Consider the following 288,358-nt stretch of genomic DNA (forward strand, 5'->3'; position numbering starts at 1 on the left):
CACACACCGGCCTGAAATAGCACTCATTCACACACACACCATCGTGGACCATTCCACAGACGCCAGCCGCTGCCACACTCCGTCCAGACACACACATGCACCACTGACATGCTGACATTAAATTCTGTGGCACCCAGGACCCAAAATCAGTCGCGCCACTCTTGTTATGCAGTATATTTTCATGTCCCCATCACTTAGGTCTTAATATACTAAATAAAATACTGAACTCAGAATTGTTAAAGAGGCTAATAAAATTAGATTTTTCACCATTTTGAATAATATCACTACTTTGGTTGGAGTGGATGCTGCCATTTTTAACCAATCCTGGGTGCTGCACCTTAAAACATTAAATATAGCCAATTTATCAAGAAATATTCCATGCATTTTGTATTTTTATTCTTTGAAGTATTTCAGTCACGTTCTTGGTAAATTGTTTTTTATCGGTAATTAATTACATTCTGTAGGTTCCAGTACAATCAATACTATTAAGTACTTTAAGGAATTAATTAAAGAGACACAATATATCAATATGTTTATGTAAATGTCTAGGGAGCAGACAATTTGCAACACTTGAAACCGCAACGTCCAACAGATCTCCATTACTTTTTAATTTAACAAACAAACAAAAAATAAATAAAGTTTTACTGTAACTTCTAATCACACTGTAAAAAGTAATGTTCTCAGTTTTTTTTCTTGTTTCCCAGTGTAAATACCTTAAATCAAGAAACATTTAATTTAATTCTTTAATTCATTTTCTGAGAAAGTGATCAAAATAAAGTTAATTAAAGAAGAACAAATATCCGTCAATGGGGTCAAAAAAAAAAAAAAATCAACTTATTCAGAGGTAAATCAAGTATTCATACCTCATTGACACACATTTGTTCTTGTTTTAAGAATAAACTCACTTCATTTTGTTCAATTTCTCAGAAAATATGACTTCAACAATTCTCATTTTGCATCTCAAGTAAATTTATCTTGATTTATGGCTGTTTAGATATTTGTATTAGAAAACAAGGCAAAAAAACAACAACAAAACAAAAAACAAAAAAAAAAAAACAGAGGAAGACATTCATTTCTGCAGCGCATGCAACATGTAATGATTTTATAAATGTAAGGCTTTCTGCTCTGATTTAAGGCCTTAATTTGTGGAAGGGTGAACATTTGACTTTGACCTATAGTGACCTGCATTCACTCAGACCTGTAGAAACCCTGACATAATAAATATATAAGAAGAAGAATTTATAAATAGTAGTCATTTATATAATTTATTATATACTGTATAATATATAATAAATGATTTCAAAATATTTAAAAAAATAAATAAATTAACATCAAGTTCATGCTCATGCAAGCTAACTCTAAATCTCTCACTGAGCAATACATCAAGAACATACATTTTGTAAACGGTGTAGCTCAAAATGCACTGCGTAAAAGCAATGACCGAGCGTGTTAGCTGGGGAGGAAAACACTGAACAAGTGTCTGCATTATTTCAATCCAGGTCACAGCAGCCTGGAAGAGCAGACAAACGCAGCATGAAAGCATCAAAGCAGGACAGACAGTGTCGTCTCATAGTTTTGTGGTATAGCTGAGAGCCGTTCGTACACAAATACACACGGCAGAAACCCGAGAGCGCAGCACCTACTCATTAAAAGTGCTAGACTGTGAACTATCTATTTTTCAACACACCCAGCATTTCAGAAATAATAAAACATTTCGGGTGGGATGCAACCATGAATAGCTCCCGCACATTATTGCGAGTCTTTCTGCGTGTGTCTGCGAGTGAGATTGTCTGTCAGTTTAAATGTAATTTGGGCACTAGTACATCTCAAAAATAACCATGTACAAGACAGAAATTATAAGTGCCCAAAACCAACAATATATACTTAGGGCTGCCAAAAATGGTTTTTTTAAATTGCCTTGAAAAATAAAAACATCAAATGGTGCCCAAAAATAAACCCAGAGGACATTAGAGGTACACAAATGTCAAAACAAACACATGAAGTCTTCAGAAATTACTGTCTTAAACTGGTACTGAACGGCCAGACATCGAGCATTTAAGTTATACACGCTTTCTCCTGCTGAAAACCATCTCTGCAATGATTGATGGCTCTAAGATTAGACACAAAAGGAAAACGTTTTGAGCTGGTACTGAGAGCAGAGTTTATGGTCAGTTGGGGCAGTGACTGGTCAGCAGGGGGCAGTAGATCAGTCAAGATTCCTTTCCTACATAAACTGGTTAAATGAGTGGTATTATGCTGTTCCCTCATTAAACTCATTTTCAGATAATGCCCTTCCTACACAAACAGACCAGCCACATGTTTGACAGCACAATCTCATTCTGCAAATAACACCAGGCGAGAAAAACTGCATGCCACATTAAAATAGTCAATATAGCAAATAAGAATTAATGGAAAGCACAAATGATATGGTAGTTAACATTACATGTCCAGCAGTGACAGCAATGTCACAGCATACACTTCAAATAGAGCTACTTTAAACATCTAATTTAGAACTATTTAAATGGTTCAGGTCATACTTAAAAGGGAGAGGTTATTATGTGAGTATAGGAGAGCATAAGTCTAAGTGGACGTCCATGACATGCGGAGTCCCATAAGGCTCAATTCTTGCACCGCTCTTGTTTAGCCTGTATATGCTCCCACTAAGTCAAATAATTAGAAAGAACCAAATTGCCTATCACAGCTATGCTGATGATACCCAGATTTACCTAGCCTTATCTCCAAATGACTACAGCCCCATTGACTCCCTCTGCCAATGAACTGATGAAATTAACAGTTGGATGTGCCTGAATATGCTCACTGAATATAAACCTAACAGACCACGCAGATCATTAGGATTGAGTCAGTTAGAAATACACTGTAAAAAACTGTGAAAATGCTACAGTAAAAACCTGTTAAATGGTTAACGGTAAGTTCCCGTAAAATTTACAGGGAAAAAAACGTAAACTGATGTTCCCAGAATTCCCTGCGTTGCATTTCAAATTTTGTTTGAATTTGATGTTTTTTTCTTTGAAATAACTATGTTTCTTCTTAGTTTTTTTCAATCAGTTATGTTTATTAGGGTTGTATGTTACATCTAATGTTGTTAAATAAATGTGTATTGCATATTTCAGTTTAATGAGTCTCACCATGATGGTGTTTAGTGCTTGTGTGAATGACACTGTGCACCTTCTATATATGTTATTATTTAAAAGTTGCTTGTGATGGGCTTTAGTTCATCATATGACTTTCTCATCACCACCTGCATTTGGTGGTTATCAGTATATTTCAAAGGTACAAAACAGATTTCAGTACTTTAATAGGCTGGTATATTAACATTATATCAGTTAATGAAATTACAGTATTTAACTGTAAATTTAAGTTAAAACCTAAAATGTTGTTACCGTATTCTTTACGGTAGTATTCCGGCAACCACAGCTGCCGTTTTTTTTACCGTAAATTTTACGGAATTTTTTTTACAGTGCACATCTGATCTCTTCTGGAAGCTGGTTCCAACTGTGGGCGGCATAATAGCTAAAAGCGGACGCCCCTTGTTTTGTGTGAACCCTTGTTATGCTAAAACATTAGCCACATTTAAATCCAGACTCAAAACTCATCTGTTTAGCTGTGCATTTGTTGAATGAGCACTGTACTACGTCCAAACTGATTGCACTGTATTTTATGAATAATCATTTTATATTCCTAACTGCTTTGTATTCATTTTAAATCAATTTTTACTATTTTACTTCCTTTTACGTAAAGCACTTTGAATTGTCACTGTGAGCATCTATGAATAAGTTTAGAATTACCCCTTTTATCCAATTACGTAATTCTGACAAATAAATGACAGCAGCAACACTAACACAAAAATACACCAAAGAACACAATGTCATGGCAATATCATGGCATGGCTGGACATACAATAGTAATATCATAGTATTTTAAAATACTATTGTACCATTAAAAGGTAATGTATATGCAAGCAATACCTAGAAGACAGCTACTGTGCTTGAATATTGTGTTCATTGGAATACCATGTAAGTCAATATGGTAATATAAATGATGTATGTAAGCAAAATCCCACTTACATTTCAAATATGAGGGGTTATTGTGTTCACTTTCGCTCTGGCAAAGAATTATTTCCAAAAAGAGGCCAAAACAGCGACCCGCGTCGAGTATTACCCTGCGTTCCATTCGGAAGGGCTCATCCATATGCCCTAATATATCCCTTCAAAGAATTTACCCTCCGGAGTGAGAGCTTTGAAGGGTTAAAGGTTGTAGGGGACCAAACAACTGCTTCATTATGTCATGCCCACGCGGAGGCACCGTCATCATGGAAAGAGTCAGTGCAAAGGATCACAGGGGCCCGTCCATCAGTTGTACCCTTCAAAATCCTTCATTCCGAAGGGCCCTTTGAAGTGGTCAGTTTTGAGCACTTCGGTTTGGAACGATCCTTCAATATGGCGACCATGATTGTTTTCACTCCAAAGTGCCCTTCGGAGGGCGATATATCCCGTTTGGAACGCACCAAGAATGCCGTAAACAACACAAATCGGTGCACTTCCAGTACGCTAATGTAGGAAATAACAGCTTCTTTGGCCAATCGAAATACTGGACTGTTTAATTAACGGTTGTCGCAACCAATGGCAAGAGCTTGGGGGCGGGATTACCTGTTTGAGCGACCAATGATGGACAGGGACAGTGTTCGGGAAAACCTGTTTGAAAATAATCATTGGCTGAATTCAATAGTATGCTATCGGTCTGATTTTTCCTTACTGTCATATGTGACCCTGAACCAATTGAGATATCTGAGAGCTGAATAAATAAGCTTTCCATTGATGTATGGTTTGTTAGGATATGACAATATTTGGCTGAGATACAACTATTTGAATAACTGGAACCTGAGGGTGCAAAAAAATCTAAATATTGAGAAAATCGTCTTTAAAGTTGTCCAAATTAGGTTTTTAGCCATGCATATTACCAAAGTCCCTTTCAAGTGTTCTTTTTATAGTCTTTGATATTACTAATCAAAATAAGTTTTGATATATTTATGGTAGGAAATTTACAAAATATCTTAATGGAACATAATCTTTACTTAATATCCCAATGATTTTTGGCTCGATAATCGAAAATCGATAATTTTGACCCATACAGTGTATTGTTGGATGACTTATGACTGGTTTTGTGGTCCAGGGTCACATATTTGCATGCCAGAAATAGTGTAGAATGGTATTCGGAATTCTACGGAATTCAGCCATTTTTACAATTATATTTGGTGACTCATAATATTAACATCACAACCACGGTATTACCACATTTTAATGCATGATTTATTTTATTTTAAATAAGGGAACACTGTAGAGATCTCTAGATCTTATTACTTGTTCATTATTTTACAAATGATCTTGAAAAAGACAAAATTTACATATATGCCTACATCTACTGCATATTTACAGTGCGAAAGACAGTAACCTCGCTGTAGAGAAAAGCGGTTTGACACATGAACAAAACAGGACACAGGAGAATCATGCTGACAGCTCCTGTCTGTCCCGGGGCTACAGGGTTTCTGTCTGACGCTCAAACAGTCGCTTCTTTTCAGCAGTGTGGTTTTTCTCTTATGAAAATTAGTTTGCAGCATCAAAACCACACAATTACCCCTCAACCACCTCACAAGCAGCAGTTCAGCCTGTCTGTCATGGGCCTTTACCAAAAGATGATCATTCCTCCTGAAGCACACGCAACCCCGAGCTCTTTCATAAACACCTGCGTGCGCACTTCACCCCTGCAGGATGCAGACATTGACTAGCTAATTATATAATCTGGGTAATTAGAATCATAAGTCAGAGCTGTAATAGCAGCTCTGAAACATTCAATAGAGGCTCATCTGAGAGGAGAGAGATAACAGCCTCAGTCTTGTACTACAGCACCTGAGCTCAAACCTCACACATAGCTCTGGCTGCGAACACACGCGCTTCCTGGAAGCCCTATTATCACATGTGCCTGTGAGCTCTGCAGCGCGGCTCTTTGTGTGTTAGTCACACAGAAAATATGTTTTATTGGAATGTTTTGATCTAGAGATCACAGTATGTGTGTGTGCGAGAGACGGCATTGGGGATGGACTAGCTTTCTTATTGAATACAGCACTAAGGACACTGTACTCCTTATATTTTATCTTAAGTAAAAAAGTAGCCTTTCTTAGAATGAAATACAAGCTTACTACTTTGGAATAGTGTGCATTGTATATGGCATCCATTTATGTAGTATTTTTCTTTAAATGATAATCAAGAAAGGCTGTCTCTCTTGATGTGCACTTGAAGGCTGCGTTCCGTTCAGAAGGCCTCATCCCTATTCCCTAATTCCTTTGAAGGAATTCCTCTACCCTCTGGAGTGAGAGCTTCGATGAAGGATGAAGGGGTAAGGGACCAAACTGTTTCATGAAATGCACTTCTGTGTCATCTTGCGTCACAGATTAAACCACAGATTAAACAAAGCATCATGGGAATGAGAAGTGTTCTTCAGTTGCACCCTTCGAAATCCTTCATTCTGAAGGGCCCTTTGAAGTGGCTAGTTTAGCACACCTTGGGAAACACTTTGGGAGTTTTGAAGTCGTCAGCTGATTGGTTGAGTCCTTCAGCATTTCCGGGAGACGTGTGTGCTGCATTCTTTAATGGTCCGTCTGGAAACAAAGCCATTGTGAAGTCAAACCCCCGCACAATTGAGCGTGCAAATTCTTCAAAGGCCTTGTCCCAAATGGCACACTTCATGTGCACTTGTGGACTGCCATGTGCACTTGTCCATTAAATCCACAAAACTGTAGGGTGTCCTGTTTGTCATTTTTGTTTTTTTATGCTAAAAATGACAAGGCTGCGCGCCCTCGAAACACATGTCTGCCGAGTCTGCACTGAGGCGAACTCCACAGCAGACTTCTAATAGTCAAAGCAGCATTATAGCAAGCGGTCACACAAATATGGAGGATGAAAGGAGGAAGACCAGAAGGGCTTAGTGTTCCATTTGGGACAAGGCCAAAGTATACTCTATTGATTGTGAGTGTGGATGGACGCATTTAGTGCATGCACTCTACCTAGCGGACAAATCACTCATATATGCACTTCTGTCTGCAACATGAGTGGACTGTGCTTTAGTATGGCATTTGAGATAAGGTCAATGTGATGTAAAAAAAAAAAAATAAAATGTGGCTTTATAATTAAAATGTGTAATTATTTCTGGTTCATGCATCACACTGCAATTGGAAGATAAAGTCAGGTGCATTGCATTGTGGGGTACAGTATGAATTTCTGAAATATTTCACACTTTTGCATTCAATGTTATGATGTTTTATTAACAAGGTTCGGGAGGAGCACAATCAGATAATCAGTCTGGCCCAGGTGGAGCTTGTCAGCCAATCACCTTAACAAGCACAACATGTGTATATATACTGCCAACTCACCTCTGTTTCATGACAGCATTTACAGCATCCCATCTCCTCACTCCTAATCTAATTTCATCTCCATCATTCATGGGATGGGGGGAGTTCTCTGGGTTTGGGCTCTATCCCGAGCTCTGAGCCCTCCCTCCGGACAGCACGCCAAATATGCTTGCTAATTGCTCAATCATATTAAATGTTAATGCAAACTCGTGAAATATAAAAACACATCAACTAGATTGAATATTGAATAGACATCGCACTGGAAATGGAAGGTCAAGTTGAGTGCACTTAATTGTGGAATACAGCCTTCCATGCATTGCAAATCATCCGGAGATCCCATACACAGAAAATCAGAATATCATGCACAGCATACCTATTATACACTGGATAAATAGTAAAGAGCAGGATATTAGTATGTTGCACATTTTGCATACTACTGCACTCTACAGAGATAGTAAGAGCAGTATGTTAGTATGCGATTCTGAAAATATCAATCTGAGCCAACACCAGGCGGTGATCTTCAGCCTCTGTGCAATGTGATGCTGAACCTTCCTGCATGACAAACACAATCCGGTCACGCATGTGCACACACTCTCACTCCTGCTTACAACCTGCATCTGCCCACACACACACACACACACACACACACACTGATGCGTCAACAGCTGAGCCAGAGGAGAGGAGGCAGCTCACAGTCAGAGCCTATTTGACTCAAACACAGCTCACTGCAGCACATGTGCAGGAGGGAATTAACAGGACAGGTGGGCCGACATATTCCACTATACCTGACTAGAATCAGACGGCAGATATTGCATGATCAAAATATTCAAGACAAGTTTAAAATACTGGTTTAAAAGTGAACAGGATGCATAAATCAATACAGTGACACATCTCTCAAAATACCCCATATGAAAATTTGATATGTTGCAGGTATGACATTACATTTGCAATGTGATGAAGAGATTAGATTTTTAGTAACTTTATTTTGACTTGGTATTTGATCAGACTTTCAAAAGTTGACTTTTTTTCAAAACTTCAAAAATGATAACTAAACAAGTGGAGGCCATGACAACAACAAAGCATATTATTGTTATGAAAAATGTGCATATTCCTACAGATTCACTTAAAAAAAAAAAAAAAAAAGTGTATAGTGCAATGTATTCAATAAAAAGTAAGCCAGAATTAAATTCGGAACACAGGCAAAGTTTAAAACCCACCACAGAGTCACACTTTATATATATATATATATATATATATATATATAAATTCTTCAGGAAATTGATATTGTTGTCTCTGCACAATAAACTGGGATAGAATAAAAAATGTTAACATTATAAATAATTTTAAAAAATCTCAGTTCACCCTTAAGAACCTCATACTCTGAGAACCAAGTTCCTCTTAAGGTATTCAAAGCATGATTTCAATTCAGAAAGCAAATCAAACTTAAAACATCAGGTGGGTTTCTTTTTCTTCCATTTGAATTATGTATTCTACATCAGATACAAGGTCTTCTGTGTGATTTGCATTAGTAAGACTAGTAAGTCATGACCATCAGAGCTCTGATGGGTAAATAGTGTGTCTCCCTCTGCTGGTGAATGTACAACTGTGCAGTTAACAGTCAATCTGTATGCACACAACAAGGTTACAAAATCATGTAGCTACAATGTATCAAAAGACATTATGCAAATAATCAAAAATCAAGTGTGAAAAATAGTGGAAAATACTGCCACGTGGCAAGTAAATTAGAAAAGCTTTAACCAAACAAGGAGGCTTTAATCACTTAAAAAATGATGTTTTCTTTACTTGATTGCAGGTAAACAAGAAGTCAAATGTAACAGTTTAAGCTTAGTAATCACAAACAGATGCTTCCGGTACACTGCAGTCAGAAAATAACAGCGTTTAAAAATGGAAAGAACTCCGGAACACTGGTTGTCCAGGCAAATTAGAAGACCTGAAGGGACCATTGTATAGTTGTGAGTATATAGTCAGTCAACTGGTATTATTACTGTAGTAAAGATGTCATCCTGTCATAGGCATCAATAAACATTTTTAAAACTCTCAATCTTCAAAGACAGTTTCCTTTTTTTCCACAGGCAGATGTAATAATCTGGATGGACAATTATTCATATCTGACAGAGCGGTCAGCCTTTGATGGGCAGATGAAAGATTGTTGGGAAAAAACGCTCATATTCAGCTTGTGCTCAGTGTTTCATCTGAGAAAGCCTCTGTTATACCTTCTATATCTGACCTGTAAAACACAGCAGTTCAGTAAATACAAATATAAAACACACTTTATGCAGACATTTACTAGAGTGACATTCCATTGTATGAACATTGTATGTATGAACATAAAAAAAAATGTATGCTGCTAATTGTCAATTTATTGACAAACATTTTGGATTATGTTCACATTTTTACTCATGATGATAATAATAATAAATCAAAGTTTCAAACTATCTGACCAGTGTAAAAAACAAAACTCAAAAGTGAAGGAAAACTAAGATAAATTCAAGTTTTGATGAAAATAATCGTTGAAGTTATCAAAATACATAGACTGTATATATTATACTTACATATACATTTATAGATCTATGTAAATAATCTTTTCAAAATATTAGGGCCATTACAACCATATATATTCTCAATGTAAAAAATACATCCATTAAAAAACGTGAGGAATAATCGAGGTTAGCAGCCTTCACTGGTTATACTGATTTTTAGGGAGTTTTCGAACAACCATTGGCTGACTCATTTATTAAAAAATACTCTTCAGTCAAAGCTGTAATGGACACACTTTCTAAATGGTTTGATTCGGCTACATTTTTTTGTATTGTCTGTTTGTGAAATCATATCTGGTAACAACTAATAACTTCAATTGTACAGTTTATACATCTTGGAAACGGTTGACTTGAGGCAAAGACATTTGTACAGAATAGCCCTGTCTTCCACAACAATTTATCTGACACTACAAAAAGAAGTGAAATATAGTCATCTGCATGAATTCTTTATAAGAGAATCACATTTCTTAGTCGGTGTCTGATGTGTGTACAACAGAATCGAGATAAACTCTTTATAGAACCCAAATGAAACATAGAAAAGACTACAAAGGAACCTAAATAGAAACAGTACCATCAGCATTAGCAAAACTAGAAATCAGAGTTTTGTCATTGGTATGTGTAAGTTGTTCCAGGGACCCATCCAGAGCTCCTCTTCATCAGACAGCGTTTGTTCACATGGAGACTCTACCGACTCTTTTATCTCCCCATTGTCCACTGAGGACTCCTGCTCACAGCACCCCTTATCCTGCTCCAAACGGGCTTTATCGATGTTAGATTTGGGCCCTATGCTGTTAGGGCCCATTACACTGCAATCTTTGGAGTTAAGGTTGTGATCAGTAACATAGGAATGGGCAGTGGTGGTGCTGATAGTAGGCCCATTGTCTTCTGTTCCATTTAAAGGTAAATGCTCTTCATGTGTGACACCTAGCTTGTCCAATTTTTTAAACTGTTTACCTAATCGTGTTGGTGAGCCCAGTTTTAAGTTGTTGGGGTAAGGGGGCCTTCGTGTTCGGATGATGGTACCGTTTTGGGCAAGGTACACTGATCCGTTGATGTTACTGTGGCTGCTGATGTTGGGTATGCGATTGCGCTGGACGTCCGGTCCACTGTCTTCTCCTGTTGAAGTCGTGTCATGCTCTCGGTCCAGCACCAGTTTGATTCGCTTCTTTTTGCCAGCCTGGAGATCAAAGAGAAGATTTATTAACATAAATCAGCTATCAAAGAAATACCCTCCACTAATTGGGAATGGTAGAGACCAGGGGCCATATTCACAAACAATTTCATCTTATCGCTAGAAGTCCTTCTAAGAGTTCCTACCTATGAGTTTCTTAATATTAGCTTTAAGATTTTTTGATGAATATGGCCCCAGCCATGTAAAATTGCAATCATAAACTGAATCTTGTGTGCACCCCTAGTAGAGAAGATGTGGTGTCAATATCATATTAAAGCACTCATAGGGATACAGTTTTTGGAAACGGAAATATGAGAAGATTAAAAGTACAAATAAACAATTTGAATACATAGTTTAAGGTTGGTAATGTAGGTTCACTCAAGAGAAGGAATTTGAGAAGCACACCAGAGTTAAAAAAAAAAAAAAGTTCACGGAATGCCATTTTCAGCACTTCCACACAGTTGGAATGGTTCCGAAACACACCAGTATAAGAGAAAAGACGGAATCAAGTAGGAATCACTTCACTCCATGGCAGAAGTTAGTTAGATCTTACTTGGTCCCTGTTTAGAAAGCTGTAGAATCTCCAGAGTTGGTATCTGCATCTGTTACTTCTGTGGTACCTCCGGTTCCCGACTGCTTTGAGCGACTCCTAGAGCCGCTCTCAGATCCTGAGCCACTGCCAGAGGTTATGGCATCCTCATCCACCTCTGTGATTGGCGAGAGGCCTCCAAACGTCTCATCTGAACTCTGAACACTGCTCCCTGTGGCGTATGGTGTTCCTGCACTTTCTGCTGCTGAGATCACACTTGACCTCCGTGACACTGATCCATCACTCATCTCACTGGCTGACTCTCTGCTCTCTGCTGTTTCATCCTCCTCCTCGTCCTCTTCTTCTTCTTCAGAAGCCTCTTCTTCCTCCTCACTTTCCTCATCAATGGTGTCCTGGGAGGATCTGGTAATGATGCTCTTGCGAGAGCGGCGGCTTCCTCCTGCTGATCTGGAGCTTGTGGAGCTTCTCTCACTGCCGGACATGGAAACGGCATCTGATCCAGCGTCATCCGATGCAGCAGATCCGCTCATTTCTGTCCCAGATGCCTCTTCAGAGCCACTCACTGACCCTACCTCACCACTGCTCTCCTCACCAGACACTGATGCTTGTGATGACCTCATTGAAGACCCCTTAGAGCTGCCACCTGATCCGCTGCCACTCGGAGTACCACTTCCGGAAACACTCCCACTTCTGCTGCTCTTCGTTCCTGCACTCGAACCCTCTGAGGAACCCTCAGTACGAGATGATTTCATTGAAGAGCGAGCAGAAGAAGGTTCTGATCCTGATCCTGACTCTTCCGTTCCTTTAGACTCTTCAGATTCTTCCTCTGACTCCTTTTCTGTGGCAGAACTCTTCTCAGCACTAGACTCTTCCTCAGTTCCTGATTTTTCAGTCGCAGATCCAGACTCTTTTTCTGTTCCTGAGGTCTTTCCAGACCCTGACTCTTCCTCTGAGCCGGATTCCTCCTCTGAACCTGACCCTTTCTCAGTTCTGGATTCTTTCTCAGATGCTGACTCTGCCTCGGAATCCTTTTCGGTTCCTGACTTCTCAGTCCCAGATTTGGATTTACTCTCTGCATCAGATTCATCTGGTTCTTCTGGCTCTGATTCAGAATCAACTGTGCTCTCATTGGCATCATCTCTGTCCAGATCGACTTTCAAATAATCCTTATCATCAGTGGAGCCTGCTACACTGCTCCTCTCAGACGATTCCTCCTCATCCGAGACTTTCTTTCGGCTCTCTGCCTCTGATCCACTCCCGCTGGCTTCTGGCTCGCTGACACTGATGGACACTTTCGATTTCTTCTCATCTCTCTCTGACTCTGCAGACTCATCCTTCTCACTTGCAGAACTGCGACTGATGCTGCTCTGTGATTTTCTTCTAATTTGTAGCTTGTTCGCTAGATTAATGCGTTTCAGGACTTTCCCAAGTCGACTCCTGGTAGGGGACATGCCATCAGTGGAAGCGACTGAGCTCGTCCCACCTGTCAAGCTCTCTTGACTATCGATACGCCGTGCAGATGTCAGCTTGGCATAATCTTTGTCTTTCTTCCCTTTCCCAAACATCATCGGGAAGATCTTGGCCTTCTTCCATGGGGAGGTAGGTTCAGTTTTCTTCCCAGCAGCGAGCAACTTGCTGAGCTTCATGACGGACTTCAGCCTCTTTGCAGCTTTGGATTCTTCACCTTCAGCCACTGCTGGTTCCTCAGTAGGAACCTCTGGCTCTGCCTGTTCAATTTCATCCTCTGGTGGGAAATCCTGGAATCCCACTCGCTTTCCACGGCCACGACCTCTCCCTCGCCCACCTCGCCCTCTTGCCTGACCCTGTTGTGACATCATTTCCTTTAAAACAATCTCATCAATCAAGGTTACTAATATTAAATGGCCAAACTCTATATTAAATGATTCTTGAAATTAAAGTGATACCCAATTGGTGATGGCAAAATTATGAACAAGAGAAACCATTGTTTCTGCAACATTTTCTTCAAGTTGCCTATGAATGAATGTGTAAGATTACCTCTGGTCCACCATAGTAATATCCTTCATCCTCCATGATGGCCTCTCCATACTCATCATACATGGGTGTAATCAGCCTCCTGCGGCTGCCATAGGGTGGATAGGGATCATACCTGGATAAAAGAATGGAAATCATACAACATATGAACATACCTTAAAGTTATTGTGTGCAGAAGTATTAAAGTTGAATTTGCTTATTTGCAATTGATGGATTTAGCCCATCCCTTCAATCACATGCGTTCTTTCCAAAAAAGGTATTTTTCAACAATTAAAAGTTTGTCTTGACACATGTTGCTTTTCTATTTAATTTAATTTTAAATCAAACCATGTGAGTTTATTTGAATTTAAATACATTTTTTTATTCTGCCTCCCATACTTTGTGCTACCTCAATTCTGAGTATTGTGGGAGTGAGACCTCCAACAGGTTTGAAAATAGGTGCACTTATTGAAGATGGGAAAGGCAAAACAGATGTCTCATTACACTCACAATCAACATCAGCTCATGCGTAGCTCCACCCACGCAGGACAAACAGCCCCTGTGATCCAGGGATTAAAGTCTAAACCCCCATTAAAAATTCCTAAGCTCTCTAAATAGCCCTGGATCTTCAGCAGGCCGGGTCTCTCTGATAGCAGGTGCAGTTCAGCCTGACAGAAGTGCAACATTTATCTTCCCCACTCTCTCCCTTGATGTCTGCGGAATCAAAGCCATCCTTCTTTCTCAAAGGCCTTGACTATGGACAAAAAAAACCTTGACATTCAAAGGAATCGGATGACAGTTTGAGGAAATTCTCAAGAAAACAATTCTCTTTTCTGCATAAAATTGATATTAGAAATATTATTGACACAATTTTATCAATCTTTGGAGCAAATCCTTTAAATGTCATCCTTCTAGAAAAAACATTCCCTGAGATGTAAACTCACCTAGTGCTAAGATTAATAGCTAGATGAACAGGTGTTTTGCATCATATCTTTTTTATATGTGTACTTTAGCATGACTGGAATTCATGCTAGGTCTGGTCTGGAACTATCCATTTTAAAATGTTAAATAAGACCTTAAGAAGTCTATCATCAGCAATTTTGATGTCTTGATCTTGATGTTAACGCACATCATCTGTTCTGTGGTGCTCACAGCTAACGCTCAGAGTACTACAGAGGCCTTTAAGACCATCTGCTGCTACAAAAAATCGAATGACTCTACCGAACGTAATAGAGGATGCCATTACACTTGAGTCTGATCTCTGAAAGTCCTACTAGCAAACATGCGGCTCACGTCTTAATGAATCCACTGAGCTTAGCTAAAGATGACTGTGTGGAGGTGAGGGCACATTAATCTCATCAAAGCTTCCAGCATCTCTTCAGATGGGCTGACGTTAAACCATGCAATTCAATATTTGCAACATTTGCAAGAGCATCTGTTCCAATAGTAAAGCTGTTCCGATGGTACATTACGTGTCAATTTGAGAGTGTTTACACCTCTTTCTCTCACTTCTGCTGTCTCCTTCTGCTTGCACACACAAGATGCTCAATTAGTGTATTGTACTCACTACAGACATCTTTTAGCCTGAAATCACATCTTTAATTGGAGAGCCTCTGTTTCTCTGGTTGGATTTTTTTTTTAATGGAGGGCTCAGGTGTCTTGGCATCATCAAAACAATTGTAAAAAGTGGAATGGAGAAAGCAGAGAAATATTGAAGAAGTGATCAAGGGGAAGGCGACTGAAATCTGAAGGACATGGGATACAGACAGAGAGAAAGAGGGGAAGACATTACATCACTTTCAAGTGAGGTTGTAAAAATATCTGAAATACACAAACTCAGTCTGGAACAAAGACACACTAGCCTCATGTACACCAAGGATATTATAGTTTTGAATTTTTAAATTAGTTTTTATTTTAATATCGTTTTCAAATTTCCTATAATTTCATTTTAGTTTTAGTTAGTTTCATTAATGAATTAATGAATTAATGTTTTGTTAGTTTTAGTTTTTATTTTGTGAACACCTTTCTATTTAGTTTTTATAGATTTTAGTTTCAGTTTTAGTTTTAGTAATTATAGTTTAACAGAGTTAATGGAACACTTCCAGTGTAGACCAAACCAAGACATTTAATTTTAGCAAAGTTGAATGTTTGCAGTTTACAGTTAACTCTTGTGCAAACCTCTTAATAATGAAAATAAAATAATTCCAAAAATATGCAACTTATATGTATACAATTTATTCATATTCATGTTCATATTCATTCATATTAAAGATGCAATCTTGTTTAATATGCCAATAGTTTACAAACAACAAGCTAATCAAGGTTTTCAGAGTTACTAGACAGCATCAGGCAGTTGAGTTTTTATCAGGGTTGGAGCTAAATTCTGCAGGACAATGGCCCTCCAGTGCTGGATTTGAGGAAACATGCCCTGCATCCCATTGTGCATACTATCCACCCTATCTGCCCTAAATAGTATTAAAAATGACTAATATCACATAGAATTTAGCATGGACAGTGTGCACATTGGGACACAGGCACAGGCAATCGTCATTGAAACTCTATGAACTTTATTTTTGTCCATCTGTGTTTTCAATGCATTAATTTGTTGGATTTTTTGCACATACGAGCCACCGATGCACACTACTGTATGTCCCGTCTCCCTCTATGAACGTACACAATAAGAAGAAACAATCTAAAATGCTTTGAAACCTCATGATGTTTGCACTTTACTTTGACGAGCCGCTCCAGCACGCACACGCTTCAGATGAGCAATGCAATCAATCCCAGTTCTAAAGCCCCTTTTACACAACACTGCAAAGCGGTGAAAACACAGCGCGGCTATTGCTTTCTCTCGTTTTTGGATGCGTTTTATTCAGTCAAGGCGGTGCTCGTGTCATGGACTCGAGGTAGACGTTACCATAGTAATTGCAAAGTGTGACAAAATGACTCTTCACTAAAGTCAGCTCATCCAAAACTTTTAATTCTGTGTCTGTTAACTCACTTTCATGTTGTTCTCGCACGTCAAGCACGCTTTTAAACGTTCGTGCGCTGTAAGGTGTGCATTATTATTATTTCCCATTTCATATTTTATAGTTATTTCCCATTTTATAGCCCGCGTCTTGTTTTTTAAATGCAAAAACACATTCTCTGTGAATAGCCGCTTAGGACGCAGCTCACGTGCATGAAGCGCCATCTATTTCCCTAAACAACCACAGGTCCGATTTTCTGGCACAGAATGAGAGCTTATTAAATCACCAACACAATTATTTATTTTTGCTAATTATTATTTTATTTTCGTTCGTTTTTCAGTTACTGTTGTTAGTTTCGTTCAGTTTTAGAATTATTAATTTTATTTCAGTTTACAGAAATGTTTTTTGACCAATAGTTTTAGTCTTAGTTTCAGTTTTCGTTTACGAAAATAACCTTGGTGTACACTCTGAAACTCACCCTTGATCGTAGCTATAGTAGTCTTGGGTATAGTAATCCTGTCCAGGGTCGATACCAGATTCCATGGAGAGAGCCTAAAATACAAACATAAAGACAGATGTCAGACTTCATCTTCACATAGGCTACTATAATTAGTCAGGGTTTGGTGCACAATTGATACAGTCAATAACTTTTCTGGCACACTGTGCTTGTTCACCCATTACTGTAACTTAATTTAAACTGGGAATGCAAATGAACATCTAGACTACAATTCAAAAGTTTGGGGTCGGAAGGATTTTCAATACTTTTTTAAAGAGATCTTTTATGCTCACCAGGGCTGATCATCTATTTTATTAAAAAATACAATCAAAACATATATTGAAGAATATAGTTGCAATTTCAAAATGACAGTTTTCTATTTTAATATATTTTAAAATGTAGTGATAAAGCTTCATTACTTCAGTCTTCAGTGTCACATGATCCTTCCGAAATCTTTGTAATATGCTGATTTGGTGCTCAAGACACATTCATTATTATTATCAATGTTGAAAACAGCTTGTTTTTTCTTTTTGTGCAGCTTAATATTTTTGTGGATTCTTTGATTAATAGAGAGTTCAAAAGAAAAGCATTTATTTAAAATAGAGTTTTAAACTGAATGCATCCTTGCTGAATATTAATTTCTTTAAAAAAAAAAAAGAAAGAAAAAGAAAAAACATTTATGTAGAACAAAGAAGAAATAGTCTTGTGTTTTGAAGGGGCAGTTTGTTCAAAAATGAAAATCCTGGCATCATTTACTCACCCCTACGCTTCAATGTTAGCAAAACATGAATTAGAATTTTGCCAGTATGGATTCATAAAACCTTTAAAAACTTCTCAGGTCTTCATCCACTTTCACTGTATGAACAAGCAAAGCTTGGAGATGCTGCTAAACTTCTACTTTTTATGTTTTGTGGAAGGTTTGAATGAAGGAATGGACATGAATGTGAATTAAGGCTGACAAATTTTTTTGGGTGAACTGTCCATTCAGGATTATTATTTAGCTATTAAAGACCCCATGACTTTGCCTGATGTGTGCAGATTTGTTTCCTGTGTTAACACTAAAATGTTTGTCAGGGGAACTTTAAAAAGAGATAAAACATTTTCAGTAACAATAGGAAGATCTGTCAAGGAAAACTAAGAAAAGGCATGCAGAAAAACAGAGATGCTACCTCAGGCCGGAGCAGAGAGGGTCTCAACAGCTGCTGCTGCTGGCACAGTCACAAAGAGAAGAGAGGGAGAAGAGAAAAAAGATTTGACACTAAGAGAGAATACATGAGAGGCAGCACCGAATAAAAGACTAAGACAAAGAGAATAGCAAGAAAAGATGTCGCTGCATACATTTAAAATGAGTGATCAGATAGAGAACATGACAGCAAAAAGACATGCATTAAAAACAGGAAAGAGGGGGAGAAAAAACGAGCTCCTGGTGAGAAAGATAATGGCAGAGATGCAGATGAGGGGAAAATGTTCTATGTTAAGAAGTAGACCCAACTTTAAGAGCTAAAGTGCTTGAAAGGTCAGAAAAGGTTGCATTTGACAGCATTCATATGCAACCTATATGCATTAACGTCGCAACGTAGACACTGACGTGACATGTTCTCACTGCAAAATTATGTGTGCAGGCAGAACTGAGAAAAGATACGACTCTTCAATTTACTCTCCTTAGCAGGGTGTAAATGTAAGTTTAATGGCAAAGTTACAATTGCTCCCTTCATCTCATTGAGATTCCAGTGTAAGCCTCTCACAAGGCACTATTGGCAGCCTTAAGTGACAAGGGAACAAAGCACTCTTACCTTCGACTTATTAAAGAAAGGTCCTATATATTAAATCAACTACACAGAACTGGATTTTTACATGTTTAATGAAAATCTAAGAGGTGTCTACCAATGTCTGAGAAGTTTCTTCAAAATCTTAACTCTAAGTATGAGTGATAGAAATAGCGATCAGATCCAAGGAAATGTTAAAAAACTGACTCACCTCTCTGCCAAAGCCACGCCTGCTGAAAAAGACAGAAAAAAAAAAAAGATTATAAAGAATGACATGTAGCTGGAAATGTGACATTTGTTGACTAGCTAAGTGATTTTAGACTTTAGATTCTGACTCACTTTTATGCATTTCAACACTTCCTGTCCTCTCTTATCACTAGACCAGAATGAAAACACCATATTTAAATGGAAAAGCACTTCAAAGATAAAAATGCTCTCAGGGAAATGGGGCAGATAGTCCTGACACAAGCAGTTTTACCTACAACGAAGACTTCACAAGCACATTAATCTGCTTTTTCCAAATAAGTCATTTTCTGATGAATGGTAAACCAACATATGCACACATACCCACACGCAACCTGTATTTAATGCAGTAGCTATAAATTGTCCAATCATACACTAGCAAAATTTCCAGGAAAGTTACATTTGAGGGGACTCTCAAGGGCCAAGAATGAAACCCATTAAGTGATTAAAACACTGTGACAAATGAGCAGCATGTTGTTCAGTGTGTGTGTGTGTGTGTACGTGTGTGTCCATACTCCATACCTGGTACTCCCTACGTTATACAAGTAATACCAGTAAATTTTGACCTTGCGGGAACATTTTCTTGGTCGCCAAGAGGAAACAAGCATATAAACCATACAGAGTGAAGTTTTTTGAAAATCTAAAAATGCAGAAAGTTTTGTGTGAGGGGTAGGTTTAGGGGTAGCACTAGGGTAAGGGGATAGAGAATACAGTTTGTTGAGTATAAATACCATTACGCATATGGAATGTCCCCATAAAACATGTTTGTGTGTGTGTTTACCTGGCTATAGTTTTGGAACAAAATAAGTCCAAAAAAGTGACCTACATCTGAAGAAGGGACCTCAAAATTATTCATAGGGATCAAATAAAAAATAAATAAATACAATAAAATTAAATTAAATACTAGACACTGGACATATTCTTAACAGGCTTTATGAAAATCACCCCATAACTAAAGATGCAGATTAACACATTAATATGCTTTTTGACGCAAGTCGTTTTCATATTACTAGTAAACCAACACATGTACTCACACACAACCTATATTTAATGCAGTAGCTATAAACTGTCTTATCATACACAAACAAAATGTCCAGGAAAATTACATTTGAGGGTTTGAGTGAAGTGACATGTGGCCAAGTATGGTTACCCATACCCGGAATTTGTGCTCTGCATTTAACCCATCCTAAGTGCACACACACACAGTAGTGAACACTCCCAGAATGGGAGACCTCCTGGGAAAACTAGGTTGCTGCTGGAAGAGGTGTTAGTGAGACCAGCAGGAGGTGCTCACCCTGCAGTCTGTGTGGGTCCTAATGCCCCAGTATAGTGACGGGGACACTATACTGTAAAAAAGCACCGTCTTTCGGATGAGATGTTAAACCGAGGTCCTGACTCTCTGTGGTCATTAAAAATCCCATGACACTCATCATAAAGAGTAGGGGTGTAACCCCGGTGTCCTGGCCAAATTCCCTCCACTGGCCCTTGTCTATCATGGCTTCCCAATAATCCCCATCCACTTGATTGACTCTATCTCTCTCTGATAGACCTGTAGCTGGTGTGTGGTGAGCGCACTGACGCCGTTGTCCTGTGGCTGCCGTCGCATCATCCAAGTGGATGCTGCACACTGGTGGTGGTTGAGAAGAGACCCCCCACATGATTGTAAAGCGCTTTGGGTGTATTGCAATACACATTAAAGCGCTATATAAATGCCTCATTCATTCATTCATTCATTCAATGCTGTGGTGCCCGGGGAGCAGTTGGGGGTTCGGTGCCTAGTGGCGGCTGCTGGTCTTTCAAAGAGGGAAAGCTCATTTTCGGCCTACATCATAAAAACTGTCCATTTATTTATACGTAAATTCTGCCCTAAGTTCATTTTCAAGAAAATGCTCTGTGACCCTGTCGTACCAACTAGGCGTCTTTTCCAGTGACTTGACCAGTGTCCTCTCAATGGCCAGCAGAGCTAGGCTGCTTAAACAGCCTTGGCCCATTGTGTTACGGGTGTAGGACTTGAGCCACTTTAAACAGGAGAAGCTCCTTTCTACACCATCCATGAGATGGTTTCATCAAGAGGCATGGCCAGCAGTACATTTTCTTTGTCACAGCACTTCCAGTCAGCCAGCTAACTTTGTCATACCAGGAGAGCTGAAAAGACGTGTTACTTTTCCCTATCTTTTGCACTAAATCAATCTTAGGTGTTGATCTGCCCTGCTGTTTAATTCTAAGTTTCTCCTCGTAAGGAAGACTTTCAAATGGCTTCGCCAAAATCAGGTCAACAATAGGCATGGGCCGGTATGAGATTCTGACGGTATGATAACCTTAGATACAAATATCACGGTTTCACTGTATTGCGATTACAGCTCTAAAATATGTTATTTTTAAATGTCTGGGTAAAAAACACCGTTTTTTTTCCACTGAACACAATACATTTTATTTTTAAGAAACATATAGAACATTTTGGAACGGTAAACATGTCAGGGTAAATAATTAAAATAAATAATTGAATTCTTGTTAATTAAATTACGTGCAGTCACTTAAGTGAGCCCAAACCTGCAGCTCAACAATAATCAGAACATAAATAAATTATTTTCTGTAAAAAAAAAAAAAAAATCCTTCTAAATGAAAAAAAATTACAAATGCAGTCACTTAACCTAAACCTACAGCTCAATAATCAAAAACATAAATCAAAACAATTTCTGTACAAAATCAAAAATGCAGTCATTTAACCTATAGCTCAACAAGGTTTTTGGAAATATGCTCACTTTCTACACATTCATCTTTCAGTCCAAGTTATGAACGGTGAGGTACAAAGATGTGTGCACATACACATAAGGAGAGTGCGTGATTGTGTCTCACACACACACACGGTCTCTCTACGTATAATACTCAAACAGTGGCAAAGACACTTTTTTAAATGACGTGATTTTGAACAGATGTAAACAATGGCAGGAGGCTTAAAATTATAGACGTGATACCAGCTAAATTTATTGTACTAAATCGCAGAAACGTAGTACTTTAGTCTGTTATTCCCCGCTCTGTGAAGTAACGTGAGGGAGGAAACTAGTTGACCTTAGCTAGTTAATTAGCCATGTTATCTGCCTCGGTAGCAAGCCAATTAGTATTTATTTCAACACTGAAACAACCGGTGAATTGGGTCTCTGTCTTGATCGAGGGTGAAAGAGGGAGAAATGAAGACGACACAGATATATCGTTTGTGTACTACTTGGAAGTATTTATTTAGCGATCGGCGCCAAAACATCATCTGTATGGAACATCGTTGTGTACGGAACATGACTGGTCTACGTTACCCGAGAAATTCCCATATGGCAGACTTCGCCTTTTTCGACGGGGGAAAAAGTTCCAGGGATTCACCTCCTTCGGCCATCATCCTACACACAGGTGACTCTCACTGACCGCTATCCGGAGGAGGGGGAGGGGTCGCGTGACTCGTTACGCTCTTCACTGCTCACAACTGAGGGAGTCCTGCACTTTCTGTCTTTGACGACACGTAAAAAAAACTGCGCATACAGCAGGAACGGTATAACGGAAAATTTTAGTGGTTTTGAAACCGTGAATTTTCCAAACCGCGGTATACCTTGAAACCGGTTATCGTCCCATGCCTAGTCGACAATATTAGCACTGTTCACCCCTACAACGCTAGCCTACTGTATGAATGAATGAATGAACAAACGATCTAAAAAAAAGATATTAAACTCGACGGAGGAAATGTGGGAATTAGCTTAAACTGAAACAAGGAATGTGGTGTATAATTGTGTGAAATGTATGATGAAAATTGGCTAGCAATTTCACCAAGCAAATACCAAGAAATAGGTTGCAACAGTTTGTCTTTTGACTACACTTGCAAAATCCGCTATGGGATTGAGCTCGAATAGCTTCAGCATCAGCGACTTTGTATAGTACAAAATCGCTGTCAATCAAAAGGAGATGCAGTCTTTCGACAGACCCTCCAATCATCACGCAGAAGCCAAGAGTCCAGGCCAGCCCACTCCTCCATTCACCCCCAGAGACGCTGAGCGTCCGTGGGCGGGACATAATCGCAGCATTTATCCAATGACCGTCTAGTTTCGAAGCAGCCCCATTGAAGTCAGTGGACGCTAGGCTTCAACAGGGAAATGCACTGTGACGCTACGGGAATATATGAGAAGGAAATTGAGTCAGCCGACCTGCTATATGTAGCTGATTCTGAACGTGTTCTAACGCATTTTTAGTCAATAAAATGTTAACACAATAGTACATATTTGACCATGAATTTTTTTACATTATAGGGGAAGCCGAGCTGTGCACTGGGCACCTCAGTCGTAGTATTGAAGGTGGAAGAGAGCGCTGTACATTCACTCCCCCCACCTACAATTCCTGCCGGACCTAAGACTCAAACTCGCAACCTTTGTGCGTGTACTTGGGTATAGTGTTGAAATAAAATTCTCCCACAAAATATATCTGGAGAAATGTCCTCAAAACTATTCATGGGAGGAATAAAAATTAAAATTAAATTAAATTAAAGCCAGAAATTAAATTAGCGCTACTGGACTTTTCTTAACAGGTTTAATGAAATTCACCCCATAAATAAAGATGCAGAGTGGTATCAGAGGGTGCACGTTCTCTTTCACATGAATAAGTTATGAAATATCCCTGTTAAACACACACAAACACATCTCTCTCACACATAATGAATGTTTATGCCAGACTACCTTGAATGAACAATCTTGGAAAAACAGGAGGACATACAACGCATCAAAAAGCATTATAGTAAGATCTCCTTTTAACAGACAAAGCACTGAGATGAAGTACTCTCATTTTCTAATAGAGCAAGAGAGATTAGTCTTATTTTGTGTGGTGAAGCAGGTAATATGAAAGGAGGGAGGAAGTGAGGAAGACACGAACACAGGAGAGAAAAAAAGAAAACCATCACAAAGAGGCTCAAAATCACTCTCCAGAACATTCTCGTTCACCATTCCTGGCTGGTGGAATGATCTTCCCACCCATATTCGGAGTACTGGATCCCTGTCAATCTTCAAGCAACAGCTGAAAACTCATCTCTTTCGACACTACTTGACTTCAACCTACACATAAAAAAAAAAAAAAATCTTTCTCCTTACTTATTCCTTCCCTTGCTAGCTTGTACTTATTTAAACAATGCCTGAGACTTGGTGTTACAAGCACTTCCTTTGTCGAATTGCCTCTTCAAGATGAATCGCTTCATGTGTTCCCCAAATTGTAAGTCGCTTTGGATAAAATGTAAATGTAAATGTAAATGTAAAAAGAGAATTAGGGTTAGTGATATCAATGGCAGACTCATCGATTTATTAATTACATTTCTCCAGACCTCACCGCCTGTGCTTTCATCCTACTGAGCAGTTTCTCTGAACCTACAAACAAGTCCTGACACATACACACAGTATCCACAATTGTGGGAAAATAGTCAGAATTGTGAGATAAAAAGTCATAATTGCCTTTTTATTTTGTGGAGGAAACAGGCTTTCATATTTATTCTACCTACAACAATACAATAAATAGACAACAAAGAATATTATCAAGGATTACAAATGATGTGTTATTTATGTGTTCTGAGGCAAATGATTTATGAGCAAACTGAGTGGATGTTGTGTGTGTGTGTCAGAGCTTGTTTGTAGGTTCAGAGGAACGGCTCTATATTCACATGAACTGCTCAGCAGGATGAAAGCACAGGCGGTGAGGTCTGGAGAAACATTATTAATCAATCAATGAGTCTGCCGTTGACATCACTAACCCTAATTCTCTTTTTTTCTCTCCTGTGTTTGTATCTTCCTCACTTCCTCCCTCCTTTCATATTACTTTCAAAATAAAACTAATCTCTCCTGCTCTATTAGAAAATGAGAGTACTTTATCTCAGTACTTTTTCTTTTAAAAAGAGATCTTACTAAGGAATTTTTTGACATTTTTAATAGCAAATCAATAGTTAATCTTATATTGTATCAATTATTTTGATGTGCGTGTGTTTCACAGATCACAGCACATTTCAATTCTCATAAAGATGTATGTGACCTCCTGTCTTTCAGAGACTGTTCATTCAAGATTTAATGGTCCTCACAAGTCTGTCCATATACTTATGTTTGTATTTCACAGTTTTGACGAGAATTGTGAAAAAAAAAAAAAAAGATTTTTTACTCCAAGGCAGAAACAAGCTTCCATTAATAAGTGTAATTTCACCTAATTTCTATGTAATAAAAAACTAACAAATCAGAACCAAAGATGAGACATTAGCAAATCGGTGTGCATTTGCTTATGGGACGATGACAGATTTTTCGATATGGATGGGGGAGACACCATTTGCAGACCCCTGCTGAGATATTGGAGGAGTGGTTTGTCTGAAAGGAGAGACATTGACTGCACGCCTGATGGGGTGAATTCAGTGGGGAATGGCGGAGCGAACGTCCCCCTGCCATGTGCCACATAAACGATTAGCGGTATTGTTTAATCTCGACATGATTCTTGTCTGCTTGTGTTTCTGAAAGGGCAAAAACATCCGCAGGACCGAACCGAGACAGGAGAGCTTCAGGAGGTCTGGCACTCTAGACAGCCTTTAAAAAGGGTTAGAGAGAGTGAAAGAACAGGGGAGAGAGATAGAGAGAGCGAGATACGGTGAATAAATCAGAAAGATGTACAAAGAATGACCTGTTTTTAACCTTCAAAACCAACCCTATTTACTTTCTTAATGCATGTTCCTAGTCTTATTGTGAATGATTCACCAGTGCTCATTATTCTAAATAAAAATGTCTTTTCCGAATCTTTAATCAAAATGCAATAACATGCTCTTCCTCTGAAATGACCTTCCTTTTCCATTGACATTACTTAGGCTGTGCAGGCTATTGGATAATTTGATTCAGTTCATCCTTTTTCTTTTTTCTGATTATACTAAATTGATCAAACAAAATCTGATCTTTAATTTTAAGGCCCATCCTAATCAAACATGATAACAATTTCTGTCACCACCTTCATCATCAACGAACACTTCTCTCAGAGTCGCATGATTATGATAGCAGCTCCTCACATCAACATCCGCCTGCTATGAAGCACCATTTAAACATTAAATATTCACAATCAGTGACAGTCAGTTCAAATATTAGTTTGATTAATCTGACAAAAAGTAATGTTTTTTATTTTTTTTTATTTCATATATTCCACTGGTAAAACATTATTCCACTTGCTTAAATTTTCTTATAAACGTGTAAACTGATGGCATGCAAATGAATGCATGATATGCAAAAAACTATATAAATGTTAAATATAAATATAGAATATAAATATTCTTAAAAAAAATATACACTACTGTTCAAATGTTATGGGCTGGTAAGATGTTCCAATGCTCACCAAGACTGCATTTATTTGATCAAAAATACAGTAAAAATAGTAATCTTGTAAAATATTAAAATAACTGTTTTTATTTTGATATTTTAAAATGTAATTTATTCCTTTGATGTCAAAGCTGAATTTTTAGCAGCTGTTATTCCAGAAATCAAAAATGTAATATGCTGATTTGGTGCTCAAGATACAAAGAATGTATTATTATGCAGCACGAAAACCAGGATACTGTTTTTCAGGATTCTTTGATGAATAGAAAGTTCAAATGAACAGCATTTATTTAAAATAGAAAGTTTTTGTAATAGTAAATGTCTTTACCATCAGTGTTTGCTGAATAAAAGTATTAACTTATTATTAAAGTATTAATCTTACTGACTAAACCTTTGAAGAGTAGTGTTACATTTCAGAGAGCTTTTAATATGACCAAAATTACTATAACAAACAAACAAAAGAAAACATTGTTTGTCTGCAATTTGAAATCAGCAGAACAGTTTAAATCACTAAATTAAAAATAATAATAAAGAAAAACTGTTTAGAGGTAGCTCCATTAGAGCTGTTCTAATAAAAATATTATTTGCTTATATTTGTAGGAATTCATTGTCCAAAAATTACAATTATAGCATAATAAATATTTAAAATCAAATTCTTCACTCCCTTTCTCTGTATTCTATTTGACTGACAAATGCACAAGTGATCGCTCTATGAAGTGCTTGAAGTTTAAAGACAACTCGCTCATAACATAAAAACAGTAAAATGTAAAATAGAAAAATCACCTCTCAATCACATTGAAGCCAGCCACATGAAACTATACACTTTTGACCTTCTTTGAAGTACACTATAAAGTGCTCTCAAAGTAAAGTGCCATCGAAATAATACATGCAAAAGTAAGTAATGAAATAGAGGTGTAGGAATGAAGACAGGTAAAGAGTTCCAGAGTTCATTCAGAAATGAAGGGCTGGGGTGGGTGGAGTCTCTCATTCCGCTGTGATTGGTTGGTTTGGGAGCTAAGCGGAAGAGTCTGATTCTGATTGACTGCCATCTGTTTCACCTGGTTTAGACTCTGGCTCTTTTAGAACAACAGTCGTGGAGACTTTAAGACCTCCTTTGCAACTGTTGTCATCTTTCACATCAAGGCTGTTGGCAGATCTGCCCGTTTTCTTGAGGATCCCTCTTAGCTTAGGTGTAGGAGTCGGAGGCTGAGCAGGAGGTTCAGGAGACTGAACGGGAGTTGGGGTAGGTGGGGGGGTGAAGTCCTGTTGCACAGGTGGAGGAGAAAGTAAAGAGCATGATGGGACAGGAAGAGGGGTTGATGGACTTTCCGGAGAGTCTGATATGAATTCCAGAGTGATCTCACAAGGCTCCACCGTCATGTAATTGGATATACTAGAACTGAACTTCCTTAGGACAGGTGGAGTCGGCCGCTGAGCCATAGGTGGGGGAGGAGTCTCGCCATCACCCCCTGAGATGATAATGCAGGGTGGGATGTCCTTGCCAACAGAAATTGGACTAGATGAGAACATGAAGGCGCTTAGCAGTGGGTCGTCTGGATCTAGAGATGCGTAAGAGTCCCGGCTCTGTCTCGGCGTTCTTTCGGCTAAAGCTTGCTGCTCAAACTGTCTGGCTTGTTCTCGGACCGACAGCTTCGTTTCTGTGCTTCGACCACTTTGATCTACATCAGCATCAAGTTCTTCCCTGCTGTCCTTAAGCCCTGCCTTCAGCTCTTGCTCCTCCCATTCGGCAGGGTCCCAAAGAGCCTGTCGGCGCAGAGCATCGTAAAGCCCTCGTCCTCGAATACGGGACGGTAAGGACCAAGAGGTCATCTGGCTGATGGGGCTTGTCGGAGATGGGACATCACTGTCCAAAAATCCACTGACCCTTTGCACCTCCGAGTTGGGCTCGGGACTACTGGACGCACCATCCTGGTAAAGCGGATTTTGCGTGGTGAGCGGCCGTTCATCAGAGAGGAAGGTGACGTTACTTTCTGACTTGGGCAACTTGTCGAGCAACTTTCCGTTTCCGGCACACAGTTTGTGAGCAGTGATAGCACGAGAGGCGAAGGCTCTTATGAGACTCTGTCGATCCGCCTCCTCGATTACAGACTTTCGGCGCCTTCTGCAGCCCACGAGAGAAAATGAAAGGAGAGAAGATTGAAGCATATGTGGAAATAGACAGGAAGGAATTGAGGGAAGAGAACAGCCATGGGAGGACAGAGCACTAATGACCCACTACACAAAAATCCTTCACTTTAATGGACTTTGAAAGAGCTCGGCCAAACAAATTTACTCAAGATTTTACATTTAGCTTTAAAAAAAAAAAAAAGCTAATGCAAATACTCTTTGTCAGGACTTCTGAGACAAATAGTCTTAAAAATAGTCTTTATGCTGTGCTCGATTCAGAAAGTCGAATTTCCAAGTTCCTACAGTATTTGGAAAAGTGCAATACAAGAATTATACGGTTTTAATGATAAACATTCACATTCAGAAAAAGATGCTTAAACACATGTAATGAGCTTTTTTGTTGATAATCATAGGGTATACCCATTGGACTAGTGTAAAGACATTTTCTTCTAAACCACATCTGCGGTTTACTGCGGCATCTGAAAATCTGGCAGATCCATGACGCAAGACGATTCTACGCTATAATGATCTCATATTCAATGTCTTTTTTATTTTAATGCTATAGATTTATGTAGCAAATAAGAATAGTTAAAACTACCAAATATATTTGCGACAATACGATTTGCAGTTTCCTTCAGAATAATTAAATCTTTTAATAACTAAAGAATATGTAAAATCATGGTACAGTGTTAACTTAGAGATAATCACCATTTTTATAATGAAACAGTTACATTTAAAAGTGTATTAATAAAAAAAATAAAAAAACATAATTATTTTGGAATAGCCTTCATGCACTGTATGAAGTTCTCTGTTTCCTTCATGATTTCATTTTTATATATGACAGTGTATTTACATTAAATAATTTGATCAAAATAAACAAAATATGGTACCATATATTTGGTACCAAAATATGGTATCAAAATATTTGTACCAATTCTGGGAGTCTTTTGTATTTATATGATTTTTAAACAAAACAAACTACTTTTATCCTTTTCACACAAAATGGTGTTCCACCAATAATCAATAATTTTTTTTTTTCTGCACTTATACACTATGGGAGTATTGAAAACCAAAAATATCCTTAAGATCTGCCTTTAGCCCCTGTTGTACCTGCAAAAAAAAGGATAGCACTGCCATGTTTCTTTATACAGCATCATCTAGGCCTTGAGCAATATAATATAATCCGAGAAATTAAGTAGGAATACCCTACTACATCCGACTTTGTACACTGTAAAAAAATAATTGAGGAAACCTGTTGCCTTAAAAGTTGTCAAGAATTGTCAAGTTCACTTAACTTTTTTAAATTATTATTTACTTAATAATTTTAAGTAGTGGTGGGCATAGATTAATTTTTTTAATCTAGATTAATCTCACTGTAATCTTGGAATTAATCTAGATTAAAATGGCTCATTTGAATTCTGCCAAGTAGATAAGTAAACAACTAGCAGTCATCAAGAATTTAATACTGATAATAACATTGAAGACATTGTATGATTATTCCTTAAAGATAAGTTTTTAATAGTTTTAGTAGTAGTAGCCTATTATGTTCTGCCCAATGTCTTCAAGTGAAACCGAACTTTTATTTTGACGGGTTGCCGTGAGGATAGTTTTTCTCAAATGAAACGCTCGAATGCTCATGAAGTGACTCTCAGAGCAGTTCTGGAGATGTTGTTCATGTATTTATGTCCTCATTTAGTGAGACGACAGACGTTAATATCGCCGCAAGCGTCACGCGGTCTTCTGTAGGAGTAGTGAACAAACCCGTGCGTCTGCGCCATACATTAACACAGAGACACACAGAAGTCATATTTAAATAGACGTTTTGCGGCTTAATATTTACAAATAGGAGTGGGAGTGTGCTCACTTTTGTGTGCGCTTACGTTTGTTTGAGTGTGTGTGTGTGTGCGAACCGGGGCGGAACTCCGCTGTGCGCGCGATACAGAGAGCGCGACCATGTAACGTAGAGACAGAAATGACTTGCCGATTTCCATTGGGAAGCTTCTTAAAAATAAATTTTCCCTGAAGCAAACCCGGCGGCTTCATAGCTGCATCCATGTTAGCACGCCACGTCTGATACACACAGGTTCGAAGACTAGTTCGCCCCCTACAGTGCAATTCGGCTAGGTATACATCCGCGCTAAAATATCAAGGTGAAAGTCATCATAGCTTGCGTAGTATAGACCCAGCTCCCAACCCAACTTTGAGAATAGATTAACGGCGATATTTTTTTTATCGCCCGATAAGAGTCTCACGTTAACGCAGCACGTTAACGCCGATAACGGCCCACCACTAATTTTAAGGCAATGGGTTTCGTAATTTTTTTTAAAAGTTAAGTCAACTTATCACTTTTTACAGAACGCAGCAATAATACGATGAATGCAAGCAGGCATTACAATTGTGTATTTCCAGCTACGAAAGTGCGAAGCTCATACACTAGCACTCATAAACCAGTCTGAAATCCCTATCTGTTCAGATAATCTTCATTCAAACATCAATCAAGATGAGCTGTGACAATGGCGAGTCTCAAAGTGAAGGACGTGAGAAGCGTGTTTGTTTGCTTTGAGGAGAGAACTGCGAGGAACCACTAGAGCCGGGAGGCGAGGGCTTTATCTAGCCAAACTACTAAAGCTTTAATACACTACAGAGCTACACACATGTATCTATGCATTTTTTATTTTTCAGTAAATAGTATCAAAATGTTCCTTTCAATATGCAATTCGACATGAATCAAGGGTAAAAACAGATGAAATGGTAAAGAAAACTAGCAGAGCAGTTACACAGGGACTATAAACTACAAACCGCAAATGTAAGTCAAGAGGGATTTTAAAATATATTGATAGCAGCGTGTAAGAAAGATCACTGCAAGGAAATGCAGCATATTTTATGTTACTCACTGTAGTCCAAGCCTGGAAAATGCAGAGAGAAGATGAGAATTAATGAAACATGAGAGGAAAAATGCATGTAGACAGAGGAATATGATGACAATTTAACACTCTAGCAGGCTCTGTTCACATTTGGCATTAACATGCATTTTCAGTGACTGAATCGAAAACAGAAACCTGACCACAATAAAGATGTAAATACACACAAAACCATGTTCCACAAAGGTGTAAATGCAAATGTGTTTTTATTGTACAATATAGTACAACTAAGTAAGTAATATATACTGTAGGTGGCGGTTTCTGTGGATAAGTGCGATCGTATCTCTATTCAAATCGTAAATGAAAAGCACCGGAGTGCAAGTAATTAATGCAATCCAGCTAAAAAATATCCGGATACTCTCTGGATATGAAATGCACGTTAATATCAGATGTAAAGAGGTCTAAGAGACACATGTAAAAGGTAAATAGAGAGGAAATGTAACCACTCATCCTTTTAATCATTCATTACACATGTGAATGAAATGTGCAATATGATATATGCAGCAAACTGCATAAACAGACTAGTATTTCAATGGGAAGGGAATGTAAAGAAAATATATTAAGGTCATATTTTACCCCAAAATCAACTGAAAAATGAGATGAAGAAAATATTTTTGGGCCATTAGCATTATTTATGCATTGACATTATTTGCACTACAATTCCTTATTACAATTCCTTATTAAAACTATATATTATTAAATTAAATTAGAATTACAGAATTATATATTTAAACTATAATATATAATTCTATAATTAAACTATGTATTTAATTCATTTTAATTAAATTAATAATTTATTACTTTTGTTTTTGGGGTGAAATTTCTGGTAATGAAATGTTAAAAATAAAAATAAATAAATATATACATCAACAATCAATCTGAGGGTCACAGAGAGTCACCTTAATCATTGTTTTATAAGGTTGCTGACAGACCACTGTTTTTATTAATATCCAACAAAAGAACAAAATGTTTGCCCAAACACACAAGCAAACAAATTCTACTCTAATGTTCCTTTCTGTTGATGGTATTAGACTGCTGTTCAGAAACACGGTCTAGCAATCTCAGCATCTATTCTAATGGATTCAATTCAAAACCACGTCTTTTTGTGCTGCCTATTTGTGTTAGCAGCTGCATTTGTTTTGATTGCATTAAATCAAAAGCACTTTAAAAGGCTTTACCTGAGGGACGCAGATGCTGTGCTGCGGCTATAATCTTTTAATCTATTAACATTTCATTCCACTCACAACAGCCTTTAGCTTGGCAATGGACTCCTGCTGCACCAAACCAGTGTCCAGTGAGCACATCTCTATGGATGGACTCAGTATTAAAGTCAAAAACGCAGCTAATTTACTAAAGAAACAATTACCTTCAGGATGCCAAAATGGAACAGTTTCTCCCCTTGGAGAATGTCAAGGAAAAACTAATTTCTTTTTCAAATGAAGAACCAGGTCAGGGCATTAAAGGGGTAGTTCACCTACAAATGTATATTCTTTCATTCTATTATTTACACTCACATGGCATTCAAAACATGCAATACTTTCTTTTTCCTCCATATGACATGAAAAAAGATATTTAGCAGAATGTTCATGCTGCTTTTGTCCATACAAATGATAGCGGGTGGCAAAAATCATACAGTACACTTAGCCGCAGTTTTGCTTTGTTGTATTTCACTCACACATATTTAGAATGAGTTTGATGTCTATGACCTTTAATGTCATTGGTTCTTTTATGTCTTGTATATTTATGACTCTAAATTTGACTAAATTTAACTACTTTTACTACACGAAAACAATTCGGTGTAGAAACAATTTCCACTCAATGATTGTTATACATTTCAAAAATAAAAATTAAATTAAATTAAATTAAAAGTAATTTTTTTAAGTAGAGACTGAAAAATACTTTTCTTATAAAACATATATACATTATATTTATATATTTAACAATGTACTATGGACTACTTTTATGGTGCTGTTTTTGTCCATAATATTTTTGTGGTGTCCCAAGAAAGTAAGTCATACAGGTTTTGAATGACGACAAAAATTTCAGAGAGAAATTAATGGCAGAATTTTCATTTTTGGGGAGAACTATTCTTGATTTTCCTACAGATACACACCCAAATCTTGTTAATCATCTCTCTGCTTTCTGTGCTGAAGGTTAAAGGTATTATTTAGGACAGGTAACTTACATGCCGCCATCTCCCAGCTCCTCGTAGAGATTGGTTGGAGCGCCACCTCCTGTTGATTTTCCGGCAGGAAGAGCCATCTGGATACGGGCGGTTTTGGCACACTCGGCCTGCCTCCTGTAAAGCACCCCCCAAAGAGTGAGTTTCCTTCTTTTCAAAAGGTTCATTTCAGCTCTATTATAGGAGGATATGAGGTCTGGAGCTCCGGCAACTCTCATTTGATCTGTTCCAGCACTTTTTATTCATGCAATGCAAAATATCATGGGTTATTCAGCACCTTTCACACTGAGATGAGGTGTTTTATTAGGAGGGAACTGAACCCAGCTCACTTTGTACTCTATGAGGTCATGAAACCAGTCATTTCTGTTCATTTTCAAAGGCATCGCTATTGTGCTGGAATCAGAGAGGGCTGGAGTGAGTATGTCCTTTGAGTCTCATCTCAATTCAAGCATTCTACTTGTATGTTTCTGTTTTAAAGGACTGAACCGAATAACGAGGGTATGAAGGCACACAGTCCTCGGCAAATAATTCATCAAAAAGAAGAATTTGAACTTACTCTTTGAATCTGAGCGCAGGGTCCACATGCAGTGACAGGAAGTGCAGGGAAAGAGGAAGAAAAAAGGAAAATGATTGGATAATTAGGCACAGGAATAATTCAGTGAAACACAAACAATGTAATATAATATAATATACCCACAAACCAACAGAGGACAAATGGTTTAAAAAATGGATAGTATAATAATACTGGATAATATATCATGGATATAATGGATAATATTGAATACTAAATATGAAAATATCATGAAATTGTACAATATAATGTAATACAATACAATACAATACAATACAATATAATATAATATAATATAATAGGAGGACAAGTGGTTTAAAAATGGACGGATAATATAGCATGCTAAATATGAAAATATAAGAAAATGGTAATATAAATGGAAATATAATATAATATAATATAATTTTGATTAATATATAATTTAAAATTAATTATATACTCTCTGGCCTGTATATAAATGCCTTAAAAAGGGATTTTCTACCCACTCTTTTTCCAGAAAATATTTCTATTGCACGTACATGAATTGCCATATGTGATTGTAATTGTCATTAACTTGGTTAATCGGCTCATTGTGTAATAGACCATGATCTTAATTCATATATTTAATTGACTGGCAGTCCAAACTCTAATTTCACAGGTCAGAAAATGCTCGTAGTGTTGAACCATGCAGCCCATTTTTGTTGCTGCAGGTGTGAGTGCATAATTCATGCTGTAAAATGTGATAAGAGCACAGGATAACCCCGGTTTATCCCACATCTGCAGAGCTGGGAAACAATACAGCTCTCAGCAGCAACCTCTCTCTGTCTCTCCAGCTCTCCATTCTCCTTCTCATCTTTGTATTTCATCCACACACACTCTCGTCCTGACCCTGGGCTTACTTGAGGCTATCAAAGACGCGCTCCTCTCAATATTATTTATTTAACCAGAATGCAATTACTCGAAAGACAGTGTGAGATCTCATGTTGTGATATATAAGCTAACACTTGTGTCTCCTATTATGCATCTTTGGTAAACAACCAAATGAAATGACATAAAAATGTCACTTCACCTTTAATACAAGAGTCTAATCACAAACTGAACTCTTTAATATGCGTCAAAACATCTGAATGCAGTCATGCATGAGTGTGTGCGTGCGAGAGCAAGCTTCACACATGTACTGTAGGTGTGTGTGTTTAGCTGTTTGTGTTCGCTCTATGATTATCCATCTGTTATGTATTTACACAATAGCTGATGACGGACTCATTGGTGTGTGCAGAAGGTCAGGACCACACTCATGTCTCAGAGGAGCTGCTGTGTGTGGAGAGCAGGCCCATATGCTGGGCTTTCATGAGTAGATGTGACGGATGGATCGAATGCCTGGGATATGTCACAAATGCTTATAATTAATCTGCTTTCACACAGAGCTGGCTGGGAGATTAGCCTGTTAGCATGGCTAATTACTGAAAAAAAGCCATTTTAATACCTGGCATCCAATACTCATCTCCCTCACCTACTGTGTGTGTTTTTTTCAGCCTGTCCTCAACACTCTCAGAATCGTAGAGAATACAAATAGAGACACGCAACTGTAGAGTAAAACGTCTTCATGTGTGTACAATAGCAACTCTGAGATAGAAGGTACAAGAACTACGCTGTCTTTATGTGTTAAATGTTTATATACTTTTTAACTGCTAGCTAAATGTTTAGTAGTCTTGTAATCATAGTTAACTTTTCAGTATTGACAAAATTCACATTTGCAGCTTATTCTGGCTAAGAACCGCACACTTAGAAAAGCAGCTGTTGAAACAAGATGTATAATGTATCTATGATGCATAACATTTGTGAATATAAATGATTTATATATACAGTTACATACGGGGGATGTGATTTAACAAAGCCCATTTACCATAGTCATGAATTAAAATTAAGGGAATATGAAGAAAAATACACAAAAACGAGCTACATTTTTGTGTGCTTTTTTACACCTTGAAAAAAGCAAATACATCTAGAAATATTATTATTATTATTTATAAGTTTTTTTAATTAGCTGGATGCTTAATACTAAAAATACAAAAAAAAAATATTATTATGTTTTGTATTTATTGGCTGACTATAATTAATAAATAAATAAACTAATAATACTCGAATTAATAATACTGGCTGCCTAATACTAAAAATACTACTGCTTCTACCAATAATAATTATGTCAGTCATCAACTAATAATACCCCACTGAAAAAACAAGAAGAAGAGGAAAAAAAAACCCTGAAACTAGTCTAAGCTGTTTGGTTGGTTTTATAGCTGGTTTGCAGGCTGGTTTTAGAGTGGTTTTGACCACTTTGACCATATATAAAAACAACACTAAAATATGTACACTTTCAGGCTGTACAGTAATAACGCAACTGTATGAATGAAATTGAAATACAGGTGCTGGTCATATAATTAGAATATCATCAAAAAGTTGATTTATTTCACTAATTCCATTCAAGAAGTGAAACTTGTATATTATATTCATTCATTACACACAGACTGATATATTTCAAATGTTTATTTCTTTTAATTTTGATGATTAGAGCTTACAGCTCATGAAAGTCAAAAATCAGTATCTCAAAATATTAGAATATTTACATTTTAGTTTGAATAAATGACCATCCCTACAGTATAAATTCTGGGTATCTCTTGTTCTTTGAAACCACAATAATGGGGAAGACTGCTGACTTGGCAACGATCCAGAAGACGAACATTGACACCCTCCACAAAGAGGGTAAGTCACAGAAGGTCATTACTGAAAGGAGTGGCTGTTTACAGAGTGCTGTATCAAAGCATATTAAATGCAAAGTTGACTGGAAGGAAGAATTTGGGTAGGAAAAGGTGCACAAGCAACATGGATGACCGCAAGCTTGAGAATACAGTCAAGCAAAGCCGATTCAAACACTTGGGAGAGCTTCACAAGGAGAGAACTGAAGCTGGAGTCAGTGCATCAAGAGTGACCACGCTCAGACGTCTTCAGGAAAAGGGCTACCAAGCCACTTCTGAACCAGAGACAACGTCAGAAGCATCTTACCTGGGCTGTGGAGAAAAAGAACTGGACTGTTGCTCAGTGGTCCAAAGTCCTCTTTTCAGATGAAAGTAAATTAACATTTCATTTGGAAATCAAGGTCCCAGAGTCTGAAGGAAGGTGGAGAGGCACAGAATCCATGTTGCTTGAAGTCCAGTGTGAAGTTTCCACAGTCAGTGATGATTTGGGCTGCCATGTCATCTGCTGGTGTTGGTCCACTGTGTTTTCTGATGTCCACAGTCAACGCAGCCATCTCCCTGGAAATTTTAGAGCACTTCATGCTTCCTTCTGTTGACAAGCTTTATGGAGATGCTGATTTCATTTTCCAGCAGGACTTGGAACCTGCCCACACTGCCAAAGGTACCAAAAGCTGGTTCAATGACCATAGTGTTACTGTGCTTGATTGGCCAGCAAACTCGCCTGACCTGAACCCCATAGAGAATCTATGGGATATTGTCAAGAGGAAGATGAGAGACACCAGACCCAACAATGCAGAAGAGCTGAAGGCCACTATCAGGGCTCTCATAACACCTGAGCAGTGCCACAGACTGATCGACTCCATGCCACGCCGCATTGCTGCAGTAATTCAGGCAAAAGGAACCCCAACTAAGTATTGAGTGCTGTACATGCTCATACTTTTCATTTTCATACTTTTCAGTTGGCCAAGATTTCTAAAAATCCTTTCTTTGTATTGGTCTTAAGTAATATTCTAATATTTTGAGATACTGATTTTTGACTTTCATGAGCTGTAAGCTCTAATCATCAAAATTAAAAGAAATAAACATTTGAAATATATCAGTCTGTGTGTAATGAATGAATATAATATACAAGTTTCACTTTTTGAATGGAATTAGTGAAATAAATCAACTTTTTGATGATATTCTAATTATATGACCAGCACCTGTATATTGAATTTTTTAAAATTGTGATCAAATAAATAAAAATAAAAAGTAAACAATTTGTTTGATAAAATCACAATGCAACTGTAGGAATTAAACTGAACTATAATGAAAAAATAATTTGTGATTATATTATAAATAAAATAAATTAAATTAAAATGACCAGCTGGTTAGGTTCGGGGACCAGCTGACTAACCAACTGAAACCAGCTGAACACCAGCTTGGCCAGGCTGGGAGACCAGCTTAAACCACTGAAGCCCAGCCAACCAGCAAAGGTTGGGTTTAACTGTTGTTTTTTTCAGTAGGGAATAATAATAATAGTTATAATAGCAGTAGTAGGCAGCCAATTGAACAAAATAAGCTAAAAGAACATGTGAATGTGTCTGTAGCACACTTTACTTTGCATATTTTATTGTGAGTAAATTAAGTAGTAAGCAAATTCAGTCTGATGGGATTGTTTTCTGCAGTGCTAGAATATAGTGTTTTGCTGAATTTATAAGCTGTTCAAAACCGCTAAAATATGCGACTTATGAGGCTGATTATCATTAGGATCTGTCATTAGACAATTCGACAGGCAGTGCCAATCACAGCTGTAAGAATATTCTACTCACTGTTTGTATGTCACCATGACGATGAGAATAGCAGGGATGCAGCACAGAATGATGATGATGGCCAGCGCCAGCAGAGCCCCCTCTGTGTAGCCCACCGCCTGCGCAGCCTTCTTCACACTCGCCACGATGTCAGGAGAACGGATCTCCAGAATCCGCCCACCCTCGCCCAGGTACGGCTGGAACTCTTTATTGATGTCCAGAATCTTGCCGTCCAGGAACCTGTCAAATGCACATTGAGCAGATATATTTTAGACAAGAATTTCAATTTCAATCTTTTCTTTACACAAATATGGACCTGTATAGTAAGCACTTCATAATCCCAAAAAACTACCATAAAAAAACCCCACAAAGTATGTACTAATAATGTGAGAGTAATAATGCAACCGTATTAATAGAACTGAAATATACTAAAAAACGTTTTTGTAATAATATTAAAAATAACAAAAAATAACAAAATGAAAAAACATATATAGTGTGTGTGTATACAATGTCCATTCTCCACTATCCATCCATCCATATATATATATATATATATATATATATATATATATATATATATATATATATATATATATATATATATATATATAATAAAATAAAATAAATAAAAAGCATACATAGAAAACAATATTCCATGTGTAATTAAAACAAAACAAAACAAAACAAAACAAAACAATAACAGTGCATTTGCACAATAAATAAATAGTCAAATCTGTACACTTTCAGGCTGCACACTGTAATAATGTCACTGTAAGAATGACATTGAAATATATTGAAAAAAATATATAATCAAATTAAAAATACAATTCATTTAAAAAAATTAAAAAAAAGAAAATCATAATTTCACTGTAGAAATGAAACTGAAGTATACTGAAAAACACATTTGTGACTACATTACAAATAAAACAAAATTAAATTAAATTTTAAATAAAATGATAAAAAAAAAAAAAAACAATTTGGTGTAATTAAAATGTCAATCTGTTCCACTCCTGAACAGTAAGCACATCATAATCACAAGAATGTACATTTCCGCTCACATACACAGCATGTTTAAACTGTATTAACTATGACAGCTTGATGATTGACAGCTAGGTGTTGATAACATTCAGTGTCAATCCAAAGCATCTTCGGCAGAGAAGCGGGAGCCAAGAATCATGCTAATGAGGGCAGCATCCATTCAGCTGTATTTAGCCTTTTCCAGTCCATCATATGAGTTACTAGGCAACATGATATGGAAATCCTCATTCTCCCCTGCATGTGTAAATGGCTTGACTGTGCTAATATCAACCTGAGTTATTATTATTTAATATCTTGATATAGAGCTGATTAGCGGTGCGACTCCTAAGCAGAGCAAGAGTACTTTTCTCCTCAGTAGACATAAAATGTAAAAAGACTTGGCTTTGTTGACACTTTGTTGATCAATAATGCTTAAATAGACCTGCATGTTAAGTACTTCATAAGTATCCATGGCAGACCAATTAGCTCTGCTGCAGCAGAACTCTTCAACAGAAGCACCTAGTAAACAGGACTGTTCAAACACAATCGATTATCCAGGTTTAAAGACTGATGAAAGACTGTGTGTGTTTGATCTATGTGGTCAAACAGACCTACAAAACCACGTGTATATGAGCTCCACAACATCTGAAGAGTTTCCCTTTCAGCTTTAAAGAAATGAGGATGAATAGATTTTGATTTTCAAGGTGAACTGAGTAACTCTGTTGCTATTCTGAATTTACACCTGTAGATTTTGTTCTCCACACGCCATCAGCTCAATCCAGTTGACTGTACTTTCTTTCTTCTGTGAAACTCAAAAGATGATATTGAAAAATGCAGTGTTGATTTATACTCCATAGTTGAAATATTCTTCACCTTTGGTGTTTTGCAGAAGAAATTAAGTAGGTGAATAAATGATGACAATTTTCATTTTTCAGTCAGACTGCCATAATTCAACAAGTTTTTATGTAGTTTAACTGAATAACAAAATCAAAAGAATATGGTTTAATTTCCAAGCTGATTACTGGACTCTCAAAATAAAACAAAACAAAACAAAACAAAAAAATACCAGTATGGTGTGTGTTGGCTCACTAAATGGAAAAGGAATGTAATGTCCACATATACACAAGCTGATTACTGGACTCACATTCTAAAAATAATAATTATAATAATAATAATATATATATATATATATATATATATATATATATATATAGATAGATAGATATATATATATAAAATAAAATAAAATATGTCCACACAAACACACACACACACACACACACACAAATCACTCATCTGTCCTAATCTGTAAATTAGAACAACCACAAATGAGATCTTTCTAAAGGCACAATTAAATAAAAAATGAAAATTGATCATTGTGTCTCCCTCATGTTTTTCCAAACCTGTATACATTTTTTTCTTCTGTAAAACACAAAAGAAGAATGCCCTTCTTTTCTCCGTACAGTTCCAAGAGCTCCAAAAAGAACCACAAAATGGTCCACGTGACTTATGCATCAAGACATACAATGGTTTGGAAAATAGTGCAAGGAAAATAGTTTCCAGTATTTGATGTAAGGCTGAAATTGCATATGTGTATGTAGATTTATATATCAGTATGGTATGTGCTGGTTCACTAAATGGAAAAGGAATGGAACATTCTCAAGCTGGACTGAAGCACTGAACTGATGAACAAACTGCCAATATTTTGTTTCTTTTCTAAATCAAAGATGCTGGAACATCATTTCAGATTGTTAGATCCAGGTTTAACCCCTGGTTTTACCCACAAGCCCTTCATCTCTTTGAAGCACATCCCTGTTGTGGAGGAAGAGAAACAGCATGGGTTAACTCACACTGTTACAGACACGCAGTGTGAACGTGCTCAACAATGGCTGCCTGTTTTTATCGCATTTCAGAGTCAATGGGCTTCGAACCAGCAGGATGACTGGATTCATCCATACAAAACACCCCTGAGAGTGACCAGATGGATTCTGGAGAAAGAAACTAGTTTTGTGAGGGGAACTTTTGTGAATGCTGAGGTACAGCTCAGACTGTAAAGCTTTGAGAAGCAGATTTTGAGTTTTATGACCTGAGACACCAGAAAACAACCTTGTCTCCAGCAGAACATATGAAAGGAGAAGGCTGGAAAAAAACTCAGCAGTCGGCTGTTCTCAGTGAGGAAAGTATATACACACAAACACACAGTCTGAAGAACAGCATGTCCCCATGTAACTGAGTCAAATGGAGACAGATAATGTCCACACAAAATAATATGTCCTCATCTATAACAAAGAAAAATTGCAAATGAGATCTCTTTAAAGGCAAAGTTCAGTCAAAAATGAAAACTGATCATTTAGCCTCCCTCGTGTTCTTCCAAACTTGTATTTTTTTCTTCCATGAAACACAAAAGAGGATTGTCTTATTTTCCATACAATTCCAAGAGAACCATAAAAGTGGTCTTTGAAAAAAGTCAAATTTTTCTAGTCAAAAAAAGACGCCAAGTGTGAACACTCCCCAAATAATTTTATTTTCTAGAGAAATTACTGAAACTAAAATAGAGATAAATTAAAGCTATATAATAATAATAATAATAATAATAACATGACAAAACAAAACTACTACAACCTAAAATAAAATAAAAAAATAAAAAATATAAAAATAACAATGGTTTCATGGCTCTCAAAATTCATTTGCAGCTCGGCATCATAGACAGCAAACTTGGTTCAAATCTGATGCATGGATGAGATTTTAGAGTGGCAGAGGTTGAACAAACAACAACAACAATACAACAATAACTTTTCTTTGAATATCTCAGTTGGTTCTATTAAAAAATAAAGACATTGAATGGAGAATTCTGCTAGAATTTCTCTGATTTGTTGCCTTACATGCAATATTAAATCTATCAGGATCTCAACAAATTAAGTACAATTAAATAGTCATAGATTTTAATACGAGCTTAAACATTTCGCATCAAATTCTTGCGAATTATCTCTTACTGTGCAGTATGTCAACAACTGTTTCATTTATGTCTTTATTTCTCTAAAAAATGTTATCAGTAACCTCCAAGGCATAACATTTTCATCTGGGCAGCTGCTCTGCTTTGGTAGAGATACAAACAGGAGCAGAACACATCTAACAGTGAACAAAATAAAACATATATAAGAGTAAGACGTGTGTCTAGAAAGGCAGAATAAGGCAGGTGGTCTGTGATCTCCTGTGCTTGTGAATATGAATGAGATGTGTGTGTTGGCTCAGTAAACACATATTTGAACAGAATCCTGATGACTTGTGTTGGATCCCAGTGACAGACGCGTCTCCCTGCTGAGTCACGGGGCACAGCAGAGTTTAAATGAGCATATTGCTGTGTGTCTGGACTTCAGGGGGCTTTTCTCCTCTCGACCGAGGAGGACAGGTGCTTCCTGCAGAACAGCTGTTCACAAAGACAGTTCATTTCCTTTTTCTCCTTTACTTTTTTCTTTCATTTTTTTTTTTTGCCACAGTTATGTAGACAAGAGATATGTCATGATGGCAAGAGTTTATTTAGATATTTTCTTATATACATAATAAAAAAAGAAAAAACAAATATTTTGTTATATTTTAAACATTTAAAAGTTTGGAGTCAGTGAGATTTTTTTTTTAATTGTTTTTATGGAATTAATATTTTTATCCAGCAAGGATGCATTAAACTGATCGAAAGTGACAAAAAAATTCAAAGAATCATGAAACAATGAGTCAAATATTAAAAACTAAATAAATAAATAAATAAACAACTGTTTTCAACATTGATAATAAGAAATGTTTCTTGAGCACCAAAATAGCATATTACAATAATTTCTTAAGCATCGTGTGACACAAAGACCATCACAGGAATACATTTAATTTTAATATATATTTGCCATGGTTATGTTCTGTTTTGGTTTAGATTTCCATGTGTTTCTGTCTCCTGTTTCAGTTCCTCATTAGTTTCCATGGTTTTTGATTAATTACTCCACACCTGTTTCAGTTCTTACTGATTACTTTTCTAGTATTTAAGTTGTGTTCTCCCCTGTTACTTTGTCTGCTTTTTTTTGTGTTCAGATGTGTTTGGATTGATTTTTCCTGTGGTTTTATAATTAAAATTCCCTTTTGCATTATACTCTGTCGTGCGCTTGATTATACAGCCAACACGTTACAGAATAGCAGACCCTCAGGTGAGTAAAATATAGCTGCGTTTTTCTTTAGTTCAAGGACTGTTCACTGGAGGATCACACCAGGGATTTTTTTTAGATCTGGCGTGCCTTATGAACTACTCCGACCGCTCTCTCTGTATATTTTATATCACCAGCCTGAGCAAGCGGTGTAAGGCACGCCTGCCAGCGAACGGTCTCCGAGAGGATTTCGCTGCTTTTGTGGAGTAGGTGCTGGTGAATTGTGGATCACCATTCGCCATCGACACCACAGAGGAGGAATTCACCAGCCCCACTCCTGATCCAGAACCCAGCCAGCATTTACTACACCACTGCACGGAGCACTCGCCAGAGCCCACCGCAGCCGCGGAGCCTGAGCCTGCCGCGAGCAAAGAGCCTGTGCCAACAGGAGCAAAAGAGCTGAACATAGCCCCAGAGCCCAAGCTTGACGACGTGACTGACCAGGTGCGTGAGCCGGCGACAATGTGTTACACCGTGGGAGTCCTCGTGGAGATCGGGATAGAATTATACAGGTTTTTTAACCAATTAGTCAACTATGTTCAGGCTGTTTAGATGATTTTGAAAACAAGCTGTTTTGCACAGAAGACCAAGAACAAGCAGTGATGGTAAGATGAGGAGGGAAAAGGATCTCAATGTTGCAAGCCGGATTTAAACTCAAAATGTCATATCAACACCGTATATTGTAGCACAAAGGACAATGCTCTGACTTTTTCCCCTTTTTTCCAAATGTTGGCAACAAACTAGCAGACTGTTTGTTAAAGGTGTCAGGAGTGGCTGTGTGTTTGGCTTACTTGAAGAGCTCTTGTCTGGAGATGGCTCTGTTGGTGAGAGGGTCGATGGCGTACACCTGCAGGTCTGATTTGGTGTAGTCCTCAAGTTCATAACCTTCTCCATGCCGCCGAGGGCCGATTGATTCCACTATCACTTTAGCACCAGGGATCTGATCTTGCACGTAGCGCTCCAAAATACTGGGGCGAAAAAACATGGGAAATGAAATTCCTTTATCTACCTCAAACATTAAAATGCAAAACCCACTTAACTTCTGATACTTCTACTTTACAATCTAATAATTAAAAAAAAAAAAAAGCACTGAAAATTATCTATTTTTGCTAAACCTGAAGGGTGAATCTCAGAAAACATCCCAAAATTAAAAGAAAAAGGACATATTTTGACACGTAAGTTTTATTCATGTATTTCACCTTATATCATTGATTATTTTCCATTAATTATCAATCATCTTGTCAGATTTTTTTTTTTATTATAAAAATCAGCATCAATAAGTAAAACAGTTATAATAAATCCTTAAATATTTAAATAATGTGACTTTTCACATTAAGGTGATAGAGATATAATAGCCTTTTTCTTTTGATTTCAAAATATAACGGTTTCTGAATTCTTCCAATAACTCGTGTAAAGCATACAGAACATTAAATGAAATTTTACTGTCTTCAGTTTGCTATATATATATACACCTGACTAGTATTAAAAAAGCAATAATTTAGTATTTTATTATGATTATTCGGCAATCTCATCTCTAAAAGGCTGGTTACCAGTGCACTACAGGATCCAATTCAAAGTCTTGATTTATGTTTTAAAGCATTACATGGAACAGCGCCAGAATATTTGGTAGAGCTTATTAAACCATATAATGCAAAAGTATCACTGAGATCCTCAAATTATTATTAACGATCCCAAGAGCGTGTCTTAAATCTAAAGGTGACCGCGCTTTTGCTGTCTCTGGCCCAAGGTTTTGGAACCTCATCCTTCACGTTAAGTACCTTCAAGTGTCGCTTAAAATCATACCTGTTCTCGCTGGCATTTTAACTCTTTATTGGTTTACATTTCCTGATCTTGTTGTTTCTTTTTAATTATTTCTTTTTTTTTTTTTTTTTGTATTATCTTAACTTTTTTTTGATGTACACCACTTTAGAGTTACTGTGTAGCCTGTAAAGTGCTTTTATCAATAAATAAATACAAATACAAATCTACTGAGCAAAGTAGTTCTATTTTGCTTATTGGAATTTGCCATTTGAGCTCAGTTCTGTTTTAACAATTGAGATGGCCTTTTAAATCAAAGTAAGTGGGGAAACAAAGGCTGCTGACAGTGCAGGAAACACTTAAATGCCACTCAAGGAAAGCAGCAGTGCAGAGAAACACACCGAGGGAGGAATTCTCACCTAATCAGCTGCTCTTTATTCTCCTCCACCACAGTGGGCGGCACATTAGAGACCACAACCTGCATGTCCAAGGCATTGACAACGGACACCTACAACCCACACAGAATAAGAAAGAGACGGAGGATTTGATTCATGTGGTGTAATTTATATGCACGGGTGATACAGGGCAGGCTGCCAGAGCTAAAATAATCAGATTTTGATATTTTTCAGCATGATTATGATAGATGTTCTCCAAAAATGTCTTGAGTTTTTTTTTTTTTTTTTTTAAATAAGAGATGATCATTTCAAGCAAACATTTACTGTTACCAGGCAGATTCATAAAGATGTGTGCTACCAGTTTTGCTGTTTAAAGCATCACAATTAAAAATCAAATTTAAACCTGAAAATAAATCAAATGTTGTAATATTTTGGGAAATATTATGACATAAGCGGTCAGGTGTTCTTGCTTCCATTGAAGCACAGGATGACCATCTGGTTTTACACAAACTTGTTATAACAACTCAAACATTAAGCCATTACCAAATTTCCATAATTTTTTCAACATTTATACATAACATTCATAGTAATTTTGAACTGAAATTGTTAATAATATAAACTACTATTCAAAAGTTTGGGGTCAGTAATATTTTCTAAAATAAATTAATTTGATTCAGCAAGGATGCATTAAGGACAGCAAAGACTATTACATTTATAATGATACAATTTCCATTTCAAATAAATGCCGCTCTTTTGAACTTTCCACTCAAAGGATCCTGAAAAAATATATCCTGGTTTCCACTAAAAATATTAAGCAGCACAACTGTTCAACATTGATAAATTAATTTTTTTCTTGAGCACCAAATCAGCATCCAGCAAGACTGGAATAATGATGCTGAAAATTCAGCTTTTCCATCACAAGAATAAATTACATTTTAACATATGTTGAAATAGAAGATGATTATTTTACATTGTCATAATATTTCATAATATAACTTTTTTTTTTTTTTTACTGTATTTTTGATCAAATACACGCAGCCATGGTAAGCATAAGAGACTATTTTCAAAAACATTAAAAAATCTTACTGACCACAGACTTTTTATAATGGTGTACTTTGCAATGAAAAATGTATTAAATTGAAACAATTCTCACACTTTGTGAGTTAGACCCCACTGTATACCATCCAGCTTTAAAGTGCTATTTGCAGTTTTAACAGTCTTTAATTCAGTTGGTCGATAAGGGTGCAACATCCGGATGGATGGTTTGAGAATCACTTTCTACACCAGCAGAAAATTCTACTGCTAGTGGAAATTGAAAATGACACAAACATTATTGACACGATGTTTAAAACCCTGATGCACACATCAGTTCCGAAAATCCCTCTTATTTTATTTGGCGTTCACTAGCCAAGAGATTTCCGGGAATTGCACAAGTCACTGACTGCAACACTTCAGGAGATACAGCAGCATAAATAATTCAGCTGACACAAAAACAGTTTATTTATATATTCATTACTGCACTAAGTAGTGCACAAATACCATATGCACTCCTGCACGCAAACATTTATTCAAACATAACGTATTTACCAAACCAAATTGACACTCTGGAGAGATATTTTCCCTTAATAACAGTGCTGATTGTTGTTATGCAATTTAGACTCTTTTTAAATTATTCAGTCAGTGATTTGACTTGAACCCCAAACATTCATTTTGCATAACCAGAGGAATGATAGAAAATGTCATTTCTCAAAGTGACGTGTTTTGAGTGGGAACTCTCAGTTGTTTTCGAATCATCGTTTTGCATGAGGTGCATGAACAAACATGCAGGTCAAAGGTCACATGCACTCACCACCACATCAGCCCTGCCGCTCAAACCCTGCCCATAGTTGTCTCTGGCGATGACCTCAAACTTGAAGTAGGACCGGCGCATGTTTCTGAACATGATGGCACTCTTGATGACACCAGTGTACGGCTCAATGACGAAACTGTCCTGCCCCTCGGGTGTGGGGGGGATGATCAGTCTGTAGGCCATCTTACTGTAGTTTCCAGTGTCGACATCTGTAGCCTGATACACACAAAGTTACATGCAGAAGCATATATGAAAACAAACATGATTTTGAGAGATTCACATTATCTGTTTGTTATTAGGTCTGTCAAATGTTTCAAGTGAATCGCACATCAATTTTCCCTGAAAAATTACCCCTCAAAGGATAATTTAAAGTCATTATTGTGTTAGATGAGAAAAGCATTGAATAGACATTACAAAACAGCGCTTTAGAAATAAATATTTTGATTCAACCTTGCATAAAAATAATATTAATGTTTATTAAAGGTATTTTTTTTTTTAAAGTAATATTGGAATATGAAATGATGACATGATATATGATATTATGAAACTAAAACCACCAGTAGGTGGCAGCAAGTTACTGTCTTAATGAATGAGTCATTCAGTCAGTCATTCATTCAACCTATTTGTTCAAACAGCTGATTCAAGAAAGTGACTTGCTTGCTGTGGTTTTGTTTGGAACTATTTTTGCTTGCGAAATTTAACAAAACAGAGAGTAGTGACAATATTGTTTCTAAAATGTAACAATATTAACTTGTTTATTGAACTATTGCTTAAAATCAATATACGTCAATAAATGTACTAATAATAACACATTATTTTTCCTTAAATCAATCGCACCAAAGTAATGCATGAAATTGACAGAACTACTGGTTATATAAAATAACTAGAAACTAGAATACTTTAAATATTATTAAAAAAAAAACACAAAAAAAAACATTTTGGCCGAACTATCCCTTCAAAAGCCTTGCTGGAAGAAATAGAGAATTTAATACAAAAGCTCCACAGCTTCCACTTCAGAGATGACCTAGAAATGTAATAATCCCCATATATCATCAGATTGTACGCCTTAATGCTTTTTATAGATGTTAAAAGACTCAATTTATGAGATAACGGTCACCTTGCGGTAGCCTAACACACAGATCCCGGTGGGTATTTTACAGGTGTCCGTCACTTGTCTTCCACATTGTCAGAATGGAGAGAGAACCTGTCTAAGCACAGTTACTAAGATGTGGGGGGAGGTGAGCAGATTTGAACAGCGAGAGAGAGATTGTACTCTAGTGTTGACAGGTGTGTCAGGATGTGAACAGCAAGTTGTTCACTGTAAAAATGAAATATAATGTACTGCAGACACCAACACCAGCAGAACATTTCAAACCCCATGAATTAATCACCATTGTTCCAGTGTATTCTGCTGGTATTGTGCTTAACAGCACTACCACTCTAAATGTGAAAACACAACAAAACATATTTAATATTATGATTCCACAGTTAATGCAATGCCATACACTGTAAAAAAAAAAAAAAAAAAGGTTGAGCCAACTTAAAATTTTAAGGCAACCAGCTTCAGCAGATTTTTGAGTTTTCTCAACTTGTCGTTTTAAGTTTATACAACAAGAATTTGAGAATCTCCCACAAAAATAAGTTGAGCAAACTCAAAAATCTGCTGAAGCTGGTAAAAAAAAAAAAATTAAGTTCGCTCAACTTTTTTTTATTTAGAGGCAAGTATAAACAAATTTAGAGATTAGAATGATCTCTGAAGTATCAAGTGGCACTGAAGACTGGAGTAATAACTGCTGAAAATTAATTATTGCATCACAGGAATAAATTACATTTTAAAATATTCACATAATTATTATTATTTTTTAATTGTAATAATATTTTACAATAATTACTGTTTTTACTATATTTTAAACAAATAAATGCAGCCTAAGTAACCATAAGATTCTTTAAAACTATTTCAAATGTACAGTATATGATATATGAAATATCAATTATTATTCATTCTTAAGTCGGTTCAAACATTTATGCTTATAGATTTCTCTATGGAACAAAGTAGGAAACGCGTAACTTTCATGCAAAATAAAACCAATAAAAACTGCATTGTTGTGTCAAACCTGGACATTTTAGAAGCTGAATACAATTTCATATTACATTTCAGAAATATTTCAGAGATTACGAGTAAATAAAAATGTAATATATATGAACTATTTTTATAGTGTTTAGTCCCTAAAGTTTTTGGTCCCTACAATCTGCCATTGCAAAACATCTGAACAGTCTTCAGAATTTCTCTTTTTTGTGTTCTGTACAAAGGCTGACATTAGCATAAGTAAAAAAAATAAAAAAATAAAAAAAAGACCAAATGTTTGTTTTGTCAATGGCAAGTGCCCACTTGCCTCCCTTCAACAAATCAGTTAGGACTACAGGGTGAGCGTTATGTCACCTAATTAATATTCATGAATTCAGCCTAAGGTTTATAATGTGCCCTCATGACATTTCAGTTCGTTCCTACACTGCTGCCTAAGAATAAATAACACATATACTCACCACGACTTTCAGTACTGTAGTGAAGGTCTTAGTGTCCTCAGTCACTCCTCCGATGTAAAGAGACCTTGTGAAGACCGGAGGATGATCATTCTCATCCTGCACGTCGATAAATACCTTCGCCGTGTTCGCTGTTTATATTTAAACACACACACAGAAGAAACAGACCTTAGATTATGAAAATATAAGCCCTATTTGTCACAGTTTGAATAAAAAAGCCAGTGTTAATGTAAACACACGCAGCTGCTGCAACCCTCTCCACGCTGTGGCAGACATGAGAAATATGCTCTGTCAGAAAGCATTTGTCTTCTGCTGCACTAAACGACAATATATAAAGTCATCTGGTGTAGATCTAAGCACACACAGGGGAAAGCGCAGATGAAGAGCTGTATATCATAGCTCAATAAGAGAGAAAAGAAAGAAATGAGGAAAAGAAAAACAGGTGGGGAAGCGAGAGAGAGAGAGAGAGAGAGAGAGAGAGAAGGTGTGCCAATCCTGTTATGTACAACACAATTTATATCAAAGTTAAAACAAGATGCATGGCAGGACAAATGTGCACACACACACACACTCTCATGTTTGTGATTTGTACAGTTTTCCTATCAAAGGCTTGTGATGTGCTCAATGAACTTTAAATTTAACATGAAATGGAGTTTGCAACCCATTTTATTTCTGTAATGTGGCTTATTTCTGAGTGAATATTCAATGAGAAACACATTGAACAACAACAACAAAAAATGTAGGACGGGATTCTTGCCTCCATTGGGATTTGATTGAATCGTGAAATATGGGCCTGATTGTGAGTTTGCAATCAGTTTTGGAAGACTCCTATTAATCTACTGAAACACCCACGTTTTTAGGAAGCCTCTTTACTCAACTTATCCCGGTGGACATTATACTTTGTCATTTGCAGGACCAGAAAACATTGCCCACATTTTTACGCTAATTTTGGGAGGAAATCTGCAGAATGGATAATGGCTAAATGTATTAAAATTTGCCAATTTTCAACCAGCTTTGTATTGTTACAATGTAGGTAGTATATAAACAATGTGTAATGTTTTTTTTCATGAATGTCCCTTTCTCTCTGTTTTCTCTAGTCATGTAGCACAGATAAAAAACAAAAAACAATTCTGCTGCATAGACAGACAACTTTTATTAAAACCCTATCTTGCCAGCAGGGAATCAGCCCTTCAAACAGGATTGAGAATCCTACACTTTTATCGACAACTGAAAGCACGATCAAATCAGGGTTTAAAATTAAAAGTCAACATTGTCAATAATAAAAAGTTGTTTCAGAGGCAGAGCAAGTTATTAGATTTTGATGTAACATTTTTTTTGAGCATGCACTGAAAAATCGTTCACAGTAACACCACAAAAGGGTTTAAAATAAGCACATAGAGCCACGCACAAAAATCCACTCATCTAAAATGGATGCATTTCATTAAAATTGCTTTGTAATTCAATGTATGCATGTGTTTCTGTGTGCGTCTTAAAGCAAACAGATCTACACATCTATGCAGTTTTAATGTACACAGACCGCTGGAGGAAGATCAGACCTCTCACAGGAAGAGGGAGATGTGCTCTGCTCTACCCTGTGCTGTCTATCTTTCAACCTCAATAAACTGCATGAGCTCTACACTTATGACCTTTCCAATAACTCCTGCTCTAACTGAGATTCAGCACATGCATTAAAGAACCAGAGAGCTGGTGATCTGCAGTACAGTGACATTTCCATAATTAAAGGGTGTGGTTTATCCTATTGCTGTTATTATTTTAAACAATAAACAACAATAACCAATTACAATAATGAACACATATTTTGCCAAATAACAAGTTCGATTTCATTATCCTATTGTAAAAATGTAGTAGGCGAGGCTCTTTATGATTACGAATCAAAATTTTAAATAAAGAAATCCTGTAAATTAGTTTAACGGCTGAACCTCCTATGTAAATGCATATATACTACCAGTCAAAAGTTTTTGAACTAAGATTTTTAAAGTTTTTTAAAGAATTATCCTCTGCTCACCAAGCCTGCATTTATTTTATCCAAAATACAGCAAAAGCAGTAATATTGTGAAATATTTTAACTATTTAAAATAACTGCTTTCTATTTGAATATATTTTAAAATTTATTCCTATGATCAAAGCAAAATTTTCAGCATCAATACTCCAGTCACATGATCCTTCAAAAATCATTCTAATATGCAGATTTGCTGTTCAAGAAACAATTATTATTATTATTATCAATATTTAAAACAGTACAGTAAATTTTTTTCAGGATTCTTTGATGAATAGAAGGGAGGGGGTTATAGAAATTAATACTTTTATTTAGCAAGGATGCTTTAAATTGATCAAAAGTGATGATACAGACATTTATAATATTACAAAAGATTTCTATTTCAGATAAATGCTGTATGAACTTTATTAAAGGAATAATTGACGACGGGCCGTTGGATTATTAGAAAAATAATGCACACACGAGGTGGTGATGCGGTCACGACGCGAAGCGGAGCATTATTTTTCTAATAATTCAACGGACCGAAGTCAATTATTACGCTTATACTACGGTTGCCACACCTCAAGACATCGATCAGATGATATAATTTAAGGCATTCGTCTGGCATTTCTACTTAAATCGCTATTGTGAGTAGGATTATTTCTTCCGCATTTCATCCAACGCCTCCGTTGCTAGTTCCAAAATGTCATTTTAAACCTAGTAACGGAGGCTTGAGCTGTTGATAACAGACTAATGCACAGAGATGGGTAGTAACGAGTTACATTTACTTCGTTACATTTACTTGAGTAAATTTTTTGGGTAACTAATACTTTTAGAGTATATTTAAAAATGGGTACTTTTACTCTTACTCAAGTACATTTTTAGTGAAAAAACGGTACTTTTACTTTGTTACTGTGGGCGACGCTCCTCTCGTTACTTTATCTTAACGCAGTACAAGTTAAAAATCCTTCAATTTATTCCAAGCGCGCCGTCTACTTTTTTTTCTGAGCAATGAGCGATGCCCGTTTGCGAATGATTCATTCTTTTGAGTCAATTCTGTTCGAAGGCTTGATCAAACCAGTTGGCAGACCAATCGGTTCGCGAATCAGTTTGAATGATTTGTTCAGTTCCCTGCCGCACGCGCTGAGTCGTCTGAAGCGGTTCTCACTCAGAGTTGTAGAAGAGCGTTGAAGACGTGGCTTTGGATCAACAGTCAGTTGAAAGCAAAGGCTATGGTTTGCTAGCTATGAAGACCTTTATTAGAAGAACACCGCGTGTGCTGTCGGTTCCACAGGTATAGATTCGATTGCAGTACACGATACCACTATGACATTGCCAGTTTGTTGTACATGTACCTTACACTTTAAATACAATGTATAATTTATTCATTAAATAAGCAGAGTCACAGAGTATGAAATAAACACCCGATAACCCGCGTTAGTTCCAGGAGGAATGCCTTGCCTGGAGACAATTAATATTGATATTTTCACAATATTTACGCTTTCAGAAATAAAGGCTACATTTGTTTACATTTTGCAGAACAGACGGAAGAAGATCCGTCAATGTGCATTTTTTATCGTTATGTTCAGATGTTCTGTAGCGGTCATGTGAGGAGTTTTCACTCTTCTCCGTGTCAGAGATTATATACATATATACATTTATTATACATAATTAATATACTTTAAAATAATTTTATTTAATTCAGTGATGCAAATCTGAATTTTTATCAGCTGTTACTCCAGTTTTCAGAGTCATATGATCCTCAGAAATCATTAAAATATATTGATTTATTACCAGTGTTGTTGAAAAAACAAAACAAAAACAGCATATGCTGGTTAGGTATGTTTTGAAGCTGGGATGCTGGTTTATGCTGATCATGTGCTGGTCTTGAGCTGGTCGGACCATCTTAGGACCAGCACATGACCAGCTAAGGACCAGCTTAAATCAGCTCAAACCAGCATCCCATGCTTCAAAACATACCATACCAGCATATGCTGTTTTTTCAACAGGGAACAGTTTTGCTGCTTAATATTTTTGGAACCTGTGACATTTTATTCAGGGTTCTTTTATGAATAGAAAGCTAAAAAAGAACAGCATTGATAATAAATCAGGCTGATAAAAATTCTGATTTGTATCACTGAAATAAATTACATTAAAAAAAAACATTAAAAGTATTTTGAACGGTAGTGTGTGTGTGTGTGTGTGTGTATATATATATATATATATATGTGTGTGTATATGTATGTATGCATGTATGTATATAAAATTTTTATCTAAATATCTATTTATCTAAATAAAAGTATACTATATGCAGTATATGATCCAAAGTAACTAGTAACTAACTACTTGAGTAGTTTTTATCCGGTACTTTTTACTCTTACTCAAGTAACTATTCAGACTATTACTTTTACTTTTACTTGAGTAAATATTTCTTCAAGTACTTTTACTTTTACTTGAGTACAGTTTTTGGGTACTCTACCAACCTCTGCTAATGCAGTTAATACAGTTAATAACTAAGTTATGAGAGAGAGAGAGAGAGAGAGATGCTGCGTCCCAGTTCGCCTACTTATACTATGCCCTAAAAGTATGTACTCTTTTTGTGAAGAAAAAGTACATACTTTTGAGTATGTAGCAGAATAGTAGGCAGGCTTTGGGACATACTACTTCGTCATAACTGTTTCTTTAACGGACGCTCTGTTGCTTAGTTACGTGCATCCTGTAACTGTTTAAACTGCCCTGTTAATTATCTTATCACAGTTAACATCATCCACATTTCGTTTAATTTGATTTCCTACCCTACTGGAGAGAAATAAAGAAGCACATCGCGGGTCTTTCACGCCGAGAACTCTGCTCATGTGTTTGCATAATGATGCATTTAAAAGTTAATGACCAAACGTATCATTATAAACGTTCACAGTGTTGCTGCAGATTAAATATAACGTGGATAACATTAAATTAATATTTTTTAATCAGGTTAGAAATTGATTATTTATCACTCAAATCGCTTTCTCTACCTGTCTGTTGGTCTCGCATATCCGCCATGTTTGTAGTTTTTTAACACGTTTTATGCGTGTTTGTAGTTCTGATCGATTCCTCGTCCACCGCGCAATGTGTTGTGGGCAATATTAGCCGTTAGAGTGTGCATCGATCTGCACTTCGAATTCTAGCCGGAAATAGTAGACCATCCGGGAATCTTTGGCATACTTTTTTCAACATACTATGATTTGGGACATACTAATTCTATTTTCGAATACTATGTAGGACGGATAGTATGCGAATTGGGACGCAGCAAGAGAGATTACCTCTGTGCGTCTCTCAATAGTGTTCGGCAGCAATGTCTCTAGTTATAGTGAAACTTAGTTCCTTTTGTTCACGAACAGCGCTGTTGTTGTTACCTCGCTTGTGAGAAGTCATGTAGTTTTTAAGTTGTTTACTGATAAAATCGTCAGAGTAGTACTTTCCGTACATAATAAAGTGTAATTTTTGTGGCAAAAACATGGACATGATCTGTCGTTTTTCTCCATTTGTTTACTATATTTATTTGTTTGGCCAGTGTCGTTGTGGGTTTTGGTTATTTTGCTGTTGTAAGACCTTTGACAGAAATCATTTGGAGAAGTGATATGGTCATGTAATGCGGTCAAGAGCTGCCTGGAACTATGTTCGCCGTGCGTTTCCCTGAAAATAATTGCACACCTTACAACGCTCGTCAGCCAATCAGATTCAAGCATTCAACGGCCCCGTAGTATAACTAATAATAATTACTATTATTAATAATCTTTGAAGTTTTATAAACCATTCTCATTAATAGAATCATTACTGTAATTCGTAATATTTAGAAATGACTACAATGCAATGATTTTAATAAAGCATGAATTAAATGCAGTAAACATCATTTATAATGTTTTTCCACATTACTAAAAAAAAAAAAAATCATTTTAATTAACGTAAAGTAATATGCATATGGTGGGAAATGTGCTTAATTGTTCCGGAAAGAATGTCTCCATTTAAACATGTTATTAGTCCTAAAAATTGGCTTCAATTTCTTATTTCACCCCAAATATGATAAAAAGGAAAAATAATGACAGGTTTCATGAGGTTCACTAAAATATATCTGTATATATATCAGCTTAAATGTTTTGTATCTGTCATTTATTTCACTCTAAAATCCTCAAATAAAAGTGTGCTTTGCTGTTGTTCTTACTTTTGGAGGGAACGCGTAGATTGGCGAGGATGACAGCGAGGGAGTCTGCCTGCACGCGGAGCACATAACTGGTCACGCTCTCGTAGTCCAGAAGTTTATTTGTGTAGATGATCCCTGTGCGGTTATTGACCATGAACTCACCTGCAAACACAAACTGATCAGAGAACAGTTCACAGCGCCTTTAACACCAATGATGACTAGTAATTCAGGGTTGTATCTTATTCACTAATCATCGGCAGTCCAACTCAGCCAGGAAAACAATATGCCGGTTGATGCTAAATTGTATTCCGTGTCAAAGAATCACATTTGCACACAGGTTTAGTGAATTCCCTTCAGAGTAAAAACTCACCTCCTTCATTTCCGCTCACTATGGAGTAAAAGACAGTGGTGTTGACAGCTGCGGCCAGAATCATTCCAACAGGAGTCCTGACAGGAGCGCTCTCGCTCACTGGACTAAACCTGCAGAAATAAAGCAGAGCAAACGACAAACTTCATTCAGCATTTAAACAACACACAGCTGAGTGCGGTGGAGAACTGTCAGTCCCAGCACAGATACTGTGACATAAATGTCAGTTTCCTGTTGAATATTGTATAAACATCAGAGCAGTTCAATAGGCTCTCCACCTCCACCAAAGACCTACAGAAGGTGAAGAAAGAACAGAGGACTTTGCTTTTAGAGGTGAAAGAGTTTAATTATTGTATTTAAAAGCAGCACACATGAATCACGAGTCTAAAGAAAAATCCATTTCTAAAGCTTTTGTCTACAACATGAGCTGACCTCTGAGGCCAATGATTCTCAACTGAAGGGTCAGAGGTCTGTTCTAATGAAAACAATGTTTAATGCAAATAATAAAATGCTAAAAAATAAATACACTTTACAATCAACTTTTAAAGGGGAAGGAACATAATTTTTGTTGTTGATATCAAGCAGTCAAACCATATACATTACTGTTCAGAAGTTGATGGTCTGTATGGTTTTATTTATTTATTTATTTTTTGAGAGAGAAATTATAGTAAACATTTGCATTGCTACAAAATATTTATTTAAAATGAAAACTGTTCTTTCTGACTTTCTGTTCATCAGAGGATAGTAAAAATACAGAAAAAATGTTAAGCAGCACAACTGTTTTCAGCATATTAGATATAAATCAGCATATTAGAATGATTTCTGAAGGATCATGTGATACTGAAGATTGTAGTAACGGTGCTGAAAATTCAGCTATGCATCACAGGAATAAATTTCATTATATATATATATATATATATATATATATACACACAGGTGAATCTCAATAAATTAGAATGTCGTGGAAAAGTTCATTTATTTCAGTAATTCAACTCAAATTGTGAAACTCGTGTATTAAATAAATTCAATGCACACAGACTGAAGTAGTTTAAGTCTTTGGTTCTTTTAATTGTGATGATTTTGATCTCAACAAATTAGAATATGGTGACATGCCAATCAGCTAATCAACTCAAAACACCTGCAAAGGTTTCCTGAGCCTTCAAAATGGTCTCAGTTTGGTTCACTAGGCTACACAATCATGGGGAAGACTGCTGATCTGACAGTTGTCCAGAAGACAATCATTGACTACGTTTACATGGACATCAATACTCCGATTTTAATACGATTAAGACAATACTCTGATTAAGAGTCTACCATGTAAACAGAGATTTTTGATTACCTTAATCCGGCTAAAGTCATAATCGAAGTAAACACAAATCGAATTGAGACAAGTGGAGTATTCCTATTTTAATCACATTATTGAAGTGCAGTACAGATATGTAAACACTTTAATCACACTATTACTGTCGTGTAGGACTTTTTGCCGCATTTTGCGACAGGATACACACACGGCAGTGATCAACCGTTTGACGGCAAATAAAAGAGCTTCAACACCGCCGTCGTCTGTATGCGCGTACAAATAATTAACTGCACTTGAAGCTTTCATAAAATTAAAAATGAAACACCCAAAACTGTATATGGCATAATCACAAAGACTAACTATATGTTTATACGTGAAATTCTGGAGGAGACGTTGGATGGATTAATGACGCATGCCATTAATCGATCTATGTACTATAACATGTAAAACGGGAACATGAAAGGATTATTCTAAAAGCAACTCATGTAAACACCTTAATCATAATATTGTCTTATTCAGAATAAGGTAAATAATTAGATTACTGATGTCCATGTAAATGTAGTCATTGACACCCTTCACAAGGAGGGTAAGCCACAAGCATTCATTGCCAAAGAAGCTGGCTGTTCACAGAGTGCTGTATCCAAGCATGTTAACAAAGTTGAGTGGAAGGAAAAAGTGTGGAAGAAAAAGATGCACAACCAACCGAGAGAACCGCAGCCTTATGAGGATTGTCAAGCAAAATCGATTCAAGAATTTGGGTGAACTTCACAAGGACTGGACTGACGTGTCGAGGAATTTGGCTACAGTTGTCGTATTCCTCTTGTTAAGCCACTCCTGAACCACAGACAACGTCAGAGGTGTATTACCTGGGCTAAGGAGAAGAAGAACTGGACTGTTGCCCAGTGGTCCAAAGTCCTCTTTTCAGATGAGAGCAAGTTTTGTATTTCATTTGGAAACCAAGGTCCTAGAGTCTGGAGGAAGGGTGGAGAAGCTCATAGCCCAAGTTGCTTGAAGTCCAGTGTTACGTTTCCACAGTCTGTGATGATTTGGGGTGCAATGTCATCTGCTGGTGTTGGTTAGAAAACCAAAGTCACTGCACCCGTTTACCAAGAAATTTTGGAGCACTTCATGCTTCCTTCTGCTGACCAGCTTTTTAAAGATGCTGATTTCATTTTCCAGCAGGATTTGGCACCTGCCCACACTGCCAAAAGCACCAAAAGTTGGTTAAATGACCATGGTGTTGGCGACTTGACTGGCCAGCAAACTCACCAGACCTGAACTCCATAGATAATCTATGGGGTATTGTCAAGAGGAAAATGAGAAACAAGAGGCCAAAAAATGCAGATGAGCTGAAGGCCACTGTCAAAGAAACCTGGGCTTCCTCAGCAGTGCCACAAACTGATCACCTCCATGCCCGGCCGAATTGAGGCAGTAATTAAAGCATGTCACAGCCGGCTCAAGCCACGACAAATGAAGGAGGCAACGAGAACGCAAAATGAATCAACAAATGTTTATTTACAGACATAAAGATTACAACTCATAATAAATAAAATAACACTCGGTCAACGCAAGAAAATAATCACAATCCAACAGGCCTGCCAAACCTAAACCCAAACTAAACTAATACATAAAGCAAACAAATAATCCCAACATAACAAAAAACCAAAGAGGGAAAGAGAGCGGGCTAAACAGAGGTCCAAAAAACCTTTTAAACTTCTCTGCAGGTGTTTCACATGATGATTACCCCCCAAGTCCCGCTCTTCAGCCGGCTAAAGCAGAACGGGCCCAGAGGCACATCACACACCCCCCCTTAAAAAGTAAGCCCTCATACAATCATCAAAACAAACATTCAAAATAAAGTACATCCCAACCTCCTAACTAAGATCACACACACACTACCTTAAACCTATCTAGTCTTCAGTGGCTTGCCGAGTTCAGCGCCCAGATCAAAGCCAGGGCCTCTTTCTCAATAACCGAATAGTTAAGTTGATAAGAACTAAACTTTCTAGAGAAATACCCAACCACACACTCTACCTCATCTCCTGAGGTCTGCAATAAAACAGCTCCCGATCCCACATTGCTAGCGTCAACCTGGAGACACAGTGAGGAGCGATTTAACATCCTCAAATGCTCTTTGACACACCGAGGTCCACTCAAATTTGATTTTATCTCAAAGGAGGTTGGTAAGAGGAGCTGCCACAGTAGAAAAATTCTGACAGAACCCCCTATAAAACCCAACCATCCCAAGAAACCTCATTAATTCCTTTTTTGTGGTAGGAATAGGAAATTGATCAGTTGCGGTGACTTTAGCTCGAACGGGACGTACATGACCTTGACCTACTACTTTTCCAAGGTAAGTGACAGTGGCCTTAGCAAACTCACATTTGCTCAAATTTACCGTAAGGTTAGCCCCAGCAAGACGATCAAACAAAGCTCTAATTCGACATACATGTTCCAACCAAGTGTCACCATAGACGACTACATTGTCTAAGTAAACTGCATAACCTTCCAAACCTGCAATAACTCTATTCATTAACCGTTGTAACGTAGCTGGGGCGTTTCTTAAGCCAAAACTCATAACCTTATAAGAAAATAGGCCTGACGGAATGACAAATGCAGAGATCTCCTGAGCTCTAGATGTTAACGGCACCTGCCAATAACCCTTTAGCAAATCAAATTTGCTAACATAGGTGGCAGACCCAACTTGATCAATGCAATCCTCAATTCGAGGCAAAGGGTAAGAATCAGGTTTAGTTAATGCATTTACCTTCCTATAGTCAGTGCAAAATCGATGAGATCCATCAGCTTTTTTTTACCAGTATACAAGGAGACGCCCAACTTGAAAAAGAAGCCTCAGCCAAACCATTTTCCAGCAAATATGCAATCTCAGTTTCCAACTGTCACTTTTTCTCTAAAGGAACGTGATAGAAACACTGACAAACAGGTTTAGCGTCCCCCACATCAATATCATGTTCAATTAGAGTTGTTTGTGTGGGAGTATCAGGAAAAAGAAACACATAGTAATTTATTAAAGCAGACATATCCAAACGTTGAACATCAGAAAGATAAAGATTTTCTGCTAACCTGAACAGTAGACATCTGCTCAGCCTGAAGTACCTTTTGTTCGACCAAAGCAGATATCAAAATCGATTTCAAACTCTCTTTCAATCGTTTATCCGCAACAGAAAGACCAACATCATAATGATTCGCGAGCGCTAACAACTGATCTTTCGAATATTCATTTAAAAGATCCTCTGACGGATTACGAATAAACTCTTCAATATTGGAGGTCATGATTTATATCTCTGCTACCTCAAACCAATTACCAAACTAACTAAAATCTAATATCCACAAAACACTGATAAATGTCTACATTATATATTCTACACATTCAATCAGCATTCAATTCGTGTAACTTACCATATTCCACGTTTCAAACAACACGCAACGATAATTCAAGCGCTTACAAAACTCAACTTCCAAATCAAACATCTACTTTACTTCCCAAACAATCGCTACTCGAAGCCTCCCAAACAAACTACACAGCAGACGCGGAGCACTCGCTTACGGAGTCAGAACTAATGACATAGAAGAAACCAGTGTTCCTAATTACAACGGCCGGACGAGCCCCCATATTTGTCACGGCCGGCTCAAGCCACGACAAATGAGGGAGGCAACGAGAACGCAAAATGAATCAACAAATGTTTATTTACAGACATAAAGATTACAACTCATAATAAATAAAATAACACTCGGTTAACGCAAGAAAATAATCACAATCCAACAGGCCTGCCAAACCTAAACCCAAACTACACTAATACATAAAGCAAACAAATAATCCCAACATAACAAAAAACCAAAGAGGGAAACAGAGGTCCAAAAACCCTTTTAAACTTCTCTGCGGGTGTTTCACATGATGATTACCCCCCAAGTCCCGCCCCTCAGCCGGCTAAAGCAGAACGGGCCCAGAGGCACGTCACAAGCAAAAGGAGCCCCTACCAAGTATTGAGTACAAATACAGTAAATGAACATACTTTCCAGAAGGCCAACAATTCACAAAAAAAAAATGTTTTATTGGTCTTATGAAGTATTCTAATTTGTTGAGATAGTGAATTGGTGGGTTTTTGTTAAACGTGAGCCAAAATCATCACAATTAAAAGAACCAAAGACTTAAACTACTTCAGTCTGTGTGCATTGAATTTATTTAATACACGAGTTTCACAATTTGAGTTGAATTACTGAAATAAATGAACTTTTCCACGACATTCTCATTTATTGAGATGCACCTGTGTGTGTGTGTGTGTGTGTGTGTATATATATATATATATATGTACAGTGGGGCAAAAAAGTATTTAGTCAGCCACCAATTGTGCAAGTTCTCCCACTTAAAAAGATGAGAGAGGCCTGTAATTTTCATCATATGTATACCTCAACTATGAGAGACAAAATGAGAAAAAAAAAAAAAATCCAGAAAATCACATTGTAGGATTTTTAAAGAATTCATTTGCAAATTATGGTGGAAAATAAGTATTTGGTCAATAACAAAATTTCATCTCAATACTTTGTTATATACCCTTTGTTGGCAATGACAGAGGTCAAACGCTTTTCTGTAAGTCTTCACAAGGTTTTCACACGCTGTTGCTGGTATTTTGGCCCATTCCTCCATGCAGATCTCCTCTAGAGCAGTAATGTTTTGGGGCTGTCGCTGGGCAACACGGACTTTCAACTCCCTCCAAAGATTTTCGATGGGGTTGAGATCTGAGACTGGCTAGGCCACTCCAGGACCTTGAAATGCTTCACGAAGCCACTCCTTCGCTGTTCGGGCGGTGTGTTTGGGATCATTGTCATGCTGAAAGACCCAGCCACGTTTCATCTTCAATGCCCTTGCTGATGGAAGGAGGTTTTCACCAAAATCTCACGATACATGGCCCCATTCATTCTTTCTTTACACGGATCAGTCGTCCTGGTCCCTTTGCAGAAAAACAGCCCCAAAGCATGATGTTTCCACCCCATGCTTCACAGTAGGTATGGTGTTCTTTGGATGCAACTCAGCATTCTTTCTCCTCCAAACACGACAAGTTGAGTTTTTACCAAAAGTTCTATTTTGGTTTCATCTGACCATATGACATTCTCCCAATCCTCTTCTGGATCATCCAAATGCTCTCTAGCAAACTTCAGACGGGCCCGGACATGTACTGGCTTAAGCAGGGGACACGCCTGGCACTGCAGGATTTGAGGCCTTTGTTACTTTGGTCCCAGCTCTCTGCAGGTCATTCACTAGGTCCCCCGTGTGGTTCTGGGATTTTGCTCACAGTTCTTGTGATCATTTTGACCCCACGGGTGAGATCATGCGTGGAGCCCCAGATCGAGGGAGATTATCAGTGGTCTTGTATGTCTTCCATTTTCTAATAATTGCTCCCACAGTTGATTTCTTCACACCAAGCTGCTTACCTATTGCAGATTCAGTCTTCCCAGCCTGGTGCAGGTCTACAATTTTGTTTCTGGTGTCCTTTGACAGCTCTTGGTCTTGGCCATGGTGGAGTTTGGAGTTGGACTGTTTGAGGTTGTGGACAGGTGTCTTTTATACTGATAACAAGTTCAAACAGATGACATTAATACAGGTAACGAGTGGAGGACAGAGGAGCCTCTTAAAGAAGAAGTTACAGGTCTGTGAGAGCCAGAAATCTTGCTTGTTTGTAGGTGACCAAATACTTATTTTACAGAGGAATTTACCAATTAATTCTTTAAAAATCCTACAATGTGATTTTCTGGATTTTTTTCTCATTTTGTCTCTCATAGTTGAGGTATACTTATGATGAAAATTACAGGCCTCTCTCATCTTTTTAAGTGGGAGAACTTGCACAATTGGTGGCTGACTAAATACTTTTTTGCCCCACTGTATGTGTGTGTGTGTGTGTGTGTGTGTGTGTGTGTGTGTGTGTGTGTTATTTTAAATAGAAACAATATTACCATTTTCCTGTATTTTCGATCAAATAAATGCAGCCTTCAAGAAAAACATTGAAAAATCTTTTCGCCCCTAATCTTTTGAACAATAATGTACATAAATGTATGACACCAATTGTCTTTACCCATCACATGTATTAGCAGTATTAACATCTAGGGCTGTCGCGATAACCACAATATCGCAATACCGCGCTATTGATGAGCATAACCGCAGAGGAATGCAACAACCGCAGCAACCGCGATATTTCAGTGTTTTCTTTTTCGTAAGGTTACGCCCTTCTTGTTTTACACTTCGTGCATGTGTACTGAATATTAGTAATGATAACAATGTGTATCATGCTGATTTGCACAGAGGCTCAGTAAATTTGCACTTAACAAGCCTAAACAGACCGCAAATGAGAGAGAGATCGACTGATCGCGTGCGATTACCTGCGTCTGTCCTTCAGGCCGAGTCATATGTGAAAACAGGTTGTCATGTCCAAGCAAAGCGAAATCTGACTTAGCATCGACGCTCTGCTGGTCAGCTGAGCCTTTAAAAGTGGCGCTCAAAGTTAAAATGATTTAAACAGCGTGTTTCAATACAAATCTCTGAATGAATCAGCGCTTTTGAACGTGTAGTTGAATGAACGTTTTAAAGACTCACTCAAAGACAGTCTCTTGCCGCCACCTTGAGGCGAAACAATGAAGCCGCACTGACTGACAGCCGTCTAGAACACGCAGGTGAAATATCAACAGAAAAAGTATCTTGTCAGTCAGATTCGAGGATCAGAACTAACTGTTATATATATACCAGCCGTTGAACTGTTATATATATACCACTCAAAATTACCGCAAGGAAAATTCCTTAACCGCGACAGCCCTATTAACATCTCTTTGTTTATGAAAAATGGCAGAACATATGACTATTGTGTGATTTTAGAGTGAGACAAAGCTCCTGTGAAGTGTTTGGGCGGAGGAAAGGACAAAAAGCAGAAGGTCTATCTGAATGAAATGTCACAGTTCTTGTACTTTTCTCACAGATGTGAAAGCCTCTGTGCTTTTTCTTGAACAGGACAGTACCACACGCCAGCCATCAGAAGTGGGTGGGCTTGACACTCTTGTCTCTATTGTCCAACAGTCAAAATACAGCCATCATCGTGAGATCTCGACAAAGAGCTGCTGACTGCCTGGGTTTCTCTGCGCCATAAACGGGGTGAATCGCTTTGCTCTGTCTCTGAGACAATAGGGTGCTGCCGCAGTCAACCGCTACACTGACAGCGAAGAGCCGAGGTCACGCTGAAATCTCAGCGATGCTCAGCTTCACGCTGGTTACCATGGGAATCACAGAGGACAGAAATAGCCAGAACCTCAGTGCAGGAGTGAGGAAACACAAAAAAAGAGAAGCATCTTTTAATGGAAATGAGTTGCTGCACACTCCCACACAATAACTCATGACTATCTTCATCAGCACATCTGTAATCTTCTCATTGTCATTCTCTCACTACATTTATACAGCCGTGTAATCACACAGTCCATTTAGCTCTTCTACATATACTGTAGTGTAGAGTGACATTTTATGCCACTGTATTAACTAAAATGTTAACAGTGGAAGTGACGAGTCAGCACTTAGAATATATATATATATATATAAAAATACAGCAAGTGTTTTTTTCTTTTTACTTTTCTAACCAAACTATGCATGATAAATGTAAGCATTTTATTATTTGCATATACCTGTCAAATTTTTGAAAATATGGTTTTGAATGATTTTAATGAACTATCTAATGCTTACCAAGGTTGCATTTGTTTACTGTATCAAAATACAGTAAAACAGTAATATTATGAAATATTATAATTTGTAATAACTATTTTCTATTTGAATATATTTTAAAATGTAATTTATTTCTGATGCAAATACGATTTTGATGAATTTTGAGCATCATTACTCCAGTCTTCAATAATCACATGACCCTTCATAAATCATTCTAATATGCTGCTTCTAAATTATTATTGGAGCTCAGTTATTAATATTGGTTCTTATGTTAAAAACAGTTTTTGCTCCTTAATATTTTGTGGAAACATTTTTTGGGATTCTTAGATGAAGTTGAAAAGAACAGCATTTATTTATTTTTAAACAGAATATTTTGCAACATTACAAATGTTTAATTTAATAATTAATTAAATACATATTTGCTGATAAATGCATTAATTGCCAAATAAATGTAATAATTATATATACATATATACATATTGTCAGTCCTGTCTTCCTGTGTCTTGTGTTTCCCCTCCTCTCGTGCCCATATTTGGTTTGCTCATGTTCCTGTCATTATTAGTTGATTAGTCCCGATCCGTGCTTGATTATTCCCCACCTGTTTCTGTTCTCCTGGTTTGATTTCCTTCTGTTTATAAGCCCTGTGTTTCCCTGTCTCCACGTTAGCTGTTATACGTCAATCCTGTGTTCCTGTGACCCCCTACGTTTGTGTTTCAGTAAAGTCTATGTTGTTTAAAGTATTCCTCGTCTCCTCGCTTCCCTGACTCCAACAACCCGTGACACACACATACAGTGTATATATATATATATATATATATATTATAAAATATTTTTGTTGGCATTTGAAAATTTCTTTAATTATTACATTTAATTAGTAATGAATGCTTTTATCAGCAAATATGCATTAAATTTATTATTTAATACATATTTATAATATGTAACATACACATTATTTAATGCATCCTTTGTAGTATACTATATGCTGACATGCTGCGCTTTAGATGTTAGACAGTTTCGCACCATAATTGATAAGTTTAACTTTATGCAAATGAGCAGCGACACCACATGAAGTGATATCATGAAAAATGATGCGTGGAAAATTGTGATGGAACTGTCGCATTCTGAGTGAGTTTGATTCATGCATGGATAATCGTTCATCTTGTTCATGATATGATGCTATGCACTACTGCAATTTATAAACAAACACTTTTGCCTCCCAAATGTTCATTTTTAGCAGCAAGAAAATAAATTCTGTGTCAAATTAGAATGGCATGTTAGTGCTACCGGCAATACAAACCATTTGGGTTGTGATCAAATCAAAAGCAATGGGTTATTGATGGATTGCACGACTGCTCATTGCTTTAGATCGGATCACAACACAAATGGGATCAGATTAACCCACCAATATTACCAAGGCAGCCAGCAGTAGAAAGTAACACCCAGAATACAACCACTTTTCGACCTCAAGTGATAAAAATCAATGTGTGTATGAACAGTTCATCAGAGCTCATTAACAGTGAATTAAAGCAGCATTAACTCTGCATCAGTAATCAATGACACACTTACAGATGAAGATCCAGCTCCAGTAATTTCTACATTATTCAATTTGACAGTGGAAGTCTGTATATTAGAGTCTTCGGCAATTCAAACTCAAGGTCTGCTGGGATCTCTCTAAAATTGTCTTCTGCGAACTGTTACATAGAAACATCTCCACAAAATCTTTTTTTTTTTTTTTTTTTAGAAAATGCTTACACAACATACCAGCATTTTAATGACCAGATTAAAACGAGTTTACAATGTACTCTCATCTGCCCCAAGGAATGCTAATTTAGACACCCAGCGCTGTTTTATGTCCAGTATCATAAGCAGTTCATCTCATGAACTGTATTAATTATGTAAGGGAAATCGTACAATCAGACGGTCATTACTGCAAAATAAACCCGACAGGGACATCAGACCCCGACGTGGAATGGGGGAGGTTGTCTAACCAGAATCAAGTATTCCAGAGAGCTGCGCACATAATAAAAGGCATAACAGTTCTAATCTGCAAGTGGCTCATAGGTGATATCAAATGAAAATGTGTCTGCACAACTGGCCATCAAACCTTGCAAACATATTGCAATAGGGATAAGCTGTTTTGCTTCTTACTTAAACTGTCTTTATAGGAAGAAATGAGGTAAAACTAATACACTTTCTTATATCCCATGATGCTATTTGCTATAAACTGAAAATAGAAGGAAGTGTCTATAAAACTGCAAAAATAAAATAAAATAAAACGCTAATAATCAACGCTAAAATTTTACATTACTTACATTTGAGCAAAAGTTAAATTGGTCTTTAGAAAGTTTTACATTAATTACACTGATTTGAGCAAACATTAATTTGGTTAATTTGGAGTTAAAGAGAAGGAAAGTAACACATACAGACTTTTCTTTCTTTGTGTTTGTTTCTTTTGGTTGGGTAAAGAGTTTAGATATTCTTTGTTCTTGTTCCCTTCCTCTCACACACCCACAGACATGCAAATACACAAACTCTCACATGAATAATTCAGTTCGGTGAATCTCACAAAAACATGTCCAGGTCACATTTCACCCCTAAATCAAAAGAAAATAAGAATAATAAGCTCAAAAATATATTTTGCATAAAGAAAAACTTTTTGTTTGTTGCATTTTGACATCATGACAATTAAATACAGTTTACAGGTTTTTTGTAGTTCTCATTATCCTCAGTGATTCTCATTACTTTTTATAAGAATAAAAAAAATATCTGCATATATTAAAAGCATCACAACATTTACAACCATTATATATACATTTTTCACAAGTTATTTATTCATTCAATTTATTTTTAAAGAATGAAATCTTTTTGCATTCCGATAATGAGAAATGGGAGGGATAGGATGCATTTAATTGTCAAGAAAATGTGACAGTACAAAAAACAATTTTCTTTATTCAAAACATAATTTGTTTTGGGGTGAAATATGACCCAGGCATGTTCTTGACAGGTTTTGCGAGACTCATCTATTGTGTTTGAAAGTGTAGAGGTGTCAATGCGACAGAGGCCCTGGGCAAAGCACACAATGATGATGACAAGACGTGACAACAGAAGACAACTTCCCTGCAGTATGCACTTGTGTGTGCGTATCACTTGTTGGTAAACAAGACCTTGAGAATGTATGAACTTGTCCTCAGAGATGTTATTCAGGAAGTACAACAACATACTAAGGACATAAATCTTTAAAAAAATGTATAGGTTTACATGTCTAAATATTCATACTGCAAGACACCTTGTATCGCAATCCCTATAATATTCCTGACAGATCTGAACCGACTGTGATGAAAAATTTAGTGTGAATATTTCCAGAGTAATGATCAAATCTGTCTCTAGTTATAAACATCAAGCAGTCAAAATACTAAATGTGACAAAAAATAAATGACAGAGCTACAGCCATCCAAAAATAGTACTTTTCACTCATTGTTAAAACACTGAATGTTTGTGTGAGAGCTTCATAAGTCTTCATTTAACCCGTTTTAATCTGGTGTGCTTTAATCAGATCTCCAGAGTGTTCCAACTGCAGTCCAAAGCCTAATGAGGTCTACAGAGAAACGCTGCATGCTGTCTATAGCTCACGCCATTAGAGCTTCCTGTGAAGTGTTCTCTCTGGCCCACTGCTTCAGTCAACACACAGCCAGCTTTAAACACCAAGCCCTCTCAGAATGGACTTCAGACTGCATAACATTACAGTTGAATGGGCTGAAAAACTCAAATCCGCCGAATTACCATGAATAATAATGAGGAGGAAGTAAGGATAGATATTTTTAAGACATATTTAGAGATTTAAAATTTACAATTTAATTGCCTTTATTTAATTAAAATGTAATAATAATAATAAAAGTTTATTATTATTATTATTATTAAACAAAAATGAAATAAATAAATAAATAAATAAATAATGGTGCAGGAAACCATGGGTAACATCATAAGTAGTCATTTTTTATTTTTTTAATGTTTAATGTTTCTTTGTTCACATGCACCATGCTGTGCTCTTATTCAGCTAAAATATGCTTATTTTACACATCAAACGCTACCATAAATGCATACACATGTTGTTAGTTAATTTATTATTTATTTACACAGACAAATGAACTGTTGAAAATCATTTGGCTGTGTATGCAGCTATGCTAATGAGACTAGCACACTGGTCCGATTGAGCACAGGAGTTTAGCTCATTTCAGGAGCCAGCTGTGATATATCAATCTTACCGATGAATGGCCAATCGCTCAAGCCTAAAATAGACTGACTTTTTATCCATAATCACTATGGAAACTGCTGCTGTGAGATACATCAGTAGGACTCTGAAATTAAGGCAATGCTTCAGAGGGATCATGTCCTCAGAAACAAACATACACAACATAGAAGTGAAGTTTGCGAACCAGAAAACACTGTAAACATGCTGTAACAGGATGTCACCTTCTGCAACTAAACTACTTCATTCACCAAATGAATGATTTAGTCTTTTATCCAAAAGACTGATAATAAATTGGTTAAATGTAAATAGACTTTTAAATAATGCATTGAACTCTCAATCACATGCTCTTTAAATGAAGTGTGAGGACAACTGACTATGACACAAATTGAGTTCAGTTGCTTCCTGCTACATCTGATCAGCTCTAGACCTTCACTACAAATTCACTTGACTGGACATGCTTCAGCACACACACTAATAGAAATCCCACAATTCACAGTGAATGATGGATCTACAAGGAAGACATGGAGCTGAGGAACTTCTGTAGAGATTATGAACATCGAAATGAACTTTTCAATGGCTCAATTTCATGCAGTTTTAATATTAATATGGAAATATAAAGTTTAGTATGTTCTCATAGCAAAAAATAATACCAAGATTTTTTTTTTTTTGATTAAAATCAAATTAAAAATTATGTTGCATCATCTAGCAGCCAACCCATTAATATAAACTACAGTAAAACAGTAATATTGTGAAATATTATTACATCTTCAAATAACTGTTTTCAATTTGAATATATTTAAAATGTAATTTATTCCCATGATGGCACATATGAATTTTCAGCATCATTACTCCAGTCTTCAGTGTCACATGATCATTCAGAAATCATTCTAATATGCTGATTTGGTCATTCCTTATTATTATCTAACAGTTGCTTAAAGGGATAGTTCACCCAAAAATGAAAATTGTGTCTTTAATAACTCACCCTCATGTCATTCCAAACCTGTAAGACCTTTGTTCATCTTCGGAACATAAATTAAGATATTTTTGATGAAATCTGAGAGCTTTCTGACCCTGCATAGACTAGACAGCAACACAACTACAAGGTCCAGTAATACTACTGAACCTTCTGTTCAAGGTCCAGAAAGGTACAGTAGTATTATTGTATATTATAGTATATTATTGCTAAAATAGTCATGTGACATCAGTGGTTCAACCACAGTTTTATGAAGCTACAAGATTACTTTTTGTGCGCAAAGAAAACAAAAATAATGACTTTATTCAACAATTTCTTCTCTTCCAGTCAAGTCTCGACAGCCATTCATGAGAGTACCATGACCACTGAAACACTGATGTCACATGAACTGTTTTAACAATGTCCTTACTACCTTTCTGGGCCTTGAATATGTCAGTTGCGTTGCTGTCTATGCAGGGTCAGAAAGCTCTCGGATTTCATCAAAAGTATCTTAATTTGTGTTCTGAAGGTGTTCTTATGGGTTAGGAACAACATGAGGGTGTGTAATAAATGACATAATTTTCATTTTTGGGTGAACTATCCCTCTATGACCCTAAACGTCTAACTGGTAGTGTACTACCTACTTATGTTGTCATAAGCTATAAATAAGACTAATAAGACAAATCATTCTGCGGCTGCAGAAGCATAGCTACCTCCATTGTTGTCAATGCCACTATATCTACAAGAAATCCCCCAAACCATGTTGAAGAATCAGTGATGTACAGGAGCAAATAGCCACCTCAGTGCATCAGGAAAGATTCCTGACTGTACTTAAATGGTCCTGCCACGGCTTTAAGCTGGACACCATCAATAATGCCAGACAGTCCACATTCAATCAGATAGGGAAACAGCTAGAATCCCGGCGGGCTGTCTGCTAGAAGAAACAAGACAACTCAATGCTGCAATCACTGACAAAGTCGCTGCTACAAAGTGCTGCATGAAAAGCCTGAATACATACAGTATAAAAGGACCATTTTAGGGGTCTAAATACTTTCTGAAGACATTGGATGTTTTACACCATCTTGAAAATGACACACATCTGCTTGCTGTAGGGAATAATTTACAGCTTCTTCGCAATATATTCTAGCAGAAGGGTTGTTTTTCTGTCTGAAGTTCTATTTTTCCTATTTTCCATTATATTTTAAGAGTCAAAGTTTTTTTTCTGCATGTAGGAGAGAAAGTACAAAACAAAATCATATATTCTCTCTGATCAGAAGAACAAAACTCTCTTTCTCCTGGATGCTTTAACAGAAAGAATGAAAGGAGAAAAAACAATGACAGTGAGAGAAATGGAATAAAGGAATGAAAGGTATAGGAGGCAGAGGTGGGTAGAAACGAGTTACATTTACTTTGTTACATTCACTTGAGTAATTTTTTTGGGTAGCTAATACTTTTAGAGTATATTTAAAGATGGGTACTTTTACTCTTACTCAAGTACATTTTTAGTGAAAAAAACGGTACTTTTACTTCGTTACTGTGGGCGATGCTCCTCTCATTACTTTATCTTAATGCAATACAAAAATGCTTCAATTTATTCCAAACGCGCTGTCTACTTTTCTCTGGGCAATGAGCGATGCCCATTCACGAATGATTCATTCTTTTGAGTCTGTTCAAAGGCTTGATCAAACCAGTTGGCAAACCTGTAAATTGGTTCATGAAACAGTTTGAATGATTCATTCAGTTCCCAGCCGCACACGTTGAGTCTTCTGAAGCGGTTCTCACTCTTAAGTTAAACAGAAAGTTTAAGAACAGAAAGAGCATTGAAGACGTGGCTTTGGATCTACAGTCATATGAACGCAAATCTGAAAAGGCTATTATTTACTAGCTATGAAGATATTTATTAGATAAACACCGTGTGTGTTGTCTATGGTTCCACAGGTATAGATAGGCTACATTCGATTACAGTAAACGATACCACTATGACATTACCAGTTTGTTGAACATGTACCTTATACATTAAATACAATGTATAATTTATACATTAGATAAGTTGTCACAGAGTAAGAAATGAACACCCGCAAAACCCGCGTTAGCTCTGTGCAGCGGCGGCGCGCAACCTGTTCCAGGAGGAATGCCTATTTTCACAATATACATTTGTTTGCATTTTGCAGAGCAGATGGAAGAAGATCCGTCAATGTGCATTTGTTTCGTTATGTTCAGATTTTCGGTAGTGGTCATGTGAGGAGTTTTCACTCTTCTCCGTGTCAGAGGTTATATATAGGCTACATGTATACATATAATACATAATTAATATACTTTAAAATATAATTTAATTCAGTGATGCAAATCAATCAGCTGTTACTATACAGTTTTCAGAGTCATATGATCCTTCAGAAATCATTCTAATATATTGATTTATTACCAGTGTTGGAAACAGTTTTGCTGCTTAATATTTTTTGGAACCTGTGACATTTTGTTCAGGATTCTTTGATGAATAGAAAGCTAAAAAGAACAGCATTGATAATAAATCAACATATTGGAATGATTTCTGAAGGATTCTGTGACAGAGTCCTGCACGGGTCCTGTTTGATAAACCCGCACCCGCCCCGCACCCACAGTAGTTAACCGAATACCCGACCCGTTATCCGACAGCAACACTAATTTAAATCCGAACCCGACCCGACCCGTTTGACATAAAAACCGCGACCCGAACCGCACCCGCATTAAATCTACATAAGGCGGACAAAACACCTTTATTTTATTTTTAATGTAACAAGCAATTAACAAGTCATTCTGAGTTAATGCATTTAAAAATTAATAATAACATTTAACACACGCAGCCCAACAAGGCTTTCCTGTAGCTCAAATAGTAGAGCATGGCGCTAGCAACGCCAAGATCATGGGTTCGATTCCCAGGAAAGCAAGAGCTGATCAAATGTAAAAACTGTAACTTGAATGCAATGTAAGTCGCTTTGGATAAAAGCGTCTGCTAAATGCATAAATGTAAATGTAAATGTAAATGTAAGTTAACAGAGAGAGAGAAAGCAACATTCAACGTGTAAACAATATAAAACTATTGCGTACATGTGACCAATCTATTTTAAACAGGTCTAAAAGGCAAGCTGTCAATCAATGTCAATACAGCTGTCGATTGGCTACAGTGCTCAGTGTTTGCAAATCCCGCTGTAGAAGCCCTTCAGACAGAGCGCGCGAACACAAGCACGGGACAATTTGAAAGGATCTGCTTATCAGCGTGTACTGGATTAAGTCGAAATAGTCTTGGTTATAATTGCACCCGCAACCCGCCCGTGCCTGTCACCAGTCCGACCCACACCCGCACCGCACCCGACACGTCAATATTATTACACCTGTTACGTCAATTTTTGCGGTTCACCCGTCGGGTACCTGCGGGTACCAGCCCGCGTGCAGGACTCTGTTCTGTGACACTGAAGACTGGCATAAAGGTTGATGAAAATTCTGTTTTGCATCACTCAAATAAATTACATTAAAAAACATTATATATATATATATATATATATATATATATATATATATATATATATATATATATATATATATATATATATATATATAGCCTATACACACACAAACATTACATCAATTTTATCTATATATCTAAATAAAAACAGACCATAGATATACAGTATATGATCCAAAGTAACTAGTAACTAACTACTTGAGTAGTTTTTTTATCCGATACTTTTTTACTCTTACTCAAGTAACTATTCAGACTATTACTTTTACTCGAGTAAATATTTCTATAAGTACTTTTACTTTTACTTGAGTAGTTTTTGGGTACTCTACCCACCTCTGATAGGAGGGGAGCAGCAGGGAAAGAGCAGAACTAGCTTGTGCATATGCTGTTTTATCTTATGGTGAAAATATGCTGACAGAGGAAAAGATCTTGCTGTCTCAGGTACAGTACGCCAAACACAATGTGTTCTAAGCAGTAAATTGTCAAGTCAAAAGACAATTTTACTTGCATATCACTTTTCACAATACACACTGATTCAAAGCAGCTTTACAGAAATGTATATAAGTTAATGTTTATAACACCTTAATCCCTAATAGTCCACATTTAGCAGCTGGGCAATAGGATAGTTGAATTGAATTGAATTGAATAATTTAAATGAATAATTAATTATTATTTATTATGTTCATTTTTGCTAATTTAGTTGTACTAATTTTAATTTGTAAAAAAAACAAAACATTAATAATAATAAAAGTGATTTAAAAAGTACAATTTCTATTAAAAAATAAAACATTAAAAACAGTGAAAAAAATTATAATTTCAAAATGTTCGGATGCATACTTCCTAAATGCAGTCCTCATGGTCGAATTCATTGATGTGTTACATGCAAAAATGTACGTTACATGTTACATGTTACATGTTACATTTGGTTAAAACAAGAAGAAGTCTGGTTTGGTCACTATATGAGCCAAGCAAGATAATTCAATGAAAAAGTACAAAGTAAAAATACATTTTTGACCAAATTCAAAATGGCAATATGGCTGACCTTGATAAGATGAACAACATGATCCAATCATATGAAAACTTGGTATATACTGTATAAAAATAAATAAATCTGAGGATGACCATTCTCAAAAAAGTTATTGAAAATATTCAATAAAAGCTCTGGGTGAAGTAAAAAAATAAATAAATAAAAATAAAAATGGTCACTGGTCACTTAAACTTAACATGACCAAAGGTGTCAGATGTTTCTGCGTGGTTCAAAAGCTATAAGCTTTAACCTACACAGCAATTAAAAATATTATAAAATCATTGCGTTCTTTATTAGTGCTATAAGTCTTTGTGTCTTCATTAATCAAAATTGCAAACAAAGCACTTCTCTAACATTAAATTTTAAACCCCCTAACATGCTATAAGCTTCAATGTCCGCACTGATACACAATGACGAGCTGAAGACGTGCCCTTTTGGAAACAACAGCATTTGAGCGCTGTAGAACAGCTCGAGTCAACCTCCCAGCGCTTCTAGTCACATATTCACAGATAACACTCATTACTCATGCAGAGGTTCTGAATCAGCCTGCGGGGAATATGTGCTAAACTAATTCTAACTCACAGAGCTCAAAGAGAACATATCATAAATAAGTAAATGTCTGTTCTCTCGCTCTCTACAGACAGCGGGACCCACCTGTACTCTTCCTCAGTGAAGATGGGAATCCTGGAGGGCTGCAGCACAGTGATTTCCACTGTAGTTCTGTTCGTCTTCACTGGCTCTCCATCGTCATAGGCGATGACCACCAGCTACGAGAAGAGATTATGAAAAATACATTAAAATGCAGTTCATATAGGCAATGACTTGTGTCTGAATTTGAATTTATTTATTTATTGTGGGGCATAAAGTAACATGTCTAGGAATAAGACGTAGTGGGGCTTAGATATATTAACTTACAAAACTTTTGTCTGTCACATCATTTCTAAAGTCATACAGCCAAGACTTTCTTTTTAAATCCCATATTTTGTCTTTTTCATGACATGGTTAGTTCAGTTTTTTAAACGTAAATGCAAGAAAACTTACTCATTTAAAATTCCATGCTATTTGAAAAACATTTTTTCCTTGAAAACTTGTTTGAAAAAGTTGGATACACTCATTTGTATTCAAGGTAAAAGGAAAATATGTCAATACTTTTCACTTGATGGGTAAACCACTTGACATTTCTAAAATGCATTTAATCCATTTAATGTCTCAAAAAAAAAGCTATAACCATTCAAAAAATAATGTTTGAAAGCAACATGAATTGGACATCATTATTTGTCATTGAACAAGTTTTTGTTGTAAATATGAATATTATTTTACAGACAGACAAACACATTTATTTTTTTGCTCAGGTACTTAATAGCAGCACAAAGTATACATAGAGGACACATACTGCATTTGTCCCTTCCTAAATTTTAAAAATAAATCCTAAAAAGTTAATTTTATTGTTTAAATGGCATGTTATCCCTCATTCTCAAACAGTCATTCTAGCACAGAAAAACAACATTTGCTCAAAGGTAAATTGATTTGAGTTCACTTAACGTTAGGCTAATTCATTTATACATTGATTTAGGTCATAGCAGAGGAGACAGTAACTAAAGCGTACAACTAAAGCCCTCCCCTCTTTTTAATAGGTTACTGACTCAGAAGTAAAGTTCTCTGATTAGTTTTAGATTTTCAAGTTTGTCTTTAGCTTTTCTATCAAGTAGTAGTACAATATGCTGTCTACGGTTAACACAGTTATTCTCTTATTAATCGAGAATTATTAAAGGGGTCATATGATGTGATTTCAAGTTTTCCTTTCTCTTTGGAGTGTTACAAGCTGTTCGTGCATAGATAAGATCGCTAAAGTTGCAAAGACTAAAGTCTCAAACCCAAAGAGATATTCTTTATAAAAGTTAAGACTCTGCCATGCCTTCATAAAACGGCTCATTCAAACACACCCCCACATGTCTACGTCACGATGTGGGAAGATTTGCATAACACCGCCCAAACGTATACGCAATGAAAGAAGGCATAACTTTTATTCTCGCTGTAGTATTGTTGTTGCCGACGCCATGTCGTGGAGATGCTATGTGTTTCGTTGTGAAAGCGAAAGTACTTTGTTTGGCCTTCCAAATGAAGTTCACAACTAGAAATCAGTGGTTAAGTTATATTTACAACACTGTTCAAGAACAGTTCAACGCAAATATTCGAGTGTGTGCAGCGCATTTTACAGAGGACTATTTCCTGATCCTGGGAGAGAGTAGCCTACAATGTGAACACTACGAATGTCTGTAAACACTGTAAAGTGGGGCAATTCCAACGTCGCAAGGACAGTCTGGTGCTTCTGACTCACAGCCTGTAAGTACGTTTCGATATTTAAAGAATTTGCTACTAACCATTCAAACGCGAGTTTTGAGTAGTTCTTGTTTGGCGTTTCTACGATCACAAATGCAGACATGGTGTTGTGTTTACGTGGCGTGGCACAATGCGTAAAAAGACCGTATGAGTCATTATAATCAATAATTATGCCCTCACTTAATGCAACCAATGCCTCGTTTATAGCGGATTTTATTGTTTTAATCTCGTCGCGCCGGGACCATGGACTGTAAAAAGGCCGGGACACGGCATCGCAACATGGGAAGGGGCGTAACATTTCCGTCACACGCTTGAGGTATTCAGCGAATCACAATGCACCGGATAGCTAGCCAATCAGAGCACACCTCGCTTCTCAGAACGATGAGCTTTGTAAAAATCGACTCGTTTCAGAAAGGCGGAGCATAGAGGAGCAACAATAATGTACAGTATGTGGAAAAAATATGACCCCTTTAATAGAACTGTATGACATAAACAGCTACATCTGTTGCTTACCAGGCATGCATATGCATATTTGGGCACATTACATGAGATGCATGCTGGTTATTTATTGGTGGCCATCTGAAAAAAAAAAAAACATTTCCATTTCTTATGATCTTAAAGCCAATTCACACTGCACCAACAGACACAGACCAATGCCGACGGCCAACAGATTATAGTCTGTCACTTCCCAGACATTCCAAGACCCGACAAATGGCGATTCAACATGTTCAATCGGTGAAAACAAATGCAGAACAGCAACAGATGCCGACAGGGTTAACACACTGATCCGACAAAACCCAACAAACCTGTCTGTTGCTGTTAGTCTGCCTCTGTAGGTGCAGAGTGAATTGGCCTTTAAAACATTAGAAGGAGAAATCTCAATCTGACTTCAGATCAGCAAAACCTTTAAATTTAAAATGAACAGTACTTTCACAAGATGTATGCAATTTAGGTTAAAGTAAGTTTCAAAATATCCTGTTGTTCATTGTTAAATTGTGTCCATTCATAATACATTAAATAATGTTAATTTATACTTGAAATCTATAATGTATTATGAAGGAACATGAATTAACAATGAACAAAAGTATATTGTTAAAATGTTAAAAATGTATATGTAGACATGCTGTAAAAGTAGGCTGCTGGTCATTATTAGTTCATGGCATCAAATGAAAGCATAATGAATCTTAAAGTATACTCTATAGGTTTGACTTACTAGTCAATTTAGTATGTCCAAAAATCAGATGCATCCAAGTCATTTCATTCTCCATACTGTTTTCTTTTTTACAAACAGTCGTGAATTAAACAAACTTTAATTTTAAACAAACTCTGCTGGATTTGATCTCGAGTGCAAGTGAAGTATATAACAGTAAAAGGACGGCCTGTCGGCTCAGACTCACCCTGAAGACGGTGGTGGGCTGCTCGTTCAGGTTGACTTTGGTGATAACTCGTCCTGTGTCCGTCTCCACATCAAAGATACTTCCGCTGTACGGAGACAGATCCTGATCCACTCTGTAGCGCACTTTACTGGCAGGAGTACCCTGAGGGAGGAAGACAGTTAGTATCAACACATCCCTAGAGCACATCTACTTAGTTGAAAGGACCAAAGTTGGTGTATTATTATATTTAATTCTATGTATCACATTATTAGATAATGACAGACTTCTATTGTTATCACTGCTTCAAAAGGGGTTTCATTATATATTCTTTCCATGCCATCAAATCATAATTATTTGCAACAATCAAGCTGCTATTTTCCACACAACAAAAGCCAGAAATCAGTGGCTCTCAAGCTCCAAAAAGGCAAATAAAAGTCCTTATTTGCCTTTTTTTCCCCCCAACATCTTGTGCAAAGAACACACTGAAATGAGTCATTATTCACTGGAAATTACACATCACTACAATAGTTTGCAATCAGTAAGATTTCTTCTTTTTTTCCCGAGGAATATAATATTTTTATTCAGCAAGGACACATTAAATTAATCGAAAATGACAGTAAAACCTTAAATTCATGAAATAATCTTGAAAAAAATGTAACAAAAATATTAAACAGCAAAACTGTTTTCAACATTGATATACTGTAAGATTTTTTTTTATCAGCTAATCAGCACATTATAATGATTTCTGAAGGATCATGTGACAATAAAGACTGGAGTGATTGTGCTGAAAATTCAGCTTTGCATCACAAGAATGAATTACATTTAAAATATATCAAAATAGAAACTATTTTAAATTAAAAAATATATATTTCACAATATTAGATTTTACTGTATTTTTGATTAAACAAAACCTTGGTAAGCAAAACAGACCTTGTTTAAAAACATTTTAACAACTTCAAACTGTGTTGCTCAAAACAAAGGCCTATGTTTCTGGTGCATTTATGTTGGTCTTCTTTGGAGCTTGACAACCTTCAGTTGAAAATATGGAAAAGAACAGCTTGGGCGTTCTGCAACATCTCCTTTAAGTTTAGAATTATATGAGGGTGAATCAATAATGACAGAATTTTTATTTTTGAGTGAACTATTCTTTTAAAGGATTGACTTTTCTTTGAATAGCTGGTTTGAACTTCCTCAAAGGTGTCTCGGGCATCGTATTTTGTAGAGCTACAGAGAGCTCCGTCTGCTGCACCTCATTCTACTGATACTTTACAGCTCTTCCGTCTGGCTGCGTCATAAATGTTTGATGCTTTGTGCTGTGGTAAACATACAAAGTCATTTATACTGCAGTAGAAAGAGACAGAAGCAACATCACATTTACATCTCTGACAGCCAAGAAATTAGTTTCTAGTCTTTTTATTTTTTTTTAGGTCCATGTCAAAAATTTTCTATGGCTTATTATTTGTGTCATATTTCTCTGGCACCCCCTCATGTTTTCAAAGCATTATTTAAAGAAGAAATGCATAATTTAACAGCTTCTGTGGCAGGCCGTGAAAATAAAAAGCACTGTAGTCTGTTTGACGGCAGACAGCATAAACAGGAAGAATAAAACAGACAGATTTACCTCACCCGACCACCTTAATCTCTGGTAAGACGATCACACACTACGTTTAGGGAAAGTAAAGTTAAATCCGATGACCTGACATTACTGTACCACTCGGTGCTGTCCTGGTTCTCATCTGTAAAATCCAGTCATTATGCCGAATAAGAACATCAAATCTGCTATAATGAATGTAGCAGAGAAGTTATCTGATTCTTAGTCATTAAAATACAACAACGCACAAGCTTTGGAAGCACAGATAACCTGACTTTATGCTAATAGATAATATTATCTTTATATGAAAAGATACAGTACAGTCTTGATGCAGTATTATGATAAAAAGACTCATTAAATGCACTATTAAAGTACTCTGTATTATGAATACAATCATGGCTAAAGGCCATCGCAACCCTTTCAGCCATGACAATATTCACAGTGCATAGCCCTGAGGGATTCATTACTTTGATAAAACATTAACTACATAATAAAAAATATGAAGGATTTTTAAATAGTAACATTATTTCATTACACAAAATCAATCGCTATCAACTATAAAATACAGTCTCTGACATAAAAAACAACGGTTTCACTTTATTTTGATGGTCCCTTTAACACATTCTGTTGACTATAAGTAACATTCCACCTACATTTCTACCAACTCTTATTAGATTGTTAGTAGTGTATTAGTTGACTGGTAGGGTTAGGGTTGGAATAAGTTGACATGTAGTTGAAAAGTTACTTACAGTCAGTAGAGTGTTTGTTGAGAGACCATCACAATAAAGAGTTAGCAGATATGAAGCAGACAGTCTACTAATAATCTAATGAGAGTTTGTTGACATGTAGTTGCAACATTACTTAGTGTCAACAGATTGTTCAAAAGGGACCATCAAAATAAAGTGTTACCAAAACAACAGTTACACTTTATTTCGATAGTCCACTTTAGACATTCTACTAACTATAAGTAACTACATGTCAACTGAATCTCAACTAATTCTCATTAATTTGCAACTACATGTCTACTAACTCTCAGAGTAGACTGTTAGGGTAGGTTTAGAGTTAGTAGAATAGCATATACTGTACTTGCAAAGTTTCGATCGAAATAAAGTGTTACCAAAACAACAACAGAACATGCTCTCTGTGCTGAGTAGTTAAAATAAAATCTTACATTTTCTAAATTTCTTCTACAAATATTGATATATGACATTAAATGCTATTAAATTGATTAATTAAACAAAATATCAACAATATGGAAATATAACAAATAACATGTTGACTTATATGGTCATTTTATAATATTATATATATATATATATATATATATATATATATATATACATACATAGACACTACCAGTCGAAAGTGTCGAATAATTAAGAAATCTCTTATGCTGTATTTACAGTATACACTGTAATATTGTGAAATATTATTAGAATTTAAAGTAACTCTTCTATTTTAAATGTGAAATTTTAATATTAATTTAAGAAACATTTCTAATTAATCAATGTTGAAAATAATTTTTGCTGCTTAATACTTTTGTGGAAACGGCATCACTCAAAATGTGTGTAAGACTTGAAAAAAAACAAAACATTATTATATATTCATGTTAGCATGAAACTGGTTCCCTTGACAAAAAGCCAATAGGATTTTTCCATAGGCTTTTGGATTATCGCAAAAAAATAAGCTCTGTGTTCGATCATAGTTCATGAAATTTACACGTTTTGTCCATCAAGATAATCTTCACAAAAATGTATAAGTTTTATGAATTTTGAAGCCTAAATAAAAGCGCCAGAACTTAAAAGCTAAACTTAGGCTGTAAACGAACTACAGCACCACGGTCGCTCGCCTTCAGCATCACAACCACCACGCTCCCGACAACTTTTTCAAACTTATTTTTAACGTGTTCAGTGAAAAGAATTTACTCAGTATGTGAATTTTAATCCTCACTACATGAACCTTTTCATATAAACTGAAATAAATACAAAACTAGAGCCAAACTAAAACTGAAATGAGACATTAGTAATAAATAGTATAGTGAATAAATGAAACAATCATAACTGGACATATGAAAGCACGTATTTCTGTGCATTTCGAAATAAGGTGCATTAAAAGTCAATAAATCCTTGATTGATGTTTGATATTTTAATTAAAAAGGTGTCTCCATGTACTATTCAATAAAATTCTAGTGCATTTAATCTATTAAATAACAGCAGAGTGAGCAAGTTTTTGGATATGTTAAGATTAAATTTATTTTTGAGAATAAAGTACCACATTTCAGCTATCATTTTGTTAGGATTGGTACACAAAATGTTATTTTATTTTATTTCATTTTAATGTGGCTTTAAGCAGTTTGCATCATTAAAGTTTCACTTTCACCATGACTAAACTGGTAAATGTGGTGTTTACATGGAATAATCGTATGAGTTTACCTTATGGTACGAGATACGAAACGAAAAAAAAACATTGTCGAACAACAATATAAAATGCAGTAAACTATTAATTGGCTATTCTACAATTGTACTATAAATCATACTACAATTGGAAAATACTGTAAATTGATAAACTGTTCGGCGTGATGACGTTGAATGTCTCCGACAGCGCCTGTAGTCCCATCCCGTCTTTTTTAAGAAACATAACAGTTTTAAAAAATCATGAGTGTGGTGTAACTGGTGTGTTTTATGTCGTAGAATAAAACGTGAAAGTATCTTGAGCCTGTGTGAACCACGGACCTTATTTAAGGGATTTAACGATGGAACCGGAAGTGCTGAAATGCACTCGCTTCCGGGTTTTTGCCCACAAAGTGACATCATAGTTCCACCATTCTATATATTACAATAGAAAAAATATTTTAAATTTGAATTATATTTTATAATAATAATGTTTTTACTGCATTTTTGGTCAAATAAATGCAGATTTGAGTATGACTTTAAAAACATGCTTAATAGTTGAAAAAAATCTTAATTGTTCTAAACTTTTGTCCAGTATGCATTTAAAAAAAAAAAAAAAAAGAAGAAAGATAGAAAGAAATGATATCCGTAATATTGATTACTGAATATTGTAGAAACTAAGCCCTAAAGAGTACAGTTATCCTTAAAAAATGAAAAGGAAGCATTACTTCTGGGTTAAGCCATGAAATTAGAAAGGCCTCGGTCCTGATAATATTGAATAAAATCAGTTAACTGTTTAATGTCTGTCATTCATGAGTCGTTTTCAACGGGTGTCACTGTCAACACTCAAATGTGAGTCAGTCACATTAGCAGGACACATTACGTTTCTGTCTGATGATTGTATTCATGCTCTGGTGGTATGATTAATGGCCACTGGTTCTTTTGCTCTGTAGTGACACTTCAAGGTTGGAAGTCCATTACTCATCCCTTTAAATCTTTTCAAATAAAAGGAAGTCAACGCTCAGGACATGAGGTTCAACCAGCAGAAAGGCAAAGGAGGAGCTTTCATTACCCAGTGACCTTTGCAGTCGTGCATATAAATACAGTGTCATTATCTCATTCGCCGGAGTGGGCTGGAAACGCAGCGCCGCTCATACTGTAATCATCGGTGTTTGAGCAGGACCCTAATGAGGACGGTCACTTCCTGTTCTTGTTCTGCAGCACACTTTTCCTTTCAAGGCCGCTTCCGATTTTTAAAGTAAGAATTATCCGACTTTAATTCCAGTCATGCCTGAGAGAGACAGAGACTGAGCCGCTCTCACGTCTCCATGGTGATTCAAAACACAACTGGAATGATGAATCTGGTATTTCAGTGGGGCTTCCAGGGTCATCAAAAAAACTTTCTTCCCAGACATCAAAACAAAAACGAACTTGCCACACAAACACACACATGCACAAAATACAGCCTCAAGAAATTCACAAATGCATGCCACTCATAATAATGAGCCGTCCTCTTATAATTTTTTGCAAACCTTGGCTGCGATCTGTAGATGTGTAACCTTGCGAGAATAAAATATGAGCGCGCTCGGGGCTCAACAATAACGATTTCGGTCAGGTCAGTGGATCAGATGAGCCAGGGTCAGTGGACGCAAACATGAACAAATGTCTATTTTTTTAGCAATACTTTGAAAGTTATCCCAAATTCAAGCTTGAAATGTAAATAATATTTTACAGGAGGAAAAAACAACATAATGGACAGTTTCAAGACACTATTTCACAACTATTTTATGCTTGACACAGTCTGCTAAAACACAGCATCCATGGTGGCAAACAATGCCTGAAACTGTGTTATTAACAGAAATAAAACATAAAAGTGAACATTGCTGAAAAATACTAGTAAACTAAACAAAAATTTATATTAAATAGCATTTCTTTACAATACTTTTTTATAAAAAAACCCCCACAACATTACATTCGAATAACTGCTTTTAAAAGTTAAGATTGTTTAATAAATAATATGGCTTTATAATATAATAATATTTAAAATTAATATTTCTAATGTTATTAATATGTAACAATACATTATCCAGCTAAAATGTATTTCTATACAGGACACTTGGCATGTAATTTTAAACATCAAGACCCATGTCTTCATGACATTTACAGTATTCAAAGAAGCATCTAAAGTATACAGAAGACCAAAGCTGTGTTTTTAAGATATATATATATATATATATATATTGTGACGGATCAGTGGCCCTCCCCTCATTATCATCACCACCCGTCCCTTATTCGCCGCCCTTCACCAGGCTCCCGACTGGAGTGGGTGGATGAGAGGAGGCGTGGGATCAACGCGGGCTGGCGGCGTGTGATGAGGCACAGCTGGACTGAATGAAGCCTCATCACCGCCGCTGTTAACTGCCCAGCGCGCCTCTCCTCGAGAGACCGGTCTCTTCCCCCGTGCATGCACGCTGGTGTCCTCGTGGGTCCAGGAAGGGTGCGTAGAGGGACATCGCGCCACCGAAGACGTGAGCTGCCGAACCCGCGGTCCGGACGAAAGCCGCACCCGTATTACGGCCGTCGGACCAGGATGTCGGGCCGTACAAGTCCTACCAAAGGCCGTGGACGACGTGTAAGAGCCGCCGCTGTGATGAAGCCGCCGCCCTCGCGCCCCGGACCCGAGTGGGAGCGCGTGCGGCCGCCGGACTCCGCCCCTTCCCTGGACCCTTCCCCTCCTGGAACACTGCCCTCCGGCACAAGCCCCGCAGCACGACGAGGACACCAGACCCCCTGTTTATTTTGGACACTTCTTCCCCTGGACACTTTATTTTGTTAATAAAAGCCTCTCCGAGGCCTGACGCCACACCCACTGTGTCTGTCGTTGGCTCCTCCCGTCACAATATATATATATATATAAAATATTGTAAAAAATAAATATATTTTGAGTTTTACAACAACAGCTGCGTTCTGTTCCATTCTGTGTTTTTGTGTTGATTTTGAGGCTTGAAAACTTTAGTACTCATTGATTGGAAGTGGATAGAATAGAAAATCACCCGTACATCATTAAAGAATGTTTCCTTTTGTAATCCACAGACGAAAAAGTTGAGTTTACCTCCTTTATCTCTTCCTTTACCACTTCCTTTAACACAACAAATATTTTATTGACTTCAAAAGTAACTTTTTATCTATTCATTGCTTTACTCTGGCAATATATTTAATCTTATGACCTTTAATATAAAATCTTACTTTTTCCTAATATTTTCGAAAATATTGAGATGCATACACACACACACACACATGAATATTTTAAAAAAAGTAAATTTTTTTTGGATTTTAACTATTATGATACATAGGGCCCTATTTTAACAATCTATGCGCATGGTCTAAAGCACACGGTGCAAGTGCACTTAGGGCATGTCCGAATCCACTTTTGCTAGTTTAAGGAAGGGAAAAACGGTCGGCGCATGGTCGAAAAGGGTTGACCCTATTCTCTTAATGAGTAATGGGTGTGTTTTTTGGCATAACGTGCAATAAACCAATCAGAGTCTCATCTCCCATTCCCTTTAAGAGAGAGTTACGCTTGCACCATGCATGGCGGATTCGCTATTTAAACGGTGGAATTTTCAGGCACACAAACTGAACGCGTCTCCAGAGAGGAAACGGATCTGCTCATGCGCGAGCAAATAGGTAGCCTAATTCTGATACATGCAATGACTATCCATTATGACATGTAGGCATTTTTATATTTATGTAGCCTATACAATAATAATCTCTTACATTGTAATCCTTTAATTTTTAATATTTGGCATGTTTGTGTGCTGCTGCATGTCCCTGTATGTGTAATAAGCAGAGTGTTCGCACGTTGTGAACCCGCCTATAAGCACATATTATTAATGTGCACTTTAAATAACAAAAACATTTTTAATATTGCGCCATTGACTTTAGACCAGGTTTCAGTTGGTCAATGGCGTAGTCTATTCCAGCTGCCTCAAAATAGCAACGCACCAACAATGCGCCTGAACACACCTTGTTTTCAGACCAGCACACCCATGGGCGCAAATGCATTTGCTATTTAAACAACGTGGCGCAGGATGTGAAAATGATAACTGCGTCGTGCTGAAACTAGCAAGAAGCACTTGCGTCACACCTGGCGCCGCATTGTCTCTTTGGCATTGTCAGCATTCTTGAAATAAAAAAGAATAAAATAAAACCTCAACTCAAAATTCTTCAGTGTCAGACAGTGTTGTGTCTCTTTCCTTCAGGTTAAGCTGTGTGTCAGAGACTCCCGGCAGCACACACCTCTCTCTGACACACTTCTGTCCCCTACAGTGATGTAAGCACACAGGGTCCCGATCGTACGGAGGGATTCAGAGTCACCTCAGACACCCCTCAGTGTCCTCTCTCACCTGCTGTCAGGACTCGACCTGTCATGTAAAAACACTTATCGCTATTCACTGAAAATCTTGTCTCAAAGCTTATTCGTATCCACATTTATTCAGATATGCCGTGTAATGAGGTTTGACGTCAGTGATGCCATTGTTGTGAGAGTGATGTGAATGATTTGAGAGAAAGATATTCAGTGAGTAAAGAATTATTCTGTGGTCTTTTTTTTTCCTCACAAGAAAAAAAATAAATAAATCCCAAAATGCCACTCAATATCCAATTTGGCAACAAAACAGACATATTCAAAGTCACTACAGCACTAATAAATAAATAAATAAATTCATAATGTTACAAAAGGTTTCTGTTTAAAATAAATGCTGTTCTTTAGAACTTCCTGTTTATAAAAAATACAGATAAATATCACATTTTCCACAAATATATTAATCAATATAACTACTTTCAACACTGATTATGATGATGATAATAATAATAATAGCCTGCTGAAAATTCAGCTTTGCCATCGCATGACTACATTACTTTTTAATATTTTAATAAAATATGTAAATAGAAAATATTTAAAATTCTAAAATGTAAATCAAATTGATTATTGATATTATACTATCATCAAATACCTTTCAAAAACAAATCTTTCTGACCCCAAATCTTTGAACAGTAATGTGTATATACTATATAATCAATAAGTGCAATATATGAAGGCATATTTGAAGGCAATATTGTAACATCACTCAATGTTCGAATGACTAAGACGTGGGCTCAAAAGTGGTCCCAGCTCCCCTGCTGTTCCCTTGAATGTACCGTCACCGGCTCCTAAAGCTCATAAATCTGTGACAACTGCAGCAACCACGCAGCGGAACATTAAAAGCTACAAATTTCAACAGCAACATCGCTGTTCATTTTAACTCCCACTAATGAAAAGGCCATTCCTGAACACCAATTGAAAATGCTTCCTCTGTATAACTGACACCCCTGCTGTGAGCTTTGTTTCCCTTTGGAGGAAAGCGACGGAACCAAAATTGACCACAAAAAAAAAAAAAAAAAAGTGAGGCTGTAAAGCTTTTTTTTTGGCAGTTGTAACAGACAAATTAACACACTTTAAAACTACTTTTACAAACTAACTACATTCAGACGTCTTTGAAACCTTTGCCGCTGTGTTCCAGAGTTACTGACAACCAATAAAGTCTGTTAACAACACGTCCAAACTGCATATAGAGACTCAAAAACCCACAAAGCATCTTTGTGTTTTACAGTCTGTGGATGATAAACATTTACAGGCATTCAGCGCAAATCCAGCTCCTGGCGGCCGGCGTGCGCTGCCACTCTGAATAAACCAAACCTCAGGCAGCAAATAACCTTGTTTATGTAATGTATAAGGTAATAAGAGATGTGTGTCTTTGCTATACTGTAATGGCCTTGCATTTCCCTCCAGCTGTAAAAGTTGCAGAAGCGTGCTGGGCTGCATTCTAAAGCCCAATAAATATTTCCACTCTCTGATGAAAGCACAAAAAATCATTTCCAGATTCACCACGGTGTCAACATTTCTGTGTCGTTGTGTGTAATTTCATTTCAGAGTTGTCTAGCAATCGAGAGAGAGAGAGAGAGAGGCCAGTCTCCAGATGGTAAACGTAAAATGGCTCTGTCAGATCAATCAAATAAAGATGCAGAGAGAGAGAATGACAGCACAGAACAAACCGATTATCCACAACAGCAGACTAACATGTTAATGGAGGGACATGTAAACAGGTACGCTAGCGGGAGACTACACTCTCATACACAGTAATACAACAACACAGTATATAAACACTTCAGATGAAGAAATTCAAAAGAGAAGGGATGAAATCATGCATTCAAATCAATTAATTTACTAACTAGTCTTAACTCTAGCTAACCTTAAGCTAACGCTGCCAAACTTTTAGTTATATGCTAGTGTTACATTGGAATACATTAAAAAAGCATGTAGATTTAAAGGAATTTGATTTTACATTACAATAAAAATGTACATACATAAAGTACTTTTTATTTTGAACATTTAATAAAATGTATTTTATTTAAATGTTTTCTTTTTATTTTATTGTTTTTTATTATTTTAGTATGTTTAGTATAACATAATTAATTATAATAAATATAATTACTATAAATAATACACATTTATAATACAACTTTTTAGTTGCATAATACAACAATTTATTAGAATTTAATATATAATTAATATTTAATTTTGTTAATATTTTAACATTTAAATAATAATTAATAATACATATTTTCCTTTTTTAACATTTATCATTATATATATACAAACTTTTGGGATCAGTATGTTTTTTTTTATGTTTTGAAAGAAGTCTGTTATGACTACAAAAGCTGCATTTATTTGATCAAAAATACAGTAAATATGTAATATTGTGAAATATTATTATTTCAATTTAAAATAACTGTTTTCTGTTAATATATTTTAAAATGTAATTTATTCCAGTAATGTTAAAGCTGAATTTTCAGCATCAGTCTTCAGTGTCACATGATCTTTTATAAATTATTCTAATATGCTGATTTGCTGCTCAAGAAGCATGTACTATTATTTTCAATGTTGAAAACGGTTGCTTTGCTTAACAGGATTTTTTGATGAATAGAAAGTTCAAAAGAACAGCATTTATTTGAAATCTTGAAAATCTTTTAAAACATTATAAATGTGTTTACTGTCTCTTTTGACCAATTTAATGCATCCTTGCCAGACAAAAGTTTTTTTTTAATTTTTTTTTTTTATAAATCTTACTGACCCCAAACAATATTGCATTCAATGATTCATCTCAAAGCTGCACAGCCCTGACTTGACCTTGAACGTGCAGTACTGGCCCTACATTTCATTTAAGAAATGTTTAAAATATCTAACTTGAAATAATCCATAAATATTCTTAATACCTAACCATAACAACTCCTCACTCAAACCCTGCGTTATTCTGTGGTTTTATTACTTATTTTAAAATCATAGAAAAATGGAGTACAAAATTTCATTTAAGAATGAGTCAGAGATCACAGAAGTGCATTTCATTTGGGCTTTGTGTACTCACTGGAGGGTCCTGATCATCTGCAAGCACAGTTGTGATGACTGTCCCTTTCTCTGCATTTGGAGCCACCAGCCCTTTATAAAGTGCCTGTCTGAAGACCGGGGAGAAGTCATTCACATCCTGAAAGAACACAGAGACAGAAACATGGAACAAAGATGTATTAATAACACTCATTAAAGCAGGACTGAGGTAAGCAAGGCCTGCTGGCAAAGTGATTCTGTTCCGTCTGCTGTTGCCACTTTAGTGATGAGTGACATGATAAATAGAGTATTAATCAGTTTATGGACGCTGCTGTCTTTCCTGACCAACCACTACCACTCTCAAAGAGCACTTTACATGTTCTTTCAAGGTGCTTTAAAGTCAACATGAAATCAAAACATTACTTTATTATACACTTCGTCTTATTTTACACAGCATAAAATAGGCTGCAAAAATGTAAAGACCTATAAAAGTGTAATGACCTATAGTTTGTCCATGTATTATTTCAAATTTTTACAAATAAACAAATAAATAGTACTTTTGACATGTTTAAAATAAGGCACACTCACTGAGCTGACTTAGGTTTGAACATACTGTATATACACTGTTATGTATACACACACATGTTCTACACATAGTATGTGTGTGTGTGTGTGTGTGTGTGTATTTATAGATAGATAGATAGATAGATAGATAGATAGATAGATAGATAGATAGATAGATAGATAGATAGATAGATAGATAGATAGATAGATAGATAGATAGATAGATAGATAGATAATCACATTTATGACTCGATCGGATTTGGCCGATCTCACGTACCGATAGCAATTTCATGATGTCAATGCATTGCAGTCATGTCATTGCCGGTGTGAAAATGTTTTGAGAAACAATGCAAAACTTGTTATTTGTTGTGTATGTTTTGCATGATGATTGAATGGATATTTCAGTTTTTAACAGCAGATTCAGTGATGTTAGAGCTGATCTGTGCATCACTGCACGCGTTTCACGGGAACCGGAGCTGATTGCGGCCGCAGTCAGTGCTTGTGTTTATACCAGCCACGGCGCGGCATGTTTCTGAAGCGGCTCTCCCGCTGCTTCGCTTAAAATAGTCTTTTGTAAGTTGTCACAGCGTGGAAGATGGAACAAAACCTCGGAGCAGTAAGGGGATAAAAGGGGGTAACATAATACGTTGATTGTGGGCTGCTTTTAAATGAACATTTATTTATAAAACAAAAATATCTTCTTTGGCCACATTAGCCCACTCAATAGCATTAACACAGGCTTTACTCCTTTCAAACTTTATCTGGAATGTCACTGTTTCTGTCACTGCAACTTCCCGATCAGGCAAAAACACACAAATTAAATCGTCTGCCTGATGAAAATTGTATTTGCATCATTTATGATTTATTTTATCCACCCGCAAATAATCAGAATGAATTTTTTTATTATCTGACCCACGGATTATCCGCATCGCCCGTGGATAAACCGTGATCGAACTAACGTTACTCCGTTTTGTTCTTTCAGTAGTTTAAATGTTACTATTTATTTTGTCCTCTTTATAACATAGGCCTACATAACATGGATAATCAAAACGTACTCATCTTGAGCAGAAAAGAAAGATTACAGTTTCAAAGTTTAAATTTCAACCTAGCCATCTAATAACAATTATATATATTTTTATTTATATATTTAAATGTTCTTAGCCTCCAGATTAATAACGCTAAATGTAGATCAGAAACGTCTTGTCACATCTGGTTTGAATACTCAGAGTCGGTTATAGATAGATAAATATAGATAGAAAGAAAAAGAACTATATTTGCAGCATTGTTGTTTTCTGCTGTGTTTTAGTGAAAGTAATCTATAATTTTTTGCTGCTCACCGTGTTTCTGTTGTTGCTAGAATAACCGCTTTTATGCATAAACACCATTTTAAATTAATATTAAAATGTTCATTGTATAAGGAATAATTTTTGTGATTATTTATATAACATTATTACATATATTATATAAATCTTGAAGCATCAGAATCGGCATCGCCCGATCACTATGACAAGAAATCGGTACTCGATATCGGCTGCAAAAATCCTGATCGGAGCATCCCTACCTAATATACACACACACACACAAATATATATATATATATACAGTATGAAGAGTTCATTTGCAAAAACAAATAACTCCGGGCAAGTGCTGGGCAACGATATTTTTAAAAAATATATTTATGGGCATTTTCTGCCTTTATTGGGACAGGACAGTAGACTGCTGACAGGAAAGCATTGGGTGGAGAGAGAGCGTGCAGGATCGGCAAAGGACCTCGAGACGGGAATCGAACTAAGGTCACCATGAGCACAGTTGTGCTGTATGTCAATTAAAATTGCAATTTTAATCGCGATTAATCACATGATTTGTCTGCAATTAATCGCGATTAATCGTATTGTTATGCACAAAATTCAATAATGAATTCAAAAGTATTGTATTGTGCACTTTTTCCATTTAAAAGTACTGCTATATGAACAAAAGTACAATAAAATTTGGTTTGCAAACTTTAAACCAGTGGTTCTCAAACTTTTTTGGTCCGGCACCCCTTTAAAATTATAAAGAAATCTGGCACCCCCACCCCCCCTGGATGCAGCAAGGCGTGACGCGACAGGACACGACACGACACGACACGACACGACACGACACAACACGTCAAATCCCAGACATTAAACTGATGCCTCGTTCTATTTATGATGTACTGACACAAAGTTAAAATGATTTGCAAAGGTTGATTTGTCACGTCCAATGTAGACTGTTGTGGTGCGACGCAGCAACTGTTGCATCCGGTGTTGATATGGCGAGTGAAGCCAGAGCAAGATATTCTCATCATATTTTCTGCATTTAGCTTTTGAATGACCAGCACCTGCCTGGGTCTGTGAGATTTCATCTATGGCTTTTAGTGTTTTATTTCTTTTATTTTTCTGCTGATGCCAAAGCTATTTGCCACTGCCAGGGCATTATCATTTTTATAGAAAATATTTTATAGTTTGTTATAGAAAAAAAAGTATTGCCCAGAGTCCAGAGCCTCGATCATAACATTATAACAGGCATCTTTCGTGTAGAGTGCAGCGCGGGACAGCACTTGATGGGCGAGTGCGGGCGGGTAGAGACTCGTGTGTGCGGGATGCGGAAGAAGGGTGTACTCACACTAGGCAATCTTAACTATGCCCGAGCGCGTCTGACCCCCAAAGCCCGGTTCGTTTGACTACTGTGATCGCTCCGTGCCACGCTCAGGCGTGGTTTGTTTAGCTGTCCCTGGCTCAGTTGGAAGAGGTGGGCCAGAGAGCGGTTCAGTTGGGCTCAGGCGCGGTACGCATGTAGTGCCGGAGCGTGGAACTACTGATACGTCCAGCATGATTGCGTTAACATTTCTGAGCGGCAAAAGTTATAGATCTGTAAAGCAATATTGTGAGAGGGCTGTGCGTTACCGCGTCCCAAAAGACTCAAAATAATAAAACACAAAGTTAACAAAACGATGCACTCCACTGTGCTGAGCAAGAGTGCCTGGAAATTTCAGTAGTATGCTGCTGTTATATTCAGTTCAGTGATATTCTCCTCATTGGGAGTTACCCACCTGAAATGCACATCGATACAACCTTTCACCTCAGCATGAGCTCAAGTGGCTGAAACTACAGCAGAAGAGATATGGATCTATACGCTGCAAGCTGCTCTACTCTGAGTCAAGGGGACGAGGGCTACAGACACACACAAGATCGAAACAACCCTGCAACTATTCAGAGGGGTCAAGTGACCCTTTCTCAATGTTCTTAGTGGTCTTGGCCACAGATGGATATGCCCACACACACACACAGCCACACTTTGTCTGATAGTCAGGAGTAAAGCATCTTTCCCTGCAAGACCTTCGAAATCTCCCATAAGCTCAAGCTATGATGACTCTACCCTGACATTAATAATATTGCCTTCACCTCAGCTCAAGCATCATTACAATTTGTTACACCATCTCCATTGCAGCAAAACTAACAGGGAGCAAACTTTGCTAAGTTGAAGGTAAAGATCACTGCGAAATGCAAGAAACTCAAAATTCAAGGCACATCTGAAGAGAGCAAGCAGCAAAACCACAATTCACCACTTTGTTTTTCACATCACAACAAAACATTTGCTGCAAAGATCATGAAAATCTCTGGGGGTTTAATTTTGTCTCATAAGAAATAAGTCACCGTGATCTATAAACACACACCTTAATAAGTGAAACAATCTTTGAACTTGTGCCACATACTGCTGATAACTTCAATGGATTATTAGGTCAAAAAAGCTTATTATTTGTCTAATAATAGAAAATAAAATTGAAATAAACAAGAGGCCATGCAGATCAGTCAATCAGAACTTAAAAGTCAAAATTATCCATTATTTAAGCACTGTTTCTGAAAGCATGCAAAAAGCTGTTCTTGAGTAACAACTTACATTTCTTATGAGCTGCATTAAAATGATTTAATCTGTTATCATGAACTAACAATAACAGAATTTTTATATCTTGTTATTGATTATTTAAATGCTGAGATTTGAATCCAACAAAAAAAACCTATTACAAAATTTTCTGTTAACTGAAATCAAACTGAAAATAATTCAAATATAAATATCAGATAAAAAAAACGAAACTTATAAAAAATAGAAAGCACTAAAATGACTTAAAAAAAAAAAATGCAACCTAAATACTACAAGTAAAAAATGACAAAAGCACATAACAAAATTATTTGAATTAAACTGAAACTATAAAAATAAAAGTATATTCAAAATATGTATTAAACATAATACTAAATAAATAATACTAAAATAACATTTATTATGAAATACAAAATAACTAATTGCATTTAACATTAAATTGTAATCATAATTATTTCTACACCGAATCCCTAAATTAATGTCCAAAAACACAAAAGAAGCACAACCTAAATTTGTTAAATGACATCTTTTGAACAAATTTAAGAAGCACAGATTATTCTGATAAATGCAAGCAACCCTGCAGCGAGGTGGGTTGACGCTCACTTGCATGTATTTGCTCTGGACTTCCCACAGTTTGGCAAGTACGGACTGGAGTGATCAAAGGAAGCAAAACTGATTTAATGAGCCACTGGTGGCTGCTCACAGGACTTCTGTGGAACGACCTTGTTTGGGTCGGCCGCTCTCTCTGGCCAAAACAAGAAAAGGTGTGATTCGAGTCTGTGTATTTTTTTCAGGCATTTACTAATGTTAACTACAAAAATAAAAGTTGATTTTCCCTGCATTAGTTTAATTATAACATTGCATATTGTGTGCTCACAATGCCAACTTATAATGTTTACATCCAAAATTATTACATTCTGTACATTCTCAGAAAATTTTTTTACAAAAGTTGTCACTGAAACTAATATGCACCTTTTAGGTACTAATATGTGCTCTTTAGGGGTAAATAAGGTACAAAGATTTACCTTTTAAAAGGGCCCTGGTGACAGCTTTTGTACCTTTTTTTCTGAGAGTGTTCATTTTTAGTCCGTGTTAGCTATTGCGTTCACTAATGCTAATACATACACCCTCGCTGAAAACCACAACATTTCTATCAGATTTACATAATTAAAAAAGGAACTTTTTACATGAAGTTCAAGTTCATTTTTCATCACAAGCACTCGCTCCAGCTGCTGTAAACTGGAGGAGGCTAATCCTTCTGTTCTGATCCCCCGGCTAATCTTCGGAGGCGATGGAGAGCGCTCGCGTTAAAATCCTCACATAATTGCAGTCACAAAGCTAATGAGTCATTCAGGCCTGGAATAGCTGTGCCAGGCTAGCATCAGAACCTAGCTTTGTCTGTCACTCCTGTCACCGTCAACCAGAAATATCACAACGGGAAAGCAGGCGAACGCAGGCGAGGATCCAGTAAACAACGCCCACAATCCTGCCAACACAGAGGTTTCTCTTTCAAGACTAATTGAATTCAGAGATCAAATCTTTTGTAGGCATTACTGGAACAGAGTCAGAGGAGCTTCTGCGAGAAGAGTTAGCACGTAGACACTGTGGACAAGCTTTGAAAGATCTAATCCAATCACCGGCACTAGACCTGATGAAAATTGGCCTCCTTCCCTCAAGTTCAAACCATCTCCAACTGGAACCTGCAGAACTCTCAGGAAAAGAGTTTCTCGTGCTGCCACTGAGACTAGTATGATAAAACGGAGTTTTTTAAAGCTGATGAGCGCTCTTAGAGGCCTTACCGTGATTCTAACGATGACTGTGGCCGTTCCAGGAGGGAGGACTCCTCCGTGATCTAACGCCTCCACTTCAAACGTGTAGGTGCTGTTGCTTGCTGCCAAGTCCTCAAAGTCTAACGCCTGCAGGACTGATACGGCGCCGGTCAGACGGTTCACGGCGAAGAGCTGCCGAGCCGCTTCTGTTTTTATTCTGTAGGTCACGTTAGAGACGAGATCAGCATCCACCGCCTGAGAGACACAGAGGAAAAGAACAGAGAGAATAAAGGTTAAAAAAGAGAGAATTAATGAGCCCACACTTTGCCAGGTACTGCAGGAATAAAGCAGCCTAAAAAGTTCCTTAAAGGGACAGAAAACCTGAAAATTTAAATTCTGTCATCAACCCTTGTGTTTCTCCAAATCTGTATGACTTTCCTTCTTCTGTGGAACACAAAAGATTGTATTGTTAATTCAATATAATAAAAGGCCAATGTTTTGTTTTGTTTTTTGTCAAAAACAGTTCAAGATATCTTCTTTCGTGTTCCACAGAAGAAAGAAAGACATACAGGTTTGGAATGACATAAGGGTAAATAAAGTTGGTCAGGGCTTGGATTTTATCCATCTGCAGCTGATTGGACCATCTCAGCTGACCACTGGCCGATCAGATGACCTGAGAGATCTTAAATGGTAGCCTCATGGACAACATGAAAAGCAGTTCATAACCCATTTCACTTCTGTAACCAGGCTTATTTTTGAGTGAAAATTAAAATTGAACTTAAAAAAAAAATGACTTGGGAATTGTCTGGATTGTGAAATGTTGCCGTTACGTACCAGAATTGAGGCAAGTAATACAAGTAACTGTTATAATCAAATGAAATTAGATTTGCTGATGTTTTTTCGGCAAGAGTAGATAAAAAAAAGTAAATTACTGTACAGTTGTGGCTTTTGTATGTGCATACTAAAGGCTGACATTTTTTTCGGGATTCCCACGGGTCACGGGAATCCCGCGGGATGGGAAACAAAATCGCTACGAAACACGTGATTGGGACGGGACAGGAGAAAATGTCATCGGGAGTGGGCGGGACCGGGAATAGTAATGATACCCAACTTTATACACAAATATACCTTTTATATAAATAAACTATATATTTTAATTCTGAACACAATTCTAGTTGCCCTGTCTCGCTCTCCTCCTGTTTGCTTTTTGGCTGCGTGAATGACGCAGTCCGTGACGGACAGATCGTTAACGGCTGGACTATGTGGTAATACACACTAATATTCATCAACCTCAAATATGGCTTTTCATCTGAAAGATGTATGTAGTAGCAACCTTACATGGCCGCTCAATATGATGTTAACCAAGAGAAATGTGCGCTATTGAAGTGTTATGTGGAGAGTGGAGCTGAATAGCGCGCTCGCTGCAGGACAGGCGCCGGTGTGCTCACTTGCTCTTAAAATATCCGTAATTTTTGGTCATACAGATAAAAGTAGCCTAATACATCTTTCGAATCTGTAAAGACTCGTTTATTTGTGTACACTCAGAATAACAACGAAACGTTGCTCTTTAAAGCAATCAGGGTGCGCTTTAGGTCTCTGAGCGAGAAACTTCGAAACTCCGTCTTTGAAAAATATATCTATAGAGAGTGAAATGTCTACTTTCAAATGAAAAAACAAAATTTAAATAGAAAACGTGTGTGTTAGCATGGATGATTTACATAAAATGTAATGTGTGCAATTTAGCCTACACTGTGCATAAACTGGCTTTCAGTTGAATATAATAACAAAAAACTACATTTTGGGTTTTTATTCAACTAAGGTGGGCACGCTGTGAGCTGTACTATATTTTTACTGTAACTGACAGATTTCGGCCAAAAAATAAAAATAAAATAAAAAAATAAAAAACGGGAGTGGGAGGGAATGGGAGTAATTCTTCCGGGAGTGGGACGGGACGGGGTTTTTTCGTGGGATTGGGACGGGACGAGATTTTTTTTTTTGTGGGAGTGGGACGGGAGAGGTTTGAAAATGCACTCCCGTGTCACCCTCTAGTGCATACCTATTTAGTATTTTTTTGTCATTAAGACTTAAATCCCAATAATAATCTGAATCAACTCCTCTATAATGTTGTATTATTGTTGGAATCTAAGTATAAAAAATAAAAAAATAAAAAAATAGATCTATCTAGTCTTGCCAATAAATAAATACAAAATAAAATAAAAAGATTAATAAACAGAACTATTTGCAATAATAAGCACTGCTGAATTATGCACAATTAGACCATAAACATGCATTAAGTAAGTAAAAATTGGCCATTTTTTATTTCATGGATCGCATTGCATTTCATCTGATTTAATGTTACTGCATTAGATGACAAGATATTAAGTCCAAACTATACTGGGCATTTTTCCAAATGCATTATGACTTTTCAACATCATTGTGTGAACTGTTTTACTTGAAATGTGTGCTTGAAATATCCTTTTTTTTTTTTTATAAATGCCACTTGGTTTGATATTTCTACATTTCTAAGTGTGCCTCAGGTGTCCAGATATATTTTAGGGCCACTGCACATGTTAAGCACACATAGAGTCATAGTTGTGTTCCACGTGTGTGTGCATCTGAAGCTGATTAGGAGTGAAAGCTAACAGACAGCAGAGGAGAGGCGCTCTGAGCAGCTCTGTCTCTCTGAGGGTGCATGTGGGAACCTTTCAGGTGTCTTTCTTTGATGTGGGAGGCACAAGGAATTAAATTCTACACTGATCTCAAAGCTTTCAGAAGTATATAAATAAAGCTCAGGACCCCCAGAGAGAAGCAGCACAGGGAATCTGATTAGTTGATCAGCCCCGGACCAGATCCTGTCACCAGGACCCACGGCGCTCTGACACCAGCCAGTGCTGCGGGGACCCGAAGGTGTCAGACACACTGAGATAAAAATAAAGCAGCAAGATCACTGTCTTCAAACAGTGTCACTCATTTGCCCCTCATCCACCGACCGCACAGACACACACACAACCTTATTTTTCCTTCAATCTGAATCCAAACGGGGAATTCACTTTTCTTTTTTTTTTTTTTTCAATTCTGCCTGCTGATAGTGTTGTGTATCTGAACACATATTGTTTTAGGCAAGATTACACACATATCTGGCCACATCTACACACACATGTCATTAAAACAATATGTGTTCAATATATACATACGTTAACAGTCAAAAGTTGATTTGGTGCTTAATTAATAATGGTACTAAATTATTATTATTATCAATTTCGAAAACAGTTTTTGCCACTTAATATTCTTGTGGAAACTATACACAATTGATTGATTGATTGATTTTTTTTATGGAAAAAAGTTTAAAAGAACATTTATTTGAAATATATTATAACAGTATGGACACTTTTTTCACTTTTATTTATTTATTTACTTACATTTTACTTACCCCAGACTTCTGAATGGTAACGTATCAAGATTTTCACAAAAATATTAAGCAACAAAAACAATATAAAAAAAAAAAAAAAAAAAAAAATCAATATTGATAATTATAAGACTTGTTTCTTAAGCATCAAATAAGCATATCAGAGTGATTTCTGAAGGATCATGTGACAATGAAGATTAGAGTAACAATGGTGAAAATTCAGCTTTGTTATCACAGGAATAAATTACATTTTAAAATATAGAAAATAGAAAATAGCTATTTAAAATTGTAATAATTTTAACAATATTACTGTTTTTTTTAAGCTTTTGACCTGTAATATTGTAAATATCGCAAAATCTAATAAATAAAATAATAAAAATATAAATTGCTATCATATGGCCACCTGTTTTTATATATTGGTAAAAAATAAAAATAAAAAAAAGCAGGTGACCATAATGCATGATATTTCTTTAAATGCTTTGACGCAACACACATATTTGAGTTACTCGATTACTTCATTTGCATTCTGCTAATTCATTTCAGAAAACCAGACTTTTATTAACTATTATATTATTTCTTTTAACCTTTTATGTTAACCAAATCTACATCTATGGCAAACAGTAACATTTTCAGACCATGAACTAAAACATCAGGACTAACCATAACCATAACTGATATCCAGGCAACACTGGACCCCATTGATATTTACCAGAGGAGAGTTCTACAGATTTGAGACGACATGATGACAGTACTATCATGTTTGACTAAACTATACCTTAAAGTTGGACTGCTAATGATATCCAAATAAGACAGTGTTTTGCACATTAAAGTGTAACAGTTTATTGAGTTCATCTCTCAGACTTTTTGCTCATATTTGTCTCTAGTTTATGTAAAATTCATTGGTGATTGTGTTGTTACGTTGGCGTTCTGCTAAAACTCCCAAGAGCATGATCGTTTAGAGGCACATTTACCACAAGACAGCATTCTCCTGCTTTTCACACTGGGTCTGTCAAGCTTGTCAATATTTATCTAGTTAAATATGCAGCCCGTCAGGAATAAACAGGGAAACGCAGACACATTTTCCCCCCACACTCTCAAGGGAAACTAAACACACATAATCAGCCAGTTACTGTCAGGCCAGCAGACACAACATAGATAGACAGACACATAAATAAACACACACCCACAAACAATCTGCTTTTCCTTCCTTTGTAAAAGTCAGGTTAGAAGCCTGGGTCAAACGGAGGCAGAAATTTCGCAGTTCACCTTTAACTTTCTCAACAGCTTATGCTACTCAGCAACGTCAAATCGTGAAGTATTCAGATACGAGAGAACTACATAACCAAGCACTTACACTGAGTCTCAGGATGACGGTTCCAGCCGGGGTGTTTTCTGGGACATTGACGGTGTAGATGGGCTGGGAAAACACAGGGCTGTTGTCATTGATGTCTGTCACCTCCACCAGCAGTGTGATGGTGGTCCTGCGAGGGTCCACCGCTCCATCTGACGCCTCCACGATCAGATCGTACCGGCTCCGAGTCTCTCGGTCCAGCGGAACCACAGTGAAGATGCTGCCCGTGGCGTTTATGGCAAAGAGAGACGCAAAGGAGAGCAAACGGTACCGGACCTGACCGTTGAGCCCGGCATCAGGATCGGTGGCCTGAAAACAGAGACATGCATTCATGAATTTGTTATTCATATAGTATATTCAGCAATTTTTGTTATTTGAACCAACTTGATTTAAATCATGTTTTGGTTTGCATCCATCAAGTTAGTTTGCTACTGAATCATTTGCACTGAATCAAATTGGAATCGCCTTCTCTGTAATGTTGTAAAATAAATAAATAAATTAAAAGTTTTGAGTCGGTATGTTTTTGTTTTTTTACATTTACGTACTTCTTATAAATACTTTTAATCAGTAAAAATGCATAAAATTTATCAGAAGTGACAATAAATACATAATGTTACAGAAGATTTATATTTCAGGTAAATGATGTTCCTTTGAACTTGCTATTTATCAAATAATCCTAAAAAATATATCAGTTACCACAAAAATATTTTCAAAATATATTCAAATATATTAAAAAATTTGAATAAATAGAAAATTAAATTGAAATAATATGTAGTCTTATTAAACTTGAGAAACTTTCCAAAAACTTAAAAAAATACTCCATTAAGACAACTATATATTGTTATTTTGATATAAAGTTACTCAAACCGGGGATATATTCAATTTTGGTTTCACCTTTACCAAGCACCTACAGCGCAGCCTTTACAATGGAGAAAAAAAAAAAAAATTAAAATAAAATAAAATAATGAATACTATTACTGATGATGATAATAATAACAATAATAATAATAATAATAATAATACAGCAAAAAATAAAATAAAATAATAATAATAATTGAAGCTGGTCCTTTAGAGCAAAGAAATAAAGACTTGCTGAACTAATCTTAATTCCTGGGTGGTTACAGCGGCTCATTTGTATGTGAGCAGAGGAGCAGTGCTTGGCTGTAATGGCTTCAGAGGTGCCTGCTATAATTCCTTCCTGTAGTAATTACAGATGCAGATGGGAAGAATAACTGGGGGTTATTAGAGAAGCATGCGGGGTTAGCGACATGAACGACTCAGACTCCGGGAGAAGAGAGATAGAGATGAGAGGAGGGACAGGAAGATGACGGGGATGAAGGGCCAAAATCCAAATGCGGGCGAATGGAAATAAGTGAAATGAAAAGAGCATGTCTGAGCCTTGAGAAATTACAGCCATATCTGAGCGCTGAGGAATCAAAGCGCTGCCCGTGACCCTCTCACCAGCAGCACTCATCAAACGTCCTGACAGCACACTTACATGGCATCTGCTCGCCTCAATAATTAACTAATGGAATGAATATGTAAACAGAGCAATAAACAAACAACACTATACAATACTTCAATAAAAACCTGTTTCCTAACGTCACTGTTGACTGCTATTACGTCAAACATTTATTATAAGTTTTGATTCACCATTTTTGCCTTCGCTGGTTCATTTTAAATGACAAATGAATCTTTAAAAGTATATTTAATTTATTTACAGTAAAACACTAATGCTCATAAAAGATGCATGTATAATAAATATGAAATAATTTTCTAAATCCTTTTTAAAATATTAGGTGGAATATAGCACATCAAATACTTATAACATTATATAACCAGAATGGTGCAATATTCATCTATCAGATTCAAAAAATGGAACTATCGATATATATATATATATATATACAGTGCCCTCCAAAAGTATTGGAACAGTAAAGACAAAATTGCTCTGTTGGCTGTGGAGTCAAGACATTTACAAATATGATTAAAAGGTGAATATGAGACAAAATTACAGAATGTCACATTTTATTATTGGGTGATTCAACACATAGATGTTTTACCAGCTAAGAAGTTCAGCACTTTTAGAGTTTCATCCCTCTATCTGATGTGAGCATAAGTATCGGAACAGTTGCCTCACAGGTCTTTCTAAGTGATCAGCTGTGTCCTGTTGCATTAAATCTTCAGATATTAAAAGCAGGGAATGTGTCGTATCAGTTATATCCATTACTTCTGCATTCTGAATCTTGCATTCGATGATGACACACACAAACCAGGATGAAGATGAGGGAGCTGACTTTGAGAGAAAAGCAAGCAATTTGGATGCTAAAAGAAAATAGGAAGTCAGTTAGAGCTCTAGCAAAAACAAAGGGCATGGACAAATCAAGAGTTTGGAAACCACCAGCGACACCAGCAACCAACAACTACCTGATCGGCTGAGAAAACAACAGTAGTTGATGACAGACAAATCATAAAAGCTGTGAAAATGAACCCTAAAAGACGTGTCTGTAAAATCACCAACAACTTCCAGAAAGCTGGGGTGATGCTCTGACAATCTACTGTCCTCAGGAGACTTTGACACAGAATTACAGATGCTACACAGCAAGATACAAACCTCTGACCAGCTCCAAAAATAGAAAGGCAAGATTAGAGTTTGCAAAAAAGCACAAAGGTGAGCCAGAAGAGTTTTGGAACTGTGTTTATGGACCGATGAGACAAAGATGAACCTTTATCGAAGCGATGGGAAAGCAAAAATGTGGAGAAAAAAAGGGAACTGCAATGATCCCAAGCATACAGCCTCATCTGTAAAGCATGGTGGAGGTGGTGTCATGGCATGGGCATGCATGGCTGCCTCTGGAACAGACCCTCTCAACTTTACTGATGACTTAATGTATGATGACAGTAGCAGAATGAATTTGGAAGGGTACAAAACCATCTTGCCTACCAATATTCAAGAAAATGCCACCAGATTCATTGGGAAGTGCTTCATATTGCATCAGGACAATGACCCAAAACACCCTGCCAGTTCAGTCAAGGAATTTATAAGGGCAAAGAAATGGAAAGTCTTAGATTGCCCAAGTCAGTCTCTAGATTTAAATCCAACTGAACATGAATTTCACCAGCTGGAGAGGAGAGTAAAGGCAGAAACTCCCCAAAACAAGCAACAATTGGAATTGGCTGCATTAAAGGCTGGGAAAATGTCTGGTGATGTCTATGGGTCACAGACTCACTGCTGTGATTGTGCGCAAGGGATCTGCAACTAAATAATAGCTTTTAATCTTTTATATCTGCCTTATGTTCAACTGTCCCAATACTTATGCTCACATCAATGAGTGGGATGAACTCTAAAAGTGCTGTTCTTTTTATTTGGTAAAACATGTATGTGTTGAAACGGCTAATAATAAAATGTGACATTCTGTAGTTTTGTCTCATATTAATCTTTTCATCATATTTGCAAATGTCTTGACTCCACAGCCAACAGAACAATTTTGTCTTCACTGTTCCAATACTTTTGGAGGGCACTGTATAAATATTTTTCAGTTTTGAAAGTGTCTTATGTTCATCAAGACTGCATTTATTGGATCAAAAATGTTGTAAAAACTGTTTTCTATGTGAATGGATTTTAAAATGTAATTTATTTCTGTGACGCAAAGCTGAATTTTCGGCATCATTACTCCAGTCTTCAGTGTCAAATGATCCTTCAGAAATCATTCTAATATGCTGATTTTTTGCTCATGGAATCATTTTTATTACCATCAATGTTGAAAACAGTTGCATTGCTTAATGGTTTTTGTGGAAATCATGCATTTTTATTTCAGGGTTCTTTAATGAATAGAAGCTTAAAAATAACAGCATTTATTTGAAATATAAATAATTTGAAACATTAAAATGTCTTTACTGTCACTTAATTTACTGAAAAAAAAAATATTAATTTCATAAAAAAGGTACTGACCTCAGTTTTGTGAATGGTGGTGTTTATTTATTCATTCAATTATTCATAAATTTATTTATTCATTCATTCGTCTATTTATTATACAACATTTCATATTACAGAGAAATTGGTTCACTGAGAATTAATCAGTTACAACCCTCATAGATTGCAAACCAAAATATGATTTTGCTGCTCATTATTTTTGTTGAAAACATCATACCTTTTTTCAAGATTCTTTGATCAACAAAAGTCCAAAGAACAGCATTTATTGGAAATGTATTTTATATTTATATTTTTTTCATTTTATGTAATAATCTAAATGTATTTAATGTCACTTCAGATCAATTTAATGCACCCTTGCTGAATAAAATACCAATTTGAACTGTAATGCATAACTTGCATGTGATACAATATAATATAATATAATATAACCCTTGATTTGATGGCAGACAGAGTTTGTCCCCAAGATGAAAAGGTCTATCAAAATGGGTTGTTTTGTAGAATGCTTGAAGCTCTCAGTGTGAATAGTATCTTAAGGCTTTTGGACATGTTAGCCTGTGGCAAACAACATGGCTGTAAGTGTCTCTAGAGCACGAACACACTGATGTGCATTTGTGAAGTGTGAAGTAAGTGTCCGTATGCAAACGCTTGTTTGTTGTCACAGCACAATAAGAATCCAGGTGTTTTTGATCTCCACAGGAGATCTGTGTGTGAATTTGAGAGCCAGGCCTCAAAGTTTGGTGAGCACCTGCTTGTTGTGAACATGGCAGACTACACAGAACATGAGAGGATGATGAAATGAAAAGAAAGATGATGGAAAGTGAGAGAACAGCTCAGAGGGAGGGATCCGACTTGAGGAACATCCAAAAAATGAATTTTTAGCTGTTTAGTAGTTACTTCACAAAAACAATACGATGCCATATGAGGACATCATGCACTAAATAATTTAAATGACAGTTTTATTCATATCATCACTAAACTCAAGACTCTGTGATTTAATTAAATTTTACTCAGTTTAATCTTAGTTAAAAAAAAAAAAATACTATTTATTTATTTACTTACTTCAAATGGTACATTATAAAACACCAAAATCCCAGGAAAAAGCAATAATGGTAGACTGCAGAAAATAAATAAATAAATAAAAATAATACCATTACATTTTTTAAACGATACCAGTGAGTGCATTAACTTTGGCAGCACTAAAAAAACTAAAACTAAAACCAAAATAAACTCTATATTAAAAAATAAAATAATAAATAAAAATGGCAAATGGTATATTATATTGACAGCTTTAGAACCAGCCTAACTAAAACAAAAACTAAACTAAATTGGAAAGACAAAATAATAAAATAGAAATAAAAATCACAACAAATTTTAGTTTATAAAAAAAAGTAATATTATTTTTTAATGTTTGATTTGAGACACTAAAAAGCTGTGCTGTGTATAGGAAAAAGCAACACTACGCTGTGCTGAAAAAAAAAATATTCCATTTAATATTTTAATGATACCAGTTTCACATTTACTTTTGCAGCCCTAAAACACTAAAGCTAAAAATAAATGAATGAATGAATGAAATCAAGTGAAAACGAAACTGGAAAGAGAGATTGACAATAAAATACAATCTAAAAGAAATAAAATCTAAAATAAAAAGCATTTACGCAACTATTAATTATGTCAATATGAGGGTCTTTGCACATCATTTAGGGAGGACTTTTTAGTTTGTTTGTACATATAAAACTACAAAAAAAATGAAATGAAAAGAAAGACGATGAAAAAACAAAGAGAACAGTTCATAGGGAGGGATCCAACTTGTACAAAAGACAAAATTTTAGATATTTAGTTGTTACTTCTGGAAAACAACATCATGCCACATGAGGTCAACCCACACTAAATGATTTCAGTCGCAATTTTATTGATGCACAAAGGCACTGTCACATCATCTTATGCCTGTCAATCACATCGGCACCGAACTCAGTGATCAAGACATCACAGAGCAACAAATGAGCGGTAAAGAGACGCATGATGACAACACGGCATTGTGAATGAAAGCCTGACGCATCTTTCATTGATTATCTTTCTAACCAACCAAAGCATGATTAATCAAACACGCTAATTAAAAATCCAACCGCTTGGCAGGGCGGAACAGAAGCAGTCATCAGGGACTGACTATAAGGTGAATAATGACTCTAATTTACCATGACTTAATTAGAGAACAATACAAAGTGATGTCTGAAGATCTGTGCGGCATGACAGTTGAAGGGGCGGCAGGTGGGAACCTCACGAGACCCTCAGAAGACTGCAAACTCACCAAAACAAAGATACTTCATATGGAACTTACCCTGACTTGACCGACAAACACATTGGCCTCTTCCTCCCTCACAGTCAAGTTTCTAGGTAGAGTGAGGTCGAAGCTGGGGTCGTTGTCATTAACGTCTGTGATGACAATGCTGACAGTGGCCGTGGAAATCTACAAATAAGGACAGATTAATTAAATATCAGCAGGAATTAATTAAATATTTAAGAATGACAAGGTTCCGGATCAACATTCTTGTTGGTCCTGAAACAAAATGATTTTACTATCTTATAAATTATTTTTTAGGTTGGTAAGAGTAATAAATCTTTGGTAAGATACTTGTTGAATGGCAACAAAGAATGATTATGATTTAGGCAGTGTTAACAAAAATTGAATGAAAACATTGTCCTTAACCAAAGTCCAAATGAAAAACCAACAGAAAAAAACTAAAGCTAAACTAGCATATATTTTCATGACTCCAAATGTAAAATAAAATTATTTAATTCAAATTAATTTTAGTTTATTAAAAATAATATAATATAATATAATAATAATAATATAATAGCATTTATTTATTTATTTCTGTTTGGCAAATGGCATATTCTAAAGCTTTACAACCCACCTGACTAAAAACTAAAAAACTAAACTAAATTAGAAAGACAAATTTGTAATAAAATAGAAATAAAACCTAAAAGAAAACTAGCTAATTCATTTGAGTTAATTAAAAAAATATATTATGTTGTAATGTTTAATTTAATGTTCAAGGCACTAAAAAGCAACAACACTAGACAGTGCTGAGAAATAAAATGCCATTAAATATTTTTAATGATACTAGTTCCAGCATTCACTTCTGCAGCCCTAAAACGCTAAAACCTAAACCTTTTTCTTTCTAAAAAAATAAATAAATAAAACATTACTACTAATAATAATTATGATGAAAACTAAAAGCAAACACTAATCTGGAAAGAGAATAAAATAGAAATACTAAATTTATAAAATAAAACCATTTATGCTTTAATATTCATATGAAGGTCTTTGCAGAAAATTTTGGGAGGAATTGTTTGTTTGCTATAAACCTACAAAAGGCACAGTCCTGACAGTTCTACTGAACCCTGGAGTTCAGTGCGCACTTGCTGTCAAACCCTGAACCTTTCACAGCATTCACTCTGACATTCACCCTGCTGCTGTCTGTCAGTCTTTTTTGTTGCCTTTTTAAATATTGAAAATGACTTCTCTGGAAAAAAAAATAGTGTCACCATTTAGTTTCTGACTCTATTCCAGAAACACATTTGTAGAGATGTAATTAAATCATAAGCAATTGAGTTCCTGGGGCTTAAAAGTTTAATAGCACACAGTGATGAATATAAATTCAACCGATCAGTCAAGATCAGCATGTAGAGTTTAAATCCCAGTGGGATGTGCATGAAAAATTAATTCACCCAAAAAAATAAAAAAATAAAAAATAGAAAGGAAAAAAATATATATTCTGGAAAGGGAATTAGGTAGTTATAGATGGAGTTGTTGCTTGGCAAAAACATGTTCAGGTGCACTACATTTTTTTTTTTTTTTACAATTCTGTCAAGAGGCATCGACACCATCAAACACAACACACACACACACACACACACACAGACTGAAGGACAAGTGCAATACGAATGTGCTGAACCCCACTGAAGCCTGTTTGATCTCAAGAATGTGAGCTGCACTGAATATTTCATTAGATATCATTATCATGCTTTAAGAGGTGGAGATCAGGTAAATTACATTGATTAATTAACCGCTTTGCACTTTCTGCGACCATGATCTGAAATGTAAATGATTTAATGGACTTGTTTGACCAGATGAAAGTCATTTTGCTCAATCACGTTGCACAGGGAAAGATGAAGGCATGTCCTTCTGTCTCAAAATGCTTTTAACGTGCCCGTCTTCCTTGAAAACTCCCTCTTCATCGGCTCTACAGATATCAGCCTGTGTTTGATAAATGAGCTTCATGCAGTCATTTAGCACTTCAGCGTTTCTCTGTTTGCTGAAATTCTCTCATTAGAGAAGCTAAGCTGATAACACAAGCAAATGTTCTTTTAAAAAGGTGAACGTGTTTAAACAGGATGTGCATTGAGTCTCATTACAGAACATCCTTGAGGATTTTTTGACAGTAATGACTATGCAAAATGAATAAACTAAGGAATACCAAATTAAATAGAAATACAGAGTTTTTCCCAGTTTTGTTTGTGGTTGCTTTTGTGAAGATATGCACTTAACTTAAAGCAATGTGGCATAAAACATATTATATGAAAGACAAGTTTAGAGGTTGTGAAGAGATCAGACGTTTGAATCTGAGCAGCTGTCAGTCAGTGTTATAGTGCTGATTTTGTGGGATGGGTGCAGACTCACCCCTCCTGGGTGGCCGTCAGATGCCGTGACGATGAGGCGATACTGGTCAACGGTCTCTCTGTCCAGAGGTTTGGCCAGCAGCAGAAGACCTATACTGAACAGACACAAAACACTTTCTTTAAATTTTCCATTTAATTAAATATTTTCTTCTCAATCTTTAGCTGGTCCCACTTTTTATTAGGTGGCCTTAACTATGTACTTACATTTAAATTAATCATTTGGTACAATGCACTTATTGTGTACATACATGTTTTTACACTGTACATATTTTTAAAATACCTATATGTAATTGCATCTGTAATTAATTTCTGTAATTACATTTATAATTACACTGTTGACCCATCCCTTACACCGTAACCCACCCTTAAACCTACCCATACCACCAAACCTGCCCCTAACCTTACCCGTATCCCACCTCAGTAGCAGAAATAGTGTTTTGCAATACAGTATGAACACAATAAGTACATTGTACTTATTTTTTGATGTAAGTACATAGTAGTTTAGGCCACCTAATATAAAGTGTGACCTTTAGCTTTATTTTCTGTCATTTAAAAAAAGTACACAGAGACAACGGGACATAGAGAGAAATAAATATTTTTTTATATTATTTTTTGTAGCTGCACACCCTGAGAAACCAACTACTGCCTTGATCAATATTAGCAAAGAACATCATTGTACATAATATTTCTGTATTGTTTTTCTTTATTATGCCTATGTTTTTATGATATATATATATATTTATCTTGATTGTATTCATTCATACATTTTTTTTTCTTGATTTTATTCATTACTAGCAACTAATACAGTTTTTATTGTTATTGTTTTCTTATCATAATTCTGTATAATTCTTTGGCAATGCTGTATGTAAACACAATCATGTCAATAAATTACTTTAAACTGAACTGAATTGACAAAAAAATAAATTACAGCCAGCAAATAAACAAAACAAAACAAAACAAAACAAAAAAAAACTAATTATGTTTAGTCTATATTGAGGACAGTGATGAATCTTGTTAACTAAATTAAATGAGCATTTTACCCAAACCTGACATTTCTGTCATTTACTCTTTATGTTGTTTCAAACCTCCTTGATTCTTTCCTTCTTACACAGAGGGAGATTTTATGTAGGATGGGGCTCTTCTCCATAAAATGTATGTGGATGGTGAAACATATATTTATATATATCCCAGGGAAAGCAAGAGCTGATAAAATGTAAAAACTGTAACTTGAATGCAATGCAAGTCGCTTTGGATAAAAGCGTCTGCTAAATGCATAAATGTAAATGTAAATGTAAATAAATATATATATATATATATTTAATATGGGGCTTCAAGATGTGTCAAATCAATGATAACAAACATCATTGGGTCTCATAACCCAATCATGATGCACCACATTTGAATATGCTAATATTCAAATAGCACAAATGAGATTTGAGAGTAAAATTGTCAATGCACAACACCTGTTCCACATTCAAGTCTATTGCAGCTATTCAGAGTTATGAATCATACAGGCTATTTTATGACACTTTTAACATGCTTTTATTCATTTGTTTTATCTTGACAGCTTCCACTTTCATTATATAGAAACAAATCAGCATAAACACAATTTTTAGAATAACATGGGGGTGAGTAAATGATGACAGAATGTTCAATTGAACCATAGGTTTAATACTGTGATTATTTTCATCATGATGAGGTAGAACATATACTCAGAACACAGAATGACCTGTAAGATCAGATTTTTGGGTGTGTTTGTGTCGTGACTATAATTTGCATAATTCCTTTGTTGAATCAGCTGCTAAAACAACGCAGATAGTAAATAAACATTGGTATCTACATGTGCAATTCAACAACCAATATCTGTGATCATCCACGCTGAACTGCCGGCCACAGGGAAGCCATTATCGTTTTTAGACCAATAGGATTTCTGCAAATCACCAGGCTCATCCTACAGTGAGCTCACACGAGTGGATGAGGATGGACAGACAAGATCCTGTTAACATTGCAGTCACACACAGCAGAAGAAGCAGGCTGCTGTGCTGCTTGCTCATGTTTGTGTGTGTGTGTGTGTGTGTGTGTGTGTGTGTGTAGAATTATATTCCTCCTCAGTTGACCTCTACAAAAGCGATATTGAACGTGTCCTCTGAAGCCTGTGAAACAGCCGTATAAAACACTTCAGTGACTGGGATTCTCTTTTCTTTCGGCCTCACAAACCTTCTGCCGGCCACATAGCATTCAAGGCAAAGTCTTTAAATTTTAACATCCCTTTTTAATGACTCTTCAACTGTCTTTGCTGTTTCTTCAACAGAAAAAAATAAAATCCTTTGTAAGACAAATCAATGGAGGGTTTTATTTCAGCAGTCACCTCACAAAACCTCTCCACATTTTTACCAGTGACATTACTGATAATATTAATCATCTGTCTCTTTTACTGACTTTAACAGAGAAGAGAAGAGAAGAGAAGAGAAGAGAAGAGAAGAGAAGAGAAGAGAAGAGAAGAGAAGAGAAGAGAAGAGAAGAGAAGAGAAGAGAAGAGAAGAGAAGAGAAGAGAAGAGAAGAGAAGAGAAGAGAAGAGAAGAGAAGAGAAGAGAAGAGAAGAGAAGAGAAGAGAAGAGAAGAGAAGAGAAGAGAAGAGAAGAGAAGAGAAGAGAAGAGAAGAGATGAAGTGATGATGATGCAGTGAAGCATAACGAGATAAAACAAGGTGATACAAGATGTGAAGAGACCTGATGAAATGAGACATGATGAGAAGATAAATGATAAGAAAAGACATGATAAGAAGAGATAAGACCAGACCCGATTAGATTAGACAAGGCAAGGCACAGCAAAGCACGATGAAATGAAGGATGAGAAGACACAAACAAAGCAGAGAACAGACTAGGTGAGGTGAGACAAAAAAAATAAAATACACAAAACAAAAGAACAGATGAAGCGAAAAAAGAAAAACGAGACAAGAGATGTATATAACACTAGTGCTGCCTTTCTGCTCTGATAACTCTTTTGTTACTACTAACAACAGTCATAAGTGTCATTAATAAAACAACTACATGTTACTACTAAATAAAGCCTTTCAAATTCTCACACATTCTTTCCCAAAACCATTCACACTGTAAGCTTGTTTGTGCATTAGTCTTGTCTTCATTCCTCCAATGAGGGATTCTCATGCAGAGAGAGGTGCAGATGTACGTACTGTATAGACCATATGCTATATATGTACTAGATATTTCTGTCCCTAAACTCACGCCATTGGCTGAGTCAATGTTGCTGTTCAAGGTGTACAAACAAATAGAATATTCTGAATTGTAATACAAGATCTGTACATTCTTAATTGATGAGTTTTATTTATTAATGAAAACTTACGTTCGTGAAAGGTTGAAGACCTGCTGCGGGTCACCGCTTTGTATCTGGTAGGTGATGGGATCCAGCTCACGGTCTGTAGCCTGTGAAAATACACTAGTAGTTCAGACAAGTACCGGCTGGTGAAACAAAGTCAATGTAACATAAAATCAATTGCAGGATAACAACACACTTAAATGAAAAGGCCAAGTCTGTTTGAAGGACATGATGAACAAATGTAGAATCAGTGACATTTTACAACATATATAAATTTATAACCCTACACCTTTTCCCAGGATTCCTGCTGATATGCTGTTTTCTGAGTTTGACAGCTCAATTTGTCTGTACACTTTAGTTGTAAAATCATAAAATATTTTATAATAAATTTATAATTATAAAAATCATTTCATATTATCTTATGAAAAAAAGAAATGACTGTGTCAAATATGTGGCCATGTTCAGAATGGATAATTACACAGTCTACTTCAGCAGTATCTTTACTGTGCATTCAGTAGTATGCTAATTTTTTGCATGCACAGAATACCCAGATGACCTACTACATTTATCAAAATGTGCAGTATACAAAAGGGCATAATGCGTGGGATACTGCATCCCACAATGCAATGCATTCAACTTGACCTTCTATTTCCAGTGTATCTGCCAACATCTTTTTTTGGCTCATAATTTGATCAGACTTCAAAGGCTTAGACCGGGCTTCCAACACCTATTGACCCACGAATTTTCAAGACTTTTTCAGTCATTCGTGATTACTGGATAAGAATGTCTGCAAATCATTTAATAGCGATTGCACATACAAATAAAAATTAAAAGTCAATTCCGTTTAGAACATTAATAATAATATATTATATCATAAATAAATAAATATATTATATAAAATATAATAAATTATTATATAATTTATATTATATATTATTATTATTATTATATGATTAATATAATTCTTATTACATTATTATTAAATTAGACATTTCCAGGTCCAGAATTAAGAATTAAAAAATTTCCAGATATTGTTTTTGATATATGTTTTTCATGACCATGTTTAAATACCGTTTAAAAAGTTGTCTGTTTTTAGAATATACTGTATAGTATGCAGTAAAGTATAGGTTAATATTACATTCCAAGTAAAATCTGTGCGTGTACCTGCAGATTCAGCAGTATGGCTCCTATCCTCATGGCCTCGCTGATCTCCAGGTTGTAGGTCTGTAGGGGGAATCGTGGTGGACTCTGATTGTTGGGTGGCAGTACCTCTATGTAGACCGTAGTTATGGAGCTCCTATACGCAGAGTGACAAAGAAAATAAAAGACCGAAGACACCAGCAAACACTCAGAGATGTAACTGATGTAATGAAGTCATATCTGACCTCCTCTCTGTGTCAGGAGCATTGTCTGATGCTCTGACGGTCAGTGCGTAGGAACGGCCGACGGTCAGCGTGACCCCTGGTGCTAACGTGATTCGTCCTGTGCGATTGTTGATGATGAAATCACCTTGATCTCCAGCCAGGATGGCGTATGTGATGAGGCCATTTAAACCAGCGTCAGCGTCCTGAGCTGTCAGCTGAAAGAACAAACAGAGACAGTATTATTTTAAGCCACATTCATTTATTTCACACTGATCTTCATTATCTGTGTGTCAAAACAGTTTGATATTACCCTTCCAAAAAAGTGCTATGATAATGTACTCAGATTTAAATTTATTTAGTTTTTTTAATATCTTTGTGTTAACTAATTTTAAAGAAAATGCACACACAAATAGCAATTTGATTTCGAATCAATAAATTTGTTTAAAACAAAAAAAACTAGAAGCAAAGCAAATTTAAAAAAATCAATAAAATATAAATATTTCACAATAAAAATATGCATAATTTGATCAGACTGCGAAGAGTTAAAATTAGGGATCTCATTCAAATTTAATTTAATTAAAAATCACTGTATAGAGATTGTACCAGAAAATTAACAGAAAAACTAATAGAAAAAAAAAATAATTAAAGGAATAATAAAATAAATAAAATAAATAAAAAAATAAAATATAAAAATATAAATATTATAACATATTACCATATAATTTATTTATTTATTTATCTATCTATTTATTTATTTAATTCCAGGAATTAAGTCTTTCTAAATTGTTTCATTCTTTAAAATGATGGAATGTTTAACTGGTAGTATACTTTACTGAATACCATGGAGCACCTATATTGCATGGCTTAAAAACCATGGTGGTACCATGCTCAAAAGCCTGGTAATTTTTAATTATATTCACACGCCGTTTTCTCATATATTTACAGATGAGGTTTTAGTTCTACTCGTTGAACTTTTTCTTTCTTTAAACTCAACACTCATTACTTTAAATCAACCATAACAGAAAATCCATCCATCCATCCTTATTAAAATGCAGATTAGACTCTCCGTATTAATGAGGTTTAAAAGCAGCATAATATGATTATTCAGGATAAATTCTCAAACACAAAGGTACAGATCAAAGACTAAACACTTTTGATTAGGTTCAAAGACGCGCATTTAGATGTAAACACTTTACTCCGAACATTATCATCTTTAAAAGCACCGGGGCAATAAATACACTTTAAGGGTAATTAATTCAAAGTCCTGCTAATAAGAAAGCGCCACCTCCATCCACGGCTCTCATTATTGAGAAAACTCTCCAGAAGCACTGATCCGTACCACCGTGCCTTAGCTGCTTGGAGTGCTGAGCTAAGGAAAAAAATTCACACACACACACTCACTTGAGGGCAGCAAATATGGCTTGTAAAACACATCCAAGTGGCCCGGCTGACCTAGCTGTGACCTGTGACCTCATTTCAGTAGGATCTGAGCAGCTAGTTATTTCAAGAGAAACTACAGGCCTTTATGTGACTGATTTTCCTTTGAATCGCGACCCAGCCGTGACAGAATGAGACAAACACAGGCGGAGCAGAACATGAGCAGAGAGCCAAAATAAAGCTGAGAGAATCGTTACTGAGAGAGAGTGAATATGCCATAGCCTGAGGGACAGAAAAGCACACATTATGTTCACTTTATATCATTTTGCCCCACTTTTTGTCAGCCCACCATGTCTACACAAGCCACTTTCACAATGCAGATGAAAATAGTTGTCATTTGCCTTCTGAGAGCTTAATGCTAGTCTATAAAAGCAGAGTTTGGCTATTTACAGGAGTGTCAACTGCGTTTTACGACCAAATACACAACCTAAAAATTACAGAATAAGCTGCATTATGTTTATAGATCAAACTAAACAGGTTGTTGAACTGATGTACATAGATGTATTTGTCACTCACAAAATGTTGCAAATGGAAGAGACAGAATGAGAGCGACAGATGGACAGGTCATCTGAACAAATCAGTGTTGGGAAAGCTACTTTGAAACTGAATAATTTAAAGCAATTTAATTATGGAAAAGCTACTTACTAAAAGCTTGGATAAAGCTAAAAAAGTAGTTAGCTACACAAGAAGCTACTAAGATGAAAAGTTAAATATAATCAAACTATTAATTGGGGAATACTATATTCATGAACGTATACACTCAGCCTTTAATTTACACTAATATAGAACTAATAAAACTAAAACTAAAAAAGACAATTATTTGGAAAGTTATTGATGGAGAGCAGCACTTAAATCATGAAATATTTCACAATAAAAATATGCAAAGACTTGTATCAACTGAATGAATCTCTCAATAATTTTTGCATGCTACCTTTTCTTTTTTTTTTTTTCTTTTCGAAAAAGTAGTTTGTTACTCTAAAGGCTGTATTGTTGAAAGCACTGTGACAACTAAAACATGCAGTTAAGTTAGAAACTTTGCAATTTTTAGAACAAGCTATTTACCAACACTGGAACAAAACAACTCAAAAGCCAAAGTAAACATAAAAATATATACAAATTATTCACAATACACCCAGGGGAGAAAAATGATATTTAGGCATTTGAATGGGGTTCAGTAAGTCTGGTTAAAGATGTAAACAGATCACAGTATGACTCACTGCAGTTCATTAGCTGCGGTTCATATGATCTGGTTCCTCTTTAAAAAGTTGCTTTATTGCCTGCTCTCCTTTGTGTTCATTTAGCTGAATGGCTGTTTGCTTAATTTTTCAATGCATTTTTCACATATTTCATCAGAAAAAAAAATTCCCAAACGCTGTTGAGTCAAATTCAATAATTTGACTAGAATCTTCAGTTATTAATGAAACAAACATAGTGCCGAGTTCATTTCACACTCCAAATCACATTTAGAGTTCTCAACAAACACTCCGCTATGAATAAATGATTCATAAAATGGCTCTTGGTGAGTAAAGTGAGTGTTTCTGAGCTGTAGTGCTGTGTCCTCACCTGCAGGACGGTCTCTCCGGGCAGCATGTTAGTGAAGATCTCCACACTGTAGGACACCTGACTGAAAGTGGGTGTGTTGTCATTCGCATCGATGACCAGGATGTCCACCGTCACGGGTCTGCTCTGTTGAACACCATCAGATACCACCAGCTTTGGGGGGAAAATGAGTAAATAAATAATTATACAAAAATTTTTATAATTAAAAAATTATAAACATTTTTTTTTTTCTTTTTGAACATGTCAGTTCATCATTGGCTTGATTTATACATTTCTGATGTATAAATATTTGATCCGTCTATCTATCTATCTATCTATCAGTGCTGTCAAATAGATTAAATCACATGTAAATATACACAGTACCCACGCATATATTATGTAAACAAAAATTATTAATCACATGATTAGTCGTGTGACAGCACTATATACAAAATTTAAGTTTTATATTTTTTATATAATATAGCATAGAATTGCTCGACTTAGAAATTATAAAAGTCGAATGATTTAATAATTAAGATGATTTATTATTTTATATCTTATCTTATATGTTATCCTAATAAACATTATATTAAAAAATTACATTTTAATTACATTTTTAAACAAAATTTGATTGTAAAATATAAAATATTATGTAACTAATGCAATTATATAATTTGACATAACTTCTAAATGATAAAATTACAATTTAACTTATTCATGACTTATTCATCACTCTAAAAAAAAAAAAAAAGGTGCTATATAGCACTAAAAGTGGTTCTTTGGCTTGCAATCATAGGGGAACCACTTTTGGTGCTTCAGTGGTTCTTCAGCAGTTCTTTGGCATGACTGAGGGGCTATATTGCACCGCTACCATATACAGAACCTGTTAAGCTCCTGTATGGTTCTTCAGCGGTTCTTTGGGGTGATTAAGGTGCTATATAGCACCACTGCCATACAATGAACCTCTTAAGCTCCTTTAAAGGTTCTTTACAAGCCAAAGAACCACTGTTGGTGCTGTTTAGCACCATTTTTGTTGAAGAAATACAATGCAATATGGAACCTCTTATGGTTCTACATAGCACCATTTGATAAAGGTGCTGTATAGCACCTTTAAAGATATGGTGATATATAGCACCAAAAGTGGTTACCCTATGATTACGAGCCAATAACCACATTTAGTGCTATATATCACCATTTTTCTAGAGTGGTATATCTTATATTGTTTAATTAAATAACAAATCCAACGTTATTATTTATTATGCTATATATTTTAAGCATAAACTTCTATGCAAATATTATATACTTAATATAATTATGTATAATTTGACATTATACAGTAACTTCATGATTTATTCTTATATATATTTTGCAGTTTTACTGGAAATCAAGATTTTTTTCTGCATATTGCTTTAGAATAGACCTGCTTATTTGATTTGATCTGCATCTGAGATATAGCACAGCATGTGGGCATGTTCATACAACAAATTCTCAGTATTATAGGACAGCTTACAAATGTTATCGGCTAAAACTGCCACAGCAAACATTTGTCCAGAGTCTCCCACTGCACTCCTTTCAAAGGCACTCAAAGTGCTGAGCTAGCAGCCATTGGTTACTCCGTTGTTCCTTGGCTTGCATTTCCATGAGCTTTTCCCCCAGAGAATCGTGGCAGTAAATGTGGATCAAAGCCCAGCGGTTCCTCAGTTTGAGCAGGAGAGGAGAGCTTTGCATACGTAAACATTGCGTTGGAGAACAGCTCCAGGCCAGCAGGATCTCCAGAGTGGTTTGGTCTATATCCAGGTGGACTTTCATTAGCCCTAGGCAGGCTGACCGCTCGAGTGTGCCGTTATTAGACACTCGCTGTTACCGACCACTCGCTGGGTTTGACCTTAAGGAGTGTATGGCTGCTGATTCTTGGAGATCTTTCAGCTGCTTGGCGTCTGCTATATAGCAGAGTTATGCGTTTTCAGTTCAGTTAGTGGGATATGGAGGACTTTTGTTTTGGAATAGCAAAATTATGGAATTAATTTTTAAATAGAAATTAGACTGAAGTATGAATAGTGAATAATGTTTATGCCATCTATTTCCACTGATATGGCCAATCAAATATCATATAATGGAATTAATAAATGATGACAGAATTAATGCACAGAAGGTGTAAATAATAAGGACTAAAAATAATGATGATGAGAACAGTAATAATAACAACAAAAACAAAAACATCATCATCATTATCAACAACAACAATAATAACTAGTATTATTATTATTAAAAAAATAATATTATATAAAATAAAATAGATGTTTCAGTGTTACTTTAGCATAATAGACATATAATAGACATACTATTATAGTTTGTATTGATGTTTTTAATGAGTTAACAATTTTGTTTTCATTGTAATTTTAGTTAAATTTAGGGATTTTAATTTTAGTAATTTTTTTAATTTAATTTCAGTTAGTTTTAGTTATTTTAGTGCATGAAGTTAAACTAAATGAAAATGAGAAATGGTGCCTTGTCAACTAGTAATTTTTATATTTAATTTAATTTTATTATAATTTTTTTTATGATTTTAGTTTTAGTTAACTGTTGCAACCCTGGTAAGTTCAGCTCTACCGTAAGCACTGTCTATCTGTTCTCTACGTAAGTCGGTCTATCTGTTCCACAATGCCCTTCAAAACGATGAAAGAGTACATCAGATTAGTAGTCTCAAAGCTGCACGTATTCAATCAAACACAATCAAAAGGCATATTATGGTACAGCAATAAAAAGAGAAATTGAAGAGACAGAATAAAGTGTGAGTCCAAGACAGCATGAAAGACAGTGTCATAGGATTTCTCAGTGATCAAAAACTTCACTTTTTCCTTACAATAACTTCCACCACAAAACACATCTCAGCGTCTGCCTCAGAAAATTGCAGCCCTGTTTCTGTCATTTAAAGAGCATTTTTACCCAGTTTCCCCTCTGTGTGCCTGGCCCTAATGGATTTTGAATACACAATGAAAGTACCAAATTGAATAAACAAAAAACAAGGCTAAAAAACATGCGCTCAGAAAAACCCACATATTAGAAACTCCCAGAGGAAGTAGCTCAGGAGACCTCAGGAGAAGTCTCACTTGTATTTCATTTAAGATCTCCTCTGAAACTCAAGAGGAGAAACATGTGAGATTACTGACATGCAGGAGACTTAAGCATCAGTGTCCATTTGCTCTCCATTTACTGTCTTTGTTGTCGAGAAGAAACAACTGAGAAATTAAAGAGATCTAAGTTTCGATTTTTATTTCCAGCTGGTTGTGCTGAATGAGAGAGGGAGGATCAGAGGATGAGGGGAAGGAGAAAGGTGTTTGTCAGTTAAAGGGAGGCAGTAGAGTCGTGATGGGAATTCAAACTTTGGTCTGTCAGAGGATCAACTGTCCAGCTGAACCCTCGAGACAGGCCGCGTGTGAATGATGTGACCGCTCACAGCCAAAAAGGACACACTGCATAAACAATTCACCCTCACTCCAAAACCAGACTCAGTTCAGACAAACATACAATTTTGTCACCTTTTACTTCACTTTTTTGGAGCTTGAGAGCCCCTGGTCATCATTCACTTTCAGTTTATGGAATAGAGCTGCTCAATCATTCTGCTAAACATCTTCTTTTGCGTTCCATACTCTTCTTCACTGATATCTATAGTTCCATGAAGTACCTTTAAAAATCATGGAACCTTTCCATTACACAAAATGTTGAAAGAAAAAAGAAACAACGGTTCTTATAAGAGTTGTTCACTGAAAATTTTTTTGGGGAACGTCTCGGTTACGTATGTAACCCTCGTTCCCTGAAGGAGGGAACGGAGACGTCACGTCGGATGACCGATGGAATTGGGATCTCGCCAGAGAAACCAATCCACTTCGAGTGTAACTAAACGAATCGATGGACATTGACATGCGATTATTGCATCCAGCTGCCGCTGATCACAGTGTGAGTATAAGAGGCAGCAGGTGCACCGCATTAATTCATGCTGAGGAGCCGAGCCGGTGACCAGGCAGCTCAGCAGTGGTACAGCGACTGTGGCGATGGGACGTGACGTCTCTGTTCCCTCCTTGAGGGAACGAGGGTTACATACGTAACTGAGACTTTCCCTTTCAGTCGGTCACTCTGAGTCACGTCGGATGACCGACGAAATTGGGATCCCTACCAAAGCGCCACAGGAGCTGCCCCCTCCAGCTCCCTGTGTAGGCCTCCTGATCCTTCCTATAAGGCAGACGATAGGACCGGGCTCTACACAGAGAAGGTCAACTACTGCAGTTCCTCGAGCAACCCAGACAGTAGGACTTGGATAACACTGGGAAAGCGTGCCCTTCCAACCGGAAGAGGCACACTGTGGAGTCACCTCCTCCCAGAGGGGGTTAAGTGACATTACTCATGTGAAGTAACCCCGTAGGGCCCTATTGCACATGGAAGTCTCTGAGATGGCTCAGGCTGCATCATTTAGAGACAGCACAACATGGTCTGCCAGGGAACACGGCCCTAGTAAGTGTACCATGGAATATACACATGGGATCCCAACAGGGTCACTCATATGGGCACTAGCCTCACACCAGATTTCAAGAATTCATTGGCTGAAGGCCTGACACTGGACGCTCCGCCACATCTGGCCGCCAGAGTGCTGGAGGACTCGACAGGGTTTGCCCAGTCAGGGAACTCTCTAGAGAATTTAGGCGTTAAGGCCCGACTCTGAACCGGGCCTCTCAGTGCCACTACCCGTTTGAGGTGAGAACACAGAAGGAAACCGGTTCAACACGCAGGCTATAGAACCTTGCAAACGTGTTAGGAGTCGCCCAGCCCGCAGCCCTACAGATGTCTACTAGCGAGGCACCACGAGCCAGTGCCCAGGACAGTTAGACCTGACGAATACTTACAGGCCCGTGAGGGGAGAAACGGGTTAGAGGTCTGCATTCCCGTGGCTCTACCAGATTTCTTGCAACGCGGGATTAAATTCCCGAATAAAACGCGGTAGCGGTCGGTAACTCTGGTGTAATTTGAACGGGAGCGGGCAGTTTAACAATATCCTGTTCCCGATGTCCTTTCAGAACAGCATATCTGCACTTTATTCTCATTGAACACCGGTACAGCCTGCACTCAGGACTGTTATGCACGTGCTGCACGCATGAACCATTGCTCTCTGCGTCACGCATTTCATTTACGGGGTATGTGCACGCAACATGTGCATAACGGTCCTCAGAGCAGGTTTTAGCCTACCGGTGGTGAAAGAACAGGCAGGTTGTCGATGAGTGACAGAGCAGAATAAGGATGGAGCAAAGTGAGGATGCGCTGTCCTTGAATAACTTTCAATTCGGTTTTGTTTATATTTTGCTTAGCCTATAATTTTAAATGACAGGTGTCATATTTATTGATTTATTTTTCTCTGCGATGCTTTTCCTACTGTGTTAACAGCAAAATGTTAAACTTTAGTATTTTGACAAGACGAATAAAATAACTAATAGGCTATTTTTGTACAACCTACATTTTTTTTTTTCTCTGCGACACTTTTTCCTATTGTGTTGTAAATGTTAAACGAATTGTATCCTGACAAGACGAATAAAAAAAAAAAAATGTCCTACTATGTTGGTAGCAAAATGTTAAATGAATTTTATGTTTAACATTTTGCTAAATGAATTTTATGTCTTAAGACACAAAATTCGTTTAACATTTTGCTGTCAATAAAGTCAAGACCCTTGACAAGACGAATAAAATAACAAATACAAATTTGTGCAGACTACACGTTTATTTGTTAGCTCTCTTTCTTTTAGTAGAGGAAATTTAAATGTGAGATTCTGGAAACGAGATCTAAATTTAGCGGGAATGGTCGGGTCGGGAAGAAAATTATTCTACGCGGACAGCAGGTGAACAAAGAGTGAATATATCGTGGGAGCGGGTGGGTGTAGAATAAAACCTCGCAGGAGCGGGACTAAAAAAACAGTCCCGCGCAGACCTCTAACATGGGTCACCCCGCAGGGTGGTAGCGGCTGTTGGACACAGTTGCATGGCCACAGACCACTCCACCGAGGGGATGCCCACGTACCACAAAGCGGCCCCACCATCGAGGTTGGTGAGGGCGGAGGAGCCACAAGATTTGTTTCGGGTAGTAAAAGGTGCCTTCCACAATCTTGTGAGCTCCTCATGCACTTCCAGGAAGAATGGCACCGGAGGGGGGCGCTGAGAACCAGTGCGACCCCCACCGAGAAACCATTCATCCAGCCTCGAAGGATCGGACCCGGTGATGGATTCCACACGAGCCTTGGGTGTGGTCAGGAAATGACCACACCCAAAAACGCATGGGTGATAAGACATCTTTAAAAAGATGCAATCACCCGTGTTGCTCTTTTAGAGAAATTGCTCTTTTAGTGCTGAAGCACGCAGCGGAGCTGGCCACCGCACACTCCTGGTGTGGATGTCTGCACGAAGACGATCTTTTTTTCTCTCCCGTGCGACCGCGACCACCGCTGCTGCGCCTTAACGCCCGCACTCGTCTTTCAGCAATCACTCGAGGAACAGGAGAGCAGTAGTGATACACCATCCTTTCGATTCACATCCGAATCGAAAGGATAAATTAATGCGGTGCACCTGCTGCCTCTTATACTCACGCTGTGATCAGCGGCAGCTGGATGCAATAATCGCATGCCAATGTCCATTGGCTCGTTTAGTTACATTCGAAGTGGATTGGTCTCTCTGGCGAGATCCCAATTTCGTCGGTCATCCGACGTGACTCGGAGTGACCGACTGAAAGGTGCACAACATTTTTTAAAAGTTTTTAAAAGTGCACAAAATAAAGAAAATCATACAGGTTTTTAACAAGATGCGATGAGTAAATGATAACAGAATTTCTTATTTGAGTGAACTTCAGCATTAAAAACACACTGCAGGGAAGTGGACTTTAATTAAGTTGGTCTCTCTCCAGGCCTAATAACTCTACAGCTAATTTCCTTTCATGTTTTTGCTACAGTCTGTTTGTTCTTTATAAAAGAAAACATATTGAATGTGATTGGGCCTCTGTTTTGTGCTGATAATCAGACTATTGTTAAGCCTTTCAAATGGATTAACACTTATTATCAGAACCTAAATCATCATGACTTGGCAGTGAGCAGGGGCGTGTCCAGGCTAGTGCAATGTGATTGGCCCTCCCAAAATTCTAAAGCACGATTGGCCAAAGCTGGTGGCCTATGTCATAAAGCTGCTTTAAATGGCTACCCATGAAAGTTCTGAGTTTAGTTTGAGCAAACTCTGGTTTTTCAGGTTCAAGAAGATATATCAGGGTTGCCAGATTTTCACGACAAAACCCTTCCTATTGTTTATTAAGAGCTAACCCAAAACTAGCCCAATAAAAATTGTGTTCTGGGGGTTTTTTGGTGGGGTTCCCCTGGTAAAATTCAGCTTTTTGGGGCTAAATATTACATTATTGGGGTCGCTTAAACCCGTGGCAACAGTGTTAAAGTATGTTAAAGTGTTAATTCTGCAGGAAAACCGTGGACTTGAAATATATATATATATATATATATATATATATATATATATATATATATATATATACGAAGAGTTCAGATGCAAAGCCTCTAAGTGCCGTCTGAAGTTTTCTTCTAAAATTAGCATTTTTATCAGGCTCCTATATTTATGTTCAGTTATTTAATTTTAATTGCATAGAAAAGGACCTATACATTGGTATTAGAGAAAAAATTACTGAACCTAAACATAGCAGCCTGATAAAAATGCTCATTTTAGAAGAAAATTTCAGATGGCATTTAGAGGCTTTTGCATCTGAACTCTTCGTATATATATATATATTAGGGCTGGGACAATAAATCGATGCAGAATCGATTCCTGGATCGATTCTGATTGTTTCCAAATCCTTACACATACTTGAACCTAAAATAATAATTCTTAAAATTCGAAAAGCGAATTAATCTTCTTCATGAGCATTTCAATGTGCAGATACAAAATAAATTAGGGTGTCATCTGCTGTTAAAATCTAATCTCAGAATCAATTCCAGAGGAATTGCGATACATTCGGAAAAGCATCGATTTATTGTCCCAGCCCTACTATATATATATATATATATATATATATATATATATATATATATATATATATATATATATATATACACACACACACACACACACACATATATACACATACAGGTGCATTTAAAAAAAATATATATATCATGAAAAAGTTCAAATATTTTATACTTATACTTATTTCAAAAAGTGAAACTTTCATACATTCTAGATTCATTACATGTAAAGTGAAACATTTCAAAAGTTTTTGATGATTAGAGCTTACAGCTCATGAAAGTCAAAAATCCAGTATCTCAAAATATTAGTATATTTACATTTGAGTTTCATTAAATGACCATCCCTACAGTATAAATTTCGGGTATCTCTTGTTCTTTGAAACCACAATAATGGGGAAGACTGCTGACTTGCCAATGGTCCAGAAGACAATAATTGACACCCTCCACAAAGAGGGTAAGTCACAGAAGCTCATTACTGAAAGGGGTAGCTGTTCACAGAGTGCTGTATCAAAGCATATTAAACACAAAGTTGACTGGAAGGAAGAAATTGGGTAGGAAAAGGTGCACAAGCAACAGGGATGACCGCAAGCTTGAGAATACTGTCAAGCAAAGCCGATTTAAACACTTGGGAGAACTTCACAAGGAGTGGACTGAAGCTGGAGTCAGTGCATCAAGAGTCACCACGCTCAGATGTCTTCAGGAAAAGGAAACAGAAACAACGTCAGAAGCATCTTACCTGGGCTAAGGAGAAAAATAACTGTACTGTACTGTTAACTCAGTGGTCCAAAGTATGGTAACTGTACTGTTGCTCAGTGGTCCAAAGTCCTCTTTTTTGATAAAAGTAAATTTTGCATTTCATTTGGAAATCAAGGTCTGGAGTCTGGAGGAAGACTGGAGAGGCACAGAATCCAAGCTGCTTGAAGTCCAGCGTGAAGCTTCCGAAGTCAGTAATTATTTTGGGTGCCGTGACGTCTGCTGGTATCGGTCCATTGTGTTTTATCAAGTCCAAAGTCAATGCAGCTGTCTACCAGGAGATTTTGGATCACTTTATGCTTCCATTTACTGACAAGCTTTTTCCAGCAGGACTGTACCTGCCCACAGTGCCAAAACCACTCCAAGTGGTTTGCTGACCATGATATTACTGTGCTTGATTGGCCAGCCAACATGCCTTACCTGAACCCCATATGGAATCTATGGGATATTTTCAAGAGAAAGATGAGAAACAGTCGATGCAACAATACAGATGAGCTGGAGGCTCAATAGTGCCTCAGCAGTGCCACAGGCTGATCACTTCCATGTCACACCTCACTGATGCTGTCATTTGTGCTAAAGGACCCCTGACCAAGTATTGAGTGCATAAATGAACATACTTTAAAGAACTTGAACTTTTCTGTTTTGCAAATCCTTTTTTTGGTTGATCTTAGGACATATTCTAATATTTTGAGATACTGGATTTTTGACTTTCATGAGCTGTAAACCATTTTTTTTTTTTAAATGTCTTACTTTACATGTAATGAATCTAGAATATACTGTATGAAAGTTTAATTTTTAAATAAGTTACAAAAAAGAACTTTTCACAATATTCTATTTTTGAGATGCACCTGTATGTATGTATGTATATATATATATATATATATATATATATATATATATATATATATATATATATACATATATATATATCCGTTTGTGCTAGCTAAGGACATACATTATATATATATATATATATATATATATATATATATATATATATATATACTGTATATACATATATACACCATTACCCTGACATAAAATTATTAAATTATTCAGACTTCATCTTGCCTACTTCATCCCAAACTGAAACTGAAATCCCCAACTGAAAGTTATCTCGATATGTCACTACAGTGAATGTCCACGAAACAAAGACCATCTCTCAGATTAAACAGTGATCAAAACACTGCGCTCAAATGTTCCTCCTGTGATCCAGCTGCCTTTTTAACTGCTCCTTGGAGATGAGGGATTCTGGAAAGATCAGAGACACTTGAGCCTAAATCTCAGATCAATAGATACGATCGATGGACAGAGTCCTGAAGAGGCACTTCACATACTCAACAAACAGCATAGTTTCAATCACTTTGTTTTGTTCATCACAGCAAACTGTTGTCATGCTGAGACTTGATGTTTGAGACAGAAAAATTCATCTTAAAGTAAGAACATTCCCTGTTGTTAATAAATTAGATGCTCCTCATGCCAGAGGAGTCCCACAGGGCAGATCGTGACTCACACAGGGTCTCAGAAGAGCAGTAAATAATCTCAAGAGGACAGAAGACTGAAGACACTGAAGCGACCAGTCATTCATTTTCAATGAGATAAGAGACATGAGTGACAGGGACTCTAGCTAAACGCAGTGTGTGTTCCAGACAGTTAAAATATTGTCTTAATTTAATAGTTACAATTGATTTTTTGGGAGGGGGGTTAAATGCAGAAATCTAAAGATTTTATCATATGAACAATTTTTAATGATGAGAATAATTTTACCAGCAAGTGCTAATTGTATTTTTATACATTTACAGATCGGAAATATTTAAACTGAAATTTTTGCTGATATATCAAATTAAAATCTCAATAAAATGCACATATTATACATATTTTTTCTTTATATATTAAAATGCATTTAAACATATTTTATAATTTAAAAATGCAATTTTCATACATGATATATAGCATTAATATCTTTAATTTAGGTTGATTTAAATATTAATTACTGACCTTTTTCCTCTAATATACATTAATAAATTACATTGATACAGAAATGAGAATCACCCCCAATAATAATTTTTCATAGGTTTTCAAATAGGTAAATGCACTGTAAAACATAAAAAGCTGCGAAAACTTAAAAGTTTAAGGCAACCAGCTTCAGCAGATTTTTGAGTTTTCTCAGCTTGTTGAGAAAGTTGAGAAAACTCAAAAATCTCCTACAAAAACAAGTCGAGAAAACTCAAAAATCTGCTGAAGCTGGTTGCCTTAAACTTTTAAGTTTTCTCAAATTTTTATTTTTTACAGTGTGTGTGCACAGTATGTTTGTGTGTGTCACGTACCGTTAAAGTGTAGTTGGTCTGTATCTCTCGGTCCACTGGTTTCAGTAGAGTAAGGTAGCGTGTGATACCAGCAGACGTGATGGAGAAGATGGACGTGTAGTCATTCAGAGTGATCTTCAACTGAGGATCTTTTGTCTTCACAAAACAAACAAAGTTGAGAGGTCAAATGCAGCATTACTATACGTTAATATGAGCATGACACACCATCCAAACAAACTTCATGCAGTCACGCAATCCTCATGTTGCATAAACACGCAAGACAGAGTCACTCGACCGCCTCATTCACTCTGACACGCAAGAGCCTCTACAGAAATACAACAGCTTGTTTGAAAATCCAGAGAATTCAAAAGTCAAAATCGAATGTTTAAATCCAAAGAAAAAACGAAGCGCTTGCACATTTTAAACTAACAGAAGTGATGTGTCATTAAAATTGATCATATGTCAATTCAAGTTGTTTGTCTGCAAACCACATGAATTAGTTTGTCTATTGATTTATCTCATCTATTCAGTCTATGTTTGATTAATTCAGTCATAGACAGAGAGAGAGACATGTATATAAAATATATGTAAAATACATAAAAATAATGGATAGATATGGATAGTATAAATTAATTTAGTTTAATTAAATATATAATTAGATTAATTAAAAAAAATGTGTGTGTGTATTAAAATACATTTTTGTAAAAATTTACGATTATTATCATACATTGAATTTTTTATCAAGAGTATAATTCTAGTTCTATTTGTATTTTTTCTACAATCGATGACTCATTAAAATCACAATCATTAACGTGTTCTGCATATTTACGCAAGTATAACCCAGGATAATACTGGGTTACAATTTACAATCTCTCTTTTTCAAGGAAACTGAAAGGAAAACTCTTCTGCATGCAAATTTTTGTGCAATCGATTGCTGTCTAGAATGAGAGCATCTAACTTACAAACAATGGCTCACAACTGTGACAAATTAAAGCCTACTGGCTAAAAAAGACAAACTATTCAATATATCATGACCCAACTTCATGTATTATTAGGAAACACAGCGAAGAAGGAAAAAAGACTGCATTTGTTGAACCATTATATTATAAATACAAAAAAACAAAATAAAGAAATAAAGAAAAGAAGAAAAGAAAAGAGGGCACACATCACATCACTCTGGTACCTACTGGTGTGGCCCCTGGCAGCAGCTACAATATAAAACATATGGAGAGACCAAAACCATCTGTGATTTTATGCATCTTTGCATTCCCAAGACAAGAGTGAAGCAACATTGTGAAAATGTCCTGGCACTTTTCATGAGAACATCTCACCTCTTCTATGTCATTGTCCAGTGCGATGATGCCCAGCGGGGCCGTGAGGTTGGCACTCCCTGAGATGGTGGTGCCAACCGAGGCAGACTCACTGATGAACCCCTGGTATGAGGAGCGCTGGAAATATGGCTCCTGGTTGTTCTCATCCAGAATTTCAATCTGCAGGTCAGTGTATGCAGGAAGAGGGTGACCGTTATCCTGCTCGGCCTGTTCACGAACAAACAAACTGTTAAAATTCTCTTAAAAAGAAAAGCTTAAGGTTGTCCTATGGTTGACAGTTGCTTGACACGCTTTAATTTGCAAACAAACTACAATCTGCTATATTTCCATTCAAACATCATGATGACAGTACAATGGTAATGAACGATTACCATATTCAAATAACACTGTATTCACACGGCATTCCTTTAAGTAAAATGACATTACCAAGCTACAATATCCAACATGGTACATAAGAAAAAAATCATTATGGTAAATGACACACACAAAAAAAAGTATCATTGAGATTATTTTTATTAATATTTTGAGTTATTTATTTATTTTTTTTATTTTACTTAAAGTTTATTTTAAGAAAATGATATTTAAGAAAAATGTTTATGGCTTTAGTTTAATATAGAGTTTAAGATAGTTTGTAGATGCATATAAAATATAGATTTGCAAACTTTATATTTTATATAAAACTTTTATAATTATAAATAATATTTTATATATAAAAAAAAAAAAAAAATATATATATATATATATATATATATATATATATATATATATATATATATATATATATATATATATATATATATATATATATATATATAAAATCTTTTTTCAGTGTAGTTAAACTAGTGTAAAGAAATTGTAGTAATGTCTCCATCCAATCAAGTAAAAATAATAATAATAATAATAATCATTTTAAATTCAAATTCATCAAAGGATTTTAATTCACTCATTTGTAATTAAAGTCCAGCAGTTATAATTCATGGACCCAAAACGGCTCAAATTGGTCTTTGTTTATTAAAGAGGAGTATGTGGATACATCTCCCTGAATATTTTCATTTCAATTATGAGCCCTGTCTATCACTGATTTCATTAAGAAGCCATGAAAGACTGCAGCTCAGTAACTCAATAGCCACTTCACACATTTGAAACGCGCACATACGCACATCTGACAATGTTGACAGCGGCAATATTTTGTTTGTTATTTGGTCTCGAATTTCAGCAAGCTTGAAGCGAACCGAGAATAGCATATCGTTCTTTGTTATTATGAAACGACGAAATCATAACAGCAAACACAGTCATGCATCGTTTCACAGAGGAAACATTTAAATTACCCCTGCTGTTACACTGTTGTTCCACCCAAATCTATGACAGAGCAGAATAATTTCACACCAGTGCTCGCTTCCTTTTCACAATTTCTCTCTCTTGCTCTTTCTCTTCCAGCTCAATTCAATTAGAAGATACAGCATGTTTAATGTAATTAAATATATAAAACTCTATTCCAAAAGCTAGTGAGCTGCCTCGCTGTCTACCACCTACAAAGGCAGCATCCTAACTGAAATGGGATCTCAAGTAAGTGATTTGGAACGCTCTACATAGGCAGAAACTGTGAGGCATGCAAATAGCGCTCTTTGCACAAAGCTCATGGGAAACCAGAATGATTTATTGATTTCAGTGCTAAACTAATGATGTGATAAGAAGCATAAATATATGTATCACATACAAAAACTGGGTAAAATAGTATATTGTTAATTAGACAGAACTACACTACTGTTCAAAAGTTGGTTGTTGGAAAGATTTTTTCCAAACAAGTCGCTTACGTTCACCAGGAATCCATTTATTTAATAAAAAATACAGTAAATGGCAAAATATTTTTACAATTTAAAACAACTATTTTAATATATTTTAAAATGTAATTTATTCCTGTGATGGAAATGCAGACTTTTCAGCAGTCATGATTTCAGTCTTGTGCTGCTTAAAGGGTTAGTTCACCCAAACACGAAAATGCTGTCATTAATCACTTACCCTCATGTCGTTCCAAACTCAGAAGACCTTCGTTCATCTTCGTAAAATTATGACTGAACCACTGATGTCACATGGACTATTTTACCAATGTCCTTGCTACAGCTGTACGTTTCTGGACCTGGGAACATTGCAGTTGCGTTGCAGGTCAGAGATCTCTCAGAATTCATCAAAAATATCTTAATTTGTGTTCCAAAGATGAACAAAGGTCTTCCAGGTTTGGAATGACATGAGCGTGAGTATTTTTGGGTGAACTAACCCTTTAATATTGTTGAGGAAATCATGATACATTTTTAAAAGAACAGCATTATTTGAAAGAGAAATCTTTTGAAACATTATAAATGTTTTTACTCTACTTTTGAATGCATTATTTCTGAAAATGAAATTGAATTTTTGAACAGTAGTGTATGTTTTGTCTCTCTAATGATAATGGTAGCTCTAATGATAGAGCTTTTCACTTTCTTTCTTCTGAGTTTGTCACAAATGCACTATAGAGCAACATTCTCCACAAATGTATATGTGCAATTCTGCCTTGCAATAATTTTTCAATAATTATGCTGCATACATTTTATGGAATCCTTTGATTCAAGACAGTGACTATAATGCTTTAAAATGCTTCCTAAATAGACAGCTCACTAGGTGTTTAAACAAAACAGAAGTGAAAATGTGTACATACAGACAGCGTGTTCAATTTTGGATAGTATTGCTGTAATATGAAGAGAATATTTCCAGAAATATACTGCAGTTAATACCGGGTGTCATTTTGGTCGTAAAGCATTGAGCCAGTACTATTGTAAAAATGATGACACTCTTATTGACACTTAAATGTAAGAGCCTCTGGAAACGGTGAGCAGGGTGTTAGATGAACCTCTCTTATCTTCACAGCCATCTGTAGAAGATAACCTGATGGTGATATAATGACCTTAATAACGAGATTGAAGCGCTGGTACAGCTCTCTGTCCACAGGCTTCAGCAGTCGCAGCTCAGCCGTGCTCCTGTTGAGTGAGAAGAATTCTGGGTACGTAGCAGGTTGACCTGAAATGCAGTACAGAGAGAGACACAAAACTTGTGCTATTATATGATTCATGCTATTATTTATACTAAGCTATTGGATACAAAAAAGGGAATTTCATATGCCCCACCTGAACTTATATAGTCTGCTGTAAACCCAAATAACACATTAAAGAACTGAGTTTCTCTTTTAAATGTATGGAAACATTGGTTAAGAGTGCAGCTGTGTATGTATGTGTCTATTTTTCAACACTTGCAAAATATGTGAATTGAGGTACCTACCAACCAGTATGAAATACAGGATTCCCGGTCTGTCTGAGGGTGGCTGGATGTTTCTGTCCTGGTCGATGGCTCGAATGGGAGGTGTCACATTCAGAGGGTTCAGTTTGCTCTGAAAAAAAGAAGACAGGAATAAATGACTAAGGGGGCAAACAAGATTAGAGTAGAGTAGTACTAAATTAATTAAATATGCAATCTTTGTATCCTTTTTATATCTATCGTTTCACCCTAGTCTGGACTCAAATGTTTCTCATCAGATTCTTCCAAGACCAAATGATCTGAACTATGCTATCCGCACCCACACATGACTCCAGTACACCAGTTAACTTCAAACCATTACTTCTGCCCAAAATACAAGTCAATTGTTCATAATAACGCTTCCTCCAGTGAAAAAGTCCATCCCATGATGTCCTCTTACATCCAAACATATTTATTTAGAACTGTTTTGCACTGTTTTCTCGTGTACATGATTGATCTGTGCATATTTCTCTCCTAATTCAGATGATTTTTTTTTTCACTGGAGAAAGAAATATTTTGGATTTTTTTTTTTGTTTGTTTTTGTACTTCACAAGACATTAATTGATGAACTGGAGTTGTGTGAATTATTATGATGTTTTTATTAGCTGTTTGGATCTCATTCTAATGGCACCCATTCACTGCAGAGGATCCATTGGTGAGCAAGTGATGTAATGCTAAATGTATCAAAATCTGTTCTGATGAAGAAACAAACTCATCTACATCTTCGATGGCCTGAGGGTGATTACATTTTCAGCAAATTGTCATATTTGGTTGAACTATTCCTTTAACTAACCATTAGTAATAATGGGCAACACATTTGACACAGTATTTATTCATCTTTGTTAATGTTAGTTTAGCTGTTCATTGTTAGTTCATGTTAGCTCAAGCCATTAAATTATAGATACAACTTTGTACTTTTACTTCTCCAAATGGGGAAGTCGTGGCCTAATGGTTAGAGAGTCGGACTTGTAACCTAAAGGTTGCGAGTTCGAGTCTCAGGTCCGGCAGGAATTGTAGGTGGGGGGAGTGAATGTGCAGGCTCTCTCCACCTTCAATACCACAACTGAGGTGCAATCTAAATTCCAAGTATGGGTAACCATACCTGGCCACATGTCACGTCAAATTTCAGGAAAAACATCTGAAACAAAGCTGATACATAAATAGAACACTTTGAGATCTCCATTAAGTCTAAAGCTATGAAAGAGCATCCACTGAGGGACGTTTTCCTCTGGGCTAAAAGCAAAGCTCTTGGGACACTTGATTGTATTAATCTGCGCTCTACAGATGAGTGTGCATTTCGTGCAAACAAATACGGCCTCTAACGGATATGATAATATGAAGCATCTCCTTTGGGATTGGTGCTTCATTAAAATGGCAGCGTAAATACAGACAGTCCATGTTAAATATGTGAGCACAGTAAATCAGAATTCTTGCCCACCTGAGACGTTTAAAACTACCCATAATCCCCCCCTTCAGCAGGCATTAGGCCGATTAATCTGTGCCTAGAGACAGGAAAAAGACTCTCGAACCATATCCCAGCTCTAATTGTGAAATATGTGACCTCATTAATTACCACTATTCCTGCCAAAGGAAATGAGAGAGAATCTATGTTGGGAATGGAACGCTAGCATAATGCTTACTGCATACTGCGCAGTACACACTGACTACTGGCCAGTATTGTTTTCAAAATAATATCTGAAACAGAACACATTACTACGGGATGTGTTTACAATAACTTATTAAAACATTACTTTTAAAATCCCTGCAGTACCATGTGTAGCATGTGAATTTTCAGTATGTACTGCATAAGAAGATAGCTGAAAGCCACAATTCAGTTAAACATGCAAGGTAATGTGACTACAATGTAGCATAAAGTTCCATAATGCAATCACTCTGAACTTATTCAGCTATTTCAAATAGTGGCATGCTATATTGCTGTCACATGACCCCATTATAATTGTTTAATTTAGTTAATGATATGAATTTTCATCTCAAACAAACAAAGATACACCACAGTTAAAGTTTGTGGTCAGTAAGATTATTATTATTATTATTAATAGTAGTTAATACTTTTATTCAGTAAGGGTACGCTAAATTGGTCAGAAGTGACAGTATATTATAGTAACATTTATAATCTTGCAAAATATTTCTATTTCAAATAAATGCTGTTATTTAGAACTTTCCATTCATCAATGAAACCTGATAAAAGTCTTACGGTTTCCATATAAACATTAAGCAGCACAACTGTGTTCAACATTGATAATAATAAAAAATGTTTCTTGACCAGCAAATCATTATTATAGTATATTAAAATAAAATATTTCTTCAGAAAATTATTTCCTGAAGGATCATAAAGACCGGAGTAATGATGCTGAAAATCCAGCTTTGCATCACAGGAATAAATTACATTTTAATATATATTAAAATACAAAACAGCTATTTTAAATTGTAATAATATTTCAGAATATTTTTGTTTTTACTGTTATTTTTTTATCAAATCAATGCAGCCTTGATGAGAATTTGAAGACGTTTTTACTTGCTTTTTAAAAATCCAATTTAACTTAACTTTTGACAGATTAAATAATAATAATAATAATAATAGATTTATTTTCATATATTTTTTCAGTATTGTATTTTGCACAGAAAATGTGCATATAGATTATTCATACTATAGTATATACCTACTTCAGAAATAGTAGTATGCTACTCCAAACACAGCCATTGTCAGAGCAGATCAACAAAATTTATGTAAAATGTGTGTGTGGGGAGGTGGATCACCCAATCTAAATAAAATTTCTGAAATGGAACACACTAATCCTTTATAATTTGTGGGATAATCAGAGAACAGCAGAAAAGCGAAAAGAGTTTGTCTCTGTGAAAATGCATGAATTCCAGCAAGCAGAATGCAAAAAGGAAAGTAAAACAACTAGAAATGAAGCAAATCTGCAGCACATTTATTCAGTGCAGAAATTGGCAGCCGTTGGGAGTGCAGCGTCTGCAGTGGAAAACATTTTTAGCATAAATTACGGCAGTCCCCCATGAGCAAAGATCAGCCATGGCTGTATGTGCTGGACTCTCTGCTTTTTTCTCCATGTGGTTCCATAAAGATCCATCTCCTCAGAGGTCTGCCCACCGTAGCTCACCTCAACTGGGGTCTGATTTCATCAAAGCTTCACATCTTGGCTTTGATGGGTGATGAACCCTGTGGTTTTACTGAGGGTCTCATCCCGCTTTGTCTCCCTGTCCCTGATCTCATTCAATCTGTACCAGCTAGCTTTCATCAGGCACCTCTTTTTCTCATCTAAATCCCTCGTTTCTCACCCTTGCTGCCCCTGCTGTATGAGTCTCATCTTTAGCCAAGCACAGGTCAGTAGAGCAACGTATATGATGGGAAATATGAAAGGACTGACATTTAACCGGTGAAGGGTCAACAAAACACCAACAACACAATGACACAAATACTGAACTTTACACTTTTCTTGAGCTTGTCCATACAATGTCCAGTGAAGACATCAAAATGTCCTGCAAGTGTCCATGAACAAGACGTGATTATTACAAAGATAACCAAAAGTTCACTATTGGATTCTCAATTGTCAAATGTCAATTGTGCCATTCTGCAGTCAAACATGTTCATGTAACTGCTGAACTGCATAATTTTTTAATACCATTCATATACCATTTATAATTTTATTTTATACCATTCACAGGTTTGAGGTTAGCATGCATAATTTTATGACTCAAGAATGCATTAAATGGATCAAAAGTGACAGTAAAGTTAAAAATATTAAAATAAATGATGTCCTTATGAACTTGCTATTCATCAAAGTAAAAATTGTATCACATTTTCCACAAAAATATTAAGCAACACAACTGTTTTAAACACTGATAATATTAAGAAAAAAATGAGCACCAAATCAGCATATTAGAATGATTTGTATAAAATCTATTTGTATTGCAATATTATTTTCTAATATAAATGTTTTACATTTTTTTATCAAACTAATAAAGCCTTGATGGGCATAAGATACTTTTTTTTTTTTTTCCAAAAACATTTTAAAAATCGTACCTACTCCAAACTTTTGAACGATAGCAAACAGTCAGTGAGTCTTTCTCTAAGAAAGCATCTATCCAGAGCTGCCCCTTTGCATAACCTCAGGTCACCCTGTCCTGCTCATTGAGTCACAGGTGAAGTGTTTCGGTCAAGTTAAGACATCTTCCTGCCTTTGTACCTAGCTATACCAGACGCTGCATACAGCATCATGACTGTAAGTAACAGGCTCTGACAACATCCTTACTTGAAAATCCAGGTAAAATCTTAAAATGGCAGCTGGTTTTATATGGTTTCTAACCATTCAACTGGGACCTGCTAGAAACCATGATCATTAGATGGTCCTAGATCCACTTACAGCTACCTGGTCTGGACCTGTTTTTCCAGTAGGAGATCTAGTAGGAAAATAAATGTCTGAAGGGAATATTCAACATTTAAAGACCTCTGAAGTTCTCTGCAAGTTCTTACCGGGTCAGTGAGCTCAGGAATAGCCACACGGTATGTGATGGGGTTACAGTCCTGTGTGTTGTTGACCAGAACACAAGGGAGGAACATGGGACCCAGATCATCTCCATCCGAGACATCCAGAGTTAGAGTAGTGGTTGCTGTGCGACGAGTTCCCGGATACGGAGCCCGATCCTGGAAAAAAAATGGCATGTTACCATAGATACAGACCTTTAGATACAACATTCACAGATCTGCATACAGAGAGAATAATGAGAACAGAAGAATGAGGGAAACAACAGTTTAATTTATTTTTAAATATTTAAACTCTTAGTCTAATCAAAATAAGTCTTATTTTTTATTTCAATTTTGCTAGAACAAGCATACGTAAACGTAATACTTTAAATACTGTCAGATGTACAAGATGAAATTTAACATCACTGAATCTAGATCAAAAAGGTCAAGAAAAAAATGAAGTGTAATTAAATGTAATTCTCCAAACTGTAATTATTGACTTAAATTCCAACAGCCAGGATCTAAATAAAACGTGCATCATTCATATCAAAGCCAACTCTGCTGTTCTGTATTTTTCCTTCGAATAGATTTCAGAGAGAAAAAGAAAAAAAACACAGTAACACATCCATCCCCTCATTTTCCACATCCTGAAATGATTCCATTTTCTTCAAGGAGAGCTGTTGCAGCCTTGATGTAAAGCATTTATTTGAGCCATTTGGCTCTATGAAAACATGCTCACGGCCTCCAGGGTCTGGACACCCTCATAGGGATGCTGTTCTAGACAGGTTCAGAGCTAGTTGTGTATGCAGCTCGTGTGAGGGTGGAGGGATGCATTTGGAAGTGAATCAGGATGCCGGTTATTCAGTGACAGATATAGGAAGGTGCCTGGAATTTTAAAAAGTGCATTGTGCAAACTGGCAACCTAACAGGCCTAGACCGCTTGACCAAAAAGTCAAGGTTATTTTTTTCAATCTACAGGAAAGGTTACAGAGTAAGCAGTCATTTAGCAGACATCTTTATCCAAAGTGACTTACAGCTCATGGCTCACTCCTTACAGGGTTCAGATATGTAAGCCTTCAATTACTAGCACATGTATATGCACTTTGTTAGGGTTGGTTTGAACTTAAAGCAATGATGTGCACTATAAACAATTTAAGGTTAATAAACAACATATGAACAACATCAAAAACAGTGTTTATAGTAAAACAATGGAAGTTAAGCTGCATTTATAGCAATGGCTCCAGGTGTTGTTTCAAGGCAGGTGACCTTGTCAAACTTGTCAGTCAAAAACTCTCAAATGCAAAAGCTCTTGCATGTAATCTCATAAGTACAATTTCTAACTTATAAACTCACAAATGAAAAAAAAAAAAAAAACATTTAAACATGCAAATACAAATTCCAACCTAATAACTCACAAATGCAAAATCGGGAACTCTCAAATGTAAACTTGCAAGCATAAGTTACTAAACTTCAGAAGTCAGAAGTAGAGATTCCAACTCATAAACCATCAAATGCAAACTCAAAAACATACAAATGCAAGCTCACAAACATGAACTCAAAAACTCTCGAACATAAACTCAAAACTTCTAAACACAAACTCACAAACATGAATTTAAAAACTCAAATGTAAACTCGCAAGTACAAATTCAAACTCTTAAACCTTCAAACTCAAAAATGTACAAATGCAAAATCACAAACATGAACTCAAAAACTCTCGAAAATAAACTAAAAAAGTTGTAAATGCAAACTAATGAACGTGAATTTAAAATCTCTCAAACGTAAACTCATAAGTGCAAATTCAAACTTATAAACTTAAAAAATCAAAAGCTCATGAACATAAACTTACAAATTCAAATCAATAACTCACCAATGAAAATTCAAAAACTCTAAAACCTAAACTTGCAAGAACAAATTCAAACTCCTAAACCTTCAAACTCAAACTCAAAAACTGTCAAATGGAAACTCACAAACTTGAACTGAACAAATTTTGCACATAAAATCACAAGTACAAATGCAAATTCAAAACCTCTCAAATGAAAACTCACAAGTTCAAATTCAAACCCATAAACTTGCATATGCAAATTCAAAAACTCTCAAACTTAAACTTGCAAGAACAAATTGAAACCAATAAACAAACATACACAAAGTAAAAAATGTTCAAACGTAACCTTAGAAGTACAAATTAAACTCATAATCCCTCGCATGCAAACTCAAAAACTCTCAAATGCAAACTCACACGTGAACTCGACAACTCTCACACATAAACTTGCAGGTATAAATTCAAACCGGTAACCTCACAAACGCAAACTTTAAAAACACTCCAATGCAAGCTCAAGCACTCTCAAATACAAACTCACAAACAAATCTAAACTCTCAAATGCACACTCACAAACGCACTAAAGTCACCAGTGCTTTTAAAATAACTCAAACAACTATGTTAAAACTGGAATTAAAAAAGTTTTTCTTTTCTTTTCTTTTCTAAATAAGATATAAATAAGACATACATGCAAAATCAAAGAAAAAACAAACAAACAAAAAAACTATATATATATATATTTTTTTTTTTTTTTACACTAGTCTCATGATGAACATTCATAATGTTTAAGCTTTGTGGCTGCACTTTCAAAACCTTAACATTTATCTCAGCATTAGGCCTTGCCCGAAAGTTATCAACAATATTTTGTACTGTAAGTGCATTATTGCAATCACAATTGTTAAAGTAATTTTTTGTGGTAATCAACATTCTGTCACTATAGCTGTTGTTGTATTTACCCTGAAACACTCCTCTTAAATGTATTAGGCATAAAGGAACAACACTGTATGATAGAGAAGGATATTTTATGTGTTAATAATCTTACATTGGCCTGGACTATAATTAGATAGCGAGTTCTCTCCTCATAGTTCAGCCGCTCGCCCAAAACAATATTACCAGACAGCGTCCCGGAAACACGCACGGTCCTGTTTGACATCTGAGACAGAGAGACAGAGAAAGGTTGCACTATTTTAAATAAAACATTGCAGTTTGAAAGTTCACTCATAAAGTCACTGCTTTAAATTAATCATTAATTACAATGAAGAACTTGAGTGTAAACTGCAGAAGGTCTGTTTGATCTGATGAAGTACCGGGTCATTTGGGTTGTACCGAATGGCGTATTCGATCTGTCCATTTGGTCCGTCATCGATGTCCGTGGCTCCATTGTTTCCTGAGAAGCCGGTGAAGATGGTGGTACCGACAGGAGTGAGCTGGAGAGATATCATTAAAAAAACACATGAAACAAACATCAGACACTGGCTATATGCTTGTGTAACAACACAGCAACTCTGACAGGCCTCAGATGTGACCCATCTGACCCAGATAGTGTGTATGTGTGTGCGTTCCTTCTGAATCCCCTTAGAAGACAGACTAGACAGGGACAGAAGAGGAAGAAAGAAAATACAAAGAAAATACACAGAAAAAAAGAAGACAACAAAAAGTCAAAACGGAAGGAGAGAGAGAGAGCAAAACCTGCACGTATGCCTGCACAAAAATACACACACTACTGATATTAAATAACAGGTTAGGGTCAATCTACAACTGCGGTGGCATTTCCATCTGCTTTTTATCCTTTTTTTCTGAAAAGTAAACTCAATAATAATACATTAAACCTACTGTGTTATATTAATGAATTTCCATTTCTTGTTTCATAGAAGGTCTCGTTAAACCACAGTAGTATTTATTTATTTTTTTTAAATACATTACTGATTTACCCATGGCTGGCGTGTTCAGTGAAGTGATGTTTCATAAAATTAAAGATAATAAAAACCAACAACATCAGAGACAGTACATTTATGAACAAATCAAAAGACATTACAATGACAAAAAAAAAAATGCTAGCATTAATCTTTTTTTTTTTTTTTAAGTTCTGAACCTTTTAAAAATTATTAATGAATAAACAATGCTGGATTAATTATTTTTACTTGTATTATTCTCATTTGCAATTTGTTTTGGATAAGAGAGTCTGCCAAAAGAATAAATTAAAATGGCATAACAGCTGACAAATGTAAAATGTTCTTCATATAATACATTAAAATAAATAAAATATAAAATGTGTTTATGTAAATTATAAATTACACACATATATATATATACTGTATATCAAGACATTAAAATAAATAAATGTATTTATGTAAATTATAACAAAGATTTTAGCTATTTTAATTTTTTTTAGTATACTTTTTAATATTTGTTACTATTTTACAACAAATATTTAGCTATTTTAGTACTTTTTAGCAAAAAAAAAACCATTTTTTTAAATATATTATTTAAATGCATATATAGAGACTTCATATGTGAAAATTACAAGTGAAAATACAGATAAAATATTTCATACTAAAACAGTTTTAAGCCAAGTATTTTATTTTTTTCTAAAAATAACCTTATGTAGCCATTTGAATGTCTTTCTGTTATGACCACAATTGTACAATTTCCCTTGCAATTTTCTCTGTGCTGGAGAACATCAAAAACACAACAAGCCAATGTTAAAGCATGGTAGATTGAATTATTGAAGACACAGTTTCATGGCATGAAGCCAAAAGGATTTTTGGAAAACAACCTGACAATCTAGTGCTAATGTCATCGTGCTTGGAATTCTGAGGTCGATGTCAGCATCTCTTGGGGACTGAAATTCACACGTGAAACCTCTCTCTCCCACACATACAAGACCAGTCTGCCTCTGGGGCTCCAAATCACCCAGAAAACCCATGAACCAAGTCACGGGTTTTTGGATCAAAAGCAACTCACGTGATCGCATCCGCCCCCAAATGCAAATACCACCTGATACTTTCCCCTTCCTGCCCCGCACCCCATTGACTTCATCACTTCACTATATTTCTCTCCCTCTCTTTCTCGTTTTGCATGTACAGGAGGAGAAAGACAGGAAGAAAGGATGACAGCATTTTTGACTTTTGAAAGAGATTGACAAGCATAAAGAAGCCAAGCTTTTACACACCCAACACGTACACACAAGATATTCAAATGTATTCCAAATAAGTGAAAGCCATTAAGTTTAAAAATAGTCCTCATATCTGCACTTGTGGAGAAGAGGGTCAAGTGAGTGTGTGCGTGCATAATTTTAAGAATAATTTTGAGCCGATGCCAAAATGGGATGGTTTTAGATCTGAATAACTGATGGAGCACACCAACAGACTATACAATGACTTCATATGTGTCGGCTTCACTCTCTGCTCTCTATTCATTCATGAGCACAGTTTTCTTGATGTATTTCCTATTGAAAGAGTAAATTTGAGTAGGACATATGGAACGGTTTTGTGTCAGTTTCTAATAACCAGCAAAATTTTGTTTATGACAGCATCCTTCAGAAATCATTCAAATATGCTGATTTGGTGTTTAAGAAACATTTCTTAATAAACACATTTTTATTATCAATGCTGAAAACAATTGTGTTGCTTAATATTTTTGTGGAAACTGACTTTTTTTTTGCAGAATTATTTGATGAATAGAAAGCTCAAAAGGAAATTATTTATCTGAAATATACATCTTTTGTAATATTATAAATGTCTAATATCACTTTTGATCAAGTTAATGTCTCTTTGCTAAGTATTCATTTATATATTTAAAAGAAAGAAAGAAAGAAAGAAGTTACTGACCCCAAATGTTTAAAAATGTGTTTGTTTGTCTTTCTGAAATAACACTCACTAAATAAACATAAAACATTAATAAACATAATGCATACATTTAAATAAATTAAAAATATAAATTAAAAATAATAATGCATCATTGCTGAATAAAAGCATTAATTTCCTTCCAAAAATAAAATAAAATAAAATAAAATAATATTTCAAAACTTTTTTTGTAATTACTTACTGGTTCATTGGTCACATTGGTCACACAGAACTCACTTCACAAAATTTGCATTCCATGCACATTCAATTGGAACTGAATTGACAGAGACAGAAAGTAAATGAGGCAGTGCATAAGTGATCAGGCCTCACCTCATTAACTGATACATAGTAACGAGGCTGCTGGAAACGAGGCGTGTTGTCATTTCTGTCCCTCACCACTATCCGTACTTCGTGCAGAATAACCGTTCCCACCAGCTCATTGGTGCACTGAACCTGAACCACGATGGTGGTGATGTAACTGGGTGGCTGGAAGAAAGCACATATACAGGGGATTATAGAACATGAAGTAAACATACATTTGTACAACAAAAATAATTATATTTGACCGCAGTACAAAGCAAAACACGAATCATGACACAAGGCCCCTACAGATGAGATGTTACAGCTGAAAACATACATTCATGGCAACATTTATTCAAGGTAATATATGGTAATACTACCCATTTGTGATATTTTCAAAAGCTATGGCCAGTGATCAATAACATTAGGGTATCCAGCGGCAGCAAAGTGCATTAACAATACAGCCAATCAGCCTGGATGTGTGAATGCACAAGATTACATAACGTAACAATACAAACAGGATTAATGTCAAGTCTGCTCATTCTCTTTTGGATAAATAAGGTGTTTGGCTTCAAGTACTCTGAATAAAACAAACAGTGGAGCTGTTGAAGGAAGTGCCTGAATCCCACAAAGCCTCGTAAAGAGGACGAGGAGGAGGAAGAGAAGGATATGTCCTGTAATCACTATCCAATAGTGTCATAAAAGGCCTGTCACTAACACAATGCTTCTCAGACGAGCACACATGTGAGGGGCTAGCAAGCCTCTTTATAGAAGATTGGTGTAATGTACAGACAGACAGTATAAGATGGAGGAGATGAAGTACTTGTGGAAAATAGGAGAAATCGCAATGCTCATATTGCAGCTGTAGGAGTACAATCTCCTGCCTTTTGATGGAGGACTTGGCTGTTCTTGTACTGTAGAATAGTACATTGCACTTCAAGCACAGTCTAATACAGCCAAAAACCTTATAAATATATATCTTAATAAAGATATTGAAGTCTCAGACAACCCTATTTGCTCACATTGTATGAATCTGAAATGACTGTAAATACAAATGCAGTCAAAAACTTTATATAAAAATGTTTTGGTCTTGGTTTCTGGTTAAAACAATACCAACAATAACAACAAAATAATAATAATAATAATAAAAGAAAGGATAATTACCTGACTGATTAATTAATTAATTATTACAATTAACAGTATAACTACATACAATACAATAAATTTAATTACTGTAAGAAGCAAACTTTTGAGAAATATTTTTCACAAATGGCAAATTATTTTCAAGCTAAAACCTCACTAAATTAATATATATATATATATATATATATATATATATATATATATAAACTAAAGCAAACAATAAATGAATAATAATAATAATCTAAAAATAATGAATAAGTAAAATAAGCAAAGAAGAGATTTTCTTTGACAAATGACAAATTATTTTGAAATACAAATTATTTACTATACACTATTAAATTACATATATAAATTATCATTATATATAGGCTATATATATAATGATAATTATATTATTATTCATTTATATAATAATAACAACAACAACAATCTGAAAGATAATTAATAGCTAAAATAAGCAAACAAGAAGATATTCTATTATGCAAATGACAATCTTTAAGATATATTCTCTGAAAATTATTTATATTATCATGAAACGGAAGTTATGATGGTCTTTTCTTTCCTAATAAGTGATAGGTTGTCCCACCTTCCCGCCGATAAACATGTCGTCAGAGAACAGAAGAGATGTTGCTGCAAGCCATTCTTTGCTTAAAGATTACTAGGGCGCATGAAATTTAAAAAAATAATGATGTGTACAGATAAATCATTTATAATAAACACTTCAATATTCCATTATATTACATTAAAAACTAGAATAGTCCATTTCGATTTCATGGTGACTTTATTATCTCATGCAATTTTGCATACGTATATTTATCTTGATTCAAGGATGTTAAAATATTTTACTGGAAAGAGTAAAATACTGATTAAGAAAATGTAGCAGTTCTGTGTGGCTGTCATGATCTCATTACAGTGGTGTGTGCTGGTTTGCTGTTTTATTTGTCTTAGAGCCTTCAGGCAGACTGCCATATATATATATATATATATATATATATATATATATATATCCGTTTGTGCCAGCCAAGGACAACAGCAGCAATATGTTATTTCTGACAGAATGTGTGTGTTTGTTGACTTACGTCTCGGTCCAACACTCGTCCGGTGCTGTTGAGATACAGTCTCTGCAGCGCAGGGTCAAGGATAACCCAGTAATCGTAGTTGTCCAGTAGCGTCAAGGAGATGGTTCTATCTGGATCCTGAGCGCGACCGTTGATCTGCATGTTTTCTACCAGAACGGTTCCTGACAGAAAGAAATAATAGTTGTAAATCCTCATTCTGTACATATTCATTAGCGTCCTCACTTGGCTCATAAATATCTGTGTATGAGAAGCTGATTATGTAAGAATGTGAAGGTCATAATTTCAGCATGTGTTAATGTATGGTTGGCTGAGTTCTCGCCTCTCCTCCAAGATAATTACACTTCATTTTATGCTTCAATGTGTTACAAATTATTTCAACTCCTTTTAAATCCCTGCAGAAAAACACAAAATAATAAGTCCTCACAGAGCACGAACCCCCATCCGGTGCTATTCAATTAACGTTCCATGAGGTCCAGGCTCTGCATTTCCCTCCCAACAAAGGTCTGTACAATCATAACAACCATGTTTTTAAATAAAGGGAATATTCCTAAAATATGCTTTTTCACTGGAATGGATGACAATATTTAAGAGCCATTATTTGAGAAAACATTCACCTGACAGCCAGCTTAACCTAAGATTTCTAAGGGGACTAATAGGAAAGACTGGGGCTAAAGTAAAGCCAGGAATCACCTATGATTCATTATAAACGTTCAGGCTGGCAGCTGCATGCCCTTGCAAAAAGAAAGAAATAAGGTTTCCTGAAAGTTGTCGAACTAGTCTCTCCAAGCATATATCCTGTACAGCATAAAAATACTGAACTGATCTCTTCGGTAAAACAAATGCTGCATTATCTAGCAGCTATTAAAATTGTGTAAATTCACCAAAATAGTAAATATATAAACAAACATTTTAATAGATGAAAAATTCCATGCAAGGGCTTCCAGGAACATGATTTATGCAAACAAATTACTAAACATCATAGTTTCATAGAGTTTTTGATTCACTGAAATTAACTGTCTCAAATGATTTCTAAATAAGTTAATACATTTTAATTCAAAATAAAATGTATTATTGTATTTTATTACAACATACATCTTAAACACACATTAAAGGTATAGCCCACCCAAAAATGAAATTTCTGTCATCATTTGTTCATCTTCAAGTTATTACAAACATGTATGCGTTTCTTTGCTCTGTTAAGTACAAAAGAAGATGTTCTAAAGAATCTTGGTAACCAAACACTTGATGGTAGCCATTGACTTCCATAGTATGGGAAAAAAAATACTATAGAATTCAAAGGCTACTGGCAACCGTTTGGTTAACAACACTTTTCAAAATATCCACTTTTGTGTTTAATAGAGGAAATAAACTCCACCCAAAATGAAAATTTGATGTTTATCTGCTTACCCCCAGGGCATCCAAGATGTAGGTGACTTTGTTTCTTCAGTAGAACATAAACGGAGATTTTTAACTCAAACCATTGCAGTCTGTCAGTCATATGTCAGTCAATGGTACCCATGGCTTTGAGAGCAAAAAAAAACATACACAGAAAAAAACTAATTAAACCCTGCGGCTCGTGATGATACACTGCGGTCTTTAGACACGAAACGATCTGTCTGTGCAAGAAACTGAACAGTATTTATATCGGTTTTTTACCTCTGATCCGCCGCCCGGTCGAACTGTCCTGAGCTCATTCACACAACAGCTGGCGCATGACGCGTCTTCTTCTTCTTGCTTTACGGTGGATCGCAGACTTATAAGTTCATTACCGGCACCTATCTCTCAAATGGACCATTGACACTCTATCTACAATCTCAATTAGGAGTGTCAATGGTCCATTTGAGAGATTTGCACATTTTTGCACAGACTGATCATTTCGTGTCTAAAGACCTCAATGTATCGTCACAAGCCACAGGGTTTAATTTGGTTTTGTCTGTGTATGTTTTTTTTTCTCTCTCAAAGTCGTGGGTACCATTGACTGACATTATATGACTGACAGACTGCAACCGTTTGAGCTAAAAATCTTTGTTTGTGTTCTACTGAAGAAACAAAGTCAACTACATCTTGGATGCCCTGGGGGTAAGCAGATAAACATCACATTTTCATTTTTGGGTGAACTGTCCCTTTAACAACTTGAGGAGGAGTAAATGATGACAGAAATTTATTTTGTGGTGAACTATTTCAAATCACAAGACATCAGTACATCAGAAACATTAATAAACTGCCCAGTACTCCAGTATTCTTCTCAAATCACAGCATGAAGTGCAACCAAACGTCTCCGGTTATGCATGTAACTATGGTTCCCCGAAGGAAACGAGACGCCACATCGGAAAACTCTATGGGAATGTCTTCAGCGTGACCACGCTCTGAATCACATGTGTAATTAGTCCAATGGAAGGGTGAGACGTCACGGGAGGGGTGACGTAATGACCAGGAAGCTTAAAAGCACGTGCGGTGGAGCCGGCATCAGCTTCTAGGAATGAAGCAAGTGCTGGCAGGGATGCCGGAAGTGTGGCCTGGAGACGCAGCGTCTCGTTCCTTTCGGGGAACCATGGTTACTTGCGTAACCTGAGACATTCCCCTTCAGGAACTCGAGCTGCGTCCGAAAATGCTATGGGAACGAGATGCCCACGCCGCCAGACTGATAAGTCCCTGCCTAGTGTGTACTAGGACGAGAGAACAGAAGAGCCGGGAGTAGCTCGCATGTCGAGGCTGTAGAACCTCACGAATGTTAGGGGCGTAGACCATCCCGCAGCGTTGCAGATGTCCTGCATAGGCACGCCTGCTAAGAAGGCCTTGGAGACCACCACACTTCGAGTTGAGTGAGCCTTGACCCCCAGAGGAAAGGGGAAACCAGAGGACTCATAAGCCAGAGATATGGCATCAACTATCCACCGACTGAGGGTCTGCTTCGTAGCAGGAAGACCCCTCTTAGGGGGACCATAGCACTCAAGCAGTTGGTCCGCCTTTCTCCACAGGGCAGCTGTGGACGTACATGCCCAGTGCTCGAACTGGACATGTACAGTTAAGCTTCTGCTGGTCTGGCTCCCTGAAGGGAGGAGGACAGAAGGCCTGTAGTACGATGGGCTGTGGTGTAACTGCCTTAGGCACATAACCCGCTCAAGGGTAGAGAAACGCTTTGGCCATGCCGGGCGCAAAGTCAAGATAGGCAGGGTCCACTGAGAGGGCCTGAAGATCACCAACTCTCTTGAGAGAGGAAATAGCCAGAAGGAAGGCAGTCTTAATAGTTCTCACTACAGGCTTTCCTGTAGCTCAAATAGTAGAACATGGCGCTAGCAACGCCAAGATCATGGGTTCGATTCCCAGGGAAAGCAAGAGCTGATAAAATGTAAAAACTGTAACTTGAATGCAATGTAAGTCGCTTTGGATAAAAGCGTCTGCTAAATGCATAAATGTAAATGTAAATGTAATAGAGTTCTCATTTACAAATTAATGTCTCCAAAACTAAACATATGACGATATAATTTTATAATTCTGTTGAAATCCCATCTAAAGTAGTCATTGCAGGTAAAGAAGTTGAGAAGGTCAGTTCATACAAGTATTTGGGTACATTAATCGATGATAAGCTTAGTTGGGTGGAAAACACAAATTTGATTATATTGACAGCACAAAAACGGTTATATTTATTGAGGAAGCTTAAGTCCTTTGATGTGGATAAATCCATATTGATAATGTTTTATAGATCTTTTATTGAAACTGTATTGACTTTTGCTATGATTTGTTGGTTTTATGGATTAAATGTTAAAAGTAGATCCCAGCTGCAGAGCATCGTTAATTTAGGGTCAAAGATTACAGGCTCTGTACAGCTGGGTTTGTCTGCTTTGTGTGAGAGGAATGTTCTTAGGAAGTCTTTGACTATCTTGGATGATACATCTCACATTTTGTATTTAGAATTTGAACTGCTTCCCTCAGGCAGGCGATATAGAGTGCCTAAGTGGAGGACTGCTAAAGCTTCTAGGTCTTTTGTTTCAAATGCAGTTATGAGTGTAAATGCTTATTTGAAACAGAGGATAAAGGTGTAACGTGAATTTTAGTAGCACATGAGGAATTATTGTAGATGCCCCGGGTTTGTGATGTTTTTGTTTTTATAATGTTGTATGTTTTTTGTGAGGTTTTGAAGCTGCTTAAATTGTCCTGTAAAGGGATAAATAAAGATATTACTACTACTACTAATAGTGAGATGTCGCTCAGAGATCTCGTCGATGGGCTCGAAGGGAGCCTTGCAGAGAGACTCTAACACCACAGCCAAATCCCACGTTGGTACACGTGATCGTCCTGTGGGCCTCAGCCTCAGCGCACCACGGAGGTAACGTGTAATTAGGGGGTGTCTACCCAATGACTGAACCTCAAGGATGACGTGGCAGGCCGTAATGTCCGCCACGTAGAACTTAATGGTGGAGTGGGTTAACCCTGCGGAGAGACGGGCCTGCAGGAACTCCAGAACTGTACCAATCGGGCAGTTGACTGAGTCGAGCTGGCGGTCCCCGCACCATGAAGTGAAGAGTCTCCACTTCAAGGTGTACAACTTCCTCGTAGAGGGAGCTCTGGATTGGAGGATGGTCTCAACAACCTCGGTTGAGAGACCAGAAGCTATGAGCTGTGCCCCCTCAGGGGCCACACCCACAACTTCCACAGCTCTGGGCGGGGGTGAAAGATGGTGCCCCCTCCCTGTGAGAGGAGATCCCTCCTGACTGGAATCTCCCATGGAGAGCCGTCGAGGAGAGAAATCAGGTCCGAGAACCATACTCGGCCCGGCCAGAACGGGGCTACTAATAGCAGACGGACCCCGTCCCGGCACACTCTCACCAGAACTCCTGGGAGCAGAGCAATCGGGAGGAAAAGCGTACAGATGAAGCTAGAGCTACTGCAAGAGATTTAGTGCTGGAAATCAATTTATCCTTTGCTGAAACTTCTGCATCTTCATGAAGAGCGCAGGTCATGGTTGCTTAGCAACGGCAGACGCCATGGGAGCGCAAGCCACAGAGCGCTTAAAAAAAAAACAAGGAGCAAAGTATGTGAATATTATCTTCACCGGCTGCAGTTTACACGACGCACGTTTCCTGTTACTTACGTGACATCAGCCTCACTGCTCAATTTCTGATTGCTGTATGTTGCCAAGCGTCCAGCAGCAACAAGCAAACACCGCTCAGTTTCACACTGAACAAACTTAGCACCGCAATGCGGGGTTTACACCACAAATGCGGTGCTAACCCTGCTCCGGGGCAGGGTTTCATAACCCCGGGTAAAATGCGGTGCTAATACCGCTTTCAAATTACAGGTGTGAAACGTGTCTTTACCCTGGGTTAAAAGCAGTGTTTAGAACGACGATAACCCGGGGTTAAGTGCAGTGTGAAAAGCCCTAGAGAGTATCAGAGAGGACATTGCGATGTCTCCTGAGTCGCAAAGAGGTCCACTTGAGCCTGGCCCAAAACTCTCCATATCTGCTTCACCACCTCGGGGTGAAGCATCCATTCCCCGGGCATCGGCCCCTGTCTCGACAGGATATCTGCTCCGACATTGAGGTGCCCAGGAATGTGAACTGCTCTCAGCGAGAGGAGTTTGTCCTAGGACCACACAAGGATCTGGTGTGCCAGCTTGTACAAGGGGCGTTAACGCAGACCTCCCTAGTGGTTGATATAAGAGACCACCGATGTGCTGTCGCTGCGCACCAACACATGGTGACCTCTCAGGTCTGAGAGGAAGTGTTTCAGTGCTCAGAGCGATTGCTGAATGACAGAAAGCTGACGTCTGCTCCACCGCACGTGCTTTTAACCTTCCTGGTCGTTGCATCACTCCGCCCGTGACGTCTCACCCTTCCATTGGACTGATTACACATGTGATTCAGAACGTGGTCACGCTGAAGCCGTTCCCATAGCGTTTTCCGACGCAGCTCGAGTTCCTGAAGGGGAACCATTGTTTTGCAGTTTCAATTAGTTTATTAAAACAATTTTCCATCAAGCAAGATTTGACCTTGTGACCTCTCGTGCTGAAAAGAAGACTATTCCTCAGAGCCACAAAATCTCACATTCACGTAGGGGGCTTGAGTCCTTTTAAGACTGAGATCGAAAAATCACCCCTGGCACAAACAACAGTATTCATCCAGAACTAGATTTCAGAAAGCTGGTCAGATTCTTTTCTCAGAGCTCCTGTCTCAGAGCTCACAACAACACTGAGCACTTTTCACATCCCATTAAACTGTTTATGTTCTTGTCCGTTTAAAGTGCCAGCATGTATAGCTTTTAACCTAATTGCAACCATCATTTGTTTTTGTTTTTTTGAAGTGTATTTACTGTTATTGTTGGATTATACAGTACATTGAAGACACATGCAATTCTGTGGCAACATTATGCAACATTATGAATATAAAGCATTAAAGCATTAAAATATATGTTTTAAATGATGTTTCTTCACCAAAATTGGATCCAAGATGGCGGCGCGATCAGACGCAGCGGCTGCTCCAGGTCCCAAAGACGGTGCTTTTTTGTCTTTTAATGTCGTCTGTTCGTCTCCAAATAGTGTAAATTTACCGCTAGTTCATAAGGAAATCACTCCAAAACTCATATATGTTCGCCAAAGACTTTTGGATATCGGCAACGCATACAAAGACCAACTCTCGCCGGCGGCTACTGAGAAGCTACGAGGCCTCTGTTTACTGCTGAAGCCGGACCTCGAGACCGCGGCCTCGCCTACTGTCGCTACCCGCACAAGGCGGCGTCGCAAGCGGTGTGAGAGAGGACGGAAGCACGGTAAGCGCGGAGGTATACGAGCTAGGCTGAGGGAAAACCCCACAAGACCGGCTCTTCCAACACTCATGCTCTCAAACGTTCGCTCTCTGGAAAACAAACTGGACTTAATTCAACTCAGTCGATCTACACAGCATGAGACAAGGGATTGTTGTGTGTTTGTTTTCACTGAAACATGGCTGAACGACAACATCCCGGACTCCGCCATTCAGCTGCACGGACTAACTTGCTACCGCAGCGGACAGAGATTCATCACTGTCTGGTAAGACTCGCAGCGGTGGCTTGTGTGTGTACGCCAACAAAGAATGGTGTAACAATGCTGGGGTAGTGACAAAACACTGTTCATCGCTGGTGGAGTTTATGTTTGTGAAGTGTCGACCGCTCTATCTGCCGCGGAGTTCACGGCCATTGTTATTGTCGCGGTTTACATCCCCCGCGCAAACGCAAAGGACGCGCTCATGAGCTGTACAGCGCCATCAGCGAACAACAAACAAATAACCCCGACTGCTTTTTATCATAGCCGGTGACTTCAACCACGCAAACTTAAAGACAGTTTTGCCAAAGTTCTACCAACATGTGAACTTTGCAACAAGGGGAAATAACACACTGGACTTTGTTTACACAACAGTTAAGAGCGCATACAAAGCTGAACCCCGCCCCCACCTCGGTACTGGACCACATCTCTGTTATGCTAATCCCAGCATACAGACCACTTCTGAAACTGGCCAAACCGGTTCACAAACAGATCAAGGTATGGCCAAACAATGCCACCTCAGCACTGCAGGACTGCTTCCAGGACACAGACTGGAACATGTTCAAAGAGGCGGCCACCTACAACAACCACACAGACCTGCAGGAGTACACTGAAACTGTGACTGCTTACATCCAAAAGTGCACTGATGATGTGACAGTCACCAAGACCATCACCACACGCGCCAACCAGAAGCCATGGATGACAGCAGAGGTTCGTGGGCTGCTAAAGTCCAGAGATGAAGCATTCAGATCAGAAGATAAAGCAGCCCTCAAAACAGCAAGAGCCAATCTGTCCCGCAGCATCAAAAATGCAAAACGGTCATATGCTCAAAAAATCAACAATCACTTCACAGACAGCAGTGACACACGGAGCCTGTGGCAAGCTATTCAGACCATCACAGACTACAAGCCCCCGCCACAGGCCGGTGATGATGACACATCCCTCCCAGATACACTCAACCACTTTTACTCACAGTTTGAAATGCAGAATGACACACCTGCACAAAAACTGCCCACACCTCCCAACGACCAGGCGCTCTGTCTGTCTCCAGCTGACGTAAGGAAGACCCTATCTAGGATCAACCCACGCAAGGCTGCGGGTCCCGGCAACATACCTGGCCGTGTACTGAAAGACTGTGCTGCACAGCTGACAGATGTCCTAACAGATATCTTCAACACCTCGCTGAGCAAGGCAGTCGTCCCCACATGTCTCAAATCCACAACAATCATACCGGTACCAAAGAAATCACCTGTGTCCTGTCTAAATGACTACCGTCCCATAGCACTGACTCCAATCATAATGAAGTGCTTTGAGAGGTTAGTCATGCACAACATCAAAACCAGCCTCCCCAACACACTCGATCCGCTCCAGTTTGCATACCGTCCGAACCGCTCTACGGACGATGCAATTTCCTCCACCTAGCTCTTACCCACCTAGAAAACAAAGACACTTATGTTAGAATGCTGTTCATTGACTTCAGCTCAGCATTCAACACAATAATCCCACAACAGCTCATAAATAAACTCAACCTGCTGGGCCTTAACAATTCCCTCTGCAATTGGATCCTGGACTTTCTAACCGGAAGACCTCAGTCAGTCCGTGTCGGCCACAACACCTCGAGCACTACCACACTGAACACAGGTGCCCCACAAGGCTGTGTGCTCAGCCCGCTGCTCTTCACGCTGCTGACCCACGACTGCACTGCCAAAACCAGCTCCAACCACATCATCAAGTTTGCTGAAGACACAACAGTGGTAGGTCTCATCAGCCACAACGATGAAACGCACTACAGAGAGGAAGTGGCACAGCTGGCTGAATGGTGTGGCACTAACAACCTGTCCCTCAATGTGAGTAAGACAAAGGAGGTTGTGATGGACTTCAGGAGAAACTCCGTTGATCACCCCCCACTGACCATCGACAGCTCGACTGTGGAGAGAGTCAGCAGCACTAAATTCCTGGGGGTGCACATCACAGAGGATCTCACCTGGTCCACCAACACCATGTCACTCTCCAAGAAGGCACAACAGCGCCTACACTTCCTCCGCCGGCTGAAAAGAGCAAGTCTCCTCCACCCATCCTCACCACTTTCTACAGGGGCACCATTGAGAGTGTGCTGACCAGCTGCATCACTGTCTGGTACGGGAACTGTACTGCAGCAGACCGCAAGACCCTCCAGCGGACAGTGAACACCGCTGCAAGGATCATCGGTGCCCCTCTCCTCCATCCTGGATATTTTCCTCACACGATGCTCCAGCAAAGCCAATAGTATCGTGAAGGACTCCACACACCCTCCCACAGTCTCTTCCAGCTCCTACCATCAGGAAGACGGTACCGAGCATCAGAGCCCACTGTGCCAGACTGCTCAACAGCTTTTTCCCCAGGCTGTGAGAGCCCTGAACTCAAATCACCCCGCCTCTCTGAACCCCCATACAAACCCCTACCTCCTGTAACATGTAACGTGCAATTCAAGTGTGCTACACACAGGTGAGTGGGCCTGTACAAACCACCTGTAGTAGCACACTCTCCTCCTCTATGCGCACTAGTCACTTTTCACACACACTGCTGTGTGTACACAAATCCCACAAAAAGAACTCAGTAATATATGTATGTTTACATGCTCATGCACTACAAATCCTCCTGCACTGTTCCCCAGCCAGCTGCTTGAACTCAATGTTTCTCCTTGCACATGTACAGTATTTATCTGAAGCATTCGTATAGTTTGTATAGTTTGTATTTTTTAGTTTGTATAGGTACTTTTTATAGATAGTATATTTATAGTCAAAATCTATCAGTAGGATAGTTGTGTATAGGTTTATATTGTCTTACTCCATTGTTGTATGCCTGTATTTATTACACTGCATTCCACTGTATGCCCCCGCATGTAGCGGAATGACAATAAAGCTCAACTTGACTTGACTTGACTTGACAACAGATATTTAGCAATGGGTGCCGTCAGAATGAGAGTCCAAACAGCTGATAAAAACATCACAATAATCCACAAGTAATCCACATATCTGATGTTTGGGCTCTCCTTCTGATGGCACCCATTCACTGCAGAGGATCCAGGTGAGCTACGTTTCTCCAAATGTGTTCTAATTAAGTAACAAACTCATCCACATCTTGGATGGCCTAAGGGTGAGTAAATTTTCAGCCAATTTACATTTTTGGGTGAACTACTGTACTCCTATAATAGCAACTTAAAATGCAGCATCAAAAATTATTCATTAACATGAATTAAACTGTCACCGATCATCAATTACCTGCCCACAATATTAATAATATGATATTATTGGAAGCAGAATAATGTCCTTAAATAGTCACACTAACAGCATTTTAGCAGTCAATCCCAACACCAGTGAATTTTCATTTTGATAAACAATCTTTCTTGTTGCAACGGCATTTAGTGATGCTAGAGGAGCAGAAAGTATACACCTCAGCTTAAAGTTAGCTTGCAGCCCAGATCCCTGAGAAACTCAGCCCTAACAGACATCCAACGCCGTCAGACATAGACAGACTCAGAGGCCCTAATGTTTGCCTCCAATATTACCTGAAAGAAAATCCATGACCTGAGCCAAAGCACCCCTTAGCATGTGAGCCGAGCAAAAACACATCAGCTGCAAGTGAGGGCAGATGCCAGAATCTCTGCGTAAACAGCATCTCAGTACCTCGAGCGAGGGGTCACAACACGCTTGCTGTCCATCAAAGTCACAGGAAACTCATCCCGCACCAGCTAATATCAGCTATTAGAGTGGTTAGGAATATAGAATGTCGTTAATATATGGCTCCTGTTGGATTATTTTTAATACCGCTGGATTTGTCATGGAGAAAAACACATGGATGAAACTGTACGGAAATTGGGTGGAAAATGGCTTCTTTGATTCAAGTCTGCACAGTGGAGAAAATCAAATGCTATTAAGAGGGATCTCACACCAGGCACAGCAGAGACTCAAGAGAACGGCATACACACACACATACACCACACACACCAAATCCAAGGCAGCTTCTCAGAAACCTTTTCACACCCATAACCAGGTGTGAGCTTGTGCTTCATCGCACATGTGCAGATTTTCCACATCTATTCCTGAACAACCCGCCATCATTAGTGGTGTTTGCTGAGGCAAAATTACTATTATACAAATTTTAGTGCATAACCATTTATGCTACAGACGTGAATGAAACCTCAAATCCTGCAGCCTGCTGGGAGAGGTGTGCTATTACCTTGGTAAGTGATTGGACTTACAATTTTGGATAACAGAACAGAGGCCTGTACCATGATGGTAGATGAACGAGTTACATGATTAGTTTTGAGTTGACAAAACCAAACCACTCCAATCCACATGAATGTGTGACATCACTGGTGAACAGCCAATCACGAGCCTTGGTTAAAGGTTGAAGATTTTGCTAAAGGTTAAGTGATTGAAGAATATGATTAATTTAAATGCATTTACAATGAAAAAAGTACTTGTTCATGAACGAGGACAAATAAAAGAAATTATCTTGCTTTATCAGTGCAGTCACAAGTGACTTGTTAAATTAGTTTATATAGCTGGAAATATACAGCAATAGAGACTCTTACACAGACTCTTAGAGATTTTTAAAGCATTATCTATTGATTCTACAGCTTATTTATATTACAGACGATCTGTATATATTAACTTTCATTTAAAATAAATGATTCATGATAACTGTTAAACTAAAATTGCTTGTGAGTAATGGATTAATAATAATATAAAACATATAATTATATAAATCATATAAAATAACTCAAACAAAATAATCATTAAAGCCAGACAATTTTTTTAGTACTAGTGGCCTTTAATTTGGAGCAAGATAAACTGGGGGAGTGACTTTTTTGTGTCAGACATGTCACTTTGCTGACATCTGATTGGTCCAATTTCAGTTTGAGATCTCTAACCCAGAACATAACCTGGCCTGGAGCAGGTTAGCTGTGAAGTGTAAGTAACTATGGCAATGAATGCATCTAAAAGCCAAGCCAGTTTCATGGTACCTAAAACCCAGGATTGGTGCAAACTAAACTGAAACTTACCTGGCTAGCCAGCTAATCCGGCTTCATGGTACAGGGCCCAGGTGAAAAGCCGATATACTTATACTGTACAGCAGTGGTTCCCAAACTGGGGGGCGCGACCCCTAGGGGGGGGGCGCGGAGTTATGATAAGGGGGGCGCGGTGAGGCTAGTGTACATACAGTTAGCCGATATTTATAGGGATGCACCGAAATTTCAAAAGAGAAAAACGGTCCAATGAGCCGAAAATATCTGCCGCGCCGCCCGGCAGTATTCAGCGCACTCTCTCTCTCTCTCTCTCTCTCTCTAATCACTGCCGTCTGGCTACTCCGCTGAATATTTCGCTCTATGAATGTGCGCAAAGCAAAGTCCGCTCAAATAACGCGCCGACAGAAAATTTCTATGTATACTTGTTCCTTTTTGCAATAGGCTATTGTGATGTAACATGCTGTAGTACAGCTGTACTGCACAACCGTGGTAAAATGACGCCACCCTCTCGTGACGCTATGCTCTGCTCACGTGCTCTGATAAGCTTTGTAGGACTATAAAAAAAGTTATATCCGATTCTGTTTAATATAACTGAATAAATATATTGATTGATATTTAATATTAATAGGCTATATTTTCTGTCCAATTTTATTGTGTTACTTTCAATAAACGTGGTTGGCTTGTGATTTTTAAATTCATTAAAATTGAGTTAAATTAAAAAGTCTTACAAAAATGACTTAATATTATTTAATAAAATAATAAATAATTATTACAAAGCAGTTTCGGTTTCGGCCAATAATGTTCTTTTCGGTGCATCCCTAAATTTTTATGTAAAAATAAATGTTTTCAGGGTGATACAAGACCCCACTGTGAAATTATCTGGGTAATTATGGCTTCTTGCCACATATGTAAATAAATGAGCACAAAATATGAATTTCATCATATTTTATTACCTCAAGATGACTCGCAGTACCCGCTGCAGCGGTATGTTATCAGTTCTAGCGGTTGTTGTCGTTAAATAACAGACCATTAGATGGTGCAATTGATTAATCATAAATGAGAATTGCCGCTAGCCGAATAAAATTATGAATGAATGACGCATTCTGCTCTAACCATGGACAAGTTTTTGAAAAGACAACAAGTGCCAGATAAACGTAAAGTAGATGATGAATCTACTTCAAATATCACGGGCCTCATTTATAAAGCGTGCGTACGCTCAGATTTGATCGTAGAGTGTGCGTACGCTTAAATCCACGCCAGCGCTCATATTTATAAAGACGGTCTTTGACGTGGAAAAGTGCTTAGTGTCACGTCAGGGTCCGAGCAGACGTACGCACTTTTTATTGTCGGAGTATTGCAGGTTTTTTAAATGTAAGCTGTTCTTGCAGCTCGCTCTTCTAAATTATGATGATTGGTGATATTTTATATGTTAATGACATTAATTAGGAGTCGTTTACAAGGCAGAGAGCTGAAACCATTCAATTGCGCGCAAGTTGAAGACCATTTGCGATTCATAGATTTCACATCTGAAAGAGGCGCGTTTTCTGTGCTTACGTTCATTCTATGATTCTATAAACGTATGCATATTTGAGAAATGATCGTAAGATCAAATTTAGGATGGTTTCTGAGCAACATGTTATAAATGAGGCTCCACAACTACAACAAAGAGAAGAAAATATGATGAGGCATATCTATATAATTCGATTTTTGTGCAGAGGCGAGTTTGAGAAAATCTGTTGAAAACAATGAATACTGTTACATAGTTAATAATAATAATAATAAATAAATGTTGAAGCTGCATGCTTTACTTGTAATGCTTCTACTCTAAAAGTTACTAGTTCCTTAGTTTTTTTTTTTTTTTTTTTTTCAGTAAGTTGTCACACACTGAATTTGTGTTAATTACCATTAATGAATTACAATGTTTCAAACAAATCCTCCTGGAGGTGTGTTTATGTGTATGTGTGGGTGTTGGGGGCTTCATTTTTTATTCTGCAAAAGGGGGCCCGGCAGAAAAAGTTTGGGAACCACTGCTGTACAGTATATTGAAAGAGAGACTCAGGCAATATTTAGAGATCAGAATTTCAAACTGATGCTTATATACTGTCTCTCAGCCTGACCAGTTGACAATTGACAATTAATATGTGATTAATCAAAAAAAAAAAAATATTTATTTAAAAATGTGTGATTAAATATCAATATAATTATAAGATAATAATAAAATAAGAAATGTTTTTTTCACGGTAGAATAATAATAAAAAAAAGTATTTAAAACGAGCAGCATTTACCTCAAACCAAACTACTCTAAGACACTGAAAACACAAGCTGCTAGTGTCTAAAAGAACACAAAGTTGCGCTTCATTCTGAGACACACAGTGCATATACTTATTTAATTAAATCACATCCTTTGCGATCTGATAATTTGTACTAGTCATATTGCGACTTTGCCTTTATTTAGGTTAAACATGCAACACTACCTACTAAGGTTAAGAACTAGTTTAGGCTGGTTTAAGCGTGACTGAGACCCCAGCAAAAGGTTTGTTGGGACAAGAACCACTCACACTTTTTTCAGAAATGATTATTCTCTGCCAACTCATTTGATGTGCCTTCCAGCAGCCAAAGAAGTTTGTGCCAATCAGTTTTAAAACGGAAAAACGCAAGATGGGATACAGTTGTTGTTTGACAGGTAAAGCAGGTCCAATTTAACCTGAAGGAAGTGGATGCTTATTTGAATGCAGAAATGAGCTGTCATCCTCCTGTTGTGTGTGTGTGTGTGTGTGTCATTGTATTGTGTTCAGACGCCTCATGAGGCAGAGCTCTATTAAAGGAGACCTGAAGCCTGTGTGTGTGAACTGCAGGAAGATATGAAATCCAACAGAATCGATTGGGAGAGAAATCGAATTTGATGTGAAAATCCTAGAACATCACGTTACCCTATTGATGAAAATCTTTGTTCGTCATCTGCCTCTGCAGAAGAGTCCTACTGTCACAAAATCATTACAGCATGGGGTTGTGTAACTGGCTTTAGCTTTCAGTCATTCAGGACAACTGCAAGCAATCAGATACCTCTCCATCATAAAGCACACAAATTTGATTATATTCAAGCAACACTGTAAGACTCCCCAAAGAAAAAAAAAAAAAAAAAAGATCAAGTGCTTCTCTTCTTGTTTCTCAACAAAGCAATGAGATTAAATGGAGACCTCAAAGAGACTTTCGCTTAAGGAAACAGTTCCTCATCCTCAAACTGTGTCCTCATTTATTCACCCTCTTGTCGTTACAAACCCAAATCACTTTCTTTTTTTCTGTCAAACACAAAAATCTGATGAAATTAGAAAGAATTAGGCAGCAATTTATACTGTTAGGCTGAAACAAACGTATCACAGAAGTTACAAATTTTATCATAAAATCGGCTTATATTGGTCAGATCTTAATGAATATTAATCTTTCTATTTGATACTTCAATTAAACATTATTGAGAGCCTTAGGACTCCTGAACTATAAAAGTAGTCATGAAAGTAGTCACATGACAGTATTTATGACAATCAAGCAATTTTATGTGATTTTTTTTGTTATTAAAATTATACAATTATAATTTTTTACTTTAAATGTATAAATCATATCAGTTTTTAAATGCATATTAATTGTTTTAACTATTATTATTAATATTATTATTATTATTATAAAACAAACGTGTACATATGGGTTAGGGTTAGGTTATATAATATATTAATATTTATATTATGTATGAATATTATATATATATATATATATATATATATATATATATATATACACACACACATATATATATATATATATATATATATATATATGTTTATGTGTGTGTTTGTGTGTGTATATATATATATATATATATATATTAGGGGTGTCAGCGTTAATGCGTTAAGGCATGCGATTAATCCAAAAAATTAAACACGTTAAAAAATGTTTTAACGCAAATTAATCGTTTGATAAGGTTTGACCCCAACTTCTTCCAGTCATCGCAGCGCGGAAGGTTATCTATTATTGTGTGATGAGGGTACAGCGAACCAGTGAAAATACAGTCGCGGGAAAAATTACAGAGCCGTGGGTTGTGTTTTTTTGGGCTACTTTTATAATGTACCGCGGCCGCCCAAAGTGTATATAAACAAATAAAAATTAAAATAGATCCTTTTACTAATGTGTATTATACTTGGAATGTATACCTGGCAACTTAAGAACGGAGCGGCGGTTGTAACATCAAACAATGTGAGTTTCAGCAGAGCATACATGTTAAGGCTTTTACACAGCAGAAATAAACATGACAACAGCCACTATATATTATATAAGATAATAAACACATGATAACGAAAGGATATTTGTATGTGATTTTCTTGAGATGAATGTGTACGTCTGAAATGCTAATTTGTGCAGCAAGATAAAAGGCTATAAATAGCATATTTTAACAACAGTAAACGACTAAATATTGTCGTTACTTCACGTAAGGTCGCAATAAATATTTTGTGTGTTAGAGCACCCTCCCTAATTTAAGAAGCAGCCCTCAGTGATTTGATTCTGCAGCCGGGCCTGGTCCAAATATATATAGACCTAATTGTATATATATATATATATATGTGTATATATGTATGTGTGCGTGTGTGTGCAGTGGCGCAACTGCACGTTTGTCGAGGGGTATGCAAGATCAGTGCCGGCCGCCCCCCTGTATTCTAGTAGCCTCTAACACTAACTTGCGCAGAAAACTCTGCAAGTCAATGACCAAAAGCCCATTACTAGCTTAACGTGATAAAGGTTTAAACCCCCTTCCCTATTTTTTAATACCATAGGGAAAAAAGTAAAAAGTAAAAACAAGAAAAAAAAAGAAAAGAAAAGTGTCACATAACATCCCCTTTAACTCCTGATGGTAGACCCCAGACAGTAGAACACATTTTTTTTTATTCTTTTTTTTTTTTCAAACACATATAATATTGCTCACTATATAATATAATATTATTTATTTGCCTAAAAGTTATTCATATTCTTGCACATTTTTATATAATAAAATTTATTTTAAAGAACATCTGCATTTTTTTTTTCTTTCATTTTTACTATAATTCATGGAAAATTTGCCATGCTAAGTGGAAGATTTCTGCCAAGATTTCACCTGGTAGAAAAACAAATACTATTAAAATGAATGTTATGATTAATAAATACATTTTTTAACTCATTAAAATGCTAAAAACTGTTAAATAAAAATGTTGCATTAATCATTTTTAATAGCTAAGCTTTTGATTATTTATTACGTTTTATTACTATAGAAGATTTTCACAGAATGATTTTGGCAAAATGGCACCCTCCTATGTGTGGCGCCCCTATGCACTGCCAACATGATCTCACAGAATTCTGTGTAATGACCACGGACTTAATTAACCCCCGAATCTGTGGTGGCATCACGGAATCGCCGAATATTCCGTGATGGGCTCACAGAAGTGATACCAATGTAAGTCAGTGACAGGCATCAGCCGTGCTCCACGCACGGATCCACTGGTTCAACACTTTAAATAGGAAAACCTTATCATCAATATGCCGACGCGATACTGGGAAATTTATCGTCATTATTATTGTTCAGAACTGGGTAGGTTTAGGGTAGGGGTGGGGTCAGGTACTCCAGTGAAAGTGTAAATTTATATACAAAATATAACTGCATCGGAGTCACTCTTTTTACGTGGTCCGATGCAGCGCTGGTGTTGAACCAGTGAATCTGTGCATGGACCACGGCTGATGCCTTCTGTGAGCCCATCACGGAATTTTCGGCGATTCCGTGATGCCACCACAGATTCGGGGGTTAATTAAGTCCGTGGTCATTACACAGAATTCTGAGATCAGGTTGGCACTGCATACACTGCATACCCCTTATTTGCGCCACTGTGTGTGTGTGTGTATTAGTGCTGTCAAACGATTAACCGCGATTAATCGCATCCAAAATAAAAGTTTTTGTTTATGTAATATATGTGTGTGTTCTGTATATATTCATTATGCATATATAAATACACACACATACAGTATATATTTTGAAAATATTTACATGTATTTACATGTCTATATTCATATAATTTATAATATAAATAAATATATTTAATATATAAAAATAAATTTTCTGAAATATATACATGCATGTGTGTGTATTTATATATGCATAATAAATATACACAATACCCATACATATATTATGTAAACAAATACTTTATTTTGGATGCGATTAATCACGATTAATCGCTTGACAGCACTAGTATATATATATATATATATATATATATAAGATATATTTCTTAAATATATACATGTATATGTGTGTGTGTGTATATATATATATATATATATATATATATATATATATATATATATATATATATATATATAATATAATATATGTAATTATTATACTAAGATGGGAAAATGTATATAAACATCATGAAAATAAATGAAAATGACAATCCAAATGGCTTAATTTTTTTTCTTTGTGAAAAATACAATTTCTTATTTTTTTTCTTTTGATTTTGGGGGGTAAACTACAATCTAACATGTTTTCATGCCTCATTCAATTAGTATTCAATTAGTATTAGGATGAAACCTATTTTGTAATGAAATAAAGTCACCTGAGGGGGGAAACAGTTACAGAGAGATTTTTGTGAAAGGTCTTGGTCGCTTTGTTGTGTATCCTCTGTCATGTGACATTAGAAAACCTGACCCCCGCTGTCACACTGACCTATTAATAAGAGAGACTGATTACTGTCATTACCATAACACAGTGTGTGTATGAATAATCAGACCGCAGGAACAGACTTTTCCCTTGAAGCTCCTGGAAGAGTTTCCTCCTCAGAACTGCAAGCATCAACATCTTGAACTCAACATGATGAGATTTCACCTTCGGAATTACACAAAAGTGCGATTTGTGGATAAGATGTTAATGGCTGTTTTCACGAGTGTAAAACGCTGCCAAGCTGCCGTGAACAGCTGTGTGGACTCATGTTCCAGCCTCCGTGTGGCTTTCACATCATGATTTGGTTAAAGTCATCCTGCTTCCAATTATCAGCTAAATGTCAGAGTCACACCATCCATCCAGAGAAGAAGACAAAATTGCGAAAGCAGAATAGACTGCGTGTGATGGATTTAGGTGAGCGTCTGTGAGGAAAGCCGCGGTCAACAAGTGCAAGAAAAGCAGCGAAACATGACGCCTTCTGAAGCCCAGATAGATTGATGTACTGTAGTTTGCCTTGGGATATTAAAGGGATAGTTCACCCAAAAATGATAATTTGATGTTTATCTGCTTACCCCCAGGGCATCCAAGATGTAGGTGACTTTGTTTCTTCAGTAGAACACAAACGAAGATTTTTAACTCAAACCGTTGCAGTTTGTTAGTCCTATAATGCCAGTCAATGGGCACACAATCTTTGGGAGAAAAAAAAAAACATGCACACACAAATCCAAATTAAACCTTGTGGCTCGTGACGATACATTGATGTCCTAAGACACGAAACAATCGGTTTGTGCGAGAAACTGAACAGTATTTATATATTTTTTTTACCTCTGATACAGGCAATGTATGCTGTAGGACTGACAGACTGCAACGGTTTGAGTTAAAAATCTTCGTTTGTGTTCTACTGAAGAAACAAAATCACCTACATCTTGGATGCCCAGGGGGTAAGCAGATAAACATCAAATTTTAATTTTGGGGTGAACTATCCCTTTAAGTCGACAATGTCTCTGTTCCAAAACCTAGTGAACTGCCTTGCTGCCTAATGCCTATATAGGCAGCTAACTAAGATGGAAAGTAACTGATTTGGAAAAAGTTCATTAGCAGCAACTATGACCTGACTCAAAATGATTTCAACATATTTTAAAAATGCATATAAAACAGTAATATTGTGATATATCATTACAATTTAAAATAACAGTTTTTCTATTTCTAGAATATAATTTATTCCTGTTGAATGTTTAGAATTATTACTCTAGTCTTCAGTGTCTCATTACTCAGATCATTCTAAAATGCTAATTTGGTGTTAAAAACCCCGTATTGCTATCAATGTTGAAAACAATGTGGCTTAATATTTTTGTTAAAAGCATGATACACAGCATGATACACTACCATTCAAAAGTTTGGTTTAAGTAAAAGGAAAATAAATTAACACTTGGATGTATTTAAATTTCAGTAAAGACATTTGCAATATTAAAAAAATGGAATAAATGCTGTTCTTTTGAATTTTCTATTCATATTTCTATTCATCCTTTTCTATTAAAATAAAAACATATATATATATTACGGTTTCCATAAAAATATCAAGCCGCAAAAATGTTTTCAACATTAATAAAACAAGAAACATTATTAATTAATAATTTAGCATCAATGATGATAATAACTGAGCAACAAATCAGTATATTAGAATGATTTCTGAAGGATCATGTGACACTGAAGACTGGATTAATGATGCATAAAATTCAGCTTTAACATTTTAAAATATATTCCAAAAAAGAAAACAGTTCTATTAGATTGTAATAATATTTCACAATATTATTGTTTTTACTGTATCAAATAAATCCAGTCTTTGTGAGCATACAAAAATGTTCAAAAACATTATAAAATTGTAATTATTAAAAACATTTGGCCTGTAGTGTATACAAAACACAGTACAGATAATGTTATAAAAATAATACATATTTAATTATTTATTTAATTATTATTTTTCCTATATTTCCTTTTCCATGAAGGGCACATGTAATGCTGTCTTCTTAGGGTATCTTAGAAGTCATCATAATTATGTTGCCTACATTCAGGAACAGCATTGGCGTTGAGGAAGCCATGATACCTACATAGGCAGCTCACTAGATTCTGGAACACAACCATAAACATGAATGATTTTTACAAGCCCAATAAGTAGCTACTCAATCAGCAGATGGATGGAGTTATCTCAGTGTGATTGAGTGGAGCTTGTTTTTCATTTGTTTTCGGGAGACGTTTTTAATTTTGGGAGGTTGTGCAGGTCTAATAAGAGGATGATTAGAGAGGACGGGACGAATCAGTCAGACCCGAGACACTTTAATGAAAGTAAAGATCTACAGCACAAGCCAATATCTACCGCTCACTGAGGAGGAGACCCGGGAAAAACAATTGCTGTCTTCAACGAGGAATGCATTACATATCAGTGACTAAATTGTTATCGGCCAGTATTAGAATGACTTAAATTATCATTTGTGTGATAAGGCCCATATTTCATTCAGATAATATCATAAATCACATTAAGGCTTATTATGTGGCTAAATGGAATACTTTGCCATCACAGGAATAAATTACATTTTTAAACATATTCAAATAGAAAAAGTTATCTTCAATTTTATATCATATCAATATTCAACTTCAGATTACATTAGTTTAAAATTGCCTTGGATTGCATTTTATATTGGACATTTAGTATGAACTAAAAACAACAACAAACAAAATAGCTATTAATAGATTCATAATACCTGCATCAGGCAAAATATCTAAATCTGTTCATACCTAATAAAAAATACACAGATACAGATGCAAATACAGTGTCGCTTATATATTTAGATGTGATTTGTTCAGAAGTGAGATCGGGTTTCCTTTGTAACATAAAGAGAGATTCAAGAATCCAGAACTCCTGAAATAAACTTGTGAGACTAAAGAGGAACGGAAATAACAACAGAGCAGGAGGAGAGAGATGTTGTCCTGCCAGCAGAGAGATATCAATCAGGCCTTCATCCAGGACCTGGCAGGGGCCACTGAAGACACACACACACACACACAGAGGAGAAATTTAGACTGTCTCTTACAAAAAGTGGCTGTAAAAGTGTTCACTTTCACTAAAACTTCACTTTGGTCTTAAAATCCCACTGAACACACAATACCACTAAAAAGTACACAGACACAGAAGTTAGCAAGCAAATGAGAGAACTTTAGCTTTAATAACAGACCATAAGAGCCAATCGGGATTAGTAATTTGCTGCTTTCCTCAAACTGTACAGCAGGGCACTAGCAGCACCAAAGTCATGTGTTTGATTCCCAGGGAAAACAAAAACTATAAATGTGCACCTTGAATGGAATGTACAGTAAGTCACTAAAAGCATCCACCAAATACATACATGTAAATGTAAATCTGTAACTGATTTGCATTCAAATCAAGTTTTGAAATTATTTTTTTATGGCTTTTTAATTAATTCTGCAATGTAGCTTATTTCTAAATTAAACATGATATTAAACCCAAGTTTGGGTTGTCATTTTTATCAACCAGGAACAAACTGGATCATGAAAATTGGACATTTACATGTAGTACCTAAAAGGAGATGAACCAAATGAGACATTGCTTTTAATTATTTATAAAGCCATCCTGGGGATGTTGCCTTCATATGTTTGCTGCCTTATACAACAGAAAATTGTTGAGAAATATTTCCTTCGTTCACAAAATTGTTATACTCTCTCTGTTCCTTTTGTTCGATCTGAACTAGGTAAGAAGGCTTTTATGTATGCAGATCCGACTGACTGGAATCTTCTTCAATCGAAATTGAAATTACAAAATTTGCTGTCTTTGGATCATTTTAAAACAGTTATTCGGCAAATAGAAGATGACTCAATGATATGTAATTGTTTTAAGTGTTTTTAGTTTGTTTGTGTTGTGTAAATCTATGATGAAACTGACTGTATTGCTGCCCATTTTGGCCAGGATACTCCCGTGAAAGCAGGTGCGGCTCGTCTATATGGGCAGGTGAGGCAGAGCCCCATCAAAATATTAATTCAAAACATAGACCTCAATATAAACAGAATCAATAACAAATTGTAAATGTGTTCAGCATTCTGCAAAAAATATTATTCGGATTTTCTATACTATTTTAAGTCGTAAAGTAAGTAGTATATATTAAAATCCCGTGCATGGCTTTAGCAGGCATGCATACACTATACTAAGTAAGACCTCCCGAGCTCAACTGCGCCCCACAATTTTGCAACATAAATCTGTGGTGAAAAGGGGAACTGCAGCGCTCTCTAATTGACAGCCAATGGGGCAGATTTGAGACTGCCCCGCTTATAGAGTGGTGGAACTATGATGCCACTTTGTAGGCAAAAACCCGGAAGCGAGTTAGCATTTTAGCACTTCCGGTTCCATCGTCCCAGAGTCAATGGGTTTTTTGAATGGGATTTTGGTTAAATCCCTTAAATAAGGTCCGTGGTTCACACAGGCTCAAGATACTTTCACGTTTTATTCTACGACATAAAACACACCAGTTACACCACACTCATGATTTTTTAAAACTGTTACGTTTCTTAAAAAAGACAGTTGCTAACAAGTTGCTAAATGGGACTACAGGCGCTGTCGGAGACATTCATCACGCCAAACGGGTTATCAATTTATAGTATTTTCCAATCGTAGTATAATTTGTAATACAATTAATTGTAGAATAACCAATTAATAGTTTCCCGCATTTTATATTGTTGTTTGAAAATGTTTTTTTGCTTTGCCCCGTAACGCAACACAAGTCTTCGGATGGAAGAAGCTCGTTTTATCGCTTTCCTACTGATACAGAGACTCTGGGCTCGGACCATAAGGTAAACTCATATTATGATTATTACAAACACCACATTAACCGGCTTTACATGGTTAAAGTGAAAATTTAATTATGCATAGTGCTTAAAGCCACGTTAAAATTAAATGTTTACGGCCGCATGAAGCTGTTAGAAAGCATATAGATTGAGGATTTCCAAGAAGCAAGGATAAAATAACATTTAACACTAAAATAAGTTTAATCTTACCATATCCAAAAATCTCGCTCACTCTGCTGTTATTTAATAGATTAAATGCACTAGAAGTTTATTGAATAGTACGTGGATACACCTTTTTTAATTAAACTATTCATATTAATCAAGGATTTATTGACTTTTAATGCACCTTATTTCGAAATGTATAGAATTACGCGCTTATATGTCCTTTACTTATGATTATTTCATTTATTCACTATACTATTTATTACTAATGTCTCATTTCAGTTTTAGTTTGGCTCTAGTTTTGTATTTATTCGAGTTTATATGAAAAGGTTCATGTAGCGTGGATTAAAATTCATATACAGAGTAAATCCTTTTCACTGAACATGTTAAAAATAAGTTTGATAATAAGCGGTCTGGTGGTGACGTTGAAGGCGAGTGACCGTGGTGCTGTAGTTCGTTTACAGCCTAAGTTTAGCTTTTAAGTTCTGGCGCTTGTATTTATGCTTCAAAATTCATAAAAGTTATATTATTTTGTGAAGATTATCTTGATGGACAAAACGTGTAAGTTTCATTAACTATGGTTGAACACAGATATTATTTTTTGCGATAATCCAAAAGCCTATGGAAAAATCCCATTAGCTTTTTGTCGAGGAACCAGTTTCATGCTAACAGCCGATCCGCATACAAAGTGACATCATAGTTCCCCCACTCTATTTTCATGTTAATGTTACCTTACGTGAACCTTACTCTACCAAGACGATATCAATCAGCTATGTTTCTGCATCAGGTCAGTAACTAGTTGGCATGTCTGTTTTTTGTTTTTTTTCTATGTGGAGTAGTGGATAAAGTTAACAAAGTAGGCTATAAGTTAAATCATTTAGTTTAAATGTGCTCACATGAATAGCCTTTATATGGTTCTGTTGTGTTTATTTTGTTTATTCTGAGAATAGACCTGATCTTCTTTCCTCACCCGAATTGTTCCACAACATTCTAAATCAACATTTGGAGGTGATAAATACTATATTAAGGCAATTATTATTATACAGCATTTTATGCGTGTAACATTACTTCGAGCCTGTCAATCAACATCAGCATGCCACCCACAGGATAACGCAAGGACATCTCTGACAAAGTTTTGTGTTCAGAAATTAGAATATAAAGTTTACAAAATAATCTGCCCCACCTAAATTTATGGTCAGGAGCCGCTACTGCGTGAAAGACATTTTTAATTTCAGAGAGTCTTTTCTGGTTAAATAAATAAACAAATTAAAAAAACTAAAAAACTAAAAAAAACACCTAAATAGCCATATTGACTAACATTATCTATAACTTGAGCAGCGGTCATGGACAGTCATCTCTGAGGTGGAGCAAATTAATATATTTTGATTGAAGATTATAAAGACATTTATTATTTGCAATAATGTGCACCAATGAATCACTCTAACATCATACTGTAAATAGGATCAATTTTGATTTCATGTTGATTTTAAGCGCGATTCAAAATCATATAAAGTGCATGCTCAGTCTTGCATGGCACTGCAAAACTCCCAACCAAATCATATTTACTTTCATATTAAACATTACTATCTTTATAATTAATTTTAAGAGGTTCCAGTACTGATTCTATAATCTATATATTAATTTAAATATATTTTGATATAAACACACTTGAATGTGTTATAACTGTGTTTTGCAGGGCATTCCAAACAAACAAATATCACCAAGTGAAGTGAACTACAAATATCCCCTAATGGGTGTGTAGGCAGCAGTGAACAACAGTGAACATCCAGCTGACGCACACAGCTTCCCAATGACCAGAAACAGCATTTGGATACTAATGCAGGTCTGCAGTTCACAGAGATGAAGCTGAACGAATATTCACCATCAATTCGCATTAGCAGTGCTGACAGAGAGACAGGCATAAAACCAGAAACAGATTAAGGCTGTGGTTGGAATGGAATACAAGAAAATTCCATTGAAATAAAGAATAGCATGCAAAATAAGATAATATGCAACAATAAATGTTCAAAGAGTAAAAAAGATATGTTGATACAAGGCCTAATCACATTTAATGTCCTAAAATGCAAAAATAAGTAAACATTTCCTCAAAATTTTAAATATGCAATTATTTATTCTATAAATAAAACTCGCAGCTGCATTCAAAATCGACTGATTAAAATATTGTAAATTACTTTTATATACCAGAATTTGCCCTGGTAAATTTGTTCACTATGAAGAGAGAAACTCTCATGTGAAATTTCAAATCTCTAGCTCAAACAGGTAACATGGCTGATGCTTTCAATATTGCTAATTTAACCACTAGTTGCTAGGCAACCATACATTCCGTCCATCCCAAAATTACACAAAATGCAATTAGCCACAGACTCTTCTTGCATGTAAAGTTTGGTGAGTGTTCATCATAGGGATCAAACATGATAGCTGTTCAAAGCAAGGAAGAATAATAAAAACAACAACAGAAGGGCAGCACAAATAATCTAGAAGACACTGGATTTCAAATGAATCAAATAAACAGATTCTTTAAGCACCACAAAACATAAATTCTCCAGCACCGTGAACACTTAATTTTCATAGTATGATGACATACATATGCAAATATGAGCTAGAACTAAACACTGCTGATGCAATGCAAACAAATAATGAGGATGAGCAAGACTTACTAAGAGTATCATCTCACCACTATATATAGACAGAGCTTACGCTGAGCTCCAGAACACATTCCTCAAATAGAGCATGTTTTAAAATACTAAGCTCAAGCACACTGACCCTGCTACCCAAATCCCACTCCCACATATTGAAATAACCATCCAAATAGAGTTCACTAGAGGTCAAGATGGCAGATCTCAATGAGACCACTACACATCTGCTCCTCCACTTCAATGAGAAATGAGACAGACTTTTTAAAGTGTTGTCACACACTTTGGTGTAAATTTAAAAACATTGTTTCACTTGAAAGTAATGTGTAAACAGAATCAATTATCCAATGTTTGGTCTGTAAGTGATGTTAACTAACATCTGCAACTGAATTTGACTGCCACTGTCTTCAAACTCCCGTCCACCAAACCCAACAGGCAGGGTGTTCTGATCCACTAGACAATTCTGCCTTGAAGTCTTTTTTTGTTGTTGTCTGCAGAGCCTGAGGCTGTCATAGTGACACATCTGATATCACACAAAATATTGCTGGCCAAAAAAGTTATATATTGTAATCAAAATTGTAACCAAGGTGATTCAATTATTTCACAGCAATCATTCGCCACTGCACATTGTGCACATGTGGACATTGTGCTTTCCCCTCCTACTAAACTGTGCCTCGATATTCTTTCAAAATAACAATTGTGGCACAGCTGATAAAATGTAATTTCTAGAGAGTTTTCATCTTTTGGTGCAAGCCTGTGAGTAGCAGTACAATTTGTGTAAATAGCATGTGTGGTTTCTTTACTGGAAAAAGTTGATTTTATGTCACTGTAACAGGCTCCATATGTGAACGTGGCTTTGATGTAGTCCCATAGTACTCAAAACTCTGATACTAAACAAGTGCCTCCCAGGACGATGTGCCATCACTATTTCACAATATCCCTACAAACACTACCAACCCAACACTGCTGCATCTTCTATAAAAGTGCTTCTCTTTGGGGGTGCAGGAAACTTCCAAAAGATAACATAAAATTATTATTATATTATATTATATTTTAAAAAATAAATACAAAAAAATAAAGCTGTATATAAAGAGATCTATTTCTTCTATTTGTGGAGTACTTATTATTGGGAGAAAACCAAAACATGTTGCACAAAGTTTGGATACAACATATTCGAAAGTAGTCCCTGCTACAGTAGTAATTAACAGCACAGACTAGTTTCTAGGGATATCCAGCTAAATCACATGAACCGATAATTTCAAAGCACTCAAGAAAAGTCCAACAGAAAATCTTCTTGTTGAGAACATCACTTCTTTCATCCAAGTCCAGTAAAAAAATATTTTCCCTTCCTGTATCCAGCATCTAAATACATCATGGAGCTTTACACACTAAAAAGCTGGTAAACTAAACACAACCTGAACATCATCTCTTTATTAATCTCCACTCAGTTGAATTTTTTAACCATACTGATTTAAGTAATTTTATGAAACAGGATAAAATGTTTTAGACTAGGACAACCAACAAATGCAACAAGAGAATTAATCAAATCCACTGCTAATATTCACTAGTGTTTGTACTACTGATTTCCTTCCAAAATGATGTCACTTCCTGTTGAACTATGGAAATGCCTTTTTTTAAAAACTCAAAAGAAAACACATATTCAAAAACATCTAGTTAATTAGACAAAAAAAGGCATCAAAGAACATTACAAACATGACAACATTCACTCAAACCAAAAAGTAAAATTCACTTTCAAAATGTTCACTTGACTGTGAAAACTATAGCTAATAGAATTGATCATTTTTAACTTAAAAAATAACACTTTATCCAATTATTGAGACCTGTACATGACTGCACAGAATGACCAGTTTCTAAATGTTTTTATTTTGTTGCTATGTGGTTGCTGACTATCTCAAATCAACTGTTATACATACTGTAGTTTATATGCACGCTTTGTTTTGTCCAAAGTGTTTTCCCAGCAAAAGGGAAATTATTTATGCTTTTGCACTGATAATAGTCAAACCCTGATCTAAACTTAAATCGACCAGTAAAGCAATTCTGAGCTGAGCTGAGCCCAAACTGAAATCCTTGCCACACAGAGCTGAAGGACCCTGGGGTCACATGGGCTCTAATATTTCATATGCCTTGAGATATATTTAAAATAGGTCACTTTTGATGACCAGATATAACGTCTATGATGCTGGGATCAAAGTACACCCAGAAGCTCAGGCCAAATGTATTACCACAGCAATTGTGCTCTGATATCAGTCCAAACATACAGAGGCCTTTAATGAAGTGGATCGTCTCTGATACAGGATCTATTTAAGTATCTCTCATATACAGAAGAACACAGACTGTGGAGTTCTCAGTGCATTCGAATTGATCCAAAATGTCAAGTGCTTATATAATCTCATACTGACTCTTTTCCTTTTTCCTCCCACAAGCAATTTCTCTCTGTCTCCCTCGCCCATATAGTCAGTCTTTAACTAGCAGCTCCATCTTCTTTCCAGAATAAGCCAAAACAACTAAAACAAGAAATCTTTGTTTTGAGTATATCAGGCTTTAAGCTACAGTCTAAGCATGAACTCATTGGCTTCTTCTCCTCTACCACACATCATCAAATCTTTGTAAGTATGGAGACTAAATTTAACATGTATCAAAACAAGTACTTAAAAAAAAAAAAAAAAACTTTTATGCCATGTACAACATTAATTGGATGTGATTTCAGTTTAAAAATACATCTAAAAGGACTTAACAATATGGATTAAAAATTAAACAACAAGGATTTGACATTTGGTTGTAAATTTGGGTAAAAGTATACTGACTAAGAAACAGGTTTTTATCAAAATTGCGATAATGACATATAGCCTTGGTAACATCAATATGAATAGGTTGATAATGACTTCCTTAATAATACTGGTATAATATCCAGCTATTATTGCTTTCTTTCTTTCTTACCACCTATATCTATTTGTTACTAACAATATATATATATACATACCGATATATATATATATATATATATATATATATTGAAAATGCTCATTTTAGATGAAAGTTTCAGATGGCACTTAGAGGCTTTTGCATCTGAACTCTTCATATATATACATATATGTATATATGAAGAGTTCAGATGCAAAGCTTATGCCATCTGAACTCTTCATATATATATATATTGAAAATGCTCATTTTAGAAGAAAATTTCAGATGGCATTTAGAGGTTTTGCATCTGAACTCTTCATATATATATATATATTGAAAATGCTCATTTTAGATGAAAGTTTCAGATGGCACTTAGAGGCTTTTGCATCTGAACTCTTCATATATATATATACATACCGATATATATATATATTGAAAATGCTCATTTTAGAAGAAAATTTCAGATGGCATTTAGAGGTTTTTGCATCTGAACTCTTCATATATATATATATATACAGTTGGGAAAAAAAATATTTGATCCCCTGCTGATTTTGTACGTTTGCCCACTGACAAAGAAATGATCAGTCTATAACAGTGAGAGACAGAATAGCAACAACAACAACAACAAAAAATCCAGAAAAACACATTTAAAAAAAGTTATAAATTGATTTGTATTTTAATGAGTCAAATAAATATTTGATCCCTTCGCAAAACATGACCTAGTACTTGGTGGCAAAACCCATGTTGGCAGTCACAGAGGTCAGACATTTCTTGTAGTTGGCCACCAGGTTTGCACACATCTCAGGAGGGATTTTGTCCCACTCCTCTTTGCAGATCCTCTCCCAGTCATTAAGGTTTCGAGGCTGACGTTTGGCAACTCGAACCTTAAGCTCCCTCCACAGATTTTCTATGGGATTAAGGTCTGAAGACTGGCTAGGCCACTCCAGGACCTTAATGTGCTTCTTCTCGAGCCACTCCTTTTGTTGCCTTGGCCATGTGTTTTCGGTCATTGTCATGCTGACCCATTTTCAATGCCCTGGCTGGCTTCAATGCCCTGGCCCTGACGGTACATGGCCCCGTCCATTGTCCCTTTGATGTGGTGCAGTTGTCCTGTCCCCTTAGCAGAAAAACACCCCCAAAGCATAATGTTTCCACCTCCATGTTTGACAGTGGGGATGGTGTTCTTGGGGTCATAGGCAGCATTCCTCCTCCTCCAAACACAGTGAATTGAGATGATGCCAAAGAGCTGGATTTTGGTCTCATCTGACCTCAACACTTTCACCCAGTTCTCCTCTGAATCTTTGGCAAACTTCAAACAGGCCTGTACATGTGCTTTCTTGATCAGGGGGACCTTGCGGGCACTGCAGGATTTCAGTCCTTCACGGCGTAGTGTGTTTTCAGTTGTTTTCTTGGTGACTATGGTCCCAGCTGCCTTGAGATCATTGACAAGATCCTCCCGTGTAGTTTTGGGCTGATTCCTCACCGTTCTCATGATCATTGTAACTCCATGAGGTGAGATCTTACAAGATTGACAGTTATTTTATGTTTCTTCCATTTGCATAAATCACACCAACTGTTGTCACCTTCTCACCAAGCTGCTTGGCAATGGCCTTGTGTAGGTCTACAATCTTGTCCCTGACATCCTTGGACAGCTCTTTGGTCTTGGCCATGGTGGAGAGTTTAGAATCTGATTGATTGATTGCTTCTGTGGACAGGTTGTCTTTTATACAGGTAACAAACTGAGATTAGGAGCACTCCCTTTAAGAGAGTGCTCCTAATCTCAGCTCATTACCTGTATAAAAGACACCTGGGAACCAGAAATCTTAATGATTGATAGGGGATCAAATGCTTATTTGACTCATTAAAATGCAAATCAATTTATAACTGTTTTTAAATGCTTTTTTCTGGATTTTTTGTTGCTATTCTGTCTCTCGCTGTTCAAATAAACCTACCATTAAAATGATAGACTGATCATTTCTTTGTCAGTGGGCAAACGTACAAAATCAGCAGGGGATCAAACAATTTTAGATAGATAGATAGATAGATAGATTTATATGAAATATTGTTTTTTTTATACAATGTAAATGTCTTACTGTCACTTTAGATCAAATTTATTTTTGCTGAATAAAAGTAACTGCATAAAAATTATCATCCCAAATAACAGACTTTTGGATTAAATAAATAATAATAAATATTAAATAATAAACATAAAAGTTATTTTAAGGTAAAACAATAAAACATACAACATAAAAAATACAACTTTTAAATTCATTAAAAAAAATGTGTTGGAACCAATGAAAACATTGGCAGGGCAAGAAGAAACCTGCACTGAATCCTTACTGTTGAGCCTTTGTGCATAATGAAATACTGCCAGACATCTGAGCTGATGTAAACATCTTTTTTTAGTCAAACTGGAGGAGGCCTGCAATAAAATATTCACTAAAACAGAATTACCATCACCTGAATAATATGCAGGTAAATGTGTCTGTCTCTTTTGCTTTTTGAATCACTGCCTCAACACAGTGATACACTTGTTCCTGTTTTGCTTAAGCGGCCCAGAGGGTCCTTTTGGCTGTTTTGCCTCATCACAGTCTGCTAGAGCGAGAAACTAAAAACAAACTAATTATTTAAACACATAAACAGGCTGAGCGAAATATCCATTTAACTGCTCCCTGTTACTTCAACTACATTTCCCAGCAGGCCTCTGCCTCGATGCACTTTCCTGAGTCAACACACGGATGCTGAACAAACTCTATGACCCACAGTATGGGCAGAGGGAAGGGAGGGAGAGAAAGAGAAGGGAAATGAAGAGAAAAAAAGGATGGAAGGAGGAAACAGACAGTAAACTCGCACGGAGTAGCCAACACCTGTCACATCAACAAACAGACAGTGTTGTCAAACGCTCGGTTGAGCACTACAGCGGCGAGTAGCTCCTTTATAAACGCATGACGTGGTGTAGCATCGCCTGCACGCAGATACTGTATGTGATAAACGGCCCCAGCGTGCCTCCAACACAAAAACACCATCTGTGGCTCCGACGAGAGCACACAAACACACACACACACACACACACACGTTTTCAGTTAAGAAAGCAACAGGTAACTGTCTGTCGAGCTTGCAGAATGACACCAGGGTAGTTTGAGCCTGAAATGAACATCTGAAAATGCACTTTTAAGTCACATTAGATAAATTATACTAACCTTTTTTATCAATTGAGCAAGTTAGCATAGGTTGCCACTGCTGGTAGATGTAACCTCACCATTCAAAAGCATCTTTCTCTACTGAGGGCCATTCAAAAGTAGCTGTGACAAAAATACATTTTTTGCAAGCGACATTTAAATTGCAAATGATTCAACGCAGATGTTTAACCAGTACCCATTTCTTTTTTGGAAAGCTCTTAAAAGCGTGAAATGGACTTATAATGTTACCTGTCTGCTGCGTTTGACGTCACAGCTCAGGATAATCACTAGTGAAGGGTTTGGGATTGTGGGCGTTCTTTTTTTTTCTTACGGTTTATGATTTCTCAGGCAAGAATCCATTTGAAAAGTAATAGCACAAACACATCTCTCCTCTATATGCTAAAGGATTTTGGATATCATTCACATCTGGAATGACACCAAGCACCATTAAGACACCATTTTTGTATGTAACTTACCTGATTTTACACACCAAAAATATAGGGTACAACGGGACTAAAAGGCGCCTTTGATATTATTTTCATCTAAACCACCAGATGGCACAAAAACGTGGTGTAGCACTTTCCAAAACATTCGCTTTTCAAGATGCACGTGCAGATTTGTCTGATCTTTGACGTGATCGCACACAGCAGCGCAAAGTCAATTCTGTGCTTTCTTGATCTAATATTTTAAGAATATTAGAATCACTAAAAATTAATGCATATATTTTGAGACAAAGGTCTTCTTTATTATAGGTCTTATTTATTAATTATTATAATAATTATGAATTATGAAATTTTCAGTTTTGTTTAAGATAATTAAAGCAACAGTTTTTAAATAACAAAAGAATATGTAAAAGTATGGTATTTGGGTTAAAAAGTGCCTCTGCTGTTGGGGCTAAAGGCGCACAGTAATTAACATGATAATTAATAGATGGCTGACTTTTCCATTTGTTGACACGACATGGTTACATTCAGATGGTAAATATCATATATTATGTTGGGTGTCCATATTAGAGATAATCGCCATGTTTAGAATGAAACCATCATATTTAAAAACATGATATTAATCATATCATATAATAAAATATCATGTGTTGTTATTACTGTAAATATATATTCAATTATTATTGGATCTCCTTCAATACTTTCAGAAGCTTTACTTATTAAAATGATTTTGTTTCTGTATTTTAAAATATATATTTTTATATTAACATATTTTAATGACTATATTTATTGAACAAAATTTTATTTTATTTTCCAAAATAAGCAGAAAATAGTACAAACTTTGCTAAAGTGATTGTTCTGAACAAGTATTAACTTAGACATTAAAAAAAACATTATTTTAGCTGAAGTATTTGTATCAATACCGTGTGCCTTTTACCCCTCTTGACACCTCATACATTTATAAGATTTTTAAACAAAATAAACAATTTGAATTATTTATTTTCACACAAAATCTGTTGCTCCATTAATGCTCAATACAACGTCTATATTTTTTCTGCAATTATACATTTTAGAATAGCACATTTTTTCTTAAGGTGGGCCTTTAGCCCCGTTGTACCCTATACTACCATTATTTTTTAAATAATGTGCTTATTAAACAATGATGCATTAAATTGATAGAGATTGTAAGATTTTTTTTTTCATTTCCAACTCTGATAATAATAAGAAATGTTTCTTAAGCAGCAAATCAGCATATTAGAATTACTTCTGATGGATCATGTGACACTGAAGACACTGAAGATAATTTTACTGAAAATTCAGCTTTGTCATCACAGGAATAAATTACATTTTAAAATATTAAAATAGAAAACAGTTGTTTTAAATTGTAATAATATTTTGTTTTTACTGTTAAATAAATAAAAAAAAAAATATATATATATATATATATATATATATATATATATATATATATATATATATATATATATTTTTTTTTTTTTTTTTGGTTAAATAAATGCAGCCTTGGTGAGCAAGAGACTTTTTCAAAAACATTTTTTTTTTTTTAAATCTTACCAACCCCAAACTTTTGAACGGTAGAGTACATTTTCATTTAATTTCATATGACATTGACATTTCTATCTCAATCTCAGTGAACCCCAAGAGCTTTGTGAACCCCGTCTGGGAAATCCTGAATTACACCATGGAAAATTAAATGAACGTTATAACAAGCCACCTGCCAAACTTTGATCAATAGCAGAGCAGACTGCTCAAGGAAGCAGCATGCTTCAGATTCATCATGAGGAGAGAAGGCCAGAGACACTTACCATTTGGACTTTCCTCATCAATGGTGACAATTGTGGCAGGTGGACCCGACCGTGACAACTTACACTCTGTGTCAGAAACAGAAAAAGAGAAATACAGTCAGACTCGGATCTGCCGTCACCTTCATCACAACACATCATTCATATACTATCTTATTCACGTGAGATTACATCTACATGATGAATGCAGCAGTGTTAAATGATTTTACTGGGTGAATAAGTGGAGTCATAGAAAAGAGAAGTGAGAAGCCTCTCATGATGTGGTAGAGGAAAGAAAGCAGTCTTACCCTCATAGTGCCAGTCTGAGGGACGTTAGTGTCAGCAGCAGAGAGAAAAGAAAAGAAGAGAAGGAAAGACACATATGAGAAGAAAGACAGCCAGAAAGAGGAACATGTAAATACATAAACACACACACACACACATATATATATATATACTGTACTGTAAATGTATTTTACAGTAATTAAAGTACAGTACAGAATTGCACCTCATTCTAAATAACAGGCAATCAATACGCACAAATAGTCAAAATTACACATAACTTGCAGAGTACTGTCGAACTAATGAAATCTTTGTGACTACATTCAGTTTCTTTTAATTGCAATTCAGTAAATTCCTCTTCCTGTCATTCCGGTTCAACATCCTATGTGGGTCTCAGCTAAATTCACATTCAGACTCAAGAACTGAAAGAGAGCAATTCTGAATGTTACCCAACCTTGGTACAGTAGCATACATCTTTCACTGAGACCATGACACAGCAGCCTCACACACACACACACACACACACACACACATCAATTAGCTGTAAGTGTCTGAAGCGAATCACCTTACACACCGAGTCATGAGGGCAAGGGATGCCAGAGGATACACACACACCAGATAAGGTTCCCCCTTTACCGTATGTCGCCTAACTCCTCTTACGCAACTAGCACCAGTTGGCAGGTGAGAAGCAGGAGATCTTCTTCCCATTAAATTTTGATCACCTCAGGCTTTTATCCTGATCAACAAGGGGTGTGAATATTTGAGTCAGCAGTGAATCGATTCAATTCACTGGCTTTCAATTCGATACAAAAACATTTTTTGTAAAGTCAGACAGAATGACTTTGATTTCAACTCAGAATAGCTCAACTCTAATAGCTAACTTATCAATACAATGGCCTAAAATTATAGTAAGGTTCAGTAAAGAATTTTGAGCTCTGAATGGAACTGTGTATGGTAATCTATCATGGTAAAACTCAACAGGTTACAACCTTGCTATCTGTTTCCCAAATAAAGGCAAATGTCATCAACATTAATGAAAAAGCAGAGAAGTTGCAGATGCAGAATCCATTACAGCCGTTTGGGCAGACACATTAAATTCTGTATTCTGCTAGTCTATTTCAGTAAACCACATGGTTCATGAAGCTTCACTGCACTGCCTGCTCAGGGGAAACACATATACGGACAATATATATACCCTGAATGCACTGTAAGTTGCTTTGGAAAATAGCTTCAAAGAAATAAAAATACGTAAATGTACACACTCATGTGGAGCTATAGGATTTGTTACAGCAGTGCACACAACATTAAAGTGATCGTATCATGCAAAGACAAATTGCCCTTGTACTTTGAACATTAACATTAAAGCGGTCGTGAACTGGGACGTCAAAATTCCTTTGACATATAATAGGTCGTTGTACTATAAAAACATCTTGTAAGTTTCAGAACGCAAAACCTTCTTGTTAGTCTAAAAACAGTTTATATTGAAGCCAGTCTAACAAAACGACAGGTTGTGGAATGTGGCTCTCTATGATGCAATAGTGTGGCTAAACCCTGCCTCTGCAGAAGATCAATGCCTGCTTCTACATCACTGCCTGTTTAGCCCCACCCACCCACATCAAGTCAAGTTCAAGTCAAGTTGAGCTTTATTGTCATTCCGCTACATGCGGGGGCATACAGTGGAACGAAATGTCGTGCCTCACAGGACCACGGTGCTACATAAATACAGGCATACAGCAATGAAGTAAAACAATATAAACCTATACACAACTATCCTACTGATAGATTTGACTATAAATATACTATATAAAAAAAATGTTTTATCTATACATAAACTAAAAAAATACAAACAATACAAACTATACGAGTGCTTCAGATAAATACTGTACATGTGCGAAGAGAGTCAGCAGCTGGCTGGGGAACAGTGCAGGATGATTTGTAGTGCATGAGTATGTCAACATACGTATATTACTGAGTCTTTTGTGGGAGATGTATACACACAGCAGTGTGTGTGAAAAGTGACTAGTGCACATAGAGGAGGAGAGTGTGCTACTACAGGTGGTTTGTACAGGCCCACTCACCTGTGTGTAGCACACTTTGCTTGCACAAAAAAAAAAAAGTTCCATAAGTTTCAGATGGTCCATGTTTCAGGAGGTAGGGGGTTTGTATGGGGTTTCAGAGAGGGGCGGGGTGATTTGAGTTCAGGGCTCTCACAGCCTGGGGGAAAAAGCTGTTGAGCAGTCTGGCAGAGCGGGCTCTGATGCTCCGGTACCGTCTTCCTGATGGTAGAAGCTGGAAGAGACTGTGGGAGGGATGTGTGGAGTCCTTCACGATACTATTGGTTTTGCTGGAGCATCGTGTGAGGAAAATGTCCAGGATGGAGGGGAGAGGGGCACCGATGATCTTTGCAGCTGTGTTCACTGTCCGCTGGAGGGTCTTGCGGTCTGCTGCGGTACAGTTCCCGTACCAGACAGTGATGCAGCTGGTCAGCACACTCTCAATGGTGCCCCTGTAGAAAGTGGTGAGGATGGGTGGAGGGAGACTTGCTCTTTTCAGCCGGCGGAGGAAGTGTAAGCGCTGTTGTGCCTTCTTGGAGAGTGACATGTGTTGATGGTCCAGGTGAAATCCTCTGTGATGTGCACCCCCAGGAATTTAGTGCTGCTGACTCTCTCCACAGGCGAGCTGTTGATGGTCAGTGGGGGGTGATCACCGGAGTTCCTTCTGAAGTCCATCACAACCTCCTTTGTCTTACTCACATTGAGGGACAGGTTGTTAGTGCCACACCATTCAGCCAAACGAGACAAAAATAGCCCATTACTTCTAAATTATGTTTGTTTGTTTTTTTTATGTAAAAAGCTTCATAACATTAGAAGTGGACCTTAAGGAATAGTGCAAAATAATAAAAGAGGCTGTTCATGACCCCTTTAACAACACAAAGCATTTAAATAAATATGAAGTCAAAAAGTCATCCTCATTCAAACAAGACGGTCGAAAGTTGAAAAACAGCTGGGTAAGCTGTAAGCTCGGTAATGTCACAGTTGCTTACGGGAGGAACGAGGAGACGTAGGAATTCTTTCAAAATAACAGTTCTTTAATCCAAACAGGGGTATCACAAGGCAGACTGGAACAGAGATGAAGCACACCATAGACGATAGACACTGGACAAACAAACAGGGAACTGAACACTCTATATACACACACAGACAATTAGGGACTAAGACGAGACACACCTGGAATCAAATCAACAATCAGACTGGGAGACAGAAACTGGGTCACACGGAACACATGGGGAGCAAAACACAACAAAACAGTCCAGGGGCGTGAGAGGTAACTCATTTCACATGCAAATAGAGCATTTACATACAAGTCTTAAAGGCACAAAAAATGGTCTGTTTAATTCTAAAGGTCATAGAAAGGCCGAAAAATGGTCATAACAAATTAATTAAACTAGTTTTTGGTGCAACAAACATTCATTAACATTATAAGTAAACTTTGATAAAATAAGTGAAAAATATATGTAATGATAAATATGACTTTGTTAATATAAAACCATTACAGGAATCCACAAAGATTGTCATGAGGTTGCCATACACACTTAAAAATAAAGTTTCCAAAACGAAGTTTCGCAGTGGTGCTGTAGTAGAACCATTTTTGGTTCCTTGAAGAGCCTATCAATTAACAGCTCTTAAAGGAATCATTTTTTCTTAGTGCGAAGAACATTTTAAAAATCTAAAGAAGCTTTTCCACTATAAAGAACCTTTTGTGCAATGGAAGGTACCATGGAAGTTTAAGTTTTTCACAGAACCAGATGCCAATCAAGAACCTTTATGTTTACTCTAAATGTCTGTGGGTTACAGAATCAACACATGAAATATCTACACATCACATTAAATAACTTTTATGTGACCTCATCCCACTAGAGAGCTCATTTTGCTCTTTTGTTTAAAAAGATCACATAGAAGTGCTCTGCAGGACCTATTCACTCTTGTTCATTTCTGAGTTCACTCTGAAAGATCTAGCCCACTTCTGCTGCAATTAGAACACGTGTCTCCATCTGCTGAGGAGAAAAGAGGCTCCGTGGCTCTTTTGATAGACACGAACTCAACAGAGCAACTAGGGCACAGACGCACTTCCACCAGCATCAAACAGCAGCTAATCTTCTGTAAGCTCTGTTTACTCTAGTAGCTTTCTACACCAAAAATGCTTTTAGTTACCCTCTTAAAGAAGAATATTTTCTGCTGCCCCGCCTTTTGGAGTCTCAGGACAGAGCAGAGGTTTATTAAAGATGACTTTTGTGATGTCAAAAGCAAGGAGAGACTTTTAATTAAAGGAGATGACAGGAAACATCACATCATGGCTCTGTGAGTCGAGAGACACAGTGAGCAAGACTTGATCCATCTTACTTCCACATACACAAACATGCAATGATGACAGCTTAGACTGTAGGATTCAAGGGGTCGGTCACGACCCAAAAAGGGGTCACAGGTCTGTTCCAATAGGATCAGGGGGACAAAAAACAATGTCAAATACAAGTAATAACATGCAACTTGCATGGACAAGTTGTATGACCATGACCAAAATAAAGGTAAAAGTAAATATGACCCAGATTACATTAAAGGTTACTTGCAATGACAAGTTACTAGGTTTATGAATGGCTTCCAAGACAATGAAAAAATCCAGAGGCATTTGAAGCCAATTTTGATTCTTACAATCACATGATAGATCTTTAACTCTGTGTCTGTTTTAATTTTACAGCACATAAACAAACAACTCTTTCAGACAATCATTTTTAGTAAATCAAAAATCATACATACAACCAGTGTAGCTCGATTCCCAAAACAAACAACTCTTATGACTTGGTTCTTTTAAAGAAGAGTTCATAAATATGAGATACTTTTTTGAATAATTCTGAAACACTGCATTTAAATGATCAACACGATCAACACTTTGGTAAAAAACCTGTTATAGACAATCTACTCTGGTTGATAGTTTATCATTTTTGGCAAGTAAAAATATTTTTATTATAATTCTAAAAAAAAGAAAGAAAAAGCTTCAAGTCGTGGTTCATGTATCTTTTTTATTATAAAATCTTTATTGTTTTTTTATAAAGTAAAAATAAGACTAAATTTTATATTGTAATATTTCAAGATGAACAACTTTGGTTTACTTGATTGTCCATAGACTGTTTTTTTGTTGTTGTTGTTTTTTGAAAAATCATGTTAAAAAGATGAGCATCAAATATGGCATATCAGGCTTTTGAGGAATGTTTATTTCTACATCTCTCAGTCATCACTGTATTTGACTGCATTATCTGTTTGGCCCCTACAATAAAAACTACAGAGCTTTGATCATTACGCATTTGAATATCATTTTACTAAGACATTTTATTGGGGATATTTACAGTAACAAATTATATTTATATGCAAGTACTCTTCTGTTACAAAGATCTCATTGATTTATATTACAGAATTTCATCTTACTTTTCACTACATGAATTTCAGCAACTGCATATTTTTGCTAAGTTTGGGCAACAGAATAAAATTGAGGTGTTTTTCCTTCTCAAGTATGACCTCCATATTCTCACAATATCATATGAGTCATAGAAGCTTGATCAAATACAATGCACAACAAAAACTTTTTTTTTTTTTTAATGTCTTAAGCTCAATGAACTGATCCATTAAAAAATATATTACTTCATATCTCAGGTTTCAATGTTTGACTTTTTTGTTTAAATTTCAATGTAATTGTGGTCTGAAATCCAATTTAAAATCTGGGTCCTGAAGCAAAACCAGCTGAGAACGGCTCATTTACAATACACTCACTGTTACGTTCCCTGTGTGTGCTTTGCCCCTGTTTGCTGTGTGAAACAGAATGAAACATAAACAAAAAAGGATAATTAAAGCAAACTAGGCTACTATGTGCTAGAGGATGATTTGCAACAAACTCACAAAATATTTTACTTCTACATACACACAAAGACCACCTTGAAGCATTCAATTCCTGCTGTGTGCACATTTCATTCTATTAACTGATGTCATGTGATTTTGGTTGCAGAATGGACAAACTGCTGAGTGTGTAAACAGCACACACACACACACACACACACACACATGCACACACACACACATGCACACACAGCAAAGCAGCTTACGGCTTGATCCACTTATCTGAGAGGCCAGAGCAAATCCTGAAAAGCTAAAAGCAAAAGCTATAGGTTGAGGTCTGGAGTTAACATGGCTAGAAAGAGCATGATCAGTCGTGAAGCCAGAGACAACAGAATGCACTCTCACTGCTCTGGATCACAGTCAGATGATTCAAACTCATCCACGGCAATCAGCTGCAAAGCGAAAAGTCTATTAAAATACGTGGCAGTGGGATGAACAGCGTGTGAGAGAGGCAAAGGTAGATCATTCTCAGGACACGATGTAATTTGTGTCCCATTTGTGTAACCATGACTTACTACTTAACACCAACAGAGACTTAGTCACATGAGTTCACAGCTTTAATAGCTCTGTTTGGTGTGCAATGCAAAAGAACATTTAAAAATTAAACAGTTTTCAGTTTTAATATATTTCAAATTTTAATGGGTTATAAAGAAATGAGAAATAACTGATTTAATTTGTGTTAAAATAGGTTTTCTGATCGGTTGATGAAAGTTCTAAGGTTTGCAGTCATTTTCAGGGAAACGCATGGCTAAAGTAGTTCCAGGCTGGTCTTGATCACATTATATGTCCATATCACTTTCAGTTATTTCAAAGGTCCTTACAGTCCACAACAGCAAAAGAACCAAAACCCACAAAGACACTGAACAAGCCAATACACATAACAAACATTAGGATAAAAATGTCCAATTATTTCCAAGTTTTTTCCATAAAATTGTGTTTTTTTTACAGAAAGCACACTTTCTCTCTCCCATGCAAACAGTAGAGACACACGGAAACATACATGCACACAGAAACTTGTTGTCAATGCTGTTTCGTGACTTTATATATTAATTTTGCAGCTGAAAAAAGGTGGTAATTTCGCTGTTCTTGAAGCAGTTAAACTTACAGTTTTGCTATTAGTAAAAACCCTGCTACCGAACACTGTTGAGAGACATGCAGATAGTTCAAACACAGCTACGGTTAATTTCTCTAATAACTGCATTAATAACTGCATTATCAATGGCTCAAACCATACAGCAGGGGTCGGCAATTAAGTTTGGCATTGAGCCCAAAAAAATTTTCACCCCTAGATGGCGGGCCAGAACATGGTCAAAGGATAATTTAAGACATTAATGGATGGAAAAAGCAACTAGAATTGCCTGTGACAGACTGTTACAGTGTTTTTTTTGTAACTTGTAGTGAGCTGTTACTCTGTGTTAAATCATGTAGTCATTAACAAAAAGCCACATTTGTGTGGCGGTGTCCGGCAGAGTATGTGTCAACAATTTCCCCTCCGCGCTCCGAGCGTTTAATAACCACTCCACTCCAGCTCTGCTCCGGATTCACCATTTCCCACTCCTGCTCCACTCCACGCTCACTGATATCAGAAACACCGCTCCGCCTTCGCTCCGTTTCTGAAGTATTTGAGTATGTTTGAAATATCACAGTTCTGTTCATAACGTATATTAAAAAATAAAATAAATAAAATAACAGGAGAGTTTCAAAGTGGCTTATTGGAACACTTTTTTCCAACCACATGACAAGCTAATAACATGGTTGTCAGCAATAAAAGGTATAATTGCTGCTCTTTGCAGTGCAAATTTTGTTTGTGATGAAAATAACGTTTTCGTCAGTTATTTTATCTACGGATCGATGCATTTCTTACAGATTTCTGCTCATTAGAAATCAGATACAGATGAAGTAGCACTGTAAGATTACATTTGCTTGAATGCATTATTGAGAGAGCGACTGTGTGTGAATAAGCGTTGTGGTACTTGTTTAAATCATGCTTTCAGCTGAAAATATCTAGAAGGAACAAACAAATTAATTGAGAACTATTACTTCCCTCTCATGTCCATGTCCCGCTCATGAATTCTTGCAGTTATATTACAGGCTGTTGGCATGAATTGTACTCGTGATGGAGTGGTGGTGGAGCGCTCTTGTAGCGAGTGAAAACCGCGACGCTCCGACTTAAAAAAAAATCCGCTCCTCGCTACAGTCAAAATCATACCTCTCCGCTCACATACTCTGATTGTGAGTAACTGTTGCTGTCATAACAGATCTATTTCAGAACCAGCCGCTATCAAAATAATCTGGCTGCGTGGCCTGTTGTCGACCACTGCCATACAGCTCTACAATGACATTTTGGAATTAGCAATCGAGGGCTGAGATAAGATGCGTAGGAAATTAGTCCTACACACAAGAGTGCTTTAAGGACAAAATCCTGACAAATGTTTTGAAATACATCATCTGAACAATGTCTGGAGGTGTGGTAACGGTACAGTAGTATAAGCGGAATAACTGACTCCAGGCCATTGAATTATTAGAAAAATTGTGCTTTGTATCATAGCCACATTACCACCTCGAGTGCACATTATTTTTCTAATAATTTAAAGTTTGAGCAGTTTTTCTGGCTACTGACTGACTGAAGCCACTGACAAGACCTGTCGGCACATGAGAGTTAGAGACAACACTATCCCTCACCTGATAACCATTGTAGAGAGCGAGAGAGTGGATTTATCTTTCAATCTTCATTTACCCACAAAGAACAGGGCTTAAAAACAGCAGAGCAGAAGATTTCAACCCTCCCATTCGTTCACTGACCAGACAATCGTGCTGATTCCCAGCATGCCCTCAAACATTTCTCTAGGCGATTAGAAAACTGCCACTATGAAGAAGGAGAAATCTACAGCTGAGAGCTTAGACCTGTGGCCATAATAACAGCATGCAGACACTGCTAAACAGCAAAAACAAATCTGACAGAGATGAAAAATATATAAACAATGAAATAGTGTACTACAAATTTTCCTTTAAAAAATAAAAGAAAATGAATAAATAAATATATATTGCAAATAGTGTTTGTAAATGTTATCTGTAAATCTAATACATTTTTGACATTATTTTGTTTTTAATTCAGATGTTTATATATAAATATATATATATATATATATATATTAGCATAATTATAAGCATAAAGCAGTGTACTATAACAGCATAACAGTATAAGAAGCATTATTTGCATTATTATAATAATTATTAAAAATTAAAAAATAACCCCTTAAAAAAATAAAATAATAAAATAAAATGCCTAATGTGCATCTTTCCCTGAAGTATGTGACTCAGATCAAGAAATTAAGTGTATACTGGCTATTTTCTCTGCCCTGCCACAGTACTGCTGTTTCACATGGGCTTTAGTGCTTTGTGAATGTGAAAAGCAGCTCAGTTGGATTTAGATTGTGTGACTGTCTTACCCAGTCAAGAACTCTCACTTTGATCCTGATAAACTCTTGGCTGCTTAACACAGCGGGCCTGGGATTTCTGTTCCTTGGTTGTGTCTGAGTGGGCAAAATATTTCCTACGAATAAAACAAGCGGCTACAAGAAATGCAAAATTCAGCTTTCCTGCCTAATAATAAAGAGCTTTAGAGAGCACCAACACTAATAAAACTCACTGGCTGTATTTACACCTCCACGGAGTCAGTGTGACATTTTTTGACTATAGTGTTTCCCGTGCAAAAATGGCAAAAATAGTATTGCTGTTGAAGTGCTTTTGAATGCTTTTTCCTTTTTGTTGTCTATCTAGACTCTTCTGTCTTGTGTATGAGAGTGACAGTGCCTTGATCTACTGCCAATCTTTTGGTCTTTCTGTTTTTTGGTTACTCTTTCTCCAACGGGCTTGCGAGAAGACATATTACAGGCTTCCTATAAGTAATACAAATCTCAAATAAAAAATGTTGTGGCTTTAAGTCCATATCTATAATTTTGTAATTTTTGTGATCATGTTAGTTTACACTACTATTCAAAAGTTTGGGGTTGGTGAGTTTTTTTTTTTTTTTTTTTTGTGGTTCTGATAAAAGTCTCTTATGCTCACCAGGGATGCATTTATTTGATCAAAAATAAAGTAAAAACCGTAATATTGTGAAATATTATTGCAATGAAAAATAACTGTTTTCTATTTGAATATATTTTAAAATGTAATTTATTCCTGTGATGCAATGCTTAGTTTTCAGCATCATTACTCTAGCCTTCAGTGTCACATGATCCTTTAGAAATTATTCTAATAAGATGATTTGGTAATTAAGTAACATTTATTAATTTATCACAGTTGAGCAATTAAAAAAAAAAAAAAATCAAACGTGAACATTTAATTGAGAAAAAAAATGATTTTTATTTAAACATAATTTAAAAGTAATAACTGTCACTTATAATCAGTTTAATGCATCCTTACTGACTAAAAGTGTGTTGTTTTTTGGTGGCTGATGAGTTTTTCCTCCCCTGTTGTCTCAGAAAACATCTCCATCTGGTTCGGTCATCTGTGGCATCTTTCTGATGCCCTGTGTCAATATCTAGAGCCCTCATGTGGTGCTTAAATACTCAGCCAGCAGCTCTTCTGCTAGATGAAGGAGACTTTTGGACACGGCCAATCCAGTGCAGAGTCTGAGCAGCATGTAGAGCGTTATCAGAGCAGCTCACAAAAAATACGAACAGTTCACTTTATATTTGCAGAAGACCACTAGCATGTATGAGAAATAAGGAAGTACTTGTGGCAGTTGGCCTTGCAATACTGTCTTCAACTTACACAGTATGTTTGTGACTAAGGTGAAAGGAGTGAAAGTTTCTGTCATAGTCTTAAAGGAATAGTTAAATGATGTCATTATTTGCTCACCCTCGTGTAGTTACAAAGCTGTATGACTTACTTGCTTCTGTTGAACACAACAGAAGATATTTTGAAGAATGTTGGTAAACAAACAGTTGACAGTAGCCATTGACTTCCATAGTATGAAAAACAAAAAAATACTATAGAAGTCAATGGCTACCGTCAACTGTTTGGTTACCAACATTCTTCAGAATATCTTCTTTTGTGTTCAACAGAAGCAAGTAAGTCATACAGGTTTAGAACAACATGAGGGGGAGTAAATGATGACAGAATTGTTATTTTTAGGTGAACTACTCCTTTAAAGGGATAGTTCACTTTAAATAAAAAAACTAAGTCACAAAATCTGTCAAAGTCATGTGGATTTTAAAGGTTGATTGAGGCTCAGAAATGATTTAAAGGTGAACTCTAATAAAAGTTTCATTCAAATGCTGATTTGAATATTTCTGTGAGCATCCTTTGAGCAGAAAATCCAGCGCTCTAATCAAAGCGTGTCTGTCCTGAAGCAACCTAACATTCATTAAACTACAAAAATCACAAACGTATTGAGTCGACAGACATCAGGATCCACTGCGGAAGGAGGAACAGAATTTTTTGTATCTGTCTGCACTTTTCACAAAGACTAACTAATTAACTGTGCTTTTGAACACAAAGAACAGTTTATATGGACAACGTGAAGCCTTGATTAGACTCTTTCAAAATCACAGATGGCTAATAATTTCATTACAACAACTGTAAACAATGGGTAAAAAAATAAATAATTTTTGCTGCCACTGATTGCCTGATGTCTAACCTTGTATTTCAAATGCCCTTCATTGTATTTATATTTGTTGCATAGAGTACAGATGGCACTTGCCACCGGCGGCACCACACACAGTTACAGACATTATAGCTCTTTCCAAAAAAGTTTTGAAACTCGCTTAATCTTCTATTTAGACAAAACAAAACAAAACAAAAATCAAAACAAGTTTTTATCCTCTGGTATTACCTTTATTTTAAAAGTGATTACTACAAAACTCTCAGCAAAAATGTTTATAGGTCTATATTAAAAGTTTCTCTATCTTCAATTGCTCAGTCAATCTGCCTCACTTCATGCCATTGCTTGAACTAATCTTATATTTGGCCAAAACAGAACGAAACAGCATTCAGATACTGGTTTGAATATTTCTGTGAAAAAAGAAGATCCAGTGTTCAAAGCGTGTCCTGAAGCAACCAAAGTTCATTAAACTACCAAAATCACAAATGTCTAATAAAACAAAACAAAACAATCATCTGTTATTACATTTATTTTAAAAGTACTTACTACAAATCTTTCAGCAAAAACTATTTTAAATTTGCATTGTCTGTTTTAAAACTCCTTTTATTTTTAATTGTTCAGGCAAACTGATTGCTTTGTTCCAATAAACAAAACTAAACAAATTGTTTTATCTTTTAATATTACCTTTATTTTAAAATTATTTATTAAGAAGAAATTAATCCAAATTCGCATGGCCTGTAATTGTGAGATTAACGGCAGGCATGTGTGTATAATGTGATGTCAGCTTGGGCCACACAGAAAGAGGATCAACATGTTTCCTACACAACGACTTAATAAACAAACCACACCTAGATCAGACTTCAGGATGAGCCACCATGATGAGTGATGACCTTATGCTCATTATAAATTTGTGACATTTCAGGGACATTCTGTAGACAAAAAAAACAAAACAAAAAAAAACATACAGCTGACTGACAACCACATACTGGAGAACCTCCTCTCAAAAGTCAATCCACAAAGACAAACCATAGGACAATAGGACAGAGGGAGAAAACAGCACACAGAGAGAGAGCAAAGAAAAAAAAAGTGAGATGTATTGATTCTTAAAAGCCTCTTTCCTCTCCACTCTTTTTCTCTTGTGCACTAAATATCCAATTTGGCTGCTCTACAGAAGAAATGTACAGCAAACAAAAACCATATGTTCAAGATCTCTCAACAAAAGCACAAAGCACTTTTCACACAAACAAAATAACAGCAAAACTAAACAAGCTTGTCTCTGTCTGTTGCAAATATTGACATCTCTTTAAGGCAATTTTTTAAGTCTCAGCTACTGATTCTAATCAAAAAACAAAACAGATTTCAGCCTTTTCTGTTTGTGTTGTATGGTCATGTTAAAACTTTCTTGGAAACTTTTTATAATACCATCATGAGAATATATATATATATATATATATATATATATATATATGGTCATCTCATGAATAACTAAATATAGACGCAATGTAAATAAGAGATTCATTAGTTTAGAGAGCTTGATTATAACGGAACTTTGTAAGATAGCGATGAACTTTGATGAGTGATGATTTTAGTGATAATAAAGGGAGCGTGCTTTGTGTGGTTTCTAGGCTATAATCCATTCATAATTTGAATAAAACTTTATTTCGATCGGGACATTCATTTCCAGTAACGGACGGAAGAAAGTTCAGAAATGAATGGTATGCGATTTATGACAGAATAGTCCCACAACTGATCGTTTATTTTTTCCTTACGTGTCTCACCACAATGATTCAAAATGGACACGTTTCAGGTGACATGGGAAAAAGACACAGAAAACTTAAATGAACATGAGAAGAGCAGCGCGCACATTTCTGGTTAAAAATGAAAGGCCATCAACTGACACTTAAAACGGGAATCATCGCCATTGAAATAAGCAGCAAGAAAAGCTCCACAGTTTAGTAAACGCAGGAAACCTCTTTAAGTTATTCTTCACTGCGCTGTACTGACACTGACTTGTTTTGAGGCATATATCCGGAAAATATATATATATATATATATATATTTTTTCTTGCCCCCCCCTGACTCGAGAGTAAAATGTCGCCCATGTATGCATGTGTATATATATATATATATATATATATATATATACATATATATATGTGTGTGTGTGTGTTCACATTTTAAGGTATTTGAAAAGTTTATTGAAAAAGTAATTTAATTTATTTAATTTGTAATAATTGTTTGGATTATTACAATTATTAATTTATATTAAAATCACATTACGATTATATTCTAATTATATTAAACTTGAATTTATATAGAGTTTATATGTTGAACATATTTTGAATTGCTTGTGTTTAAGGTTCATAACATTATAGAACTTAACCTACAGAGTTGTTTCTATAAAGTTACATACATCAAGCAAACTTGTGCTTATGTGAAAAGGCTTAGCTTTACAGATGTTTATTTTCTCAATAGTCACAAGACATATATACCATGGAAAGTATCCAACTTCCTTTTCCTTAGGTCATTTTTCCAGGGAATCCCAGCGTCCTCTATTACGCCTTCCTACCTAATCTGCTGAGAGCCCATCTCTGAAATCTTTATAGCTGAAGCCTTTTATCACCGACTCAGGAAATTGGAACATTTCACTGAAACAGTTATCAAGTGCTTTTGCTTTCAGAACATCCATTGGCATAAGAGGCGACACGACCTGCAGCTCCTCTAACACCCGTTGAGCGAAACATCACCTGAGATGTGCACAGACTGCAAACTCTTCTACAGTCAGCCAACACTTCCCATAATCAGATCAAGAGGATATTCCTGCCGCTGTCGGTATACATCTAACAGATCAGTGCTTTTCAATGACTAAGAAGATGAAAAGGCCAGCCCTGAGCTGGGAGAAAAATAAATGTCATGATTCCTTCCCAAAACTATTCCCTGAAGTGACTTTAAGAAATTATTTCCAGGCCATGCTTCAGATGTTTCTCCTAAAATTCCTTTTGAGAAATGTTTGTAGAAACAAATGAGTCGACTGAAACAAAGATAACTTGTATAGTGTTAGTACAACATGAAATTTTTGTTTCTTGAGAAACAATTTACTAGATTAAACGGTTAGTTCATGCAAAAAAAATTAATTTGGTCATCGTTTACTTAGCCTCAAGTTGTTCCAAACTTGTATGAGTTTCTTTCTTCTGGTGAACACAGAAAAATGTTTTGAAAAGTGTTGGTAACCAAAGAGTTGACAATAGCCATTGACATTCGTAGCATTTTTGTTCCTTATTATATTTTGCTCCGTCCTTCAAATTAAAAAAAAATAAGGTTTAAAAAAAATTATAATATAAATTAATTTGAAAATTATTTATTACTATCCAAAAATAGCCATTACTTTAAGGTTATTTAACATATAAACTTTTGTTACAGGGTTATTATTGTTAATTACAATTAAAAATATAAATAAATAAAAAAAATACTAAAATAAATGTTAACTGACATTAAATAAAACATTAAAAATCTTAAACTTATTTTATTTCAGCTATTGTTTACCTAGGCATAATTTCATAGTTAGTTTAGTTTATCTAAGTTCTAAAATAACTAAAACTAAACTGTACAGACATAAAAAAAGACAAACACAAAACAAAATTACTGAAACTTTAAATTTAAAAAGAAATCAGAAAATATAAAAATAAAGACATATAAAATATTCATATGTAATTTTAATAACTATAAGAGTATCAAGAGTATCTTCATAAAATATAATATATCATAAAATACCACTGGTTTGTCGAATTTCCAGAAAAAAACAAAAAACAAACATATTGTAGCATTTGGACCAATCAGACACACAATTTTTCATTAGATTTAACAAATCAATTAGTCATTATTAGATAAACAAATAATCACAGACCCCTCACCCAATACACATACTGAGGTGACAGTATGTGTGTGAATGACTCCATGACAACCAGGACACTTCAGCCAGACCAGATAAACTTTATGACCTAATGGCATGTTGAGAGTTCTCCCTCTCACCATCTTTGAACCTTAGGAAAGACATTATGCCATAAAAATGGAATCTTCTCTAATTAATTCATAGAAAAACCTTTGAATGAGCACACATATCCTTCAGGTCAGTGTATATTATTACTGTTCCTGTATATGTTCTTGTGTATAGTATACTGTTTTATGCATGCTTATGATAGATCACTAGTTAATATCACCTCACTTATACCATGTTTGGTCTCTATCAGTTCGTCTTCGGATGATCTAATTGAGAGTGTATATTATATGTTGATACCTATGCAACATATTAGTGTTCTAAGAATCTTTACTAGTTTGTATATCAACTTCCGATCCAGTTACATATGCAAATTTACCATGCTTGGAGACAAAGAGTCATAAACTCTCCCTCCAAAAGTTCAAGACACCATTATCTCTTTGACACCCGAAAGGAGTGACCTCTATAGCAGATAAAGCTCTCACATCAGTGACCCGCCTCCGTCTGCGGTTCTTTTAGATCCTAAGAGGATGAGGAGGATGTGAGCTCCTCAGCAACCTTTAATTTTTTTGTGCTGGGCCTTGCGGCCTTGACTTTCCATTCAACCAAATATCCTCGGATCTCAGCAGATCTCTTTCTTATCTCTTTTTCACTTTCTGCCTGGGAAGAAACTCCCAATCACCAACGAGTCAGGACATCTTCGGAATTCATCACTCTTCAACCCAGAAGAACGTGATCGCGAGTCCAAAACCTTGAAACCATCAATACTTTCATCCGAGACTGCATTCGGACACTCATCAATGACTAAGGCAATGCAAGTATCGTACATTTAACAAAACGAAACAGAGGTTTAGTATAAGTTATAGACCCCGTTATAAACGGCACTGATGGTTTTACTCAAGTGGTTAACTGACTCTTTCCATAACTGCATTCTCTGGTTTCTCTAATGGCTTCATTCATCCACTTTATCTCCCCTTTGTATGTACGCGTGAGTGTTTGCTTATTCGTTTGAATGTTTATTCGTTAAGATTAGTTATGTGTGTTAGTGTTTAGTTAATAAAAGTGTTGTGCACAAATTACATGAGTTTCTGGTTCTGCCTTGCAAATTAACGTCCCTTTATGATTTTGACCCTTGCTACATGCTCTAATGCATTAATAGGAAAGTATTTTCTCTGGCCATGAAAATATCCTTTCTTAGAGTTGATATGAACTTACACTGAATGTTCGATGGACGAACAGATTAGTTGATGGCAATTTAATTCTGCTATAGTTACTACTTGCAGCTGATATAAATAATTATAATTAATCATAATTATTTATATACATTTCCCTTTTGAGCTAATTTGCTACAATATTGTGATAGAAAATTACTCACACTGTACTGTGATATAAGATTTTGGTCATAACACTATCCATACTCTCCAGCAAGGAGACAAAATCAAACTCCGACAAGATTTCTGAAGGTAGAGAGAGGATGTTACAGAGAAATAAAAATAAATAGATCAACAGACAAAGTAAAAATGAAGAGAGCCAGAGATCACAAAGCTCGACGCCACACCAGCTCCCAGTGTGCATTGAGACACAGCATCAAAGACAGACAGGTACAGCAGAATGACAAAAGTGGAGACGTGAGTGATAAACAGATAAGAGCGACTATAATAATAAAACCACACCAATATAACACCAAGTATAAAAGAGAGGAAGAGATGGGCAGAACAAGAGACAAACAGGAGGGAAAAACTGATTTGATACACTCTCTGCACAGATGATGGGAGATTGGACCTCGAAAGTGCTCGGTCACTGTGGTGATGAGAGGACATGCAGGGTTTTGTTAGTGAGCGACTGAACGTGACCAAACTAATTTCACCTCCAACACCACAAGAAAACAATTACTCTGCTTATTTTACAGCACAACGGTGTTAGAATTAGGATTGTCTTCCATTTTTCTACTACACTTTTTTCTGTTGAGTTATAATAATGTGTATTTTAGCACTATAGAAAGAATTTAGGGTGTTTGGCAGAACAAAGGACTGACTTGCCTAAATTCAATTTGCAATTGTTTTGTAGTGGCACACGACATTAGAAAGCTCTAGTCACAGAAGATTTTAAACAGACTAAGAATCCATGAATTTCTTTCTGATGAACTTGAATGAATAGCAAAATCTGTCATATAAACTGACACTTGTCATTTTTTTTTTCCAAACCGTGCTGTCTGCCTCCATCATACTGTCTTCTAAGATAACTCATGTTGGCCAAATTCAAAGAAAGCATTGAGCACACTCGACCATTCAAAAGTTTGGGATCAATGAAATGATACGTACGAATGTGTATATAAAAATAAATGCTGCTATTTTAGACTTTTAATTCATGAAAGAATAAGATACTTATTTTAAAAACATTAAAATAGCTTACCAGCCTCAAACTTTTGAACCTTATATAAATTTAAAAAATAAACCGATTCTGATATAAATATTTATATATTTTAATATGTATATTTTTATCCTTTTTAAGTTGTCTAGTAAAAAATAATAAAAAAAAAAGTAAAAAATAAAACTTCTAACCCTAACTATTTCAACAACTTTTTTGTTATAACACCTTCTATGAGCAGTTTTGTCTCTTAGTTTATTTTCTTTAAAGCACTACCACCAAAAGCCATGAAATGCATGACCTTCAACATCAACAACAACAAATCATGAGATATATACACTAGCATAAAAACTTAGTGTGGATCACTGTGAATGCAAATGGTTAAAAATGTTTTTTTTTTTTAGCTGGCCACAATCATTAAAATTGGCTTTGATATAGCTGTCAGAATCTAAATAAATAGTAAATAAAATTCACAGATTGTTTTATTTTTATTTATTTTTTTTATGACGATTGGGAAAACTAAACTAGGTGGAGTAGCCATGCAGTACTAAAGTATTGGACATATCCGTAGTCACAATGCAACACGCCATATACACATCAAGATAAGAAACAGTGTTAGCAGGCCATATTCAGCGGGCAGCTCACTAGGATTGAATAGATGCGTTCCAGGAGCAGCTCAGTGTAATTACGTCCAGTGTATTTCTTAAATAACAGCCCACCATTTCATTCTGATGGCATGTGACTTGAGAAGCGTTTCCTCCTCCCTCTCAATTAGACAGAGAAGACTGACTCCACTCTCAAAGTGCACCTGCAGGCTGACTTTAATGGCTCACCTAGCAGAAGATATCCAGCGGAGTTTAATTACAGTGACAAGATGAAATAGGTGGAGTTGATATCCAGCTCGTCTTTTGAGACGGAGACCCAGATTTCTCAATCCACTTTTAAATAGTGCATACATACTCTGAGACGTGTTCAAAGTACAGGCAAACGGCAAGAAAGAAATATAGGCAGCCGACATGGACAGGTGCCAAAGAAAGTGGATCTGTTCCAATCTCTAGTGCACTATCAATCACTATGAAGTCACCTGCCTACTTTGAAGCCGTAGCTCACAAAAATAAAAGCTATCAAGTATTCAACTAGTCAAAGTTACCTTGAGAAAAATGATCTAGCTACACTTTAAACTACAAACAAAAAACAGCGATGGATGGATGTGGTCAAGTACACAAATCAAGTATTTCAGTAAAGGTACAGATACCTTATTAAAATATCACTCAATTTAAGTACTCATTTTCAATTTTGCTTGAAAAAATTACTAAAGTATTTGATTTTTAATGTGCTTAAGTATTAAAAGTAATGATATGTTATTATGAAATGTAGTAGAGTAAAAATTGCAATAATATGCTTGAAAATGTAGTGAAGTTGAAGTAAATTAAAGTACAGGTTGTACAGTTATAAATGTAGTTAATTACAGTAAAGAAGGACAAATACTTTGTTACTGTCCCCTGTAACTAAATAAAGTGTAATAATGTAAAATTTAATAATGTAAAACATTCTGCTAAAAATATTTTTTTTATTTTGCTACAAAAAATTTGACATAAATTGAGGTTCTGTGATGATTTAAAAGAATTGGTGAATCATTTATTTGAACCAGTTCATTTAATTAATCATTTAAATGAACAAACTCCCTAAAATGAATCATATTTCCAAAAACTATTTGATACATTTTCAACATCTTAAAATATGTTTGATTATTGCCTCAGCTCATTTTGTTAAAAGCTGTGTGTGTAAAACAGTTATGTAATGTGTTGTGCAACACTGCTACTTGTTACAAAAAATAGCTTGATATGGTAAAGCTCGACTGCTTCGACAGTTACTGAAACACTGCTGAAAGATGCATTTACGTCAGTAGCATTCCCATGTGAAGTTAAAATCCAACATTTCTTCTATAAGGCAGCATACTAAACAAAATGGCACCTAACTGACTTACTTGAAACACTGTAAACAGTCAGCAATTCTATTAAATAATAATATGTTACATTTACACTGAACAAAATTATAAACGCAACACTTTTGTTTTTGCCCCCATTTTTCATGAGCTGAACTCAAAGACTTTTTCTATGTACACAAAAGGCGTATTTCTCTCAAATATTGTTCACAAATCTGTCTAAATGGGGTCCGAAAACCAGTCAGTATCTGGTGTGACCACCATTTGTCTCACGCAGTGCAACACATCTCCTTCGCATAGAGTTGATCAGGTTGTTGATTGTGGCCTGTGGAATGCTGGTCCACTCCTCTTCAATGGCTGTGCAAAGTTGCTGGATATTGGCAGGAACTGGAACAAGCTGTCGTATACGCCGATCCAGAGTAGGCTTGCTGCGATAGACGGTGTTGGTGGTGATACCGGTGATAAGCCGCAACACCGTCACTTACCCACCACGGCACTGTCCCTCGCCGTCATTTAGATTTTTTCTTTTTTTAATAGTAATAAAAATTATTTTGTTCAGTTAGCGAACATACACTACAATTAAAACTGAATGCGGCTGCTCAATGCAGCACACCGAACGAACGACAGTCGCGCATCACAGACCAGATTTCATTTATCACGTGAGGAGAGTGAGTCGAGCTGACTGACAAGAAGAGTGAGGTGAGACAGATAAGACAATGGCAGAAGAGTTTCAAAACTAAATGTAAAAGCACCTGTTTTAAAAATATTTTGGATTTTGAAAAGCCTGTTGACCTGCCATTTATCTAAGGCGATAGTTTTTTTAACATTTGTTTCTCATTTATTTGGTTCCACAGTATTTGCTGAGTTTTATTTTATTTAAACTGTGTAATTTTTTCCCATGATTTTACATAAAGGTGTATGCAGTCCGTGCCTCCAAACTTTCTTAATAGTTTTGCTAATAAATGTTCTACGTTTTATAATTATTTGTTCCTCAGTCTTTACAGATTTTAAGTTTGTATACCTATTTAAAATTCGTAAGTTGTTTGTCATTTTATATTAGGCATAGCCTATGGTGTATTTTTATTCGTTTTGTTAATAAAAGTTATATGTTCTACGTTTAATTTTTTGGTTGCTTGAATTGAATTCAAGCAATTGATGCCGAATTGCTGCTAATTTAAAAGTGAAAGTAAAACGCGCACTGAGCTTTTTTACAAGCCATTTAAAACCGAAGGAAAGCGAGGAAAAGAGGGAAAACTCAAACGACCCCCCACCACGGTGATACCGGTATTACTGGTGTTGTCACACATCGATTAACCGGTGGGAAAATTTCCTCACCGTCACAACCCTAATCCAGAGCATCCCAAACATGCTCAATGGGTGACATGTCCGGTGAGTATGCTGGCCGTGCAAGAACTGGGATGTTTTCAGCTTCCAGGAATTGTGTACAGATCCTTGCAACATGGAGTCGTGCATTATCATGCTGCAACATGAGGTGATGGTCGTGGATGAATGGCACAACAATGGGCCTCAGGATCTCGTCACGGTATCTCTGTGCATTCAAAATGCCATCAATAAAATGCACCTGTGTTCGTTGTCCATAACATTAGCCTGCCCATACCATAACCCCACCACCACCATGGGCCACTCGATCCACAACGTTGACATCAGCAAACCGCTCACCCACACGACGCCATACACACTTTCCAGCCATCTGCCCTGTACAGTGAAAACCGGGATTCATCCGTGAAGAGAACACCTCTCTAAAGTGCCAGATGCCATTGAATGTGAGCATTTTCCCACTCAAGTCGGTTACGACGACGAACTGCAGTCAGGTCGAGATCCCGATGAGGACGACGAGCATGCAGATGAGCTTCCCTGAGACAGTTTCTGACAGTTTGTGCAGAAATTCTTTGGTTATGCAAACCGATCGTTGCAGCAGCTGTCCGGGTGGCTGGTCTCAGATGATCTTGGAGGTGAAGATGCTGGATGTAGAGGTCCTGGGCTGGTGTGGTTACACGTGGTCTGCGGTTGTGAGGCCAGTTGGATGTACTGCCAAATTCTCTGAAACACCTTTGGAGATGGCTTATGGTAGAGAAATGAACATTCAATTCACGGGCAACATCTCTGGTGGACATTCGTGCAGTCAGCATGCCAATTTCACGCTCCCTCAAAACTTGCGACATCTGTGGCATTGTGCTGTGTGATAAAACTGCACATTTTAGAGTGGCCTTTTATTGTGGCCAGCTTAAGGCACACCTGTGCAATAATCATGCTGTCTAATCAGCATCTTGATATGACACACCTGTGAGGTGGATGGATTATCTCGGCAAAGGAGAAGTGCTCACTAACACAGATTTTGACAGATTTGTGAACAATATTTGAGAGAAATAGTCCTTTTGTGTACATAGAAAAAGTCTTAGATATTTGAGTTCAGCTCATGAAAAATGGGGGCAAAAACAAAAGTGTTGCGTTTATAATTTTGTTCAGTGTATATAGCGCTTTTCTGGGTACTCAAAGCGCTTTACATGAAAATTATTAAAATGCATAACACAAATATTAGCTCTAACACTCACAGTTGCTTATAAAAGTCAGATGTTAGCATGATGTTAAGCTAATTAATTAATACTCTAAAGGCCTTTCCACATAACTTGCATCAAGTTTTTCCAATTGTATGACACTATGAATTTATGACAGCTGCAGTTACCTCCAAATCTGGCCATAAGTATGTGGCTGTCACATAATTTTGCCTCATCAGTGCTGTTTTTCAGAGCTCAAAGGGGCAAAAAAAAGGGGGAAAAAAAGGTTAAAAGCTGTCAAACTTCATGAAAAGATCTTGAATTCCTTTTATTCATCTATATTTATATTATTTGTTTTATTTTAATACTTTCACAGCTTTTGTCTGTAACATGTAATTTTCAACATTAGTATGTTGCATAGCTTTAATAAAAAACAATAATAGTAATAAATGAGTAAGTAAAAAGTTGACAGCTCCTTTTTTCCTTTCTTTGATGCATCAAAGCCATTGGCAGGTCTTTTTTGTGCACACGTCCCACTTTGTTGCTTCCCAGAAAAACTGCCCTTCTTTGGAACTTCAGCATTTTGGAGGAGGTGAAAATGGCGCATGTTGCTTGCAGTGAAGCTCAGTAACAAATCATGTGTAAGGGCCTTAAACAATAAGAAACCAAAAAAAGAAAACTTCCTTAAAATTTACTCGGCCTCAGGCCATCCAAGATGTACAGTGAGGAAAATAAGTATTTGAACACCCTGCTATTTTGCAAGTTCTCCCACTTAGAAATCATGGAGGGGTCTGAAATTGTCATCGTAGGTGCATGTCCACTGTGAGAGACATAATCTAAAAAAAAAATTCCAGAAATCACAATGTATGATTTTTTAACTATTTATTTGTATGATACAGCTGCAAATAAGTATTTGAACACCTGTCTATCAGCTAGAATTCTGACCCTCAAAGACCTGTTAGTCTGCCTTTAAAATGTCCACCTCCACTCCATTTATTATCCTAAATTAGATGCACCTGTTTGAGGTCGTTAGCTGCATAAAGACACCTGTCCACCCCATACAATCAGTAAGAATACAACTACTAACATGGCCAAGACCAAAGAGCTGTCCAAAGACACTAGAGACAAAATTGTACACCTCCACAAGGCTGGAAAGGGCTACGGGAAATTGCCAAGCAGCTTGGTGAAAAAGGTCCACTGTTGGAGCAATCATTAGAAAATGGAAGAAGCTAAACATGACTGTCAATCTCCCTCGGACTGGGGCTCCATGCAAGATCTCACCTCGTGGGGTCTCAATGATCCTAAGAAAGAAATCAGCCCAGAACTACACGGGAGGAGCTGGTCAATGACCTGAAAAGAGCTGGGACCACCGTTTCCAAGGTTACTGTTGGTAATACACTAAGGCGTCATGGTTTGAAATCATGCATGGCACGGAAGGTTCCCCTGCTTAAACCAGCACATGTCCAGGCCGACTTAAGTTTGCCAATGACCATTTGGATGATCCAGAGGAGTCATGGGAGAAAGTCATGTGGTCAGATGAGACCAAAATAGAACTTTTGGTCATAATTCCACTAAACGTGTTTGGAGGAAGAAGAATGATGAGTACCATCCAAGAACACCATCCCTACTGTGAAGCATGGGGTGGTAGCATCATCTTTGGGGTGTTTTTCTGCACATGGGACAGGGCGACTGCACTGTATTAAGGAGAGGATGACCGGGGCCATGTATTGTGAGATTTTGGGGAACAACCTCCTTCCCTCAGTTAGAGCATTGAAGATGGGTCGAGGCTGGGTCTTCCAACATGACAATGACCAAGCACACAGCCAGGATAACCAAGGAGTGGCTCTGTAAGAAGCATATCAAGGTTCTGGCGTGGCCTAGCCAGTCTCCAGACCTAAACCCAATAGAGAATCTTTGAGGGAGCTCAAACTCCGTGTTTCTCAGCGACAGGCCAGAAACCTGACTGATCTAGAGAAGATCTGTGTGGAGGAGTGGGCCAAAATCCCTCCTGCAGTGTGTGCAAACCTGGTGAAAAACTACAGGAAACGTTTGACCTCTGTAATTGCAAACAAAGGCTACTGTACCAAATATTAACATTGATTTTCTCAGGTGTTCAAATACTTATTTGCAGCTGTATCATACAAATAAATAGTTAAAAATCATACATTGTGATTTCTGGATTTTTTTTTAGATTATGTCTCTCACAGTGGACATGCACCTACGATGACAATTTCAGACCCCTCCATGATTTCTAAGTGGGAGAACTTGCAAAATAGCAGGGTGTTCAAATACTTATTTTCCTCACTGTATATAGTTTGATTCTTCATCCAATGGATCCTCTGAAGTGAATGGTTGCCATCAGAATGAGAGTCCAAACAGCTGATAAAAACATCACAATAATTCACAACTTAACTCGAGTCTATTAATTAGTGTTTTATGAAGTAAAAAGCTATGGGCCATCATTAAAGCTGCAGTAAAAGATTGACAAAAACTGTTGATGTTGAAATTCAAACAAACACATCACTACCCAAAAGAAACACACCCCTCCTTTCATTGCTCTACCCCCAAATTCATGAGCACGTTATGCAACGCAGGCAACAACTAAATATTATAATATGACAACAACAGCATATCCTGGTTCTGGTAAACACAGCAAAACCAATGTTATTCATGTATTGAGCAGAAACAAAGTCCTATTTGCAGGCCTTCCCGCTCTCTAGGTCTCTTCAGTGCTAAAAAGCTTTGACTGTTTCCTCATTGGTAATGTCTCAGCAATCTCTCTTTCTACAGTCTTTCTACAAATCTCACTCTCTTTCCCCAACATCACAAAATTATTCATTTAGGTATTGATTTAAATTTTCCACATTGTTTCTCAGAAATCACTTACTGCACCTTTAGCACATTTTAACCGTCACTTCTAGCCAACATTTGAGTCCATAATAGCACTTCCTCCAGTGGAAAATGTCCATCCTCTGTTGTTCTCTCACATCAAAATCCACCCACATATTTGTTTATTAACCAAACAGTTGCTGGTCCCCATTAAATTTGATAGTAGGAAAAAATACTGTGTAGTAGGAAAAGTCACTGTGGACCAGCATCTCTGTTTTTTCACGTTCTTCAAAATAGCATTTATGTTCAGCAGAAGAAAGAAACTCATTCAGGTTTAAAACAACTTTTGAGTGAGTAAATGATGGTATAAAAATTAAACACTATGACAGAACTGACAGACAGATGACAGAATTTGTATTTTTGGGTGAACTATTCCTTTATTAATAAAACAACAAAACACAGAGAAAAATCACTCACTACTCTTGACTGAAGAATTGTAATAGAGTTGCTTTGCTTTAATAATAATAATAATAATAATAATAATAACAAATCTATATAGTGTTTTATTTTTATATTTGTTCATTCAGTTTCTTGAATGCTCCTGCTAAATACAACAATTGTACCTGAAAATAAAGCACTGTTTTATTTGTATATTATGTGTATTTGTAACATATTTTTTAATAGCAAAGATAAAATAATGAAAGATTTTTATCTTCGCCCACCTTAGCCAAAAAATCTGCCATTCTTTTTTATATTTTGCTACCTTGAAATGCTTTGTCTTTATAAAAGGGACATTAGTTTGGCTGTAATGCTCAGACAACTTTCAAAATAGTAAAACCAACATGACAAAGAATTGTGATAAAATTGTGATATTTTAAAAATAAAAACGTGATATGATATTTTTGCCATATCACCCACCCCTACGTCTACACCAAACACACAAGACAACATGCCAAATCTAAACAACTCCCATTATAATTAATGAAGCCGTCTACACTGTAAGCACCCGTCTGCAACAGTTTTCAGACTGTTGTAAGACATTGCATCATGGATATTATGCGGCATAAAGAGTGTGGCAGAATTTCAACCACCGCACGTTATACACAATTTTACCACCTAGCCCTGCACATAACATCCTCACTGCGCTCTTCAAATCATACAAAAATCCATAACAATAAACGCTGCATGAACAGACAAGGATATCTGAAAATGTCAACTAAAGACGCCCACCAATCTTTTATCCTCAACCACTAATCTGAACAGTCTGACAATAGCCACAATTTATTTGCCTCTATTTCCACTCAGCCTCGCGGCATTTCCAGCAACGTTTTGAGATTTTTATTACGGTTGTCAGTTTGTCTTTGGCAGACGTGACGGTATAATTCATACATCATCAGACGCTCAGTTTGGAGAGCTGTATCTGGCTGCTTCGGTAATGAAGGTGTGCAGAGAAGACGCAGAGACCGATTTGCAAGACGCTGCCACACAGAGATAGAGATACAATTATCTCTCTGACTTCGCTCAGAGCGTAAACGCTGGGCTGTAACATCCTATTTCACCAACTCCAGGAATGAAATCGAAAGTTATGGTTCTGGAGAAAAGGTGCAAGGTTTATTTTGCAAAAGTGGTAAATAAAATCTCTCATGTTAGTAACAGGGAAAGAATGATGGACAGAACTTTGAGTCTCACCCTCAGTGTTTTGAGCTGAGATTTGGGTGATGATAACAAACAAGCCAATCGCCAACCCCAGACAGCCCGATCGCCACCAGCGCCTCCTCATCTTCAGTTACTGCCTACTGCCAACCCACCTGCAGAGAAACAGAGAAATTATGTTATTTCAAAGTCTAAAATACACTATATCACTGTTGACTGTGCAGAACTACTAAAAAATAAATAAAATATTCAGTTTAAAAATCAACAGAAAACTTTGGTGTAATGCTGCATCCATACTGATGGGTTATTTAGAGAACAACTGTTTCATATTTATAATATATTGATATATAGTAACATCCACCTTGCTTTCTGCATAATAAGATCGGGCATATTGGTCAAACACTTCATCTAAGACTTCATCCTTGACACCAGTGGATGCCTGATGCCCAACACACAGACGTTCTTCTGCACAGTCAATACAGTTCTCATGGCAGCTCAAACTTCAGTTCATATTCAGTCAAAATCAGACAAGTCTATCAGTTAAGCTGGCATGTGGATATTGGGTCAAAGTTTCAGGCACAGTAACCGACGAGTGCTCACTGAATTAACAATTGCTAAAGTTACATAACAACAAAAAAGATAAGATAAAAACATAGAAAGCAAGAAATACAGTAAGAACTATGGTTCAAGGACAGTTTTAGCACAGTTAGGCAGTTTTTCTTTTTTTTAATTAAAAAAAATCACTTTGTATTTAATTTGTCTACTTACAATGTCTTAAAAGTGGATAATACATTCTAAGTTCTGTCACTTTTAACTTTTTTTTTTTAAGCCTAGTTTCATAACTAGCATTTTATGAATTCCACCAAAAGAAAGAAGAAAAAATAAACACATATTTCAACACCTTGGAATTATAAGGTTCTATCTGACATTTTTGTCAAAACGGAGTTATTCACATATTCTAATTCTGTGACAAATTATTTACTTGTGATTTTTTTAAGTTGTGAACATTTTGAGACTTTTTTATTTAGGAAACTAAAAGGTTCTATCTATGAAGTATAGAATGCAAAAACTTTGAAGCTCAGTATATCAAAACCACTGAGAATGCAGATAGTGGCGATTTTGCATAATTTGAACAGGCCCCTCAAATGACTGTTGTCTCCAAGTACACAGACTTTAGGAGAAGAAAATATGGGAGCAAAATTATTGGTTGTAGTGGAAATTATTTCAGAATTAAGAGACCATCATCATTTGTGTAAAATCATTTACACACATTAATTATTAGCATGGTTTATGATTATTTCACCCTTGTTTACATAATCATTGTAAAAAAGAAAGTTAAAATGTAATATTTTTATATTACAAATTTTGAAATGATAGAAACAAGAAATAAAATGTAAAAATGCTATTTCGTAAATAAAAATAATTCAATACTTCAAGATTGTAGTTTAAATCAAGGGTAAAAAATAAAAACATATACAAAGGCGTCTGAAAAGCAGTAAAAAATAAATGATGACGGCAAAGTTGAACTTTTTGCATTTATTTTTTTGCTGATTTTCACATGCCTTTAGATGTTTTATTCTTTTGCAAACAGGTCAAAAAAGTTTAATATAAAAAAAATAAAATAATAATTGTTAAAATTAATTAAATAAACAATCATTTATATCTGATATTTTCTCAGTTTGTGTGTGTACTGGAAAACAGTTTTCATTATAAAGCCATTGTCAGAAATATGGATTTAATCTACTTTGCTTTGTAGGTTTTTGTTGCGCAAGGACAGATATTACTTGACTTTGTACAAATATACACAAGGGATTATCGCATTCATTTATGCGTGTGTGTGTCCCGTCGTGAGGCTTGCTGTCTCGGCGGTTGCTGCCTACACGCGGAGGTTGATGTAGAGATAAACTTAAAAAACAAGTGTCTCCATTTGATCTGTCACCTGTATTCATACTCACAATCTCTACGATGTGCCTGCGGCAGCTGTATGAGCCACTGAAACGGCTTTAAAACCATACGCTGATGTGCGTCAACACAGTCATCTAAATACAACATCAGACTGCGTCGCCGCCACTGTCAGATTCTCTATTCCCAAAAGAGCGCAAGCAAGTCTCTGGAGCCTGATGGGTGAAAATGATAGTTCCCACTTTAACATTTCCACAGAGTGCTCAACAATTGTGACAATACACAACAAGAAGGGCTAGAGAAACATAAGAACTTGCTAATGCAGTCTTTTGTGTTCTCTGCTTTGATATAGAGGTTTGAGGAGCGTAAGCAAGGTCCAAAATTAACTTTCTACCAATGACGTGTGAACTGAGAGAATTTTACAGCCATAAATATTTCTTACTGACCAGGAAACTGTAGTTCCCTTTCAGTCAGTCACGTTCGACATAACGTCAAGTAAATGGGATCTCACCCGAGAGCCCAATCACCTTCGAGTGTTAACAAAACAAGCCAATGACAGTTGGCGTGCGTGTTTCGCCACGCGCACCCCGCCCCGCAGCGCAGGTATAAAAGGTATTTCAGCAAATCTCTGAGAGTGTTTCCAGACAGTAAGTCTCGGCGTTGGTGTTACGGCGTGTCATGGCGTGCTACAGCCTATCAAACTGTGGTCTCGCCGCGACCTCCCCTGGGCATTTCAGCGCTTTCTCTAAAAGAATGTTTTTTCTAAAAGAGCAATATCTACTCCACGAGCGACAGGCGTCTTTTTAAAGATGGCTTCCCGCTCGTGTGTTTCTGGATGTGGTCGTTTCCTGGCTTCATCTGACGGTCACGATTGCTGTGTCTCGTGCTTGGGCTTTCAGGACGCTGAAGCAGCACTCGTGGATGAGTCATGTTCTCATTGCGGGAACATGACCATCGCGACGCTGCGCTCCAGATATCTCCTTGTCAAACGGAGGGGTATCCCCCTTGCCATGCCCCGTTCTAGCTCCTCCAGTTCTTGGAGGGCTACTTCGGCTCATGGTCAGGGTGACTTGAGGATCACAGTGAGAGCTTCCCCGTCGAGTGCGTCTCCGCGGGCCTCTCACTCGCACCATATGGTGTTCCCGAGCGAGATCGCTGGATCCCCGGACAAGGCGGGGCCCAGCATCTCGTTCGGAGCACCAGCGGATGACAGGATGTCGATTGCTGCATCGGAGGGCGAGATAGGCTCTGGAGATGACGATTCAGCTGCGTTGCCTCCGTCAGGAAGAGTGGCGTTGCCCGAGTCAGATCCAGAACTGACTGCTATGCTTTCCCGGGCCGCTGAGAGCGTCAGGCTGCACTGGAGGCCTCCTCCTTCTCCCGAACGCCCAAGGCTGGACGATTGGTTCCTGGGGGTGCGGGCCGATCGCCGGCAACCACCTCTGGTTCCTTTCTTCCTGGAAGTGCATCAGGAGGTGACTAGGTCTTGGAGGGCACATTTTTCTGCCCAAAACAGGCCTAGTGCCTCCTCTGTCCTCACCACCCTCGAAGGCAGAGCGGCCCAAGGGTATGTGGACATCCCCACAGTCGAGCACACTATTGCCATGCAGCTCTGCCCGCAAAGCGCCGCTGCCTGGAGGGGTAATCCACGCCTTCCGTCCAGGGCCTGTAAGTTCTCGTCCGCTCTAACGGCCAAGGCTTACAGTGCTGCTGGACAGGCCGCTTCTGCCCTGCACACCATGGCCCTCCTGCAAGTTCACCAGGCCAAGGCGTTGAAGCAGTTGCACGAGGGTGGTGCTGACCCAGGTGTGCTGCAGGAACTGCGCACAGCGGCGGACCTCGCCCTAAGGGCGACGAGAGTCACGGCGTGGGCCCTGGGTCAGACGATGTCCACATTGGTGGTCCATTGGTGGTCCTATGGCTGACCTTGGCGGAAATGAGGGAGACTGACAAACATCGCTTCTTGGACTCCCCGATCTCCCAGGCCGGCCTATTTGGCGAAGCGGTGGAGGGCTTTGCCCAACAGTTCTCCACCACACAGAAGCAGACGGAGACGTTTCGTCATATCCTGCCCCGGCAGTCTTCTTCTGTTTCCACCCTGCCCCAGTCGTCTGCTCGTCGCCGAGGGCGCCCTCCTGCGTCCTCCACCTTCGCTCCAGCTCGGCCCCAGCAGCAGCCTTCACAACGGCCGCAGCGTGGGGCTGGCTGCAGGAAAGCGACCCAGAGTCTTCGGATCCTGCTCTTCAGCAGATGGTGACCGCACCACTCCTTCCCCCAGAGGAGGGCTGGGTGGAGAATCTTTTGTTACCTTTTTGTTTTGTTCCGCCACTGGCTCCCCACCCAGTGGTACCCAAAACCTCAAAAAAAGAGCAGTTTCTTTTTTCTCTGGGTCCCAAGAGGGTGAGGATGGTGGTGCACGAGACATAGTCTCTACACTCCCTTCCCCTCTCCTTTCGCCAGTGGGCAGCAGGGTCTGGCCCGAGGATGCGATGCCTTCTCCCACGCCCCCTGCCCAGCCGTGGAGCCAGGTAAGTGTCACAACGTGCACTCAGACCCCACTTTGGGACGCACTGCCTTCCGAGTCGGGTCCCTGTGCTCCACTTCGCTGCCCTACTGCGGGTACGTCGGTGGCTCCCCTGCTCCCGCTTGTACAGTCTCTGGGGGCCTGGCTAGCGCTCCCTAGGCCGTCTCGCTGGCTCCTGAGAACCATCAGACTTGGCTACGCGATTCAATTCGCCCAGCGTCCTCCCAAGTTCATTGGCATTCGGTTCACCTCTGTGTTGAACAAAGATACTCCTCTCTTACGTACAGAAGTCGCGGTCATGCTGGCGAAGGACGCGATAGCCTTCCAGCTGAGATGAAGTCAGGGTTCTACAGCTCCTACTTCATCGTACCCAGGAAAAGCAGTGGGTTACGACCAATCTTGGACCTGTGCGTTCTGAACCGGGCCCTTCACAAGCTCCCGTTCAGGTTAGGTTAGGTCAGGTTATGTTGACGCAGAAATGCATATTTCAATCCATCCGTCCCTTCGATTGGTTCGCAGCGATCGACCTGAAGGATGCGTATTTTCATGTCTCGAAACAGAAAGTACACAGACCCCTCGACACAGACCGTTTCAGTCACCCCGTCCTGCCGCCAGACCTTCAGCCCGTGGTCGGATCTTGCTTTTCTTCAGGCAGGAGTGCCCCTAGTGCAAGTGTCCTGGCATATTGTTGTATCAACAGATGCCTCTGCCATGGGCTGGGGTGCCATGTGCAATGGGCATGCAGCCGCGAGGCTCCGGACAGGACCCTGATTGAAGTGGCATATCTACTGCCTCGAGTTGCTAGCAGTATCGCTTGCTCTGCGCCGCTTCAAATCACTGCTACACGACAAGCATGTACTGGTCTGTACGGACAACACTGCGACCGTTGCATACATCAACCACCAAGGTGGTCTACGCTCCCGTCGCATGTCGCAACTCGCCTGCCATTTCCTCCTTTGGAGTCAGAAGCATCTGAGGTCACTTCGCGCCGTTCATGTCCCAGGCGAGCTCAATCGAGCTCTCACAACAGCCCGCCCTTCCGGGAGAATGGCAACTCCACCCCGAGACAGTCCAGCTGATTTGGAGACACTTCGGGGATGCCCAGGTAGACCTGTTTGCCTCCCCGGACACGTCCCACTACCAGCTGATTTACTCCATGTCCGAGGGGACCCTCGGCACAGACATGCTGGCACTCAGCTGGCCTCGGGGCATACGCAAATATGCGTTTCCCCCAGTGAGCCTTCTCGCACAGACCCTGTGCAAGGTCAGGGAGGACGAGGAGCAAGTCCTTTTGGTGGCGCCATACTGGCCCAATCGGACTTGGTTCCCAGAACTGATGCTCCTCGCGACAGCCCCTCCTTGGCAAATTCCTCTGATCTCCTTTCTCAGAGAGGGGGCACCCTCTGGAATCTCCACGTGTGGTCCCTGGACGGGACGCAGAGGTTCTAGGTGGGCTACCTCCAGCGATAGTAAACACCATCACTTCAGCTAGAGCCCCGTCTACAAGACACACTTACAGGCTGAAGTGGAACCTGTTCGTCGATTGATGCTCTTCCCACCAGTAAGACCCCCGTAGATGCCCGATCAGGGTCATGCTGTCTTTTCTGCAAGATGGGTTGGAGCGAAGGCTGTCTCCCTCCACCCTCAAAGTGTATGTTGCCGCTATTGCCGCACATCACGATGCAGTAGACGATGAGTCTGTCAGGAAGCACGACTTGTTCATCAGGTTTCTCATCTGGTACCCTCTTGGGATCTCCCCTCGGTCCTGACGGTCTTGAAGGAGGAGCCCTTCAAGCCTCTGCAGTCAGTAGAGTTTAAGTTTCTGTCATTGAAGACAGTACTCCTCACAGCATTGGCCTCGGTCAAGAGGGTAGGGGACCTGCAGGCATTTTCGGTCGACAATTTGGAGCAGGTAACTCTCACGTTGGGGCGCCTCGATAGCAGACATATTAGAGCTGCCGGCTGGGCGACACCTAACACGTATGCGAGATTCTATAATCTCCATGTAGAGCCTGTGTACTCGCCTCAGGTGGCCAGTAATTAGGTGGTGTCGATCACGCTTGCTGCGCCATTCCCCTCTACGGACCGGATATGTGCGCTTTTACTGCTTCTCAGTTCAGTTCCCTTGGCGAACCCTGTTGAAGTTCCTCCCGCACCCTCTGCAGTCAGACGTGGTGGAGCGCCAGACGCCAGGTCCAGCACTCATGTGTTTGCCCAAGGTCAGTCCTTGTGCTGGGCTAGGTGCGTGTGTAGTGATTCCCCTTCAGGTGATCCCACATGTGTTTTTTTCTACGGTGCGGCTCCCCTCACGGTGAGCCCGTGTCTTTCCCTGGCAGAGACCTTCTGCCGTGTATTTATCTCACCCCAGGCTGGCTGAGTATACCTCAGAGACTTCCATATGTAGTACTGCCCTAGGCCAGTCCATATGTGTGGTACCTCCTTTATGCAGGATGTGGCTTCCGGAATGTTCCCCTACTTGGGTACACTTTCCCAGTGTTATCCATACCCACTGTACGGAATAGCAGTGGCTGTCATCTCTGCCTAAGCCCTGTCCTATCTTCCGTCCCAACTGGTGTGGGGGGACTTGCCGGCTTCCGCAGGGCACTGGAGAGGGTCAGCAATAGTGGCGTTTTCATAGGGATCCCATTTACATCAGTCACTTGACGTAACCCTCGTTCCCTGAAGGAGGGAACGGAGACGTAACGTCCCGTCGCCACAGTTGCTGTACCACCGCTGTACGGCTGGGGCACATAGTCTCGGCTCCTCAGCAAAAAACTGATGTGCGTTCCTTTTATACCCATGCTGCGGGGCGGGGTGCGTGTGGCAAAACACTCACGCCAACTGTCATTGGCTTGTTTTGTTAACACTCGAGGGTGATTGGGCTCTCGGGCGAGATCCCATTTACGTCAGTCACTTGACGTTATGTCTCCGTTCCCTCCTTCAGGGAATGAGGGTTACACACGTAACCGAGACGTTTTGCATTGCAATTCCAAAAAGACTACATACGTTGGTGCATTTTCTGAACAAAACATAACTGGTGCTGGCCAGTGCCAGTGAAGCAGCTGCATTCCCAGGGGACCTCACATAAGGCCAACATCTATGGTTTATGTATGTATATGGTTGCTAGGGCATTCAGGTTGGTTGCACAGCAGTTGTATCCATGGCATTCTGATCAATGTTAAAAATGCCTTTACTCATGTAAACATTAGAATAACTTGTTACTATATTGTTATTTTATATATTGTTAGCATATTATTTATGTATAGTTAGTTTATATAGTTCTTTATATTATAATATTTCACTTACTGGATTAAATCAACTTTTGTTTTTTTGTTTTTTCAAGAAAAATCATGTTGAAATATGAGTATCAAATACAATACATCATGATTTTGTCCATATCTCAATCATCATTGTTTTGTGTTGCATTATGCTGTATGTTTTGCCCCACAAAAAAAAAAAAAAAAAAAAGACTTTGAGCTTTGATCATAAAACTAAAACTTTACTGTCAATATCTTCTTACTAGGACATATTATTTTAAACTATACTGTAGAGTGACAACTTACATTTAGGCTATATGCATTTCATGAAATTACAGTCAGTTATACAGTCAGTTATAAAGATCTCATTGATTTACAATACAAGTTATATGAATTATTGAAAAAATATTTTTTGGCCATATAAATATCAACATTTGCACCATAAAATGGAGGTGTTTTTTCCTCCTTGAGTATATGAGCTTCATATTCTCACTATGTCATACATAAAAGCCTGATGTACAAAATATGACACAACAAAAATGCATATGCACATATTTATAAAAGTTCAATATACAGTTCAGTTCCAAAGAAATATTTTTTTCCTGACTATATTATTTCAGATGTCAGGCTTTACAGTATTAAGGAACCAAAAGACACCCTAATGTGTAGCCATAAACTGACTGAAATCAGTCAAAGTTACTGAATCAAACATGTTTGTGTACAACCGAGGGTGGAACTACATTAAGTCTGACAGATGTCTTTTTCAAACAATGGATGAGTAGGTCACTCCATTATTTTACGTTGCTTTACAAGAGCCTATATTGCAAACGGTTGTGTTGATAAATAGGTCTTAGTGTTTTTCTGAGTATTTTAGATCAAGCAAGAAAAATCTCACTGACTTACTGCCAAAATCTGCAATGATCCTGTTAAACAATGCTGTGCTGCTTGCACATCAAGTGTGAATACTGCAACTTTATATGGCCACTGAAATGAATATGCGCTGCTCATTGCATTGCAGATACAAGATGAAACAGGACATAAGATTTTAAGAATAAACTACAGACAGCTATCTAGACACACAATCACACATCTAAAACAGCTTTTGCATATGTGAACGCACACTCTTAGATGCAGGTAGTTCAGTCATGGAGGACATCTCTCTGCCTTTTTTCTCTATGAAAAATGATTCATTATTTGCTCTCAACATGCATTTTTCCTCCACTACCTCTGTCCTTTAATCAAAGTATAATCCACATAGTCTCAAGCTCAGAGTCCTTTCTAAGCCTCATTAACAGTCATGGCAACAGACGCCACTTTCCCTGGCTGCTATCAGGACCCTTAAGACATGCTAGAATCTGTCTATATATCACAAACTTTCCTCTATATTTTATTCCCTTCACTTTCTAAGCCTCGCATGTGTATCTGTCAGAATGACGACCAGTTGCAGTGTGAAACTGTTTCATTACAGAATTGTTATGGAATGACACGTATTACAACCCACAGAAACCAACCGAGAAACAGACACGCTGCAGTGAAGATAGTAAAGAAATAATAATAATAATAATAAAACACTTATTAAAACTATTTAGGCTGCATTTAGGGCATGTAAAAACTGATAAAATGTGTAGCTTGAAGGCAATGTAAATCACTTTGGATAAAAGCATCTGCCAAATGCATAAATGTAAATGTATATAATGACCCTTATTTATACACAGAATGATTAAAATGTTGTAAAAACAAAGATCATTTTAGTATGTTTTACATTAAAAGAATTATACAATTTCAGTTTTTTGTGCAAAATTTCAACATTTCTGGATTAATTCAATGTGTTTGTTTTTTTTTTTGTTGTTGTTGTTTTTTGTAACTGTGAAATTTACTAGCAATTTATGTTCAATTTTTTTGAACATAAAATAAACATCTAAATAAATACATTTAATATTAATCACTTCATGCCAGAAATTCCAAATTAAGTGGACAGACGGATGACTGTTTAAATGAACATCAGATGACCAGATATGAAATGCTAAATCTAATCAGATTTAGAACCACATTTGAAAGTAATCCAAATTGGATGCCAAAAAAGTGTTTTTGCTTACTTGCATGCCAAAATTATCCAATCTGTGCCAGAAGTCTGTGGAAGAAAAAAAAAAGTGGTTGACAGCATAAATGCTGCTTTAGATTGACAACATTTCAGTTTTCAAGGCTGAAGGTGCTCAATGAATTAAACAGGAACCATAGCTATATGTGAAAATGCTGTTCTCTGCTACACGTTCCTATAAAATAGAGAGTGTGTGTATACTTTTGAAATATATATATATATATATATATATATATATATATATATAAGCAGTCTAATTTATTTTATTTTACAAAACAAATAACATGCCTAGAGAATATTTTCTCAATAGATAGCTAGATAGATAGACAGAGGTCATTTGATAACACTGCAGCGTACTACGGTCTGAAATGTGTATCATTTCATAAGCGATATGAAGTGATTCACATACTATTTGAAAGAATTGTTAATAGTAGTTATAATTCAGTGTATACAGTGAAGTATGCAGCAAGCAGTACTCTAGTATTCCATTCTGAACAAAGCCAGTGAAGCACACTTTAGCAGACGGGGATCATTCACATTTCATTCATGAAGTGGGTGTGTTTTCTATTAACCAGCTGGTCTACTCTACACTCAGCCCTCATGCCTGCATTTGCTGTTTAGCTACATATTTAAAACAACACAGGGACTGAATAATCTCATGTCATCTTGAGAGCAGATTGAAACCTGCAGCCCTTCCTGCCGCTGGAGTAACAGCGCGTGGTGCAAGTTTGATCAGCCCTTAAATGCATCATTATTTTGCTGCCTGTAATGTTCTATTATTCCTACAACACTTCAAATTCTCAGCCTGTGTTTTTTAAGAAGAGCACAGATGGCTGGGCAGGGTTTTATTATCAAGGGTCTATGCATCTTTCACAGTAACATTTGATATCAAAGTACAAAGCTGCTGGATTTCCGGAAGGATCCAAAGACCTCTGAACAAGCTGCCTCCTGCTGTCAAAATTACCCAGCAGACATGAAGTTCCTAAACACCAACCCCGACAGCAAACGTTTTACATCCAGACTGTTATCCCTCAAACACCCGCTCTCGTAGATCTGGATTTCCTCTGATCTGTATTGCTATCAAAACACACAACTGATGTCAGAATGACAACGTGGTGATTTAATTAGCATTCATTGACCCCAAACAGAAAGAGCAATTTTCTATTGGGATTTAAAGCATTTGCATAATTTGAACATATTGCTTATACTCATGAGTTATGTCTGTGACATGCTGAGTAGGGCAGATGAGGGCAAAATATTTCTTCAATTACAAATAAACTAGAGTGATGACACTGGTTCATGTTCAGTAAAGTTGTCTCCCAAATTAAATTAAATTAAATTAGAGACTGGGTTTTTGTCTCAGAAGAACAATTTGAAAAGCAGGAGACTCAAATTGCTCTCCAAATAATCTCACTGCTGTCAGGGGAAAAAAAACAAAAAAACAATTGAGATGTTAAAAAAGATCTTATTTGGTGTTTTTCTTTCCTATGGGCTGTAATGTTTAGGAATTTAGAGGTTTTTTTTTCCATCGCTGGCTATTAATCTAATGAATTGTGTTTGAACTATGAAAGCATTTCTTTCTTTACTCAAGGGCTGCCTCACCCTTTTTGCGTGTGGTGAAGGGTAATGGATCAAAGTGATTGGCATCACTACGTTTCAGCAAAGCAATCAGGGGTAAGAAGGCCACTGCCATTACTGTGGACTATAATATCAGCAAAGCACACCTGCCTAATAGCACCCTGCTTTTTCCACTGTCACAGGCAAATAAGAAATCAATGGAAATTGCTGACATCTCACGCTAAAACCTATTACAGTCAATGTCCGACAGTCTTTTATTCATAAAATGTTCTGTCAAGCTAAACCCCTCATCAAAGACACTTTGACGCTATATCATGCTAGGACACTGTTTTGCATTTCTAAATAATTTAAAATGACTAAACTTCACTGACAAGCCACTCATTCGCCCAGCATGCTTTCAGAAGCCACCCGAAGGATGATCACATGATGGGTAACTGATCGCAGACAGGCCAAATTTCCAGTGAATCACTTGTCATAGACACCAAACACTGACAAGACGTTACTGAACCCTCCCAGTAAAGGTAAAATAAAATGCTGTGCTTCTTCCTGCCTTTAAGCAATAGTTTGGCTAAAAATCAAAATGATGTAATTATTTACTCACCCTCATGTCGTTCCAAATAACAATTTTACGGTTTCACAGTACAAAAATAACAGCATACAGGTTTGAAACAACATGAGCATGAATACATAATGAGATAATTTAAATTTTTGGGTGAAATATACTTTTAAAGGAATAGTTCAACCAAAAACTAAAATTTGCTGAAAGAATTTAGAATTACACCGATGGACCCTCTATAGTAAATGTCAGAATGAGAATAAAAAAAAGAAAATTAGCTGAAAATGTAATCACCTTCAGGCCATCTAAGATGCAGATTTTTATCAGCTGTTTGGACTTTTATTCTGATGGCACCCATTCACTGCAGATGATCCATTGGCAAGCAAGTGATGCAATGCTACATTTCTCCAAATCTGTTATGATGAAGAAACAAACTCATCTACATCTTGGACGGCCTGAGGGTGATTACATTTTCAGGTAATTTTCATTTTTGGGTGAACTATTTCTTTAACCCTCTCGCTCATCTTCTATTTAATTTTTATCTGGCTAGAGTGCTGAGGTGAACCAAAAAGAATGAACGCTGCCAAAGACAGCAGAGCAATTCATTACCCAGTGTGAGATGTAATCAGAGGACGTCAGGGGTCCAAACACTAATGACTCCAGTGATTAACCCATGTCAATGACCCAGACATGTTCCAAAGCACCTGTTATGGCAATCAAGCACATAGATGTGTTACTGTATGCTGGAATTTTCAACTTGCGAAAATGTGTAAAAGTGTGTCACACAAACAAGGCGGCACCTGAGTAGCTGTACGCAGATGTAGCAATAGTAATGAAACCTATTTATAGGGACAAGTGTGTAAAATATGTAAACGATCTGCTGTTGATAATTGCACACCTGTAAAACAAATGCTTGCATAGCTAACCAACCATTATCCACTGCAATATGCTTGCTAGGAGACTTCAAACCACCAAAACACCTGCAAAGATAATATTAGTGCTGCCATTTTGTTTTCTTATACTTCATCTTTCAAGTGTTGGAAAATGGAACGACATTATGTTTGAGATTTGGGGATATCAAGTAGAATTATCCTAAATCCAACTTTGTGAGATGGAAATTACTTTGAATACACATTAAAAAAATGTGTAATTGCAACTAGCCAAACAGATTAAACAAACCATTTCATACTGAGAAATGCTGCCAATTTTGAAACCTCCCCATTCAGCATAAATAAACTCTTATTGTTTTACTGTTATAGTTTTTGTCATTACTGTTTGTATTTGTTATAAGGTGATGTTAAGAATGAATTTTATATATATATATATATATATATATATATATATATATATTTTTTTTTTTTTAATGTTTGCTTAGTAGTATTATTAGCAGCACCATAGTTCACCCAGTCATTTTTACACACCCTCATGTCGTTCCAAACCTGTATGACTTTTTTTCTTCTCTGGAATGTATACAACACAGTATTTTGAGAAAAGTATTAGTGTTTTTGTCCAAAAAAATGGAAGTCAATGGTCACCAAAACTGTTTGGTTACCAAAATTTTTCAAAATATATTTTTTTGTGTTTTGCCAAAGAAGTCATACAGATACAAGGTTGTACAATAACATTCCAATTTTATACCAATGATGCTCCTATGGTTTATTATGAATTATGCCATGGTCTGTCTGAATACTCGATTCTGATTGGCTGGCAGGTGTTGATTAAATTCGTTGAACCGCACAGGTAGTTCCAGGTCAGTTTAATCACGTTCTATATTAATGCGCTTCCTATAAACATTGGTATCCATAGTAACATACAGTTACAGTTGAATAGTAATACAGACAAAAATAACCATAATTTTTATCGTTCCGGTCAAATATTGCAGCGCAAATATTATTAACATCTTTAATATGTGAATGCTGGGAAATGACCATGGCATAAACGGGATAATCAACGGCTAGCTGTGCATTAAATGATTTGAATGCACTTCGCGGAGGCAACCACCTCTTTTGTTCACACAAAACAAGGGGAGTCCGCTTTTAGCTATTATGCCACCCACAGTTGGAATCAGCTTCCAGAAGAGATCAGATGTGCTAAAACATTAACCACATTTAAATGCAGACTCAAAACTCATCTGTTTAGCTGTGCATTTATTGAATGAGCACTGATTGCATTGTATTTTATGTATAATTCTTTTCAATTTGTAACCGTTTTAAATTCATTTTAAATCAATTTCCAAATTATTTTAAAAGGTTTTTAAGTTCCCTATTTTATTGTTGTGATTAGTTTACTTCCTTTTATGTAAAGCACTTTGAATTACCATTGTGTATGAAATGTGCTATATAAATAAACTTGCCTTGATCTATATCTTTAGGAAATCACATTGATTCAAATCAAGAGTAAACATCTGTAAATTGACATCACCACTGAGAACAGCTTTCAGCAATCTGCACTCCAGGTCACAAACAAACCAGGGGAAATAGCACTAGAAAAGCTATATAGACACCGTATAGCTAATATGAGTCAAGGTCATAGCACACGACAACCATATTAAAGTAAATGACAGGGTGGCTGTGGTTTGTGAACTGGGTACAGCACACTAGTTTAAAAACACATTCAAAGCAAGTGTGAATAGAGCTGAGGTCAAACCAGAGCAGCACCTCATTCAGACTATACAAAGATGGACAACACCTCAAGCTGTGGATCGATGAAAGGTGCAATGGATGCATTTCAAGGGTCGTGTGACTCAAAGACATTTGTGTCAAAGAGTTGTTACTCATGTCAGTTAAAAAAATAAAAAAAGTTTCTGCTCTTGAACACACGTATAAAATTGCATAATGCAATACAGTACAAACACTGCTAATATTAAAGTTTTTAAAAAAAAAGATCCGAGTTGTTTTAGTGCCAATTTACCAAATTAATTGTGCAAATCTGGTAGTGGTGTCAAAACAGCTGCAAAATTGGAGTTTTCTGCACAGTTTGTAAAAAATGGTCACGTGTGCAGTAAATGTGTAACGTAGGGATGAGGCAGAGAGAGAATCCACTTGCAAGCACAACTTTAATAAAGAGACAACTCAAGAAAGACTTATAATCCTCACAGAGAGAGCCAGGTACATCCACGGAATCATAAAACAATGACCAGCAAACACAAGTGAAAACCAAGCTGTTTAAATACACAGACAAGCTAAATGAGATAACAAGGGGGCGTGAGCAGTTGTCATAGGAACACACAATGGTAACTATAGAAACAAACAAGCAGACTAAGGAAACAGGAACTAGACTCAGGAAGTGAAGAAAGAAACTCTTCAACAAAAGAGAAATACTTCAACAAAAGTCCCAGGACAGACAGAGAGCACATATGACAGAGCCCCCCCCTTTAAGGAGCAGATTCCAGATGCTACTAAAAATGACAGACCAGGAGGGTGGTGGAGCGGAGGCGTAACAGGGGGAGGGATGGCGGGCCAGGTCTGTGTGGAAGTAGAAAGACCGGGAACTGAGGCAAAGCCAGCAGAGCAGAGCACCAAGGCAGAGCAGACAGGACTAGAGCCCACCAGGGCAGAACAGATGGAATTGGAGCCCACCAAGACAGAGCAGAGGCCCTCCACGGTGGAGCAGAAGACCACCAGAGCCAGACAGCAGACCACCACGGCGGAGCAGAAACCCCTGGTAGAAACTGGGACCTAGGGAAAACTGAGACACAAGAAATAGAGAGAGCATATATAGTCTCAAGGACCAAGGCAGGGAACACAAGTTCAATATTTTCCCTGGTGACAACTGAGCGGGCAGACAATATGGTTGTGACGTTGAGGAAATTTTCCCACCGGTTAATCGACATGTGACAACACCGGTATCACCATGGTGGTCGTTTGATTTTTCCCTCTTTTCCTCGCTTTCCTTCGGTTTTAACATTCACTTTTAAATGAGTGGCAATTTGGCATTGCTTGAATTCAATTCAAGCAACAAAATATAACGTAGAACATAGAACTTTTATTAACAAAGCGAATAAAAATGCACCATGCTATTATGCCTAATATAAAATAACAAATAACTTAAAGTTTAAATAGGTTTACAAAACTAAAAATCAGTAAAGAATGAGGAACAAATTATGAAATGTAGAACGTTTATTAGCAAAACGAAAAAGAAAGTTTGGAGGCGCGGATGGCATACACCTTGATGTAAAATAATGAAAAAATAAATACAGTTTAAATAAAAATCAGCAAATACTGTGGAACCAAATAAATGAGAAACGAATGTAAAAAAAAAAAAAAAAAAAAAAACTTCCATTATCACTTAGATCAATGGCAGAAGTCAACAGGCTTTCCAAAATACAAAATATTTTTAAAACAAGCGTTTTTGCATTTGTTTTGAAACTCTTCTGCCATCGTCTTGTCTTTTTCAACCTCACCCTTCTTGTCAGTCAGCTCGACTCACTCTCCTCATGTGATAAATGAAATCTGATCTGTGATGCGCGACTGTCGTTCGTTCGACGCGCTGCATTGAGCAGCCACGTTCAGTTTTAATTGTAGTGTCCTCTAACTGAACTAAATGATTTTTATTACCATTTAAAAAAAAAAAAAAGGTGGGGGATGGTGCCGCGGTGGGCAAGTGACGTAACCAGTGTTGTGGCTGATTACCGCCAACACTGTCTAATCGCAGCAAGCCTAGCAGACAACTCAAAATTTAAGACAGGAAGACTCAAAATCTGACTAATTGACTGAAAGGGGACAGACAAACGGTTCACTAATGGTCTCTTTGGCAATGACAGGGTTAACAGGGCATACAGGAGGTTCATTTAAGGCTTCCATGGCAGTGATAGGTAGGGATGAGAGATCCTGTACGGCCCTTGTAGCCGCAGCAAAACACAGGAAGTTCACAGACCGCATCCTTGAGTGTGACAGACAAGGCTGAGAATTCAGAGGTAGCCTCCTCGGCTGGGTCAGAACAGTAGTTCATAATTGGCCTCCATGGCCAGTTCAGAGCAAGACAAAAAGTTCATAAGTGGCTTCCGTAGCCATGACAGGACAGGCAAAAAGCTCACAGACGGCCTCCATAGCCGTGACAGGACGGGAGTTCATAAGTGGGTACCACGGACACCTCTAAAGGGTCTGCAGAAGATGCCGCCACCTCTGGAGGTTCTACAGTAGTACGGTTCCTTCGACCGTGACATGACAGGCTAAAAGTGCATCGCTGGGCGCCGCCACCACGCAAGGAGCTGAAGCGAGCACCACCGCTTCGGGGAACACAGCAGTAAGCGCCACTACCTCAGGAGGTTCTGCAGCATCAGCCGGCACCTCTGGAGACACAGCGGCCGCTGCCACCTCTGGGAGTTCTGTGGCAGAGTCCTGCACGGGTCCGGTTTGATAAATCCGCACCCGCAGTTGTTAACCGAATACCCGACAGCAACACTAATTTAATTACGGACCCAACCCGACCCGTTCGACAAAAACCGCGACCCGAACCGCACCCGCATTAATCTACATAAGGCAGACAAAACGCCTTTATTTTATTTTTAATGTAACAAGAAATTAACAAGTCATTCTGAGTTAATGCGTTAAATTAATAATAACATTTAACACACGCAGCCCAACAAGTTAACAGAGAGAGAGAAAGCAACATTATAGGCTGCATAAAAACATGTAGGACTGGCAGCAGTGTCGAGAGAGAGAGAGCGAGCGCGCACAACATCTAACGTGTAAAAACAATATAAAACTATTGCATATGTGACCAATCTATTTTTAAAAGGCTAGCTGTCAATCAATGTCAATACAGCTGTCGATTGGCTACAGTGCTCAGTGTTTGCAAATCCCGCTGTAGAAGCCCGGTCTTCAGACAGAGCGCGCGAACACAAGCACGGGACAATTTGAAAGAAAGGAGCTGCTTATCAGCGTGTACTGGATTAAGTCGAAATAGTCTTGGTTATAATTGTACCCGCAACCCGCCCGTGCCTGTCACCAGTCCGACCCGCACCGCACCCGACACGTCAATATTATTCCACCAGTTACATCAATTTTTGTGGTTCACCCGTCGGGTACCCGCCCGCATGCAGGACTCTGTTCTGTGGTGGTGTATGCAGCCCAAACACACCAAAAGGCTATCCCAATTATGGGAAGCACTTCAGACAGGGGAATCAATTCAGGATCAGGAGGGCTAGAGTGAGTGGGTTTGGGGATGCCAGCTGCGTGTGCAGACACCAGCAGTGCATCATTCACACTGGATACCAGACTGGGACAAAGGACTGACCTTGAATATTCGGTTGCAACAGACAGGGAGTGACAAGACTCTGGACGATCAGTTGCAAGGGGACGAGACTCTGGACGATTAGCAGTGACTTAACTTGATTCGTGATGATCAGTGACATGACTTGACTCAGAAATAGCAGCTGTGACTTTACTTGACTCATGATGATCAGCTGAGAAATTACAGTGCGTTGTTGTGCCCGCCATTTTGTGAGTGCGCTCTGGTGCGTCCGCCATTTCAGTCACAGACGCGGTGTCGCGTTCCTCCTCCATGACACCCACAGTAAACAAAGAGCTGCTCAGTTGGAGTGCCAGATTAATGTAAAACTCCAGAGTCCAGTGAGGATCATGCAAAGGCATGAGTGAGCCGAGTGGCTCAGATAGGCCACCACGAAAAAATATCATCAGGCATACCTTGTCCATACTAGTCAAATGTGCTAGCTCAACAAAGTCCGTCACGTAGTCCTCGATGGGCCGATCTCCTTGACGGAGGCATAACTTGTGCTGCTGGATTCATAGTTGACTGGTCATTCTGTAGCGTAGGGATGAGGCAGAGAGAGAATCCACTTGCAAGCACAACTTTAATAAAGACAAGACAAAACTCAAGAAAAACTCATAATCCTCACAGAGAGCCAGGAACATCCAGGGAACGATACAGAGAATCATAAAACAATGACCAGCAAACACAAGTGAAAACCAAGCTGTTTAAATAAACACAGACAGACAAGCTAAATGAGATAACAAGAGGGCGTGGGCAGTTGTCATAGGAACACACAAGGGTAACTATAGAATCAAACAAGCAGACTAAGGAAACAGGAACAAGACTCAGGAAGTGAAGACAGAAACCCCGGGGCAGAGAAACACTTCAACATAAAAGTCCCAGGACAGACACAGAGCCCAAATGAGAAAATGTATGTTAACAAAAGGTTCATACAGAATGTGTTGATAAAAATAATATACTTTGGTAGCATTCATCCATCATACAATATCTTAAATTGTTTGATAAATTGCATCTATAAATTAAATAAATGTTCCCTCTAATTTGCTCCTTTTTAATCAACCAGCCCATAATTTTTCAGACGTCAGAACAAAAACACTGGATCAATGACTTCCAGTTGATAGACTGATTTTCATTCTGCAACAAACTAGGTACCATGTTTCAGGAACCAGTTTTAGCTGATTTGACCTGGGGCCTGTACCATGAAGCCGGTTTAGCTGGCTAGCCAGGTAAGTTTCAGTTTAGTTTGCGCCAACTCTGGGTTTTAGGTACCATGAAAGTGGCTTGGCTTTTAGCAGACTAAGGACATGGATTACTGGAACCATGTCCTGTGGTCTGATGAGACCAAGATAAACTTATTTGGTTCAGATGGTGTCAAGCGTGTGTGGCGGCAACCAGGTGAGGAGTACAAAGACAAGTGTGTCTCGCCTACAGTTAAGCATGGTGGTGGGAGTGTCATGGTCTGGGGCTGCATGAGTGCTGCCGACACTGGGGAGCTACAGTTCATTGAGGGAACCATGAATGCCAACATGATCCCCTCCCTTCGGAGACTGGGCCGCAGGGCAGAATTCCAACTTGATAATGACCCCAAACACACCTCCAAGATGACCACTGCCTTGCTAAAGAAGCTAAGGGTAAAGGTGATGGACTGGCCAAGCATGTCTCCAGACCTAAACCCTATTGAGCATCTGTGGGGCATCCTCAAATGCAAAGTGGAGGAGCGCAAGGTCTCTAATATCCACCAGCTCCGTGACGTCGACTCCAGTGGCAACCTGTGAAGCTCTGGTGAACTCCATGCCCAAGAGGGTTAAGGCAGTGCTGGAAAATAATGGTGGCCACACAAAATATCGACACTTTGGGCCCAATTTGGACATTTTCACTTAGGGGTGTACTCACTTTTTTGGCCAGCGGTTTAGACATTAATGGCTGTGTGTTGAGTTATTTTGAGGGGACAGCACATTTACACTGTTATACAAGCTGTACACTCACTACTTTACAATGTAGCAAAGTGTCATTTCTTCAGTGTTGTCACATGAAAATATATAATAAAATATTTACAAAAATGTGAGGGGTGTATTCACTTCTGTGAGATACTGTATATGGTAAGATGTTTTCTTTAAGTTTTCCTCTTTCATGGATAGATCGTTTCATGATCGTGCTGTGTAAATGTGTTTAAATTCTTCATATCTTTTAATCCTCGCACTGACTCTCTCACAAGAATTGAATCATAGTTTTAAGGCATGTGATTGGCTGCTCATTACTGATGTCACACTTTCATGTGAAAATGCTCCATTAACTCAGGATAAAGCCTGAGTTGACAGAGAAAGCTGATGATCAGCTTCATGGTACCAACAAAGCCGGATTGGACAGGTTTGGTTTTGTCAACTCAAAACTAATCCTGTAACTCTGAGTTTGTTCAGCCACCATCATGGTATAGGCCCCTGGAGTTAGGAGTCAGCATCAACACATCTGATCACATCCAGAAAAATACACTCAAACAAACTCAATAAACACTCAAATCTACACTCAAAGGAACAGGTTGTCGACAACATTGGTTCTTGAGGGTCTCATAACCAAACGCCATGACATCAAACGTGCACCATATGTGACCAAGAGCTGCAAAGGAGATTATGCTGATCTGTTCATCACACAAAGCTTCAGCAGATACATAACACAAGTCATCATTTTATGGTGTTTTATAGTGATGGAATATGTGAAGGTTCCTAAAAATTTAATTGTGTTTGTTCCAAAGAAAAAAATAACATCATACAGGTTGGGAACGACATGAGGGTGAGTAAATAGTGACAGATTATTCATATTTGATGTGAACTATCCTTTCAACAAATAAAGAATTTTCTTTTCTGTTCACACTGCTTTCAGTCTTGACTGACAGACTTTTATCTGCACTGACTGTCATTATTTGAAAGCGATGAAATCAGATACATTGGTTGCTATAGTATTGATGTAGGCGTCACCAAGCAACTTTCTTCTACTACCAGAAGCAGAAAGCTGGCAGTATGGAGACAGCTGACAGAAAGCTTGAAATCTGCTTATCTACACCATGGCGTTTCGCCACGGAACTGAACTGATGCTCAACTAGAGTAAGAATATCTGGCACTGCAGAGAAAACCTCTCAAATGCATGAGATGCCATGGTGAAAAAAGCCACCATGGTGCATCTTGTCTCATTAGAAAAACAGTGATTGCAACTGGCACATCTGAGAGAGTTTGAATGTTTGACCCTTTAGATGGACTAATGGCTTGAGCAAGAACATCTCTTCTGAAAGGCTTCTAAAAACATCATCCCTAGAGCAGAGAGATGAGGCATTCGACCTCTCACTCACACACAACACACTTTTTTTTTTTTTAAACCGAGCACTCACCATTGTGGCAGTAATGTCAAGTCTTTCCAAGAACCTGAGAATGAATATATTGAAGCCATTATTGCCTATGACGTCATTTGATGCTTTTCAGTTCACACGAGGCTACCTACTGTACATTTGAGGGGAAAGTTCAGTCATAAGGCTTCACTTAGTCAAACATGAAAATGCACCTCTGCCCAGTGCATTTGGCATTGGCGAACCTCTATAAATCATTCAGTTTGCCACGTAGAAGGGGGAAATATATGCACAGAAGTAGCTAAACGTGCACCCTGCTGAAAAGAGCAGCTTGTATTTTCACCTGGTTATGTTGGTGAGTGCTAGTGAATCTATGCATGGTCCTGTCTTGTTGGTAAAGCTACTTAAAGAAATAGATCCCCCACAAATACAAATTCTATCATCATTTACTCACTCTTATGTCATTTCAAATCTGTACTGTACAAACTACATTGGACTTACATTGCATGGACAAAAAATTTGACATTTTTCAAAAAGAAGAAAAAGTCATACAGCTTTGGAATGACATGAGGTTGAGAAAACGATGACTTTTTTTATATTTTTCTTCTTATAGAGGTACCAGCATACCAGCATCCAAAATAAATGCTGGTCTCTTCAACAAGGCATGACATTTAACACAGCTTTCATGACGAGACCAAGACAATCTACAGTAGATTCCATTAAATGCTGAAAAGTATGTTAATTGATAAACTAGATCTGTATACAAAATGCGATCTCATTATTCTTCATAGCTATTCATACATGAAGTAGATTGTCGCATTCTATTCAATGGCCCAGCTGTTTTACATACAATTTACTTCATTTGTTCTGCTCGTGTTTCATAAATAAGTCCTAATGCACGTGTCGTTTTCTATTCAAAAACAATTTAAAAAATGGAAATAATGTGTGTAAACTTAACATATAAATACTGATGTAGGCCTAATCATAAAAAGTGGGGTCCAAGTCCAAGTTTGAGACTCATTTTTTTAACCCAATAAATAAGCAGGAAGTTTTGGGATTTTACAACAAAGAAAATTATGCAAAGGAAGAAGAAATTTGCTGTCATTAAATGAAAAGAGGGATTTAACCAAATACAAAGTAAATCTGAAATTAATTTAAATGTTTTCTACATAAAATCATTCTTCATAAGGTAAAGAACATTCTGTGAAAATGTAACATTGATATCTTTAATACAGACTGAGTAAGACCGTGTCAAATATTAAAATCATAGTGAAATTAATAGTTGAAATCTAACTTTGATGCTTGTTATCTCCAAATTAGATTTTGAGACTTTAGCCTGGATTTCACAGAGGGTCACAAATTGTTCAAGGCAACTTTCACTCAAAAATGCTGGTGATATAATGTATAATGAAAAGCGGAATGCTCAGTGACTTTTGGTTTTGAAAAAAAAAAGGTTACACACACTCTCCCTATGCTAGTAATTACCATCTAGAAACAATATTTGAGCTCATTTCTGCAGTTTAATATGTTGGGTGTATAGAGAAGCATTAACAGATCATCTGATATCCTGCATACTGCTCTACTGAAGCTCTCCAAACAGCATCTGTACCTGAGATGATCCCATCTGCCCAAACATCAGCAGTCTGAATCTCACTCTCACCTCCTCAGACCTTACGTCTGCTCTAAACCATTCTCTTCAGCAGCACTAGTGTCTACATCATTATACGCTCATCTTGTTCCTCCAAACTCTTCAGTTCTCTTCTAAATAGCTCTTTGAACCCGTCTGCCTCTGCAAACTATAGCATCTCAACCAAATACATTAGCACTCTTTTATGCCCCGAAGTCTGGATTCTCGACCTCTCCGACTGCTCCCTTTCTGTCTGAGCTCTAAACCTCTGGCTTTCGCGGTCTCCCCTGCTGCTGTCATCCCGGGGGACTCCCAGTGGGCAGAAGCTGATTAGAGATGAATCAGACAGCTGAGAGAGGCTGACTGAGGTAAAGATGCATGCAGGAGAAATCCAGCCTGGCCTTCACACATCAGAGATCATGTACACGGAAGAGAGGAGAATATCATTGGAGTTATAGTCATACAGTTGGCACTGCAGCCAACTCACTGTACAACAGCCCTGAATGTTTAACACCCACACTGTAAAAAAATTGCTGTAGTTTCTACAGAAGAAATTTACATAATATTACTGTTTAAACATTTTACAAGATGTAGCTGTAATTCGCAATGCATTATGGGTCAAATAAGGTTTTATAGTTGTTAACAGTGTATTTCCATATCAACTGTAATTAATTTACAAGAAGCAGGTGTTGTCACTGCAGCTCCTGGTTTTTACACTAACTTACTGTAGTGTGGCATTATGGGATTGCGCATCGTTCAAATCTGAAATCCAACCAACTGGAGCAGTGCCAGAACGATTGAAGATTAGAGGATTTATTCATAATTCCTGGTAAGTTCATTTAATTTTACTTAAGAAATATATCCTTTTATATTTATTTAAGTTAATGTATAAGCGATGTCGCAATAGCCTGCTATCATGACATGTAGACAAGCGGCCTTGGTATGTGCAGTAAGATGGAAATTGCTATCATAGCATAGTTAGGCTAAATGCTGCATTTTTCTCATTTTGGCAATTTAATTTTCTTATTGAGAGCATTTAAAGTAGTGTTTACCCAACTTTTAACGTAATGCCCAGTGTGAACGATTGACATAGTAACTACTATCTGTCAAAATAAATGACCAACAACAAAATATGTGAAATTTCATTTGTTCATGTGTGTTCAATTGTCCCATATTGACGTGACATCTTACTATAATTAGAAACTACATGTCAATGAGAAATTGTGTCTATTGCCACTGTAGTTGTACACGACATTAAAGCTCGTCCGGGGCAATTTTTTTGTGAAAGACATATTTACATTCCCGATTGGACAAGTTAGCCTGATTAAAACTTGAGTGAAAAAAAGACTGATTCTGATTTTATTACATTCAACATCAAAACAAATAGCCTTAATGGCACACATAAACTCACGGAAGAAACATGAGGAAAATGTTCAAACTGTTGAGTTTATTTATAACATATAATATTGTTAAGTAGCATAAGCCAGCTGTTTTGCTGATTAGTTAACATTAAGTTACTTACTTTTTAGACACAATATTGACTGTTGTTCTATTTCACAATGAAAATCGTTTCAAAGATCAAAGCAAAACTCAGCTGTGTCTTTACTGAATGATTCAGCATTCTGAACGGATCAGTACAATGAATGACTCAATTGACTCACTCATTAAATTTGCTGCCACCTAATGGCGGTTTAGTTTCACGTTTAAAAAGTATCATTGCATTTTTCCAACACTTCTTATTTGTAATTTCAAAAATGTATGTAAAACATTAATGTAAATTTATGTAAATCATATCACAGTTGTAATTTTGCATTATAAATTCTTTAATTTGATTTGGTGGTACAGTTCTACAATGTATTATTATAATTGAATTTATTAATCAAATGTAAGAGTTTGTTTATTTTAAAATATATGCCTTTTTGGGTGTTAATTTTGGTCTCATTTATGTAAATGCATTTTAAAAAACCACAAGATAATTTTCATTTCTTGTAGGTGCAAAGAATAGACTTGGTCGATGTCATGTCATAGCTGTGTGTGCGGAGTCAGCGTGGGGGAAAACGATCCTTTCCCCCTCATTGGAAAAGCATGGTGTTGACCCAGAATGGTGTACATAAAATCATTTCTGCTGCTCGACAGAGCAAGATACGTCGAAAAAAACTGAGCCGTATTGTGTCGAACTGTCCGTACGGTATCTGTAACTGGACAAACGACCCAACGGAATGGCCAGAGCTGTCATTTCCCGACACTTTTTGTTACCTGATTGAGTCTCCAGGCAAGAGACAGCTTACTACAAGCCTGTACGTGACGGCTTGTGAAAGTAAACATTTGTCATTTTGTTTTGCTTAATCTTAATAAAGTGATAAAGACTAGAGTAAAAGCCTGCCATACTTTTTTATTGATATAATTAAAAATAATTTTAACATTGACAAAACATAGGTAACATTAAAGGTCTACTGAAGTGCCTTGAAATGCACAGCATTATGTGGTGTTTGCTAAATGTATAGCCTAATCATTTTTATAAATACACGCCATAAAATAAAAAGATATAAAATAACATGAAAATATCCCTTACGATAAATTAACCATGGTTACAACCAAAAAAACATGGTTATTATAGGTAAACCATGGTAAAAACAAATTAAACATGTTTTGCTACACTAACCATAGTTTAGCCATGGTATTTGTAGTAAAACTGTGGTTATAGGCTACAACTGGTAATAAAAACGCCCAAAAAACACGGTTAGCCTACTATAGCCTACATTTACTATAGTAACACCATTGTTAATTTTCGTAAGGGATTGTATAATAATATGAAATACATGTTTTAATAGATTATGACATTTACATCACAAAATATCAGGAAGTGACATTTATTTGATGTGAAGGAGGGTTGCTGTAAAGCCCCATCAGAACTGGGTTGTGGTGCAGGCGGGACGGAACTAATGACAGATCATTGAAGGGTAAGTAGTCTAGTCTATCCGGAGTGCTTGATATGTTTCATACGTTGTATATCCATAACTGCTGTCAGAGTTCTGATGTTGTGTGCTACTAGCTCAGATTGTGCTACCTCTGTCTGTTTATTCGTCAGTATATAAATCTTCAAATCGTTTTTTTTTTTTACTTATTAGAGGTACAGAACGCCACACAGCAACTTTTGGCATTGCACCAAGCAAAAATCAATCGAAATCATTACAAAAAGTAAAGATCAAGCTTCTAACAAGGTCTCCGTATTTGTGGGCGTTCCCAGCAATGCTGACCAAGTCTATAGCAGCTGATGTGGAGAAATGTTTGATGCTTCAAGACTCTCTGAAGCTGATTATATTAGGTAATGTATTAATTCTGTTGTAAATCATTTGATAAACTTGTATTTTAGATGACATTTTATATTGAAATACTGTATTGCAGATTACATTATTGCTTATATTTATTAATTTCAGGTGCACCCAGTGGCTTTTGACTAGGCCTATTCGAGGGTCACATGGTTGTGAATGCATACCTCAACTTTGTGGCTGGATTTGCAGTCTTATTACAACTTCAGTCTGGCGTCCCGGGAGCAGGCATCTTTTGCACACTTTAATTATTTCAAACATGTTTTACTCGAGTAATTTAATTTGTGAAAAAGGTTACTTATTACTAAGTACTGATAAATGTTGATTGTATTGTATTGTAAGTGGCATTTTTACATTTATTTTATTGAGCTAGTTTTAGGGCTGCAACTAACGATTATTTTAATAATCGATTAATCTGTCGATTATTTTTTCGATTAATCGATGAATCGGATTTTAAAAAAAGAAAAAGAAAAACATTCATTTCCAACCCTTTATTCAAAAACAGAACTAAAATCTTTAGAAAGTGCACAAACATGTTGCTCCTTGAACATCCCTGAGCTGTTATAATAATAATAAAATAAAATAAAATGGACTAACACAAAAACATACACATGTATGCTTTACATCTGCCAAATATATAGACTTTTGGGAGTGCAAAAATTAAATAATTTAACAACACTGCGTCGTTAGCGTTGGTATTGTATCAGACACTTGCACTTAACATTATATGAAAATCAAGCTCAAATGGAGTTAATAATGTTTTTGACCAGAGAATGACGGAGATGGAGTGTTTTGTCTGTCATTAGAACGGCTGTAACTGTTATCTGAAGCAGCAAGTGCATTATGCTTTCATCAACTTTTACAGGTTATATAACTTTGATTGTAGCTATATGGGCGCTTAGTTTTTTCTTGTTGTTTAATACACTTGGCCAAAATCTCAAATTAAGCGCGTATGCACATAATGCACATGATATTTAAAACGTATATAGACAGCAAATAACTAATTCTTCTCCACTCTTCAAACACACAAAAACATTATCCTTTACTGACATAGTGTTTGAGTAAAGAAAACGCTGTGCTATTCAAACACCAATTATTTATTCACCCTTGCATTGCGAAAAAGCAGAGATCTCATCTCCAGGCTGTGCGAGGCGCGTCAATCTGAACGGAGGCGGGGTGAAGTTACGAGGTCTCGCTGAGAGCTCGATGATCCAATGGCGTTACGAAGTTTTACTGACAAGTTATTTTAATGCTTATCATTGGTTTACTATTTTTAAAACTCTCTGATTTAAAATAATAAAAACGAATTATAAGCGACTCAAGTTTGGATAATTTTTCACAGCACCTGACTGGGCTAGGGTATGGCAACTGCCATACTCTGCCATACGCAAACGCCGCCCCTGCTCCCACACCTTGGATGACTTGGGTCGCACGGATTTCTCTGCCTCCGCCATGTATCTTTCCTCTACCTCCGCTCGTTTTTTTTTTTTTTTTCCTTTTTTTATTTATTTATGAGGCGCCAAACTCTGCTACCATCCGTGTGCGAGAGAGTGTGTTCACTCCGCTCCGCGCTCAACTAAAGTTATTATTTTTTTTTTTAATAATCAAACGTCTCCGCGTCGCGCGACACAACGAATCGATTATGAAATTCGTTGCCAACGCTTTTAGTAATCGATTTTTATCGATTTAATCGATTCGTTGTTGCAGCCCTAGCTAGTTTCATTCAATACTGAACTTTATTCTAAAGCTTCTGCTTGTTTTTGTGTGCAAATGTTTTGTTGGAATCACAACACTCACTGGATACAAGACGGATACATAGAGGCAAAACAAGTGGAAAGGTCTCAGAGAAGAGGGACAACCCTCATGTGTTTCCATCCCTTTCAGTATGTATTAATTAAAATGTCTTTTGCAGGAATATTCTAAATTTAATAGAACATAAGTTCAAACAACAGAATGTGTGGTATAATGTTGATACCAGCATTTTATTTTAATCCTTTTTTAACCAAAATTATACAAATTCTGTTGATTGACCTTAATTTTTATAGAAAGTTAATGTTCTACTCAGAATATGGCTTATTTTTTTGTGATATAACAGGTATTTGTAGTTATTTTGTGATGGTATGTTATTTTTATGATAAGATTGAAAGACTGCCATTTTTATTTTTACCAGTAAAAGCCTTGCAATGTCTTTCTGCCAATTTTAATAAATATTTATTTGCAACATCTTTGACTTGGTTTTTATTAATTTGTAAATGTATTAAGATAGTGCTCATAATAATGCATTTAAATCAGTATTTTGCAGTTTACAGTTAAAATTATTCTTTGCAGCATTTTCATTGTTAAATTATTAAAACATCATCTTGGATTTAGGGGTATTTACAGGATTTTATTGGCAACTTTTGTTGCCAGGGAAATACTGTACTTTAGTGAAATTACAAAATATCGCTGTAAAATGAACTACAAGTTTAATTCATTGTTACTGTAAAAATACTACAAATGATTGTATTTCACATACAGCAATTAACTGTAATTTGCTTTGCAGTAAATTGTAATCCATTTTACAGCAATTAACATAATATTTACAAGATTTTATTGGCAACTTTTTTGACAGTAACATCCTACAAATTCTATGGTACATTTTTTTTTTACAGTGCACAGTATACCCTTTACATACCTGCTCAGCTTCTTTTAATGGAGTAGCTCACCCAAAAATGTCATTATTTGTCATTATTCAATCACCCTTGTGCTGTTACAAACCCGTATGAACAGTCTTGTCTTCAGAGGAACACAAAGGAAGGGCAACTAAGGATTTCAAGCTTCAAAAAGGATCTAAAAGCACCATAAAAGCATCATAAAAGTGGTCCATATGACTCATGCGCTACATTACAAGACTCTTGAAACCATACATGCCTTTTCGTAGCTCAAATGGTAGAGCATGGCACTATACTGAAAAGAAAATTGGTGTAGGATTTACTTTGAAAAAAAATTCACTCAAATAATTACAAAGACATGACAAGTAACACAATTAACCAAATGAGAGTTTTTAAAGTAAAAAGACTGAAATAGTATTTTCTTGTAAAACAGTACAATAATCTTCAAAAAAATATATATAATTTTAGTGTACCTAAATTGAGGTTGAGGGGTCATTTCCCTGGAAATCAAGAATAGAATGTAAAGTAAGTTGGAAAAAAATCCTCTCCAAATGCTTAAATGTAAATACAAAATGTAACACTATAACTATGTATATAGAACAAAACAAACTTTAAATCAATATTTATTTGAAAATGTGCTCTAGCTCTCCTTGGCACATGAGAGAAAAGAGAGAACTATGTCTGAGAGAAACAAGTCAGTGCTCAAATAGATGTACTGTATGGTTTATGAATCATTCTTTTGAGAAAAACCTTTTAACTGAATCAAAAACCGTCTGATTCAGTCACAAATCAAACTCTAATTCTCGAGTTCAACACCTCGACAGATTACCTAAATGTTATCATATGTCTTCAGAAGGCTTCTGCTGTTACCTCTCTTGCGTTTCTGAGAGATGTAATGTCCCTTGATATTAATTGTTTGTTACAGACACTGAAAATGAAGCTGAAAAATTATATATTTTTTATATTGTATTGTATATTTTATATTGTATATTTGAATCTTCTGATGCAAAAAACATAATACTAACTACTACTAACTTCATAAGCTAACCTTCAAAAACATAATATAGTGATCTGAAAACTAATTTCATGACCCCTCTTATAAAACTGAATTAATTAATGGCCACATCCTATTTTTTCTTCCATACGTCATATTCTGGGCTCTGTAGAATTGCAATGCTGTTTCATGGAAAAGATGGTTAAAAATAAAAGTTTTATGCACTCTCATTATCACCAAGTTACTTATTATGGACCACTTTTATGATACTCCTATGGTGCATTTGCATCTTTTTTGAAGCTTGAAAGCCTCAGTCCCCATGGGCACTAATGGAATGGAAAAGAGCAACCAGTACAATTCTCCTTTGTGTTCCCTGGGAGAAATAAAGTCATAGGGGTCTGTAACAACATAAGCCTGAGTAAATGAAGACAGAAGTTTCATTTTTGGCTCAAGTACACCTTAAAATCTTTCCCTCTGTCCCAAGATGCTACCTTACTTCCAGTGAGTCTGTCCATCTTGGTCTCTCTCCAGCTGTTCTCTCTCTCTCTCTCTCTCTCTCTCTCTGTCTCTGCTTCTCTCTGCCTCACAGCTTTTCTCTCCTTCCATCTCCGTCTGCGTGGCTGTGTGAATGGAAATCATTTCAGGCATCACTACCCACAGCTAATGCTGAAATGTGTTCTCTAAGGTGTCCACAGTGCATATGAATACAGTCATGCCTAAACCCAGATACCACACAGGCTGATACTCCAAACGTCCAAACAACCTCAAGGCACATAATGAAGTCCTTGCTATTCACACACAACACAACCTTCATCGTCCTCTTCTCCCCGCTTAGTAAGTCATAAGACCTCTGGTCAGTTCTAAGATGCCTGAAGCTGTATTACAGGCATTAAAAGGTCAAAGGTCAACTCAGACACAAGGCGAATGAAGGTCAGGTGCACGTCTAAGACTTTGACCTCCGTGTAATTGCCTTAGGGCCCTTTAAACCATGTCACTGTACGGCTCCCATTTGCTGCGCTTCACTGGTCAGAAGTGCTTACAGCAGTTTGATGCTCATAATACTTCCAGTGCGCTGAGCAACAGACCACCTCCTGAGACAGTTTCAGAAACCACAGACTTTCAGAAAACTTTCAGAAAACTGGTTAAGATGAAAACAGAGATTCCTTCAGACTTTACCATGTTCTTGTATCTCATGCTGGGTAAGGCATCACACTGAGAAGCATAAACTCATTGGTTTCTAATCCCAGCAATGAATAACTGAGTTAAAGCAACACCTTGAGAAAAACATTGCGTAAATAGTGAATAACCCCTAAAATAGTCAAATATAGTGTGTAACTTTTCTAACGAGTCTGCAAAAAGAGTTTATTCTTCAATACGTTATTATAACCAGGAACCAACCATATACTTGAGGCTTGTGCGACTTACATCAATCTTTTTACTAAGTGATGTCATATGACAATGAGCAAATAAAGAAACATATTCAAAATAGTTTTGTTGCTTAAATAATAATGGTATTCTAAAAACATTTTTATAAAAAATATTTATCATTGTTGAACATATAGTATTGTTCAAAAGTTTAAGGTCAGTAAGTTTAGTACTTCTTTTTAGCGAGGATGCATTCAATTGATAAAATTGGCAATGAAAATGTTGTTTGTTACAAAAAGTATATATTTAAAATAAATGCTGTTCGTCTTGAACTTTCCATTCTAAATATCACAGTTTACACAAAAATTATTTTTACACAGTTTACACAAAAATATCAAACTGTTTTCAACATTGATAATAATAAGATCCATTATTAGAAATTAAGCACCAAATTAGCATATTTAAAGGATTGTGAGACACTGAAAACTGAGTATTGTCTGCTTAAAATTGAGCTTTGTCATTGCAAGAATAAGTTACCAAAATAACATTTTAAAATCTATTAAAATAGATAACAGTTCTTTTGAATTGTAAAAATACTTCACAATATTACTTTTTTTTTTACTTTTTGATCAAATAAATGCAGGCTTGGTGAGCATAATATACTTAAAACATTTAAAAAAATCTTTTAAACCATATTGTATGGTTTAAAAGTTAAAAAGTTAAATCCTACATTAATTGTCTGATCACCCGGCAAGAACTACAGATGTGAATGAGAGATACATTTCCTATAACAAGCCAGAAAGGAATCGCAATGTCACAGTATTTCGTCATTACAAGATACAAACATAATCACAGTGTGTTAAAGTTTTGACTGATCTCAAAGCTCCTTAATTATCTCCTAATAAAGTACAGGGTGACCGTATCATCTCTAACTAATGAAGCTTCTGTAAACCGAAACTTTAGACTGAAACATGCACGGTAACTCATGAGATCACCCCAGTCCTCCTCCTAACACACACACGCACACACAGAGAGAGAGAGAGAGAGACACACATGCACTCTTTCTCTCCATATCAATGGTGTCAGCTGAACACAGATGCCAACTGAGCGCCTGTCTCACTGATCTATTCATTACACCAACAGCACATCACTGACTCATTATTCAAGCCTTTTAGCAGATAAATTCAGGAAAACATGAATGTAATATTAAAGTCAATAAAGTGGAAAAGCTCAGTATCAACTAAAAACGCAAATGTATGTAAGGCGTTAATGGTGAAATACAAGTGAAGTATGACGTGAGAGGAGGCAATGCCTCATGTCACTTTGATTGGCTGATCATGCAGTTAACAGGAAATTTCCACTCTATAACAGGTCCAAAAATAAACCTAAATGCATAAACAAATGGTGAAAACAGACAGATTAAGCAGGCTTTTTGGGTGGCAGGAGGTGCAATGGTGACAGAGGATATGTAAACTAATACTATACTAATAAATATGGCCTACTATAATGCTACACTAGTAATAAATATACAATAGTACCCTTACATCATAAAACATTTCCACACGCCACTGGCTTAGATAAACCACTACAGATGCAGGTTCTGTGCTGTCTTTGCAATGAGAAAATGGAAACAAATGGGTTAAATGATGTGGTTGATGGGAGTGAATGAAACGAGAAAGTTTAATCCATCAGATAGCCTAGTAAGCCTCTCATATATGCTCAAAATGAATATCACGTCGAGTCGCATTTGACTTCATTTTACCACACATGACTTGAATGAATAAAAAACTTCACAGATAAATTAATCGATCATGTTTTTTTTCCCCTCCCAGCTGGATTCAAGGGGCTACAGATGCGGATCTAGAGAGGAGATGGGTGATAAATGAATACAATTTTCTTTTTTCTTTTTTAATGCTGTTATTGCTTAATGTAACAGAGAGAGATCTCATCTAATCCGTTTCAGGTGGACTTTGATGCCCAAGAGAAACAAAGATCAACTAATGACACTCAAATACGTTCTTAGACCATAATAGCATGTTATCAATTGTTCAAATCAACATAATACTGCTTACTCACGCAGTTTGTTTCAGTTATTTCCTCTCCTCATGTTCCAGCAGACGGCCGTTCACAGCAACAGTTACGCGAGCGTTTTCACTCACGCGCACCGCGAGTAAAAATCATTCATTGCTCCTGTCAGGAATTTACCGGACGGTCTCCGTATCACTCAAACGTTAACCCACCATGTCGGTTTAAAATCCAAGCGGAGTCTCACCGGACAGACCCACGCAGCGAGTCCCGCATCAGTCTCTGTATGTGTGTATTTTTCTCTGACGAGGACGGACCGCAAGAGCCCCGGTGGTTTTACTTCTTACTGATTCTCCTTCAGCGCGTGAAGTCCAAGAGCAGGTCAGATGCAGGACGGTGTTCGTTAGTCCTCAAGTAACGGTAAAAAGTATCATGACAGCTCCAATGAAAGTGCAGCCCACCTCACACAAATCTCATTCAACCTTCTCTGCCTCCTTCCTTCTGACTCCTCTGTCTCTCTCACACTCCCTCACTCCTTCTCTCTCTCTCTCTCCTCTCTCGCTCATGAGGCAATAATCTCATTTGCCTGGTCAGTAAAGGTGAGGGCAGGTAAATCTTGCTGTGTGTCCGGCAGGTTCATATAAGCACCAAATTAGCATATTTAAAGGATTGTGAGACACTGAAAACTGAGTATTGTCTGCTTAAAATTGAGCTTTGTCATTGCAAGAATAAGTTACCAAAATAACATTTTAAAATCTATTAAAATAGATAACAGTTCTTTTGAATTGTAAAAATACTTCACAATATTACTTTTTTTTTTACTTTTTGATCAAATAAATGCAGGCTTGGTGAGCATAATATACTTAAAACATTTTAAAAAATCTTTTAAACCATATTGTATGGTTTAAAAGTTAAAAAGTTAAATCCTACATTAATTGTCTGATCACCCGGCAAGAACTACAGATGTGAATGAGAGATACATTTCCTATAACAAGCCAGAAAGGAATCGCAATGTCACAGTATTTCGTCATTACAAGATACAAACATAATCACAGTGTGTTAAAGTTTTGACTGATCTCAAAGCTCCTTAATTATCTCCTAATAAAGTACAGGGTGACCGTATCATCTCTAACTAATGAAGCTTCTGTAAACCGAAACTTTAGACTGAAACATGCACGGTAACTCATGAGATCACCCCAGTCCTCCTCCTAACACACACACGCACACACAGAGAGAGAGAGAGAGAGACACACATGCACTCTTTCTCTCCATATCAATGGTGTCAGCTGAACACAGATGCCAACTGAGCGCCTGTCTCACTGATCTATTCATTACACCAACAGCACATCACTGACTCATTATTCAAGCCTTTTAGCAGATAAATTCAGGAAAACATGAATGTAATATTAAAGTCAATAAAGTGGAAAAGCTCAGTATCAACTAAAAACGCAAATGTATGTAAGGCGTTAATGGTGAAATACAAGTGAAGTATGACGTGAGGAGGCAATGCCTCATGTCACTTTGATTGGCTGATCATGCAGTTAACAGGAAATTTCCCTCTATAACAGGTCCAAAAATAAACCTAAATGCATAAACAAATGGTGAAAACAGACAGATTAAGCAGGCTTTTTGGGTGGCAGGAGGTGCAATGGTGACAGAGGATATGTAAACTAATACTATACTAATAAATATGGCCTACTATAATGCTACACTAGTAATAAATATACAATAGTACCCTTACATCATAAAACATTTCCACACGCCACTGGCTTAGATAAACCACTACAGATGCAGGTTCTGTGCTGTCTTTGCAATGAGAAAATGGAAACAAATGGGTTAAATGATGTGGTTGATGGGAGTGAATGAAACGAGAAAGTTTAATCCATCAGATAGCCTAGTAAGCCTCTCATATATGCTCAAAATGAATATCACGTCGAGTCGCATTTGACTTCATTTTACCACACATGACTTGAATGAATAAAAAACTTCACAGATAAATTAATCGATCATGTTTTTTTTCCCCTCCCAGCTGGATTCAAGGGGCTACAGATGCGGATCTAGAGAGGAGATGGGTGATAAATGAATACAATTTTCTTTTTCTTTTTAATGCTGTTATTGCTTAATGTAACAGAGAGATCTCATCTAATCCGTTTCAGGTGGACTTTGATGCCCAAGAGAAACAAAGATCAACTAATGACACTCAAATACGTTCTTAGACCATAATAGCATGTTATCAATTGTTCAAATCAACATAATACTGCTTACTCACGCAGTTTGTTTCAGTTATTTCCTCTCCTCATGTTCCAGCAGACGGCCGTTCACAGCAACAGTTACGCGAGCGTTTTCACTCACGCGCACCGCGAGTAAAAATCATTCATTGCTCCTGTCAGGAATTTACCGGACGGTCTCCGTATCACTCAAACGTTAACCCACCATGTCGGTTTAAAATCCAAGCGGAGTCTCACCGGACAGACCCACGCAGCGAGTCCCGCATCAGTCTCTGTATGTGTGTATTTTTCTCTGACGAGGACGGACCGCAAGAGCCCCGGTGGTTTTACTTCTTACTGATTCTCCTTCAGCGCGTGAAGTCCAAGAGCAGGTCAGATGCAGGACGGTGTTCGTTAGTCCTCAAGTAACGGTAAAAAGTATCATGACAGCTCCAATGAAAGTGCAGCCCACCTCACACAAATCTCATTCAACCTTCTCTGCCTCCTTCCTTCTGACTCCTCTGTCTCTCTCACACTCCCTCACTCCTTCTCTCTCTCTCTCTCTCCTCTCTCGCTCATGAGGCAATAATCTCATTTGCCTGGTCAGTAAAGGTGAGGGCAGGTAAATCTTGCTGTGTGTCCGGCAGGTTCATATAATGGTGAATAATATCAAGAAAATGTCCAGGTCAAATTAAAATATTTAAATTTCAAAGTAATTTGAAATAATAGTATTTATTTATTTATTTGTTTGTTTAATTTGAAAGTATATTTTTTACAATAAATCATTGTATTTTAGTGAAGATCATTGTTTATAAACATAAATGAATAAATAAAATAATTGCATTTTTTATACAGTAATTATTTACCATTTTAGTATTTGTTGTAATTTAATTTATTCAAATAAATAAATAAGTGCTCTACACAGTTTGTTTATTTGACTGTAAAATTCTAAAAGAATGTGCTACTTTCAAGTGCAAGGTGTCATTTTTTTCAGAAAACAAATGGCTTTCAAAAAAGTACAGATCTTGACCATTAATCTTGTGTTTTGAGTTTGTAAACAGAATTTAAATAGACAAAAATAAAAAATAAACGGAATAATTTTTCTGTTTTTTATTTAGAAAAAGCAGTTATGTATATTATAAATAAATAATCATTATATCCAGACATGCTTCTCAAAAGTAATAATCATTCACAATAATGACAATTTTGAAATAATGTATTTTAAATTTGGAAAGATGTAGGTCTTAATTGTCATACAAAAAAAAAAGAATACATTTGAGTTTCTAAATAATAAAATATACTTTCTTAATATTTTCTTTTTGGTTGAAATATGCCCCAGATTCAGATTCATACCCATTCAGCCAAATAAAAGTACAAATAAGGCAGTTTCACACATACAAAACAAGAACACAATGCATGCTGTGAATGCGCTGAGTTGTAAATTAAATGTTTCTCATAAACATGATGCAGCCTCAGGTTGTGACACTGCAAGAGAACAGCCTGAAAGAGTCTTTTCTTTCACCTCTTTAGAAATTAATGTGGGTGGTGACAGGGAGAGACAGAGAGACGTGCAAACACTGGCTGGCTGTGCTCTTCTCTAGTAACGTAACCAGTTAACATCTTAAACGCAGCTCAGTGTAACCTGAGAGGCTGCAGTCCAGTGCTCATGTACAAAACCCCTGTAACAACACACCACCTGAATGCAGCCCACCATTGCAGAAATGTACTTACACAGAGGATCCACATGCCACAAGGACAGCATTTGTGAAGCACAATGGAAGCGAATGGGGCCAGTCTATAAACATTAAAATGCTCAATGTTCCAATAGTATAGCCTTAAGATATGAACAATATGCATGCTATGAATTTAAGGTGAAAAGAAAATGCTTACTAACAGTTTGTATATAGCATATGCAATTTTACAACTTCATCATGACAATGCAATGGTATAAACCCCTAAACAACTGTAAAATGATTATTTAAATAACTTTATAGCTTAAACAATACATTTAAAAAAATAAAAAATAAAACAATTTAGGCCTACATTTAATATTTACACAATTGAATTGCATATAAAATTTACATACATTTAGATAACACAGTTTTAACATAAACTAATGACAGCACATACTGTAAGTAAGTCTTATACTGTAAATGAAATAGGTAAGAAACAGGTAAAAAGTTCTGCACTCAAAAAATCCTAGCATAGTTTATTATTAACTTTTTATTTGATTTTATTTAAATATAGATTTTCAAAATGCGTTTATACTAACTTGTGATTGATGATTATATAAAAATAGTTTGTTGTGTATTTAAAACACATTCAGATTATAGTAATATTACAAAACTCTAACCCGCCTGTTTCATGTATGTGTGACTGATGAATATGCATCACATTAAAACTGGAATGAAAATTAACTGAAATTTTATATGCGATTCAAATATATAAATCTTAAGATTATTTAACTTTACGTTTCTGATTTTAAATCACTCAAACATTTGCCATATTCATTTCCATTATAAGCTAATTGCTGCAGTCACTATTTTTATTTTTAAAGTAAATAATGCAGAGTCAGAATTTTATACATTTGTATGCAATTCAAATATATACATTTATAAATGATACATCTATATGCAGTTCAAATATACAAATCTCAAAATTATAAACTTTACATTTCAGCTTTTAAATCACTCCAAAATTTGCCTTATTCATTTTCATTGTAAGCTGCTTTTTTATTTAAGAAAATGATCAACAGAAATGAACCCAGAATATTCCTTTAGAATAAGAAAGCGGTCTTTCTGTGTGCATTACTCTGGGTCGGATGGAGATGATTTTGATCTATTTTAAACCATATAGCTACCATACTGTAACTGTTCGTGGCTTACTGTTACCACGAGGCTCTTTACCACCATCTACTATTCACAGTGCACATCCACACCTTGTGCACAGTAGATCAGCAGGCAGCCCCAGGAGATCCATGTGGCAATCACAAAATGAACTGAGCAGAGGCCTGAAAATAGAAAGTATGTGTGTGAGAGAGGGACGCGACAGCAGTGTGTGCGTATGTATGAGATAGAAACCATTTCAAGGTCAACAAAGTCATTTGTAGTCATGGCAGACCAATTAGATGACTTAGATGTGGATGTTGGAGAGGTTCTCAGGACTCACTCGCAAATAAAGCGTCTTTGTATACTCACTGTAACCAAACTAATGCAGTCCAGGCTATCAGTCTGCAAGTGGTCTCTGAACTGCAGATTTAATGAAACCCCACGTCGGCACCTACACAGTCAGACCCCCTTCGAAATAAGCAGGTAGCCTGGTAACAAGATGCAGGAAATAGATCAAAACAAGCGGCGCTAAACTACATATGTCTTGAAGTCAGCCCAGACAACGTAAAAATAAAAATCTTGTTCTGAGTAAAAGAGCCGTTCGGCTCAAACGTCGCACCTCCCTCAGTCAAATTATTTGGGAAATGTAAGCTGAAGCAAAGTGATGCCCTGCTCTCAAAAATAAACCCCCCGCACACGCAGAAAACACACTGCAGCTGCTCACTCATGCCTCAGCAAGCTCAGGATCTAATGTTCTCAATATAGAAGCAGAACAAAATCTGTGCTAGCATGCAGTACATCTACACATTTTTAAAACCCTGATGCTACCAGCAGAGAAATCCAGGACAATTCATATCAATCCAAGTCCAAACCTCATATTTACAGGTACAGTCACATAAAAATCATCTGATATTTATGGCATACACAAGAGTATACCACAGTTTCACAGTTGTGGGGGTAACAAAACAGGGTTGGAACCACTACAAACAGCCAAAAAATGAACATTCATATATATTTTATGATATTATATTAAATATGAGTTCATAAAATTATTAAATATATTATTAAATATATATATATATATATATAATTATTATTGTATTCAGAAAGGATGCAATAAATTGATCAAAGATGGCAGTAAAGACATTACAAAAATATTTCTAAGATATTAACAATAAGAAATGTTTCTTGAGCAGCAAATTAGCATATTCTGTAGGTTCATGTGACACTGAAATATGGAGTAATGATGCCAAAATATCAGCTTTAAATAAATATATTCAATATATAATAAATATAGGCTATTCAAATAGAAAAGTTGTTTTAAATAGTATTATAAAATGTATTTTTGATTAAATAAACAGATGAAATCATATGAAATCATAATTTCTAGAAATAAGCAAGGTATTTATAGTTTAGCAGATTCTATTTTCTATATCCTCTTTATATGTAACTCCAAAACCCCTGCAGCAACATTGCTTTGCAACATATGGATGCCACTCTGAATGCTTGAATCAACTAATAAAAATGTTCCTCTTTCCCCTTAGGTCATATATAATTAAGACTTTTTAAATTATTATTATTGAGTCTGGATTAAATTTCAAATCAAAAATACACACTTTATCTCAAGTGACCAGTATTTTTACATCATGGAGCCATAAGAGATTATCATTATAAGCTCTAGTATTTTTCTTCTCTGTCTCCTGTTAACACACATCGACATTACTAATGATAGTGTTAGGGCTCTTTCTTGCTCTGTGCTTTGCTTTGGCTGAGCCAAGTTTAATCACGCTGCTACATCCCCCTAGGGGGCAAATTTAGATATACAACTGGGTTAGAATAGAGAGAGAAAGCTGCATAATTCTTCTTTCTTAGGCCGTAAGGCATCACGTAAGAGGTCAGAACAGAGCGCAGAAGTCTTCTGGGCATGAATGAGTAACTCAATAGAATCACATTCTGTGTGTTATAGTGTGAATAAAAGTCAGATATCAGGCCTAGCAGTTCATCATGGTCAGTCACATTGTGCAATATGATTCAGCCATAAACACACTAGCATTGATCCAAAAACCTAGTGAGGTGCCTGCCTTCTTCAAGGCGGTATATAACTCCTGAAGAAAACTACAGAATCTGTTCGGGACCATTCACAAAGAACACAGTTTTGCTTTTAAGAATGTGAAACACAAGCAGTGGCCCCAAGATGCTATTTAAGTTATTTTTTTAAAAAGTTGAACTTCATTTAACTTTAGCACCGTGTTTTTAGAATGCCATGTCAAGTGTGAGATGTTGCAGATGTGAGCACAATGGTCAAAGATGTCTGTCTAGCATGTATTAATGTCGAAAAACAATGGAAAAGTAGCACAGTGGAATGGAAAAATGTTTTCTGTGGGAATGGCCCCTTAGAGTTCCCATTCATCTCAATGGCAGGCTATCAACAGGGCACTTTGGACGTATGCGATTTGAAATCAATCATATTGTCTTATGGACTGTTCAAGACAAAAGTTCCTGTCAATTAACTGTTCTATCCAAATAAAGGCAAAAAAAAAAAAAAATCTAAAAAAAAAAAAAAAAGTTTATTTAGCTCACTTTATTTGACACAAAATGTAATAAAACAATAATATTATGAAATATTATTATAATTTAATACAACTGTTGGTCCCACTTTATATTAGGTGGCCTTAACTACTATGTACTTACATGTAAATTAATCATTTGGTACAATGCACTTATTGTGTACATACATGTTCTTACATTGTATTTATATTGTTAATAATACCTTTATGTAATTACATCTGTAATTAATTTCTGTAATTACATTTATAATTACACTGTTGACCCATCCCTTACACCTAAACCCACCCTTAAACCTACCCATACCACCAAACCTGTCCCGGCTCCCCTAACCTTACCCGTATCCCACCTCAGTAGCAGCAATAGTGTTTTGCAATACAATATGAACGCAATAAGTACATTGTACTTATTTTTTGATGTAAGTACATAATAGTTAAGGCCACCTAATATAAAGTGTGACCCAGCTGTTTTCTATATTAAAATGTCATTTATTCAATGGTAATGAAAAAGTATATATATGGTGCTCGCAATTATATAATTAAGTCAAAACACATGGCTACTTTTGAATGGCATGAATGGAGAAAGATGCTTTTTGCCTGCTTGGGCTAGACAGCATTAATCTGGCAACATGGCGAATGTGGTGAATGCAGATCATAAATATATTTAAAATATATTCAATAAAAGTACAAAAAAATTGTTCCATTTATTATGAATAGAAAGACCCACGTAATCTAAATCACGTAATCGTTACTGCACTCCTCTCAGTAGTCGCCACATACTGCACATTTGCATAAAGTTGAACTCTGCCAACAGTCGCTGCTGTTCATGTTACTTCAAATCGTCAGCAATAATTGAAAATAAATGACTTCTGGTTGTTTTGTTACTGTGAATCGCTGTCAGTGAATGAAGTCGCCTATGTAGACAGAAGGCAGAGCGGCAGCTCACTAAGTTTTGGAACAGAGGCTACTGACAGAGCTCGGCTGGAAAAGTACAACAATAAACATGACAGCGGGCATTTCTTACTGTCATCAATAAACTAGATGTACTGTCATGTGCATAGCAATACACAGAGTATAAATTAATCATTGTGAAAAATAAATCTGTGTGCTGCTCGGAAGTGTTGTATCAGCACAGCTCCACTGCAGACCTCGCGCTCACTGTATGAATTCTCTAATGAGCGCATTCAGATGCTATTTGTTAAACAAGCTAATTCAAATTCCGCAATCAGCTGTGGAATATGGCTTTCATTTCCAGAATCTTCCTTGTGTTGCCCATGACCTCTGCTAGATCTCTCAGAGGTTGCTGTGGAATTGGAATTCTTATTAATCCAACAAGTAGCTTTGGGAAGCCATAAAGCAAAACAGAGTCATTATCTAGCTCAGTAGCGCTCCAGAGAGAAGCAGCACTGAGTGTGTACTAATAATTAGCAGGAACGAAGCATTTACAAACAAAGTCTCATTAATAGTGAGTGTGACAGACATCTCCTTCAAGCCCCGTGGAGCTCGTGAGTAGCGCAGATGCTCCGTCCCGCCATGGCTGTCATTGAGCATCACATTACTGCTCGTAAACGACACATCTGTGGAGGCGCGGAAACAAGCACACGTGTTTTGTCGCGACTTGCCAGCCTATGAAATTAGCCCGGGGTCATCAGGGGAAGTGTGCACATCTCAGCCACTCAGCAAGGTGTTTCTTTCTGAAATGAAGAGAAATAGTCTTAGGGATGGATGAAGACACAGGTGAAACTCCTAGTTGGTTTAGAGCTTTGATTGATTACATTCACACAAGATAGGAGGGTGTGTTTGCAGAGGAGAAAAGGCATTCAATATATTCAATGAGACTAGACGCAGCAAAGACTACTTAAGGCACAAAGGTTCTATGAATCCAGAATGATCTGAAACACTTACTGGACCTTATCTCCAACATGAAAGTGAGATGTTCTTTAGCAGACATGCAGTAGGTGGTTTGATGAATTCATCTTTGAGTTGAAGCCAAAAAGAACATGATAGAGTGATTTTATCAAGTATCATCACCTTTATTTATACAGCACTTTATACAATACAGAGTTTTAAAGCAGCTTTACAGTAAAAAAAACAAAAAAACAGAAAAATAATAGAATCAATGATTGAAACTTCTTAAAATATGAGATGAAGTTGTAAGAGAATTCTGCTGTAAAGCAACTCTAAAACTGTGTAGAGTTAATCAATTATGAAACAAGTTCAATTTAGTTAGCAGCTCAACTAAAGGCAATAATGTTGTTATTCATCTCAAGTCAGTTAAGTGCTGATTTAATTTAGTTCAAAGTTGAAAAATTCATCAATTATGAAGCAAATTTTATTCAGCTATAAAACAGCTCTACAGAAAACAACAGTGTCATCATCTAGCTCAGTTCAACTTTTGTTCTCATCTGATAGCATCACTACAGCCAGATATATTCAGTAATATTACTGCATATTAAGTTTCGGTAACACTTTGCTTAATTATTTCCGACAAGATATAATGTATTACAATGCACATTATTAATAATTATAATGCATTATAGCCTTAAATAACCCTTTATAATGCATTATACGTAAAGGCTTTAAGTAAAGTGTTTCCTAAATTTCTTTTAAACTCCAATTAAAGAAGCCAAAGGTGACAGCGGCAAGGAATCCAAACTTCTTAAATGGTGAAAACAGAAACATTGTATATTTTGGAATATCATCACTCGCGAGGAACCCAAAGTCTATCAGGTAACAGAAATTATCACTGTTTCTACACCTGCTAACTTGCCTTGCCGTCTACTGCCTACATAGGCAGCATCTACCAAAATAGAACCTGATATGTGAGTGATCTGAAATGTTCTACATACAGTAGGAAGCAACACAGCACTTAACATGGAGGACTTCAACACAGTTTTATGACAGCATGTTGCTGAGTCAATGATCTAAGCATAAATATAGAAAGCAATATATTTTTCTTACCGCAGTGCATATACCAGGATTTATATCAACTTGAGTGCTACATAAGATGCAGCCTTATATTTTATCCAAAAACAGGGTATAATAATGTTGCCTACCTTTGGGACCAGCTTTCACATCAGAAGTGCACATACTGTAAAGTATACTGTACTTCTTAAAATGTTGTTTAGGTTGGGGGGTTTTATGCCAAGAGAAATAAAGTATGATTGTTTGTGAGGAAACCCCTTAAATATTATTAAATATAAAAATGAATGAAATATGGTAGAGATGTTGTTTTAAAAATGTCCCAGTGCTGATTCAAATATGGAGAATATTTACTTTGTATGTTGAGAGTGTATGCTTTTTTCAAATTACTTTTGTAGATAAGCTAGATATATATGTCTTTTAAAAAATAATAAATGTTTATTGTTCAAGCTAGCGCTGCCAAGAAGTCAATAATCTACACTTAAAAAATGGTGTAGAAACAATTGCTAGTAAATCTCATGAAATATTAAAATAAACAGCAACAAGACATTAAATTAAACATGATTTCTTTATGTAGAAAGACAGAAATAGTAAAATAAAATATACTCCAATAATATTTGTTATTTACAACTTTTTTGAAACCAGAGTAAAACTGATAATATTAAATACAGTTCCGTTCTAATACATAAAAATGTGTTGCTTCATATACGTTAACTTTGACAGTGCTAAAAATAATATTATTTATTTATTTAATTTAATTTTATGATTTATTTTTGCTGAAACAGCCCTCTTTTGAAACACCTTGCCTAGATAAGTAACTCACTATGATTTGGAAAAGACTGTTGAAATTGTGTTTCCCATGAGCAGTTTCTGCACTGGGTAAAGTGTTGTGTCAGTTGTAATGAATTGGATATTTCAGAGAGTAACAAGAGCAAAACCTTGTGGGTCATTTAGTGCACAGCTGTATGGGAATCCCACAGCACTGGAACTTTACAGCTCTCTGAATGAAGCAATAAAGCAGTGTGAATATGCACATATGCAGGAGCAGAGCTAAGAGGAGGGGTCAGGATGGTGCAGAATAAAGGCACCTGTCTCCGCTTCTCTCAAGAGAACCATTCTGCCATTTTAATCAACTCTGAGAGAGGACCACACTCCTGTTCCAGATACACGAGCCAGGAATCCGCTCTTCGAGACACCACGGATGACTAAAGAGAGTGCATAAATCTGACGGAGAATAGAGCTGCATGTAATATCACAATTAAAGTGAATACGGTGCCGTTGTGTACCCGTAAGCACACGGGAGCCATCCATGTTCCGTGAAATGCTAATTTCACACGCTGTCGACCCATCATGGATTTCCAAAGTGCTGAAATGCACAATCATTTGCATGAGGGACTCAGCTGCTTAAAACAAAAGAATTATGTTCTCAGGTTTAGCTTTCGCAAACAGCCAAGGTAGCAGCATCACCAAAACAAATGCTGCATGTGGAAGCCAAGAAAAGTTATCTTTAGGGACAAATGGGGTAATGAAGGGGCCCGATAATGTATAACCTATTCATTGGGCCAGGGGGAGACCAGGTCCACACATAAAAATTTAGACTTGTCCTGCTGCAAACAATTTAGCCTTTATCGCTCAAGTCTGTCGTTTGTGTTTCTGATGCATGTGCACATTCTCAGGTCAAATGAGCCTCAAAATTAATTAGACATCAAAAAGAACTGCAGCACGTGAAATAAAAATACAGCTAAGCACAAACTTGCTTACAAACTACACACATTCATTTATTTGTTTATTTTCAAGGCATATACACTAGATCTAGCTTTAATAGAACCGGACAAAACATATTATCAATGTACAAATTAAATTGTATGATGTCTTAGTAACAACTTGTATATAATATCACGCTGTTTTGGGATTCGAAGTTTCATTCTGCTTTCTAAAAACTAACTAATGACTATTTCATTCTATTGATAGCCCTATTTTTTAACAATGATTTTTTTTTTTAAATATATATAAATGTCAATATAGTTTATTTTTATCTTTCTATATATTTTTATTTCAGTTTTAGTTAATATAGTACTTCAAGTTAAACTATAAAGATGTGAAATGGTGCCTTGACAAATAACTGAAATAAGTTTGTTATTTTCTTTTATTACAGTTAAAATGTATTTATTTATGTTTTTATAAATACATACATACATGGGTTTGTTTATTTACTGTAAGAGAAAAACTATAATAGCACATGAGTGATATCACTGAAGTGTGTGTGTGTGTGTATGTGTGCCCATGTCCCCACTTTTCAAAACGCTTATAAATCACACAAAATGGAGTGTATTGAAAATCTGAAAAAGCACAAAGTTTCCTGTAAGGGGTAGGTTTAGGTGTAGGGAAATAGTTTGTGCATCTGTTTGTACAGTATAAAAACCATTACGCCTATGGGATGTCCCCACTTTTCACAAAAACAAACGTGTGTGTGTGTGCGCACGTGTGTGTGTGTGTGTGTGTGTGTGTGTAAAATAATGCTTTAGCAATTAGCTGAAATAAAAATGTTCTTTAATATTTTATTTTATTATTGTTAACAAAAATGTATTTATTTATTTATTTTACATTATTTATGTTTCTTGTATACACACACACATACATACATAAACTACGGTGGATGAGCTGCAAATAAAAAAAAACACCTGCAAATTAAGAAAACAACTTCATCAATTTGACAACACACGCGCTACAAATGCTCACAACACAACCAATTAAAGAAACGCACTGCAAATACTCAGCACAACCAAATAAAGAAACGCACTGCAAATAAAATTGCGTGTTTCTTTATTTGTTTGCATTGTGAGCATTTGCACCACCTGCTGTCAAACTGACGTTTTCTTGATTTGCTGGTGCTTTTTCTATTTGCATGTGTCTTCTGAAGTTGCAGTGCGTTGAGCTCTCTCGGCCACCGTAATAAACACACACACACACACACACATATACATACATATATATATATATATATATGCTTGTGTGTGTACTCACACACACAACCAATTCATCTGTCTTTTTTTTTTCTTCTGTAGACTGAGACAGCATCTTTGCAAAATTCATATAGCCTACCCTTTGGAACAGCTAAGAAACAATGCATTAGTCTGCAGCTTTTATTTAGCAATAAAAATGGCCGTACTTTTGTTACGAGCGAAACGTGAAATCGCAGGACGTAATGCATTTTTAATGCTCGAGATACTGGAGGCATGCTGTGGTTTTTCTGAGCCTCAGTGAAGTCAAGCTGTCACGTTAAGCCATTACACACAGAGGAGATCCCAAATACGACTGCAAAGCTCAGATTTTGCGTGGAGTTCAAACGGTGCAGCCACCACTGAGAAGATGTATGGTTTAACATCCTAAATGGAGCAAAATAACCCAAAATGCACCTTGGTTTGTGTGTACGAGCAGGAGCTCGCTTGTGTAAGAGCACAATACACTGACGTTCAGGAAAACAGCATGTCTGTGAGAGTGACTCATGCTGACAGGAAGAGGAAAGGTGAAAACGACAACACAGAATATTAAAAACTAAAACACTTTTGATGAATGTTGATAAGCGGGTTTCTAAAATGAAACGTGACAAGCTTTTTCTTCTCATTATTGAGTGCTACTGTAAAAACCACACAGGTGTCTTCACATCATCTGTGCATTTTCTCTCAAGCAGACTGGATAAATTCAGACCGTAAGAACCATCAATCGAAGCACTGAGATCTGAATCACTGATTCGGTACATACCTACATATGCAAATATTACAACACACACACACATACATTACAGCTATACTGAATAAATCAAGCAAATGTTTGACACATTTATAGAAGAAACCAGATAAAGCAGTCCAAAATGAACCTTTTATTACAAGGGGGTAAAAGTAGATCTGTGAGGGGAAAACAATTTCAGACACCCAGCACAGCTCAATCAGCTTCTACTGATCACAGCTCTTCATCACAAACCCACTGCACTGCAGAGAGCCAAAGAATAAAGCAACAATCTCTGTTCTATCTCTGTTTATGTCTGCTCTTATGTAGGTATTTACACTCAGTCACTTCATGCTATTGAGTATACACATTCAATTTGCACTTACGTAAATGTCTCGGGTAACCACTATATGCAAACATAGAAGAGTTAATTTCCACAGTGATTGTAGTGACTGCAGGAGTAAAGTTTGCTATCCTTCTCAAATGCAGAACCTCTTGGAGGGTATTTACTTGGTCTTTTCAAAAACGTATAGCTACCTGTTTATCAACATTGCACAAAATCTGTACATCTTTATATGCTCTAGCTCTGTCCTAGTGAACATAGACAGCATTTTAAGGCACCACTGCTTTCAATGCAAAGGTTATTCCTAACAGAAGGCTGAAAAATTATGCAACATTACTGTAGAAGATATCCCATTCTTTTTTGTTAACAACTGTTTATTGAATTTTCTTCTGGGAACAGTAGTATAAAACAAAAAGAAGTTGTGTAAAGTTAGAACCCAACCCACCCCCTGGTAGACTTCCAAAAAATAAAAAATAAAAATAAAATAAATAAATAAAAAATATATAAATGAATAAAAATAAATAAATAAATAAATAATAATAATAATAATTAATTAATATTAATAGATAAATAAATAACAATAAAATAATTTTTACAAATATTTTAGAAAAGATGATACAACATTAAAAGCTGAATGCCATAAATTTACAGTTTTCACATTAAAACCATGTATACGAGAAGTTGAGAGTTACATCGAGATGATTTGCAACAGATGCACAGTCCAGGTTCGTCCATTGTGTGAGGAGGATTCCAGCGGTTGACTAGCGATTCTTTTGCTGCTGCGAGAGCAGCTAACAGTAAACATCTTTGTTGGACGGACAAGGTAAAGTCCCTAAAGTCATTCATGAAAAAATGGCACGGAGTCAAACATATCTCAGTACCCAACAAATATGATAGGTCCTGTGAGTGCTGAGTCCAAAAAGGTGAGAGAAAGGGGCACTCCCAAAAAAAGGCAAAAAACGAGCCTAAAGATCATTGCGAACAGAGATTACACTTAGGAGAAGACATCAGATTCATATAAAAACGTTTATCCCATTTTGGCCAAATTCTAAAGCAAAATCACATCTCTCTTGAATAAGGTAATCCCAGAATGAATTGCGCTGAGCTCAGAGAAAATGATTAATTCAAGACAACAGATAGAATTCTGAGAAATGCGATTATAAATATTCAATATTTCATTCAGTACTAAAACATTATGTGTTGTGCAGTTTTATGTTAATACTAACTACTGGAATCAACTGTTCACTAATTGTTGTTCTGACATGACAAGTCTCTGAGAGTTTTAGCATGGTAATGTACATACGATGCTAATGTGTTTGGTCTTGGTGGAACCGATCTGCCACGGTGCTGCTGTGGCAGAGCCAACACTTGCTACTGTCAGTATATCCACAGACATGTTTCTTTGAGCATATAGGAAATACTGCCGCTGAACATATACAGTAACATATATGAAAAAAAACCCATATACTCTACATTAAATTACCCCATAGAAGATCTATACAGGTGGAGCTGGAGAAGGTGGAGGGTTTCTGAAGTACGCTGCAACTGCTACAGCAAGCTCTAGCCAAGTTTTTAAATGTTGAGCAGCAAGCTCATTGACTGCTGATGTGAAAGGAACCAATCAGCTGCGTCATGCGTATAATGATCTGATTGTATCAGATTGAGCTAGAACCTGCGCCATCTAGAGTTTATCTTAATTCAAATTCAAACAGGAATTTAATTGGAATTTTAAAAGGCATTCTCAGGTTAACTCTGAATGATGCATAACATGTTAACACTAAACTCTATATAAATATGCAGTAATTGTTGTGCATAGCAATGTAAATCTTAAAAAGTAGCTGCCTTTCGTAGGCAGTGGACAGCAAGGCACCTCACTGCTGTAGGCTTTGGAACAGAGGTAATGGGTTTCTTGCTGAATATGATAAGAATATGCTCCCTGCTTAATATTTTAAATCAATTCTAATAAAGGCTTGGGAGTAAGAGTCTGACTTTAATAGTTGCTAAAAATTTTAACAACAGAAATATCTGTATTAGGATTTAACAAGATGAGATGATTATTCATTTTGATATTCATGTTTCATGTTAACTGGCAAGTTGTTCTCAACAGCCTCATTACATTTTGCTGGTAGATGTCAGCTGTCAGTATAGCAATCTATTGAAATGTATCAAATTGCCAATTTTCTACAATGTCCTTTTGTGGCCAGATTAAACTGTTTATAAAGATATACATTTTTTTTTAAAAGTCAGATTTCCAGTTTGTGCAACTGTGCAGAAATGCACAGGTTTGAGTGGTGTTGTATCACACCTTTTCAAATATGAAACTAGAAAATACAACTTACAGAGTTGAATGGAATGACTGAAACAAAAACTTGAAGATATTTTTAACAGAACAATATGATATTTGGTGTTAATGTCACTGCGTTGCTGCGTTACATTCCAAGTTGGACGTGCTGGGATAGTCCTGTTTGATATCTTCAACTATAAACAAATGCAACTGGGAAAAACATCCAAAAGTACTCAAAACTCACTGTCATGATTATACATCAATAACTTAAAATCAGCAATACATTTTGATAGCAATGGTACCATAAATTTACCTCACGGTGAGGCTGACAGCAATGGAGGTACTGTAACTGGGACTTTTCTTTGACATGCATCCAAACTAAAGCACAGTATGCTGTAATCTCCCAATCACAATTATTTTATCCCAGAAAGCGGGGTCAGACTGAGACCATGCTGAAAATCTTCAAACTTTAAGGCTTTAAAACTTTCAAACAAAGCTTTCAGGCTTTTCTAGATGGTTTTTATTTTACTTCCTTACTTTTAAATTTGAATTGCAATTCAGTTTTCTATCAGTTCAAAATCAGAAACTGATTTGGAACTTTAAAGGCATGTTCAGATGTTAATTTTGTACAACTTGGATGTCATAAAAGCAAAAGGGGAACATTAAATGTGAGGAAATTCATGTTGACTTTTAATTTAGGTTTGTTTTTTTTTGTTTGTTTTTTTCAGTTATTTTGTTTAACTTTAACTTAAATAGTATTATATTCAGTATAATGTGTAATCTAAAAAAATGTATACAAAAAAATTGAAGCACACAAAAGGGACAGCACCTCGGTACATACCAACCCATTGGAAGCATGTTTTCATTAGTCTATAGATCATTGCATATTTTCATAATTCTATTGCAGTATCTATGATGTGAAAAATCCAGCTCTTAGTTCTTAGAGGTGTATGTGGAGATCATAGACGGGCTTTGCTTTGGCTAGCATTAGAGCAGCTAAGAGTGCAGTAGTCCTCCAATTACTGAAGAATTAGAGCTCAAGGCCTGAGGTTATCTTCCTCTCCACCCGCTCACTCTGCTATCTTTCTGTGGATTAACGCTTCTCTGTTCTTATCTGAGACTGCAAGCTAAAATCCATGAGATACAGGCAGATAACAGCAAGGCAATAAGCCAAGAAGATGCAGCAAAGGAGAAGAGAGGCAAAATGAACTTTAATATATAAGACAAGCACTACTGACCTAGTACAGTATTTAAATGGGTGGTACAGTATTTAAATGAGCTCATACAGTAGTGACCAACGTGTTGGGAGGTAGAAGCAGTTCCAGCTCTGGTCTGGTAAACCACAGGCCACTTATTTAAACACCATAAGGTGTGATTGATGACATAGGGAGATGCTGAATTCCCTATCTGAATCTGTTCTGCTGTTTCACTAGTTTTTATCCTCGTTGTTTTGGCCAAACCAGCAATTTGTGTGTGGAGTGAGTGTCTGCCAACACACTGTGCTGTCCACGACAGCCAGCCAGACACCTGAACCTCAATCTGATTTTGACTGATCATTTCTAATCATATGTGCCACTGCTCAAATGTACAGTTCCTCTGACTGTACTGATATCTAACTTTGTAACAATAGATAGAATGATAGTTAGTAGTCACTAAATTCTACACCCTTGTAAACCATAACAAGCATTTGTATTTGTGTATTTTCTTTCTTTTTCTTTGTTTTGTTTTTATAACTTTACTGTCTTAAAGGTTTGATTTTCTGTTATGTTTAATAAAATGTTAAAAAAAAAAAGAAATCAGAAAAAAATATTTGCAATCCGCACTCTGAGGTTCTGGTCTTAATCAAAAGATTCACGAACCATCAATTCAGATCGGGACTTCGGATCATCGTTCAATTCGCAAAATGATTCGCAAACCTGCTCCAAAGTTCTGTTCTAAATTAAATGATTTACGAACCCAGCTCCAAAGTCCAGATCTGAATCAAAATATTCATGAACCTGCTCCAAAGTTCTGATCTAAATCAAATGATTTGCGCTCCGCGCTCCGTAGTCCTGATTAGAATAATGATTCACGGAACGACTTCAAAGCACGGTTCGTGAATCATTCAATTCGTGAAATGATTTGCAAACCCACTCTGAAGTTCCAATCTAAATCAAATGATTAGCGATATGCTTTCAAGTTCCAACATGAAATGATTCGCAAACCCGCTCCGAAGTCCCAATCCCAATCCGAAGTCCCGATATGTGATCTGATTGGAGCAATTTGAAACAGTGAACCATTAGTTTCAATGGTTTAACTGATTCGGAGTTTCAAAAAGCTCAGTTTCACCCATCACTACACATGCTTTTTAAAATCATTACAAGCGATGTCGAAATTAGAAATGAAATGCTCTTTTGACCTGCTTTTTGAACTGATCGAAGTCACATATTTGAATCAATCGGAGCAGTTCCAATTTAAATGACTCACTCAATTAAATCGGTTTGTCTGTTCCTCCTCTTTTCGCGTCTTTATAGCCATGTTTGCATGGCACTGTCTGTCAGTACTACTACTGGTTTAGCTCGCTAGTTTTGGCATTAACTGAAATAAATGCAAAAGTGTGTTTACAAATAAAATATCCATATTTCCATTCCAAAGATACCATCCAACACAAATCTACGAACATATTCAGGTGAGGTAAATGGATTACTTCTAGCTAGCGAAAACATAGAACAATAGAATGATCAATAGATAGAAAGATAGATAGAATGATGGAACAATAGATAGAACGATAGAACAATAGATAGATAGATAGATAGATAGATAGATAGATAGATAGATAGATAGATAGATAGATAGATAGATAGATAGATAGATAGATAGATAGATAGATAGATAGAACAGATCCCAAGCAAGCAAACACACACACACACACACACACATCAAGATCAATGTAATGATGAATGAGTTTGACTTTGAAATGATGAGAGACTCCTACAGAGGGGGTGAGTTTAAATTGAGGGCAAAGCTGATAACAGAAAACTATTGGAGTGAAGAGATTACTCAAAGAAATGACAGCCAGAGAGAGAGAGATCAGAGTAGAAAAGAGGCTCTTAGACGCTGAGAACATATGTATTTGTGTGTAATCATGTATTGAGATCATTTGACTGCTTGATAGGTGATTTTCAGCATGTCTGCTCACTCTGAATGTAACAAAACAGTAGCTTCCTCTTCACTCAAGTGTCTGCAGCTTAGCTTTGTAGAATTCATTAAATGTCTGTTCTTGTATTGTTTTAGGTTATTTCAAATACTTGATTGATTTCAGTCATTATGCTGTCTTAATAAAGCATTATTGATTCATTACTTTTTAGTCTGGCAGATTCATCAAACAAATCACCCTCCATAAATGATTTACAGATATGTATTAGTTTAAAGATGGCATATACATTTAGTTTGTACAAGGCAGCCAGTGATGAATCATTTGTTTTATTATGGTAGATATGGAAAGATGACAACTGCTACAATGTGGTTTTATATTGATATTTATGTATATATTTATTTGTCCAGAAAATATTTATTTGTTTATTTGTCTAAGCTGGATGAGCTGGATGGGACACCTTCAGTACTCACAGTAATCCCACCAGTCACAATGGTGACTGTAAAAACGTTTTTCATTTATAAAGCTCTACAAACCGTACCGACTGATGTTTTAGTGCACTTCCTGCAAATACGGAAAAAATAAAGGGTCTCAATTAAATATGTGCAGTTTCACATGATTAGTGCAAACTGTCACGTGACCAGAGCAGTTTATTTCCTGTTTGCACCTTGAGCAGATGATAACTGCATCACAGCTCCGAAACGAAAGGCTAGTAAAGTATGTTAACATAAAGATATGACAAAGATTTTTGGTACACATTATCTTTAGGGTGTATAGTATTAATATATGCATTTGCATTTTGTTGAGTGTGGTCATAGAGTGAGTAAACATGTTGATGGTCACAATAGTGACCGGTGGGATAACGGTGAACTTTATTTTACAATATAATCTAATGGCAGTTGCTAGTGAAAATGACAATAAAATGTTGCAATGACAAAATATTGCACTAAATTAAAAATTCAAATGTTAGAAAAGTTTTACAATAATGATGTTGTAATACTCGTAGCATTGATATAAAAATTTGATGTTATATTTGAGAAAAAAGTAACAATTTTGAAATGCGGTGATGGTTGAATTTTTTTGTTTTTTATCTCAGTGTTCCTATCAATGTTGCATAATGTTTTTTATGCACAATAGTAACCCTACAATGAGATCAAACAGTTTAAAATAGCTGAGCTAAGATATATAACAATTTTTATGACTGCAGAAATATGTGATTTCAGTACTCTCCATATCCCACCAGTCACTATTGTGACCGAACATAAAACACAATTTTTCACACACTTTTCCAAAAAAAAAAAAAATTATAATAATAATTATTGATTATTTCAAAGGGTTACTAATGACACATCATTTGGATATTTTCATGTCTGGGAAAAATTTGGGATTAAATGGGTTAACGCTGGTTAATTACAAGCTCAAATTTGAACTCAACATGAAATGCAAATGCTTAAGTTTATTAGTTTTTTTTCCAATGCTTCAGAGATTTTTTTCCCTGCCTTTTCAGCTTGTTTTCTTTCTCTATCTGCAGAAGGATTTAGTTCATTAAAGCAATTTGACTTCCACAGAGTCTGAATGAACTAAGCAGGCAGTATTCAATAAAATAATTTGTGCAGAGCAGAGCTGTTTTGTTTTGGATAATAATCTATCTATCTATCTATCTATCTATCTATCTATCTATCTATCTATCTATCTATCTATCTATCTATCTATCTATCTATCTATCTATCTATCTATCTATCTGTCTGTCTATCTGTCTGTCTGTCTGTCTGTCTGTCTGTCTTGAAGGATTTTTAGAATTTTTTTCACTTCAATGTCTTTCTTGCCTTTCTAGTTAGTTTTTATTATTGTACTTCATTAGGTTCTAATTTTAATTGCAGTTATGTTTTTATCTCAAAAGTAATTATTTCATATTTTAATATGCACATTTTATTACTGTTATTATTTATAAATTAAACTTTGGTTATTTAAAAACAAAATGATTTTAAAGATTTCAGGAACTAATTACATTTTCTTTGCACATACACCAGACAATGTAGGATGACAAGCCTAATTTTCTCATCCCACTGATAGTTAAGGTTTGGATTTGGGTTGTAGAAACTGATCCTAGGCCGGCAAACTACTCAGTTTTATAGTGAGCTTTATAAGGCAGTGGACTGAATGATATAATTCCACCACAAAGCCTTGACAAATCAATAGCATTTGCATTTAACTGTACGCACACATACACACATCAGCAGTGAGTGACTAACACTCAAAGGGCCCCACACCAGTAAACTCCTGAATATTAATAGACTCAGAAAACTGAAGCAGAACCAAAACCAAACCAAGCAGAGCAGCAAAAGGATCAGATGCACACCCATCAAATCTACATTAATTTGATGAGTGGAGAGTTCAATCTGACCCAGCTGTTGGAGGTTTAGGCTTCTCTGCAGGGTTCTGACCGTCTGCTGCTCCACTGCATGGACAGATGTGACCACAGCATGATCCACAGAGAGACAGCCATCTTTACACTTCTCTTTCTGTGTCACACATGCATAGTACATTTTTATTTCAATGACATTCAAGGGGTCATATCATGAGCAATCAAATTGTCTATGGTCTTTAGAGATGAAAGCATTCATTGTACTATGAAAACATATTGTACATACTGTATGTAATGAAACAAATGTAATTTAGTCATAATTTAGATTCTCATGAACAGTGAACAAATTGGCCCTTCTTCAAACTTATACATATTGTCTAGGAAGGGTCAATCCTCCGTTCATGAAAAAGTAAAATATGACTGATTTTGTCACAAAGAAATTTTGTAATATTTTTTTTAATTATTATTATTACTTTATGGAATTTTTAATTTACTACATCGTAAGTGGGCCTACATTTTTTTAATTAAATTAAGTTAAATTAAATTAAATTATGATTAAAATCTAAGTCAATCAGATATTGCACTACATCAGAGTTTTTAAGTCATTAAGCCTGAAGAAAGTTTAACAATGAACTCAAAAGCATTTTCGTAACAGTTTTAGCCCCACATGTGGCTCTGCTAGTTTCATCCTGGAGCTCAGTGTGTGTGTGTGTGTGTGTGTGTGTGTGTGCGCACAAGAGTATTTCACGCACAAGCTGTTTTCCCTCGGAAAATCAATTTAACCAGTCAGTAGACAAAGAGGCTGATTATCGACCCTAGTTTGTAGGTAGCATTGCCGTCTCCTCTCTCAGGACTCTTCTCAACTATTAGCAATCTACCATCTAATATAGTGCAATGAGGCAAGACACAGCAAGCACAACGGGAAACCAGACTAATAACTAATATGTCTCGATATCAGGCAAATTATACACCCATTAGGCAGACATGTCTCTTTAGAGAAAATGCACATTATTCTCTTCTATTACAGTAATAATGCAATTGGACTTAGAACTATAGGCCCATGCTAATCTGTCCAGAAGAATTAACATGTTGATAATTCCACATTCCAAGAGAGAGATGGTTTGTGAAACCACTGTGGGGGTATTACAGATGTCATCCATGTGCTTGAATAAAGAGAGGCGTCTATTATAGACAATATTATGAAGAAGTGAAGTCCAATATAATTGTAGATAGGATTATGCTCCACAATAAATAGCACTCAGTGAGTCTGAGACCATTTTAACAAAAGGGAAAGACTAAACTAATAGCCAGACTTTTTACTCCATTGAACATTTATCAGGGTCGGTTTGTTTTTGAAAGCCTATTTTTATATGCATTTTTTTTTTTTTTTTGTAATCAAGACAACATATAGTCTACAAAAAAATAAAAAAATAAAAATACGCTTATGTACAATAAGTTGTGAGAATGGGACCATGCAGTTTATTGAGATTTAAAAAGAGTTTTTCACGCACAAGCTGTTTTCCCTCAGAAAATCAATTTAACCAGTCAGTAGACAAAGAGGCTGATTATCGACCCTAGTTTGTAGGTAGCATTGCCGTCTCCTCTCAGGACTCTTCTCAACTATTAGCAATCTACCATCTAATACAGTGCAATGAGGCAAGACACAGCAAGCACAACGGGAAACCAGACTAATAACTAATATGTCTCGATATCAGGCAAATTATACAACCATTAGGCAGACATGTCTCTTTAGAGAAAATGCACATTATTCTCTTCTATTACAGTAATAATGCAATTGGACTTAGAACTATAGGCCCATGCTAATCTGTCCAGAAGAATTAACATGTCGATAATTCCACATTCCAAGAGAGAAATGGTTTGTGAAACCACTGTGGGGTATTACAGATGTCCTCCATGTGCTTGAATAAAGAGAGGCGTCTATTATAGACAATATTATGAAGAAGTGAAGTCCTATATAATTGTAGATAGGATTATGCACCACAATAAATAGCACTCAGTGAGTCTGAGACCATTTTAACAAAAGGGAAAGACTAAACTAATAGCCAGACTTTTACTCCATTGAACATTTATCAGGGTCGGTTTGTTTTTGAAAGCCTATTTTTATATGCATTTTTTTTTTTTTTTTGTAATCAAGACAACATATAGTCTACAAAAAAATAAAAAAATAAAAATACGCTTATGTACAATAAGTTGTGAGAATGGGACCATGCAGTTTATTGAGATTTAAAAGAGTTTTTCACGCACAAGCTGTTTTCCCTCAGAAAATCAATTTAACCAGTCAGTAGACAAAGAGGCTGATTATCGACCCTAGTTTGTAGGTAGCATTGCCGTCTCCTCTCTCAGGACTCTTCTCAACTATTAGCAATCTACCATCTAATACAGTGCAATGAGGCAAGACACAGCAAGCACAACGGGAAACCAGACTAATAACTAATATGTCTCGATATCAGGCAAATTATACAACCATTAGGCAGACATGTCTCTTTAGAGAAAATGCACATTATTCTCTTCTATTACAGTAATAATGCAATTGGACTTAGAACTATAGGCCCATGCTAATCTGTCCAGAAGAATTAACATGTCGATAATTCCACATTCCAAGAGAGAAATGGTTTGTGAAACCACTGTGGGGGTATTACAGATGTCCTCCATGTGCTTGAATAAAGAGAGGCGTCTATTATAGACAATATTATGAAGAAGTGAAGTCCTATATAATTGTAGATAGGATTATGCACCACAATAAATAGCACTCAGTGAGTCTGAGACCATTTTAACAAAAGGGAAAGACTAAACTAATAGCCAGACTTTTTACTCCATTGAACATTTATCAGGGTCGGTTTGCTTTTGAAAGCCTGTTTTTATATGCATTTTTTTTTCTTTTTTCTTTTTTTGTAATCAAGACAACAGTATAGTCTACAAAAAAACTAAACAAACAAACAAAAATTGATGATTTCTATGAAATATTAAAGTTTAAAAAAAAATGACAGAAAACGGCCATTTTCAACATGTTAAAATAGTATTATTATGATGTATTATAGTCTATTTAATGGCTTTTCAGTCATCCAACAACTGTAAATCTAAAAATTAACTATACAATTTTAATTTTAAATGAATGAATGAATAAACAAACAAACAAATAAATATTTTTCAAACCAACATAAAAAAAATCTACTGCATTTGTATAATTGGACCTTTGACTCAAAGTCTTATAGTTATTATAGTAGATTGAGATACTATAATAACTATAAGACTTTGAGTATAGTTTGTATAGTTTTATTAAAGAGAGAGTTTATGAATTTTTTTTTAATTTCAGTTTTAGTTTCAGTTATTTTAGTACATCAAGTTAAATAGAGAAATGTTAGCAATAGCTGAAATAAAATGTTATATAAAAGTTATGTCTAATTTTAGCAATGTGTATGTGGGTTTTATTCTCCAATATGTCGATTTACAGCAATTCATTACACAACAGCAATTATGCTTAATTAATCAAAAGCATTCTTCCTTTTTCTGCATGATTGCTTTGGTTTAAGCATACGATGTAATGGACATAATCAATCCAAAACACACTTCTCTTTCAGTGCATTCAACTGAATATATCACACACTTTGTCACAGAATTATATGCATTTATCATGATTATTGGTTTAGTTGCACCCACTCAGTCTCTGTTTGGATATATCAGTACACTGTTCATTATTAAGACTGATATTTCCATTTCAGAGACCCAATGTATTTCAAAAGAGTGATGATGGAAATCTCTCTTATTATCAATAAAAGCTAAAGTAGAAAATCAGAGTTTTTACATGTCGTAGGTGTGCCTGGAGATACATGTGTCATGAAAGGTCTAGTCTGGTCCATCCATGATGTTTCACAAGGCTTTGAAGCAAGAACAAAAGTCTGTGGACATCCGCTTTTGATCAAAACCAGAATGTCAAAACCTCATCTCAAATAACCTCCCAAACTTTGCACCCAAAAGTTTCATCCAAGTCCCTCCAAGTTTGCTTACGGCCACAGAACTGGCAAACGTCCCTCTAGAGTCTCAGGAATAAGCTGCACAAGTGAGCAGGGAGTAAAATCATTTATTGTTTAGCACATCAAAGGCAAAGAGGAAAGGAACTGAAAGAGGGAGGAGAGAAAGAGAGAGGAAAAAGAGAGGTGAGAAGAAAGGAGACATGCTTTGAATGCACATGTTTCTGCTTATGCAGCAGTGACTCGAGTACGTCCCCATCCGCACAGCCCTTCAGAGATCTGAGCCAAAGTCCTAGTTATTTATGGTGCACTGAGAAACAATAATGTCTCTGATGCACTTGCCCGATTTAAACCCCCAGTTAAGACCATGAGACTTGGCTATCATTGCTTGAAATTCTCCCAAATAAGAGATTTTCGGCATGGCCAAGTACAAACTTTTCATGTGTGCTGCATTTTAATCACACAGTGAGTGACTCTGTTCCAAAATGTATTAAGTACCTTCTAAGATTAACGATCAGACAATATTCATAACTACACTATCCAAAATCCAAATTCATCTGCTTTGACAACCGTTCAAAGTTTCTGTGCATTCTAATGAGATAAAAATGTATTAAAAACCAACACATAAATCAAATATTGTATATCTCCAAACATCCAAGATGGTGAACAAAGCGAGATAAATAGTAAGTACTTCGAATTCATTCAAAACCAGAAACCAAAACCACTATACCATGAAATATAATTTATATATACTATAAAATTTATAATTTTTACCCGCTGTCAATGCGTATTACACACATGCACACAAAATTATATTACTGCAAAAATGTTTATTGAAATGCATATATATTAAAATTAATATTTTTCTCTCTCTCTCTCTTTCTCTCTCTCTCTCTATATATACAAGTGTATATGTGTATATATTATTCATGTTTTAATCAGTTTAATATATACACATACACATACATAGACATGCATATACAATCATATATGTTTAGAAAATATTACATTATTTTACCATTTAACAGCATTATTTCTATTTTTTAACAGCAATATTTCTATAATGCACAACAGTGCCAAAAGACATTGATAACTATCAAAAACCCACTCAAAGTGTCCAATGGGTTTTATTTAAACCACTTACCTTTACCTAATAAAATAACACAGTTTAAAGCATTTACATGACTTTACATATTATCTGATTATAATGCACAATCAGTCTAAGATTGTACATGTAAACACAATAATTAATTTGCAAACACTCTCGTCTATACTGTAGAGATCATAAATTTCAGGCCCCTAAACACTCAACTGGATATTTCTGTCATACTGTAATCAAATTCAAGCACGTTCAAATTCAGAGAGTGATGACTGCGCATGTTTGGTTGGATTATGAGACCATATGGTGCACTACTTTCATTCTGTGTTCTCTCTTTCTTCCCCACGTATAAGAAACAAGGTTTTCAGGCTCGTAACCCATTTAGGTATTGTGGGATCTACCTTAGAGACTGACATCAAACTCAGAAACATGGACTCTCTAGAGGAGGCTAACGCAAACAGATGAGCACTGCATCACAGTGTGCACGCGGCTAGAGCGAATCAACCTGCTGTACTGACATTACACATCTCCTGCTCACTGCATCCGCTCGCAAGCAATGGCCATTATCAAAATGAAACATGACACAGACTGAAAGAAACACATGCACTGTTTGGTGTTCTCCACTCCAGTACACCGAGGAGCCACAAATTGATCAGTGCACTCACAGCAGAATTGTATCGCTGGCAATTTTGAGTCCACTAAATCACACAAAACACATTGCCACCAAAACGTATTTGGAAACTTCAGGCAGACTTAAAGGAATAGTTCACTCAAAAATGAACATTTGCTGAAAATGTACTCACCCTCAGGCCATTCAAGATGTAAATGAGTTTGTTTCTTCGTCAGAACAGATTTGGAGAAATTTTGCATTACATCACTTCAGTGAATGGGTGCCATCAGAATGAGAGTAAAAACAGCTGAAAAAAACATCACAGTAATCAACAAGTAATCCACATAATCCAGTCCATCAATTATCATTTTGTTACATGAAAAGCTGCGTGTTTGTACACTGCAAACAATGCTTTTCTTACTTAGATTTTTTGTCTTGTTTCCAGCCAAAATATCTAAAAAGTAAAAAATATTGTCTTGTTTTAAGAAAAAAGTAGCCAAAATTAAGTGAGTTTTTGCTTGAAACAAGCAAAATAATCTGCCAATGGGGTAAGAAAAATAATCTTATGTCAAACAGAAAACAAGATTATTTTTCTTACCCCATTGGCAGATTATTTTGCTTGTTTCAAGCAAAAACTCACTTAATTTTGTCTAGTTTTTTTTTGCAGTGTAATAAACAAATTCATCATTAAGACGTTTTTAATTTCAAACTGTTGCTCCCGGCTAAAGGCGGGTTCTCTATCCATTGCTTTCTCCAATAAAAAAGTCATCAAGTCTGAATCACAAGAGAAATTGCACAGATCAAGCGCTGAAAACACAAAATGTCATGTGGATTACTTGTGGATTATTGTGATGTTTTTATCAGCTGTTTGGACTCTCATTCTGACGGCACCCATTCACTGCTGAGGATTCAATGGTAAGCAAGTGATGTAAATTTCTCCAAATCAGTTCTAATGAAGAAATAAACTCATCTACATCTTGGATTGCCTGAGGGCAAGTAAATTTTCATCTTGTGTGAATAAAAAAATCATTTCGCCATAAATTTGGTTTTAAAAATGCAAAAATGGCTTAGAGAATTATTAGGAATTAATTTACAAAATATTATGATTCATCAGATAAAGTCATTTCTTATGTACTGTAACTGATGTCACATGCTACAGTTTTACTAATTAAACTCAAACAATCTATCAGTGCTGACATTTAGTGACACAGTGTTAGCATTTACATTTCTCCCTCCAAAATCACAATAACACCTATGAATGCCATTTCTTATCTTTTTTTCTGTTCGACAAAATGCTGTAGTATTTTCTTATTAATGTCAGTCAGTATTCATCCAGTGAAGTGTCTTCCAGCTCTAGGGCCAGTAAGGGACGAGTACTGTTTGTACAGGGAGATGTTTCCAGAGGGTAAATATCTGCTTTGAGAAGATAATGAGGAATTATGAGGCGCTTGATCCCAATACTCATACCCATCTGCTTTTAATTACCTGTCAGGATTCAGAATGACTGTGAAGAAGAACTGAAGCCTTAAGCATCTACCGCAATCCCAGAGAAGAGTCCTGCACCTGGGCACAAGATTATATACTGAATATATATAGATGCACTCTAGAGCTTTGGGAAGTTTTCTTTCTTGTTATGATGTACTTTCTTTTGAATCAAAAAGTTAAGGCAGGTACAAGAACAACAAGAAGAAATATTTGCCAATGGGGTAAAATAAAAATTCTCACCAGACTGGCAATTTCTTTTTCTGTGTTAAGAATAAACCTCACAAAATTTTGGCAGAAATTTCTGAAAATAATACCTAATATAGTATGTCATTTCTTTTATGCATGTTGAAATATTTATACTAGAAAATGAGATTGATTTAGGAAAATAATTGTTTTGCAATTTATAATTAGCATCTAAATTTCAGCTTATACCTACAATACACACACACACACACACACACACACACACCCCATTTAAAAATGTAGGGTCAGATTTAATTTAATTTTTAAGAAATTAATACTTTTATTCAGCAATGATGCATTAAATTGGTCAAAACTGAATTTACAATGTTGCAAAGCTTCATGAAATAAGTGCCATTCTTTTGAAATTCCATCAAAGAATATGTTTCCACAAAAAATATTAAGCAGCTTAACTTTTTTCGATAATAATAGGCAATGTTTCTTGAGCACCACATCAGCATGTTAGAACTATTCATGAATATTTAAAAAGAAAACAGCTATTTAAATTGTAATAATATTTCACAAAATCATTTTTACTGTATTTTTAATCAAATAAATGCAGCCATGGTGAGAATAAGCAGCTTGCTACATAAGTAAATAAGTAAATACTTACTTACATACTTACTTACTTAATTGCCCCAAACTTTGGAGCGTATTTACAGCAATATTTTTAAATGTTATTATATTATCTTTTAAAGTATTGCACATGTATAATGCCTTGGCCCTATGAAAAGTTTTGAAGTGTAAACTAATTAGATACAACTCCAGTTCCACAAGATCTTGGCAGAAAATAAAGTACAAAAGCAACTCAAAGTGGTGAATGTTTACCATGACCTCTTTATTCTTCTTGCATGCACATTCTCACAAACATGTATCATCTGCAGTAAAGAGACCGTGAGAGAAAAAAAGTGTGAAATGAGGAAAACAGAGGGAAGGAATACACCCTGGCAGAGGAGCTGGCACGCGCAGCAATCAGGGCCGAGTCATGATGGATGGCGTCCAGGGTGCTGCCTCCTCCAAACACAGCTCTTTGATTTAGGGTATGTGTATACGTGAGTTCATATTTATTAACTGTGATGCAAGTCCATATGGCTGAGTGTATGTGTCATGAATAGTGGAGGGAAATTCAGTAGGCACAATGAATCTAGGCCACAGCAAAACAGGTACAGGTAGTTCAGTAATAAACTAAAAAAAAAAAAAGAAAAAGTTATCATGCAGTAGTAACATGAAAACGGTAACAATTTAATAACATTCAAATGTGAACAGCATCATCAAAATCATTCATTGAATGCTGTTCTCACAATATTTTCAGATAACATTAAAAATATTCTGGAAATATTAATAGCATCATGAGAATGAATGCTGTTCTAAGAATGTTTTATTTTGACATATGAGAACCTTCATCAGGTACGAATAACATCATATAGTTCCACAAATGTTGTTCTCACAATGTTTTGTGAAAACATTCAGCAAATATTTTAAAAAGAACGTTTTGAGATTTTTTTCTAAACATTGAGAACTTGCATTAAGTACAAATAACATCATAAGGATGTTCCATGAACATTGTAGTCTCAATGTTTTATGATAACATTATGAAAACATTCAGCAAATATTAATAACATTGTAAGGAATTTCAAAAAATTTAGTTGTAAGAACATCTGCTCTCAACATTGAGAACGTTCAAGTACAAATAACATCTAAAGGACGTTTCATGAATGTTTTATGATAAAATTACAAATAACATCACGAGGCTGTTCTGAGAATGTGTCTCAACTTTATGAGAACATTCATCAAAAGAATGCTTTATAAAGATTATTTTAAGAAAGTTTTGTCCTAACATTTACATAACTTTTAAATAACTTTAGTTAAAGTTGTGGAAATGTTCCCTGTGAGCCACAGGTAGTATTTTACATTAGGAGGTCCCTTATGGCTGAGGTAAGTAGATGGTCTCTGGGTCGGATAAGGTTGACAACCCCTGTATTATGTGATTATACTCAAGCTCCCCTTCAGCCTGAAGTTTCTTCCTCCTGAAGGTTCCCAAGAAAAGGAAAAGCGGTAATGCATGAATCCCTGCACAGAACTTACAGTTCAGTTCTGTCTTTGTACAAGCCCATGTCAGTCTGTGTGATTCCCCAGCCTGCAATGTACTTTAACCAGTCTGTTATTTATTCAGGTGGAAACAGACTCTGTCAGGGGGACTCTGTATAAAAGGACCCTGGAGCTGGACTATGAGATTAAGGAGCTTCAAATTAAAAAAACTGAAATTAGATACTGAGTGGATGGAACATCATAGGTCGTATGCTTATTAAATCAAGCAGTGTTTTAGCTTGAAGGGTAATGCTTAAGGCCTTTTTTCTTTCATCCCCGTAAAAATCAATAAAAATGTACTGGTATTCCAAACAGGTATTTAAATACGCTTTTATTCAAATGTAACGCAAATATTGTGTTATTATGCCATCTCTGATTGCTCTGCCAGCTGCGAAGTCCAATGTAATGGGGTCAAACCCCATCGGGGGGAGGATGGCAGTGTGAACTCTTTCTTTTCTGATAGTGCCTCATTGTACATGATTTATCTCTCAGCAAATATTTGTTATGCAGAACCTAACCAAGTTCAGTAACCATCAAACCAATTCACACTATTTGTTCCATTGTTCTAGTAGCTCAAGAGCAACACCAACATCACGGATTGCAGGGAATGCAAAAACTGATAAAATATATATAGAGAATTCCTTGACTCTAATGAAAGTGACTTTCGGTTTAAAATAAAAAAAACATCTGTCAAAAGTTGTCACGAATCCTGTCCGTGGCCTTTCGTCCACTTGCCAACCCTTTGCTTGCTGTTTCGGACTGTGTTTGTTCCTCGCCTGGATTTATGCTCACGTTTACGGATTACCTCTCTTGTCAAGCCCTCTGGATTACGTTTGCTGTCGTCTGACTCAAGCCCATTTAGGATTGCTCTTTTGTCTTGCCTGTGCCATACCTGTTTGCTGTTATTCGACCCTGCCTGTGGTTTTGACTATGTTTAGTAATAAAAGCTTGCACATGGATCCGCACGCCTCTCGTCTCGTCAGCTCCGTTCCAAAGTATAAATATAGATGCATAAATGGTCATGAATTAATGAATATTTCTCATGCCAGAAAGAAATATGATGATGATGATTATTATTATTATTACTAATGATAATAATAACAATAATGTACACACACGTTGATAAATTTATGCTATATTAAATAAGCATTTATAGAAATGGAAATGTTCAGTAATGTAAATAATGAAAAAAATAAAGCTGAGACATCTGTATATTTATTTATTTTTTCTATATTTGTAATAAAATAATAGTAATAACAATAATAATAATAATACACACATTTTATATATTTATACTATATATAAAATAAACATTTAAAGAAATGGACATTTTTAGTAATGTGGTTTGAAATAAAAAACTATAACTGAGACATCTATGTGTAATATGTATAATATGTATAATATAATATAATATAATATAATATAATATAATATAATATAATATAATATAATATAATATAATATAATATAATATAATATAATATAATATAATATAATATAATATAATATAATATAATATAAACATATGTATTATCCATATCTGTGGAAAAATATACATAATCACCCCCCAAGGATATTTAAATCTTTATTTGCAAAAATTAAATTTATCTGCTGCAACAGTGTAACATTTCTCTAATTAGCAATTCGGTAAATTTATTTTCCTGTCACTCCAATTCAACATCCTGTGCCAATTCATTTCAAGTTCCAAATCATGAACTGAATGGGGGCCAATTCAGAATTTTGTCCAAGCCTGTCGAAGGGGGTTAAATGTCATGCATAAGGTCAGCATTGATGAGATGAAGGCAAAGGTCAACACAACCAGGATTCTTGGAAGTGGGTCGACTGGCTTATAGTCAAAATACAAATCCCAACCCCACACACACACCCCTGACTGTACATGTATTGAGCCGTCTATTAAGAAATAATCAGCATAATGGCTACATTTATAAAGCCCAAATCCACTCTCTGTATGTCCAGCACATTTACTATTATTCTGCTAATGAGAACACCTCTGAGCTACCCAGAATAAGCGATTATCAAACACATCCATCCGGCCAGCACTACATCAGACATCTGTAGATTATAGCCCTCTAATCTTTATGAAAATATTTCAAAAGGGCCGCACCATGACAGGATAATTACATTTATCTTCTCCGTTCACATCTTCCAGAATCCCAGGGCTTGAAGGGTGTTGAAACAACGTAAGGCTTGTATACTTTTATCTTCCTCTGGTTTAGACGCTTGTTTGAGAAGCGCATATCAAATGGCACATTAACTGGGCCGTATTTACTCTTCATTAAAAGACTCCCTGTGTCTCTAGCTGTGATGGCGGTGAATGTGGCAAGAATTCGGCCACACAAACCAGCTCAACCATGATCAGACACACATGGCATGCTGGGACTGAATCTCAAACATCTGTTATGCAATTTATGCTAATATTGGAGGTCCATGTCTCACAGTCACAGTAAACCACATGCTGGAATACAAATCTGATAAAATGCCATAATTAAATATTCAGTACTATAATAAAATGAACAAATCAATATTTCATGTGCATACATTTATTTCTCAAGTATTGTGTAATAATTTTTGTTGATATTTAGATACTTAAATCTTTTTATTATTATTATTATTATTGGAGTTTCATAATTGTTTTTCTTTCAATTCTGCTGAAAATGTATGCAGTGCAATATTTTCTTATTTTTAAATATTTATTTATTAATTTAAACCATATTTCATTGAGCATTTATGAATTTTTTATTTTTAAATTTAATTATTATTAAGATATTAAATAAGTGACTATAAACAGCAAGTTCAACAGCAACTGCAACATTTTTATAATTGATATTATATATTTATTATATATTATAATTTTTCATGCTATAAAGGTTTTTTATGGTATATTATATACAACCATAAAAAACTGATTTTATTTCAGTTAGTGTTCCCAAAAACTAAAACTCAAGTAAATTGTCAGTAAATAAAAATGTGAATTAAATAAATAAATATTAAATTAAAAATAATAAAAACAATATAGACATAAAAAAAATACAAATAAAAATACTAAAATGACAATACTAAAACTTTAAAATTAAAATGATAACAAAAAATGTAAAATAAAAAGTAATTTAAATTATTAATGTAACAATTTAAACAGAATCTCACTACAAAAAGAACACTGGTGCTACATAATGCCATAGGTATATTTTTTTATGAGCAATAAATATGGAAATGGAAATATTCAATATTGTTTTAGGTTTGTGCCCGCACTGAAATTGACTTGACAAAAAATAACCATACACTGAGAAATCTTCACTGAGGTGTGACAACTAGTCCTGGTCTCCCCTATATCATACAAATCATATAGAAGAAAATGTCTAAAAATAGAAACATCAACTCTGTAGTTGTAGGTATATCATTATGTAGCCAGCAAGGTATACAGACTAAGATATTTTAAAAGTTGCAGTCATACATATAAATGAATTATTTACCATACACATAATGTACATTCAACATCAGCACGAGTTCACACTGACCTCCTCGTCCTCAGCAATCTTTTGCAACTGTTGGGTTTGGAGTGGCAGAACAGATTTCGCCTCCGGTCACAATACAGCCAAGGACAGTTTTGAAATCTTTACAAAACCTGCTATTCATCATATTGAGACAGGACCAGACAGCTTTTGCCTCCAACCCTGCTTCACTGGCCATGAGTCCCAGCCCGTCATCAGCAGCTCCTCTAATGTGCACGCCATCCATTAGCGACGGTGTGCTCTGCTAATAATGCGCGTCAGAGTTGATATATTCTAATGGGGAGTTGAAGCCATTGAGTCTCTCTCCATGTGAGGAAAACAGGCCACTGCAATGACACTTCAACCACAGATGGACGGCTGAGATGTGCTCTATTAGAGACACTTCAGATATTCAATAAGACCAATGGACACTAGATGAGAGCGAGCAAAACAAGCACACAAAAACATATATGTGAAAAGTGGACTGTCAGATGGGTTTTTAATGCTTCTGAAATGGTAGATGTGTTTTACGGATAAACACACAAATAAGAGAGATGTTTTTTCTGCAGAGTGATGCATGACGCTTTCCATTAGTGCATCCACAAACACTGCAGATCAGAATCAGCATTTCTGCAAATGACTACTGTATGTTTCAAGTCACTTAATTCATCATAACCTTTAAAAAAACAGCTCACCCAAAAAAGACTGAACCCCGGGGGACGGCTGAAAAATCATAGCTATTAACGTAGTCGTTTAATTAGTCTTACTGACCAAAGATGTCGGCCGAAAGTTTGCTGCATTAAATAAGCCAGCTAAGTAAGATGCTGAAGAACATTAAACAGCAGAAATAATAGTGTTTGGATTGTGCCAAGGGCGTAGAATTTATTGGGGATGTTAAGGACATGTACCTACACTCAGTACACTGTACAAAATGACCGTGAATTTAACAGTAAAAGACTGTAAAAATGCTACAGTAGAAACCTGTTAAATGGTTAACGGTAAGTTCCCCTACTATATACGGTGAAAAACTGTATTGGACATTGCATGTATTTTTACGGTAGTATACTGTTTTTGTAAGTGAAAAAGAATGTATAATTAGATAAATAATTAGAAAAATAATGCACACCCCAGGTTGTGATCTGTGGCCACGACGCAAAGCAGTACGCATGTACTGTACGTGCTCCACCAGATTTTGATGCAAATGCACATTGAATTTGTTTTGCAGTAATCAGTTGTTCCCTATGTCCCGGGCCATTGTTTCACAGTAGAAAACAAAACTAAAGAGAGGAACAACAACAAAGTAGCGGAGACTGCCACAACAGCAGACAGCCGCATGACTAGCGCTTGTGAGCGACAGGGAATGAGACAGCTCAGCTTTGGTTTAATAGAGTTCAAAAATATATAATACCCCAACCCTAAACCTATCCCTTACAATAATGCAAACACAGTAATTATTGTTGTTCAGCATGACAAAAATGATGCTATATTGATGTGTGCATGCCCAGTAGCCGCAGCTGTATCCCTTCTTAACCCTAGTTTTACTACAAATACCATGGTAAACTGTCATTTCCAAAGTCAGACATCACTTGTCATGATTTTCAGTGGCATAGAATTTAGTAGGGAGGCTATGACATGTCCCTACCAATATTAAATTGTAGCAATAATTTTGATCAAACAATTAAATATCTGTTGTCTGCAGTTATGTCCCCACCAATGCCAAAATCAAATCTGCACCATTGGATTGTGCAATGAAATTAAAGTACATTGGATATGGAAATGTCAAACTTCAAAAATGAAAATAAATAAATGAATAAAATAATTATTAATTACAATAATAAAATATTATTATTATTATTGTTATTATGATTATTAAATAAACAAACAAACAACGTTGACCGACAGAATGTTGTATTGCTTTATTTGCTTAATAAAAAAAATGTTGACTGAAGGATCAAGTGCACCATGTTAAATATTGTTTTTGATGTTGTAAATTGTAAGGGACTGTCAATAATAAAATAAATTAAATAATAAAAAAGAAATTAATTACAGTAATAAAATAAATTCTATTAGTATTGTTATTATGACAAAAATATAACTAATTGCCAATAATTAAATTAATTAAATTAATTCAAGAAGCAAATAAATAATTATAATCTAAGTGTGAAATAAATAAATAAATAAATAAAATTATTTATAATCATCATCATCATAAAAATACTTGCTTTATAAGTTGATTACTATATAGCAAGTATTCTGAAGCGAAATTACTGTTTTTTGTGATTTCTTTTTTTAAATTTAAGTTCGTATTCACTGTATGGGGATATGTACATACATACACACACACAGTCATAAACACAGACAGACAAAGTGATTTTAAGTTAGTTGCGGGTGGGGTGGGGGGGGAAGCCAGATTCCATGTGGGCCTACATGATCAGAGTTTGTAAAAAGAGAATCTGTCCTTAAACTGAATTAAACGAATTGCTTCCCTTCATTTCTGCTGCCTCTCCACATTAACAGACTAAAGCAGATTTTCCTGCAACAGAAGTGCTGACCGCTGCTGATGGACACTGAGCCCGCTTTCATCAACACATGCGGTATGTGTGCTGTGTTATTAAACAGCTAAAGCAGCTTTAAATGCACACACACACACACACACACACACACGCACACACACACACTAATGCTGTCATCAGAGAGGCTTTAGTAACCAAATGGAATTTTGGAGAAACTCTTCAGACAAGCACTTTCTCGTTACACCCTGCCTAACATGGTTTGCTGGTTTTAGCTGGTTTAAGCTGGTCGAGCAGGTTTCCAGCGTAGTGTTCAGCTGGTTGACAAATGTTCAAAATCCATCTAAAACCATCAAATCAGGCCAGCCTAACCAGCTTTCCCAAAAGCATAGTAAACCAACTATTGTAGCAAGTGCTGTTGTTACCAACATAGTTAAGCAATTTGGTGTTTCCAGACATTAACGTAATCATACATTAATTTGATCTTGAACTGATTAATTAGCAGTAGTTCTTACTCCAATACTGGCTTGATGTCATTAATGACAGTTCTAACCAAAGAGTTTCAAGCAATGGATGTGCAACAAAGTTCCTATGTTTTCAGGAAACAGTTGTGACTAGCTGGTTAGTTTCCCCAACAATACATTGTACTAAAGTTAAGCAGAAAATTATGTCTTCGTTTGGAAATGCATCCCAGCTTGGTCACACTGGGAGACCAGCTAACAATGTTAAGGCCCATTCACACCGAGAATGATTACTATATCATTAGCATTCACATTCATGCACTGTAATGTTCTCATTATTAAATATGCATACTGTACTTATGTTGTCTGCAACTTTAAATGCTCAATCTCTCTAATGCAGGATGGATTCTGACTGACTGTCAATGTTTTTATCGTTTAACAGCTGGAAAAATATTGCTCTGAAAGTGATTCCAATAATATATACTTATGTTGCCAATAGTGTAGTTGTGGTGTGGACCATGCAATGCCTTTAAATTTAGAACTATTTTAAAAACTATATAGCTAAAAGTATCATCCTTGGTCTGAACACTCTTAAAAACAAAGGTTATTTTTTTTTTGCATTTACAGTATGGTTCCATGAAGAACCTTTAATAACCATGGAAAATGTCCCTTGCACAAAAGCTTCTTTTAAAAAAAAGTTCTTTAAAGAACAGTTCACTGAAAGGTTCTTTGGGCAAACCAAAAATGACTCATCTATGGCATCGATGCGAAAAACCCCTTTTGGAACCAATATTTTCAAAAGTGTAGGTTTAAGGTTTTTTTTGTTTGTTCGTTTTTTTTTTTTTTCAGACAGGTGATGTTCCTCATCTTAAACTCTATAGTTCATTAGCACACACAGTTCTGTATGCTGATCTAACCTTCCTCATTAACACAAGGCCTTGACTGTTCTTGCTACATCGGTGGAATCAAACCCTTTTCATAATTATTCTTTCATGCACAAACTCCCAACCGCTCTCAAAAATGTCCAAAGATATACAGCATCATTAATGAAGGTCTTAACCTACATGTCCAAGTCTGCTTCTGTGCTGTAATAAGGCCAGTGCAGCAACTGCTGAGCTGTTACCTTTACAGGAGGAGCACGTTAATGATTGAGTACTACAGAAGAGCGCCGCATGCACTCTCCTGCCACTGCGCTCGCCCAAAATGTCAGCGTGTTAGATGGGACTTTGATAAAGTCTATGCTGCATCCTGTTTTTTTATGCACTTGGCTTTTTTCTATCATTAAATGTCATCTCTGACATGCAAATAAAACGTAAGACTTTTAATATCTCGTGCTCCCTTCATCTGGAGAGCACTTTGAACCCAGCAGTGAGAGTGTGTTTTTGGGCCGCCGCCGCAGGCTGATTGGACACCCGCGTGTTGGTTCCACAGCACCACTGAGATTCTTAAGCGCCTGTCCTTTTGTTCAAACCCACAGAGGCTAATGAGGTTGTTTCAGGATTACTGCTCCACACAGGCCAATTTCCCCACCGACTCACTGGTGAACAAGTGCGCAGTGTCAAACTGAAGAAAACAGCCTGTTGTGTTTGACTGATTGCAGCATCCATGCGGCGAGTTTGTGGGAGCATTTGCTTGATTTTCTTATGTTTCTGATAACATCTATCTTACCTAAGTATTAGAAGAAAGAGGAAATATGTGCTTGATACAAATACTCAATATCAATTATTATTATTTATAATTTTCATATATACAATACAGTTCAAAATTTTGGGGTCTGTAAAATTGTAAAATGTTTTTGAAAGAAATCTGTTAGTTTACTCACCAAGGCTGCATTTATTTGATCAAAAACAGAGTAAAAACAGTAATGTTGTTAAGTATTATTACAATTTAAATCAACTATTATATATATATGAAAATTGTATTTATTTTTGTGATGGAGAAGTCTTTAGAGTCATATGATCCTTCAGAAATCATTTTAATATGCTGATTTGGTCTTATATTAATGCTGAATGTTGTTAAATGTGTTGTTAAATAGTTTTAACCATGAACGTATTTATTTGTTATGTATTTATTTTTCAGGATTCTTTGATGTTCTTCAAAAGAACAGCATTTAATTTGAAAAAAAAAAAAAAAACATTTTTTTTTCTGTCAGACATACATACATATATATGTATCTAATTCATAAACAAATTATATATAATTAATTTATTAATTATAAAAATTACTCTTTTTAGTATTTTTTAAAAATAAGTGGGCCATTGTGCCTTTAAGAATTCTATGCAAAGGTTGTTGAATGAATCAGTTAAATGAAGCTTTCACCAGAGAACAATAGAAACACCCTGTCGCAGGATGGATGGTGACACACAGAGGTCCCATATAATGCCCAGAAATCTACTGACTCTTTCTGAGACAGAACAAGAAGCTCAAGGCTTGAATTTGAATGCAGAGATTAGTGCCGCTACACATTCACATTAATGAGCCATTAAAAATCCGTTTGTTTGAGGTTAATACCTCTGAAACGTGTTTCAGAGGAGAAATTATTAAAGAACATTTACAATCACACATAACATATTATGAACCATATTAGCGCTTATCAGTCATTTCTGTGTAATTCAGGATTGTTTCGATATCATATGCTACATTTTTATTAATATTTAAAACATGTCATTAGGAGCATATCCACCACATATAACTGTGTCATGTACTGGAGCTGGTAACACTTTATTTCGATAGTCCACTTTAGACATTCTACTAACAGTAAGTAACTTTGCAACTACATGTCAACTAGCAGTCATTCGAGTATTAGTAGACTGTCTGCTAAAGATCTTCTAACACTTTATTTTCATGGGTCCACAACATACACCATACTGAGTATGAGAAACTTTGCAAGTATATGTCAACTTATTCTACTAACCCTAAACCTACCCTAACAGTCTACTCTGAGAGTTAGTAGACATGATGTTGCAAATTAATGAGAATTAGTTGACATGTAGTTGACATGTAGTTACAAAGTTACTTATAGTTAGTAGAATGTCTAAAGTGGACTATCAAAATAAAGCTTACAAAGCACCTTAAAGAAGTAGTTCATGGAAATTGAAAAAAATATTAAAATTTAAGCATTAAGGCGTTTTAACTTTAAGCCATTGCTTCTGGCCAAAATATAGTCAATAATCCGTGATAATACTTCCTCCATTAAAAAGTCCATCCTCTTTTGTCCTCTTACATCAAAATCTTTATATCATCACATATTTGTTTAGAACACATTTCTCTCCTGATTCAGACAGGATGATTTCTGTATTGGAGAAAGTAATTTTATAGATAGAGGATTTGTATTCCATACAGCACTATATTACAAATATTTTATATATTACTAAATGTAACAATATCATAACATTGTAAACTTTTTAGTACTTTGTTTTTAGAACAGCACAGCCTTAAAATTACCAGAAACTGCCATTTTAAATAATCTGCTGAAAGTAGATTAGTTTGTTTTATTCACTAATGTCTCAAATCCAGATATCTCATGTGAATCACTCTCCCTGGATAAACACAGATCTTTGAAGCTGAATTCCCAAAACACTTAGACTTATATTTAGAGACAGACAAATATGAGAAAAAAAAACAACAGTGATGTGGAATGAAAAATCTGACTGCAAATGCCGAATGACAGTGATTCAATGACATGTAAGCACTTATTGCTCTTGAGTGCATCAAAGTTGCAGAGGTGTCTGTGTGCTTATGAATATTTATTTAATATGATTTTTCTTCTGTAAAGTAAGCTTAGGAGGATAAAATCATGAGGATTTTATCATGAGAAATTCAGTATCATGAGAAATACTGCCTTTATTATCCAACCATGCACAAAGCTTGTTCAGGCTCTGGTCATCTCTAGCCTAGACTATACTGTAATGTTCATTTTCTAGTCTTCATGCATGTGCATCTGCATATTACCCAGAACAAGGTGGTGTGATCTGTCTTTTTAAAAGCTCAAGAGAATCCAGGTCACACTTTTATTGTTCTCACTCCACTGGCTGTCGGTTGCTGGGTGCATAAAGTTCAGTACGCTTTTATAAATGCATATTCCCTGCAGAAGTCACTGAGTCAGTGGAACCTTGTGGCACCTGCACAAAAGCCACAAAACCACTTTCTCAAACCTTCACTTTCACTGCACATCAGAGATGGAAGGATATTTCCATCTCCATCTGAAGAGCCTGGAACAACTCCATCAGAGCACTTGATTCACAACAGTTAATGCACGTACTCTTTTAACAAAAAACGACCTTATTCTCAATTGAGCAGGAACTAGACTTAAAAAAAAACAGCATGGATGCATGCACAAAATAACCCACAATATACAACTCCCCACTAAATGCACAGTACAGTATATTCATTCTATAATGCTGTATAAACTATTGCTTGATGTGTTATCTAACTGATGTACATTAACGGTTCGATTTATCTTAAAGAAATTAATATTTGTGTTTCGCAAGGATGCATTAAATCAATAAAACATGTCAGTAAGGGCCTTGTATCAGTGAAGGCTATATTTTTATCAAAAAAAAAAAAAAAAAAACTATTAGGCATCAACTATTTTCAACAGTGATAATAAGAAACAATGTTTCTTGAGCAGCAAATCAGCATATTAAAATGATTTCTGAAGGACATGTGACACTTAAGAATGGAGTAATGATCACAAGAATAAATCACAGCTCTTTACAGCCAGTTCATTCATGTTTCTGAGCAGTTCATAACAGCACTTCTAATGTTAGTCTTTCTAGGATGAATCACCTTTGTTGTTGTTTTCGTCATCTGTAAGTCAATTTGGATAAAAGCATCTACTAAACAAATAAATGTAAAAATCGTGACAGCAAGGGATAACAACAGGATTAACTTCACATGGACGGCAGAATCAGGAGATTAGCCACAAATAAATCAATTACACCATAAGTACAACCTCAAACATATCAGCATGATCACTCATGGTGGCAGTGGCTGTAAAGCTCCAAAAAAGACCACAAAACACCATAAAACAAAAACTGGAGTGAAACCAAATATCATCAATTAGTACTACTTTGAAGAAGTCAGAGACTAGCACAAAGACCTTTCCTTTATATAGTACCGCCAGCAAACTGCATTTGTGGACAAGCTGAGTTGCAAAAACAGCAAATAGTCAAGGGAGAGACAATTCTTTGTGCACTAATGCAAATTTCACTCTGAAGTTGACTTTGTGCAGCAACTATTTCAGATAATGTCATTGTAGTTTTATTAAAGGGGACCTACAATGCTTTTTTTGATTTTACATTGCATTGTAGACTGGGGCCAGCTGATCAATCAGAGCAGAGTGGGCTTTTTGGAAGGCGGGTTGTGATGAAATCGAAACTAAACTTACTTTGCACTTACTTCACGACAGTTAAAAAGTACATTTTATATAGTGTGAATATGAGTAGTATGAATAAAATTTAAACATACTACATGTGATATGTTGTTACTGTCACATGATATGACCTACCATCAGTGTCAGTTGCGTCCCTTCACTGCCATTCATAAATGATCTCCCGTGGCCTCATGTGGTCCACTGAATGTGTACTTTAGAATCTAAGAAGTAGTAGGTCATCCAGGTACTTTTGGCATGTAGTTTTTCAAATATGTGACCCTGGACCACAAAACCAGTCTTAAGTGTCAATTTTTGAAATTAAGATTTATACATCATTTGAAAGCTGAATAAATAAGCTTTCCATTGATGGTTTGTTAGGATCGGACAATATTTGGCCCGAGATACAACTATTTGAAAATCTGGAATCTGAGGGTGCAAAAAAAAAATCTAAATATTGAGAAAATCGCCTTTAAAGTTGTCCAAATGAATTCTTAGCAATGCATATTACTAATCAGAAATGACGTTTTGATATATTTACGGTAGTAAATTTACAAAATATCTTCATGGAATATGATCTTTACTTAATATACAGGTGCTGGTCATATAATTAGAATATCATCAAAAAGTTGATTTATTTCACTAATTCCATTCAAAAAGTGAAACTTGTATATTATATTCATTCATTACACACAGACTGATATATTTAAAATGTTTATTTCTTTTAATTTTGATGATTAGAGCTTACAGCTCATGAAAGTCAAAAATCAGTATCTCAAAATATTAGAATATTTACATTTGAGCTTGAATAAATGACCATCCCTACAGTATAAATTCTGGGTATCTCTTCTTCTTTGAAACCACAATAATGGGGAACACTGCTGACTTGGCAATGATCCAGAAGATGAACATTGACACCCTCCACAAAGAGGGTAAGTCACAGAAGGTCATTACTGAAAGGTGTGGCTGTTTACAGAGTGCTGTATCAAAGCATATTAAATGCAAAGTTGACTGGAAGGAAGAGTTTGGGTAGGAAAAGGTGCACAAGCAACAGGGATGACCGCAAGCTTGAGAATACAGTCAAGCAAAGCTGATTCAAACACTTGGGAGAGCTTCACAAGGAGAGAACTGAAGCTGGAGTCAGTGCATCAAGAGTCACCACGCTCAGACGTCTTCAGGAAAAGGGCTACCAAGCCACTTCTGAACCAGAGACAACGTCAGAAGCATCTTAACTGGGCTGTGGAGAAAAAGAACTGGACTGTTGCTCAGTGGTCCAAAGTCCTCTTTTCAGATGAAAGTAAATTTTACATTTCATTTGGAAATCAAGGTCCCAGAGTCTGAAGGAAGAGTGGAGGCACAGAATCCATATTGCTTGAAGTCCAGTGTGAAGTTTCCACAGTCAGTGATGATTTGGGCTGCCATGTCATCTGCTGGTGCTGGTCCACTGTGTTTTCTGAAGTCCACAGTCAACGCAGCCATCTACCAGGAGATTTTAGAGCACTTCATGCTTCCTTCTGTTGACAAGCTTTATGGAGATGATGATTTCATTTTCCAGCAGGACTTGGCACCTGCCCACACTGCCAAAGGTACCAAAAGCTGGTTCAATGACCATAGTGTTACTGTGCTTGATTGGTCAGCAAACTCGCCTGACCTGAACCCCACAGAGAATCTGTGGGGTATTGTCAAGAGGAAGATGAGAGACACCAGACCCAACAATGCAGATGAGCTGAAGGCCACTATCAGAGCAACCTGGGCTCTCATAACACCTGAGCAGTGCCACAGACTGATCGACTCCATGCCACGCCGCATTGCTGCAGTAATTCAGGCAAAAGGAGCCCCGACTAAGTATTGAGTGCTGTACATGCTCATACTTTTCATTTTCATACTTTTCAGTTGGCCAAGATTTCTAAAAATCCTTTCTTTGTATTGGTCTTAAAGGGGTGGTTTACTGCGATTTCACTTTTTTCATTTTAAATAGTGTGTAATGTTGCTGTTGGTGCATGAACAGTATCTGCAAAGTTGAGGCGCTGAAAGTTCAACGTAAGCGGAGATATCGTCTTTTAAAAATCAGGAAGTTTAATGCCTACAAAAACGACTCCTATGGGACTACAACGAGATACTTCCCGGGTTGCATACGTAAAAAACCCATCAAACCCCTCCCTCCGGAACATGCAAAAGAGGGGGCAAGGCCATGTTCTGCGGCTTTGTCGAAGAGGAAGAGTTATAGTGGAGAGTTGTAGCCATGCCGTCAAAACGGTGTTATTTTCACCCAGCTGTCAGGTCTTCTGTGTTCGGGCTTCCTACGGACGCTGTAGTTCGTCAGCAATGGTTAAAATTTATGTTTGATTATGTTCCTGACAATTACAATCGTAATTCAGCTCTCTGTGCTGCGCATTTTACGGAAGACAGCTTCCAGAATCTACACGAGTTCAATGCCGGATTCACACAGAAACTATTACTAAAACATGGAGCAGTTACAACTTTAAAACCAGAGGCAGCAGTTGTTGGGCCACAACCTGTAAGTAAGATTT

General features: G+C 36.7%; 1 protein-coding gene across 1 annotated transcript; it reads right to left on the reverse strand.

The window, feature by feature from the left end:
- Positions 1-11,018: 11,018 nt before the first annotated feature.
- Positions 11,019-242,569, reverse strand: pcdh15a (protocadherin-related 15a). Its single transcript, XM_058796177.1, has 39 exons — positions 242,145-242,569; positions 239,195-239,323; positions 208,656-208,774; positions 181,792-181,806; positions 181,508-181,573; positions 146,716-146,876; positions 144,524-144,679; positions 141,656-141,775; positions 141,391-141,501; positions 138,542-138,712; positions 134,011-134,119; positions 133,640-133,752; positions 130,702-130,908; positions 129,392-129,526; positions 118,285-118,434; positions 115,306-115,499; positions 115,085-115,217; positions 113,948-114,027; positions 110,585-110,678; positions 108,239-108,367; positions 101,973-102,278; positions 97,243-97,467; positions 91,026-91,142; positions 79,603-79,743; positions 76,520-76,632; positions 57,131-57,240; positions 56,782-56,922; positions 50,588-50,715; positions 48,044-48,259; positions 46,219-46,307; positions 44,833-45,009; positions 38,862-39,080; positions 33,751-33,864; positions 19,137-19,158; positions 18,329-18,364; positions 17,142-17,215; positions 13,719-13,830; positions 11,706-13,525; positions 11,019-11,158 (listed from the first exon to the last, which is right to left on the reverse strand). The coding sequence occupies exons 3-38, from the start codon at positions 208,744-208,746 to the stop codon at positions 11,717-11,719; spliced, it is 6,384 nt and encodes a 2,127-aa protein (XP_058652160.1). The 5' UTR covers positions 208,747-208,774; positions 239,195-239,323; positions 242,145-242,569; the 3' UTR covers positions 11,019-11,158; positions 11,706-11,716.
- Between the last annotated feature and the right edge of the window lie 45,789 nt (positions 242,570-288,358).

Source organism: Onychostoma macrolepis, chromosome 13 (assembly GCF_012432095.1).
Source record: "Onychostoma macrolepis isolate SWU-2019 chromosome 13, ASM1243209v1, whole genome shotgun sequence".
NCBI lineage: Eukaryota > Metazoa > Chordata > Actinopteri > Cypriniformes > Cyprinidae > Onychostoma > Onychostoma macrolepis.

Coding starts and splice junctions, on each gene's coding strand:
- pcdh15a (XM_058796177.1), bottom strand. CDS start 208,746: ATGAGGAGGCGCTGGTGGCGATCGGGCTGTCTGGGGTTGGCGATTGGC. Junction 118,435..129,391: donor AGACCAACTACACTTTAACG/GTACGTGACACA, acceptor TTCCCCCCAAAG/CTGGTGGTATCTGATGGTGT. Junction 13,831..17,141: donor TACTATAGCTACGATCAAGG/GTGAGTTTCAGA, acceptor TCTTTTATCCAG/GTATGATCCCTATCCACCCT.